Source organism: Denticeps clupeoides, chromosome 2 (genome assembly GCF_900700375.1).
Source record: "Denticeps clupeoides chromosome 2, fDenClu1.1, whole genome shotgun sequence".
Classification (NCBI taxonomy): Eukaryota; Metazoa; Chordata; class Actinopteri; order Clupeiformes; family Denticipitidae; genus Denticeps; species Denticeps clupeoides.
This window is the reverse complement of record NC_041708.1, coordinates 5,226,480-5,498,935: the sequence shown is the minus strand read 5'-3', so window position 1 is coordinate 5,498,935 and position 272,456 is coordinate 5,226,480. Positions and strand designations below refer to the sequence as shown.

At 43.5% G+C, this 272,456-nt stretch overlaps 2 protein-coding genes and 1 pseudogene across 11 annotated transcripts; 2 read left to right on the top strand and 1 right to left on the bottom strand.

Moving 5' to 3' along the window:
- Positions 1-41,503: 41,503 nt before the first annotated feature.
- On the top strand, positions 41,504-43,599 carry LOC114784602 (T-cell-specific guanine nucleotide triphosphate-binding protein 1-like). The gene is made up of 4 exons (XM_028970098.1): positions 41,504-41,814; positions 42,011-42,082; positions 42,196-42,264; positions 42,454-43,599. Exons 2-4 carry the CDS (start codon positions 42,038-42,040, stop codon positions 43,534-43,536), a joined length of 1,197 nt encoding a protein of 398 aa, XP_028825931.1. The 5' UTR covers positions 41,504-41,814; positions 42,011-42,037; the 3' UTR covers positions 43,537-43,599.
- A 10,615-nt stretch (positions 43,600-54,214) lies between these two features.
- On the bottom strand, positions 54,215-264,120 carry pcdh15b (protocadherin-related 15b). Of its 10 annotated transcripts, none has more exons than XM_028964695.1 (39): positions 220,647-221,131; positions 206,154-206,271; positions 194,245-194,259; positions 193,938-194,003; positions 175,507-175,667; positions 173,835-173,990; positions 171,285-171,404; positions 169,795-169,905; positions 168,667-168,837; positions 155,423-155,531; positions 153,275-153,387; positions 144,104-144,310; positions 142,289-142,423; positions 135,801-135,950; positions 134,452-134,645; positions 132,378-132,510; positions 131,129-131,208; positions 126,239-126,332; positions 118,836-118,964; positions 106,842-107,147; positions 104,959-105,183; positions 102,799-102,915; positions 94,306-94,446; positions 93,341-93,453; positions 78,822-78,931; positions 77,471-77,611; positions 76,406-76,533; positions 73,879-74,094; positions 70,150-70,238; positions 68,360-68,536; positions 66,799-67,017; positions 66,602-66,610; positions 66,321-66,431; positions 59,227-59,248; positions 58,890-58,928; positions 58,674-58,747; positions 57,330-57,459; positions 55,623-57,130; positions 55,221-55,355 (listed from the first exon to the last, which is right to left on the bottom strand). In XM_028964695.1, the coding sequence occupies exons 2-38, from the start codon at positions 206,242-206,244 to the stop codon at positions 55,664-55,666; spliced, it is 6,069 nt and encodes a 2,022-aa protein (XP_028820528.1). In that variant the 5' UTR covers positions 206,245-206,271; positions 220,647-221,131; the 3' UTR covers positions 55,221-55,355; positions 55,623-55,663. The 10 variants fall into 10 exon arrangements, with proteins under 10 accessions (XP_028820600.1, XP_028820591.1, XP_028820528.1 ...); XM_028964715.1 differs by lacking the exons at positions 55,221-55,355; positions 220,647-221,131 and adding exons at positions 236,615-236,669; positions 263,936-264,120 and having other exon boundaries at positions 55,383-57,130; XM_028964767.1 differs by lacking the exon at positions 55,623-57,130 and having other exon boundaries at positions 54,215-55,352; positions 220,647-221,118.
- On the top strand, positions 192,737-192,836 carry LOC114785019 (uncharacterized; annotated as a pseudogene).
- Positions 264,121-272,456: the final 8,336 nt, after the last annotated feature.

Below are 272,456 nucleotides of genomic sequence, written 5' to 3'. Positions count from 1 at the left end.
CAAAAAAGTCACCTTCGTTTCTGACAAAGAAGACCCGTCAAAGACAAATATGGCTTCTTTTTCTTCTTCTTCTTTTTTTTTTTTTTTTTTTTTTTTTAATCCACAAAGAATTTACCCGGCCTTCGTTTTCTTTCCCTAAATGGCTCAATGTCTTGGCAGTTTTGCAGGTTCGCTCAACTTTTATCTCTCCATATGTCTCGTTTTATTGAGCGATCTGCTGGGGGAAGACGGCCTCGCAGGCCTGTTTAAACGCCGCCGTTTCATCCTCTCTGGCAGCCATATGGACCAACATATGGAGCCTGGCTGTGAGGTCCCCCCACCGCCCTTTTAAAGTTCAAGGACATGTGAGACGATTAGACAGCGGTGGCATTAGAAAGGCCCAGAAAATTAGCGTCGCTGGTTCGTAAATGGTTTTAAAGCGCGTTAAGGAAATGGGACCGATTTGCCTCATAGCCGTTGGTTTCGTCTGGTCGAACCCCCCCCTCCTCTTTGCAGTTTCCTTCCTGCGAGATGAGCTGAGCGCATTAAGCTGTCAAACAAAAAAAAAAAAAAAAAAGAGGACGGAAAGAGCGACAGGTATTTATTTCCACGTTCTGAGTGGGAATGCAGTCTGGACCCGTTCCACTTTTCCCGTGAAGTTGCCCCGTCCTCCCCCCCGCCAACAATGACGAGAGGGACCCAAAACATCTGTAGCTGGAATCTCAGGTGGCGACGAAGAAACCCGACCCTGACAGCCTTCTGTACGCCAAGGGGGGCGACTCCATCGGATTCCAAGACTGCTTGATCTGCCGCGCCCGTGGCTGCTCGGACCTTCGGTTAAACACCGTACTTCTGCCATTCCCTCCTAACCAATCGGCCTCAGAGCAGGGCAGTGTTGGAGGTTCGGAAAGGGCCGAGCCCACTTTGATGAACAGTTAAGTGAGTGGGGTTTGCTAACAGAGGGGCTAAAGAACGCAAACACGTTGGTGTGAAATGCGGATTGTTTGAACAGAGTAGGTGACGGGGCCAGTACATCAGCTTTGTCTTTTTTTAATTTTATTTATTTATTTATTTATTTGTCATGCTGGGTCATGTACACGCTGATTTTTTTTTTTTTCATTAATGGTTCTAAAAGTTTGCAGTCTAATGCTCACTTCCAAGCAACACAATTTTCTTCATTTAGATCAATCTTTGTATCACTAAGGGGGTTTCTTCCAATGTTGTGCTCAAGATGAGTAGACTGAGAGGTCTAGAGGCCGATTAATCGGTTAAAATTCCTGGGGCACAGTTTACTGACCTTGTTCTGTCTTTAATTGTTTTTTCCTGCATCTGTCCACGTCCAAAGTGAAGTCTCCGTTCTATTTTTTATACTTGCAAGCCCTGAAACATCGACGCCCAGAAATTGCTGAATATCAAGTCATGAGTCATTTAATCCAAAGTTGAATCATGTTTGCAACACTTATTATATTCACTTCGTTGGCCGGCAATGCTTCAGCACGAAGTGCAATGGCACTGGACCACTCTGGTTTGGACCACAATGTGCTCTGGTGTTATAATGGTGCCATACTGGTGCTAATAAAGCTATTTATGCTGAACCTACAGGTATGTGGGCTGTTTTTTTTAGCATTTTTTGGTGTTTCACTGGGAATGTGACAAACAATGAGCCATCGAAGACTAGACAAGATCCGGAGTACCCCAAATTCACCACCGTATATTATGTGATTATAAGTCTATGAACACATTCCCGGTGGCTATAAACACGTCTGGTCCGTGAAAATGCTGCGATGCTTTAATGGCTCTTATTATGACCATTAGTAACATTAACAGCCATAAGTCTGCTAGTTTAATTACAGCTGCTTAAGTTACTATGATGATTGACATTCAGCGCTCCTCTAGGTTTGCTGAGATGGGCTAGATATTAATGTGTTTGAAGCAGAAACAAATCAAGGGCCGGTGCCAGCACACTTACAAAAAGAAATTGAGATGTTTTTTTGGGGGGAGAACTCTGTAATTTTATATATATACACACACACACACACACACACACACACACACACACACACACACACACACACACATATATATATATATATATATATTTAAAAAGGTTAGACTTTCATCAAGCCACAAGAGATGTAATCAGCAACCAGGATCCACCTGCTAGCCAATAGCCTTTCTTCTCATCCCTAACCTTTGGTGTTGCCTCCATCATTTCATTGGCACCAGCGTCACGTTGAGTGTGTTTAAAATGGATGCCTTGGCCTTTAATTACTTCGTTTTGCTGGAGCCAGAGGCAGGTGTAATATAGATTTAAGGAATACTGTCATCACACAGCCAGCCACAGACACACAATGCAAGCGTTTAAAAAAAAAAAAAACGTTTAACCGGCGTGTAACATGCACATAAACAGCAGCATAATGGGACACGTCTGTAATTTCGGGTCCTTGAGGTAGTGTCGCTTACAAACACGCCTTTAGATGTGCGCATCAAAGGAATAAAGATGTTGACTTGATTAAAAAAAAAGAAATCGGGAGGCACCAGTAATTACTAATTACGTCTCAGCTTCCGCCTCTTCACTGCTCTTTACTGGAACAGACGCTGAATGTGTCCTTTCATAATCTCGCCAGGTGTCCTTTGTGTTCGGGGCACCTCAACTTACGTGCCTAAATTCAACGAATTGCTGAGCAAAACAGACCAATGAATAAAGTTTAAACTGTGCATTCCGGTCAATCGAAATGCCTTTAATTCAACCGATCACAGTCATTTGATTATTGATGATTGAACCTGGCCGGTTTAAGGCCCCATTCACACAGCAACGTTTTTCTCGAGAAAAACTTGCGTCCAGACAGAAATGGCATTTTAGGGGACCAATGATGGTTATTTCTTAAACTGGCTTCCAGAGTAAAATAGCAAGGTGGCTATTTTTGTGACAGCGCTGAAGTTTTGTCCCAACCTCCATCCTGACCTATGACCCAAAACAAAGATTTCAGATTTTCGTGAAACCAAAAACCTGTTTTAGAGGAAAACGTTCTCATGTGGATGGGGCAAAATCATATCCAAAATTTCTCTGACCTGACAGATTGCCTTTTCTCTGCCAGGAAGTGACAAACGTGTCTGTTCCTGTGACGTTCGGTGTGCAGGCGCACCTGAGGTGAGGTCAGCTGTCACTGATTCCACCTGCGTGATTGGGGCTCCGTATGACCATGCATTTACATTTACAGCATTTATCAGACGCCCTTATCCAGAGCGACTTACAATCAGTATTTACAGGGACAGTCTCCCTGGAGCAATTTAGGGTTAAGTGTCTTGCTCAGGGACACAATGGTAGTAAGTGGGATTCGAACCCGGGTCTTCTGGTTCATAGGCGAGTGTGTTACCCACTAGGCTACTACCACCCTACCATGCGGCACCGTGGATGGGCAGAGCAGTTGTCCATCACGCAACCCGAGGTTTCCCACGTGTTCACCTGAAGCCCTGACTTGTGCTGTGTGAAAGGGTACGTTTTCCCTGTGTAATACGCCGGTGCTCCCTGGGACAGACGTCAACCAGTGAGCTGGGACGTTTGTCATCTCTACGAAGGCGTAGGACTGACACCCACCAGCACCTGAGAGGACTTGATTCAGCACGAATGGTTCAGTTTCCCCTTTATTTACAGTACAGGCCAAAAGTTTGGGTCCTAGTTGGGGTCCTAGTGAACCGGAATTGATCTCTTCATTGATGGTAACTTGAAAGCACGTTGTAAGTCGCTCTGGATAAGGGCGTCTGCCAAATGCCGTAAATGTAAATGTAAGTTTGGACACACCCTCTCACTGAATGTGTTTTCTTTATTTTCATGACCATTTACGATAGTAGATTCTCACTGAAGGCATCAAAACTAATGAACACATGTGGAGTTATGTACTTAACAAAAAAAGGTGAAATAACTGAAAACATGTTTTATATTCTAGTTTCTTTGCTCTGATTACTGCTTTGCACACTCTTGGCATTCTCTCGATGAGCTTCAAGAGGTCGTCACCTGAGATGGTTTTCCAACCGTCTTGAAGGAGTTCCCAGAGGTGTTTAGCACTTGTTGGCCCCTTTGCCTTCACTCTGCGGTCCAGCTCACCCCAAACCATCTGGATCGGGTTCAGGTCCGGTGACTGTGGAGGTCAGGTCTCCACTTTTTGTTAAGTACATAACTCCACATGTGTTCATCCATAGTTTTGATGCCTTCAGTGAGAATCTACCAATGTAAATGGTCATGAAAATATAGAAAACACATTGAATGAGAAGGTGGGTCCAAACTTTTGGCCTGTACTGTACCTCAGTGTCCATCGTCCCTCCCTTTACTTTTGCTAAATAAGTGACCTCAGTGACCTACTCACAGCAAAGCACAGTTTACTATTGATACCTGGTTTAAAAAAGAGACAAATACATTTATTATAATACATTTCACACATCTATGCATGTTCCTTGCAGTCTAAATATTCATTCTTAATAGAATTATTTGTTGAGTCAGTCCTCAGCTCCAACCTTTCCATAAAGCTTGTGTCCAGAGAAAACACCAGCATGTCCACACCTTTTGCTTTAAATACATTTATATTTATGATGAAATAGCTGCCAAAGGGCCCTCGCAGCCAAGAGGCTTTGGGTGTTTGCTGCTCTGACAGAGCGACCTGTTGTGTTTCTGGACACCGTCGCTGCCAAAAGACTTTTATTGGGTGCCTCCTCGAAATCACAACATGAAACTGGTGAAATACTGTCAATCTTTAATATTTATATTGGGTTGACCATTTTACGAGCATGGGTAGCATTAGAGATACAGGGCGCCGGTCCACCTCTAACCCGGCAACGACAAGGACCACATCAGTGTAGCTGCAACACGAGAGACTCAAGTGAGTCTCTGCAGTGAAAGAATACTGTTGTAATATATGACTACATATCATCACCATCCTACAATTTTGGCAAAGGCCTTCTTTTCATGATGCTGGTCACCTGTGGTATCAAGTTGATAAATGAAACCACATGACTTTGTGACTTAAGCAATATTACGGTAACACCTGTTTTTGTGTTTTTGAAAAATGTTTCCAACATGATTATTGAATTGGTGGGCTCCTGGCTTCTTATGCTGCTGTTTATTTTAATAAAAGCAATAAAAACAACATTTAAGCCCGAAAGCTTAATTTGGTTTATTGTATTCTTTCAATTGCTCTAAAAAGTATTCTGGGTGACATTTAAATTTTTATTAAATTATAATAAATATAATTATATATTACATAAACATTATTTTGCACTTATTTCACTCTTGAAACATGAATTTTATTTTGTAATGTAGAGTTTGTGAGCAATAAAAATGTATCAGAATATTAAGAAATTAATGTTTTTCATTCCAATATCTAAATTAGATTGTATAAATAGCAATATTGGTCAATTAATGTGGAAATAATTGAGAATCAAATTAAAACAATTTTGAAAAAACGAGTGTTATATGCATCGATGCATTGTAAAAAAGAATCCCTAGATTAATCATTTTTAAAAATCCTCTATTACAGCCCCAATGTTGTCAGGGGTCCTTTTGGGTAGAGGGTGGGGAAAGTTTTTGAACAGAACTATAGCCATAACTGGTCATCATTGTTGGTAGGTATGGGTATGTTTAGGTGTATATAATAAAATGGACATTTAGTCTGTGTGTGATCATGACATCAGAAACATAGTTTCTGCAATCTCTGCAGAGCAACGTGACAGTGTATGATGCCAACTCCTGGAAAGTTTCCCAGCCCAAAAACCTGGAAGTCATGTGTCCCCATGCCGCGTAGAAATGTGGCGATGTCGCCATGGCGCCAGCCTCTCACTTGTCACTCAGACTCCGCTTTGGTCGGCTGTGTGTGTGATCCGCCGGATGGCTTCCCGCTTCACTGGATTTACTCGCCATACGCTCTGTTGCTGTCTTCCCAGCATCTCTTTCTTTGGAACACACGCATTCTTGCCCACTCACATATGAAGAACAGGCACTGCACCACACAAGCACAAAAATCAGATGCATCCTTGATTCCTTACAGTACGGCCCACACATCACGACCATACGTCTCCACCATCAACAACACAATGGGAAAAAAAGTGAAATTGGTTATGTCTGGCTCCTGTGCCAGGCTAGCAGAAATAAGTATGCCTTTGGGTGACATCTGAACTTTACTGGTTCTTTTACAACAACTCTATTCAACTGAAAAAATATAACTTGTAATTATGCCATAGCCAATCCATCAACCATGTGACTGCACGACAATAAAAATAGCCGGCCTGTTCTTTAAAAATGCATCAGTTTAAGAAAACACACGCAAATAAAAAGGCAAAAGGCTTAATTTCTTTTTACGGGACTTCAAAAAAATTCATTGGTTTGAAGCTTATAACCAAAAAACGGCCAAACCTACTCGTGTGAATTCTGCGCGACCTTGCAAATTTGCCAGTCGCCACAATTTTCACCATTAAGTGTCATCAGGTGTGAGTTTCAACAGCTGTAATAGAAACCGCTGTCACTCTGCCAAAAATGTGACTTCCGCTACTATGCATGCACACAGAGCCGAAAGGAAACGAATTCCCATTACCCCAAAAAAAGGTTTAGTGAAATCCAGTGAAATATTGTGTGATTTCATATCACAGCTATTAGGCAGTCACGTGTGTGACACAAATTTGTTCACATTTGTCAGAAAGGTTGCCGCTAAATACGATGCTGGAACAAATACACCAAATGAACTAATTTTAAGGTAACATGAACTCATTTTAAGCATTTTAAGTCACAACAATTGCCAAAAATTCAATAGCAAAATCTTGGAGGGACTGATCAGATTCGAAAACATTTAAATTTCTTTTCCTTCTGTAATCTATGATGTGCTGGTGCCATTAAAACAAATGTGCTTGAAGGTTTTATAAGCAGACATGTTGGAGTGTTGCAGATTCCGATCATAAATTTCCCTCCTTTGCCGCCACACTGGCCTCCCTGTGTCTTTTGCCTTGTTTCTCTGGGACAGTGGCCTTCTTTATGATCGCTCCAACCCCACCCGAAGTCGGTTATCAAAGCCAACTGTGTCACATCCAGATCTCCTCCTGGGCCGAAAGGGTAGCAGCCAAAGCCAATTTACCATTTCCATTTCCCACCCCCCCCGATCCCTGGCATCAACAGTTTATGGGGGCCTTAATGGGGGCGGCTGATTTGCCTTTGTTTCAGCCCCTTCCTCCGTGAAAACTCATAATGCCCCTATTTGTCCCCCACAAAGGACTGACTTAAAGAGGACAAAAGCGAAGTTAGGCCCAAATCTCATCTGCCTAAGTGATTGCATCCACAAGAAAGGGGGCTCTCGCTTTGATCTCAGTGAGGTGCAAATGCGTGGGATTGACTTGGTGGGTCGCAGCCCTGCCGTGTCAGGCAGTGGGCGAAGACAATGGCTGCTTTAATTCGAGCTATTACCATCGCGCATTACCATCTCCGCGTCTGCTCATTTGAACAGGGCTTTTGAGGCCTAGGTTATGTATGTGCCAACTGGGGGGGGGGGACCGAGCCTCCCCGTGGATTCCCCAAACTCAGTCAAGTTTTATCTCTTCTCTTTTTCTGTTAACAGGAACCACAGGTAGCCCTCAGGTTGAGGGGAGGGGGGCACTTTTGAACCGCGGAGGGAAGGAAAACCTCGCCTTTCACAGGTTTGTTGCTATTTGAAGACAAACACCATTAAGCACCGTGGAACCTGTTGATAATGACAAACAAACAGCTAGGTGGGACATGAAAGAGATCAGAAGATCCTCGAGGGAAGCCAGTGAGCTTTTGTAAATCCACTTCCTCCGGCCACAATGGCCGCACCATCCAACCTTTTTAGCCCCGAAAACAATTGGCGTTTTCTTTTTCCCGCCGTGTTCACGGCCCTCACTCAAAATAAGAATACAGGGGAGGGCAAAAGTTTTTTTTTTTTTTTTCTCCTTCTCAACCGCGCTGGAAACAAATACGGTAAATAAGACTAAGAGGAAGAGGGAGGGGTCGGTGTACATTACAGGACTTCAAAGGCCCCTCTCCGCCCGCAGAGCCCCGGCAGTGCGCTTATGTTCAAGGTGTTCATTCATGTGAACGAGACTCGGGGCTAGATCATTCACCGCTACCCCGGGACAGTCCCGGCGTCCCTTCTGAAAGAGAGCGGGAGAGGGCGAGGAGTCAAAACACGTCCTGGAGAACTTGAGACTGACAGAAAGGATGTGACGAGGACGGCGAGGTGACTCCCTGTCGCCCGGAGGCGATACCATTTAACCCTCCTGCTGCATGTCCGATGACTCCGTGGCGTGGTGGGGGTCGGGGCATGCGCTCGCACAAAGCCATGGCATCACCGGTGACCTCAAAACCGTCAACGGGGAGGCATCAGTCAAGCGGCTGGTCACGGCAAATGAAACCAGTCAACTTTAGTGGCGACAGGGTCTATTAAACTTAAGCACTGCTGACATCATGCTATTAATGTCATGCTGTTGAAGTATTCAACACATATTTAGCATAATTCACTTCAAATTGAACGAGTCTCGGTCATGTCAGTTGGGCACATCTCTCATTCTATAAAATATAAGCCACACACAAGCCTTTAGCAATATAAACATATTGAAAACATAGTGAAAATGAATAATAAGCTAAAAAATATATGATTCCATGGACATTTCAGAATATTGGTAGCCAAATGCTTGACCTACAGTCAGGCTCAAGACATTTACTGTCAATTAAATAATTGCTAGATAGTCAATGGCCATGAGAGAAATACAACCATATAGAATATCAACAAAAATGTGACAACGTTGCGGAGTTCGTTTCATCATCAAAGTTGCCACTGTTTAGGTGTAAACAAGGATTCATTGTACTATCTCTATACTTTACTATCTTTCTAACCTATTTGTTTAACAGCAAAAAGCAAAAGCAAAATTTTGCGCAGAATAAACCAATGTGTTGAGTGCAATTTGCCTGAAATCACCCCTGGAGAGATGCACGTACCTCAGGGGTTGCATATAAACGTGTTTTCGTTACAAACGCTGCACTTTTGGCCGCATAAACTCTAAAACGTTATGCTTAATGTGTCATTAAAAAAAAAAAAAAAAACATTTATGACTGCTATGAAATGGATGTCAGTTGTTTGCCCCTCTCACCTACTTTCTATTGGCGTAATTCATACACCCACGTTAACTTCAAATTACAGTAATTGTGTTGTGAGCAATTATATGCCACTGTTGTAACCGCTGCCAATCCCCCAGGTTCGACTCCATTTATAGGGTTTAGCGTCGGTAATTTTCCTGTGTACGTCTGTGCCGCTGCTGCTAGTGCTGGTAGCGTGCAGGGCTGACAATGGTGTTAACTATGCTAAGATTAGAGGTTTGCTTCCTGCTGGCTGTATGTATTTACTCGACATGTATGCACATCGCCTTTGCTCTGCCCAGCTTTAGTTCGAGGAATCTGCGAAAAATGATGCTTGTATTGTTGAAAACAAATTCATTCTAATGGATTCAAGTGCTGGTCCGTGTTGTGCTTCGTACAATCGAATAAATTCGTGGTTGCTGTTGAACAGTGCAGTGTTGTTTTAGCTGAGGTGTTTGTGTGAAGTTCGTCCTTTTGCTTTGATTCGAGTTTTCCGTTTCGGAACGGAACGCTGGTTGTGAATCGCTTCCCTCACCCGCTCGTTCATCCCTCCCATATTCACTCTTACAGTATTCAAATGTACTTTTCCTTGCTGGTATTGTTCCCTGTAACCGTTTTGAGCAAGCGATTTATGACCTTCAGTCTGCTGGCTGACCCAAAGATTGAACTTGCAACCTTATCTGTATGGGCTGAGGCGCAAGAATGCATCCATCTCAAAAGCAGAGGTCTGGGGACCTCATTTAGAGATTTCGAGATTCTTACGCTATGTGCTTACGCTTCCTTCAGATGTAAAGCAAGAGCTCCTGTGTGCCGCACGGCAGGCTGATTAACAAGGAGGGATGGACGAGATGAACCAGCGGGTGAGGGAAGCGTCCACGATGGCCTATCTGCCGGACGCAGCCCTCTGAAGCCCAGTCTCTCCTAATCTCATCTCTTGTTGCAGGTGTTTCCCGGCCGAACAAACATGTTTACTAAGAAACGAAGGGGAAAAAATGGCTTAAATGGCCGTCCGCAATGAAAGACAAAAAAAAAGTCCCCCAAAAGAATCCCCCGAAAGCTTTGTCATGTCGAATTATACAGATCGTTCCCGTTTTATTCATATCTGTGTCCCTTTCCACCGTCTTGGGACTAGCTCTCCGTCTAGTTTTGTTTGTGGTAACAGGATGTAAGGCATTAATATTACAATCAAGATCAAACGGAGTGAATCAGCCTGGAGGTGTTCATCCAGCTTTGATAATACAACGTTTGGAGATCCGAATTCTGTTTACGAGATTATAGGGACAAGTGCATGAGAACGCAGCTGTTTAAAAGCTCAGACGCTCTGAAGGGCTTTTGAACCGACTTATCTCTGTCACTGTTTGAATGGGCGGCATTTTCTCCCTTCAAATACACATTCCAAACAAGAGAGGATTTCATCCTGCAGACGGCCCTTTGTATCCGGCCACTAATCTTAAATGGCCCTTTGAGGGGGAAAAAAATGGGGTATTGAAGCTGCCTACTGCCCAACTTCCTCCAGACGATAAACATTTGACCAGGACGGAAAGCCACCGCAGGCTACGCGGCTTTCAGCGTGGCCCATATCACCAGCCCCTCGCAGTATTATCTGTGGAAAAGACAAGAGCATTATCCGGCGTGGACTTTTTTTTTTTTTTTTGTTAATAGCCAAGTGAGTCACCACCCTCTGGTGCCTCTTCAGAGGTAATCGGCCTAATTTCTCAAGGAGAATCCGGATTCCGTGTAATGACTGGAATTCCTTGAAGTTTTCCCATCAGAGGAAGTGATGTATGTGTTGTTGTGTTGTGACTCACGTTCGCCGTCACATAGAGAGCAATGTTCTCAGCATCCGTTGCTGCAGCTCCAGCTGAGTCACTCTTCCTGGATAAGGTGGGCTCCATGCAGATGTTGTTAAATATTACATAATGCAGGGCAATTCGTAGAACATTTTTATTAACTATTATATAAATTATAAATAATTTTAAACTTTTTTTTTTTTATAATTTGACAAACAATATTCATAACAGATGACAGTCGTCATCAGCCATGAATGAAATGAAAACAACATGGAACATCGTCATAGTGCAAATGTGTATTTATTTATATGTAGTAACATGGCCAGGACAATTAGAACTAATTAGCAATAGAACTAGAAATTTCATAATAAGCAATTGCGACGTTAATGAAACAAGAAAAAAAAAAAGACTCGAGTCTTTGCCAGCAGACCAGAGTGGGTTAAGCGTCTGGAGTCACCGAACTAAATGCGGCAGAATGTCAGCGTCACTTAACCGTGGAGCTGCCAAAGGTCATTACAGGTTTGATTTATGATGAGGTTTACAGCCACAAAGCTCTTACTCCTTCCATCAGCAACCCAGAATGGAAATTTAAACACATTCCCTGTGGTTTCGACCGTAATCGTCTACTCCCATCATCACTTCATCAGCCGTCCTGGTGTGCGAGCCTTGGTGTTTTAAAAGTCCACAGCTTAAGTGCCAATTAGAGAGCACTTGGACGGTTCGGGTGTTTTTTGGGGGTGGATGATGATTGTCAAAGCGACCGTGAACATCCCACAAAGTCACTTTACCAGTGAAATTCGCACACTGTTCCAGATGCGTGTGGGACCGAAAACTGCCCCGAGTCAGCGAGGATTTGGCTGCAGAATATGGGCATTTTTCAAGCACGGGGGTGGGGGGTGGTCGGTTAGAGATTTGTCTCGCTAAACCAAATTCGGTTTCTGAACTTGGAATTGTTTCTTCAGTAAACAATGGTGCGAAATCTTTCCAAGGCAACCTCGACAAAGATTTACTAGATCCTGGGAGTTGCTCAACAACTGACTTTGCTTGAGGCTTACAAGGATTTCAGAGATTGCATTTTTAAAAACACCGGCTATGTTGCTCATTAATATTCTAACATTCTAAATGCACAGTGAACTGTGTAAATTTCTGTATATTTTTTGCTTTATTATACGTGTATTGTTGGGAATCCAAGTGAGAAATCCTTTTTTTTTTTTTTTTTTTTACGAGTGTTAATTGCGGTTAAGAGTCCCGTTTATGAATGCCTCTCGAGTAATTAGGCTCAGGGGATCATTAATAGTTTAATGATTTATGCTGCTGGTTGAAACCATAGAAGGTTGGAACGAGAGAAAAAAAAAAAAAGGGGGGGGGGGGGGGGGGGGGTAGGCACAGGGCCCCAGCATCAAGGCCGAGAACTAGTGCAATAACTACACCAGCATAAGTTATGGGTAGCAATCTATTTGACTATGAATGTTTATTATGCCTTATTATGCCTTCCTAGTTTTTGCTATGCTTGTTATTTGTTCTCTTACAGAAAAAATTGAATATCCATTGGCTGAAACAGTCTTTTTTGAAGTGCAAATGTACAACATTACAGAACACCCAGTCCAACTGCTTTATTACACAGCATCGCTGTTTGTTAAAGTGTAATAAACGTAATAAAGGTTAATTACCTTTCATGGAAAATATTAAAAAGTTGGTAAATATTCCTGCACTCCTGGATTAAGATTAAAAATGAGTGGCGGTAAATGATAATGGTAAAGGGGACTTCAGTGTTCAATGTCAAAGTGACAATGAGCCGCGACTTAACCGCTTGGCTATTCCGTCAACTTGTCATTCGCAGCGAGGAAGCAGGGTCCTTCAGATTCAGATTACCCATGAATTTGGACACTAACACCTAATAATGTGTTTGTACTTTTAAATAACCAGGACGGCGTCCTGGCGCACCGACACTGATTAACATTGTCGCGTACTCGTCTGTGAAGAGAGCGGCGTGGGTTGAAATGCGGCTATGCGCCGGGGGGAGGAACCTCATGGCGGTGCTCTGAATCCCAGGGGAAGATTATGCCAGGCAAACATTGTAATGTCAATGGGGAAAATATAACATAAAATACTAATATAAATACTAAGTTGGCTGATTTTGAGCCAACTTAATTAGAAGAAGAAGTGAAAGTGAAGCGATTGTGATTGTGAAACATTGCAGCAGAGCACACGTTGACACAACGAAATGTGTCCTCTGCATTTAACCATCACCCTTAGTGAACAGTGGGCAGCCATGACAGGCGCCCGGGGAGCAGTATGCGGGGACGGTGCTTTGCTCCGTGGCACCTCAGTGGCACCTCGGGGGCTCGGGATTCGAACCGGCAACCTTCTGATTACGGGTCTAATTTTCAGCCAGTTGAATTACAATGAGGGGTTTGGATTGTAAAGCATTAAAGGTAAATGCTAAACGTATGTGTTTTAAGGGGTAGAAATGCAAACGATACTCAGTCAGTTGTAATGCAATATCTGAGATACAATAACATATCTCATCCTGTCAACCTATAACCATTTGTGGCATTTTGAGTGAATGAATGAATGAGAGCAATGAGTTGAGATCAAAACGCTGCATGCAAGAGACGAGTGTCACCTTAAAATTCAGCAACAGTTGTCTTGCTCCGGGCACCAACAACAGTAAAGCCGGTTTTTCTGAATTAGTATGTGGTGATTTCGCCGTCCATTCACTTGAATGCCCTTTTATTACAGAGAGCCCTTAATAATGTTTCTTAAGAGCACGTAGGAGCCAGGCCTCCTTTTAAATTGAAAGGGAGGGGAAAATCTTTGATGCCTTAACCTTTAATCGGCCCTGTGGATTACAATTCTAGAAATGCAGGAGACAACTGGATTCCCTCAAGAGTCCACCCCCCCCCCAAAAAAAAAGGTCTTCCTTTGAAAGATAACAATGACTGGGTGCTTGATAGCCCAGCCAATCTGTAATACTTAAAAGGCATTTCGAGAGCATGATAATGGCTGGTTCTGCACCAAGAATCCCTGCGCCGAAACCGCAACGCTAATGATAATTGATGTCACATGTTTTCTATTGGCTCGGCGGAGACAACGGCTTAGAGGGGAAGAGATATCCTCCGCCAGCCGTCCCTGCTTCCGCGTCCCACGTCTCCAGCTGATTTATGGCTTTATGTGCCGAGGTCACGGAAGTTTTTATTTACTTCGTTCTGGTTTAACGTATTTATTTGCCGTGACTGAAGAAGCGGAGGTGGCTCCACTGGTCCGGCACAAACAGTCTGGAAGGTTCCCTTGAAGCTCACTACGCTCAGAAGAATGTGGGTGCACGTTCATTCGTGTTCACGTTAACATGCCAGCTTGCAACCGTAGCAGAGAAGTCGGGACGTCCCATATTTTCGGCTGAACTTGCGCAATGCTTTGCCAGGTGTTATGCCATTTAACAAAACTGTCACGTATGTTGACATGTCATGATGCAGCTGAGTCAATTTGCATGCATTTAAGAACGAAGGTACTATATATTCTGGCAGAACTCTGAACACATTTATGCACTGTAATGGACTATATTACTAAATACATACACGTCAATTCATTCGGTATGTGGGTGTACGTGTGAACTTCTTTTCGTAGTTGATGGAAGGGGATTGCAATATCTGTGTATGTGTCAAGGCGTGGCTTTAGCTTTAATCCCTTCATCCACTCGGTAGCCTGACTCCAGCCCACGCCCTTGGGCGCCCCGGTGGGAACGCGGACTCGGCGCTAAGTGCCTTGTGGCTACCACCAAAAAAATGTTTCATCACGGATAATAGTGTCAAGCCGGCAAAACCTTGCCCTGAATTCAAAGACACGCTTGGGAGTCGGGAGACGCCGGCACGCGGCCCGGATGTCAGGCGGTGGAAGACAGGGGGGAAACGTCACAAAAAGCCCCTGGGGGCGACGACCCAGTGGCCTTCAGACGTGTCTTCACGGCGACCGGCCGCGCGCTAAATGGGCCTTTGTCAAATCGTTTGCTCGGCCATAACTCATGCGCGCCGTAGGTGGTTCGGGCAGGTGTGGAGCCGGGCTGACGTTACCGTGTGTTTGAGGGGGCAAGATTGAGATTCATGGCTCCTTAAAGATCACTTGGGCGAATGATGAATTGGGGTCTCCACAGGCAAGATCCACTGTATATGTGTCTGGGAAGGGGGAGGGGGGGGGTCTGCACTTAGTCTGCACAATACGTATAAAGAGTCACGTGAAATAAATATTTTGCACGACTGGAGAGACACAGGCCAGCTTGGTGGTTTTGGAAAAAATGTGGTGATTGCTGGGAGCCGGGCTGCTCTGTCATCTGTGAATTTTTTTTTTTTTTTTGGTCGACAAGACAAGCTTGGCTTTTCACACGAGCGAACGGCGGTTGTGGAAAAGCTGCACGCAGAGCAATTACCCCACTTTCTGTCCAGTTTATGTCTTTATGAAGCAATTTGGTCAAGTGGGAATATAATTTGCAGGCTCCTTTCCCGACTGCCTAAGAAAAAAACACGCGGACCCCTGCCCCCGCCTTTATTTTCTATTATTTTTTTATATGTAAGCCCTCCCTGTAGTTGTGCCTCGTACTGATCTGTCTGTGAGGACCAGACTCGGGTTACCGGGGGGGGGGGGGGTTAGGGTTTCTCATGTTGGGGGTGTAACCCGAGCTGGAGCCAGGGTGCCGAGTGGCAGACCTGCTGGCACCAGCGCGGAGAGCGACCACGCTAACGGTGCCGAGGGGAAGGCCTGTCATTAGCAGCACTGACTCCAGATCAGCTGTGTGATTAATCATCCGGGGCCCGGCAACACACCTTCAGCCTGGCTTACGCCTGGCGGGGTCAGCCAGGCTCCCCAGTCCTCATTATCTGAACTCCTCTGGCTTGTAATTTGCTTTTCTCCCTCTCTCTCCCTCTCTCTCTCTCTCTCTCTCTCTCTCTCCCTCGTCCCTGAAAAACCGCTGTATTTGTCCAAGGCAGAGCAGAACCATCTAAGCTACCCGATTGGTGTCTTTCAATTTGAGCGATTTCCCTCGGGGTTAATAAAGTTCCCTGATTCGGATCCATGCGGGGTGTTCCGGCCAACTGGAAGACTTTCTGTCTCGCTTTAACAACTCCAGTCCCGTATTTTCCACCGATTACCACATTCGCCAAACACGTGGCGCACTGCTGAACGTTTAGCTCCGTCAAAGCAGCGGACGACAGCGGCCCCCGAACAGCCACCGGGACGCATTGTGCAACGGTGTTGACTGACGGCGCGGCGGCAAATTCCTCCCTGCCTAACAAATGACTTCATCTCTCCGAGCCGGAGCACCGGTGGTGGGTAATGACAAGGTTGCGCGGCAGATGTATGCGTTTCAGCGACGACTGACAGCGGCAGCGTCTTCCTAGCCGGCGTCACGGCTCCTCCAGCCGCCCGTGCAATTTTTTCTGTTATTATAAGGCTACGCTTCCCGCCCCCGCCAAAAAAAAAAAAAAAAATGCAATTACAGCCAATTAGACAACAACAACAACAAAAGGACGAGCGGAGTTTGAAAGGAAGGGGGGCAGCTCAAAGACACGTAATGAAGGATGCATCAAAGTTAAAGAAAATGACTGCCTCATGGCTGGTGCCACCATGTCCAAGAATTGCATAATGCCGAGAGGAAAAAAGGCCGTAATGAGTAACAAGATCACAGGGTAAAGACGCCCGTGATTGGCGTCTATGTTAGTTGGTTAGTTTGAATTTGACAATCTCGCATATGTGAAATGACATGACATAAAAAAAAAAGCGAGACCAGACAATGTTGTAATGGACTACCGGGGGAATGTTTCTCGGCGGAGGAATCCCTTCAACTGCAGAATGCACCTGTGGCATCCCCCCAAAAAAAAAAATTCATTCGACTTTTTTTTGGTTAATAAGCGCTGCCTTATTAAGAAAATAACGGTTTAATGGTTGAATATGGAAATCAGGAAAAAAAACGCAAGACAAAAATTTCACCGTATTGTTACACAAAAAGCAAACCAAGAAAAGAATGTAGTGATCATTCATTAATAATATGCTATTCATATTGCTGATTTATAAAAATCCCACTGTGAGCCCACTGTTTTCCAGCTTTCTGAAACTGATGCCTCTGCACCCTGGAATTCGTCGAAGTTACACGACGTGGCCGGATTCCTGTTGTTGTTGTTGTTGTTGCTGCTGCTGCTGCAGCCAGCGGGGCCCGCCACGCCCCCCTGACTCTCCGGTAACAGATCTAGCTGGCCTCGCTCCGCTCCCAATTTCCCAGCCTTCTCATCACTGTCAGACAGTCTCCGTTTGATCTCGGAGACACCCACCCCGGCCAGCAGCCTGGGAAAAGCCGCGACGGCCCCCACAGCGCTGCTCGGCTGTGTTGCCGTCGACAGCTAGGAGCGAGAGTGCACATGAAAGACAGACAGGCTGCGGTCCGCCGCGCCACCACCGTCATCGTGGCATCCTGTCTGTGGAGTCTGCCTGGGAGCTGTGTGTGGTTGGCGGTGGGAACGCCGCCCCCCCAAGAATCCACAAGTCTTTGCTAAGATGAATCTTATTCTGTCAAAGAGCTGTAAATAGCCACTGATACGAGACAGCGCTGTAGACATGGCACATTTCTCTTTAGGAGCAGGCTGCTCTCCAGATGCTTTGAAGGCGACCAAAGTAAATCCCTCGCTCAGGAAGAGTAGTCTAGGCCATTTTTAGACCAACGTTGTTCTGTGCAAGTGAAGTGGACAATTAAACCGATCACGCGTAGGAATAACGCGGAGTCCTGCAAGGATCCACATTTGGTCCATTTCTCAAGTTAGAAAATGTACCCACAGTGGTACAATTTACCGCTGTCTTCGCTTTCAGTCATGCTGAATGTTTGAAGCAACCTTAACTTGTCATCTAATATCAAGATGGCAAAGCGTAATGAAAGTTGGTATGGAATCCCAAAATCCCAAGGCACTTCATATTTAACACTGATCAGAGAAGAGTATATTAACAAAAAGAGCGGCAAAGCACTGAACTACAAGCATTGATTGGCCACAGAACAGGATCCAGCAAAAAAAAAAAAAACTTAAAAAAATATACTAAAAGTTGTAAACAGGGCGGCTGTGCCAGACCACGCATTACGGTTTGTGAGGAGATTTATCTCTGCAGATTTCATCCTTCAGCAGAGCTACCACCGCAACAATTAAAACAAAGTCAACAAGGAATCGGCCTGGCCTGCGCTGAATTGCAATTAGAGCTGAACACTTAATTCCATAATAATAATTTTCAAAAAGCCGATTGTGACTGGTTGCCAGCAATGGCGGCAATTATCATAATAGGCCTTCGAGATTGAGACCAGGTTTGCCTGAGAAGATTGAGACGCATTACTTTCTCATATGTTGCAATTAGAAGGTTTTACTTTATATAAACTTCACGCGGCATGAATGGCGTGAGTAACAAAATGTCCCAAGCCTTCACGTTTCGGGAATATAGTTCTTGATATCAATCATGACGTTATATGCAAGAACTGTTCCAAACAGTATTTCTTCCCATTTTTTACTCCGTAAACAGAACATGCTGTGCGTGTGTGTGTGTGTGTGTGTGTGTGTGTGCACGCGTGCTGGCCTCTGTAAGTGTGGTGTAAACACATATTAACACACACATATCTGGTGCCAGAGACCACAGTCCCTACAGTTTCTCTACAGCTATGTTTAAAATGCCTGGCATTCGTCTGCCATTATAGGGGTCATAAAACGCGCGGCCAGTTATCTGCATAAAAGACTCCAGTCTAGAGAGGCTGGCTCGTGGACTTGTCTACGTACGCTCCAGAGCGCGTTGTCCCTTGCACAAAGCTCGGCCGTGTCTCCTCCGCGCATGTTTGGCCAACGGGGCAGGCGACTGTGCGGCTGAGTGTCGCTCAAAACACAGCTGTGCTCACACACACACACACACACACACACACACACACACACACATGTTTTTGTAGTACTTTACAGAAACATTACAGGTCCACGTTACATTAGTGTTTTGTGTGGGGGGGACCCAGGAGACAACGCGGGTGTGATCGTGGCATTCAGTCAGCGCTAATGGAATCAGTGGAAGTGGAGTTGACAAAATAACGGGCGAAGCATATAATTACGGTTCCATTAGCAGCAGCACAGTACAAATAGGGGAAAAAAAAAAACAGCACTTTGAGCGAACGAGAAAGAAAAGAAAACCCCCACCGCTGTCACCATGGTGACACACTGCTTGTAGGACAAAGGAAAAAATATCTCCAACAATGAACACCATAGCAACCGAAGGCGAAAAAAAACTCTTATATCTCTTATAAACTATATATGTCTTAATATAAATATCAGGGACAGTCTCGCGGCTCTGTTGTGCATGAAGATACATCTCATGAGATAACAGCCTTAGGCAATATAATTTTCGGCTCTAAATGACAGCTGACAAACAGTGGGGTAAAAGTAGGAGGAGTGCAAAATTGCATGGTAGCATGCCATTTTCCTGAAGGAAGAGAAACTTAGAAATGCGCACGAACTAGAGCGACGGGAACGGAGTATTTATATAACAGGGCCTGACTACCGAAGACAGAAGACAGTTTTTGCCTTCAATGTTGCAGGGAATTTAAACAGCTTTAAACAAGGAAACTTTGCTGCTTCGTGCAAAGTTTTGTGAACTCTTACGGCATTCTCACTTAAGCCAAAATGATGGAAGCGACAGTAAAAAAAAGGGTGGGAAATAATTTTTATTTCTCATAAATGTGTACAATAAATTGCATATTTAGTAAAGTTTTTTTTCATCATTTTGGATACATGCTGGCATGTGAAAATTGGTCTTCGTTGCTCAAGAAGTGCCTTCAAAGAAGTACCTTGAGACATCTACAAGGCATCTTGACATTAGGTCATAAAGGATGCAGTGGTCAGGAGCAAGTTGAATGTAATTAAACAGAGCTTGGCTCTTTAATATGGCACAACTACACAAAACAAAGACAAAGACGCCCTTAGAAATAATGGAAATAATGGGACAGACAGAAAGGTCAAAAGTCAGAGATGTTTCCACACCATTGCTACCATGATGGTTTCTTTTGTACAACCACAAAAGTCTGGTCCTTGCTCTGACCAGCCCTGTTCCCACTGACTAAATCATTGACCTTTTTTCTTTAGAGCTATCATTTGTACCCTTAATATTTGTTGCAGGTTAACAATACCCACCCAAACACAACTGTATCAGTCCTTCATCCAGGGTTAACATCTAAAGACATCACTCAGTTCCAAAGTGCCACCCATTGGGTGATGTTATAGCCAGGAATAATTATCTTAGGGTCCTCTAATGGGGTCCTTCTTTGGGTGGACGGAGTGATTGGCCTCATTAGCATCACAGAGGGATCAAAGATTTTCCAGTGATGGACAGTGCTGCCCACTATTGTTTTTGCTTTCATGCTCGCTGATGGATGGGCCATGTGATAGCAGATGGCCTCAGCTAGAGGAATGCCGTCTTACTGAAGAAGCCGGGTCTGTTTTTACGACCCTCGGCGCCCCGTTTATTTTTATTTTTATAACAGAAGAGACTAATTTGTCTTATTGGCAGCATCTTACGTTCGATAGTCATTGCTGATTGTTTTGTAATGAAATATGTTTCCAGCATGCAGTAATAATTACAGCCTGCGCCTTGGCTGGTCCTATAAGTAGTGTTCAAAGGCTGGGCCGTAAATGACTGTAACATGCACAGTGTCATTTGAAGAGACCGAGGCGCCAGGCTTCGCCTCGAAAAGTAAGGATAAGATTGTAGCCAGCCTACCCCGCAGTTCGACATGCGCCTGCCGCAGCCTAACCACCGTGTGTTTAAATGGTGTTGTACAGTAGCCGTGTGTTTAAACAGCGGCGGAGCCAGAAGGGTGGCATGGGCTGGCAAGGGCCACCTGAAAAAATACTCCTGTCACCCCAGCTGCCACACTGACGTTTTCGGGGCTTTTTCCTCCATCATTTTAAATGCAAACGCTTAACTCTTGGTCCACCATATTTGCAGTGGTGTTTGAAATGTCCTCACACGTATCATAGTTATGGTTTGTATTCAGCAGGTAATTGGTACACGTGAACATGCTGCCATTTTTTTTTATTCAGTATGAAACATTGCTTATAAATCTAAATTATAATCAGTATATTCTGCAGTGGGCTGATATCCCACTTAATGACTCTGGAGAGTCTCCCAGCCCCCGCGAACCTAGCGTGTATTGAATGATTATTAAGTATCGAGTGCATTGAGTGTGTGAAAATGAATAAGACAAAGCTTTGCACATTATTTGTATTATTTGACATTTTGCCCACTAGGTGGCCACACATTTGCATAATTTTACATTTTCTTATGACCTTTAACCTGTATCAGCCAACATGAGTTTTTTATTCAAAATATTTCTTTAGGGCAACTTGAGTTATGAAATGTTTGCTGCTACAATTGACATCATGCCCAGAGTGTTTATGCATGCTTGATGTTGCTATTATTCATCCTAGTTAGTTACTTACTATAGGTTGTTTCTGAGTTCATCCGTCTGTCAATCAATCTATCCAGAAAATTAACCAAATAGTAACAATAATAATTAAGACACCACAGACACTGTTAAACTGTATGACTGTAAGCACCATGTTCTGCTCTGGATTATCTGTGACCATGCAAAGCTACTTCATGTGGTTTTATAGCTCCATTTTCAGCTTTAATTATGGGTAATATGTTTAATTTCAGTTTAGGAAAGGTACTCAATGAAAATAATATAACAACTCAGACATTCTTTATTCATCCCAATTCAGTATCCCCAACAAGGACACTAACAAAAAGGCACATGTGGCTGAATTGTGCACCCAGAAAGCCCGAGCCTGTGTGACACCAACCATTGTCTCCTGTAAGCAGCTCTCCACGGCTTGTCAGTGTGTGGTCTGGCATGAGCAGTGTTTTAAATATGCAGGCAACAGCTCACTCCCACAATAAAAAATGGATTTAGACTGTGGTGGTGCATTGCACTCTGTTGGTGGCCAGAATGAATAAAAACCTTCTCTTTTTTTTTTTTTGACGGTGCTGCACAAGTCGAGAAGTCAGCTGTTAAATTCAGATTTTTGTTTTTTTGCTGTGATAATGTTTTTTCGACATAATGGCCCCTGATATCTTTGGCACAGGAGACCGAGGCATTCATTTCAGTCTGGCATTGTTGCTGGCTCTCGGCAAACTCTGCTTATATAAAACCGTTTAGTGAAACATCACCCTAAGGGCTTTGGTTGAGCACCTCAGAGCTCTGTTTTTTTCTCGAGGGGGGTGGCTGTCAGCAGCGTGAGTGTGTGGCTGGAGACTGCGAAACACCGCAAATTGAATCTTACTGAGCCTTAATATTTTTTAACGAGTGCAGGCAGTCAAAAGAAGTTGAACCCCAAGTCCCCGAGGCCCTCTGACCACAGAGCTCTCTACCAACCCCTTTTAACTGGTGTCCCTGCTGGTCCAATTCTCATTAACACCCCGTAGCAGCAGCGCACTGTGGCTACGGCTGAAGCTGCGTAAGTCCCGTTCTGCACAACAGGTCAACCTCATGTCACAGAAACCAAAAAAAAAAAAGGAGGTCCAACAGCCGCGCAGGTACTTAAACCCTGTGGCTCGGAGCAGACAAGGGGCGGCTGGGCATTTTCTGTCTTCATGTGACGTCCTATATTACTGGTTTTGGAGGCATGTCTTCAGAAGTCTGCTGCGGAGACGTGTGTCAGGCAACCCCTCATTACCACAGACAGACTGCCAGGCTTATATTTTTCTATATGCCCTGCCTTTCAGAAATAATAAAACGCTTGGGTGGGATGCCATCAAAATTATTTACCCTGCCCGCCTGGGTCGGCATTTTCTGTATGTTTGCGACTGCACGTGTGCATTTGGGAGTATAAGAGTGGGCTTGTGTGCTCCGGTGCAGAGGTTCGGCACACGATGAACATCGAGCTCCTATTCCACCATATGGATTTAAATTATAAAGCACGGGTTCAGCATGTACTTTGGGAAACCAGAACTTTGGCTATTTATAAATGCTTAAAGCTTAAAAATAGTCGGTATTACTGGTTTCGGGTTTCATATTTTCTGTATTTTCCAACACTCATTTCATAATAAGGAGCCCAGGAAGAGTACAAAAAAACATGACTTCCTTTTTTGCAGGAGGGTCCCAGTGAGTTTAGGTCCCAGGTAGCGTTGACTGCACCGGTGCCTTTAAATGCCTGCCAGAAGGGTTCATTTTAAGTGTTTTTTTTTTTTCTTGTCGACACCCATCACACCTCACATTCTAGCTCCAGGATGTGCACTCTGACACTTTGAATTGCTCCCTTCTGTGATCTGAATGCTAATTATAGAATTTTAAATAACCGTGAGACTCGTCTGATAGGGCCCAACCTGTAATAAGTACTCTCTCCCAGCTGTAATCATCTTTTTTTTTTAAACCGTATGTTCGTTTGAAATATTTTTAATGGATATCATAATTTGAAGATGAGAAGGACAAAATAGTTATTAAATGCAGTTCATCAAACCCAGGTAATGTTTTTTGCATAATTATTTCATTTCTTGGAAGCAATTTTTTTTCTCATTATATGATTATATGACACTTTTTTTTACACACACCTACACTTACCACCCACTAACATAAAAAAAAAATGTCGTAGTGCTGTCGTATCAGCTCTGGTATGTTCTATTTCAATAAATCAAATCCTTGACAATCATTGCATGCTTTATATAAACCAATCAACATATAATCACTCAAATTATCATGCATGGTCAGAATTGCCATTTCTGGTGTGCCATGGTTTACAAAACAAGTTGTCTACTACAAGATATGTTGTCTACCCCCATCCATTCGAGGACTGGGACTCCCAGGCCTTAATTATAACGTGAGCCATGCTCATTATGGTTCTCCAGACTTTCACTTTCGTGTACAGGCTTTTAGTATGACATTGACTGTTGCAAACCGGAATGATCCGCGAGAACAGAGAGATGCAGAGAGGGGAGCAGATTGTTTCAAAAACAATGTAGAGGATAGGGTTTTTTTAATGGGACCAACATCCAACCAACAACAGAGTGTGAACCATTAAAATATTCATTTTTCTACATGCACTTCCAAGTAAATTCCATCAAATGGTGAAAATATTCCCATTCCCTGAATGCCTTTAGTAACCATCACCTGCCAATTTAGTGCCTTTTAATAGTGGCTATCCCCATCTAGTGGACCGAGAGCAGCAATACACAAAACAGCATGCAATATGACACCCTTTTGCAGACAGGCTATTCAATGTGCAACATATTTGGCACACCACCCGTTCTCTGTCAAATCATGTGAATTAAAATTTTATTTATTGCAGTATGTGTGCAAAAGCACTGTGCATTTATGAAAATAACTAACTTACAGGAGGTGCACAAACCGTTAAAGCTTACCTCCACTGGAGACGGAAAATTATCTTAATGGCCCATCATATGCTTATGAACATACAAAAATATATATTGTGCCTAAAATAAGTAATGTCTCAAAAATGGATAAATTCATTTAAATATTATTTTTAAAAGGCTGTTTTGGTGAATTTGAACTGTTTTGAAATGTTTTTGTCGTATGTGTGTGGTCTGAGCTACTGGGAAATGATGTAGGATGATATCTGGAAGACAATAAAGAAACTCTTCAACAAAACACCTCTGTGCCTCAGGTGGTTTGCAGAACCTTTCCTGCTGGTGTGTGTGTGTTCTAGAAGTACAATAACAGGCCTCATGAAATCACAACCGTTGGAGGTCTGAAACCTGACGTTCTCCTATCGGTTACTCACGCGTGAATCACGGCAGCTAATTGGTTACTAATTGTAGATGACAGTAAATGTCCGGAGGGTTCTACCTTTATACTGAACATCAGACATCATAGAAAGAGAACAGACAGCTAACGTTCAGGGAACGCACCTGAAAGGTTCTCAGTGTCCGCAAATATTACATTAAGATGGAGCTTTGTTCTGAACATACTATCTACCAAGTATAGGGGGTTATAGGGCAGTGGTGGCCTAGCAGGTAAGGAAGCGGACCCATAATCAGAAGGTTCGAAACCTGAGCCGCCATGGTGCCACCAAGGTTGCCAAGAGTGATGGTTAAGAAAAAGTGTATGTGAAGTGATTGTCACTTGTGATACTCAGCAGCACAGCACACGGTGCACACAGTGAAATTTGTCCTCTGCATTTAACCCATAACCCTGAGTGAGCAGTGGGCAGCCATGACAGGTGCTCAGTTGCACCTCATTGGCAGGATTCGAACCGGCAACCTTCTGATTATGGGGCCGCTTCCTTGACAGCTAGGCCACCATTGCCCCACCACTGGTTAAAAGCAGAGGACACATTTGTTGTGTCACCGTGTGCTGTGTTTCACAGAATGACAATCACTTCACTTTCACTTTCTTTCACTTTCAATAGATTGACCTCAAGTTCCAGACCCTTGTTCAACGTTTGGAGCATAATTACAAGTCTGGCTGAAGATGAGCATACTAGTTTAATGCCACTAATAAAGGAGGAGACACAGGTGCATGACATAGTGAAAGACATGAGGGTTTTAATGAACAAAAGTACACAAAAGGAAAATCACAGAATCACGTAGTAAACGTGGCCAGAGAATGACAACTAGGTGTGAGTGAGGGCACATAACACTTCCAGAGTGCACACTTTACAATAGAGGCCTGTGTGTAAGCAGGTAATCCACCTCATTTATCAAGCATGCATATGACAAAAAAACGGGTGCATACACACTTCCTGTCAGTGCAGACCTGAACTGCAGCAGAGAAAATCAAGCTGTGACAGAGAATAAACTACTTCATAGATTTAAATATTTAAAAAAAATGTTTTAAATATGGGACAGTGTATGACCTAGCGTGTGAGGAAACAGACCCATAATTGGACAGTTCGAATCCTGAACTGCCAAGGTGCGACTGAGGTGCCACTGAGCAAAGCACCGTCCCCACACACTGCTCCCCGGGCGCCTGTCATGGCTGCCCACTGCTCACCAAGCGTGATGGTTAAATACAGAGGACACATTTTCACTAAATTATGTTAAGCAGCCAAGATTTCAGGTGATGTTTGTTATTGTTATCATATATGATTAATGAGCTTTCTTTGTCAATTTATGTAATTGTGAGACTAATATAGATTTGACTCACAAGTAGCTTGTCTGTACTTGTGTACAGCAGTCAAAGAAAATGTTCACATCCAAGATAAATGATATCACTGTTTAATTGATGTAATATTGTAGAAAAAACTACCAAAATAAGAGAAATGACAGTCATCATATTCAGCATGGCAGATCTGGCACTGTTGCACACAGGCTATGGTGGAGCTTCAGCCATAGCATGTCGCGGTCACTGTCCCAATGAGACATGGACCAGTTTTTGGTCTCTGCGGAGCCGCTTGGTTCCAGACTTCTAGAAAGTTTGACATTATGACGTGGTGAGACACTACACCCATGTGAGCCTATGTATGGGGTCACTATGACCCTGAATAGGCCCTGATACCTGTGACCTTAGTGTATGGATAAATGGAGCATGGATTGAATGATGGATAAATGATATCAATCATGTTGTGCTTCATATTTAGTTTTTTCACGTATGCTGGTCATTTTAATAATAGGCCCTCCTGCCAAAAAACCCAAACTAATCGTCAGAGGACAGGCTGGTTTCAGAGACTGCGCCTCTCTTCTATTATAATGTCTACTGAACAGTGTCTAGCTTTACTGCAATGGCATCTAAAGCCACAAAAAAGATGATTCTTTACTGACGCTGGAGGCCATTACTCAGCTGCTTGAGCAGCACCTTGATGCACGAGCCGCTAAATTCGAATCATCTTTTAGTATGCTTTAGTTTGCTCTGCGGCTCACAGTAGAGGAACTAGGGCAATGCATTATCTTTGTCCTCCCTTGATTGCTCTGACCGTCCTGACTGGGTGGAGTTGGAGCTGTACTCAGATGACAAGCTATCCCTTATCCCCGGCACTGCTCGTCTACACTTCCTGGACTTAATTCAGGAAATTCTTTGGCTTATGCAGTTTTTTTCTTTAGAAAGCTAGGCATTATACAGCTGTTGACATGGTTCTCTCCTTAAACCCCTCTAATAAAAGGCTTACCTCTGTCCTTTATTACTTGATGTTGGGTCTCAGACCTGCACCTACAGACAGGCTTAGAACCAAATAGGAGGAGAACTTAGGCTTCCCATTTTCAGATGATATCTGGAATTCTGCCCTTAAAACTATTAACTCAACTTCTTTATGTGCTTGTCACTGTTTAATCCAATTTAAAGTTGTACATAGGGCTTATGTCTCAAAAACCAGACTATCCTATGTGTACCATGAGGCAAGGTTATTATAGTTAACGAAAACGAACGATAAAACTAAAACTAGAATTGAGAAAGCATTTTCGTTAACTGAAAAAAACGAAAACTAACTGAAACAGTTTTGTGTGTATACAAAACGAACTTAAACGAACTAATATTATAGCAAAAACGTCCTTCGTTTTCGTCTTTGTAATAAGCCTTTTGGGTTGAATTAAAATCTATTTACTTCACGCTGCCAGTTTTAAGCCAGGTTTTTGACCATTATGGTAACACGTGGTCTGTGACGTCACGTGTCCATAGTCTGTCCGTGACGCCGCCGGCTAGCGTGATGGCTGCAGCGAAAGTCGGAAGAAAGCGGAAGAAAGTCATATTTGGGATTTCTTTGATTATGACAGTGGCAAAAATAAAAGTAAGTGCCTTGTTGTAGAAGCAGGTGATACAATATGTGGAATACTTCTCAAGGGGAAAAACCCCACGAATCTGAAAGTCCATTTGAAAAGCTCACACAAAAAGTCGAACCAAGAGTACCTGAACAAGCTAGCCTCTCGCCCGCCCTCCCCCGAAAGAGAAGCGGTAGCCAGGCCAGGTAACATGGGAAAGGAACGTGGTACTACAGCATCCATAATGGACCAAGTAGCTGCTGGCTAGTAAATACGCAGGAACACCACAAATGAGAAGAAGCGTTGGTAAATATGTTTATTAAGACTGGAATGTCTACACGACTGTGTGACTCGATTACCTTCAAAAAGTTCACCACTTCACTCGAACCAAAATTAAAAACACCCGGAGCTGCAAGAGTCAATAACCTTATCGGAGCTAAGATGGATAAGGCTATTCTGGTGATTTTGATTCATGCACCTGACAAATATCCTAATTTACAAAAAAAATAAAATAATAAAACTAACACTGTAACTAATAAAAACTAAACTAAAACTAAGCAATTTCAAAATATCAAAACTAATAAAAACTAGTAAATCTGCCTCTAAAAACTAATTAAAACTAACTGAATTTGAAAAAAAAAATCTAAACGAAATAAAAACTAAAACTAATGAAAAATCCAAAACTATTATAACTGTGCCATGAGGTCATCCCTCATTGTGACAAATGCAAAATGAATGAGACCACCTTTGATCATGTCCATGTCTCCACACATTTTGGAGGGATGTCTTTCATCCCCCTTTCTCTGATACTGGATGTTAACCTAGAACCAGATGGCATTACTGGAGTGGTAACGCAGTTAAATGCTGATAGACTCCATGTTTTAGCCTTGCCTTTCCTTGCCTTGCCTTCTCTCATCTCCTCGATTTCTGTTCCTTTATTGTTATTAATAAATCCTTGTCCCCAGTATGTCCTGCCTCTGCACTTCCTTCCCCCGTCAGCTCGCCGCCGTGACAATCTGGGCAAAACGCAACACAGCAACCAATTCAAAGATTTCTGGTAATTATTCAAGCTTTTATGCTACTTGTAATGAAATCTTCCAAAAAAGGGTGTTAACCCAAACAATAATCACTTCAAGAACAGATCCATCACTTCAAGAACAGAGTAAGTCATCTTCTGTTTTAATGTTATAAATTCACAATTAGTTTGACACAAATAATGAAAACTTGTCCTCTGTTAGAGAATATTGCACAGATAATTAACTTTTACAGCCTGCAGCATAAATGCTCTCACGGTCCCGGTGAGGGACCAGAACGTGAGCACAGGTAGGAAGTAATAAGAAACCATGGTGTGGTGGGATGCAAGGAGGCAGGTAAGTTTCCTCTGGTTTACTAAGCAATTGAGAGCCGGCGTGAACCGCAAACATCACACGGATGTTGTCGTTTGTGTTTTAGGTTGAATCGGGGATGGGGCAAGATGGGAGGGAAGAGTAGAGAGGAGAGGAACGGGATAGGTTTTTGTCTGGTTTCAGGTTGAGTAGGAGCCTAGTTGAGTTGACTGATATCAATTAAGGACTGACCAGCTGGCAGTGGCCATCTTGCCAATTTATAAGACCTTGTTTTCCGTGTAGCATCCGGTCACATGGATGGAATAATGTAACAGTGCCACCCCCCCACCCCCCCTTCCCCCTCAAGAGTCAACCCCCCATGGCCCCGGAGCGGAATCAGTATGCTGCCAGAACTCAGTCACCAAGGAAAGGTCAAGGATGAAGCGACTCAGAATCCACGTATTCTCCTCTGGCCTGTATCCAGCCCAGTGCACCAGATACTGGACCCCCTGATCCCTGCGATGAGAGTCAATTATGCGTTCGATGATGTAAGCGGGTCCCCCTCAACGATTTGTGGCAGGGGTGGATCCGGAGTCGATGGATGAAGGGATGATGTAATGAAGGGTTTCACCCTGCTGACATGAAACAACGGATGGGCACAGATATTAGGTGGGAGTTGGAGATGGTAGGTAAGGGGATTCAGCCAGCTGAGGATCCGAAATGGCCGATGTACCAAGGGGACAGTTTGTGTGACTCGGTCCGGAGACGAAGACAGCTACACTCTCTGCCCCACCCAAGCGCAGCCTGCGTGGGTGTTGTCAGTCATATTGGGCCAACATCCAGTGGGTGGATGTGATGAGGGCCAACCAGGCTGTGCTCCAAGCGACGGGACCCCACCTGCGGGCACCTGGTGGGCGAAGATGGCCGGTTGAAATCTGTAACAGACCTCAAAAGGGCTGTGTCTGGTGGCAGAGGAAACCTGCAGGTTATGGGCCAGCTCCACCCAAAGGAGGTAACCGGTCCAGGTGCGTTAATAGTCCAAGGCAAAGCACTGCAGGTATCGTCCCAGCTGTTGGTTGGCTCTCTCCACCTGGTCGTTGATCTGAGGGTGGTAGCCAGAAGAGAGACTGCAGGTGGAACTGATGAGGTGGAAGAAAGCCTTTCACACACAGCTGAGAAATTTGGGGCCCCCGATCGGAGACAATGTCCTGGGAGAACCTGTGAAGGCAGACGACGTGTTGGAGCATGAGGTCAGTAGTTGTGGCAGAGGATGGTAGGCCAGGCAGAAAAACCAAGTGGACCGCCTTGGAGAAGCGAGCCACTATGGTCAGGATGGTGGTCATTCGGTTGGCTTTGGGGAGGCAAGGTGGGTCCAGGCGTCCATGTAGGCCTGTACATCTTGCCATAATGATGGCCACCAGAACGCCCAGCGAATGAAGGAGAGGATCCGTTGGCATCCTGGATGGCATGAGAGGCAGGTAACGGGGACGTACAGGCACCCTGGTGGGATGTTGGCTGGGCCAGGGTCAGACATCTGGGTGGCCCGGACCTTAGTCTCCAGGGACCACCGGAGAAGGGCCTAAGATGCGGTGGGACGGAAGGATGGGTTCGGGTCCAGATGATGAGGAGTCTGGAGCATGCTGTCGGGATAGGGCGTCGGCCTTTTGATTCCGGGAAAAAGGACGGTAGGACAGGTGGAAACTGAACTCTTCAAAAAACATGGCCGACCTCACCTAACGTTGATTGAGTTGTTTAGAGGCTTTGATGGTGATGAGGTTTTGATGGTCAGTCCAGACCAGAGAGGGAGTGTCACAGCCTTGCAGCCAGTGTTGGCACTACTCCAGCGCCCACTTGACCACTAGCAGCTCTCGCTCCTCCACCCCGTAAAACTGTTGCATTGGAGTGAACTTCCGTGAGAAGAAGCAACACGGGTGCAATTTCTTGTCTAGGCCGCATTGAGACAGGACAGCCACCTCTGAAAAAAATTAAGGGTCTGGATATTGGAGGACAGGGAGATGGGGAAACGACGGCACAGGGACTTGAAGGCGTGGATGGCATCTGTGGTCAGGTGAAAAGTGCGTGTTGAAGGTTTGGTGAGAGTAGTGAGTGGGGCTGCGACTGTACTGTAGCCACGGATGAAGCGACGATTGAAATTCGCAAACTCAAGAAACCGTTGCAGTTGTTTGGGTACAGCCATGATGCCACTGCTTCCAGCTTCTTGAGCTCCATGGTCACACCCTGGGTCGAGATGATAAAGCCCAAGTCACAGCGGGTCAAGGTGGTTATGGAGGAGGTCGGGGAGTCCGGTGCATGACAGTTTTTGCAGCTGCAGTTCTCGGGTGAGCCAGCAGGTGGGGTCGATGCGTAGAGCCAGTTGGATCAGGGCTTCATACATCTCAGGCATCTCACGGCTGACCATCTCGCTGCAAATTCACAGGGCCAGCCCTTCATAATAAATCATCCGGAGGGTGGGGGTGTCCAGCGGAGTCTTGGCAGCCAGGTTCCGGAGTCGTGCGGTGAATTGACTGACGGAAGAGGAACCCTGGGGCACATGGTAGAGCTGCAACACGACGTCCTCTACGCTGTCCAGATGGCAGAACGTACATTTTAATTCTGCTATGAAGGCTGTATGCGTCAGCAACGTGGAAGTGGGGAGCATTCAACCATGACACTGCCCATTCCATGGCGGGGCCAGACAGCAGTGAGAGGAGTAACATGATCTGTGATTGGGAAGTGGGGTAGTCGCGAGGCTGCAACTCAAAGATAAAAGACAAGGTCGTTAGAAATGCCTCGCCACACCTCTCGGTACCGCTCCAGCACTTCGGGTGAGCCAGACTGGGTTCTGGAATTGAGGGTGGTGGAGGATGACCTTGAAGAGTAGAGAGGAGAGGAGATGAACGGGATAGGTCTTACTGGTTTTAGGTTGAGTAGGAGCCAAGTCGAGTTGATGGATATCAATCAATGACTGAGTGGCTGGCAGTGGCCATCTTGCCAATTTATTGGAATCAAATTACCTCGTTTAGGTGTTGCTCTGGGTCACACCTACCCTTGGCGAGTTTCACCCATTCCTCTTTGTAGCACCTATCAAGTTCCATCAGATTGGATGGGAAGCATCAGTGCACTGCCATTTTAAGATTTGTCCAGAGATGTTCAATCAGATTCAAGTCAGGACTCAAGGACATTCACAGAGTTGTCCTGAAACCGCTACTTTGATATCTTGCCTGTGTGCTTAAGTTCAAGAGTGTTCAGGAGCAGGTTTTCATCCAGGACAGCTCTGTACAATGCTGCAGTCATCTTTTCCTCTATCCTGACTAGTGCCGCTGAAAAACATCTCTACAGCATGATGCTGCCACCACTATGCTTCACTATGCTTCCAATGGTATTGGCCTGGTGTTGACCGGTCCCTTTTTTTCCACCAAACGTGATGCCTGGCATTCATACCAAAGAAAATAAATTTTTGTTTCTTGTGGTCTGAGAGTTATTCAGGTTCCTTTTGGCAAACTCCAGGCAGGCTGCCATGTGCCTTTTACTAAGGAGTGGCTTCTACCATACAGGCCTGATGCTCTGACAGAGTGACCATCAGGTCTTTGGTCACTTCTCTGACCAAGGTCCTTCTCCCCTGATCACTCAGTTTAGCCAGCTCAAGAGTCCTGGTTCTTTGAGCTGTGCTCATTGGAAATCCTTTCTTCTTTGGGAAGGAAATCCTTTGACTTCATTTACAGCATTTATCAGACGCCCTTATCCAGAGCGACTCAAAATCAGTAGTTACAGGGACAGTCCCCCCCTGGAGCAATTTAGGGTTAAGTGTCTTGCTCAGGGACAGTAAGGACAGTAATGGTACTAAGTGGGATTTGAACCTGGGTCTTCTGGTTCAAAGGCCACTAGGCTACTACCACCCTGGCACTTCATGCTTGGTTTGTGCTCTGGCACGAACTGTCAACTGTCATGGCTGCCTACTGCTCACTAAAGCAATGGGTTAAATGCAGAAGACACACTTTGTTGTGTGCACCATGTACTGTGCTTGCTGTGCTTAATAATGACAATCACTTCACTTTTACATTGAATTAGGCTGCAGAATCATCACAAGGATGATCATGGCAAAGATTGTGAATACTTATGTACATGTACAAAACCCCAAGTAAACTTTTTGTCATTATGGGATGTTGTGTGTGGAAATCTGAGGGAAAAATGAATTTAATTTATTTTGGAATAAGGCTGCAATATAATTTTTTTTTTTTTTTTTTTTAATTTGGACCCTGTCGACCTATGATGCCCCCTATAGAATCTCTGTGGCAGTGGTCAAGCACATGAGCTAGGATGCTGGACTTGGTCCTGACGGATTGTACAGAATTTCTGGTCAACTTTTTTTAATACCAGCTATAATACAATGCAGTACAGGTAAATAAGAATATAGTGTAAAGTTCTGCAGATACCAACACATTGCAGGGACTCAACAAACCACCTGTGATGGGCCTTGGCTGCATTTTTGTTTTTTGACTTACCTAAAAATATTTGCTCTTAATTCTACGTAAAGAAGTTTGAAACCATGTTCATCCAGTCACACTGGTTCATGAAGGAATTTGGTTGTAACAGTCATAACTTCAGGGTTGTGGGGTGTGTCTGTGGGGGAGGTGGGGGTGATGCAAACTTCCGTTATTATCTCTCAATCTAGGACTACTGGAAAAACACCAAGATAATTAATGATTGTGAAGTGATTGTCATTGTGAAACACTGCATGAAATGTGTTGTCTGCTTTTAACCCATCACTCTTGGTGAGCAGTGGGCAGTGGCACCTCAGTGGCACCTTGGCGGGTCGGGCCAACACTGTAAAGACCCCACTATAGTTGCAGTGAAATTGTATTGAGAAGCACACTTTGGGAGATTTTGATGGTGTAGGTTATGTGCAATTAACCCCAAACAATTTTTTTTGTTTACAAATTCAGCTCACGAGAAACATTAATACTAAGTTCAGTTGTGAAGTGTAGCTGTTGTGGTGTAGAGGGGTCTGGAGTTGACTCAGCCCCTGTGTACCATGTTCATGGTACATTTCGTTGTGTCACCGTGTGTAGTGCTGCAGTGTTTCACAATATCTTTCAGTTCACTTTCACTTTTTTTTTCTTTACTGCTGTGAGATGCAGCAGAATGTACTCGTTTAAAACTGCATTTTTACAGGATTCTTCATTCTCTCCTTCTGAGCATAATTCATAAAACAGATCTAAATCATTTCAATGAAATCCTGACTGAATTATTTTGTTAGTACAATTTAATAAGGCTGCCATAGCTGAACTATTTTGTGGCCATGGCTACTCTTCCAGACTCCAGTTCATGTTCTACCACAAATTAAAATAATAATATGATTGTATTTATTACAATTATTATGCAAACTATTATTTACTTTCAGTGACCACAGAAGACAGTATGGACACAAACTATTATAACATCATAAAATAAAGAATTAACCATTGGCTATAGTAGCTGAAATTAACTGTTTTCTTCATGCATGCTATTCAGCCGTATTCCTCTGTTCTGGGTTCTGTATGTACTGTTTGTGCAGGAATAAACCTGCGGCGCTTGGTGTGATCTGTAACTCGATTTAAAAGAATTTGGAAAATCAACATTACAAGACGCTGACAGCACATGTCACTCAACGCTGCTGCTGTGCTGGAGAAACGGGTTATGGGCTATTCCAGTAAATGGGTGCCATGTCCTTATTGTAACTATTTCTAAATTAAACATAATTTTGTATCGAGTAGGGTAGTAGTAGCCTAGTGGGTAGCAAACTCGCCTATGAACCAGAAGACCCAGGTTCAAATTCCAATTACTACCATTGTGTCCCTGAGCAAGACACTTAACCCAATGTTGCTCCAGGGGGTGACTGTCCCTGTAACTACTGATTTGTAAGTCGCTCTGGATAAGGGCGTCTGATAAATGCTGTAAATGTAAATGTAATGTAATGTATCTTTTTTCAACACTAAATCTAAAAACACATATTTAACTACTCAATATATAGTACTGGTCAATCTCAGGCAGCTTTATTTAATTTAATACAAGGATGCCCAAACCCAAAATTATTTTAAAAAAATACATCATTCTGGGAGCAGTGCAAAAATGCTCTGGGTCGGAAGGGGAAGGAGGTGCAGAAGTAGCATATTTTTGATAAAGGGATTTTATTAAACGAAACACAAACCTGTCAAGATGGATGAAAAGGAAACCGAAAGAACGTAAACCTACCCGAAGGTATGTGAAGTTAGGAAATGAAACAAACACAAGGTATGTGGTGTAGCAGCACCGGGTACGAGTTGCGGGGGCAGCATCCCAAGTAGCGAATCCCAGACATCCCTCTCCCCAGCGACCTCCACCAGCTCCTCTTGCACGACCCCAAGGCGTTCCCAGACTAGAGATATAATTTCTCCAGCGTGTCCTAGGTTGACCCGGGGGGCCTCCTGCCGGCAGGACAGGCTCCCTGACCAGATGCCCGAACCTCCTCAACTGGCTCCTCTCGATGTCCCTCACCCTATCTCTAAGGCTGCTCCCGGCCACCCTACGGAGGGAACTCATTTTGGCCTCCTGTATCCGCAATCTCGTTCTTTTGGTCATCACCCAAAGCTCATGACCATAGGGGACCGATAGGGACGTCGATCAACTGGTAAATCGAGAGCCTTGCTTTCTGGCTCAGCTCCCTCTTCACCACGACAGATCGGTTCAGTGTCTGCATCACTGCCGACGCTGCCCCAATCCGCCTGTCGATCTCCTGCTCCCTTCTTCCCTCACTCGTGAACAAGACCCCAAGATACTTAAACTCTTCCACTTGAGGCAGGACCTCTCTCCCAACCCGGAGTTGGCAAGCCACCCTTTTCTGTTCGAGAACCATGGTCTCAGATTTGGAGGCGCTAATCCTCATCCCAGCCGCTTCACACTCGGCTGCGAACCTAGGTGAGCTGAAGGTCAGAGCCTGATGAAGCTAGGAGAACCACATCATCTGCAAAAAGCAGAGACAAGATTCTCCTGCCGCCAAACTCGGCACTCTCCACACCACGGCTGAGCCTAGAATATAGGTTACGAACAGAACCGGTGACAAAGGGCAGCGCTGGCGGAGTCCAACCCTTACCGGGAACAGGTCCAACTTATGCTGACCAAAGTCACGCTCCTCTGGTACAGAGACTGAATGGCCCTTAACAAAATGCCATCCACTCCATACTCCTGGAGGGCCCCCCATAGGGTGCCCCTGGGAACATGGTCATAAGCCTTGTCCAAATCCACAAAACACATGTATTTATTTGTATTTATTACAATTATTATGCAAACTATTATTTACTTTCAGTGACCACAGAAGACAGTATGGACACAAACTATTATAACATCATAAAATAAAGAATTAACCATTGGCTATAGTAGCTGAAATTGACTGTTTTCTTCATGCATGCTACTCAGCCGTATTCCTCTGTTCTGGGTTCTGTATGTACTGTTTGTGCAGGAATAAACCTGCGGCGCTTGGTGTGATCTGTAACTCGATTTAAAAGAATTTGGAAAATCAACATTACAAGACGCTGACAGCACATGTCACTCAACGCTGCTGCTGTGCTGGAGAAACGGGTTATGGGCTATTCCAGTAAATGGGTGCCATGTCCTTATTGTAACTATTTCAAATTAAACATAATTTTGTATCGAGTAGGGTGGTAGTAGCCTAGTGGGTAGCAAACTCGCCTATGAACCAGAAGACCCAGGTTCAAATTCCAATTACTACCATTGTGTCCCTGAGCAAGACACTTAACCCTATGTTGCTCCAGGGGGTGACTGTCCCTGTAACTACTGATTTGTAAGTCGCTCTGGATAAGGGCGTCTGATAAATGCTGTAAATGTAAATGTAATGTAATGTATCTTTTTTCAACACTAAATCTAAAAACACATATTTAACTACTCAATATATAGTACTGGTCAATCTCAGGCAGCTTTATTTAATTTAATACAAGGATGCCCAAACCCAAAATTATTTAAAAAAAATACATCATTCTGGGAGCAGTGCAAAAATGCTCTGGGTCGGAAGGGGAAGGAGGTGCAGAAGTAGCATATTTTTGATAAAGGGATTTTATTAAACGAAACACAAACCAGTCAAGATGGATGAAAAGGAAACCGAAAGAACGTAAACCTACCCGAAGGTATGTGAAGTTAGGAAATGAAACAAACACAAGGTATGTGGTGTAGCAGCACCGGTCTGTCCGTGATGACGCATTAAAGACGACAGAGGCAGGTATTAGGTTCAGTCATGTAATGGAACAAAATGCAGAGACCTGTGTGTAGGTACAAGACCAGCAGCTTGTACTTTTTACTGTTATTATCTTTAAAAGGATTTGCCTTTCCCTCTCCCCTTGTGTTGCTTTGTATTTGTTTAGGATGTCCTCTAACATAGCCTCATGAGACAAAGGAGTCCTATGAATGGCTGCAGCACGTGGAAGCTGTCTCATCAACTTTTTTACTTTAGTGTGTGAAGAAGCATTTTTTTTTTGTGCCCTTGACTATGTTACCTAAAACACATTATCTCTGTGCCTTGATAGGCACATACTGTAATGTAATCAAGGCCATTTCTATTAGCCACTTTCTAAGTACATTCTAACATTTTGTTGTTGCACAACTACGGTTGAAAAACTAAAAGTTGAAAACTTTCCATGGGAATTAATTGGAATAAACTAAAACTTTGCAAAGTTGGAGGTAGGCCTTTAACAGGGAACTTATATGTAGTTTAATTCCTCTCCTGCTCTGGTCATTCCTCCATCATGTGCACAGATCATTTCTGTAATCCTGCTCACTAAAGCGACAATACTGCTTCTGAACTCACACAATCAAGCTTAGATTAATATACTCAGCTCAGTATATTGATCTGGCATAATAGTTTTAACCAGCAAACAATAACTCTGTCTTTATTCATTGGTTACCAAACAGAGGTGTTAAATTAAAGCAAGTGAATATCATTTCATTGACAATTTGAATATGGTTCTACTCAAAGTTTCTGCTTTCATCGTCATTGTCTTCCTCCGCTTATCCGGGTACGAGTTGCGGGGGCAGCATCCCAAGTAGCGAATCCCAGACATCCCTCTCCCCAGCGACCTCCACAAGCTCCTCTTGCACGACCCCAAGGCGTTCCCAGACTAGAGATATAATTTCTCCAGCGTGTCCTAGCCGGCAGGACAGGCTCCCTGACCAGATGCCCGAACCTCCTCAACTGGCTCCTCTCGATGTCCCTCACCCTATCTCTAAGGCTGCTCCCGGCCACCCTACGGAGGGAACTCATTTTGGCCTCCTGTATCAGCAATCTCGTTCTTTTGGTCATCACCCAAAGCTCATGACCATAGGGGACCGATAGGGACGTCGATCAACTGGTAAATCGAGAGCCTTGCTTTCTGGCTCAGCTCCCTCTTCACCACGACAGATCGGTTCAGTGTCTGCATCACTGCCGACGCTGCCCCAATCTGCCTGTCGATCTCCTGCTCCCTTCTTCCCTCACTCGTGAACAAGACCCCAAGATACTTAAACTCTTCCACTTGAGGCAGGACCTCTCTCCCAACCCGGAGTTGGCAAGCCACCCTTTTCTGTTCGAGAACCATGGTCTCAGATTTGGAGGCGCTAATCCTCATCCCACACTCGGCTGCGAACCTAGGTGAGCTGAAGGTCAGAGCCTGATGAAGCTAGGAGAACCACATCATCTGCAAAAAGCAGAGACAAGATTCTCCTGCCGCCAAACTCGGCACTCTCCACACCACGGCTGAGCCTAGAATATAGGTTACGAACAGAACCGGTGACAAAGGGCAGCGCTGGCGGAGTCCAACCCTTACCGGGAACAGGTCCAACTTATGCGGACCAAAGTCACGCTCCTCTGGTACAGAGACTGAATGACCCTTAACAAAAGGCCATCAACCCCATACTCCTGGAGGGCCCCCCATAGGGTGCCCCTGGGAACATGGTCATAAGCCTTGTCCAAATCCACAAAACACATGTGGATTGGTTGGGCAAACTCCGATGCCCCCTCCATCACCCCAGCAAGGGTAAAGAGCTGGTCCAGATTCCCACGGCCAGGACGAAAACCACATTGCTCCTCCTCAATCTGAGATTCAACTATCAACCGGACCCTCCTCTCCAGTACCCTGGAGTAGACTTTGGAACACACCCTCAGGTCTTCCTTCTTAAATATCGGGACCAGTCTGCCACTCTACAACATCCATAGCCCTCGCCCACCCCCTTGGGCTCCACTGCTGTGCAGCTGTTTGACTACCTCAGCAACTTCTGCCCCTGAGATTGGAAAGTCCATAGCCAGGTATCCCAGCTCTGGTTCCTCCTTGGAATGCACGTTGGTGGGATTAAGGAGCTCCTCAAAGTATCCCTTCCACCGCCCGACTATAGCCCCAGTCGACGTCAGCAGTTCCCCATTCTCACTGTAAAGAGTGTGAGCGAGTTGCTCACTTCCCCTCCTGAGGAGTCAGATGGTTTGCTCTTTGGAGCCGGTCAGTAGTCTTTCTCCATGGCCTCACCGAACTCCTCCCACGCCCGAGACTCAGCAACTTATACTGCTGCACACCATTCGGTACCTGTCTGCTGCTTCTGGAGACCCACAGACCAGCCATGCCCTGTAGGCCTCCTTCTTCAGCCTGACAGCTCCCTTTACCAACAGGTAAGGGGGTTACCACCACAACTGGCACTGGCCACCTTGCGACCACAGCTAGCAACAGTCACCTCAATAATGGCAAAGCGGAACAAGGCTATTCTGACTCAATGTCCCCCACTGCTCTCGGGACGCGGTCAAAGCTCAGTTGGAGGTGGGAATTGAAGACCATCTTTACAGGTTCTTCTGTAAAACCATGATAAGGTGACGGTTCAAAGAGGAGGGTTTCTGCTTTCAAGGTTCCTCAAGGTTTGCAACCCTATTAACAAAATATTTTTACATCGCAACAAACATTTCTGATGGGTAATGTGTTAGGGTAACAGGACTGAGTGAAAACCTGGGGACGCAACTAAAATGTGTATTTTAACTTAATTTTTATGGTTCTAATGAACATTTTTTTCAAAGCATAGATGGATTTGGGGTCACACAACAATTAAATCTTTGAAGGATTTTAATAATTTGATTTCAAGACAAGGTATAGTTAGAGTGCAGGGACAGGTAAGAAATGTATTCAGTGTTCTATATATTTTTTATTAATGTTTTTAATTATATGTTACATTTGCAATTAGGTCAATGTACAAGAATCTATGCTTAATGATAAAATGTATTTTACAATGATGTTAGGTAGTACTAGCATAGTGGCCCAGAAGACCCAGGTTCAAATCCCGCTTACTACTATCCCGCTAGACACTTAACCCTAAATTGCTCCGGGGAGGGGGACTGTCCGGGGGGGATTGTAAATCGATCTGGATAAGGGCGTCTGATAAACACTGTAACTGTAAATTATGTATAGTGCACGTTTGTACATTTAATTTCTGGGGGACATAAATGGCAAAGATTTGGTGGAATGAACCTTGTGCCAAATCCAACTCTGACATTGGTATGAACATGAAATATCTGATCTAATCCGATCTAATCTTGTATTGATACAGATTATGATACCAAGGTATTGCTCACTGTAGATGTTGCCCAGCATCTACAGGATCATAAGGTCATGTACAGCATTTTTATTTGTGGCAGAGTAATTTACAAATTATTTATAGAATACACTACCACTCAAATGCTTCATGCCATTTAGAAATGTCCTTGTTTCTGATAGGAACCAACTGTTTGGTGCATTAAAATTACAGAACTCCAGTCCAGATGTTGTAATGATGGAATATATGCATCCTGTAACATTTCTGTTGTGAAAACTCACGCTGTTTCAATACATGTAGAGAGGAATTTGATCAGCAACATTTAGTCTGGAGTTCCAGTGGAAAGTTGAACATTGTCCAAACCGTCCCCTCCCCGATGTACATAAATATGTGCTGTGCATCAGAAGTTGTGTGCTCTTCCTTCAGACCTTTTATGTGACAGGAGAAACCGGTTCAGGCAAGTCGACCTTCATCAACGCCATAAGAGGACTGAGAGAGGATGATGAAGGAGCTGCACCAACTGAAACAACAATGAAACCAGAAATGTACCAACATCCCAGACTGCCTAATGTGCAGATATGTGATCTGCAAGGAATTGAAGGCACATTTGAAGCAAAGAGCTGCTTAAAAAAAGTCCATTTCCACAATTACGACTTCTTCATCATCATTACAGCAAGTAGATTCAAAGAAAATGACCTGATGCTGGCCAAAGAAATAATGAGAGAGAAAAAAAGTTTGGTTGAAGATTGATATGGACATTCTCTCAGAAATGAGGAAGGGGAGGACTGAGGAAGAAGTACTCAGGAAAATAAAGAAAGACTGTCTGCATAATCTGAAGGTGGTCAGAATGTAAAGAAACAATGACTGACTGAATACACACTAGTAGAGTATCTAGCAGATGTGGGTTCATCTAGATCATTATTTCAAACCTACAAATACTTTTATTTCTCTCATTTATTCTAGTCAAACTAATTTCATGTTTTTTTTTTCCCCCACGGACATACTAGGACATTTCTAAATAACCCTAAACGTATGATCAGTAGTGTAGGAATAGTTTAGGAGAAGATGTAACATAGGACAGATTTCAAAGGGGTAAAACAGGAAAACTTGCAGATTGTACAGATGATGCTCAGGCTCAAACCCTATTCAAAATTTTTGAGTAAAACAGGACTAACAGCTTAGAAGAAACGCAACAAAAACATTGTCCAAACCCTCCCCTATCCAACGTATATAAATATGTGCTGTACATCAGAAGTTCAGTGCTCTTCCTGAGGACCTTTTATCCAATCCTCTTTTTTGCCTTCAGACAGCTTGTATAATTTTGGTGTGTATAATGAATTTTTCTATGGTGATGCAAAGTTTTGTAGCAACTTTAAGCTGTGTTTCTTTTTTTAAACTTCTACCCACATGTTTATTAGTGTAATACTTCACTACAGCTGGTTTATATTTCTTGGAGACAATTGACACATTTTTCACATTATTGTTGGAGTTATTGTTGTGATTTATTTATTTATCTCAAGTGCGATAGCAGCTTTAGGTGTTTTACCATGGGTTCCAACATCTCAACGATGCAGCGAGCAGCAGGTACAGAGGTACGTTTGCGAATTTGGATAATAATAATAATGATTATTTAAAATCATTATTAAATAATATCTTTTTTTTTATTATATTGATCCTCATATAATTTATATCTATGTTCACCAAGGCAAATGGAAACATGTCCTGGTTAAACATTGATTCCTGCTTCTCAGTAATACGAGCAGAAAGTATTGTGGTAAGATTAATCCACACAAAAACATACATACATTGTTTGTGTGTGTGTGTGTGTGTGTGTGTGTACTTCTGAATTAGACCCGTCTAAGCTACAGAGATGACATAATTATAAAATCAGGTATATACAGCTACTGTTCTAGCGTGTTTTAGATCATTCATTATTCATATCTAACCTTTGTCTGATTAATAGAACTTGACAGGTCCTGCTGCAACTGTTCGTAAGGCCCAGAAGGAAATAGATGATCTACAAAATGTGAATCTCAGCATTGCTGTGACAGGAGAAACCGGTTCAGGCAAGTCGACCTTCATCAACGCCATAAGAGGACTGAGTGACGATGATGAAGGAGCTGCACCAACTGGTGTTACTGAAACAACAATGAAACCAGAAATGTACCAACATCCCAGACTGCCTAATGTGAAGATATGGGATCTGCCTGGAATTGGAGGCACATTTGACGCAAAGAACTACTTAAAAAAAGTCAATTTCCACACGTACGACTTCTTCATCATCATTACAGCAAGTAGATTCAAAGAGAATGACCTGAAGCTGGCCAAAGAAATAATGAGAAAGAAAAAAAGTTTTTACATGGTTCGCTCAAAGATTGATATGGACATTCACTCAGAAAAGAGGAAGGGGAGGACTGAGGAGGAAGTTCTCAGGAAAATAAAGGAAGACTCTCAACATAACCTGAAGGTGGTCGGAAATCCTCCAGTGTTCCTCATATGCTCGTATGCTCTAGAGAAATATGATTTCGAAGATCTGATACAACACCTTCTGAAAGAACTTCCAGGTCTCAAGAGAGCAGTTCTCAGGCTTTTGCCAGTTTCCTCCATGGAGATTCTACAACAGAAATATGAGCTCTATCGTGGTATAGCTTGGGCAGCATTCATTGTTGCTAATGCCTCAGCACTAGCTCCTGTACCATGTCTGAACAATGTACTTAATGTCACCTTTACGGTGGGATTTTTGACATGGTGGTATTTTGACCTTGGCCTTGATGATAGGTCACTTCAGAAGATGTCAGATAGGCTAAACATGCCAGAACTGAGAGACATCAGCCAGAAGCAGCTTCTGACTTCAGCTCTCAGAAAGAAATGCATACAGGTGTTGAACTTAGATTCTGTCAGAGAACCAGACACACCAGACTCATTTGTCGAGTCTGTGATTTTACTCTTGACTGGATTGACAAACAGTCCAAATGTCATTTATTTAGGACTAGAGCTCATGTACGAAATGGCCAAGGAGGTGTTGGAACAGGCAGAATTAAGATAAATTTTAATATATTATATTAGGGCAGACAATTTATAGAGACGATAACTTGTCTCTCAGTTTTTGACATGGTGCTATTATGACTTTGGAAACTTCAATTAGATTGAAAATTGAGGGATTTGTTGATTTAATTCAACTGCTATTTGTCGGTGTAGAAGGTTGTACAGCAGCCACAGTTTAATTTTTTAATGTGGGACTTTTATCTGTATGTGTTTCATGAGCGTTTGTGGGAGAAGGAGGTTTCAAACCTACATAAATAAAGACTAATACTTTGATGTGTCGTCTTTGTGGGAATTATGAAAATTCAGGATTTCAGTGCACCAAGGCATTTGTGGCACTTCCAGAAAAAGAATAAAAATGGAAATACAGTGAGTAACATTCTGTTGAGATTTAGAAATAAGGAAAAGATACAAATATCATCAGGAATTTGACAGTATAGGGCTGGGGCGTGACACTTTAACGTCACCAATTGCGTTGACGCAAAATATGTGCGCAAATATTTTGGATCCCAAGCGAAAATATATTTTATACTTGATGTCGGAGTTGGCTATAAGAGGACATATGCCTGACTTGGTAAAAATGACATTTGTGAATTGATTCATAAGCACATTGTTTTACTAACTTATTAATAATTCCACGTGCTTGACGACTGGTCCGCCGATTAAGCCTCATGGTCATTTTTTATAATAATGTTCTTATAATGAGGCATGGACAGAAGGGTGTCCTCAGAGGTCATCCACGATTATTATAAGATACCTCAAATTAAAGCAGGTCTGATCATTATTAGTGTAGGGACCCTATATGTTAATGAAGATACTCAACATACTCAGGAGAAATGCCTTTTTGGGAATTTTATTATATACAAGATCTAAAACAATTACAAACAACATAAAAGACGAAAGGGAGGTACGTTTCATTCACACTCAAACAGCTATCTTGATTAACGTTAAAGTGTCAGATTTTACCTTAATCATTTTACCTTAATTACCATAAATTAAACCTTAATTTACTTTTACCTTATCAGGTACGAACTTTAGGTGAAGGCTATGATGTTATAATGCAGCTCGGCTTCACGAGTAGCACAGAGGCAGAGCTATGCAAGGTCCAATCAATACTAATATACTTTGCATGATCCGTCACATGTTCTCTGTCTGAAGATGGTCCTACATCATAGGTGATAAGGCTGGCTCTTGTGCTGTTTGTGTCTCGTGTGGTCTTGTGAGGTCAGGGTGTCGTTGAGGCTGAAGTTTGGAGCAGTTGGTCTTCTTCTGTTCTGTTCAGTAGGATTCAGTTGTTTCTTTGTTTGTTTCTTCCTCACTGCTTTGCTTTTCTCCGCTTTTTTAAATCTCTGCTTCTCTCCTGCTCTTTTGCTGCTTTCTTGCTGCTTCTCCTGCTAAGTTGGCAATGGGATGCCAACTTTGTCTGCAGTAAGACATTTACATTTACATTTACAGCATTTATCAGACGCCCTTATCCAGAGTGACTTACAATCAGTATTTACAGGGACAGTCCCCCTGGAGCAATTTAGGGTTAAGTGTCTTGCTCAGGGACACAATGGTAGTAAGTGGGATTCGAACCCGGGTCTTCTGGTTCATAGGCGAGTGTGTTACCCACTAGGCTACTACCACACCAGGTTGAGGCCTTAGCCAATGGTGTGATGCTGCAGGGAGGACTGGCATTGCTTCTCCCCCTTGACCTTCTGACCAGAGACGAGTTTATTCTGATGCTCATTATAAGAAAGTGATTATGCAATAATCACAAAGACAGTCTTATGCAATTCACTCTTGTTAGTCACTCATTCCACATTCACTCAGGTTACAAATGGGTGGTTACAGAGACACCAAACAGTACATGTGTATGGATGGCGTACCACATTCTTGTCAATAACTGGAAAACATAACTGGAAGTTAACCAGGTATGTCCTTTGAACATAGTTCATGGGATGTGAAAGTGTCCCACCAAATGACATTAGTCCAATGTCCTCCAGAAGAACTAAAGAAAGCATTTTTCTTTGAGAACTTTCAAGATGTCTCCTGAAGTTCTGGCGGGAACTCTGGAGGACCTTTGCCCAAGTCTCCTGGAGAGAGAGAGACAGGTCTCGGATTTTGGTCATCTTGCCCTGGACTGTGAAGGTTATCTTTGTAGAGATGTTAATGTGTGTGGAATGCGGTACCATCTCTGTTCCCCTACAAAAGGAACTAAAAGAACACATAACAAAAAAGAACTGCATTAAAGAAATTTCTTTCTGACCCAAGTCATGTGGGCGGAGCTAACAGGACTTTTTGCCTTCACAGTCTCACGCTAATGTATTTAAGCAAGGAAGAAAAAATGAAATGTGTTCTTAATAAAAAATGTTCTTGCAATTACAATTCGAATTTTGTGAAGCTTTGAAAAACAAAGAGTCTTTGAGGCGATTGGAAGAGTTACGCATCAGTTTACCGTACACACCCTAACTGGCACTGCTTGCAGCAATGTCCCACAAACACATTAAATACTGTCAGTTTTTGCTAATACAGCATCAACACATGGCTTTAAGCAGAAGGGCAGTCTTCTATGTTCATGAGAGAGTGCAAGAAATAATGATGAAAACCCACGTTGAAATGCAGCCAGTCATGGAGATTATATAAGAGTTAAAGCCCCAAAGCTCATATATGACGAGAGGCGAAAGTGAAGCATGCATAACTGAATTGTGCGTCATGTCTTTTGTGGTGGACATGCTGGATTTGAAGGTCCTCTTCAGCCTGTTGGTCCACGGATATAAACCATACTGGCCTTTGAAATTACTCCTGGAATAAATGTTGAAGTTTTATACATAATAGCCAAGTGGAAGATAAACTTTCACCCAACCAATGTGTGATGGTGTATTGGAATATGCCTGCTTGGACGTCTTGTTATTGTTCGTCTACCGCTTACCATGGATGAAAAAGCTGGAAGAGGATTGGTACACTTGGTTATAGATATTGGGAGAGAAAAGGTACCTGTACCTCACTTGGGCAAGTGAAGCGCCACCTTAATTGACCAGAATGCAGCTCATCATTAATCAAAGTACCCCAGATAATATACCAATTAGTACTGATGATCCAAAAGATCTAATCCTTTTCCCGGAGGTTATTCATTACGATTACATCAATTATTAATGAATGAACACAAATGTGACCATCACAGAAAGCTTTGCTTATTTTTTTATGATTTAATCCGGAGCCAAATTAATTTTACCACAAACAGGGACACCACACACTAATTGTGATAGAAATGGAAAAAAAACACAAATCACATATACAGTGTTCCACACTCCAAACACCAAAAGAAAAAAAAGGGCTCCCCAGCCAACGTTAACTTTAAAATCGCGTTGTGACAGTGAAGTTTGTGGTCTATATAGCTTGCCATAGTCGCGACTCGCCGTATTTGTGTCAAGTAAACGACGTAGAAACGGCCTTAATTTTTTTTAAAGCACGTCGTTATAGTGGGAGTTTGTGGTCCAGATGGCCGTAGAAACGCCTTTAATTTGTAAAATTGCGTCGTGAGAGTGGAGTTTGTGGTCCAGATGGCCGTAGAAACGCCTTTAATTTATAAAATTGCGTCGTGAGAGTGGAGTTTGTGGTCCAGATGGCCGTAGAAACGCCTTTAATTTGTAAAATTGCGTCGTGAGAGTGGAGTTTGTGGTCCAGATGGCTTGCCATAGTTCTGAACCGCGAGTCGCGGTAATATTGCACGCAAACGCCGTACAAACGCCCTTCATTTTTCAACTGGTGTCGTCGTGAAAGTCGAGTTTGCGGTCCTGATGGCTTGCCATAAGCGTGGGGGACGAACTCATCGGGTCCCGAGGGGGCGTATTTGCGAGTGGTCATATTTCCATGGTTTCACTTCAAGAATGTGGTGTATTCATGATTGCTGCAAAGAAAAAACCTACAATCAAAATCAGCCACAACCACGTGTTATTTAAACACATATGCTAAATATATGTTACCTGACACAAATGTACCCAGTGTCCCGTATTAACAACATTTAAGGCCAAAATCACATACAGTATGTCTCAATGGGCAAGTGGTGAAGGGGTATGAAACTCTCAAAATGACTTTAGAAATTCTTTAACATTGTTTTACTAAAGAAAAAACAAAAAAACAGATAATATTTAAACACGACTAAAATATATGCATATACTATAAATTAATATGGAAATGTTAAAGAACTGTAATATGAAAGTAAAAATTTTCTTCTTCTATGTTTTTGCTCTGCAATCGATTGTGCTCAAATTAATGACTAAAGAGCTTCTTTTTATTATGTTTACAGCCATAATAATAACAGACCTTCTTTTTTCAAAAACATTTGACGAATCTCAAAAACATCAAATTAGAACCAAATAACAATCAGACAGACGATAATTCATATTTATAAGGATACCTTATCGGCACAATGGTAGCAGAATGATTAAAGGTATGTCATATTAAGAATCATTCAGGATCCCATTGAATGTCACCAGTAAAATATAGCGATGGAACATAAACACATAAAAAAAATAAAGGGACAACCAGACAAACCTGTAGACTTTCTGACCAACAGATCACAGTACTTGTTAAAAACACTGGTTACTGGTTAACAACATTCTCTTTGACCTCCGTTATAACGCGACTGGGTCACCACATCTTTTACAGTGTGGTCTGATGGGGAGTTAGCATCACTGCTGGGACAGAACGAGACTGAAGGGGCTGATCTGGAGGGTCAGCTAAGCTGTCATCCCTTTTCTACAACATCTCCCACCCCATGAGGGAGATTGCACTGAGCAGCTCCTTCGGTGGCAGGGTGCTGCACCCATGATGTGAGATGGAGAGAAAACCATGGTAGTAAACCATGGTATTAAACCATGGTAGTAAACTATGTGATATTTCAGTTTTTCTTTCCTAATAAACATGCAAAAAGGTCAACAATTCTGTGTTTTTCTGTCAATATGGGGTGCTATCTGTACAAAAAAAATGAACTTAAATTATTTTAGCAAATTGCTGCAATATACAAAGAGGGAAGAATTTAAGGGGGTCTGAATCCTTTCCGAACCCACTGTATATATCCATTCTGTACATACAGTGGGTTTCCTTCCATTTTTATATGTACACAAACAATACTACACTAATCTCTGACAAACATACAGCTAAACCACTACACAAAGACAAGTCAAGTCTCTAACCAAAGCAAAGTGCAAATATCAAAACAAAGAGCAAACCAATTAGTGCCCATAACATGGAACATAACAACATATTTAATATGTATTATGGCGGTGGTGGCAAAACACAAGTGCGAGATCATCATGGCTTGCGAGTGTCCTAAGAAGACAATACATTCATTATAAATAAATAATCTATTTTAGAACCATGACTTCAAAACCATCACAACCCTAACACATACACAAACGGCACAATGTGAAGATGTATCATGATACATCATTACCATCCAAAGGTGGTAAAGATGACCATGTGGTTACAATTAGACCCATCAAGTTAAAATTCCTTTTTGAAGGGATTTAGGAACAGTCCCTGGTGGTAGTATCACAGTGGGTTAGACACTCGCCTATGAACCAGAAGACTCAGGTTCAAATTTGACTACCATTGTGTCGCTGAGCAAGACACTTAACCCTAAGTTACTCCAGGGGGGACTGTCCCTGTAACTACTGATTGCAAGTTGATAAATGCTATAAATGTAATGTCCGTGGAGCAGCTCAGAGACATAGCGGTAGTACTAAGTGGCTATGAAATAAACTATTTCTGACACATGAACTGGGATCAGAACGAGAGAGACGTGTAGGAGGAGACGAGAAACCTCGGTGCGGCGGGACGCACGGAGGCAGGTAAGTTCCCTTCGCGTTAATCAGCGAATGCGGACGGCGCGAGCCGCAACACCACACTGGACGACAGGAAGGAGTTCAGGATTCAGGATAACAGGGAGGACAGGTACGGTCTTACTTTGGTTGAGGATTTCGGAGCCGAGTCTAATGACGTGTGTCATTCAATGACTGAGCAGTTGGCAGCTGCTCTCTAGCCTATTTATAGGAGTCACGTTACTCCCAGTCACATGATGGTGGATCCGGAGCTTGAGGATGAAGCGAGGATCTGACAAAGGGCTTTAGTTTGCTGACATGAAAAAACAGATGGACACGGATGGCAGGAGGGAGTTGGAGATAGTAGGTGAGGGGGTTGATTCGGCTGAGGATCCGGAATGGCCCGATGTATCGAGGGGACAGTTTGTGTGACTCAGCCCTGAGACGCAGGTCTTGGGTGGATAGCCACACTCTCTGTCCCACTCAGAAGCGCAGTCGCGCTTCGTGAGGCGGCAAGGAGGGTCGACCGCCCGGATTTCCAGGCCTTTCGGCAACCGCGGATCATCTGACGGGTCAAGGGGACCCCACCTGCGGGCACCTGGTGAGCGAAGATGGGGGGCTGATATCCATGGCAGATCTCAAAGGGGCTATGGCAGGTGGCGGAGGAGACTTGCAGGTTGTGGGCCAGCTCCGCCCAAAGGAGAAACCCAGGCCAGGTGCATTGGCGTTCCATCGCAAAGCACCGCAGGTATCGTCCCAGCTGTTGGTTGGCCCTCTCCACCTGGCCGTTGGAGAGGCTGCAGGTTGATCCAATGAGGGGACAGAACGCCTGAGACACACACAGCTGAGACGAATTGGGGTCCCCAATCAGAGACGATGTCCTGGGGGAACCCATGAAGGCGGAACACGTGTTGAAGCGCGAGGTCAGTGGTTGTGGCAGAGGATGGTAGGCCAGGCAGGGCGAACAAGTGGATCGCTGTGGAGAAGCGATCCACTATGGTCAGGATGGTGGTCATACCATTAGCTTCAGGGAGACCAGTGATGAAGTCCAAGGCGAGGTGGGTCCAGGGGCGATGAGGAATGGGAAGAGGACGCAGGGGCCCAGCAGCCGGAGTGTTGGGAGTCTTGGCCCGGGCACAGACGTCGCAGGCATCAAAGTAAGCCAAAGTAAGCCCGCCGTACCGAAGGCTACCAGAACGCCCGGCGAATGAAGGTGAGGGTCCGTTGGCGTCCTGGATGGCCTGAGACCACGGAGGAATGGCCCCGATGCAGTACATCAGGCCTGCTGGTATTTGGGACGTACAGGCACCCTGGTGGGGTGTTAGCTGGGCCAGGGTTGGACACCTGGCCATCCGGACCTTCGTCTCGAGGGACCACCAGAGAGGGGCCAGGATGCGATGAGGAGGAAGAACCAGTTCGAGGTCGGAGGATGGTGAGTCTGGAGCGTGTTGACGTGAAAGAGCATCGGTTTTTTGATTTTTGGAACCGGGATGGTAGGAGAGTTGAAAGTTGAACAAACGGAAGGGAAGGATCTGGGTGTTGAAGAATGGGGGTGGTGGTGAAATGAAAACACAAGGATTTATGGCCTCATGGGTCAGGTGAACTGAGCAGTTGGCACCTGCTCTCTAGCCTATTTATAGGAGTCACGTTACCTCATTTCCGTGTTTTATACAATTATATAAATATACAACAGGTGAACACGATCAGGGAACATTGCAGAAGACGAACATGAAACTCCGGTCCGGACTCCGGATCCGGAGTAACCCCTGCCGGTCCGGATCATGACAGTACTCACCCTCAAAGGCACTACCACCTGGGAGTGCCCCACAAAACGGTCCATGAAAGGGGGGAGGATGTCCATAAGGACGAGTGCCGGTTGTCCTGCACCAGCGGCGTCAGGCCCGGGCCAAAGCACGGCTCGTCCGTGGGGGACCGGCATCCTGACCGCCGTCCGCAGGCACCAGTCACTCCGGTCAGTCTCCGGCACGCCCCGCTGGAAAGTTCGGCGCCTCCCTCGTCTCGGTTAACGTTGGGAGCACCTGAACTGCGCGACCGTTCTCCTCGACCCCACGGTAGCTTTCGTAGGACACCGAGGTCCGGTCGCACGGATTCGTCGGTACTCCCCCGCCTCCGGAATTGCAAGTGGGAACATGGACAGCGTGACAGATCCTCTCGACCCCACGGTAGCTTTCGTAGGCCGCCGAGTCTGTCACGCTTGGGGAAACTTTTTAAAAACATGGACTGGTTCTTGGGCAGGGCACTGGCGATTACCGGAACTGCGTCACTGGAATCGCCGGGGGGACATGGACAGTGTGACAGATCCTCTCGACCCCACGGTAGCTTTCGTAGGCCGCCGAGAGTCTGTCACGCTTGGGGAAACTTTAAAAACATGGACTGGATCTTGGGCAGGGCACTGGCAATTACCGGAGCTGCGTCGCTGGAATCCGGACGAGACAGCGGCGTCGGGGGAACCTTGAACATGGATCTGTGGGGCAGACGTCCTCCCGACCATCCATGGCTCCCTGGATCTCAGCGGGGCGTAGATCGGCTGCGTCCACATGGTCGGGTCATTCTGTCACGGGTGGGCTGGACATGGCATGAAGGAGGACGCATATGCACGACTTCACACGACAAGGGAACATTAACACGCAGTGACCTGATGGCAAACAGACACGAACAGGATAGCTTTATACAATTATAAAATAGACACCAGGTGAACACGATCAGGGAACATTACATGAGACTAACATGAAACTCCGGTCCAGACTCCGGATCCGGAGTAACCCCTGCTGGTCCAGATCATGACAAATAATGATAATGCGGCCATATTAAAGCAAAAAAAAGAGGCGGGACTTGAGTGTTAAATATTGTAATATATAACATAGCATAAAAATGTTCAATATAATAAATATATTATATACACATAATATAAAACATTAAATTATATTATTTTAAATATTATAATATTTAACACACGTTTTCTTTCATGTGGAAGTATGTTTGGGAACATGGACTGTGTGCTAAAACAAAGAAACAAACACTAACACTAGCTCTAGAAAACAGAGACTTGCCTATGGGTGAAGTGTAAGTGTAATACTCACCTTTTCTCCCTGAACATGGTGTTCACCAGTCCACCATGCACAATGAAAGTCTAATGGTGCTAGTTACAAGGAATCATTCTAAAGTCATCCCCATTCCTATAAAAAAGCACAACCAAAGGTCCCGTGGCTCTTACCTCTCTTGTGATGAAAGCCATGGAAAGGGTCATAAAACACCACATCTTAAGAACCACCAATAAAATATAACGTTTACAAGTAAAATAGTAAAAAAGTATGAAAAAAACAGTGTAATGACAAGTGATAATCAGCCTCAAACTGCAGTGTACAACCACAGTGGCACTAAACACCATGTGAATCCCCTGACCTGAATCCCACTGAAAATAAAGGGAAAGAAAGTGAAGTGATTTTCATTGTGATACACAGCAAGCACAGCACATGGTAACACAACAAAATGTGTCCTCTGCATTTAACAATCACCCTTGGTGAGCAGTGGGCAGCCATGACAGGCTGCCCGGGGAGCAGAGTGTGGGGACGGTGTTTTGCCACCTCTTTAGCTCGGGATTCGAACTGGCAACCTTCCGATTACAGGTCCGTTTCCATACCTGCTAGGCCACCACTGCCCCAGCTTGTTGAAGACAAAACTGAAGAGAAAATGCTCCAAGAACAAGCAGGAACTGAAAACAGTTGCAGTAGAGGCCTGACAGAGAGGGAAGTGACCCAGTGACTGGTGATGTATATGCGTTCCAGACTTGAGGCTGTAATGGACTGCAAAGGATTTGCAGCCTAGTATTAAAATGCTACATTTTGATTTATGATTGTTAATTTGTTCCATTACTTATGATCCCTTAAAAAGTGGAAGGCACATATACAAACTGTCACATATACAAAGATATAAAAAAAAACTTTGTGTCACATATACAAAGATATAAAAAAAACTGTTTTGAAAATGCATTTCAAAACAGTTCTAAATTAAATAGCATTTTTGTGAATGAAACAAGTATTTTATCCTTTTGAAACAAAACTTAGTGGATAATCCTTTGTTGGCAATCGCAGATGTCATGTGATGCTGTTTCACCATCAGCCATCAGTGGATGTGCCTTGCTTCCTAAAGGGGGCGGAGCTGGCAAACAACCTGCAGGTCTCCTCCTCCAACGGGATTCGTCCCATTGAAATCTTTAACGGCTACCAACCAACCACCTTCACCCAGGGTGGTGGTCACCCTTTCACCCACCAGTTGGTCCAGGGCTGCTGAAAGACCTGGGCCAAGGCTCGCATCGCCCTCCCTGCCGCCTCACAGCGCACCGTAGCCCAACACAACCGGCGACGCCTGGTTATCAGGTGGGCGCCTGCGTCTGGCTATCCACCCAGGACCTCCAACTCCGCACGGAATCCCATAAACTGACTCCCAGGTACATCGGCCCCTACCACATCCTCAACCGGACCAGTCCTGCCAGGGATCATTCACCTGAAGTGTGAGATGATTGTTCTTGCTCTGTTATTATTTGTTCGTATGTATGTAATTTACATTAATGATATTTATGTATTGTTATTTGGTAACAGCTCTCCAAACAGTTCCACATACTGTCAATATATAAAGTGAATATTGGTATAGTTAAACTGACCTAGTTATGTTGTAATGTAGTGAGTCTAACCTGTCTTTAAGATACATCTCAAGCATAAAAAAAACAGTAAAACACCCTAAAAACCACTAATAATGTCAACATGGGCAACTCACAATTCCCATCCCTAATTTAAAGTCAGTCAGGGATGGTTTTGTATTTAAAAAACAAAATGACAAAATAAATGGCACAACAGCTAAATGGTAAAAGTTTTATTTTCGAGCCTGCTGTGAAACGAGTTCCCCCCATTGCTCACATGCAGGCTGCACAGTAAGAGGAAATGTTGCATCGCTTTAGTCAATGGGATACAAATATATCACACCCCCAGTTCAAATACAGACTGAAAATCAAGACTAGGACCAAAATATTCTCATTATATAGCAAGACATATGTTGCAGTCATTATTTGTATAAAAGTGAAAAAATAATAATAACACAAAAATAATACTTTCTGGATGATATTATTTTGTACATCCAACCGTGTGTGTGGCACTGACAAGTATTACAAGAGTACATCCTGGTTATTGGCCAGTGTTACTGATTTCCAATAATGAAAAACACTGTCTTGTGAGAGCAAACTTTATGTTTTTTTTTTTTTATTTCAAATAAAAAGCAATGAGCAAATCTCTAAACCCGTTCAGAGGAATGGTCAAGTAAATTCTGGATTTCTTCATTTTTTTTTATTTATTGAGCGAATACAATCTGAACAGTGGTAATTCTGATTTTAAAAAGTACATCCTTCCCCCCGGGCTGTTATACAGCAGGAATTAAAAAGTCACAGTTTGGTCATTGGTATGTGCAGGTTGTTCCAAGGCCCCATCCACAGTTCCTCCTCGTCGGACTGTGTGCGGTCACTTTGTGACTCTATAGGCCCTTTGTCCACATTGTCTATAGTGGACTCCTGCTCGTCTGAATTGTGCAGCCCGTCCTTGTTGGATTTGGATGCTATGCTGTCCAAAACACTGCCGCTGGAAGCCAGGCACTCACTGGTGAGCCTGGTGACAAGATTGGCCTCAACTTTTGCGGGCGAGGCGGGCCTGTCAGTCGGCCCATTAAGAGGGACCCGCTCCTCGTGGGTCACTGCCAGCTTGTCCAGTTTCTTAAAGTGCTTGCCCAGCCGCACGGGTGAGGCCACCTTGATGTTGTTGGAAATGGCGGCCCGGCGCGTCCGGATGATGGAGCCATTCTGCGCAAGGTAGACGCTGCCGTTGATATTGCTATGGCTGTTGACATTGGACAGGCGGTTCCGCTGCGTCTCGGCGTTGCTGTCCTCTCCTGTAGAGCTGGTCTCGTATTCGCGGTCCACCACCAGCTTAATCCGCTTCTTTCTTCCGTACTGCTGAGGAAAAAAACGGTGGAGACACGATGGTGAGGTTTCATTCGCTTTAGGGAAAATTGCACACAGAATAAAAGAGGGGGAGCCAAAACCAAACCGTTTTCAAAGCGAAGGCTCGAGCATCGTTTAATAAGTGTGGGTGCAGAACGATGGCAGAACAGAAGACAGCTGGAGCGTTCAGACGGAAGGGAGAGGAGAGCGAGGAGGAAAGCATGCACAGTACAGGCCGGAGGAATCGTCACACGCAGAAGGCCACACACTCTTTCTTACAGAACTGAGATGGTCGGCCATGTTTGGGAGTCTGCATTCCTTCACTCTGCCTGATTGTGTCCTGGTGCTCCACCTCCATCTTCCCCCTCCCTGGCTGAGAAGCTGTTCGCTTCAGTCTTTACGGAGGTTTTTTCCTCAGTTTCCTCGTCGTCAGCGATGGAAGGAAGACGGTCTCCACCAGTATCCTCCGAGCTTTGGCTGCTGCAGGAGGAGAGGTACCTGTTGGCTTGGATCTTTTCATTATTACTTCTGCCTTCCCCTTCGGAGGACTCGTCTTCTGTCTCCTCTTTGATACTGTCCACAGAAAATGGGGTTTTGACGGAACTTCTAATGGACCCCGAGCGGCTGTTTGTGGATCTGGAACTGCCGTCCTCTAGCTGGTTGGCCAGAGACATGTCAGGGTTTGACGCGCTGCGGCTACTGAAGCTGTAGGAGGACCTTGACCTTCTCTCAGTGTTGCTATTTGGTCTGCAGCTGGTACTCAACCCCCTACTGGATCCATCTAGAGGCTTCCTGACATGACCAAGGTGAGAAAAGTTGGAGGAAAGGTCAGACTCTGTCTCCAGATCCTCTTCATCTTCGGAATTGGCGCTGTCTCCTTTACCATCATCGCTGTCTGTTTCAGTTTCTTCTTCTGATTCAACAGTGGACTCCTCAGATCCCTCGGATTCTTTTTCTGTATCCACTCCCAACTCTGATCCATTCTCTGCATCTTCCTCTGTGTTGGACTCATTACCTAGCTCAGATTCTCCATCCACGTCTGACGCATCGCTGTCAGATCCGCTCACTCCCTCTGAGTCTTCTCCACTGTCTTCTGACGCTTCATCTGATGCTGATTTATTCCTTGCATAATCTTTAATTGTGGATGAGTTTTTGCATGCGCCTGTAATTGGACTCTCAGCAAAGCTCTCAGATTCGGAGACGCTAGCGTCTTGTGTTCTCTCCCCGGTGGCTCCGGGATCAGAATCCCTTTCTTCTTCAGCAGCAATGTGTGAAGCAGAGGGAGTTCCTCCACTACTGCTGGCAGAACCACCACCAGCACCAGCCTGGGAATGCCTCGTTGGCTGCAGTTTCTCAGCAATGCTAATTTGGCTCAGAACCTTCCCCAAGCGTATCTTAGCAGAGGGTTTTTCTTCCTTGGTCTGGAAGTACGAACCTTCAATGACCATTCCAGTGTCTGTCTGATGAGCCTGGCTCAGCTTGGGGATGTCTGTACCATTAGAACCTTCCTCGGTGGACATCATAGGGAATACTTTAGATTTTTTCCATGGTAACTGATAAGGGACAGTCTTACTTTGAGGTTTGTTACTGGCTAGGAGTTTACTGAGTTTAAGGACTGCTTTGAGTTTGTGTGCAGCTTTGGAACTGTGAGTTTCAGGCTTAGTGCTGCCCTCTTGTGGACTGACATGGTTCTGCATTAAAACTGGAGGCTGGTCTCCGAAGGCAGGTCGCGGAAAAGGGCCCGGTGGAGAAGGACCCTGTGGAGGTCCTGCGCCTGGATGAGCAACCTGTTACAGCAACATCACCCCAGCCTGACATTAAACAACATTTTTCAAATAAAAATACAATTAACACATTCAGCATGATCTTTTCTTGTATTTTAGAACCCCCCAAAAGATGCACTGCAATTGATCCCAGTTTCATTAACGCAGTTGTGTCTTTATGTGTCGGATACTATGTATGGCAGTGCATGAAGAGGATTATTACCTCTCCGTCTGATTCCTGCGGGCTGTAGTAAAAGGTGCCGTCGTCCTCCAGTATCACCTCTCCGTACTCGTCGTACATGCCTGTTGGAGAAATCAGTTTCCGCCGACTGCCGTACTGAGGCAACTCATACCTGTAATTGAAAGAAAAAGAAGAAACAAAATTATTGGGATGTAATTTCATTGTTTTATATGCTTATATGGTATTCTTGTGCATGCTTGCAAGGGTTTGAATCATTCACAATGTGGTAGTAGCTTGCATGAGAGCTGTCACTTTTTCTGGGCAACAGACTATGCGCCAACAATAAGGATAGTCAGTTTCTCTTCTTCAAGATTCAGTAAACTACCAAGTGTCCATTTCCTGCTCATACTGAGATTCACCATGAACCCTAATGAGATGCTTTGGTCATGCTTTGGTCAAGTGTGTATGCTGATGAGAAACATAATGCTCATTTTAAAGTATCTTTTAGATAAAATCCTTGACTGCTGTACTACAAACATTTGACTAAAATTTGAAAATGGCTGTGGGTCCAGCCCTGATGGCTCGCTCATTCATCCCTCCTTGCTGGAACTGAACCCACAAGCACAGAAAGAGATTTAGATTTTCATGAATATGTTTTTATTTTTGGGGGGATTTTGTGTATAGCACGAAATGAACTAGAAGACCACAAAATCACATGGGTGTCTCCAGGGTAACTGTTCCTGTAAATGACGATTTTATGTTGCTCTGGATGAGGGTGGCAGCTAAATGTCCTATATGTAATGCAGATTTCACAAAACACAAAAGTTACTGAAAAATGCAGTAGTATCTAGGACGTGCCACTAGGTGGCGGTGCTACACACACAACAGAAGCAGTTCTTGCCCATGAACATCCAGTTGCTCTCAGTAAACAGACAAGTGGGCTTAGTTGTATGTGTGCGATGCTGAAGTCAATGAACAACAAATGAATGAAAGAGCGATGACATACACAAGGGCCAATATACTGTGGCTAGAAATGCATGCAAACAGTGAACATGCGGACCCCAAACAGAGCCCAAAGCAGGGTTTATCTAAGGGGTCCTCACACCTGCAAAACTTTGAAAGGACTTTCCCGAATGTCTAAAATTAACACAAAATGTCTGCACTCAGGTACACAAAAGCTAATGCTGATTAAATACCATCACTGGCAAATGATTCTCGTGTAATCAGCGTCTACACTTTCCCATGATCAAATGTAGCGAGCACTACAGGTTGGTAGGAGTGAATTGGAGTGGATTATAAAGATGGATATTTCTGTGTATAGGGCAGGATTGGGATTAAGGTGTCAAAAACTGAAAGAGGTTGGAGACGCCGTGAACTCCCACTCACCCGTGCTCATAATTATAGTAATCCTGGGTGTAATAATCATGGCCTGGGTCGATGCCAGACTCCATGGAGAGCTCCTGTCGGGCAGAGGAGATTCATTATTCACACTAACAGGCTGCTTATAGAATACAATCGGCTCGGTCAGGGATGCAGAAATGAGGGTGGAGGGTTAGAAAGAGGAAATATTAGGAAGTCGGTGGCACGGTTGGGATGCACTACCTCTGGTCGTAAAATAGAAGGCCGCAAAAGCTGCTGTTGCTGCCCGAGGACAGAAATAGACAGGGACAGAGGAAAAAGAAAAGAGAATATTATATTAAAACATAAAAGCCCGGGGTGGCGTTGAAGAGGAAGTTTCGAAAGAGTAAAGAGCAGAGGGTCTGTTTGTTATCAATCCATCACATCAAAACGATGGTGACAGAACATTCAGCAAAAAAAAAAAAAACACAGAAAGTGCAATTCTAGTCCAATGTTATTATTTTTTTTATTATTTTATCAAACAAAATATCAGATGGGCACCCTTCAGGTAATGCATTTCAATGCAAATGAGAGCACTCACCTCCTGATGTCCGTAGCCTCGCCTGTCAGAACAAAAAAAAAAAACAAAAAAAAAAAACAGCAGATTTATAAAAAAAGATAATTGTACTTTTGACTTACATGGAATTTCAACCCCCCCCCCCCCATCAACCATTTTTCACTTTCACACCCAATGCACGTTGCTCAGAACTGTGAATTGTCTTGAGAATCTGTTTCCAAAAGAAAAAAAATACACACACAGCTAATAAATCTCTTTTAATACCACCCCCTTACTCGGCAACATGAGAGCGGAAGAGCAAGAAAAACAGAGACTGTTCCTTGTAATTGCGGTCTTCTTGCATGATCCATTGTTAACTCTTATGTGCATGTGAAGTCATGATTGTGGACACATGAGATTATTTTGCAGTCAGGGGGGGTTTGGAAGACATTGCATACCTGCAATACGAAATTTAGTCATGAAGACACCAGAGCACGGCTGTTTGAGACTCCGGTCCATCTTTGCACCTACTCCCTGTGTTCTTGGGCATGAAAATGCTGAAAACTAATTGTATGCAAATGTGGACGTGCATGGTTGCAATGAGTGTGTGTGTGTGTGTGTGTGAGTCTGGCATGATGAGAGTGCACCGAGCATCTCCTGCAGTCTGCGAAGGCCACCAAGCCCCAACATTATTCCTTTATTTTTTTCTTTTTTTTTTAAAAGGGAAAATGTAAATTCTCTACAGGCGGTCCATCATCAAGTCCAAATTACCACAATTGTTCTCCGACAAGGGAGTAATGAGGAATTCCGAATGAAGATTTATTGCCAAACAAGAATGTGACTTTCACAAGACTTCTTCACATTCCTGCACTCCTCCCACTCTCTTCATCCCTCCCATCAGCCTGCAGCTACGCCACACTGTTGGTCTGTCTGCGGCCCACCGTTTGTGATAAATAATCGTCTCAATTAGGCGGGAGCAGTCAATCCACAGCGCTGAGAGATGAATGGAACCTCCTGGAGGCCTGTCAGGTCTTTAGTAATAATGCCTTCAGATCGACTCATGCATCTCTCCGTGGCCAGTGCCTCTGCTGGCGGTCGGGGGAGAACGTTTACCAGGCCGGTCCACACCCCTGCCTCTCTGGGCCAATGTGGCCCAGATCACTCTTAGTGCGGCTAGGTGAAGCCATCTTGAAGGGCCTATTTGTCTCTGGCCTCTTGGTATATCCACAGGATGGATGAATGAAGGCTCTGAGCTTTTTATTTCACGTTTCATCTACTGGAAAACAGTGTGATTATATATTTACACACACGTACACACACGCACACACACACACACATACATGTGTACGAATCATTGTTATACGCAGGGTTTGGCGAAGTTTGTCTGTAACATTATAAAGTCGTTTCGGGTGCAGGGGGTGTAATGGAATCACTTCGAATGTGGCGAGCCTCACAGATTTAAGATGATTCATCTAAAATGCGTATGTGGGGACTCAAGAGGAAAACCTGGATGCTGACAGAGTGTAACTGAGGCAACAGTGTTGTGCAGTATTCCGTACCACTTTCCCTGCATGTTTAGGTGATGATACAGTAATAAAAAAATTGACACCCAATATCCTATTTATGATGGATTAATAATTTCTAAGCATATTTTTTTTTTTCGTGCTTGAGGTGGTAAAGTGGTAAAAATGAAGGTGATAAAATAAAATAATTCGTGTGATACTCAACAGAATCTAAAAAGTCCTGTAATAGGATTAATCATATAATAAACATAAAATGGGAATGAGAATTTTGTGATTCTACATTAATACTGAGAATTATATATTAGTAATAAACGATAGATTACTCTTATTTTGTGTATTTGGATAAGGCAACAACCTGTGGAAATATGCTTTGTGGGAATGAAAATGTCGCTGTAGCCACACGGCGGGGCAAGATGACATGCTCGGCCTGCTTCTGTTTTTCCGCCAATTAGGGGAGCTTTGCAGTGCAACTGAAGCTGCTGCCATCATCGCACTCAACCCAGTAAACAAGACGCAGGGGTGGGGCCCCAGCAGCGCCCATCGAGGCAGGCTGAGCCGGCAACGGTGCTTTTTTTTTAATTGGAAGGACGGCAGCGGTCTCGAGCATATGCGTCGCGCAGATGAGAAGACGAGCAGGTGGCGGGCACCGAGGCGAATGATCCGTTGCTGAGCGTCTTTAGCAGCGCCAGAAGAACGCGGCCGTGTGACTTTCACCTATCCAGGGCAAAGGAAAAGCTGCTTTTAGTCGGCCAAGGCTCTGAGGAACCAGGGCGGCCCCAGTCTAAACCGGCTAAATGAATCGGTCGTGTTTTCCCAAATCAAACGGGTCCTACTGATGGGCGCCTCGGCATTTCAACACCAATAAAATGCTACGGGATCTTTCGTGCTCCCCTGTTGTACCTGCGCTGCACGAGCTGCTTTGAAAGGCTTTTACATAATGCATTAGGCTTCAAACCTGCACCGTTTGTGATGGCATCTGGGGAACCTTCTCCACGAGACAAGGGGCACAAAAGCATGCCTTTAAGCTACATTTTCTACAACACACAGGTTAAGCGGGATGGAACTTAATTCGAACCGCACCAGGAATCGGCCGCGAGGCTTCGCATTCACAGACGTCAGTCGCACAAGATTACACGTTTTATTGGCAAAACGTACACCGGGTCCGTTCATCTCTTCTCAACAGGCCAATAACTGAAACACTTACTTCCTAAATCAGTAACGTACGAATACACATGAGTGAAAAGCTCATTTCCGAGTTAATTAAAATGAACTGTTTACAAAAAAAAAATAATGATCCCGCCCGTGGCCTCGCCCTGACTGGGACAGAAAAGTTGAAAGAATGATGAAAAGTGATGAATGAAAAGAAAAACGCTGAAAAAAAGAAGAGTCCCTGAGGATGAGTAGGAGGCAGAGGAGGAAGGTCCAGTCACAGGTTAGTGGATTGGGAGGGAAATCGTTTTTCCAGTTCTTCCACCAGGGAGTTCATGTTGGGGATGGGTAGAGGCGGCGGCGGCGCCTCCTCTGCGTGCTCCGACTCCGGGGACTCTGTCTCCATGGACACCACCGGTTTGGGGGCCATTTTCGGCATCCTCTGCTTTTGGTCAATTTGACTGTACATGTTGGCAACGGACTTCTCTATGTCAGCTATGTTCTGGATGTTTTTAAGGATGCCCTTCAGCTCGCGTTTAGGGGGCTCGGGTTCAGCGGTGGGTAGCGGCGGAGGGCGGGGCCGAAGGGCCGCTGGCCGCAGGGATGCCACAGAGGGTAGCGGGGGCAGGACGAATGGGGAGGCGGTGATTGGCCGGGTAGAGCTGGTGGGAGACGAGCATGAGGAGGAGGCAGGCGGGAGCGGTGGCGGTGGCGGAGGGGCAGGGCGTTTGGTGTGAGAGGGGGATTCCGGGGGAGGTGTGAAGGGAGGGGGTGGAGGTGTGGAGGGAGGGGGTGGAGGAGGGGGAGGGGCTGATTGGGTCACTGGAGGAGGCGGCGGGGGTGTGTCAGGTGGGTCAGGGATGATCTCTACCATGAGTTCGTACATTGGGGAGGAGCTACCGAACTTTCGCAGTAGGGGCGGGGTGGGCTTGTGGCTAGGGGGAGGTGTGCCCTCGTTGGTCTGGGTGATGATGATGGCAGGAAGCAGGGCATCTCTATGGGTTGGCGAATGAGGGACCGGTGACGATGACGACTCGAGCATGAAGTCAGCTGACAGGGAGCCTCGTGAGTCGCGGCCGTGCCGCTGGCGCATCTCCTGCAGGGCCTGCTGTTCAAACTGCCGCGCCTGCTCCCGCACCGTCAGCTTGGGTTCGGCTCCGCCACCCCCTGGCCCCGCCTCCATCCGCTCCGAGTAGCTCTTCACCTCCATCTGCAGCAGCTGCAGCTCCCACTGCGTTGGGTCCAGCACTGCCGGCCGGTGCAGCACGTCGTAGCCGTCCTTCCGCTGCAGCCGTGAAGGCAAGGTCCAGGAGTGACTGCTGGGGCTGGAAGCGGCGGCGGGGAACTGGGCAAAGATGTCCCTCAGCTGGCGCCGCTGAGGCGTGTGGGAGGCCAGCAGGTCGTGCCAACGGTTTAACTGCTTGGCCTGGTTGTCGGAGATGTTCAGGCTGCTGTCGTGCTCGTCGTACAGTGGGTTCTTGGTCGTGAGTGGGTTCTCGTCCGACAGGAATGTGATGTTGCTTTCCGACTTGGGCAGGTTGTTGAGGAGCGTGCCATTGGCGGTGGACTCCTTGTGTGCAGCTATGGCTCGCGTGGCAAACGTGCTGATGAGACGCTGACGATCGCACTCCTCCAGCACACAACGTTTACCCCTACTCAAGTCACCATGAAGAGGACATAGGAAGAAAGAAAAAAAGAATGAAGGACAAAGGATGAACGGCTTGGATTAGGATACTAGATGAGGGTGAAGGACAAGGACAGTGGAGGAAAGGTTTACAAGATCTTCTACCACTAGAATATCTAAACCCACACCAAGCATCAATACCGGCATGTTCTACACTCCACGCAAAAGGAAAGCTTGAGCACAAACCAACAAATGTGAGCTAATGCTTTCAGGACCATCACTAAGAAGGAGTCCCAATTGTCGGGCTCTCACTGGGGTTCTAAAGTTGCTTCACCCATAATGCATAAACTATACACTAGAGCTTTTAAGAACCATGCTGTCAGCACCATTCCTCCAGTATTTACTGAAACCAAGAACTACACCAGTAGTAGGGCTGGGCGATATGGCAAAAAAAACGATGGGGTCAATCACAATGTACTATCCCGTACTGAAAGTTTTTCCCAGATATTGACAGATTGAACAGTTTATTAACATATAAAAAAAACATGACTTTTGCTGCCCTCCATTTTCAGCTCTTTGCTAGCTTTACGTCAGTGGTTCCCAAACTTTTTCTGCAGAGCCCCTCTTTTCTAGATAGGAGCGTTACCCTGTTTTAATACAATAATGTTTCATTTCCAATGCTACTAACATCATAGTAAAAAACTGAAGCACCAAAATTTTGAATAATATTATTCACCTTGCTCAAATTGAATTTCGAATCCTTGAGGTTATGCTAATTTATGTAATTTTATTGATCATTAAAAAAATACCCAAGGCTAATCACCGAAAACAAGCTGAACTTTTTCACGAGCTTTGATAAAGATCGTATAATCGCCCAGCCCTAATCAGCAGCCAAACACAAGACAGACTTCAGCATCTACAAAATACTATTGCCTCTAGAGCAGCGCCACATGACTTACTTCAGTCTGATATCCATTGTGGAAGGAAATCAATGATTGAGATTGATGCAACGAGAGGAAGAATCAAAATGCAGAATGAAATTAAGAGTCTGCTTGTTAAGTGGGTTAAATGGGTTGTAAATAAAAGGACAAAGAGCATGGTCTGATTTCAATTAATCTCAATCTAATGCATTCGCATATAATGTTTCATTCTATACATTAAAATAGACTTCAAACAGACTGTACATTGTGTGTAGGGAAGAGCAGCACCAATAAATGAGATGAAGAGGTTTGAGGTACAATTATCTCTTAAGAAATGTAAAAGTGTTCCAATAAAAATAAAACAACTGTTTATGAACTCATGCATTTCTTGTACAGAGAATATAATCAAGCTATTGTCTGTATATATCAACTATATTGTTCAGATGCATTTTGCAGACACTATGAATAAATCCAGAATATCTCTTTAAGAGACGTTTGTTGAATGGTACAGGGTCTGTCACCCTCAACTCTATCAGATGCCCCTGGATAGTTTTTTTCATCTAGGAATATCAGATGGACAATGTTTGGCACAACAAGTCTATTTTTGTCACAACGACTCTTATCCATTCAACAGTGGAAAGTAGAACATCTTCAGAGGACAAGGGATGGATGGGATGGATATGGGTGAAGGACATGGTTAGAGGTGTTAAGTTTCAGAAGCTCCGTTGCCATTCGATCACCTACTCAATAACCACAAGCATCAACAACTACACCAAGCATCAACACCACACTTACTCATGAGTACAAAACCCATCCCATTCTTTTATTACAGCTGCCAATGTAAAAACCTCCCAATAAATATTGAGGCAGTAGTAGTAGAGGTTCTACACGGTGTTGGCCCAGCATGTTCCTCTTATTTAAAACCCACTGTCTGTGTTCTGTCTGCTCTGAACTGGATGTATATGTTGCCTGTCCTGTACGTACGGTGTTGTCCGGTTAAGCTTATCCTGCTCTCTGTTTTGCACCAAGGCTCAAGCAGTTCTAGCTTACTTTAGATTCTCTGCGACATGATTGGCTCAAACGTGTCTTTTCTGTATTGCTTTTGGTAACAACCATTCATGAAGCTAATTAATTAACTGTGCTATAACACCCCTCATACAGTTAGGCCTGATTATTGTGTGACATTACCTAATAAAGGCCCTGACAAAATGCAGAAGAATATTATAGACATTTTTTTGCACTGGTGATAACTATAACCATATAAACCAAAGAGATGAAGAAAAAGAAGTCATGGCAACCCCATCCACTAACACAGTGGATTACTGCACGTCCAAACCACATACCTTATCAGCAAGGAATTAATTATTTCTCATCGTGCCCCCTCATGAATTCGTATTTCAATTATCATAAAAACTCATCCACTTTGCTCTCGTACTTTTTGATCACCGTCCAGTCAGTCTGTATCTTCATAATGTAACATTTCCATTTACTTTATTAAAAATGTGAAATGCTTTTTTGCTAATAAAACTGCTGAGACGTGACGTAAGGGTCCCGACCTCATCACCGAAAGACCACCTTGTGTTATAAACCTAAAATCTGGTGTTTTAAATGAAAACCACCTCATCACCTGCCACTGTTGACTGTGTCTGGTTAACAAGGAATACATTAATTCCTTGATTAAAAATATTAGTATTAAAGCAGAAGCAAGTTCACTTTTGTCAACACTGCAGAACCGCACAGTGACGTACAGTAAAGGAACTAATAACAGTGGGAGGGGAAAGGAAGAGGGGGATTCGGGATCAGAGGGAATCTTTTCAAAACACGACTCGCGGGGTTCTCTGCACGCGTTCGTTTGAAGAGGCTTTTGTTTTAACAGCTTGGATTTTTGTTGAAACAGGCCGGAGGAGACGAGTGGGAACTTACATGGTGCTGTCGCCAAGCTCTTCATACAGGTTATTAGTGGCGGCGCCCGCTGACTTGCCTGCCGGCAGTGCCATCTGAATCCGGGCCGTCTTGGCACATTCTGCTTGTCGCCTTAAGAAGACAGTAAATTATAGGCGCATTTTTATTACCGACCAGTTACCATGCGGAGGTTAAACATTTTCTACCATGGCTTTGCTGGCATTTACCAATTAAAACATGCAATTTGCAATATAGTGTAACATGTCTGTTTTTGAAGGGAACATGAATTAAAATATACTTACTCTTTAAATCTGAAGGCCACAAGGCAACAGAAAGAGAATCGGAGAAAGACAAGGCTTAATGAATATATGATCAACATAAGCACATGCTCACTGCCATTGTCATGCCGCTGTCTAGCGTTGTTCACCATCACATCACCACAACCACCAACACGTGTGCATTTATGCCTGGAGTTCAGTCTCCTGCGACGTGCACTCACTGTCGGTATGTGACGATGACAATGAGGATGGCCGGGATGCAGCACAGGATGATGATGATGGCCAGGGCAAGCAGCGCCCCTTCGGTGTAGCCCACTGCCTGGCCTGCCCTCTTCACGCTGGCCACCACGTCAGGGCTGCGGATCTCCAAGATGCGTCCACCGCGGCCAAGGTACGGCTGGAACTCTTTGTTAATGTCCAGCAGCTTTCCGTCCAGAAATCTGCCATAAAATTCCAGAAACTTTTAGCATCTTCATTTTTGCCTGCTGAGATAATACTGGCACTAAACATAAAAAATGTAAGAATATAAATGTTATTTCAGAATGCGTTACATTAATCAAAATATATTCATCTAAAAATGTTTCACATTTTGGTGGGAATTAAAATTGGAATGCGTCATTACTGCATATAACGAGGCAAAGTGGAAAGATTTTGCTGTCGTGTGCAGACTACATTAAGACATTTTTGTTGTCTTTACTATTTGTAATTCAAATCTCTGTAGTGCAAATTTTCCATCTTGAAAGACTGAGATTGCCGACTGAAAACAAGACATTGCAAAGATACAGAAAACTGCTCATAAAATGAATGCTAAATGAGTCAGCTAATTTTAAATATGGCCAAGATAATCATTACATTGCTAAACCACTCTACATGGTAATAATGTAACCTTTTCTCATAAAAAGGCACGCAAAACTAAAAAGACATTAAAGGAATGTCTAAAGCAGTAATTCTGGTGGGTAGTGAGTTTTTGTCTTCGCAAAAAAAAAAAAAAAAAATGTTCACACTCCTTAACAGTAGGTGGCGATATTGTCCTCTAATGCAAGTAAACAACAGCCGTTTCACACCATAGAAGAGGAACTGCAAACTTCTGCCAGTATTCTAATTGAGACGCAGGTATGACAGACCATATTAGACAGGGTGACCAGACATGTCCTCTTTTTGAGACCTGGAAAAGGTTTTTAGAATTGTCTGGGTTTTTGAAGCTGGTACCCTTGTGTACCCTTGCTATGTCGCCATCTTTCAGATGCAATCAACTCATTAACTAAACTCTTGCCCCGCCACAGACTCATCAATCCTTATTTACGTCAGAAGCGTGGCTACAGCAGTGTATTGACGCTCTGTGAGGGATCAGAAAGCCCTCTGCCACGTTCCGATCTTCTTACCAAAGGCAAGCACCTTCACGACACCACCAACTACACTTGATTGCGAGATGGACGAGCTGTGGAGACGCGTTTGCATTTAAAGCTAGTATCACGACGAAGCCTGACAACTATATTTGTGCTGCACTGGGACGGGCACAAAAATGTGAAACAGCAGCTTTATTAATAAACGTCCCGCCACTCCACAGAAACAGGCGTAATGAAATATGTCCATTTTGATAGGAAACTGTAGCCAAGCCTTTCCTATCAACCTAATGATTCTATTCTATATTGTCAATACTAATGTTCCACAGACCCAATCCTACAAAATGATATTTAATGTTGCTGCTAACAGTTTCAGAAGCCATTATGGCCCTTTAGTGGTGTTATATAGTGTAAAGCAACAACGGTTAGGTGCACCCACTTGAACAGCTCCTGGCGGGAGAGGGCTCTGTTGGTCATGGGGTCGATGGCGTACACCATCAGGTCAGACTTGGTGTAGTCCTCCTGCTCGTAACCATCACCATAGCGACGTGGACCAATGGATTCCACCACCACTTTAGCGCCGGGAATCTGGTCTTGTACATAACGTTCTAGTATGCTAAGAGAGAGAAATGAAGAAAGAAGGAAACTGTGAGAGGTGAGGTAAACAGAAGACCACAATAAAAAAAGAATCGACTTAAGGCCAATTTACGCTCAAACTAAAGACTGAGTGCCATTTGTCCATTTCATTTAAAGCTAGTATCAGTGTGAGGTCAGCATAGTCAATGGTTCACAAGAGTAAAGAAGAAAAAAAATGATGAAAGATTCGTGAGAAATGGTACAAAGCCTGGTCACTGGAAACTGGCGTCTAACCACCGTGGAAGAATTTTGTTTGTCTGATGAGGGCAAAAACTGACTTTGTGCAAGTGGGAAACACACACAAAATCACACACATTCAATATCTTGATAAGTGAAAGTGAAGTGATTGTCATTGCACAGCACAGCACATGGTGCACTCAACAGAATGTGTCCTCTGCTTTTAACCCATCACCCGTGGTGAGCAGTGGGCAGCCATGAAAGGTGCCTGGGAAGCAGTTTGTGGGGACGGTACTTTGCTCGGTGGCACCTTGCCGGGGGTTTTCTTTTGAATTACAAGAAAATGTGCATCCAGAAAATGCTGTGTCAGCCCAGCCCCTGGATTGGCTGGGGAAAGACGGAATGTGTTTTTAAGAACTAAAGATGCATTGCATTTAAGCACCCAACACCACTGATGCACCGTAAAAAAAAGAGGTACAGAACAGATATTTTCTGAGGGTAAAGTTGCCTGCTTATTCCAGGTCCTTTCCAAGTATTTCCAGGCACACCGATAAATGATCTCATCTTCAGTGTGCGAGCAGAAAGTGTTGAGAACTGGCACGTGCTGGATGGGAAAATGGTGGCGGCTCCTCAAAGCTTAATGTCCTCGTCTCTCAGCGGGTGGTCGCCTCACCTCCAGCTCTCATCTCAGGCAAGGCAAGCGTTCGGAGCCAATTACCTGTGGTGTTCTGGCTGTTCCCTCACCACCGGGAAGGGAATGAATGGGCAAGGGGGAAACGCGAGAAAAGAGAATGGACTTTAGATTGATGGGTCTCCTCTCGGGGAAGAGACGACTGAGACAAACACGCGTCGCCTCACAGCTGAGCACAGCTCCCACAAAGCCCCCAAAATCTGATGGCTGTCAGACTCCGGAGTCCGTCATCGTTCCCTGACGGGAGTCCCCCCCCCCCAATGTATTTTAAAGTATAAAGCCCCCCCAGCCCGAGCGGGAAAAAAAAAAAAAACATCCCCCGAGCTAGTAACCTTTTAGAGGGATACGTCCCACTAAGTGCAGATGGAGAGGATGCCGCCGACAGAAGGGCATTCAAAGCGTTCGGCATGTAACCAACAGGCTCTTGCGGGCCGCCGCCCTTCGCATTTTTAGTTCCTGCAGACGTGACTCGGCGGGGAGGCGTTTCATCTCCCGCAGCCGGCGATGAAATCAGGAACGTGGGCCGCGGTTCATCTGTCTCGAACACTCGGGGAGGTCCGCAGCCAAGAGCACCGGAGTGCATCATTTCCATATCAGGTTAAGTGGCGGTATTTCACGCCTCATCGCAGGAGAGGGTAACAAAAAAAACACCCCCAAAAGAAACAACTTTATTGAAAGGAAATGTCAAGTGTTTGTCGTGAATGTCGCTGGGGCACGAGCTTTACCCAATAAGCTGGTCTTTATTTTCTTCCACCGCGGTAGGGGGGGCGTTGGACACCACGACCTGCATGTCCAGTTGGTTGACAACAGACACCTGAAAAAAGAAGTTTGTCAGTTTGCAGTTCGTCACGGGACTCCGTTCGTCATGTGAAAGCGCGGTGACGCGACTCCCATAATATGGCAAGATGGCCACCTCCAGTCACTCAGTCATCGTTTGCCTACCACAGCAACCACTCAGCTGTTCCTTTTTTTGCTTTCCCTTCCCTCACAGTAAATTAAGTGGTTCTAATTTCAACAGAACAAGGAGTCTCACGGGATGTCAACTCACTTCATGGGGTGTGCTCCCATGAAATAATGTGCCTCCTAACGAATTAGATGAAGTTAAAGCCCCCTTCAACGCACAGCGCGGCCCAGACTCCTTGATTTCATTAAGGGGCCTTTAGTGGAACAGGTTCTCTCCGTTGCAGTAATGCTTAATCGAGTGTCCGCGCCGGGCCTGCCTATTTGGCTCAGGATCTGGTGTAGACGGGGCAGTTAAGACACATACGTTTATATCAAACTCACCGGCCGTCCAAGTGAAACAATAAAAAAATTTAAATGGGTCTTTGTTCTGTTGATGTATGTGTCTACAAACCACCTCTGTTCAATTCTGGGGACTAATATAATCACTGACGCTCCTCGTATTTTTTAAATGAGCTCTTGCTCTCTCCTTCACTTGGCTGCATGGGGCCTGATGAAATGTGAGGTATAGCATGAGCGAGCAGCACCTTGGATCTCGGTGGTGCTTTCTTCACCAATTCTCCTGACTTCTGCTAGCTTTGTTTGAGCTTAGGGCTGCAGCACGTCAAGCCTATAAGATGGGCTAAATATTACTATACAAAAAGGCACAAATAAACATATAAATTAATATTTGTGCTGTCAACATTGATGCTTATTTACATGTACTTATCTGACGCCCTTTTCCAGAGTGAATTACAATCAGTAGTTACAGGGACTGTCCCCCCCTGGAGCAACTTAGGGTTAAGTCTCTTGCTCAGGGACACAATGGTAGTCAGTGGGATTTGAACCTGGGTCTTCTGGTTCATAGGCGAGTGTCTGACCCACTAGGCTACTACCACCAGGGACTGTATGCAACCTGTGGTACACATACTCAGGCTCCCTTAAATGTATTGTGCAGTTATTATTCTTAATACAGTTCATGTCCTCACATGACGTGACTTTTTGACTGCAACAATAACTATATATTGCCTCCTGTGTAAAACAGTTACATACGCTCCCTTCATTATATCTGTTCCCTTCAGAGATAACTGAGGCAATGTCCCATGGTGTGTTTAATGGCAACAAAAAAGCATTTTGGGTTGACAACTGCAGCTGGTCAGTAACTCTGTTGAGGGATTATTAGGTCCCATGACATGCAGATTTTGGAAGCTTTTATATCGGTCTTATTGGTCCCCTAATACTGCATCTGAAGTCTCTTTCCGAAACTCAGCCTTGGTGCAGAATTACAGCCACTTTGAGCCAGTCACACAATAAGATTTCCCCAGGACGTGGCATTTCTGTGTCTGTAGCATTAATCTCCAAATTGTTAGTTCAAAATATTGTGTCTGTGTCTGGTCATTTGATTGGTTTTATTATGCTGTTCAAGTTATTGTCATGTAGCTAATGCTAACGGTGGTTAATTTTTGTCTGGGCGAGAAAAAAGGAGGAGAAACGGGATGTAACCTTTCCCTGTACGACACCATACGGGGCCAAATTCCAGATCCGACCGTAACGGCAAAGCAGAATGGCCCAAGCACTTTGTACACCTATCGCCATTTCCAGCCATCGCGGGAGCATAGACAGGTTAGGGGAACTAGTAGTAATGTTAAATAATCTCACAAAATTAAATTTTCATATAATGGGACCTTTAAGTTACAATATTCAATCCATGTGGGAAAAAAAATTTAAAGGCAGTTGACTGCTGCGCTATAAAATGTTCCAACTGTAGTAGTCATGCTAATCAATGAGGTGCATTTGTGATTCATTTTGCACGTTTGCCATGCATTTCTTTGTTCACGCAACAAAGTGACAGAGCAGTCCACTACCCATCCTCCAATGCACATGTTGTCAGTTGACCAGATTTCTCCATGTACTAGCAGTCAGGCGTTGCCTTTCTTTCCGCCTCTCTAAGCATGTTCCGCCACACAGGAAGTTCTTCACCCATCTTTACAGCTGGCTGCCTACTGAGATTTCAACAGGGCTTGCTGCTTTGTGAAGCAAATCTATACCAAACCACAGTAGACACTTTTATGGATCCAGGGGACACTTTTTGGAATCTGAAATGTATAGAAATGACCTATTCTACTCCAGATGATTACAAACCGGTACCAGAAAGATTACAAAACCTCATCAGACCTTCTAGTATGCTGAGATGTTCTTATTCTCTGTTTATGTGCTAATAGACGTCCAGCACAGATTTATTTCAGTCATCACACCACATTCCAGATGAATCCAGATGACACACTGTTTACCCCACTGATAGATCTAAAGAAACGTACCAATTATTAAAACTGAGCCCTTAACGAAGCCACCAGCATTGAATAATTGTCCTACAAAGTCCAGCTTGGTCAGAAAAAGTCCTACAAAGACCAGCTGGGTCAGAATTTTTTTTTTCTTTCAGCATTTTTCACAGCTTGCTCACAGTTTTATTTCTGGACGAGGTTACTGCTACCTGTCACCTGTGGCAACAGGCAGATGTCACCAAATTAGTCATTTGGGTTCTGGCGCATGCTCAAATGATCAGACATATATTGAAACGCTCAGGCCCACCTGGATCAATTATTGCGCTCCAGAATGTTAGTGCCACACCAAAACATGTGAACGGTTCTCTTGTTGTGACATGTTTTGTGTGTTGCTAAATGTGTCTGGAAGGAAATGTGATTTTTTTTCTGGCAGCAACTGCAACTACATATGAAAGATAAAATACCAAAACTATTTTAGATATATTGATGATACAAATAGTCTAGTGACTATTTTGGTTTCAGAGCACTATATAATATAAGTTTAAATATAAGTTTAATCAGGAAGAAATTTCTAAAATGGTGTAATGTAGGGGCGGTAGTGTCCTAGTTGGTTACACATTCGCCTACAAACCAGAAGACCACAAAGACACAGGTTCACAAACCCCACTTACTACCATTTGGTCCCCAAGCAAGACATTCAACACTGAGTGTCTCCAGGGGGACCGTCCCTGTAACTACCGATTGTAAGGCTCTATGAATAAGGCTGTCTGATAAATGTAATAATGTATGTAATATGAATGTGAAAATGAATGTAATAACAAAACAATTAATAATAAAATTAGCAACTATTTTCATAATCAATATCAATTGCTTATATTGATTTGTTGTTGCAATCCTTATCACATTATTATTATTATTATTATCAATAATGTAAATAATCAAATTATCACACCTGTCTTATGGCCATAGTTTCCAATGCAATCTGGCTACATTAAATATTAATGACAAGGAATTTGCATTAATACATAATTCATGAGACATCACAGGTACTGGCAATCACAGGTATGGGTATAATAAGCATTGGCTTTAAACATGTCTTAGACACAACAGGGTCATAATTTACATCACTCCCCCCCTGAAATTATGTGTTCATATGCATGATTCTCTAACAGGGGTTGGGGGGGTGTTAAGGCAGATTAAGAAGCAAAAGGGGGCTACTGTGTGTTTACTCACCACCACTTGTGCTTTGCTGTTCAGACCCTCGCCGTAGTTGTCCGTAGCAATGACATCAAAGCGAAAGTAGGAGCGACGCATGTTTCGATACATGATGGCTGTCTTGATGACGCCTGTGTGTGGCTCGATAACAAACCCATCTTTGCCATCGGCGGTAGGAGGGATGATGAGTCGGTAGAGCATGGCACTGTAATTCCCTGTGTCCTTATCTAGGGCCTGACACACACACACACACACACACAAAGACACACATTGACAATAGATCATTCATCTGGTGCCCCAAAGCCAAAGTCCTGTAATCGGCCCATCAGTTGCTGGCAGTTTCTTAACGGGTCATTAGGGGGAGTCTTTGAGCCACCGAAGAAGCCCACAGAGGACCACGCTATCTCTCAGACCCAGCCGAGTTGAATAGTCAGAGCGACCCTCGGCAGTGACATTGATTTATAATACCTTTTTACGTCCGCGTAGGGAGCGAGGCTGACCTGCCACGGCTGAGTCATTAACACAAATGAGATGTTTTCAATATGCCAGCAGAGCTGTTCCACTAAATACTCCCAGCCCTGGGTATTAAGAGTCCCTCTTAAGGTTTACACCCGAGTTTTAATGGCTTGGAGTGTAAAGACAGGAGAGAGCTGATGAAGGTTTCACATTCTCGAGTATCTGACGCAGCGCTCCTATTCTCAATGTGGAGATTTAGGAGGCTGATCCCCTGTTAAACCCACACAAAACTTCTCAAACTACTCTGTCTTTTCAAAGGAACAGATAGAACCTCTCAAGCAAGGTTATGTGATTAATCCTTATTTGTGTTTCACTTCAATATGAATTTGAGTTTCTGTAGCACGAACCTTGCACCATGTGGTCTCACACAAAATAGTCTAAGTTTTACTGTGATTGTTTCAGCCCACAATGGTCAACAATGCAGCCAAATACACACAAAACTGCAAAAATAAAACAGTAACATAACATATTTTAGAAGAATTGGGTTCCTCATCCGGCACCACTGGGCATTCATATGGTCCTATCTCCTCCCAACCCCTTTATTTTACTCTGCTCTTAATACCATTTGTTCACAGCACTGTCAACTTGGAACCTCTTACACTACCAAACCAAACATGCAGGTAGATTTTCATGGCTTTTATTCAAGAATTCCGATTGGCTGAATCATTTCAGGCGAAAAAAATCTATTTAAAAAAACATCTGTGAAGATGGTGATATTTTTTTCTATGCTAAATGGTGCAATGAACCTAAAAGCAGTACGTAGAATTTTCAGTTTTCCCATGCAGGGCCACCTATCTTTATAATTAGGTTGTTTTTCTTCTTCTTCAAAAAGATCAAAAGGTGAAGAACCTTAAATATGATGCGTATTCTGTGCTGCAAAGACATTTGCATTTAACAGTAATTACCAGCCTAAACCTAATTACATGAATTAGGTTAGTACCTTTTCTACAAGCAGTGTGGACCCTGAACTATGCACTTCCCTGTTCCAACCCTCATCTGCTCTTCCTCCAGACTTGAACTATTTCAGGACGCCTAGGAAAGTAGATTAGTCTAAGCTATGGTGTGCTGAGCAGCTTTTACTGAAATCCTGTCATTTCCCATCAGTGACAGGACGATGAGGCTATGGCAGGAGGACGTCTGAGGCGCTGGCCTTGAGCCTCTGCCAATGCCCCGTGACCCTTGACCTCGCTTTGCAGGCCCTTGCAAATGTTAACTGTGAAAGCAACTGTACCGAATTGTTGAATCGCTTGAAAAGCCGACCGGGTAATGCCATCACGTCATGTTCCCCAGATTATTTTCACAGGGGTCCTGGTTTACAGAAACTGTGACATCTCTGAGTCACTTCCTGATCCAAGGAACAAATGGAGGCTGCCAACCTCCCACACTCAAACGGCACGTGAAATCCATAAGACCACCCTTGCTGGCCTTGTTCCCGTTCAGGAATATAAATGAGGTGCCACTTGTCCGTCACTAGGCCGACCTTGCGTGGGTGAACAGAAGCTCATCACTACAGCGGACCTGGTTCCAATGTGGCATCTCCATTATATGATATATAGATGTCTCTATGGCCGAGGCATTTAAATGCTAGGTTGGCCTTCATAAAACGATTAAAAAGAAATCCAGTCAAAATGTGTAAAACTCATATTCAATTTTTTTTTAAAGATTATACGAGGAACAGTGGTGTGCCCACTGGACACCTGATGTCTTCTGCTGCATCTTTATTTTATGCTCAGAACAGTTTTGAAAGATCTGATTAAAAGGACAGTATGACAGTTTCATTGCCTAAATGTCTAAAAGAGCTCAGGAAAAATATCCAGCTGACTCCTGAATCTATTGTCCGCACACTCTGTTCCTTGTTTCGGTGTTGTTCATTGTTGCCAGGTACAATAGCCAATGTGCAGAGGGCATTTTGTAGAACAATAGAACCAACATGCTTCCAGAAACGTATTAAACTACTGGCAAGGTTGAAAAAACATGCCTAAGACTGCTAAAACAAGGCCTTGAAGGAATCAATGGGCATGTGTCTTACCTGCACCTGCAGCACAGAGGTAAACGTCTTGGCGTCCTCGGCAACTCCCCCGATGTATACTGGCTTTGTGAACACCGGTGGGTGGTCGTTTTCATCCTGAACATCAATGAACACCCGAGCTGTGTTTGCTGCAAGAGAAAGAACTCCTTCTGGTCAATACCACTTTATCAATACATAAAACCACTCTCAAATATCATATACAGCAATCTGTGCAGTCAAATGTGCAAATTCTTAAAACATTCATTTTAATAATGTAAAAAAAGTGAATTGATATAACATAATGCAACCCCAATAATATAAATGTAATTAATTGTTTTTTACTATATAAGTCACCACACATCAAGGTCAGGTCCAAGAATGTAGGCAGCAAGATTTCACCCCTGCATCCCTACCCCTCTGGACTGAATACCAATTGCAAGACTAATCACTTCAGTAAAGTGTCTTCATTACACCTCGGTGGCAGGAGACCAGCGCAGCCCCAGCTTCTCAGAAAGAGGAAGTTCTGCTTTCTGCATCCGCCCGCACAATGTCCTCTTCTGCTACTCCCACCGCATCGCCAATCCAGCACGGGGCCGCCTTGACGTGCTGGGGAGGGCAGATCTCCGCCGAGGCTCGACTTCCATGTGACTGGGCGACTGGTGAAGGGGAGGGGCGGGGGCTGTTTAATGCTCATTTCACAATACAAACGTGAGCGTCTTCATCTCGGTTTCACCTTGTCTGGCACGCTTTTGAAGACCCCTCAAGTCCTCTATTGATTTGTCTTGTGTCATTGTTTCGAAACATTAAGCAGCTCAGCCGGAAGGCAGTTTATTGTAAGCAAGGAAAGCCGTGCTCATCTGCGGCACCTACTTCAAGACGAGTAATTTGCTTAATCGTAAATGCACCGTTCAACAAAGATAAAAACAGAAAAACAAAAAAACATGTTCTTTCTTCTGAGTGGCAGATCAAGACATTCTGTGAAGTGCCTAGAAAGCCCAGTCTTCAAAGGCACAGCGCTTCAAGCGCGATTACTCGCTGCCAATCTACGAATGAATTCCGGTTCAAAACTCCGGTGAGTCGACTCACATTTGGAAGGGGCTCGGAGGTTCGAGGCGGCAACCCGCATGGAGTCCGCCTCCACGCGCAGGACGTAGCTGCTGTTGGCCTCGAAGTCCAAGGTTTTGGCCGTCGTGATCACGCCGGTTCTGTTGTTCACGGCAAACTCGCCTGCGGAAACAAGAGGCAGTTTACTTTACCGTACCATCCAAAGTCCCTGGGACTTGATTGGATGCCGTGGACGAGCATCGTACAGTTCATTTTCTGTAAAAGGAATTGAGCGAGCTTTACAAGCATTTTCAAATGAAAAAAAAAAAAAAAAAAATTATTTTCTTAAAATATTCAAGTGTTCTCCAAAACCATAAAACACATACTACATAAAAACACATCCTTGCATGCATTCATGCTAGTATTTTTCTAAATGCTCACTTACGATAGCAAAAATTAGATACTAGAAATTAGGAATACGAGGATGTGATTTTGCATGCGTGTTTGCATTTATATTTACATTTACGGCATTTACCAGATGCCCTTATCCAGAGCGACTTACAATCAGTAGTTACAGGGACAGTCCCCCCTGTGTTAAGTGTCTTGCTCAGGGACACAATGGTAGTAAGTGGGATTTGAACCTGGGTCTTCTGGTTCATAGGCGAGTGTGTTACCACTAGGCTACTACCACTGTCTTCCTATAGCAGCATCCACGCATCAAACTGCAAAATGACTCTTCCTGACATTGGATCACCACCACCTACTCCCTGAATGACAAAGACGCCGATGTCACCTTCCCCTCCACAGTCTCGTGGTGTTACCCCCCCCCCCTCCCCGCATCCTGTGCGTCACAATTCCTCGACAGCCGCTTAGCGGGCAGCGCACAGGTTTGAAGGTCACGCGCCTCCAAACTGTTTCTTCGTCCGGTCGCCGGAAAATTAACCTCGCGCCCAATTCCGGTCCCGTTCCAAACGAGTGGGCACGCCAGATGTATTCTAATGCGAGCGCCAATTCGGAAGGCAATTTCCTCTTTACACAGCTTATTATCACTGTTCCAGTGCTGAAGAACACTTTGTCACTCCAGTGACACCAGCAGCATGAAGGAACACCGCATGAAGCCATCCCCGGTCTTTTCATTAAACGTTTTTATTGTTGCGCGTGCTCGAAGCAGCGTGGCTTGGACTTTTTTTTTTTTTTTTACCTAATTCCTAAGTGTCCCTGCTGCCTTGTGCTGCTTGTCATTAAAAGGCTTTTTATCTGCACAAAATAACATGGACGGATTCCCGAGCGAGGACTGGGGAACAACGGGAACGTGAAAATACCACATGTGGGAACGGCCTCTGCAGATTAAGGTTGGCAAAGTGCTCATTGGGAGAGCTTGCTGACTACTGACCTCCATCATTGCCCTCCATGATGCAGTAGACGATGGATTGGTTCACGGCAGTGGCCCGAATGACCCCCACTGCTGTACCTACTGGGGCATTCTCACTCACTGGAGAAAACCTATAAGGAAAGAAAAAAATACACCTTGTAAATACAGCTATGTGAAAGGAAACGGGGGAAACGTTGAAAAAACGTTGTAAAAGAATCTTAATAGTTGACCAAGGGTAAGTAAAATTATGTAAAGGGAATTTTAAGAGTGTGTTGATGGGAGTAAGTGGAGCTAACCTCTTAAAAGGTCATCATGTTTATCTTAATCACCTCTCATAATGTGGCCAGACAGCAACCCAGAGCTCTTTGGTTTCTTATTTTCTTATTACACGTCTTTTATAATGGAACCTCACCATCCATGGCGCAAATATTCTCAAGATAAGCTTTTAATCATTTTATTAAGTAACTGTCCTAGCAGTATATACAAAGAAATCATCTGACTGCATTGTGTAATGAGGACATTTCAGAGCAGTTTGCCTCTACAACTTCTTTTATAGAAAGTAAAACTCAAGAAACTCATTAAGGAATAAGGTCGTCGTGAACAGTTTAATCACCTCTCATAATGTAGGCAGATTGAAGGTCACTAGTTTCACAGACAACAGAAGTATCACCTGATTCACCATTCCTAGTGGGGTTAGCCAGTAGAGCTGACTTTTTAAATGTAAGAAACCACCCCAAGACAGGTTCTGAACTGAAGACAGTGTTGTGGCTTACTGTGTAGTTATGCTGCTTTCAATATGTGAAGTTATTCTTTAAAATTAAATACATTTTGATGTCTGTGCATTCCAAAAATTGCTTTGTTGCTTAAAAAAATTAATTATGCTGTTTTGACAGCAAAAAAAAAAAACATTAATTAAAGATAATATCAAAAACACACATTATGGTAATATTGCAATAATATTGGACCATGATATGATATTTATAAAAAAAAAGTGAGTTTTATGGTCCAGTATTTATGGACAGGTAGGAGAATTAGAAAGGAAAACGACTCACTCACTCACTTTCCATAAATGCTACTCAAGGTCATGGCTGCTAGCTCCTGCCCTGGGACAGTGAGTGCACACACACATACACACCATTTACTCACACCCATGGTCAATTGATAGTCGCCAATTCAAACTCCGCACACACAAGATCCAAGCCGGAATTTGAACTCACACCCTTGGAGGTGAAAGGGCACGACCCTAAGCAAATGGCCGTGATAACAAAATTAATATGAACAAATACTGAATACTGAATCAGACCGAATACCACTACAAACCATTGATATATGACAACTTCCCAGAACACTCTGCACAGACAGTCCGGGTAGTTTAAATAGGCTTAATCTTGAGTGACAGTGTGAAATGATATGGTTATCTGGAACCCTGGCGTGTGATTTTCATGCATTTGCCAAAAAGCCGAGCAGACCAGATTGAGAAATAGCGATGGATTCAAAAGGAGGAATTTTGAGAATTTGTTCCTGTGTGGCTGGCTTCACTTTTAAGATGTGACTAATTAATGGAATGAAAGTGCCAATCCTCTATGAAAACTGACTGTGAGGTGAGTTGAATCAGGGGGCACATTTTGACCCTAAATGGCGACACATGGTACTGGCACCGGCACATGTGGAGAACTGGCTTGCATGAATTAACACACATGTCCAAAGATAGCATTCACCAACAGACTGTCCAGGAGTTGGCGGATGCTTTAGTCCAGGTCTGGGAGGAGATCCCTCAGGAGACCATCCGCCACCTCATCAGGAGCATGTCCAGGCATTGTAGGGAGGTCATACAGGCACGTGCAGGCCGCACACACTACTGAGCCTCATTCTGATTGGATTTAAGGACATTAACGGGCAGTGGTGGCCTAGCGGTTAAGGAAGCGGCCCCGTAATCAGAAGGTTACCAGTTCAAATCCCGAACCGCCAAGGTGAGAAAAGCACCGTCCCCACACACTGCTCCCCGGTTGCCTTTTATGGCTGCCCACTGCTCACCAAGGGTGATGGTTAACATTTTGTTGCGTGCACCGTGTTCTGTGCTGCAGTGTTTCACTATGACAATCATTTCACTTTCACTCTGACTCCAAATCCAGACATCCATTGATAAAAGTGTTGTTAAAGTGTTATGATAAAGTGTTGATAAATTTCATTTCCATTGGTAATTTTTGTGTGATTTTATTGTCAGCACATTCAACTATGTAAAGAACAAAGCATTTAATAAGAATATTAAATTCATTCAGATCTAGGATGCCTTATGGCAAAATGTGTGTATATGGCCTGGCATGGAATACTCTGTACCACAGTTACTCATTAGGTCTTTTGAAGACAACTAATAGACTTTTAACCAGTGTTGGGTAGTGACATGAATCTTTTGGACTGAGCCATTATTCAGACAGCAGATGCATTGGCATAGAATCACTGCGTAGTGTTGCCTTTGTATTATTTTTTAATACAGAAGTTTATACATTTTGGTTTCTCTCCTTCTCTCCACCACTTTTTGTCAATTCATTGCACAAAATGAATCTATTTTTTTCTTTTTTGGCACACAACAGTGTTGTCCTTACGCCTTTGCAGAAGAGAAGTTATGAGTTCAATTAAGTTACACTTTGATTTTTGTGATGAGTGCTTGACAGCTGCTGGGTGAATGCATATAGCAATAATGATGACAGCATTGCTGTTTTGTGTCCAAGTAGGACATTAATTACTGACTGAAATATCAGTTATTGGGTGAGATAAATGCCGCAGCCTGCACAAAAAGAGAGTGGTCTGGCCTCACCGGCCTAAACCACCAAGGACGCGTCGCAATTATTTAGAGAGACCTGTTCGCCGATGTTTTATTTCCTACAGCTGCAGAACTTCGAATGACCCTCTCTGGGCTGTTTCGTGATGTGCCCAAGATCAATTGTTTCGTACAGCTTTTCCAAAACATTCCGTGTGAGGTGGGGGAGATGAATGTGAAAGTCAGCATGCAGAGTTCATGGAGTGCATTCACAATGAAGCTGCAGAAGAGTGGAGGAAGCGTCTCGAGGACGCAGCTGTCGGTCGGGCTCTTGCTGTGAACTGAGAGGGCAAAGCATCCAAATTCAAAAAAGAGGTGTGACCAAGACCAAGAGGATCTTCCGAAAGACCGCAGTATTTGCAGTACCCACCATCTGTATAATGCAAGGAACGGCAAGGTAGGAATGACAAATGACAGAATTATCCCGTCTTCCTCTTTACCTACATCTGTATCTGTGAGCCTCGTTTAGACGTTTAATTAGCTAGTGGCAGTGGCGGCCTAGCGCTTAAGGAAGCGGCCCCATAATCAGAAGGTTGCCGGTTCGAATCCCGATCCACCAAGGTGCCATTGAGGTGCTCACCAAGGGTGATGGTTAAATACAGAGGACACATTTCACTGTGTGCACCGTGTGCTGTGCTGCTGTGTATCACAATGACAATCACTTCGCTTCATCAGTGATTTCACAATGTTCCTGCTCACTAGACGTTTTTTTTTAAATAGGTTGCTTACTTGCTAACTATCAAGCACCAAGAGACATACAAACAGGATTCACTCACACACACTCTTGCTAGGTGTGTTTGAACAGAGTCTCTCATCTCCACCCGGTCCACCATCCACCCCCCACCGCGCCCTGCTTAGGGGCTCCAGAAGAGCAGGCGGGCCGTGTGTGTGAGGCACTAATGAGGTCCGCAGAGCCACTGCCAGTGTCAGGGCTACCTCTGTCTCAACGCCATTACCTGCTTGCCGGCACCGCAATCACCTGGGCTGGGCCGGGCTTTTGCAATAACCGCACGGATGTTAATCCTTCCAAGCTCCGTCCTACCTCCGGCGTACGCGGCCCTACAAAAGTCCAGCTCTCACGGGGAACGCGAGGACTAATCCAGATCATCGGGTGCAAGCAAGTGAATCATTTCTACCCAAGTGGGCTAACAAACACAACAGCCTTAAACAAGCACTGCGTCTGACAGAGTGTCCTTCTCATCAGTGGAACAAATCAACGCCCCTGAATCCTCAGAAAACACGAAGCTACTAATATTTGAAGAAACACTCTTTTCCACTCCAATGTGTATTGATTTGGGAACCAGATAACAGGAGTTGCAAGCAATTTCCCACCAGAAGAGCATGCTAGTCATTAAGACCGGGATTGTGGAGAAAATGCACAGCCACACTTACTCAAAGACATACAACTATTGTCTGAGAAGTATTTTTTGGTTTCGTGAAAATGCCTGAGGAATATTTTAAAGCATTTGCTTGAAGATAAGGCGTTAACCTTTTCAAACTATTTGGGATCAGCATTACTGTCAGTCAGGTGTCATACTGTGCCTGTCCTTTCCAAACAAGAGTTAAAGGTCAAACCTCGTTCCTCGTGAACTTGGCGCTAAACATCTTCAGCCGTTCAAAAACAATTTACATTCAGCCAGAATGCATTAATGCGCCATGCATTATTTATGGTAGCAAGGGTTGAACGGCAATAGTGTTATAACTCCCAAGTTCATTCGCAAAGAACAATTCAAATCAATTCCGTTCCCCAACCCCACCCCCTTTGTCTGCATTAGCACGATGCTAAACCGGTTTCAACACCTCTTTGCACAAGAATGGGTATCGTGTCATCACTTTCTGTAGGTCGGGCAAGTCGATGGGAAAATTGCCAAGCAAAGACGGACGAGGATTATGTTTCCATGTTCAAAATGCGACTATGTGGCGGTAAAATGGCATAATGCTAATAACGGCAGGCATACAAACAAGCATCTAAATATGGCGGCAGGGAACATGCATGAGCGGCTGAGATGGAATGATCTGTGCGTTCGAAATTTCCCCTGGATTTCAGTGCGTTTCTGGCCTGACAACACGTCTTTTATCAACATAACGAGTGTGCTGAATCGGGATTAACCGATACTGCCGATATATGATTTAAAACATGTTGAATATTAAATACGGGCTCCTTGTAAGAGGTGGGAGATTAGCACCACTATGCAATTGAGACATTCCTGGATTTAACGCTAACCCTCTGGGATGATTAGGCATTATCCAGCAAATTCGCCACGGCCTGTAAATGAGCGGAACCGGCTGATGTCACGGGGAAAAGCACAATGGTGGCATACTAATCAATATCTCTCTCTCTCTCTCTCTCTCTCTCTCTCTCTCACCCGGGCGCTTGATCATGTGGCATTTATGTTGGCATCCAACATGCAGCTTCCTGAAGGAATACTGCTAGAGAGATTGCATGCTAATTTTAAGTAAGGAGTCTAATGGTGAACAATAGTCATTTGTAATTCTGCAATTTTACAGCAAAGTTCTGGCACTGAATAAACGGGTTGTCTTGGTTTAAAAAAAAACCCCAAAAAACAGTAGATTGCAACTGCAGCAAAACAATTGAGGCCGTTTGACTTGAACGCTGAGTGATGTATTGTGTGAGGGGATGACATTGAAAGCACTTCCTCCGCAATGTTGTTAATGGTTTATGGGCTCTTTGTGACTCACACGGTCTGTCTCAGTACGAGGCGCAGGAAAGACATATTTGACAGAAGTTAATAAAATCTGGCGGGCCCTGGCATTTCAGTACTGGAGGACAGATATTCAGATTATTAATAACGCCGCGTGTGCAGCATGAGAACTTTTGAACCACTCAGTGGCTCCTGGGTTCGGATCGAGGTGTTCGGTTCTTCTCACGCTTTGATTGCCTTACATCCGACAAAAAAATCCAACTTTTCAGTGAACATTTGGTGGCACTTGCATTCTGGATACCGTCTAATCAGTACACTAGAGGTATGCCTCAATTTATGCTCTAATTCCACTGAAGATGGAGTAGGGTTGAGTGAAAGGCAGACGAAAGGGCATCGATGTTCGGCCGATAAGCAAAGTGAAGTGGGTCAAGATTCTGTGGGTGTGTGATGCTGCACTCAAAATGAATCCTGGAATTCTACCACAATTTCTCAGTCCCACCCGCCCTAATTTAACATGTGTCTCTTTCTGAGACGGGACAGTTGAGATGTAGCAGTGTCAGGATCCGGTCCAAAATGGGGGTTACTCCGGTCCAGGATCCGGACCGGAGTTTCATTGTTGTCCTGTGTAATGTTCCCTAATCGTTTTCACCTGTGTCAAATGTTTAAAGCTGCCCTGTTCGTTTCTGTCCGCTGTCAGGTCTTTAACGTTATGTTCCGTGTTCACCAGTGTCTACGTCTCGATGTCTTCCCTGTCCTGTGATTCACCATTAAACCCCTGTTCCGTGATGTCAGGTGAAAGCGTCCTCCATTCCTCGTCATTCCTCGTCACTCTTCGTCCTCCTCTCCGTTCACTTGCCGCGTCATGCCCGCATGGACGTGACAAGCAGAGGGTCACTCCATGTCAAACTGTACCAATGTCATCATAGTGGACATACACTGTGGACCATGACACTGGACAAGTTGAAACCGACTCTGCACTGTGCAGTGTCTTCCAACATAGACAGATCCTGTCTTCAGTGCACCATTATTACCAACCCAGCTCTGACACCTATTGCATGCCCACTCTACCCGGGAAGGGGGTCCCTTTTGGACTCACTCCTTCCCATTTTTTTTTTCTCATTTTTGTCTCTCTTTTTTTTTTTAGCAGAGTTCCTTGCATTGTGTTGAGAAAATGTCTAAGTTTGGATGGCGTCAACTTCAAGCGCCTGTCAAAGCCCATTGAGACATTTTTGTGCTAAATAAGAAATAAAATGGTTTTATTTCTTCATTTGGTAAATACTAAAATGAACTGAGTACCTGCTGAATAAAATTTTAGTACCACAACTTTGTTACACAGTTCAATGTTTTAAACCACATGAGATATTTAAAGATATTGTTAAGGGTGGTCACTGGTGACCCTGTCACGATGGCTGGCCATAGCAAGGAAGGGGCATGCATAGGCATGACTTCACAAGATTGGGGTTTATTGGATGGAGCACACAGCAGGGAGAACATCACCAAACAGCGACCCGAAGGCGAATAGAAACGAAGAGGGCAGCTTTATACAATCATACACAGGCAAAAACAATATAATAACACGGGACAAACACGAAAGGCCTGCTGCTCCGGTCAGTCTCTGGCACGCCACTGCTCCTCGGCCCTAACGCTGGCGTCCTCAACTACACAGAATGCGAGCAGGCATCCTCGACCACATGGGGCGCGCCGGGACCTTCAGAAGCCACACATGAAGGCAACACTGGCCTGGGACGAGGGGGCTGTCCGGCGTCCTCCCGGCGAACCACGGCAAAACCAAATCTGGTCGGGTCGTCATGTCACAACGGCTGGACGCGGCGAGGAAGGAGGTCTGGGGTTTATTGCATGGAACACACGACAGGGGAAACATCACCAAACAACGGGGGCAGTGGTGGCCTAGCGGTTAAGGAAGCGGACCCGTCATCAGAAGGTTGCCGGATCGAATCCCGAGCCTCCAAGGTGCCACTGAGCAAAGCACCGTCCCCACACACTGCTCCCCGGGCGCCTGTCATGGCTGCCCACTGCTCACTTAGGGTGATGAGTTAAATACAGAGGACAAATTTCACTGTGTGCACCGTGTGCTGTGCTGCTGTGTATCACATATGACAATCACTTCACTTTATTATTATTATTATTAACGACCAACCAGGAATCCTAATAGCACATGACAAACACGGTCGAATCCGGTCCGAATCCCTAATCTTGACCTCAACACCAAAGAAATAGGGTCAGTGTCATTTCATTTTTTTAACGTTGTACCGCTCTCTCTCATTCATTTCGCACGAGGTGAATCCAGATTTAAACTCTACAGCCCCTCCCATTCCTGCGGCCTCTTCGAAAGCATCCCTGAGGAAAACTTCTCCCTGAAATAACATTCTCCAAACTCCAGACAATTAACAATCCCAGACGCCATTAACACAAAGGCGGTTTGGCCCAAACCGCCCCCCCCGCCGCCGCTGCTATTCTGTTCCAGCAACTGATTCACTGTGAACAACATGTAATTTCAACTTAAACGCTTTCAGCTCCGGCACCCGCATCGCTAACGTCTTAATTCTCTCCCCTCGCGTACGTTCATTAGCGCGCCGCCGCCTTTCCCTCCCACCTTGGGCAACCGGATTGCTGCTACGCTAATGACATGTTTGTTAGCCTGACCCCTCGCTGGTAGACCGAGGCGGCGGCGTGCTAATGCAACAGGTGCCACCCGCGAGGAGGGGGTGTCCCGGTCCCCTAATTACAGCCAGGCAGGAGTAGGGAGGGGAAGAGGCTCGATGAGCATTGCAACGCCGTGGCGGGGCTAATTAGACATGACTGCTTCAGAACGTGCCAGCCTGTGACAAATGACATTTAAACAAAGCGTCGCTTCGCTTCACATGAAAGCGTGACGCTGGAGACAGACATTTAAATAAACAAAAGCAGAATAAATAAAAGTGGGGATAGACACTCTGGACGAGGGGAGAGCCGTTGCTGGGGACAACCCGACCCACACAGGGCTTGTACAATGAGGAACATTCTGTATCATCTCAAAATAAACCCTCAGAGGGGTGCAGATCAAAAGCGTTTTATTTTGGCTGAGTCAGGCGGGGCCGGTCGTCTCTTTCTGGAACACTGACACTCAATTTGGCCAAAAAAAACCAACCGCTCTGTGGGAAACAGATGAAGCTGGACACATGTGGGCTCCACGGATGAAGAACGGAAGGTTCACGTTAAGCTGTAACGATTGAGATGTAAGATGGGAAATTCCAGGTTCGTGCCATTTTGTGATTTTGTCGAACTGCGGCCTCCACCAAGCAAGAGGTGCCGAAAGCCATCAAACGGCCTGAGGTGCCATGACGGGAAAGTTTTGAAGTGAAAGTGATGTGACACACCTCAGCACAGTGAAATGTGTCCTCTGCTTTTAACCATCACCCTTGGTGAGCAGTGGGCAGCCATGACAGGCGCCCGGGGAGCGGTGGGGGGGACGGTGCTTTGCTCAGTGGCACCTTGGCGATTCGGGGTTCCGATTATGGGTCCGTTTCCTTACCCGCTAGGCCACCACTGCCCCACCACTGTTGGGCATGGATGACCAGTGTCTTTCCTGTCAGCGACATCAAAGCAACTTGGCAACTTTTTTGGGAGTCAAATAGAGAATATAAAAGAGTTTCTCATGGGCCGCACTCTTCTTCTCCCCCTGGCTTCTGGGCATTTCTCTCTCCCCCTGTCTCTCCTGGGCCAGGCTTCCTCTATCCCTCTCTTTTTCTTGTATTTTGCGTTTCTCTGTAACATTGGCACAATTTTTACATTCAAAATTTACATGGAACTGCAACAGTAACCTACCTGAGTCAATCAATTAGAAACTGTTCATTCTTGTAACTTCTATTGTGCCATGCATCTGTATGTCCAGGTAACATCAGATGAGCTTAAATACAGCCTTATAGGCTGGACACAACAGTCTACACGAATCAAAACAACGCATCAAGTCTAACCACGGAAAGCCATCATCTTAATTACCTATCTAAAACCATCCAATTACCAGCTCCTGCATATTATCTAGATTTTATGACAGCAAAGGTAATATTTCCTCCTTAGCATACGGCGGCGCAACGTGTTACTGATGCACAGCCTCTCTGTTCTCTGCTTTAATTTGATTTTTATCGTGTAATCGCTGATAGAAACAGGCAGTAGTTATCTCAGATCTGAATTGGATTACCCAAATTATTGAGACGGGGAAAAAAATCTTTGCTGCGACTTAAAGAAAAGAAAAAAAAATCAAAGCAAGTCGGAGCCTTGCATTCTCAAGTGGTTGAAATATGATTTATACACATGATATATGACAAACCCTAAAACTACAGATGGAAATCATCTATAATTATACACCTATTACTGTATGTGTATCCTGATGACTGATTATTATAGCAAATAGCAACAAATCAAAATAAATTATTTGCTGAAAGTCTTGTTCTATGTTGCAAACGCTGCATTAGTATGGTAGTAGCCTAGTGGGTAACACACTCGCCTATGAACCAGAAGACCCAGGATCAAATCCCGCTTACTACCATTGTGTCCCTGAGCAAGACACTTCACCCTAAGTTGCTCCAGGTTACTGTCCCTGTAACTACTGACTGTAAGTCGCTCTGGATAAGGGCGTCTGATAAATGCCGTAAATGTAAACGTAAATGTATTAAGCGTTATATAAGTAAGCACCACTAGACAGAGCTGCATTAAGCAGAAAAAAAACAATGTGAAACACACACACACACACACACACACACACACATATATATGGATGCCAGCAGACAACGCATATTTCATTAGTTATCCCTTTAGTTTATTATGGACAGGTGACATGAAACATTTTAATCTCATTTCAATATTGCTCCAAAATGAGGCAGAAAATATATATTCCACTTCAAAGTGTCCTCGAGTCCACAGGGAAACAAACAACTCACTTCAAAGCCACAATCAAATGCCCCATGCGCAATGCGAAAGCACTTACATTTCTACCATCTTGCTTTGGAAGATAAATTTCGCTCATGTTTATTCATGTCCTGTACTGGATAAGATGTTGGGGGGAGAGTGAACGGTAACATCCAGAGAGGTAAGCAGGAAATGAGACAGTGATTGCTGTGATCGTCAAAATGACAAACTCAGAAGTAGCAAGGTGCTGTGCCGGAGATTTAATGAAACTCACCCAGGCTTCATTAAGTGTCTTTTTTTTTTTTCTCTCTTTCCTGAGACAAAGTGCACGTAAAATGCACAAGCTGCAGATTTTGGTAAACCAGCGTGAGAGTTGAAGACAAGGGATGCCTCTTTCCTTTAAAAAAAGCATTTGCTCATAGGCTATTACTGTATATGCTTTTTGTAATATGCAGCATTTCATCATTCCCATTAACTTGCTCACCATTTATCTTTCGCCCTCTCGCCCTGCTCGCCTTGGAAATGCCGCCAATATGAGTAGACTATCAAGCATGTAGTGCATGTGGGCTTTGTTTTTGCCATTCAATATGCGGGGATGACCTTTTCAGGGCGCCCTGCCTGCATAGTTACTGTTGCCACGTATTTGCCAGTGCCTGATGGCTCAAATGAATGACTGCGGAAGCCTAACAGCCTCCTGGATGGGGTTAGAGGAGCACAGAGAAGAGGTGATTTAGGGGTTCTCCACGCTGACCGGACTGTGCTTATGAATATTTGTCTTTTTTTGAAGAAGGAATAACAATATTTCTTTCTTGTCCTTGGCAGAGAAACTGTGTACTAATCTGTAGCGGTGATGGGATGTCTCCTGTATTACAGTGATAACAACGGGCATCCAGCGAGCAATTTATTAAGACTGGTCAAAAACGCGGACCAGTAGAATTACCGTGACTCTCTGTTTGCTGGTTGCTCTACCGCTCCCTTGAAAAAAAGCATCGGCTCGTCCAAAACTCTGCAGCCAGGGTTCTTGCTGCTCTTCTCTTTTCTCTATCCTCATGTCACCATCCTCTCCACCGTGCCATACTTTTTTGGATGTATTTCATTGAACATGTAAAGTGCTGACCCTGCTGAGTCTTGGTTCCTCTCAAGGTTTTCTTCCTATTAGTGGGAGTTTTTGCTTGCCACTGCTGCCTCTGGCTCACCTGGGGACCTGAGCACTGTTCTATTTGTTAGGAGCTTTATGACAATGTACACTACATAAAGCGCCATATAAATAAAGATTGACTGATTGATTGATTGATTGATTGATTGATAGAATGTGTTTCCTTGACCAGCTGATAATTAAAACGTGAAGAATATGTGAAGAAATTTGAATATAAGACCTGAAAGTTCTTTTTTTGCTCATTTCAAACAGGTAAATCTGAGAATTCTGAGACAAGTATAAACCCTACTAATTATGTGAACAATGTAGAGTTATTGAAATGACAGGAGGTGGAATCAGTAAAACGAACAGTTCTGAGTTTATGTAGTGTTGCCTAGAGGGGGTCTACAGCACACTTTTCTGGTCAGCTTTTTTGTAATGCATCTTTTTAGTCACACTTTTAAGGAACCCATTAACATTAATATTATACCATATTGGTGTGACTATAACAAAACCCTGACTATAGGATCATCCCCTTTCTTCAAGAGTAATAAAATAACTTGTTGCAAATTTTACATGTGGTGCCATCTGCCATTATATCTCTATCTATTGTTTTGTCTAGACAACAAATCTAAAATGACAACCATTTGTGATATATTTTAAAGGGAAAAATTTTGTCTGACTTTTTTGGATCAATACGGTTTATTAGCAGAATGTTACAAAACCTCCCAGCCATGTTTCATGGACTCTCTGAGAACCACAAGAACTCCTCTCTTCCAAGAGTTCCTGCTCTTGTAAATTCATAGACTCAAATAGCAATTGAGTAATGAAATAATTAATGAATTAATTCATTACGAAGGGTAATTAATCCCAACTGATGTAATGTAGGTTATATCTGTGCACAGCAGAGAAACCCCAAAATCTTACAGCTTTATGCTAGATGAACAGATCTGTCTAAAACTGTTCCATCCAAATGTACCCAATTCCAGCAACACAGAATTCACAGATGGTAACAGAAAACATCAAGAGGTGACCAAAAGGTCCCTAATAACTTCCACGCTGTGCGGCAGTTTGGCGGGGATGGGGGTAAATGAGCAGCAACAACGCCCTGTCAAGACAAATCTCAATATTCAAATGTTATTAGCGGCTCCAGGAACTTCTGAAGGTCTTCTGCGAGTCAGACATCTGCAAGGTGGGGCGGGGGACTACGAGATTTGGTTTCATGTTTCCCTCTTCCTCATCATGCCAATAAGTAATGATTCATGTCTTGTCAATCCAGATATGAGGTTTACTATTCTATGTGTGATGGTGAGGATGACACTTTGCAGTGGGCACCCGGGGAGCTGGTGCTTTGCTCAGTGGCACCTCAGTGGCACCTTGGATGACCGGGAGTCGAACCAGCAACCTTCTGATTATGGGGCCTCTTGCTGAAACGCTAAGCCACATACTGCATCCATTTCTCTCCTGGAGAGAATGGAGATGAAGAAGATGACAGGTTCGAGTGATATTAGCTGCACTTCCTTTCCATTATTTATTACAGGGACGGACCTCCTGGGGTGAACTGGGTCAGGGACAAGTCAACCTCTAGCCTACTACCACCCTTCAAACGCCAACAGAGTCAGCCCATATCCAACCTCCAGGATCTTACCTGTATTCCTATGGAGTTTGGGACTTGGAATTAGTGGCAACAGACAACAGCATTGGGCTCAGGTCTGTTTAAATGTGACTGAGGAACAAGGTTTTTATTTAACCTTTAAAAAGCAAAAAGAAAGAAAAGTTTTCCCTGATTTGTTAAATGCATGGTCTGCTTACGTCACTATAAGGCTGGCGACCTCGGTTTCCAAGAAACCTTGGAAGTCAGAACTACATTAGAGGTGGAAACCTTTCAAGATGCAAGGTAACTAGGACTTGGTACCTGATGCGTTAGGCTAAAATAAAAGCACGTCCCTGGGAGAGGACCCCCGAGAGACGCATATACAGAAGCAGGTTAATGCAGTCGAAAAGCCGCAATGAACCACGGGCACTACGACAGCTTCCAACAAGCTCTGATAATCCCTTCTTTGCCACATCACCACCATAAACTATGACCTTCAGAGTCTTTGTAGGACATGCCATTAATTCCGGCTCCCCATCTGTATAGCTGATCAGCCGGCAGATTTTTTACAGAGTGCATTGCAACACATTTTGTGCAACGCAGCCTTGCGGGCATCTTGGAGGAATGTCTATTTATTTCAGCAAAAAAAAAAAAAAACTTTCACTTGCATTTATACTTAGGAAGAAGTGCCTAAAAGCTGCACAATTGGACTTTTAAAAATAGATGCCGGCCAGTCTCAAGACAAAACAAAAAAAATGACTCCAGTAAAAAGTGAAAAAAAAAAACATGAACTGGGTTACTTTCTCCTATTCTTCATTTAAATGAATAAATGGCAATTATTGCGCCAGAGCCAGAGTTAGTTTCAGTGCTTATTTGCTGCAAAAAGCCTTGACAATTGAATTGATTACCCCTGGTGTCACATATATTAAACATGTAATTTAATAAAAGGCAAATCATGTATTCCAAAACGCTGCACCTCGCCCTTGAGAAAAAAAACAATGCGCCGCATTTGCATCAGCATACGGTGCTTACAGCTATTATATATATTCATAAACCTTAAATAAACCCATAAAGAGTCTCTCTGACAGTCCTGCGTTGGCTTCCAGCTTGCGGGGAAATAATTCAGCGCACCTCCTTCTCCGACACCTTAGCATCTCCGCGCGACTGTTTAAAATTCGGAGTGCAGGCTGCGGGCAGAGCACAAATTAAACCTTCATCAAAATAAAATACAAGCCAACCTCACCTACTGAGGTCAACTGTGGCACACACACACACACACACACACACGGAAAGCTTCATATTTCACCGGTCCGCGAGTTATCGGCTGTGTGTGGGCACCGTTTAAAACCGAAACGGGGCTATTCACAAAAAGCCCAGCATCTGCAGAGCACTGGCAGGGAAACGTGGTGAAAAATGCCCATTTACCTGTATTCCTCCAGTGTGAAAACCGGTATTACTGAGGGCTGCAGGACGGTGATTTCAACAAGGGTCTTATTTTGCTTCACAGGGTCCCCGTCATCATAGGCAATAATAACCAGCTACATGGGAAAAGGAAGGAAAAAAAAAATCAATGTTAGTACACAGCAGAAAATGTGAGTGGAAGGTGGACACCACATGCGCACAAATTTAAGGGTTCCCGGCCAAGCTCTTGTCTGCAGTCATCAGTACTGTGTGCCAAAATACGCCAAAGCAGCAGAAACATGAATTACATGCAAAACGATAAGCTGTGCTTCGTAAAATAGGGAATTCCAGGTTTTAATTAGTCTCCAAGCTGACCTTCCGCTTACAATCAAATATCAGCAGGGTGCCAAAGGGCAAAAAAATGGCCTGAGCTGCCATGACGGGAGGTCTTGTGGGGAGTGGATGTTCTGTTTGGTCTTCGGCAACCTTTTTTTGCAAGTGAAACGCAGTGTATATATATAGTAAAGAGGTTCTCTTCATGGCTCTGGAGCTTTCTCTCTTTTCCTCTCTCTTTCTACTTTCCTTTATTTTGGGTTTTTCTGCAACATTTTCATACAGAATTTACATGATCTACCTGTGTTAATAAATTAGAAACTGTTCATTCCTGTAACTTATATTGTGCCATGCCTCTGTATGTCCAGGTAACATCAGATGAGTTAAATACATTACTTATAATTCATGGAGTCGGATTAACAAGGTAAACGAAAATGATGCCCTTCCCTTCATCGCTGGATTTAGCAATTTTGTTATAACTACAACTTTAACCAAAACCTTTGCAACTTTGTCCAACCACTGCAACCTTCCTTCAAATTAGACCAATTTTTCTGCAAATTAGTCTTATTATGGATATTGTTGTAATATAAACAAATAACCATGCATTTCAGCTCTGTGGCATCTTCATCGTGACTCTTTGGAGAGGTGGTACTCACACTGAACTTAGTATTGGGCTCCTCGTTCAGATTTACTCTGGTCACCACGCTCCCAGAGTTCTTGTCCACGTCAAAGATGCTGGCGCTGTACGGGAACTGCTCCTGATCTACTTCATAGTGGACGCGACTGGCCGCCGTGTTCTGGAAGAAAAAAAAAAAACCAAAACACATTATTCTTGTAATAAACAGGGAACTGGACCAGGATTAGGGAAATCCTACTCTCCAGTGGCATATCCATCTGAGCACGGTCAGATATGTCATCTCTCAATCACACAGTAAGTTTAAAAGAGCAGTGCCAATGTGCAGGATGCCACAGCAAAAAAAAAAAAAAAAGACAGATTTTGTGGAGATTGTTGCAAAGTGATTAAACACACTGGCTTATAACTCAAAGTGGCAAAATTCATCACATTTAAAATCAATCCGCAAAAATGATAATGTCAACCGATTTCCAGATAGTTCATATGCACAGGCAGTAAATATTCTGTATGCTGTCAACGACCAAGCATCTGGATGCAGTGATTAGATATTAATCTTCTCAAATATTAATCTTTCTCTTGGAATGCTAACAGATACACATTTTCCTTTTTTAGAAACCAAACCTTAACTGTCTTAATTGAAAAGAACATTCACCTTCCAGCCTCCACATTCTGAACCTGAAGTCATGACATCTCAAACAATTCTGAAAATCTGCACTATACGATTGAAGTGTAACTAAATGATTATTAGTTTAGGAGTAACTCACTATTAAAGAACAGACGTTCAGGAACATTCTACATAAACCCAAGCTTTGAAAAAAACAGATGATATAAAGTGTTCCTTATAGATTCATTCAATGGCAATAAAAACAGAAAAATATATATTTGCTCATTAATGCATGAAAAGTTTAGATAGACCACACTGGGTAAATTAAAATCTGACTTCTTCAAATGAAGTCTATAATGTCTATAAATCTGTATATGCAAATTGTAAATCAGTCAATAAAAAAAAAAGTAATCAGGTCAGACTTAATCACCTTCCCTGACTCCATGACGTGGCACAAGCTTTTGTAAATCACTGCACTAAGCAGATGTTCTGTCCTACTGATGGGCTGGACGCCGCCGGTTTTTACCGGGCTCCAGAGGTTAGCAGCTGCTCAGCGGGGTGCGTCTTCAAGATGCTAACCTGCTGCCGTTCCTTCCAGGGAGAAAAGAGAAGCGGGAGGTCATGACCCCCAAGTCTGCCTCTGAACTTTTCCGAATGGCGTAGTGAGGCGTGAGACCGTGCCGGTGGCGAGAACCACCCCGGTGACGCCTCCGTATACAAGTCCGTCTGCTTTCACATGTGAAACACTGGGCCCTAATGGCATATGCTTCTTCTCAGGTCCTGCGGGCAAAACGCAGTCGGGCTACTTGCGGAGAGATGTACGGCGAACCTATCTCTGGATGCCAGGCGTGGAACGCCATGCCGACGGGTTTCAGCAGATTTAAAGGAACAGCAAGGTTCCTGTCAGCGGGGTATGAGTAAATACTTAAGACTCGCCAAGTTATTTAATTCAGCTCATTCCGCCTAGTCTGTGGGAGCACCCAGTCATTCTTTGTTCCCCCAAAGACACACTTCTTTATCCAATTACGATGACAACAGAAAGAAACCCTTCAAACAGCCTTCTTGAGCTTTCATAATTACAGACGGTGTAATTGCAGACACAAGAAAGAGTCAATTCCTTCACTTTTAGTTTAATGAGTCGCTCTTGTTTGTTTTCCTTCCACTTTGTTGGGATGCCCAGCAACACAGATTGTCCCTTCATATTGTCCCTTGCTTTTGAAAAGGGGCTGCCGCAGGGCAGGGTTGGATGAATAAAAGATAGTTATGGGTCTTATGAATAAGAAACTCATAAGCATTGTGAGATATCTGATTACTGATATGAAATGGCCACTCTCATAAAGCACAGGGATCTAAGGCAAAAACAAAGACAAAAAAGAACTCAAAAACAGATACATTCATATGCTACCATTCAAACGTTTAGGTTCATTTACCTAAACGCCCTTATCCAGAGCGAATTACAATCAGTATTTACAGGGACAGTCCCCCCCTGGAGCAACTTAGGGTTAAGTGTCTTGCTCAGGGACACAATGGTAGTAAGTGGGATTTTGAACCTGGGTCTTCTGGTTCATAGGCGAGTGTGTTACCCACTAGGCTACTAACACCCATATAGACATAGACAACCTGAAAGGGTTCAAATCCCATCCAAAACCATCCAAAACCTCATGGAAAAACTTCCAAGAAGAGCATAAGCTGTAATATCTGCTATCAGCAGAGCAAATCCAAATCAAAGTTTATGAATTTCAATCCGAATGCCATTGAAGTCCCTGTTGATGTAATGGCCAGGCGTCCAGGCAAATATGCCTGTATAGGACATCTATACAAAAATCAATTTTTGGCCGTTTTTTCCCGAATTCTTTGTTTGTTTGCTTAAATAAATGAATAGTATGAACTGACCATAATTGGTCCGGTCCATCGATTTGCTCAGGTCGCAATGACTAGGCCCTGCTGAATCTAATACGCCATCCATCAAACTAAAGCCAAATAAACAGCAAGAACATACCTGGATTAGTCAGCAAGGATTTCTGGCCCAACACAGCAAAGCTTCTCATTAACAGGGGATTAGCGGCGCGTGCTTCATGTACACAAATTTGCGAGCGTGTTCGTCTAATAAGCCACGGCTGTGCTGGAAGCCAGCGGTAGGTCCCTCCCCACAGGGAGAGTGGATGGCTGGCAGATTAGTACAATAAACACAGATCACTGACATGGCGCAAGCACGCCACTTGGGACAAAAGCCTCTGGAAACAAAGGATTTCTACATTTGCAATATTGAAATGAAATGTGGAACATTTGTGATTTAAAGAACAACCAAACAGATTGCAGGGTAAAAGGGAATAAATGTGGAGAACAGCTATAACACACACAATTTGATTCTTCGTATGCCTAAACATGTATTCTTTGAAAAAGTTTCAGATTGCCGATTGCAGTTGCCCCCCTCCCTGGGTTGCTGAATTGTCCTCACTAGAATATGCGTTCTCGTGCTGTTTCCAGAAAAAATGATTAGTAAGTGATTATACATTGGACAGCCAAATGAAATGAGTGAATGGACGTGGGAGGACTGGAGGAAGGAGATGATACAATGAAACTGCCTCCGCTCAGTGCTCTTCCACCCACACTGCTCTAGACATGGGTTAAAACTTAGACATTTATTTATTGTGTCACTTTTGGGACCTGATGCCTAATACATGAAGGAAGGGCCACTAAGCTAGAGACAAAACAGAAGGTGTCCTTGAGCAAGACACTTAACCCTGAGTGTCTCCAGAGGGACTGTCCCTTTAACTACTGATTGTAAATCGCTCTGGATAAGGACGTCCGATAAATGTAAATGTGTATTAATGTGTGCATGTGTTGAATACACCAAGAAAAGAGCAGTTGTGGTGATGCAGTTTGGGTCGACTTGTTGCCTGATGACATCTACAGAAGTCTCTGGTACAAATCTCTGTTACAAACCACATTGTGTGACATGAATCCTGTGAACTTTATTTAAAACAGGTATGTTTTAAATAAAGTTGATCATGAGGAAGATCATGAGGAAGAACCGAATTAGGAAGTAGATTACAAAATGTACAGTTCTAAAAAACAAAACCTGGACTCCGGGACCAAACAATGCCTCCCCTGATTATTGTGCTACAGAAACATACCCAGCATTAGTAATCAGCAATAATTGTGCTCTTTTATTCATCGCCACAAGCTACATTTAAGCATGCACACACACACACACACACACACACACACACACACACACACACACACACACACACACAGGCACATGAAACTACAACAAATGAAAGATGAACACAAACGAATGCAGATCCATAGCGCTCAGCGCGTGCATGCTGAGATCCAGCAGGTAGCCTGCCACTCATAAACACAGACACACACACACACACACACACACACACACACTCGCCTTTTTAATGTTCTGCGACCAAGCAACTAATCAGGAGTACAAATCAGAGCCAGTAAAAGCGGGGAAGCTTTCCCTCAGGGCTGTTTTTCCTTTTTTCGCCACTCCAGTGAATGAAAGATTATTACGCCGCTTGTTTATAGGATACCGTTAATTGCATATCACATTGAAAACATTATTAGGCAAGATGGAAAATTAGAGAGCTAATTGAACTCTTGATACCGACGGCCTAGCAGTGTGTGATTACCTCGCGTTCATTACCGCCTGCAGTTCTCCGTCGTAATGCGGGGGTCCTTGCATACATTAAAACGGAACGAGCGAAACTTCAAATGGGCCCATTCGCGATGGTACAGTGTGATGGGAGCCATAACACTTCATCACGCAGGACCTCTATGATAGCTACAGCATCCTCCTGACCCCGACGCATGGGGGCCATTAGCACTGGCAGGACATTAAAATGGCAGCTCCTGCTGCTCTTCGTGATTTAAACACTTAAAATGTTTAAAGGAGCCAGGCTTAAAGGCGTCCTTCCAGATAAATCGATTGAAAAATACTATTAATTTAAAAAACAATAATCGTTTATAAGAAATAATCTAGATACTATTTGCCATTTTGTAAGTAACTGAGTATCCTCCCAAAAAGCTTGTAACAGCTTTTAACACAGTACGTCTTAAAGGCAGGAAAAAAAAGCTGCTGTGAGCAAGTAAACATGAGTAAAAAAAAATAAAAAATCATGCATTTGACTTCCCAAATGTGTGTTCTGACTTCAGATCCTTTCAGATGAGAGTAGAAAACCATCGATGGGTCTTTAGAGACATCCTCAACTACATGCCTTGCCCTTGAAAAGTTTGCGGAGAACTCGAAGCAAAGCAAATTATGTTGGTGTATCTGGTCAATAGTAGCAGTTACACATATACATTGTAAATCATTTTATTGGAGAAGCATGTGACCGTGTATTTCTTGGTGCCGGTCCCAAATGTATTTAGAATACATTTAAAATACATTTGCAAACACATACAGTATACAGCTGTGCTGTAATATTTATGTATTATGAATGTAATGTGGAATGAGTACATGTAATTTTGTACAAGCTAACCCTGATAAATCAGACAAGTCACACTGCGATTCCCATGTTTTTTCTTAATAGTGAAACAGACATCCAAAATCCTTTCCAGACTTGTCTCCAACCACGTCTGTCCCTTCAATAAAGTCGATGACGCTGATGCATTGTGGGTCCTAATGTGGAATTCAGTCAGTGGAATTCAGCGAGACTGCGCCTTAACTGCTCTAAAGATCTCGAAGTCACATCCAATCGATGGGTCTCATCCTGTTCACCTACTGTGTCCCGCAGTTAGACACCAGAGGAGCAATTGGAGTGGAAACAGTCCCCGGCGTCTGATGACAGTGATGGGTTTGGACAACACTGGGCATTAATTGAAAGCGAGTGTGAGGTGGGTGGGGTGATAGAGGGCACGGCGGATGGTGTTGCCGCTATGTTTCTTCCCGCCAAGCCCCACTCATTCAAATGTCCCTGCTTGGCAGTTTGAGGGAATTTGTCAACTTGGGATACACATGTTTACGTTAAAAAAATAAAAAAAAACACAGACTTGGCTTCTCCAAAATGCTTCCAATTTGAATTCTCCTCAAAGACTCTCGATGCAGCCTGGAACTGATGTCAGGGGCTGAATGTTGAGCACCACTTGTTAAAAAAAGCTTTAAATAAAGCACATCAGGTGCATTGAGTGGCTCACAGGGGTGCATGTGTAATTAGGTAAACAGCCGGGGCTTAAAAGAAATAAATATTTAGGCTGGATGGCGTTGCTCATAATGTCAAAATTTCCAGACAGTATAAAATTACCCAGTCAATATTTTCCTCCAACAATCTATAAATAAGGATCCAAAAAGTATCAAGTCTAAGTAGATACAGTGGGGAAAAATATTTGATATACTATTTTTCCCACTTACAAAGAGTGGAGAGATCTGTCGTTTTCACTGTAGGTACTCCTCAACTATGAGAGACGGAATCTAAAAAAACATCCAGAAAATATATACACATAAGAATTTACATTTACTGTATTTATTAGACGCCCTTTTCCAGAGCGACTTACAATCCATAGTTACAGGGACAATGGACAGTCCCCCTGGAGACACACATGGTGGGAAGGAGAGAGGACGCAAATGAACGACTTACAAACACACATGATTTTTAATTAATTGAACAGGCATGGGGGTCCTCACAGAGACACTAGACATGAATCACCAGTAAAAACAAGGAATGACAGAACAAGGACAGGACAAAGCAAGGATACATTAATACCAATAATTACGAGTGAACACAACCAGGGAATAGACAAGACAGAAAACACAAAACTCAGGAGGACATACTATGAAGAATGCATAAATACATAAATCTGTAACTTCATTTACATAATTTTACTTTTACTTTGTAAATTGCTTGTATAACCCAGGAAATGTTATTATTGCCTCTAAAACTGTGATAAAGAAGAATGCCTCGTATAGCACCAGGAAAATATGGACCAAAATGTTAATGTTTATTTAATTTTTCTTGTAAAATGGCCCAGTACTGGCAAAAGACCGATATGTACAGCTCTCATTAAATAGTATATAAAATATAGGTGATACATATTGATGTGGTGAAAGCCACATTGCATCATTTTTTGTGGACAAGTTATATTTAACATCCATGCAATATAATGAACTGCAGCTCTGAGGCTATCAGCAAGGATCGGATATATATCTGCTCCAAAGATGCAAGGAGTGTGTTAGTGTGAATATGTGTGTGTGCCCACCTGTGACTCAAGCTCCCAACTGCTGGCAGCTTGAAGCATACACACACACACACACACACACACACACAGAGCTGTCAGTGGGTCACACAGTCCTCTAGGGAACAATCAGGACAGACTTTCTCTCCGTCTCCACCTCGCCGTCCTCCATCTCCTGCTCTTTCTTCTGTTCTTTCACCTTTTCTTTCTGTCTATCTCGTGTCGATTTCTTCACTTCCCACCTCACCTCACTCCTCCTTCCTTCCCCCATCTCCCAGACGTCTTCTCCCAATGGAGCACAACCACACAGTTCCAGTCCAGCCGAGTCGAGCTCTGACAGAGGCACGACATTCAAAACCACCTCCCTTTCTAACTGAATAAAGCCCTGCTGCTCCACAGTAATGACTGCCAATACTCAGAGGAGCATGCTTTAAAAAAAAAAAAAAAGGAACAGAGCATTATATCTGCTTCTTCTGACAGGCCGTCAGCCCGTGATTTAGAAAGCAGTCACCCTGGGACACTTACCTACAGGCCTGCTGCCAATAGGCACCATTGTGTGGCTGGCCATTGACACAGGCTAAATGTCATTACGGGATTTGCCTACACCAGAGTTGGTAGTCATAGTGGCAGAAGTCATCATTCACGGATGGTGACGCTCGTGTGCGTCACCGAAGCGCCGTTAACGTTCCTCCGGGCCAGAGAGCAGTGCAAGAGAACCCTCAAAAGCTTCCCATGGGGTCCGGTTAATGTACAGCTTCCATGATGTAAAGATGGCCGAGACATGACCAGATCCCCCAGCTGACGTGGTGGAGGCTACATTTCATGGAGCAAAATGAGACAATAACAGTAGCTAGCCGCTCTTTCCTCATTTGGGAGTTTATGGGCATTCCCAGTTCAACAATATGTCTGTTTCCTGAAGATGTCGGGAAGCGGTCATTGACTCATTGGGTAAAGCCTGCCATGTTGATTGGATAATGGAGTCACACACAATTAAAAAAATTAGCATAAAGCTGAGTTTCTCTTGGAACAAAGGATCAAATGCAATACAAATAAAGGCCTGAATAAATAAAGAACTGAAATAACTGTTACCACAAATGCCCCGTCAATTCTCTGTGACCCTTTAATTTTGTCCAATCACCTTTTTGCAAATAAGACCAGTACGCACCGTCTCTCATGAGTTTCGCCTGTCAGTACTGCAGTTCTGTCAAAAATATGACTTTGGCTACTACCCATGTGGACATATTTTACTTCCATAATTGTAGTTCTATGGCTGTGACAACGAACTGTGAATACTTAATATGAAACAGTCTTGATGGCAAGAAACACATAAACACAAATGCTGAACATAACACGGGGGCATCGGAGTATAAAGGGTTCAAATCACCCCTACATAACAGGCATGACCTGTGGGTGATTAGGACCCAGCACACGTGTGAATGGGCGGCACCTGGCCAACCCAGGCATCACATAAGTAAAAATACCTTGCAAAATGAACACTGCCGCACACAAAATCAGGGGGGGGGTCCATTTATAAATGGAAAGCGTTATATAATTATTGGAGCACGAACGGCTTGCCATCTGCTGAGGCGTGTAATTATAAGAGTCGCTGCGTTTCCTACGAGGGTGAAACTCACACCCCGCCCCCATGATACATGAAACATACCGTAATGAGCGGCAGAAGACATCTGTTTGTTTGTTTGTTTGGCGCCTCATTGTACTCACCGGGGGGTCCGAGTCGTCCGCCTTCACCGTGGTGACGACAGTGCCTTTAATAGCATTCGGTGCCACCATACCATGGTAAAGACGCTGAGTGAACACGGGTGGGTAGTCGTTCATGTCCTGAGAAAAAGAACAAAAACAATGTAAAATATTTCTATATTAAATGTACATATGAGAAGAACGCCTTTGCTTATTTTCTTTCTTTGTTTTCCTGCGAGCTGTAAACGGGGGGGGGGGTGGCAGCAGAGACCCCATTAACACTCTGGCATTGGCGCCACGGCAGAGTGGCACATACTCAATAACAGATCACGAGCCGCATTAAGAGCGTGTCGTCGCAGAACATGCTGGGAGTTTTTTTTTTATTTTTACTTCAGAGAATGTTAGATGTGAAAGATTCCAGGCAGCCAGTCAATATCAAGGGAGCTGAATGTTTTTTTAATTCTCTCGCTCAAAAAACCTGGCTTCATCAGCGACATTCAAATTGAGGCTATGGTGCGAAAGGATAGCTATCCTAACAAAAATTTAATAGTCACTGAGGGGGTCACAACAATATAGGGAATTAAAAAAAAAAACACTCCAGAACCTCAATATTCTAATGCAGCCAGCTCTTCAGGTCCAAGGAGAGGCCAGCAGAGTTCAGTTACCCATATTACACCTCCTCCCGCTGTGCAGCACTCACTCACTTCGTTACGGAATGTCCTTGGAAGTACTCAGCAATCTAATAAATTATAACTGCATATATATAGAACATGTAGCATGTGGGGCGTGTTCACTGGTTTCACATTCACTTCTTCAGTCATCACAATAATGTAATTAAATCACTGATTATTGGTAGTTGGTTGGTAGTGGGCGTGTCCGGAGATGTCTACAGCAGAGGTCACGTTTGTGATGTGCACCGCACAAACCCTGTGCGGAGAACAGAGGTGGAACCTAGGAAATGTGGGTATTGAGAAGGTAGGGAGTGCGACAGCTGTCAATCAGCCTCCTTGGCTCCTCCCATTTTAACCGCTGTTCATAAATTCACCTTCTGGGTGCCAGAAATAATTATACACCTACCCACTAGTAGCCTAGTGGGTAACACACTCGCCTATGAACCAGAAGACTCAGGTTCAAATCCCACTTACTACCATTGTGTCCCTGAGCAAGACACTTAACCCTAAGCTGCTCCAGGGGGGACTGGCTCTGGATAAGGGCGTCTCATAAATGCTGTCAATGTAAAAAAAAGGGTGGGTTGTTAGTTCCTCCTCTCCAACATACAAATAACTAGCAAACAGCTCTTTCTTCTTTATACCTGTTAATGGATTTTTCTTTTTTTTTAATGCTCATGCAGTCTTTTCGGAAGGAGAGGTAACGACTGAAGTCCAATTATTCCCCCATTTGCAATTTCTTGACTTTACGCTGCTGGCTGGATCACATTTTAGTCATTCAGACAAAACAAGTCATTTTGCTTGTTTCTCTTAGGCCAACACTGCCTTATTCATTCATGCTCCAGGAGATACACCATGGGAGTAAACAAACCCTATATTACAGTCATCTAGGAACTACATCCACCACCCCACCAAACCTGCAAATGGATTAACAGCTCATTGATTATCAGCCAATTCAAATTGACTTCACATTTACAAATGTTCCCAACATGCTTTATCCTATATAAAACGAGGAAACTATTCGGTTTAAATTGACACCAATCAGCTAAAAGTTTTTCCTGTATTTAAAAATAATACTAGAATACAGTAAACTCTCCAGATTTCACCTCGGAATGCTTCGCCAAACGCTTTTACCTGAACACAGTCGAACTGTCATTCACTCAAATTCTTGTGCTTAATGATCCAAGTGGTAATAAATCAGACTGTCAGAATATATGCAAAACAGGATCGTTGTCCAATGGGGTGGACATCCGCAGCCCCCAAAAGAGCTTGGCTGTAATGCACTATCAATCTGCCAGTTTTTTTCCCCTCCGTCTCAGAGAGACAGAGATGAAAAATGAGGAATGGAGGTGGAACCATTCATCTTTTCTTCTTTTTTTTGCTCGGTCTATGGAAAAGCTGAGTCACATGATGTCAGAGGCAGCACAAGTTCATGAAAAATGATTTGTTTGGTTTTTTATTCGCCTGCCTAGTTCATGGAAGAGACATTGAGGGAGCCTGGAGCGTGGGTTCTCACCGTTATCTTGACTGTGACGGTGGCCAGGCCCGGGGGCATCCGGCCGCCACTGTCCAGTGCCTCCACCACTAACGTGCGCGTGGTCGCCGACGGCGGCAGTGTCTCAAAATCCAGCGGCTGCAGGGCGGACAGCTCTCCAGTCACCGGGTTTACCGCGAACAGCGCCCTGGCCTCCTCCGTGCGAATGCTGTATGTCACGTTGGACACCAGGTCGACGTCAGTAGCCTGGGGACACGGGGGAAATAAGAAACGCGCTCAGGAAAGACCCACGCTCATCAGAGCCAATCGAGTCAATGAAGCACATAATATTCAACACACACACACACTCACACACAAACACACACACACTCGCTGCCAATTTCTGTGCAAAACAACTTCTGGAAGCCAAGCAAGCGCTTTATTTTAAAAGAGAAAAATAACACAAATGGTTTTGTTGGAATTTTTTAAACTTTTAATTTAATAACTGAAGACCATCTTTTTCCTTTTCAGAGTAGAATTTGATATTTTTATTTATACATTTAAAACAGCTCTCTCTTATGTTCAGATGACCAAAAAAAAAGTAAGTGTCTGAGATGAAATCGGGCGATTTAATCCCCTTTGCTGGAGGTGTGAGCCTTTGCTGGTAATCACTCACCCTGACAGCAATCCCTAATCCCCAACCATCCCCACAAACTCTCACCAAGTCATGGCTGCCACGCCCTACTGAGACAAATAGCGCAAAACGGGTAGAAACGTGCTCAACAAATGTGTGCAAAATTCAAACCAAAATGACCAACAAGCATCCGGAAATTTGACATTGCAAAGCAGGGTGCGGAAATACTACTTAAAATTGTATAATTAATGATAATCAATCAATCATTATTATTCTTTTAAAAATTTATTTATAATAATATTTAAAAAATAAAAAGTTTTAAATTGCAATATTTTGATTGCTTGATACATTAGACATATTGGTATCCAACATCATTATTAAAAATATTTTAAAATATTAAATATTTAAATATTAAAAGTATTTTTGTCTTCCTAAATACTTCACAATGGGTCACCCTTATCCCACAGAATAGCCTCTCACCCCTAATCACACTATCACTCACATCACTTTCTTAACCAACCCTAATCTTGGACTGTAATCCCAAAACCTAATCCCTACATCACTCTGGGAACAGGGCTTTGGCCCCATTTCCCACAACCCCCCCTTCCATGGAAGTACAGAGAGAGTCCACTTTTCCTTCATTTGCGTTCAATCGACAGGGTGAAATGACCACTGAATGGAAAAGATGTGAATTATTCACCAATGTGGATTTGCACCTGGAACCGACAACAACTTCAATAAATCCCCAAATGTGAGCCATGGCACCATCACACGTCAGGTGACAGGACCACCCAAACCATCCTCGTACTGATCGCAGATTCCTGCTCATCCCATCAGTAATAATTCACAACGTCCGTATTCAGAATGTCCTCTCCTCCACCATTATATGTGGCAAAACTGAATTATTCATGTAGCCGTTCTGATTTACTGGCGTAATCGATCATTTACTCCATGGACAATTATGTGATAGTGGCCTGGCTATATTAAATATTCATTATTTATCCGTCAGTACACATTTCGCAAGAGTTATATGGCTACACAGCAATCATAATCTTTCTGTGGTTATTACTTAAGACAGTTTGAAAGCTGAAGAGCTCTATGAATTTTTAATGCCTACACGACTTTCTTTGGCCGATGGAGATGCAACATGCAAGATAAACAGGAATACGTGGTTTAACAAGAAAGCCACGCCTCGCTGAGTCATGCTGTGTCCACCCTGACGCATTTTTTATTTTTAGTATTGGTAACTATTTGCCCATCTGTAGGATCATGATCCGAGCATTAAACTCACGCTGAGTTGCAGGATGACTGCCCCTGCTGGACTGTTCTCAGGCAGAACTGCGCTGTAAGATGGCTGGGAGAACACCGGGCTGTTGTCATCCACGTCCAGCACCGTGACGATCAGGAGGAGAGTGGTCCGACGGGGGTCCAGCGCCCCGTCCGAGGCTTCCACCAGTAGCTCGTACTGGCCTCTGACTTCACGGTCCAGCGGGACTCCGGTAAAAATGCTGCCGTTGGTGTTGATGCGAAAGAGCCCAGCGTGGTTAAGGAGCCGGTAGCTGACTTGGCCGTTCGCGCCTGCGTCCACATCGCTAGCCTGAAAGAGGGGAGAGGGAGCAATGGAGAGGGTTAGCGACACAAACTCTTCTCTAGGAAAGAGAGTGAGCAGTCAACCCATTGGATCTAGAACGTGGGTCTCTGAGGTACTAAGCATGCAACTTTAACAAAACACCAAAGATCCAATTCATGGCATATATCAGAAGCCCTTGTCCAGAGCGAATTACAAGCAGTATTTACGGGGACAGTCCCCCTGACTCAGTAGGTGACTCAGTAGGTGGGGTTTGAACCTGGGACTTTGTGGTCTCCGGATTCATAGATTGGTGCGTTACTCACTAGGCTACTCCCACCCTTTATGTGTGGTATGGAAACCACTAGGGTGCTTCACCCAATCCAACTATGATGTGAATCACTCACACACTTGAAATATCTCCAATAACAGACAACCTAACCATACTCAACTATACTCTACCAACTATCACCCAGTTTCACACCAACATACCCACCTCACACTTCACAGGGTACTTCACACACTGGCCCACCGATCCTGCCATCACCAGCGTAAAACTGGGATCTCTAGGATACTAAATCTGCAACTTACCTCAACACCCGTCGATAAATCTGCAAGAACATCAACAGCTACCCTTTAAGAACTAAGATGTTCAAACAGCCTGTTGTTGTTTATTTATTATTTATCATTTCAAGCAGATTTTTTTCCCCCTCTCTCACTGGGCAGCGTGGGAACTACATTAAGGCGGATTAATAATTCAGCGATTGCCATCTGCATCCAGAATAACACACATCCATGGAAATATTACATGAGATATCTCTGCGTTCGCTGCAGGTGTCAGGGCCACATGTATTAGTGTAAACCATAACCCGCCATTCATAGCCACAAATTTCATTTGAAATGCCTGGGCGTGGGTCTTGTGCCTCCTTCCGATAAGATCCAACTCGCAGACTGTCTCTCCACGAGGGGAAAAAAAAATTCAGCCATACACTCGGTAAGTAAAAAAAGAGAGCAAGAAGAAGGGTATGATCAATAGGAGGCCATTATACACCAGGACCCCTGTGATGTTTAGAACAAACACAGACAGAGCCCCTGAAATTGCACTTAAATGTCAGAACAAGAAGTACTGTCTAGCAATATTAGCGGAAATGTACGAGACAAAAAAGGACATGCACAAAAGGACATGATTACAGTGGACATACTACCACAATTAGGCTAATTTCTGCCTAATTATGACATAAAAGGGGTCCACATACATTAGTGTCCGTGACACAGCACAATCTTCAAATTGGATGCATATTTCATGTCATTAAGGGCACAGAAAATCTCTGTTAAGGTATAAAAAAAAAAAAAATTGAAGCTTTCCAAGCCTTTGATTATAAAGGAAGATACAAACACTGGGACAGCAATAATTCCCAACTATTTTCTATTTATAAAGAGTAAGAGTGGCAGAGAGATGGGGTGAAAATATCCCACAAATATGCTGAAGAACATCTAAGAGCCCCATGATAAAAGCATTCATGTTCTCTGTGATTATTTAAACATTTATTAAGCCTTACCAGCCTTAGTGGTCAATTAATTCTGTATCTTAAGCCTTTTTTCTGAAATTCAGACTTGGTGACGAATTACAGCCATTTTGAGTCTACAATTAACCTCAGTCTTGGTTTGTATAACTTGTTTATATAAATTGCAGTATTTTATTTTGATTAATAAGTATCATTCATTTAGGGCAGTCAAAATAAAGACATTAATAACATATTGATGACATGCATTTTAATGCCTCTATTTTTCTTGTGATTGCATGTGCTTGTTGGTTGCCATGGGCGCCCTGGTAAATCCCAATCCTGTAGTGTGCACTTGCTGTTACCTCTCTGCCACTTCCGGGTTGTGGGTAAATAACCACATTCCCCTCCTCATGTCCCTTCGGCATGGATACACCGGTGTAACAAACGTCAGGCGTGGCTTGTTGTGTCACATCCGCTCCCCTACAAAAGGCCCACGTGACCTGGAGACTACAGAGCTGATCTCCAACCTAATTACCGAGGTGTTCCCTGTGTCTCGTGCGTCCCCTGACTGGTTTGTGCTGTGTATGCATACGTTTGTTTCTGATACAGGATCGATCCGATACAGGAGGTCATTTGTGCAGCAATGAACTGGGACATTTGTTCTCACCGCCTGCAAGGCGTAGCACTTGTAGAAGTGGACTAGCAGGCAGCCCTGCATGAATCCAGTTGCAGCAGCAGAAGAGACTTTAATCAGCGCATGCCGTTTTGGTTGATTTCTGCTTATTGACTCTTTTGTGTTACCCCACAATAAATTGTTCACTTGTTCTTCACCCTCGGCATCCATCGTCTATCCTGCAAAAACCTCGGGTGTGACACAGATGTTTGATAATTACCATATTTGTACCATAATTTTACCCTCTGTACGACATACGTAATTACAAGAATCCCAATAATTACAAGAATCCCAAAATGTACGACAATTTTACTTGTTCAGTTTATGGCTTAGTCACTTCATTAGCACCATGAGCTACAGATGTCTGTTTTCTGGTTGTGCAGACACATTGTGCACACATTGTGCTGTGCAGCACAGCACACGGTGCCACAACGAAATGTCTCCTCTGCTTCTAACCATCACCCTCGGTGAGCAGTGGGCAGCCATGACAGGCGCCCGGGGAGCTCAGTGGCACCTCAGTGGGATTCCGCATTTGGGATTCGGCAACCTTCTGATTACGGGGTCACTTCCTTAACTGCTAGGCCACCACTGCCCCAAAAGCAGTGCTTCAGTAGCAATCCCATAAGTTTTGGCCCCTTGTGTAATTGAGTATGACACCCCTGATCAGCGGTTTAAGCATTTAAGCGCAGTAATAGCAGTAAAGCTTTCTGTCACTGTTGCAAAGTGTAAATGATTTATTGCCTGTTCAGTGTAGGGACTTATCCTGCACTAGACACAAGTAGAGACGCTGTTCTGCCCAGAGGTGTTTTTGTAGGTAAAAGTTGCATTATACACTATAATATGCATAATATGTGTTATGTGTGAGCAATGTCAGAATGAAAATTGTGTGTGTTTCTCAAAATACAATCATTTTAAGCTGCTGATACAATACTTGAACACTCAGGATCTGGCAACACTGACGACCCTGCATAATCTATCGTGATTCGCTTCGTCTGTGCTTCAGAAAGAAATGACCGTAAGTGTTTCACTTGTTGACAATATGTTCAGTAACCTTTAAGGAATATTTAAAAACTCTGGTGGACAATTATGCAGCAGTTTTTCTCCAATTCACTGTTGTCAATTTGAAGTAATTGAGGTATTAAACGTGTCTGGCTTTAATCTTTACTCAAGTGTTACTCATGTTTTCTTATAATAAAAATAATGGTTTCTTAATAGTGTTAATAAAGTTACACATAAGTTACTATACTAGACTACTATACTATACTTCTATGTATTTAACTAGATCCATAATGCCTCTTTTATTCAGACATTAACCATGAGGGCACAGGCAATCACAAGAAAAATAGAGGCATTAAAATGCATGACATCAATAAGTTATTAATGTCTTTATTTTGACTGCCCTAAATGAATGACACTTATTAATCAAAATAAAAGAATAAAGCACAACAGCACACTGTAAGCTATATAAACCAGTTATATAAACCAAGACAGAGGTTCACCGTAGACATCGCCCAGCCCTGTCAGAACTGACTCCACTGCAGTTTCAGCAGCATCATGACAGGAGAAAATAAGATTCGGTGTCACATTGTGTCCAATTAGCAACTTGATTGGTACCCAGGTTTTTCATGCAGCCTCGGAAAACATACACGCATGCACACATTGGTCCAGTCACACCACAAACTGTTATTAATGTTGATTGGACAGGTGCTTTACTGAACAAGACACAGACAGACACACACACACACACACACACACACATGCACAAAAAGCCACCTGACTCAGCCAGTATTAACAAACACACACTACTTGTCTGACAACGGTGAGAGCTCAGGACGGGATTTAATGAGGTACAGACAGATCCACAAACCACAGCAAATTAAACGCACGTCAGGCAGCATTTAGCAGGTGAGGCTTATGCTCGGCTTACGTTCGGCTTAGGGGCCACCTATGAGGCTTTGCCATCGCTACGGGGCCCATGAAGAGAAGAATTCCGGGTAGAGGTCACCCCGACACTGATCCATGTGCAGATGAGTGGACGTTCTTCGTGGCATTAAGTGCTATGATGTGTAATTTATAGGAAAATTAAGGGACTGTGTATGATCTACTGTAACATAATATGCTGGAGACAAGGCAAATTACAGCCGTGTGAGGCACAGTCAGCTGTACTGAGAGACAGTTGTGTAATGTAAGCTGTCATATGGTGAAAACTGACTGCTGGGAATTTAATTTATGGTTTAATTTAATTTATGGTATATGCTCTGAGGTGTAACATGAGCTGCTTTGAGTTATTTTGAGCTGTTTTATAACATGGTATACTGTAAAATAAGTATTATGGGGTACTATAATGAGTAATATAAGTTTATGATTGTTGTAGTCTATAATATGAGAACAGCTTTTAGAATGTTAGACACTATGAGGTGTAATATGAGTTGTAACGACAGATCTGAGATGTTATACAGCAGCATTATATGTGAGGTCTTTTTTTTCTGTAAACTCAATTAGGTGTAAAAACTATAAGATGTAATGCATATTATGAACAATAAATATTTTGAGGTAAATGTGAGTAATTTAAGATGCGGTGAGTAGGATAAGGCACAATAATGTAATATGAGACTTGACGAGGTATGTGGGTAATGTAATACACAAAAAGGTATAAAGGTATAAGAGGTATATTATGAGAAGCGTAAGACACTATGAGGAGTAATTTGAGAAATACAATACACAACGATATACCTGTAATATGAAGACACATATCACACTACGATGTGTGATATGGGTAATATAAGACACTATGAAGTGTGGTGTAGGTAATGTAATACACTATGGGTCAGTTTCCCATTTATGTAAAGACTATAGGTGCAATATATAGGTGCAGGTTGAATTTCTTGCTCGAACATCATGTACACTGTATGATGGATGGCACACGATCAAGCTGTGATTCAGTCGGGCTCAAAGAATTATCACACGAGTGAAAAAGTCTTTTACCACATCCCTTCACGCATCCGTAGAGTAAAGGAGAGATTGACCTTCCCACTTCACGCTACTCTGCAAGTGGGTTAACCGATCTAGTTACATTTGTCTGGTTTACACCAATGCCAACACATAGATAGAATCTGAGTGGTTACTCACTGTTCTTCAACCCTGGACCTTCAGTCCAAGACCAGGTATTTTGTACAGGAAAGGACTGGCCTTGGAAACCAGATGCTTGATGGCAGGTAAACAAACTCCCAGAAATAAACAGTGCTTAGACTATAAAGACTGTAGGTGCAATATTAGTAATATAAAGTAATATAAAAGACTACAAGGTATAAAATGAGAAAGACAGGCATGTAATATGAGGATTTTAAGGCACGATGAAGAATAATATGTTAGATGCAAGGTAACATTTTACTGTTTATGCTGCTGTATATATTGTGGTATACAGTAATGTGCTGTGAAGTGTAAAATGTGTGTCAAGAACTGTTCAGAGTTGCAATATAAGGTGTAAGAGCTGCTGTTGGTCTAGTCATTACAAGGTGTCATATCGGCTGTGCAAAAAGCTATGAGGTGGGGCTCTGTGATATTGCCTGAAGCTACAGGATTTCTCTGCCTAAAGCAATATGCATTTTATTAACATTTCTTAAATGACCTTACGGTGTTCTTCTAAACAGATTTTAGTAAACACAAGCACACCTACAAAAATGCAAACATACTACCAAAAAGAGTCTATGGTAAATAATCCATTTACCACCCACTATATCCACAAAGGCCAATCTGAATGGTAAAAGATGCTATAATATGATCTGCTATCATCTTGTACAGCACATAAATTGAGCTGTAAGATCTCCATACATCTTACAGGATACTAATAGGACTTGTGCGATGCAGGCCGGAGGCGAGCTTGTGGGATGATGTACTTTGGAGCCGGTCCAGAGAAGATTGCCCCTGGGAAAAGGGGAGGAGCCTGAAGGATTATCAAGATGAAGGCGAGGTGCATAGGAGATCACAAACTCTGCTGCATCGTCCTATCATTCCTTACCAGTGGTGGAGGAAGTACTGAAGCTTAGTACTTAAGTAAAAGTACAAGTAACCTGCAAAATATGTACTCAAGTAAAAGTAGAAGTGCTACATCAACAATCTTACTTAAGTAAAAGTCCTAAGTACTTACTTTTAAATTTACTTTAAAGTATTTTTTTTTTAAGTAAAAGTCTCAGCATCTGGGGTGTGCCATTTTGTAAAAGCATAGTACATATACTGACTTATGCCTGTACTGATGTCATTGGTCGTAATAATTACAAGCAATTATACAGTATATGTGTATTGGAAAGTTTGGTGTGCTTATTGTGTGTGCACTCTGCAGTACTGTGTGTACCTTAGAATTATGTGGATGACAAGTTATCTACTAGGTATGACAGATAGAAGAAGACTGAAGGAGGTTCAGACAGAAGGACGTTGTATTGAAAATGTTAAAAAAGAAAATAAAACTAAAGAACGAACATGAACTAGTTCATTTTTTGAGCTGTGAACTTGGTTCAAAATTTTAAAAAATGAACTATGAACGTGAACTAGTTCTTTTTCAGTGTGAACTGGCACAACACTGAGCTGAACATTATGCTAGCAAAGACATTAAGCTATCTTCTCTGAGCTAATAAACCGGTTTTATCCTACCACCGTGTTAAAAAAATAATGAAGCTACACTGGTGTGATTTTTATACTATTTCTGTATGTCAGCATACATTTCGCTAGATAATAGTATTATAACATGTCATAACATACCCAAAAGCATAGCATACCATAGCATAGCTTACCTCTATATGTTTTTTCAAATTTGAAGGGGAGTTTTTAAATGCCAACAATTCTTTATGTTGAGGCAGGCATGGGATGCAAAGAAATCTCAAGGACTCATTCTTTTATCCTTTGTACTCAAATAAATTTCTGTCATGATCCGGACCGGCAGGGGTGACTCCGGAGTTTCATGTTCGTCCTGTGTAATGTTCCCTGATCGTGTTCACCTGGTGTCTATTAATATAACTGTATAAAGCTCTCCTTGTTCGTGTCTGTTCGCCGTCAGGTCACTGCGTGTTAATGTTCGCTTGTCGTGTGCAGTTTGTATTAAACCCCTGGCGTGTCAAGTCGTGCATATGCGTCCTCCTTCCTCGCCATGTCCAGCCCCCACGTGACAATTTCTTAAATCCGGCCAAGGATTTCTTTGTGATTCAGAGATCAGTTGATGCAGCTCTGGGTCCATGTTGAATGTCTCGTCTACCAGCTCATGCTGCTAACTGACGCGCGCTCTGCCATCATTGGATAATTAATCCTGATTGGTTGGAAATGGCAAACAATGCCAGAATGCAATAGGCGAACAATTTTTTCATGCAAGATTTTGAGGAAATTGTGTAACGGCATAAATTGTAGAAATGTAGTGGAGTAGAAAGTACAGATAATTGCCGCAAAATGTAATGGAGTAAAATAAAAAGTATGCATTATTATTTTTACTTAAGTAAAGTACAACAACGTAAAAATTTACTTAAGTACAGTACAGAAGTACAAATACTTTGTTACATTCCACCAATGTTCCTTACTAAGGACCTTTCAATTAATCAATCAAATAATTGATTACTCAGATAATCGATGGAGTGGGTACACAACACAAGGGCTCCACATTATGTTGATAAGCTAATAAACGGTGTTGCTTTTTCTCTGAGATTATTCTACACACAAACCACATCTCCTATTAATTTGCAACTAATTACCACTCCTCGTTGTCTGACAGAACCAAATAAAGCCTCTCATTATGGGATGTCCCTGATCATCGTCAGTGAAACTAATTACATGCATTTCTATCATGCAGTCCTAAAAAAAATGAGATGTGAAGTGTGCAATAGAGGGCTGGAACAATCGGGTGGTTGGCAGGGCAGCTCGCAGGTAGCTCTTAGATGGTCCCATGGGTGACACAGCACAGACCCAAAACTACAGGCCAGTGAACCAAGGTGACACGGCGGACTGGAAATGATGTGGTCATCCACTGTGATCACAGACACCGCTGGCTGTGAAGGGAATTGAGGCTGTACCTGGCCGAGACGCCAGATGGGAGGGTTGACAACTGACTGTTTGTAGTGTTTCGTCTGCAATTGAGGGGACGTTCAATACAAGTCACTAGAAAAGTGAAGAACATTAAAATCACTGCTTGGTGCTTGGTGATGATGCTAGTTGGCAATGATAACAGTGTAGTCAGTGGATGCTCTTCGGAGTAATTGAGCTCCTGTGCGATTATGGGCTCTGAGGGCACAAATGTACTGGAAATTAATGGATTTGTTGCACTCTAAAGTGCGAACAGAAATGTAAATGTAAACAGCATGTGGTAATTTTGTGAGTCACAAATGATCCATTCTCTTTTTCCTCTACTGGAGGGATGGACAGAATTCTTTGATAGTCTCTAATTTTGTGTTGATGATGGTGGTGGGAACGCTGTCAGACACCAGTCACAGGCCAAGTTTATGGATCTTGCAGGGTCACTAATTACATGACTACTCTCCTGTTTCCTGCTTGGCCTCGTATGTTGGTTGTTGACAACGTGCATCACTGTTTGCATGAGTCAAGATTAGAAGAAGACAAGAAAAATACTCAGATTACAACTTTACACGAAACCTTCTGCTCCTCGAAGGCCGACACAGAGAGTCTATACGAGCTCTCAACCACAACAACACTACACAGGACAGAACACTAATACACTTAACAACTTCTGGACTATCCCCCCAGGCATTTGCACGACTTCATTTTACACATTTGCACACCTTCACCCTACTTTTATATAAAGTTATGTTTAAAAATGTAAATTTGTACGATTTATTTATATTTGCAATATTGCATATTTGTAACATCTTTTATACTTGCAATATTTGCAATATTGAGGTCAATAGCAGTCGCACAGCATTTCCCTGCATATCATACCATGTATGACTGTGTACGTGACAAATACAATTTGAATTTGATTTGAATTTGAAATGACTAAGATGATAGGCTCACACAATCACCTCAGCAACTGAAATAAATTGAAAATCAAGGAAAAACAAAAGCTCACAATTTATGTGTGCACACTGTATGGTCCGACACTCATGTAAGAGGGGGAGGGCGGGGTCATATAATTTATCATTATAAATATATTCCCAACCTTTACATGACAAAAAGGTGAGGCCACATCAAAAAGCTTGTGTGTGTCTGACACAGACACAAACCTCATAGTGGGCAAGAAATTTCACAGTTTTTGTTATTCTCTTGATAAGAACTGATATTCTCAAAGCCGATTGCTGGACATGACCGAGTCAGGCAGGGTGAAATGGTGCTCGAACATCATGTACACTATACAATGGATGGCACACGATCAAGCTGTGATTTGGTCAGACTCAAAGAATTATCACACAAGATAAAAATTGGCTTAAAATGTACGCCCAGCAACAGCCTCTTACCACATCCGTTCACGCATTCGTATAGTAAAGGAGAGATTGGCCTTCCCACTTCACGCTACTCCGCAACTGGGTTAACCGATCTAGTTACATTTTCTTTTGATGTCTGGTTTACACCAATGCCAAGACATAGACAGAATCTGAGTGGTTACTCACTGTGACCCTAAAGCAGTGTTCTTCAACTCTGGACCTTCAGTCCAAGACCAGGTCTTTTGTTCAGGAAAGGCATAGATCTTGGAAGCCAGATACTTCATGGTAGGTAAACAAAGTCTTAGAAATAAACAGTGCTTCGACCCGGAGGGCCGTGATTTGAAGAACCGTGCACTTAAGAGGACAAGTGGACACAGAAAATGTGTCCAAGTGCCCTTGATTTTCTATCACTATTTACATCCGTATTTTTCCACTCAAAACATCAACAAGCCAGATAAACATGGATATTTCCACACTATTCACTCAGGGTTTTTTTTTTTACAGAAAATGACCATATGTTTTCTGAAATTTCTCTGCAAAAAAACCCCACAAATAGTCAAACTTACCAAATTATTGTTAAACTAAATTTATGACGACCCTGAAAAGCTTAACTTAAACAACAGTGTTTCTGCCTTTATGTTTGCGCTCTAGTAAAATAGGCTCCATCAGGTTAGGTCTTAGGTCATCAGCTGTAATAAAACATGATTTTTGAAAGGAGACATTTTTTTAAGGTTCGTTTTCTCAGAGACACACCAGGACATGCCACCAAACCTGACCATCTGAATATTCACTGTTGTTGACTGCTCATTTAATCACTACCTAGCAATCTGTTACCGCTACACTGTTCATTGCACAATGCTTTGGATAAAAGTAAAATGCACTTTAATAGAATCCATCTGTGTCCATCTTAAACATAACTATTTATCTGTGCCTTGAACGTAACTATTTGCTTGCATTATAGCACGTCAAACTTGCATCCCGTGGGATCACTTTATTTAGATGTATTATTATTACACACAAACTACAGATCCCATAATGCACATTGCTCACAAACTGAATGCCCTATGCACTGAGTTTGCACGGCGCTGGATGTGGGAAATGCTCCTGTACAGATTCAGCCGAAGTAAAGATTGTGTTCGGCAAGGTAACTGAAGTACTGCATTATGGGATCTGTAGTTAGGCTGTGAATTGTACACCCCTGCATTATGGCTTGCTGATGTTTTACTACTTTTTACTAGCCTTATTCTTCTTTTATTCTATTTTATTTCACACTTTATTCTATTTTAATTATTTTTATGTCTATGCACAGTCAAAACAGAGCAGTTCAGGATGTATTTCAATGCGTGTTGCACGGTCAAGCAAAGTAAATATGTGAATTATAGACAATGTCTCATTTTTTGGGGGGCTGTGCTAACTGTTGTAAACTCCAAGCCAGAGCCCAATGGATTAGCTTTCATAAGTAAGGCTGAATAACTGTTTTTCTATGAAATTGGACATTATTTGTCGTGTTAATTGCAGTGAAATGCAATCAACCTTCAGTGTAAAAATACTGAACTTGGAATACATGAATAGTTTAAATTAGTTATTTTCATGAAGATAAAGTAAAATACTGTATACTTTTAAATTGAGATCAGTGTAATAATTTATTCAAGCATGTTATTGGTCAATTGGTGTTTTGGTTTTATAATTAGCAATTTATGTTTAAAACCCTTTATCCATGCATGTGACAAATAAAAGTCTTTAAATCTTGAACCCCTCTCTCCCTCCGTCGCTCCTGCCTATTGCCTGCTGCAGCTCTTCTCATTACTGCCAGCCTAACGTTTTAGGTTTGTTTATCTGGAGACTAAATGTGTTAAAGCGATGGAGAAATGTGGCCCTCAGAGGAGAATGATTCAGGAGAGTGTAGTTCACCGATCAATTCATTCATTCAGGTGTCTGCGATGCGGTGCAGTCCACAAGCGCGGACCCTCCCTCCCTCCCTGACAGCTCAACTAAACCGAGGAGCGAACTAATCACTTGAGGAAGTGATTCAGTTCTGTACGTTCGCTAAAAAGAATTGTTCTTTCGAACGAATCGTTCGCAAACAACACAACACTAAAACAGACTTTATGACATGAGAATGACTCACCTTCACCTGTCCCACAAAAGCATTAGCCTCTTCCTCCAGAACTGAGAGATTTGTGGGGAGGGAAGGGTTGAAGATGGGGTCGTTGTCGTTGACGTCGGTGACAACAATGTTCACAGTGGTGGTCGACGTCTACAAAAAAAAAAAAAAAAAGAATGAGAGGCTAAAGGTTCCCAGAAAAACTACCAACTCTGGACAACATTTACTTCCTTTTTTCCAAGACTCCTAATGATATGCGTCTGTCAGCGGCGTGGAACATCATCAGATAAATTCTTTGATTTGTATTAATTTTAAGCCTGCCTGCAGAACCAAGTCACATCTGCCTTTCATACACATGTACCCTTCATTCTTTCTGTCTGATTCATTTACATAGATCTTGTAAAATTGATAACATATTTGCATTCATTATCAAGCCATGAATGGGGCCCTGATGAAACATTTCCGCAGCTGCTAGCAAATTAGCATTTTAGAGCCCTGGCTTGGTTGCAAAAGTACCAAATGAATGCAGTATCAAGGGTTTTTTTTTTTTACTCAATGTGTCTTGTTAAAAAGTGTTTAATTGAAGCTCAAGGGAACTCACTCAGAAGTGAACTTTGTCACAATCGCAACACAGAGCAGCAGAAAAGTTAAACAATCATGCACACTAAAGTGCTGGGCCATCGTGAAGCATTGGGCCACATTAGTAGGGCGCGCCGGTGCAGGTGGGATATCGGGTATTTGACGGTGTCCAGAAATCCATCTCCAGAAGTTCTTTTTTTCACTAAATTCAAGCCAATGATATCCCTTTCTCTGGGCCAGGGGCTCATCATTATGCCTGTGGTTCACAATGGAAAAGATTTCCCAGACCAGTTAAATTCTTTCATGAGCAAATTCCATTCATCAGCACTGCTAACGGTCACTACGTTTCCAATAGCCCTCAAATTGCATGGACACGCCCAATGGAAACACATCAATTTCAAAAGTCCAATTTATTCCTGCAAGGTTTCTTAATCCAAGTTTACTGGGTCATCCTAAAGTTCGGAATCCACAGTTCTCGCGCGCTCTGAGCATGCCCGGCCATGATTCTAGGAATGCCTCATTGCATTTTGCAAATGATGTTTCATAGGCATTTAGAAAATATCAGTGCACAACACATCCAGACGTTTGCAGTACTTCACAATTAGCATGTTTGAAATGCCGTAATGACAGTACAACAGTAAACCTTTAAAAGTTGTCATCAAACAGATACGGTCACTGGCATGGAGTTGGCTCTAAAAATGAGTATTTTGCTTTTTTTTGCCACTTTTTATTTATTTGAATGGTTAACATGGCTATTCAAGGTGGCTGTCATGAATGGAGTTGCCGCAGCATAGTCTCTCTCTCTCGCTCTCTCTCTCTCTCTCACACACACACACACACAGGCAAATCAGGTCCTGTCAGGTGCATCGAAAATCATTAGAAGACCTGAGGGGGGGGTCTTCCTTCACCGAGGGGGGTCTGCAGTGCTACGTACCGGCCGTGTTTGATCATGCCCCCCCCCTCCTCTCTCTCTCTCTCTCTCTCCCTGCCCGTACCACCTCATCATCAAACGGCACATTTCACACACCAGACGCTATGAGGGGGCAGGCCAGGCACTACAGGCCAGCCAGAGATCAGGTTCAGGTTTTTATTTTTTTATTGTCCCTCCTTTGACTGAATGTCAAGGGAGTCTGTGCGATTGCAGCGTGAAACCGCAATTCGCCACCGTAGTCACTATGCATGCTGACTTGGCAGCAATTTAGGAGAATGTGCTAGAATGTGAGTCAAAACTGCTTTGCATTTCCTTTCTTCCTTTCTATCTCAATCTAGTGAGTAGCAGAAAATATCACACTACTTAAAATAAAACACGTATCAGTCCCGTATCAGCCTACATGCTGAATTCCAGTTTGCTCCATGCCACAAAAAAATAGCTTTAATTGAATGAAAATGATTTGCATGTCTTCCCTCCCGGTTGCCAAGGCTGCATAAGACCGAATGCATTAGGGCAAAAGGCCGTGGCAACGGTCAGGCTCCCTAAAGGACCTGATCCCATCGCATGTGGGACTTGAGCTCCACAACCCTCTAACGCCTCCACTCCACAGCCGCAGGGGGAAGCAGCGGCCCCAGGGACGGAGGTCGAGTGCGGTGGCTGGCGAAGGCGTGCGCGGTTCGCCCGCCTCCTGCGTGGTGAAGGCCGGATTATTATAACCGACTACAAGGGAGATTCGCGCTGCACAGGTCACTGCGGTTTAAAAAAAAAAAAAAAGCCACTGCTTTCCGAGAACTTACGGGCCCTGGCGGGGTGCTGAGGGAGTCGAGGATATCTGACTTTCATGAGAGGAGAACGCCGAGGTCCTTCAAACTCTCCGTGGGTGGCACTGACGTTGCCTGGCTGGGGGAGGCGGAGGTGAGAGGCCTGCAACCCCACGCCGGGGGTTATGGCCGCCACTCAGCTAATGGCTACGGATTTACTGGCCCGTCCCCGGGACTCTGGGCTCTCCGGTTAATTATGCACCGCTGTGTGTAAACATGGTGGACGTCTGAGATGTTTACGACCCTAGCCCCTGCCGCCAGGAGAGGAGATGAGCGACGGCGGGCCGTCTTTCACCATAACCGTTCATTTATCTTCATCATCGCAGCTTAATTACTCACAGCGGGGGGGTGGGGGGGTTGGTACGTTCATTCTTCTCCCCTTAGATCTCTGACGATAAGCTGCAACACAATCACAGATGGTTTGGAGCGGAAAAGGAGTGTTTAAAAGGATCAGGGCTTCCATTTCTGTGAGAAGATGTAAATGCTCAAGTGGCCGCTTCCCTTTGCTTCCTTTTGAACAAATTAGTTAAAAAAAAAAACAGGGTCATGCAAGCTCGTGTCGGTATCGACAGAACCGTCTCTGGAGCAATGCGAATGTGCAGGATTAACATTAAATGAGCACTTAATTATTAATCGCCTCAATAACCAAACCACCACGCTGCGACGGCCGAGTGACATTCTGGGGCCGCATTGCCTCACGAGCCCCAGAGCTGACGAAGCAATGATTTGGTCATTGGCCAATCAGAGGCTTAATTTGCCAACCCAGGCAAAATTGCATTAAACAAAGGAAAATGAAATGGCACATTACTCCAGGCATCTTGCACCCTTGGGTTTCTAAGGCAGCAGAGAATCTTGCCGCTCTTTATTACTTATTAACTCTGCTTTACTAACCTAATAACTGTTTTTTTGGGCAGTTCCTTTGTGGTCATGTGACGTGGGAATCAGGGGAAACACAGTTCCAATAAATAAATAAATCTATAAATAAATAAACAACATCACTAATGCAAGTTGTTCTTTTTTTTTTCTAACAAAAAGTTACGTTTTCATCACGGGGAGTGGGTGATGCTGTACAGTTCAGTACTGTACTTTACTGTAATGGTGAACCGTGGTCACAGGCATGCAGCCAAAAGCTCATACTGAATGAACGTATTGCTGTGGTAATACCAGTTGAGCTTTTAATGTTAATAAACAATTTTTGCATTATCTTCCACAATAAAATGTTGCTAGGCAACCTCATAGTAGTAGAGTCTTTTCAGTTTGCACAATGTGGCTAATAAAAACGCAGATGAGTAAGGCAGAATTATATTTAAAGGGAAGTCACGGCCTGCTGTATTTGAATGTATTGGATTAAATGGTTATAATGCATATGACAGGTTTGAAATATTCAACCAATAACAGATTAACACCTTGATGGAATTTGGGTGAAACTGTTTCAGCTATACTATTACTATCACACCAAAACCAATGATATTTCATTTAAAAATGTATGTTCATGAATCGCAGAACGCAGCCATTAAATAAGGCTCAGATAATTTCTTAGAATTATCAATGAGTAAAAAAAAACCCAATGGGATGAAAACGTTACGGCGTTTTGCCGTTGCAATGATGAATGTGCAGGGTTTTATCGCTTAAGATGACAACGTTCTCCAGGGGCCGGACTGGGTACCTCTGGTCTGTGACAGCTGATGGATGGTTGGAGATTCAGCAGGAACATTGTGAACAGGAGTCATCGCATTGTTACTCTAAACTGTCCTACCCCAATGACAGCCAAGGATTGCGGTGTCTCTTGACAGCTGCTTCTGCAGCATGTGTGGCTCCAGCTTTTGTGAATTTTTTGCAGCTGGGTTTTCCCTCACACACCGTTTGTAGCTCTCCATGAGCCGAAGCCCTTCAACCCGCTGCAAGATGCTGAGTGAAGCACAAGCCGCAACGGCATGTGATTTCCTTGCCTAATGTCTCGTAAATGGAGCACCCGGTGCAAAAGATTGCCAGCTGAAGGTAGCAAAGGTGCAAATAAGCCAGCGTTGCATAAAGTACACACAGTCTATGCTTTCTGCATCGGACTGAAACGAAGTGACTGAAGTTCAGCCAGACCCACTAATGTAGGTCTCCATGGTGATTCCTAGGCAATTTCCAGGCCTGATATCCACCTCTATAAAAGAGGGGAAAGAGATGTGCCAGTGTCACCCTGCACCCTCTTCTCAGAGACCGATAAACTTCACACAGTCCCTTTTACTATCTAAGCCTGCAGCATTAGGAGTAAAATCTCCTGGAGACGAGGGCTGAAACGAGTATTCGAGTGATTCGAATAAAGAAAAATATTTTTTATTTAATTAGTCACCAAAGCCCATTTATTATCATATCACTCCCGTTTTGTAGACTACTGCGCATCACCGGTATTATTGTTTTACATGGGCTGTTTTAATTAAATTTTTATTTTACGCTTTACAGCAGTAGCTGAAAATGAAGATTTTGGTGTGTAAATGGTTACAGCACCTGAAAGCATCCTCATGTGAACTGCACTTCTCCAAGCAGACTCTGAACTTCTACAAAGTATTGAATTTTTATGATTGCTAACTGACTTGTAGATTGTGTTGTAGGGCAGGACATTTTTTGCACGATCGGTAAGATGACAGAAATTAGCATCTTTTGTGCATGTCTTTGTTACTTTTAAACTGAGACACGTGACTATCATGCACTCACAAGACAGAATGAGAGAGAGAGAGAGTGTGTGTGTATGTGTTCATCATTGCGTGTGATTCCAATTCCATAGACAAACAGCAATCTGATTGGTTTGCTTTGCAAAATAAGCCAATCAGATTTAAGTGTGGGTGGGCTTTTATTTAACTTTTCGAGGAGGTTATGAGAACTTCAAAAAATTCTAACTGTTATCAGTACAGTGGAGCATCATGAATTTCACGAGTTGAATTTGAGCAAGCTGAATAATAATTTTAACATTTTTGTTGCAAATTGGCATTGGAAATTAAACACTGGAACTATTTACAGCAAAATTGCAAGGGCAATTTTATTCAGATAATATTGAGACAATATTCAGAATCAATAGTTTTCTTTTGGTATTGAAACAGTGGCTCATAAATTTTCCTTTGTACTTAAGTGGGCAATAGCAGGGGGTACACCACTTTTTCTTGTTTATTAAAATAAAATTAAGGACAAATAGGTTAACTGATGTTTGTGAAGTTGATTTTTTTTTTTCTTCATGCACATCTTAGATGTTTCACAGAAAAGTTGATTAAATGGGCTTAGTTCTGGAACCAATAACATTTACATTTATCAGACGCCCTTATACAGAGAGATTACAATCAGTAGTTACAGGTACAGCGCCCCTGGAGATACTCAGGGTTAAGTGTCTTGCTCAAAGATTTGAACCTGGGTCTTCTGGTTCATAGGCAAGTGTGTAACACGGGTGTGTTATCCATTAGGCTACTACTACTACCCAATACTAACCCAGTTTTAAGCTTTGATCTAATGAAATTGCTTGCTCATATTAAGAGGTGTAACACACTATTGATAGTATAATTTATTGGAGTACTCCAGAACTCAATGAAAAAAACAGTACTCGAGTACTCGAATACAAAAATATTCGATAGTTGCAGCCCTACTGGAGACATGGTAATTCTTTGCTCCTCTGAAACAAGAATGTGTTCAAAATAAGGTTGCAACAATTAGAAATTTTGGTGGTATGGTCTGAGAAATAAACTCAATTTCACAATTATTTGATAATGAAAATAATACATTCGTTTTTCCGATTTAAGGCCCTCTCTGTACTTTGATGGCATGCAACATTTCAAAAAAGTTCAAAATGGAAAACTGGGAATGATTTAATATACACTGCTAAAAAAATTAGCGGAATCGTGTCCCTCAGGAGTCCATCTGCCACCTCATCAGGAGCGTGCCCAGTCATTGTACGGAGGTCATTAAGCCACGTGGAGGGCACACAGGCTATCATACAGGGGCAGTGGTGGCCTAGGGTTTAAGGAAGTGGCCCCGTAATCAGAAGGTTGCTGGTTTGAATCCCGATCCGCCAAGGTGCCACTAAGGTGGCACTGAGCAAAGCACCGTCCCCACACACTGCTCCCCGGGTGCCTGTCATGGCTGCCCACTGCTCACCAATGGTGATGGGTTAAAAGAAGACACATTTCGTTGTGTCACCATGTGCTATGCCGTGTTTCACAATGACAATCACATCACTTTCAAATTTTGATCAGCCTGTAGTTTGTTTTTCTACTTTCATTTTGAGTGTGACTCCAAATAAATTTGTTTCCATTGATAATTTTTGTGTGATTTTGTTGTCAGCACATTCAACTATGTAAATATGAAAGTATTTAATAAGAATATTTTTCAGATCTAGGATGTCTTATTTTTGTGTTCTCTTTATTTTTTTGAGCAGTGTTTATTAATATATTGCCTTTCAGCTTGGGGCCTAACTGCATGTGTAAATCCATGTACATCATTCACTTTCACACTTGGATCACTTTCACAGTCGTAAATAATAGGCTAGGGTTTAGGGTTAGCAGAGCAATTTCTTGGCTTTTCTTTAATGGGTAAGAGGACATCCAGCCAAGTTGGATCCATCAATGTCTGTGAAATACAGAGCCCACTGCTAACTTTACTGTGGTCCTGGATTTCTCCTTTAGCATTTTTGGGTACCCAAATATAAATAAATTTACATTGCGACAATGGGGAAGTCTTGATGGTGGACCAACCGTCAAACCAGTTAATCCCTGCATCCCTAGTTTTATGATTTTGGTGCTGAGAACCCCCTATCTACCATCAACTGAGAAACAACTTGTTTTGATGTCGTTTTGAATTTAATCACTTTTATATGACACACATTAAGTCCCCAATGCAACATGTGGTGAGAACTTTGCAATACCCCACAACTGTATGCAAAAGGGAGCTTTCCTGAGACGCTAGTCCCTCTGTCCCAGCTGTCATGTGACACACCCTCATAGCAGGGGAACAGATTAATGGGACTCCTTGCTCGAGTGAAAATTTGCCCGGCACTCTCAATCCCCCGCCCGAGATGACCGGAGGCCGAGCGCTTTCGCATGCTGGGACAATGCAGTTTTTCTTACCCCATCCGGGTTGCCGTCCGAGGCGGTGACGATCAGAGTGTAACGGTCCGACGTCTCTCTGTCCAGCACTTTGTCCAGAACCAGAAGGCCAGACCTGTGTGAATAATCCCAAATGAGAAGATGAGAGCTGTACACAGCAGAATCTGTACAGTATTTAATGAAAGAAGTAATGGCATTATTTAAAAGCCCTTTCAGCCTTGCTGCGCTTAAAAAGGTTTAGAAGGCGTTATTTCAAGCTGCTCTGTGGCTTTTAAGAAGAGCAGTAGCGAGGCGTCACGCAGTGCCTACAAAACCACATTAAATGTCAGAGGGGTGGGCGGGGGTGGGCTACATGTTTAAATTAAAACACAATGAACCTTCTGAGGCCAAACTGTCACTGAACGTGCAATTCCACCATTGTTTCCTAAATGGCATAAGAGAGAGAGAGAGAGAGAGAGAGAGAGAGAGACACACACACACACACACACACACACACACACACACACACATATATATATATATATATATATATATATATATATATTTTTTTTTTTTTTTTTTTAAACGCAAAGGCTTTCAAAAGTCGGTACTGCAGGTAGAAACCCGGTGATGTAAGCCCAGGAAGAAGAAAATCTATTTTTGAGCCTACCCTGTCGCCAGTGTAAAGTTACTCCTACACCTCGGCGATATGAAACACCCATGCAGCCTTTTATTTATTTTTTTTACACACCGCAATGTCATTTCCCAGCCGAAGTATCTTGGCAAGCTCTCCAGCGGTGATTTGTGGCCAATTTCCAGGCCCAATGTCTACCTCTTTAAAAGACGGGAAAGAGATGTGCCAGTGTCACTCCTACGCCGCCCTGCGCCCCGCTGTTGAAGGACGGCACCCTCTTCTCTAAACACCGCTGAACCCCACACGGGCCTTTTTACAGCGTTAGTTGTAAAGTCTACTGGAGACATGAAATTTACATGAAAGTAATAGGGGACATGAAATCACCTAATACTCCGAAAGTCCTTGGTGCAGAATTACGGCCACTCTGAGCCAGTCACACAATGAGGTTTCCCCAGGACGCACACTTTCTGTGTGTGTAGCTTTAACCGCAAATGAGGAGGAGAGAGGTGGGACAAGGAGAAGGAGGCCTATAGGAGTTAAAGGCGCATTTGCGAAAATGACGTCATCAACACCATTCACCAATCATTATGTATGGCGCAGACAGGACATCGTGTAACCTTTCCAGATCCATCCGATCCAGATCCAGAAATTCCAGATCCAGCCGTCTGAGCTGCCGCTCTCTAAACGGTGAAAGAATATGGCCAAAGCACTCTTTACACCAATCGCCATTTCTAGCCACTGCAGGACCATAGACAGGCTAGAGGAACTCGTATTAATGTTAAATAATCTCACAAACCCAAATTTTCATGATAGGGGACCTTTAAACACACATAATATAACAGGATGAATCAATATACCTTTCCAATTTTAAACTTCCTAGAGTTTACTTTGAACACATTTTGGTTAAATTCATTAAAAAAGTCAGTTGCTGTTATATTCTCTCACAACACAACATCTACATTATACCACTGGATTAAAATGAGCAAATAGGCAAGATTTGGTCGTGGGAATGGTTCAAAAGGAATCAAATTATTGTCTTGCATCAACTGCATAAACCCACCAACTGCATAAAACAACTAAGCAGCCTGTCAAAATTATTCAAATCAATTTAAGAAGTCCAACACAATATTAAGGCTCCAGCAATATAGGTGTGTTCACTGATATCACATCAACTAGTTCACCCTTTTCAGAATGCTTGAGACAAAGCACTGATAATCAGCAGGTTTCTGTTTACCACCTCATCCCATGGAAATGTGTTGTGAGGTTAGAGAACAGAGAAACGTAGGAAGTGGGATTCTGTGATGAATTGACAGGTGGGGTTTTAAATCACGGCGCCGGGTTCATTTCTGGACTCACTCAGTATAGGCCACGCCCCCTCAATATCCCCCACAATGAAAGGTTGCCAGCACCAGTATTCCAGGTCCGGTATTGTGACCCCTCTGTTGCTCTTTTGCTCCAAAGTCAAATGCATTCCTAGTCCTAGACCTGGTCTAAGCGGTGTAGTCTATGTGTTTTTTGTGTTTTGTCCTCCAGGTCCCTGTTTAATCCCTGGCATGGTTGCCGATGTCCAGTTTCATGTTCTATGTTCCCCTGCGAGTTTTTGTCTGACTTTCCAACTCCCTCAATCTATAAATACTAATCCTGCTCACGTTGTGAGTCCTTTTTGGTTTAAATTTTGGTTGCTTTTAATAAACAATTTTTTTTAAATAATATGTGCCCGGGTCTTCTCCCTTTTCATGTTGTGACACATCCAGAGGGAGGAAGCAGGGTGAATGCCTTTGAGGCTCCTCCTAATACTCTATAAATACTCAATAAATAATTTCCACTAAGATCAGGATTTTTAATAATTAGTTTTTTTGATGATTCCACAAAACATGTTGATACAAGAATGTATTTAAAATTATTAGCCCCCTGGCCATTAATGGTCAATAGTGTACCCTTTCTGAGCCACAACTGACACCAGTCTCTGAGAGTAGTTCTTACCTATGTTGGCACAGGTCTCCTGATGGATTTTAACCCATTCTTCCATTGCAAATTGTTCTAGCTGGTCCAAATAGCAAGGTTTCCCAGAATGCACTTTGATGGCCCGCCACAGATTCTCAGCAGGATTGAGGTCTGGGCTCTGTGTGATCTTGGTTATGTTACCCTTGAGAAACTGTTGGACTAAATGTGATGTATGCTTTGTTGGAAGACTGAGCAACAACCTACGCCTACGAGCAGATTTGTGCAGATCCTCCATCTAAATTTCAAGATCATTTTCTTTTTTCATGATGCCACGCACCCAAAAACGGCAAAACAGTCTTACAGTATAATGGTCCCTTCACCATGTTTAACTGTAGGACTCTTCCTTTCTTTGCTTAACATGAGCAACACCCATGTGCCCAAACAGTTCCAATTTAGTCTCATCAGACCAAAGAACAGACTTCCAAAACTCATCTTTACCTTTCAAATGTTCATGGGCAAGTTAAGCTCGCATAGTGTCACTCTTTGAGTAAAGGGGTTCTTCTCGGACGATGGCTCTGAAGGCAGTCACGAAGAGCCTTCACAACTGTGTTCCTTGAAACATTGACTCCAGCAACAATCATCTTGTCTCCTTATTAACGTCTCTTAAGCAGTGGAAGCCTGGCAGGTAAGGAAATCCCGTGTCGCCAAGGTGCCACTAAGGTGCCACTGAGCAAAGCACACACTGCTCCCCAGGCGCTTGTCATGGCTGCCCACTGCTCACCAAGGGTGATGGGTTAAATGCAGAGGGCTGTGCTGTGCTTCACAATGACAATCACTTCACCTTCACTTCACTATAGACTATTGTCCTCTCCAGAATTCTCCAAATCTTGCGCTTATGGCTAGGGCAGGTTTGTTTCCTACAGAATTTGTCTCCTTGTACTTGAAAATGACAGCAGTAGGGCAGTACTAGACATTGTGAAAGTCTTGGAGATGGCAGTGTGTACTAAATAGCACTGGTGAATGTTTGATTATGTCAAGTTGCAATGCAGCCAACATTGGGAAAACGTTTAAGAAACTCTTCCTGGGGGGGCTAATTATTTGTATGTACTGTCACTTTAATTACATTACAGAGTATTGAGGTGAACTTTTGCTCTTGACCATATACTTATTTACAAATACATTCTTTAAAAATCATACATTTCTTGGATTTTTTTTTTTTACATTCTGTATCTCACCGTTGAAGTATACCTATGATAAAAATGACAGACCTCTCTCATCTTTTTAAGAGGGACAACTTGCATAATCGGTGGCTGCCAAATACTTCTTTGCCCCACTGTATAACTACCTTGATGGTATCTATATATTTCTGCTCCGTATACATAATAATGCCATAAAAATCTAGTAATTTTATATTACCTCTTCTCCATCCTACATTAGAATGGAAATGCAGCAAAAACGTCGCTACACGCTATGGAATCTGTAATGTGCCGTGGTATATGTGATGAGGGCTGTTTACACCTATCTCTTTTTTGTTTTATTACCCCGAGCTGAAACCATGCACATGATGAGCTTTTCCCTTTATTAGCTTTGGTGACACTGGGCGGGCTTGACAGTTTTTATTCATGCTTCGCGTGGAGCCGGCCTGCCACTGGGTTTCATTTGACTGTTTGTTGAGAGGACAGTAAAGGCTTTGGACGCTTATTAAAGGTGGATAGTGTCTGCGGCCTCTTCGCGTCTGGTGGCCGACGCAGCGAGGGCCATCTGATCACAATTTTAAATTTCAGTGCCCCGGGTTACCCGAGGACAGACGAAAAAAAAGTGTTGTTTATTAAAGAGAGAGACAGGGATAGAGAGAGAGAGAGACCTTCAGTGGAGACCCCACAGCCAACATCACAGCAACACATTCTTGACCCTCTATTATTGGTCAGTGGAAAATAATTTAATACTCAATCAATTATTTACCAGCTTTATTTATTTGCAAACACAGTCAAATTCTGTTTATTTCCATTCACTTATTTCCTATTAACAAAATGGGTGGGGAATGTTACGAAGCTACCCAGCTCTAATCCATATTTTCAGCCAATGATTAGTATTTGTTTGGTTGTGTGTGTGTGTTTGTGTGTGTGTGTGTGTGTGTGTGTCAGAGCATGCACTGCCTCAAGGTTATATAAATATATCAACAAATCCAATCTTGGGCTTCTTCCAATACGTATTTCTCACAATCACTGCAGCATGCAACGCCATAACCAAACAACACAAACATGTATGGGGAAATTTGAAAAAGTGAATGCATTGAACTGTGCAAAAAGGAGGGGGGCAATTTTTTAAAAACGGAAAAAAAAAGAACAGCTTACATTTTGGAGAGTCCAAAGACACTGTGCGGATTGCCACTCTGGATGCTGTAGGTAATTGGATCCCTTTCACGGTCTGTAGCCTACAAAAGACAGACAGGGGTTTCATGTCGCCATAATTCCATCGCCACTGAGCTTCCTCGCTCACACGATCCGAGCAGAAACGCAAGCCAGCCGATGCAGAGACAGAGGTGGCGACGCAGCGTCTCAAATTCAACATTAGCTACGATAATGAGTCAGAAGCACAGAGTGCGATGCACACGGAGGCGTGCATGTGGCGGTTCAGGCCGATTACAACAGTGCTCGCGACCAGAGAGCAAGTAGTGGGTGTGTGTCTGTTTCATAAAGAATACAACATAGACACAATTTCTCTTTTCTCGCACCTGAATCCCGGCTCGGACCTTGTGTGTGCAGAGTTTGCATGGTCAGTCTGTGTTGGGGTGGCTTTCCTCCGGGTTCCTCCCACCGTACAAGGGCATGTAGGGTTGGGGCAATGAATCGACGTAATATTATTCAGTAATTAACATATTAGTAGGTTCATGTGGAAAGAAATCGAGAATCCGATAAAATAATCGCAAGATCATTAACTATATCAATTTTACCAATCCCTAAAGTACACTAGGTAGATGGATGACTCTAAATTGTCCGTTGGTGTGAGTGACGACTATTTATTTGCATATTAAACTTTTCATATTAGACAGTCGACATATGCTCTATGTTATTTCATTTTTGATGCTCTTATCTTGTACTGTCCACTGCCGTGACAACGTGAATTTCCCACTTGATCATCTTATCTTATCTTTACTTATCTCACCTTGTCTTGTGACTGTGTGTGTGTGTGCTTGTGTGTATGAACGTCCCCACCATGCACCCAGTGTCCTGGAATGGTCTCTGGCAGCTGCAACCCTGCGTAGGACTAAATGGTTCTTTCTCTCGGTCGGATTTCTTCGGTGCATTAAATGCTGTGCCTAAATGTCAGGGCAATAAAAAACAAAGGCCAACCAAAGTCTTTAGACTTTGGAAACCGGAGAACCCGGAGGAGAGCAAGCAGGCTTCACCCACACAAGGTTTGAGCCATGATTCAAGCTCACAACCTTAGAGGTGTGAGGACACATTGCTAAAATGAAATAACATCTATTGTTGTCTCTAAACTATCCATCTGATCTGACTAGGAGAGAAATAACTTGTTAAAGCTGCACTATCTCACGAAAGCACACTGGATTAGTTTACTTGTTCCTCAGCATCGCCTCACCTGCAGGCTGAGCAGCGTAGCTCCCGTCCTCGTGGCCTCGCTGACCTCCAGGCTGTAAAGGACCTGGCTGAAGCGAGGGGGGCTCTGGTTGTTTGGCGGCAGCACCTCGATGTACACCGTCGTTATGGAGCTCCTGTGGCCAAGGCAACCAATTATTACAGACAGTTACATAATTATTACAGATCGTTCTAAAATACCAACACAATACCACACTCACCAATGGACCAGAAGATCACAAAGTCCCAGGTTCAAACCCCACTTACTACCATTGTGTCCCTGAGCAAGACACTTAACTTGAGGGGCAGTGGTGGCCTAGCGGTTAAGGAAGCGGCCCCGTAATCAGAAGGTTACTGGTTCGAATACCGAGCCGCCGAGGTGCCACTGAGCAAATTACCATCGCCAACTCTTTAAACATCATTCTGCTGCAGACGTTGTGATGTTTTCAGGCGTGACACGAAATAAAACTAAATAGCACTGCCTCTTGAGAATTATAACTTATTGCTTTTTCATATTCCCGACATATTCCCATTATCCTTCAAGCAGATTGTTTGTTGGTAAAGATTAATTCTGAGAGTAGAACCATATGTGAGTGAATTTGGTAGAGCCACGAGGGACCCTCGCAACCGGGAGGAACGTTTTCCGGGGATTCTCTGGGTTTTCGGCATCTGAGCGTGTCACGATGCCAACCTGGAAGCTGTCCAGCGTCGGGGCGCACACCTAGATCATTCGATCTTTGTTCAACAGACTTCTGCAGTCCCGGCGAAAAATGAAAGATTTTCATGTTCCCACAATCCACGTTTAATCAGCATGTGGCCAAAACAAATACTCGCACACCTCCTGCCTTTAGTTATTAGCGTTGTGTTTCCTTTTCTTCCTTCTTCTTCTTCTTCTTCTTCACTTATCTCTTTCACAGGGCAACAAACCAAACCTGCAATTTTTCATCACATAGATTTTTCCTCCAGCTCTAATGCAATTGTTGCAGTGGTAGTTTAGTCCTCCTCGCCTTCTGACAGGCTCTCCCCATTCTGAGTTGCTTACAATGCAATTGCAGGGGAGTACTACAGGTTGAAAATGTAAAATGTTTTTTCCCCCGGCCACACAGCTTCGGAGCGGTATCGATCTTGCGGGATTCAATAATTGTGGAGAGGCAGCACAGAGGAGTCGAGATTGGATTGGTGCAGAGGGGAGGAGCCCGCGTTAAAAAAAAGAAGTCCCTCATTTCCGCCTCTCCAAGTGGAAGATGGACAGGCTGTAGGCGACAACCCTTCTTTTTTTCCCCCAGGTGAGTTTTCCATAGGAGGTGTATTGATTGAACTGTTTGTACGTGCCACACATATCAGCACAAAACCACCTAACTAACTCGCACTACCTGATATGGCCGCGCCCTTAATAATTCTGTGTACTCTGAAGTGCCCACTAGTGATTTTAAGGATTGTTCTAACCTTCCAATATTCCATGTAAAACAACATCTAATAACCGAACCATGGCTGCAATTTTCTTTCATTTTTACCCACTGAACTGAAATAGCCAACGAGCTTTGTTGCCAGGTCGGAACCCTTTGTTGCCCATTCAAGCCTGTCCTTTAGAAAGGTACCTCAAACAAGTCAGCTTTTAAACGCTCCTCGCCAGACTTACAGAACTTCACACACTCGGGCAGACACTTCCTCGGATTAAATTTACCCATTAAATGCTACTGCTAGAAAGCATCAGTTTCTGGGAGATTTGACATTTACACTACAATAGCTCCACATCAACATAAGATCACTGCTCTGAGTGTAATGTTAAGTCATCCAAATAATTATTTGAGCGAGAGGAAGCTAACCAAAATAACACAACAGGTAATAAACCATGCCAATATATATAACACAGCTGAAAAAGTCATTTGTTTGTCCTCTTTGTTTTTCTATGATGAATGAGTTCCACTTGCAAACAACGGCAAAATGATGTTTAAAGAGAAGCGTCAGAGTTATGTATCAGTGGGCTTTAATCATTCCCATGACTCCTCTCTGTCACTACTGAAAAAAACACTAGTAAGAATAATAATTAATGCTATTTGGGGACTGGGATGGCTTACCTTGTCTGTGTCACCGGACCATTGTCCATGGCCTCCACAGTCAGAGCGTAGGAGCGTCCCACAGTGAGGTTGATGTTTGGCACCACCGCAATGACACCCGTACTCGCGTCGATCATGAAACTGCCCTGAGCCCCTGCTAGGATTCGATAGGTCACCAGGCCATTGGAACCTTGATCCTTGTCAATGGCTGTAAGCTTTAAAACAACAGACCTTTACTCCTCTTGCTGATTCTCGTAATGGTACAGAAACTTGTAACAAGATTTTTTTGTAACATTATTTTATACAGTGGGAGGAAAATTAGTTGATCCTATGGTTATTTAGTAATTTTCCAATAACAAAAATAGGATCAGTCTATAATTTTAATGGTAGGTGACAGACAGAACCAAAAAAGCCTAACGCTAACCTTCTTTAAATGCATTATTTTGGCATTATTTGAATACATTATTGCCCCCATATACAGTACAGGCCAAAAGTTTGGACACACCTTCTCATTCAATGTGTTTTCTTCATTTACGTTGGTAGATTCTCGCTGAAGGCATCAAAACTATGAATGAACACGTGTGGAGTTGTGTACTTAACAAAAAAAGGTGAAATAACTGAAAACATGTTTTATATTTTAGTTTCTTTGCTCTGATTCCTGCTTTGCACACTCTTGGCATTCTCTCGATGAGCTTCAAGAGGTCGTCACCTGAAATGGTTTTCCAACAGTCTTGAAGGAGTTCCCAGAGGTGTTTAGCACTTGTTGGCCCCTTTGCCTTCACTCTGCGGTCCAGCTCACCCCAAACCATCTCGATTGGGTTCAGGTCTGGTGACTGTGGAGGCCAGGTGTCCACTTTTTGTTAAGAACATAACTCCACATGTGTAACTCCACATTCATAGTTTGGATGCCTTCAGTGAGAATTTACCAAATGGTCATGGAAGTAAAGAAAACACATTGAATGAGAAGGTGTGTCCAAACGTTTGGCCTGTACTATGTGTGTGTGTGTGTGTGTGTGTGTGTATAATTTTCCCCCAAAAAACAGAAGACTGCATTTACTATTTCACTAGATCAATGTTAAACTTTAGCTTTTGACACCCTGCGATTTGAAACCAATTGATCTTGACCTTTCGTGTCAGTCACTTGCACCGGCCTGTTTGGCTGACTCACTCTCGCTACGCTACAAAAGCACAGTGGAATGTAATCAGCAGGCTTCCAGTCATGGGATGGCAAATTCCCCAAAGCCAAACAGAGTGACCCTCCCCGCCCCGATTATTCCAGCTATAAGCCATTAATAAATGAGGCCACTAATGTTATTATTCTAAGTAAGTAAGTGGATTGTTTGCCCGAGCAGCGAGCGAACATTGATTACCCGTAATACTGTTTCCCCGGGCAGCATGTCTGTGAAAACATCGATGCTGTAGGAGGCGTTGGGGAAGGTGGGCGTGTTGTCGTTGGCATCGATCACCGTGATGCTGACGGACACGGGGCCACTCTCCTGGACGCCATCCGAGGCCATCATCTTCAGAGAAGGTGACACAGGAGACAGAAATGAATCGCATGTTACAGGTCCGCCGCGGCGAATTGTGCGAATTCGGAAACTGCTGATGCCACCGAAATCCAGACCCAGCAAGTGCCATTTTGGTTCATTTTTTATGTTAACGCAGTGAAGCAACATTATTCCACCGGGCTGGAGAGATACAGAGAGGGGAAATATGCATATAAAAGCAGACATATTTGTTTCCATTAACTTATTGGTCAGACGGCATCGGAGTCGCCCATACAGGGGGAGACGAGGGGAGTCCCCACCGTCTCACTAATCTGAGGATCACACCAGGACGCTGCAGGGCGCAGGAAATGCTGTACAGCATCTGTCAACCTCCGAATGGGTCGTGCAGACTCACACAAATTAGCTCAGGCTTCACACGGCGAGGAGACGGCACTGAATACCACAATACTGCACTCGACCGGGCACCGAAAGACAGACCCTGGCACAGCTCGGGCATGCACACACACACACACACACACACACACACACACACACACACACACACACACAAAGCCCAAGTGCTCAAAGTGCTCACAAATACAAGCACACAAGCTGTGTTTCCATTAACTTTTACACTGAAAATACACGTTAAAAAAAAATAAAAAAATGGAAATCCATAACGTCCATTGCACACCCACATATCTCTAAAGTGTACCCAGAAAAATTTCGATGTGTGTTTTTTTTATTTAAAGGCAAATGTCATTTTACAGTCTTAAAACAACCACTTTAGTCGAGAAGCACAACTCTTGCCGCTCCTACGCAAAACACTCGCCTATGAACCAGAAAAACCACAACGTGCGACATAAACATCGCACTAGTGGCAGCTCGGGAACCGAATAACAGCAGCGGGGCGACCTCGCCTGCATGTTCCGCCAACGTGAGTACATAAGTGATTTACATATAGCTGTACAAATGAGAGACAGAGAAATACATTTACAATTTTACTTTATGTATATATACATTTGTACTAAGTGTGTGTGTGTGTGTGTGTGTGTGTGTGTGTGTGTGTGTGTGTATATATATATATATATTTATATAACATATTCCAATTTTACTTAGTACAAATGTACACAAGGCCATTGGAACCTTAATACATAATACATAACCTTAATTTAATACATAAACATGCAGATAGATACAAATGTACACATCAGAGAATGAACTGTACATTCGTGCATAAATACAAATGTCAACATGTGTGCCAACGTGACGGGCTAACACCACGGATGCTAATGCCACGAACGATAAACACCACGAATGCTAGCTTTATGTTTGTGATTGTGATACACAGCTAACCCATGAGTGGGCAGCCATGAAAGGCGCCCGGGGAGCAGCGTGTGGGGACGGCGCTTTGCTCAAAGGGACCTCAGTGGCACCTTGGCGGTCCGGGAACCCTTTGGTTACGAGTCCGCTTCCTTACCCGCTGGGCCCTCCTGCACAGAGCTGGCCGCGGTGAAGCTCAGCGGCTTCTGGCGCACTCCGGAACGAACCCTGCCACTTCTGTCACGAGAACGAGACACAGCAGGATAAAAAAAAAAAGGCAAAACAAAGCCCCCGCTATGAAACGTCACACTGTGTTTAGCGCAGGTGGCCAACGAGGCAGTAAGCTCCAGTGCTCCCCCAGGGCGAAAACGGACTTTTTTCCACCTCCAAACCTGCGCAAGTGTGGCATTGACTTATATTCAGGGTCTTATACAAATGTTTTTTTTTTTTTTTTAAATGCCATACTTTTAGATGGTTCGCCCTGACGCTGACACCCAAGCAGGGTTCAGTAAAAAGCTCTTCCGAGCACTGACCACTGATGGACCCAGACATACCACCACCATCTGTCAAATAAGAGCTAAATCAGCCACAATCAATCAATATAATATGCAAAAAGAAAACTAAACTAATAATAAACCAGAAATATCTGTAATCAAGCACTAATCATAAACAAGTATATCACGTCATCCACACTCATTTTATTATTATGATATATTAGAAAGACTATGATGATTAGATGGTATATAATGTTTCTGGTCAGTCAAGCACTAGTGGGACTGTACAAAAACTATCCGACAGTTCTAGCCGGCGTTCCTGACAGCTATCCAGTCATCTGCGGCCTCGTCACACTGAGCAGGAAATGACAGGTGACGGGGCTGAAAATTGGCACAATTGTGGAATTGGTTTGGCAACAACTAAATTGCAAACAGCGTGTCCCTGGCCTAGAGGCTAATAAACGTGTTGTCGTTACTTTTTCCTGGCACGTCTAGTTCAATCAATTAAAAAAAGAGAAACTATCACATTCTGGCTTTCTTACTGATCTAGGCTGACAAAAAAGAACGTCCTCACTATATTGTACATGACAGTTATGCTTCTAAAGCTGAGTAGAAAGCCCCCAAAGAACAGTGCATCTATACGTTTGGGCTCAATTCTCCAGACACATCTCTATTCCAGATTCAAGAGAAAATGTGCATATGTGAATATGGCTAAAGGTAAATAAAGATAAAAAATCTCTTATATCACGCTGTCGCACACTCTGTTGTGTTAGCTGCTTGCAATAAGGCCTTTATTTAAATCTGCATGCATATGATCAGGTCACCAGAACACACAGAGACAATTTTGGGAAACACAAACATTGTCTATTATATCCATTCTGAAATTAGTAATATCTGTTGGTAAAACAATTGCAAAAAAAATAAAAAAATACTCAATTGAAAAATGCCACAAACTGCAGCACACAAAACCCTTGTCAATGGCACCAAAAGAGATTTACCATCAAGAAGGTTTTACAAGGTTTTACAGTCATTTTATTTTTGTGAATGTCAGTAAAACGCAACTGTAATTTCCTCTGACCTCGATTCAAAAGAAACCACTCTCAGCTTTACGCATGCATGTCCTCGCCATTGTCCAATGAAGACGCCCTTCATAACAGCAGAGGTGCAGCACTTAGCATCGGCATTTAACCAAGTTCTCCGGCAGAGCCCCCTCTGACCTGTCACTCCTTGATTCGAGGCTGGATCCGGAAAAGAAAGGGGCTCCACTCCCCCAAATGAGCCTCCTCACACCTTTAATCGCCTCTCGAATCAATAGCCAACTTCTTCCTGTTTGAGTATGGCCTTTAAAATAATTCCAAACTCCATATACACTGCTAATAAGAAGCTAAACATACACACAGAAGACACACACACACACACACACAAACGCACCGACTATTAAACCAAACAAATGTGTCCTGCCAAAGAATGAAATGAAGAAGATAGCACTGGGAGTCTTTTGTTTGTTCCACAATAGGACATTATTCTTCAACTGGCAAACACAATTGTTCTATCCCAGGGCTCCTTAAGTGTAGGACTGCAGCATAATATGCTCTATTATTATGACGTAAAAAAAAAAAAAAACATAAAAACAATAAAAAAAATCTTGAAGCTGAAAGTTGATGACACCACACAGGTTGAGTACAATAAAGATGCAAATAAATAAATAAATAAAAAGTAGTGAATCCTTATTGCTGACAACTGCACCAGACTGACATCGAATCTGACATACTTTGCACTCGTATTACAATGCAGCACATTCTGCTGGGTATTTAGGGGGTAGTGGTGGCCTAGCGCCCCCATAATCAGGAGGTTGGCAGTTCGTACCAAGGTGCCACTGAGGTGCCACTGAGCAAAGCACCGTCCCCACACACTGCTCCCCGGGTGCCTGTCATGGCTGCCCACTGCTCACTCAGGGTGATGGGTTAAATGCAGAGGACACATTTTGTTGTGTGCACCATGTGCTGTGCTGCGTATCACAATGACAATCATATGTTACAATGACTTCACTTTGGTATTAAAACAACAAAATTCTGTTAAATTCTGATATAAAATGTGTATGCAAGACTTATGGGACTGTAACACTAACATTATTAAACCCCCCCCCACTATAACTATTCCATCAAAGTCGCATTCTGCTGACAACTTGAGAGTCAAAGATTCAGTTTCACTACTACTTCATATAAAATTCTGATATTCATAAATATCATAAATCAGAACTTATTTATGCTGATCTATGTCTTAATCGCTGTTTTCTACTGCTTTCGAAACAGCCAGAGCAAAAATCTTTAATGACTAAAAGGGGTTTCTGAAAGCAGATTTCAAGAACCAACAAGGGAAGTTGGATTCATTAAATCAGATAAATTGTCACTTATTGTATGAAATGGCAACATGGCAACACTTTTATTTACTTGGATCTGAAATGAACTCTTCATAACAGATTTTTTTCTCTCTATTTATCTCCCCATATGTTTAAAATAACGTAATTTAATACATTACAACAAAATTAAATGCTCTGGTCTAAGCCTTTTAAAAAGGGCTGCCACGGGTTCAGTTAAAGATCCTCTCCAGTCTAGCATACAGATTCCCAATTCATGATACCATGACAATCATGATCATTTAAACCGTTTTTGATAACTGGACTTTAAAATTTTTGGGGGTTTTTTTTTGCTGCAGCTCCACATTTTTGACAAAATATTTCCATGCATCACCTTTTATTTTCGTGCTCAATGGACTGACTATTGCCATCGTCCCGATCAAACTCAACACTCCACGCTGTGCTCGTTCTGCCTCAGACAGCAGCTTGAGTAATTGGCACCACGCGCATGCACACATGCCGACCCCGAGTTTACACCCCCGTCACACCAATTTCTGCTCCGGCACCTCCAACGGGCTCACCGTCCCGTCACGAGAGACAGCCACTTCCTCATGTCAGAGCTTAATGCTTACACCGCGGCGGGCGAAACAAGCGAGCAATACAGCTGACTCACTTGTCTTCTCACAGACGCTGACAGCTCGGGCCTTCGGTGCGGTGCCATGCCTCCGCCCCACCTCCTTACAGTAAGAACCCATTCAGTATTCTTATGACAGAGCTGACACCGAGGCGCTGTGGTAATGCGGTGAGACCCCTGAGTTTCACAGGGGAGAAGAATACTAATGACTGGCACTTACCAAGACGCCATTGCATTCGTTTTTGGAATTGTTGTATTATTTAATGCAATTAAATGAAAAGCTACAAAAGTATTTAAACTTTGTTTGTCACTCGTTTGCTTTATTAAAAGCGTGCATAACTATTGCATGAAACTGGTTGATACCAATACAAATTCAAAAAGCCTAATTACAAATATTCATACTTTAATAAATACAAATATTCAAAATAATAGTAATTCATTATCAAACTGGTTTGGTAATTCAGATATCGACACAAGCAGACACGTTTGGCATGTTTAAATGCGCATGGAAACGGTCCTGTGTACGGTCGGTTTCTGGGTGTGTGTACGTCACATCTAGGGCTGCAACTATCGAATATTTTTGTAGGCAGGGTGGTAGTAACCTAGTGGGTAAAACACTCGCCTAAGAACCAGAAGACCCAGGTTCAAATCCCACTTACTACCATTGTGTCCCTGAGCAAGACACTTAACCCTAAATTGCTCCAGGGGGGGACTGTCCCTGTAACTACTGATCGTTCTGGATAAGGGCGTCTGATAAATGCTGTAAATGTATATGTAGTCGATTATTATGTTGAGTTTTAATCGATTAATCGAATAACTCGTAAAACAATTTGTTTCAAAAACAAAAACAAAGTAAACGGGGTCAGAGCAGTAGCGACGGCAGTCGACCTCAACGGCGCCATCTTGGGTAAATCTATATTCTAATGAATGTAGATTTGTCCATCTGTTGCATTTATTATTACTTATGTATAGGGAAGGCGTGTTTTGAGATGTAACTTATCAGTGTGTGTGTGTGTGTGCGGGTGTGTGTGCGTGTGTGTGGCGCGCGCGGGAGAATTACATGAGTGAGATCTTAGTATTTGTCATACCTCGTCACTATCGACTCATAACACAGACTACAATAATTACAATAATTACAAATAATGTACGTTCTAAGAAGCGCTAATGTTCATATCAGTTAGCAATCATAAAAATACGATTCCTTGTAGAAGCTCCGAGTCCGCTTGGAGAACTGCAGTTCACGTGAGGATGTTTTCCGTTCAGGTGCTGTAGTTTTGATGACGTACTTTTATGGCAGGACAGGTCCGTTTTACAGAGTATATGCTGCACTACGTTGTCCACCTTACGCAGCGTAAAATGGTCCCACACTTTTACGCACACCGGTATCTTCATTTGCCACCATCTTTGAAATGTGCTTCAGGTAAAACAAGCGCACCTGGCTGCAACTGGTGTGGAGCTCCACAATAGGCGGAAACACGTATACGACTTTGGTGAATGAAACGAAGCCTCGAGGCAAAGAATTTTCCCACGAACATTTTTTGTAATCAAATTATTCGGCGCTCACCGTGAACACGTAGCTCTGCTGCTCTTCGCGGTCCACGGCCTTCTGCAGCGTCAGGTAGCGGGCGATTCCGGAGGGGGTCACCGAGAAGATGCTGCCATAGTTGTCCAGGGAGATCTGCACCATGGGGTCCTTGGTCTGATGAAGAAAGGTGACATTTTTATGCACTCTGCAGTTTTTCGCTGCTGAAAACTCACATCGCTTCTGTTTATTGCAGACAAGTGATCTGTAATCAGGACCGAAATAAAATAATAAAAAAAAGGACATGCTGAATATCTAGGTCAGATCTATTTGCTTTATATGCAAATACTTGAAAAGCGTCTCCTCTTGTCGGTACGAGAGCATTATTCTGACGTACAATGGTTCCCTGAGTACTGCTGGAGGACTGCAGGTGTATTACAAAGTCAAAACGCTAATGCCTCTAATAAGCTTTGGACTCCAACCAACAAATGGCATTTGTAGGAGAGTTTTTTTTTTTTATTCTTAATTTTTTTTAACCCCGACTGAAATTTACAAGGGCACCCAGTAATCCACGCACAAAGGATGAATCGGACATTATGTTAAAAATGCAATTCAATATTCCTATTAACCTGCAAGGATAATGGGCTCTCTATCCTTCCCATTTAGGCAAAGGCTGCGGACATGGATGGATTTGCAAGTGGCCACCAGGTCCTTGCCTGGCCCTCGTTTCCTCGCCGCGTACGGCGCCGCTGAGCTTTTCCCTTTACTTCTTCTTTTATCCTAAAGCCGCAGAGTGTGAGAACAATCCAAACAAACAGGGGTCCCACCCCAGCGCCGCTTCATGTGTCACGAGCGCCGCTCGCTCTCTCCGGGCGGCTGTAACAGCCGTTTGTGATCCGCACGTCACGGCGGCAGGAGAAGAGCACCTCGGTCCTTTTTGAAGCGGCGTGTAGGTTTGTTTTTGCGGCACAACGATGGGCGGTTCTGCACATCAGGAGCGTAACTTTTTTTTTTTTTTTCCCGGCTTATCCGCGGAGGAGGCCTACAGGGCGGGGCCGGCAGGTCCCGTGTGAGAGATCCTATTGCGCTTACCCCCCTGTCTCTCTTTCTCTCTGATGCTTTTTGAATTGTCACCGCCGCATCGCCCGTTATTGAACTTGCCCGGCCAGCAGTTTAACATGTACACATCGATCAGCCAAAGAAATTGACGTAATTAAAAGCAACCGCGGCCGCGACGCCATAAACAACGAGCTTGAGCTGCCTGCGGCGACCTTGTCTAAGCCGAGGAACATGCAGGCGCTACTTCACTTTTCCGCAATCGCCATTGAACGATTTCTTTTCTTTGCAAACAGGCTTAGCGTCGCGAATAACCCCGCAGAAAAGGAGCGGTTCAGTCACACGCGAGCAGATTAGCGTCCCCCCCCACCACACACACACACACACACACACACACACAACGTCTTATTATGCGACGTAGGCTCGAAGGTCTCCTGGAGGATCTGGAACTACAAAATGATCCACTTCAAAGACATGCCCAGCAGGCTCTCGACATAAACAGGAATCAATACACAAGGAACAGGGCCATACTCATGCAAAGGAAGAAACAAATGGCAGAAACGCCCGCTGAAACCAGGAAATAAAGCAGAACGATACGTTACGATGGCCCTGGCGTTTTTGCCAGATGAGCGTGGATGGCAGCTCATTACGATCAATCACAACACAGACATGTCCAACTTCTGAAAAGAACATTAATTATGAAAACAAACAAGCTTTCATCGCTGTACTCTTATCGTAGAACTGAGTAGAACAGAGTAAGTGGAGCCAGAATAAAAAAAAATAATAGGACATGGCGGATACCTCCTCGATGTCATTATCCAGCGCGATGATGGCCAGTGGTGCAGTCAGGCTGGCGTTGCTGGAGACTGTGGTGCCCACGGGTGCCGACTCGCTGATGAAGCCGCGGTAAGTGGGCTGCTGGAAATACGGCGCCTGGTTGTTCTCGTCCAGGACTTCGATGTGCAAATTGGCAAATGCTGGGAGGGGGTGTCCATTGTCCTGCTCCGCCTGGGACCAGTAGAGAAAACCACACTGAAAATGTACAAAATGTAGCACTCTAAGCTGGTCGGAAATGAGCATAAGTGAACACATTCTCCAGAACTGCATAATTATAGCGACACCAGCTGAACACAGATATTCAGTACAGGCCATTTGTTTGTACACACCTTCTCATTCAATGTGTTTTCTTTTTGTGACCATTTACATTGGTAGATTCTCACTGAAGGCATCAAAACTATGAATGAACACATGTGGAGTTATGTACTTATCAAAAAAAGTGGAGAACTGACCTCCACAGTCACCGGACCTGAACCTGATCCAGATGGTTTGAGGTGAGCTGGACCTGTATTATGTTCATTATGTAGGGTAGCAACATGGCCTCACACCTACAAGTCTCAGACCTTGCAAGTGTGGAGTTTACATGTTCCCCCCGTCTTGGTGTGGGGTCTCCACCGAGTTTCCTCTTTCCGCCCAGATGAATCGGCAACTCTGAATTGTCCGTAGCTATGACTGTGTGTAAACGAATGGGGTGTGTGTGTGTGTGTGTGTGTGTGTGTGTGTGTGTGTGTGGGTTGTGTGTGTGTCCTGCAGTGGGCCGGAGCCCCGCCCTGGGTGAGTCTGCCAGCTGTGACCCTGAGTTACAGAACCAAGCGGTTAATTATAGCAAGTGAGTGTGAGTGATGCGCATTCTACCTTGGAATATGAGCTCCTCTGAACTGTCAGTGAAGACCAGGGTTTTACTGCAACAGATTTCATTTCTAAAGCACCGTTCAGCTTTATTGGACTAATATTTCTTCAAAGAAAACCGAGAGCATGTTAATTACCACCATAACAAACGTGGGATCTCCATTACAAAAAAAAGGCAAATGTTAGCAGAAGGCAGGGAAGATGAGGAACTTGTGACGTAATAACAGATCACAACAGAGACGGGGAACATCCAACCATGAAATTAGTGGCATCATTGGCAGAAGAACGGACGGGGTGGCTTAAAAGGTGGCGATGTGCAATAACTGACGAGTTGTGGTCCAATTCGTCTCGCATTCGTCCGTCTTTTTAATCACAAAAAAAGGACACATTCAATCATAACATTGAACCATCTGGCCAGACAGTAGTTACCTCCACACTGAAGGCCACACTCCAGAAATATCCGAGAACACATCATATTTTCCTGAAATTGACTGAAGAATTAAGCCAGGGGTCTGTATTTGAAGGACAAAAGCAGAATGAGAAGCCAAATGCAGCTAAATAAACCGCAAACCATCTACGGATTTATTGCGTTTGATAGTGGCATGGTGGAACACGGTATGGGAACCTTCTGAGGAGCAGTGATTATTGAACAATAAGTCTCTGTAAGTTTCCACTGGATGTTAAGACTCTTTAACAAGAACACATTTAGCCAGTGTGCAGTAGACTTCCTTCAAAGAGATCTATCATAACTTCTCCGGTTCTTGAACTGCTTTAATTCAGCTCCAACATTTTGCTTGGATTCCATTTAGAATTTATCTTAAAATTCTTTTATCTGCTTTTAAAGGCCTCCATGGCCTTGCCCCATCCTATCTCTCTGTTCTACTCCAGCCTTATACACCCCCTAGAGCAGATTGCGCTTCTTCTGTAGCAGCTCCCAAGCTTTGGAACGATCTGCCTGTAGAGATTCCACAGGCCTCTTCTCTGTCAAGTTTTTAAATACCCGTTTGAAAACCCATCTCTTCACTCTGGCTTCTGACGCCCTTACGAGATGTTTGGATTTGAGCTTATTTTTATTTTAGTCGCTTTTATACATTTTTACTTTTATACAATTTATACATTTTAGTGATATACACATACATTTAATGCTTTAATTTTGCTGATTTTAAGTGATGCTAGTTCTTTTTGTCCTAATTTATTCTCTGTACAGCACTTTGGTCCTGTGTTGGTTGCTTTAAGTTGCTTTATAAATAGTTGGATTATTAAATTCCTCCATTATTCAGCTTGATTTTAGACCGTATTCAGATAAAGAACACGCAGTCCTTCACAGGGGGAGGCAAGAGTAAATCTACTACCAGCTAGTATGACATATAAACAGGGGGTAGACTAAAGGAAGATTTGTGGCGAAACCAACCCAGTAAAAGTTTATCCAAGGATGAACTTTTCTGTACCTAACCACTGGATTCAAACATAATTGAATGGCTTTTTTTTTAACATCTGTGAGGGCTCTTGTTATGTGCTTAGTACAGGTGAGAGGAAAAGTTCCATTTTGGAAGAGTTATGTCTAAAGAATAGTATTAAAATCTACTTGTGTCATGATCCGGACCGGCAGGGGTTACTCCGGATCCGGAGTCTGGACCGGAGTTTCATGTTCGTCCTGTGTAATATTCCCTGATCGTGTTCACCTGGTGTATATTTATATAATTGTATAAAGCTATCCTGTTCGTGTCTGTTTGCCATTGTGCGTGTTCATGTTCCCTTGTCTCGTGTATTTTATATTAAACCCCTGTCCTGTGATCGTGCGAATGCGTCCTCCTTCACCGCCATGTCCAGCCCACCCGTGACAACTTTAGATGTTGGTTGCAAAATAGAGATCCACATACAGACCCATGTACAATTAGCAATTTGAAAATTCAGTCACTACTTTCTTTTCAACAGCTGCAAAAGGAATTTTGACTGCAGAAAAATGATTTTTTTAGACACTTTTTTTATAAAGTGTTAACCCACAATTTATGCCTCAATTCACGTTCTACAATCGAAATCAAACATACTTGGGAGAGGGATCTTGGTATTAATATTGACGACTCAAGGTGGGAAGAGGCGTGGTCTCAGGCAAGGTCTATTTCTGTTTGTAAGTAAATCTAAACTCAAGTGTCTTACCTATCTGCTGTAAATGTAATTGTGAAGCTGCGGATTATGTCCACTATATTTTTGTGCGAATCTCCAACATTACTGAATTGTGGTGTGTGCATTGTGGAGGAACTGTCCAATATTTTCTCTGTTCCATTGGACTTGGGCCCAATATGTCTCCTCTTTGGTTTTCCAGAACCACGGATTAAAAAAAACTCAAAACCTAAAAAACTTTTCAACCTATTGACATTCGCTTCAAGGAACATAGTTCTATTATTCTGGATCAAAGCCATGGCTCCGACTAAAAAATCTTGGCTCAATCTCATAATGGACTGTATGCCCATGGAATACATCATGTGTTTGACTCATTCGACAGTGGATGCTTTCCACAGGACCTGGGAACCTTACTTCAAATATTTAGCCCTACCTGTCCAAGCTATCATACTTCAAATGTTTATAATGGGGATGTGTTATTATTAAGTATATGCTGGCGTTCTCCCATGATTCTGTGGGGCTTGGTTGCGGTGGCGGGGGTGCTTTCTGAGACACTATGTCTATATGTGTCTCTGAGTTCCTTCTTTGTAAAAAACTTTCATTCTTTGTAAAAAACGTATTGCTTTATTAAAAAAAACAAAAAAAAGATTTTCTACCCAGGTTTAGTCACCATGGAGGAGAAGCTGAATTCATTAAAAAGTTTTGTCAAGAAACAATAAATAATACAAAAATTCTGTCATAAGTAAGGCTGGGTGACTATACGATCTTGATGATCAAGATAAAATTTTGCACAATCTTGGGGATCAGCTCTGGGCATTTGTCATATTCATGATAAAAAATAGAATAAATTAGCATATTTTGTATGTATTTACATTACTTTTAAATGGAGGCCAGCTGCCAAGTTTAACCGAACGTCATCCCGCATATTGATAGCGGCTCGCTGATCCCAATTAATTGAATAAAATATCACAGAACCTAGAGCAAGCAAACAAGAGTGTGATCGTATGACTGCAGTGTGTTCGTCGCGCACTTGAGAGAAGCGCAAACACAAGGGAATGAGAGGGACAGAAAATGTGTGTATTTGTATAACACTGTGTGTGTTATGCACTGTGTGCAAAATAAGAATCAGATTTCAGTGCGGCCGGGCTTTTATTTGACTTCTCAAGGACCGTTATCAGTTCAAGTGGCCCAAAAAAATGGAATACAGATGCAACACACGCAGCACTATGTGATGTGGTTCACTGTATAAAGCTAGCAAAGAGTGATAGCAATATTCATGTTTTTTTATGTTAATACTTTATAGTTCATTTTCTGAAGTGTCTTGGGTGTAAGTATGGCAATATAAGATAAAATTGTGTCAAAAATTGCTAAAAAATATAGGAAAGCACATTGTGATCCAGCCCAGTCATAAGAATTAGAAACATGTGAGAGTTCTACAGTTAAGAGGCAACTCAGGCCAATTCTGCTTCAATCTGCGAAATTCAGTCAGAGCTGAGGGGCGAAACACAACACAGACGATAACAGATGTAAATACGCCCCCGTCCCCAACCACTCTCAGTAACTGACAGCCGGTTACACATCAGAGATGTTGAAAGAAGTGTAAATATGAGCGGTAACATTTATTCTGACTAAATTCCCTCATTTACTGTACGTCCCACGAGAGGGGCACGGATAATACACTTCAACCCGCCGGTTCCTTTCAAGCTCAAATCAAAACCGGACTGAATTCCTTCAGGAAGGAGCGTCATGCTGACATATGCACACAAATGAAACTGAGCTGAGACTGAGTGTGTATGCCTTTGATATTCTGTAATCTGCTGCCGCATTGCTCTGGACAACTTTAAACTGGTTACTGGCAACGTAACACCATTTGTTCCCGCTAGAACCCCACCGGACAGACAGACACTGGGCCGAAAGGAAGAAGCCAGAAACCAAGAGGCTTTCCACTGTGACACTACAGTTGGCCATTCAAGTGTGTTGTGAAATGAAGGGGACTGACTGCCAAATATTTGACAAAGATTTCCCTAGACATAACTGAGACATGTAGACAAGCACAATCAAAATGACATCGCAATCTGTACCCAACCCTTTAACTGTTTAGCAGGAGACAAAGACCTTTTCTACATACATTGGAATAATTTAAGAATGTGACAGTTTGACGCCTGCCAACACTTATTCAATCAAATACAAATGAAAAAAGCCATAAGGGTTAAAAAAAATTCATTCAATGAAATTCATTTCATTTCAAAGTTGCAATAATGCAACATTCATCTGAAAAACTTGCAAACCACAGCATACTGCTAATTATCAGTATACTGATTAGTAGCACTATTTTCACGATGAGCAGTTTTCAATGCCACTAAATGAAAAGGGAATAAAAAAAGAAAATGAGCCATTAATTAAAACATTTTTTTCATTCTGTACAGATCATTTTTGGATGTGTTCGGTTGCCACAAGACAAGGCATTGCAACATAAAAAAATCTGAAAGAATTTAGTCCTGTAGGATGAATGCCATTATTAATTTCAAAATTGAGACAGTTCACCCCCCCACTGCAAACACTGCAATTTATTAAAAGCAGGACTCACTGCAGCAGGAATTGTTTCCCCTATTTTTCTCCTTGATTTGTGTTACTGCATTACATGTTTTTGCTTTAATAAAAAAAAACACTGTCCTTGGCATTCAGCATTATTTCAATGAATCAATAATGCTTAAAGCATAACATTTTTTTTTACAATATTTGTGAATAATTATGAGAGAATTTCATAGATTCAAAAACAATTTCAGACAGTCTGTAAAATAATTACATTTGAAACAGAATGTCTCTGCCTCAGTGTTGTGCCCAGTAGAGGGAGGGCTTTGTGATGCCCAGGTGCCACTGGGCTTATGTAGCTGGTACCTATTTGCCTGATTTATTGGGTCCTGATCACTGACACTGACTAACCTTGCCAATAAGTGATCGGGACCCTTTATAAGTGTGCATGCAGGACATACAGGTTGTTTCCACATTAATGCTGCATGATGGTGAGTTCACTCGCTGATTCAAATGCTAGTTTGTGTTCTGTATGTTTTAGCAATCGTGCCTTTTTGTTTCATTTATTAAAGGTTCTCATTTCTTTCTCAATGTCAAGCGGTTGCCTCTCCTCAATCCTTCACCCGTGTGGCATGACACAGAATCAGAAAAATGTTCTATATAAAAACTTAACTTTGAGAAACTGTATCCTAAAAAAAAAACAGTTTCCAGCGGGCCTTATCACCACATCTAATGGCAATTAGACTTTAACATATCAACCCATCAGTTGAGACAGAAAAAAGGGCGATGGGTAATCCAGTAGGATCCAAGCTCTGCTTAGCTGGCTGTATCTCCCGCCTCTCCAGCCGTTTCGCCAGCGTCAGGCCGACTGACAGCTTGACATGCAGCTGTCACAATGGGGTCGAGCTTATCTCTCTGAAGCTATAACCTGATAGGAATACAGTCTGATGGAGCAGAGCTCCCACCGGCACTGGCCACTAACAGCCAGGGCTGTTCGTGTCCCCGTAGTCCCTCAGACGTTTTTTTTTTAATTATTTATTCCCTACAAAGCCAAGGTCAAATCAGGCAAGGGATGGCATCTTGCCTCTGTGCATAGGAAGCCTCATTATTGTTTGCTGAATGTTATGTTTACATTAACATTAAATCATTAATGTGATGGGATCTTATCTTATAATGAGCGACAGTAATTAAGGCTCAGCCTCTCTGCTAAGGGGTTAAGTGTGTTGCTCAGGGACACAGTGCCACCAGCAGGGGTTCACACTTTTTGCAAATCAGACGTGTGATAGACAGGATTTTTTGACTGCCAGACTATATAACAAAAAAAGGTGCCAAAACAGCTCCGAGGCTCCTTATCACGTTCTCCAGTCTCTGCTTATCTACCAGAGGTTGGTAAACAACCTGAAGAGTCTCAGTTAGATGTTAGATGCCACCTGAGCAACTCATTGTCACTGATTCTCCAGTAACTGTAATTTTGTACACATTTATTATTAGATGTTCCCTCACGATGGTGGTGAACACGCTGTCTTAACAGTTGCACTGTTACCTTCTGTGCTGATATACTTGTGTCTGTACTGTATTGTGTTCTCCTTATCACCAGGGGTCAGTGGATGCAAACCTCATCTGAATATGCGGACCTGCTCATACAACAGTTACCTTATTGTGTCCTTGAGCAAGACAACTAACCCTGAATGTCTCCAGGGGAAGTGTCCCTGTAAATACTGATTGCAATTGTTAAATACAAATAGTGAATCTTCCCAATGGAAATATAAGCCCTATTTCTAAAAGAGAAAAAAACATTTCAGTCATATAACACATAAAAAGGTACCAATTCTGTGAAGTCCCTAATATTTACCATTCCCAGATATCGTGGACCTGCTTTTCTATAATAGCTTAAATATCACTTTAAACCAACTTTTAAAATTTTTTCTGGTCAGAGAAACTGACAATTAACAAATATTAAGAAACTAGGTGAATAAAAGCACATTAAGAACAGACTAAAAATAATTACTATGTTCATACTGTTTCTTAAAAATCCCCCTTAATATGTACAAGGTAAAGTATGGTAATCCTTAAAGCTCTATGAAATACTTTGCAAGAACATCTTCTGCAGAGAGAATATAAAGCGTTTAGGTATTACGTGAAAAAACTTTCAATTTTATCAGACCCAGTTAATTACAGTTTTATGCAATTTTAATGCATTACACACCTGAAAGTACGAATACAGAACCTTAAATGACAGCCAGTCAAAATAAAACCTTAACCTTGTTATCAGACTGAACACCCAATTTTCCTTTTCCACTGTAAAAAGGTTGTGAAAGGTGTCCCCCAGTAGAACATTAGCACTTTATTCTGGTAGATGGGGTTACTCCTGCAGTGTGGAGGCATTCTGCACTCGGCGAACGACATCGGGGTGGGGGATAAAGTCGCCGCGCTAAAGCCCAGTGGAAAAAACTCATGACGGGAGTCTTCCTTCTAGAGCTTATGGATCAAGACCACCGACTGCTTTAGGCATTGATGATACAAAACATTCAGTATTAATCACGCTAAAATCCGCTAAGTAGCCAGTAAATTCAGACCAGCGCTGGTAATCTAGGATATTAATGTCAATAAGTCTATTGTTTCAAACCGACAAATCTTTGTAATTGGTGAAATCATGTGATATACAGCCAGGCCTTAACCGAGCTTATTCAGCTTCAAGCGCTCAGCAGTGTGCGCAGTCACATGAACCTCTTTGCCTTCTAAAGCTTAGAAATCTTGACTTTTCAACGGTGTCCGCCAGCCTAACCGTATGGTAAATCCATCAATGTCGCTAGATTCAGCATTTTTGTTCTAATAATGAAACACCAATAAAGTCATCCAAATGCATCTGTATAAAAAGGGTAACAACCGCACCTTCCTCAGCAGCAAACAATCACACTAACTCTTCAAAATTGGCAAACATTTCAGAAACAAAGGGGTCTTCACTCTTTGTAGTAAACAGCAGGACTTAATTTCCATACTTCAGAACCCATAAGGCTGAATGATGCAGAAAGAAATTTTGCTTTGAACTGGTGCATGGGCCAAAAGAAGGGGCTGAGGGATAATTGTCCATGGTCTCAGGAGAGTAAACGATATGCAGCAAGAACGGCGTTGCATGTGATACAGGATGTGAATTGTGAACTGAGCGTCCTACTAGGGATTTAAAATTAATCATATGTAAAATGCATGAAGTGTTGCAGTTCCCTTAGCATTGGGCTCAAAATGGCTTGTTTGTGCCACCCCCATGCACTCAGATGAACAAATTCTGCACAATAAATTACATACCGCACATGCAGAGTTGTCAGGGCAGGCGACTGTAATTTCGTTGCCGTGAGCAGGTGACAGAAATATGGATGAGGCCTTAATATTCAGCTTCTAATCATGTTCATTAGCTTGGTCAGCATAGGACCTGACTTCCAATTGGTTGGACAAGAAAATAAACTTTAACATTCTAGATATCGACAGTATACAGCTCCTCTTTATTATTCAGTGTCTGTGTTTTATTAATGTAGTAATGATATGGAATAATGGCTCGGGAATAAGAAATCCTTGGAGCTTTAGATGATTCAATTCAACAACAGCCAGAATAGTCAGTAAAATAACAGGAACCGTCACCTTGATGACCAAGTCGAATCGTTGGTAGACATCCCTGCTGATGGGCTTCAGTAGGTTGAGCTCGGCCGTGGTCCGATTCAGGGAAAAATAGCTGGCGTACGACTCCGGCTTACCTACACACACAAAAGATTTTTATTTTGCATGTTTTTGCAACAAAATCCTAAGAATTAAACTGCATTAAATGAACTAGAGCAGTGATAGTAACCTAGTGGGTAACACACTCGCCTATGAACCAGAAGACCCAGGTTCAAACCCCACTTACTACCATTGTGCCCCTGAACTAGACACTTAACCCTGAGTGTCTCAGGAATGCTGTCCCTGTAACTACTGATTGTAAGTCACTGTGGATGGGCATCTGATAAATGCCATACAAGTAAATGGAAAAGAATGGCTTAGCAATGCGCCTTAAAATACATGGAGCTTTTACAAGACCAAAAATAAATATCCCACATTATTATTATTTTTTTTGATGTTGAAGTGGCTTTCAATGCTTTGGAAGACAAAGGAAGAAAAAGTACAACCATGAAAACAAGAACTTAAAGTCGGTATTAGCGGTACTTGAACTACAATATGTAGGAGGAAGGGGAAGCTGGTAATGGCTGCCATCATTTTAAGTATCGCTCTTACTGGGTCGATGCTGGCTGAGGTGGTTTGGACAGAATCACAATCATGTCATATTTTTTGTACACGTAAACATCCCTCTCGAATGTGGACACATTATCGAAAGTATAGTGTAAACACACACACACACACACACACACACACACACACACACACATATATATATATATAAAATTTTACATATACAAATGTAAATTTTTCCTCCTTAATGCAACGGTTGGATTTCATTGGCCCCTCTCAGTGTGAGAGACTCATACAATGCAGTATGGCTAAGCATGTCTAGAAGCCGCACTCACATTTCTGAGATTCTAACCCGGAAAAAATGTCTGCACTGTGTGTGAAAGATGTGTGGAAAAGATGCGTTCTTGTACTCGTTTGCTCTTTTATGGCGCCGCAATAATTGAAATTTGAAACATGGAATGAGCATGGAATCGCATGCTGGATTGCAGATTTTTTGTTTTCCTTCACGCAACTAATGGATCAAGGGTTGCGAGTGCGATCGCCGAACACTTTCACACTGCACACGATGCGTGCTCGAAAGATATAAAGAACAGACCAACCGTTCAGCCAGAATTGCGACGAGCAGCAAATGCAGATCGTGCACAGACACCCGTCTGCTGAAGTGTCACGAGGAAGCGCAGGCTAGTTCGATTTTACATGTGCAAAGTGAACTTGAGCTCTTTTTAGCTCTTTAGCCTTAACTTTAACTGGCACACGGTGAAAAAAAAAACCGAAATGTGTCTTCTGAATTTAACCCTTGGTGAGCAGTGGGCAGCTATGACAGGCGCCCGGGGAGCAGTGTGTGGGGACGGTGTTTAAATCTATAAGTACTTTTAAAACTAGTAACAATGCCATCCCAATAAAAGGACCCTCAGTGCCTTGTTGATATAAATCCTTTTTGCACACACTTTGACCACTGCTTTGGCATGAGAACTTTCCTTTTTTCATCCGCCACTGGCAGTCATTTACAGTTACATTTAAGGCATTTGGCAGACGCCCCTTATCCAGAGCGACTTTCAAGTTACCATCGATGAAGTGATCAGTTCTGGTTCATTAGGACCCTCAAGTTCGACAATAAGAAGTTTACAAGTTCATCTAAATATTCTCTAAAGAGGAAGGTCTTGAGCTGCTGTTTGAAAGTGCTCAGTGACTGAGCTGTTCTGGCCTCAAGGGGATGTTACGTAGAGGTAGACCAGCTAGACCAGCTAGAAGGGAGTCACCATCTTCCTTAAATGATGTCACATGCTTTACTACGGTGACAGCAGGAGGCGTGACTGTGCTACTATTCTTCAAATGAATTCTTTGAATTGGTCATGTTTGATACAACGCTGAGTAATCGGAGGCACCAGGTGGTCCCGGTACCAAGGGACGGGGGTGGGCTTGCTGGCACTGGCATGTTTCAGCCCCTGGTTTTTCCCCGCCAGGGCTCATCTCCTGTCTCGGTGGGCGGTCCCCTCTGCCGCTGAGGACCCGCGCAGAGGGAACAGTGACAGAGTGGAGAAGACGGCTAACCTGACAGACACCTACCGATGAGGATGGAGTAGAGGATCCCTGGGCGCTCGGTGGGCGGCTGGATGTTCCGATCTTGATCCACTGCCTGAATGGGAGGGGTGACGTTCACCGGGTTCGCTTTGCTCTGGGGAGAAAAGAAAAAAAAAAAAACAGAGGGAGAAAGATGGGTGTCTTTTTTAGATGGCGCTACAGGCTTCATCACCGTTACAAAGTTAATAAGAGCGGAACAGAGAAATTGGGCCTGTCGGTACACGTCTCTGGCACCTTTGCCTCGTTTCATTTGGGGAGCAGGGGGAGCACCCCCTGCTGCGAGAGGCGAACACATGCAAAATTCATGGCGAAGCGAGAAGAAAAACAGGCCACGCGTCACATTCATTTATTTCTCTTTCACACTTGTCGAGAAATACCGGGAAATGAACATCGAGGACGTGGCGAGCGTCGCCGCTGTTGCGGGAGTTGAGGGACAAGCACGCCGTTCCGCCGGCCCCTGGGACGCATTTTGTCGTTTACGTGCTTCTTCAGGCTGGTGCTTCATCCCTCATTCCGTAAGCCTGACGGAGGAGTAAATCTCTCCCCTCCGTGCCTGCTCTTCTGCATGGACGTGCAGAATTACAAATGCCGACCCAGCCTCTAATCTCGGGTCCTGCGAATACAGAGTCCCATCCATAATTCAGAGGGTCTTTCGACGAAAAAAAAAAGAAAGAAAAAATTGACACCGTTAAAGTGGCAGGGAAGCCCCGCCTCTAAATCCCCGACCCCAGACAGATGCACCTGGCATGGGGGACCATATGCCAGCCCGGGTGGCCGGTGACAGAAACCATGACGAGCTTAGGCAGAGGACAGGGGACGCTAAGCCGACGCGTGTCAAGCAATTAGCTCAGTTCAGCAGAAGGGACACCTGTTTGACTCTGCGCTAGAAAAATAATTCGTTTTTTTCATACGCTTCGGAAATGAGCCGGCGAACGACGGCGGCGCATGATATTACTGCACTAGTGAAAGAGAGAAGAAAAAAAAAACACAGTTAACGTTTTGCCTGCTGAAGCGAATTAAAAGACGAGCTCTTTCCTGGAGCAGTTCGCAGTAAGTGCGACGCGGCCCGTCAATCTGAGCGTTTATTTTGAGGAACGCGTTCCCCCTGTAGGCGCAGGGAGGGGCTCATATTTCACAATAAGGGTGTACGGGGGAGTTGGTGGAGGTCTCACGTAGGCTGGCGGGCCAATCGGCGCGGTGTAGAGAGCACTTGGTGGAATCGCATCCCACACAGAACGGTGCCGGCTCTTCAGGCGCCCGCGAACCTTGCACACAAGCAAAAACCGAACCTGCAGCCGATGTCCTCTCATCGTTTTTTGCAATGTAAATGATTACAGTCATTTCACATTTATAAATTTACATTTGAATTCATCCATCTTCCTTATATGTTAAACATTGTATTATAGTAGCGCAATGTAGGAATTGGAAATAGAGGGAACTCATGGTAAGGTGTCTAATGTAAGGCCTTTCAAGGCCACGGACTAATGCTTTTTGCTCTGGAATGGAGGGTAATGAAATCAAATTGCCTGTCAGCTCGACAAACAGCACGTGGCTTCATTTGGGCAGAGCGGTTTTCTGGTGACCCTGCTTGTGGCGTGCTCATGTGATGTAAAGTAAAATGTAAAGCTTTAGTAAGCTTTGAGCGATTTTTGACAGGCACCGTGTGCTGGAATCGACTGGAAGCGCCGTTCGAATCGACAGTGTTTAGAATTGAGCTGACAAGACTGAGCTGAGAGGGGGTTATTACCACATTCTAGATGATTTACTGATAATTAGCTGCCTGCTTCGAGAGCGCTACTAAGATATCACGTGTGTTCAAAATCTCCCCCGACAAAGATCAGAAAGGAGCAACAACCCGCCCGACCCGTGGTAGACGTGCCCTGAAGACGCGGTGGAGTTTACCAGAAGGGTAAGTGCCACATTTGGCACAAGCGTAACACTATGCATCACCCTGAGAGCGCTACCCAACTGTGAAGCAAAGCGTTGGCAGCGCAAAGTTATGAAGACGTCTCTGCACCGCTCCAGGCCCTGCAAACGGAAGTGTATTTGTGCTTCAACGAGATTCATCTTCTCAGGAAGTTACAGTAAAAGGTCTTTGTTAAAAATGAGGTACGGACTAGTTTCAATACATACCAGACAGGACGTGGCCCCAGGGCGAGTGTGGAATGTGGATCTACAGTTGGGTTTGGCTCTGGAGAGTAGGTCTGGGCGATGTGGCAAAAAGAAACGTTCCTGATGTACTTGCCCATATCGAGCAATTCGATTTTTTAGTCGATTTTTATCACAAATTTTCTCTGATATTGCCAGACTGAAATCATTGATAGTTTGTTAACATTTAAAGCCAATGCTATGTGTGAGTTGGTTCCGTATTCCAGCACCAAAAAGTTGCAAAAAGTTGCAAAACTTGCCCACACTGATGAGAACAGGTGGCCAAAGTCGATCACTGCTACGTCACTCTGAAAGGTGGGAACTGGCGAGAACCGTCCCAGCATTTCTATTGATATTGCCCGCGATTACATCACAAACCAAACCTACTACACAAAGCAAAAACAGTGGGAAGCATTCCTTTCAAAAGCGGATCAAACAACTAAAGATTGGAATTCAATTCCCAATACATTTACACAACCTTATCCAGAGCGACTTACAGTCAGTAGTTACAGGGACAGTCCCCCCCCCTGGAGACACTCAGGGTTAAGTGTCTTGCTCAGGGACACAATGGTAGTAAGTGGGATTTGAACCTGGGTCTAGTGGTTCATAGGCGAGTGTGCTACACACCACCCATACCACTACCACCCCTATAGGTGCCAATAGGTTGCATCCCAGTAACAACCAACCAGTAAAGGTCCAGGGATGGAAGCAACAGCCAAACTTCATCAAAGAAAGCTTTGACGGTATTGACTAAAGATTCTTCATCAAAGGCCTTCGCTGCGTGACACCATCGAGCCTCCCGCTTCAAAAAAAAAAAAAAAAAAAATACTAATAATCCTGTTACATGGCATTTATGTAAAGGAGTCCGCTCCTTCGCCTCCGCCACCTACAGACTATGCGCCGGCCGGGTAAAGGTTACGACGGCACCTCCGTGGCTAATAAGCGGTATTTGAGCAGAGGCGTCTGCCAGAGATCGACCTCCCTGGGTGGAGTTGTAATCCCTGTCCCCGGAAAATTACAGCGCCAGCGCCGCCCGCTGTAAATGAAGACGCCTCGCGGAGGCCTGGCTGAAGAGATTAGCAGCGATGCCCTCTCAATCAGACAATATCTACAGTTGCCATGGCAGCGCACTCATGAGAGGCCAGACTAATGTCACATAATGTCTAATAATGCCGGGAGGCAAATGCGCAAGCAAGGGGTCTTACGTTCACCAAGACCCCTTGTGCCCGCACCAAATCCATCTAACTAGCGTTAAGGTTACATTCTGATGGAATTATGATGGAAACAGGCGTGCAAGAACAGCAAAGCTGACTCAAGTCGGTCTTGCCAACTTTTTCTTAAAAAAAAAAGGAGCCCTGGGATTAAATCTCAGTTTTTTCTTCCTTAAGATTTCTACAAATAGTCCAAAGACATGAAAAACATAAACACTGGCAATAATGCCTCTTTGTGTTTGTGTGTTGTGAGCGTGTAGCCTCGGTAGGGCTCCACAATGAATCGAATTTTAATCACGATCACGAATTTGGCTGCCACGATTAATTTAGGATGATCGTCGACAATATTAACATTTGAATAGCGGGCTCTGCTTGTAGTAGGGTGGTAGTAGCCTAGTGGGTAACACACTCGCCTATGAAACAGAAGACCCAGGTTCAAATCCCACTTACTACCATTGTGTCCCTGAGCAGGACACTTAACCCTAAGTTGCTCCAGGGGGGGGCTGTCCCTGTAACTACTGATTGTATTTCACTCTGGATAAGGGCGTCTGCTGCAAATGTAAATGTAAAATGCTGCATATCAAATCAAGCACTTTCTCGAGCCGACCACCAGGAGGCGTACAAAAGCATAGACTGTACGAGCGGCAACTTCTTGGCTCGGGCTCGAAGCCCTTTCAACCACTCAGACGGTATGAGCGAGAATGCCGGGTCATGCCGCGTGTGGCTTCAGTAACGAGCGACCAAAGAATCGATGCAGAACATTTTATAAGTAAGATTTTATTTTATCCACGTGTATGTTACGAAGTTTTGTATTTGATAAATAACGTTATTCACGTTACAGACCAGAGCATCTGTCTTCCCACATCCAGAGCTGCTGGATGTAGGCCTGTAGTATGTTTCGGTTCTTTGTAGTATGTGCCTATCTGCATAGGTTTTTTTTTTTTGTTCGCACATTATCATTGCACTCTGCAATTGCAATTTATGAACACATATAAAAATGTGTTTTACCTAAAATAATGAATAATCGTGATTACAACTGTGATAAAAAAAATTAGCGTTGTTATCAATTTGGCCATAATTGTGCAGCCCTAATCCTCGGATAAATGTATGAATTGATGGGTTCAATGAATTCTATCTGTTGTGACAATGCATAAGTGGCAGATTATGTGAAGACGTATATTTTTGCTTTTAATTAATTTCTTTTATGGTAATTATCTTGCTTGCACAGCTTGTACGGTACATTGATTTTCGGGTTGTATTCCTTTTATCCGATTTCAGATGTTTAAAACTAATCCTATTACAGTTTTTTTTTTTTTTTTTACAATAGGCCATTTAAGACTCACTGACTCGATTTAATGAATTAGGATTATTATAATTCTTACAGTAACATTTACCAATAAAAATGAAAACCTAAAATAAGAGTGGAGATCGGTGATTGTGTTTCCCACACTGCCCTGTGTCTTGGGTGACAGGACTCTGAACAGGAAAAGGGCTAAGGCAAGTTGTGGTAAGTTGGATCAGCATTTTATGGCTGATTTTAAGAAATCCTGCTCTCCGCGTAGGGAGGGAGACCGTAAAACACCACCCATCACGCACCACTCCACCTTTCTGATGCTATCTCTCCACAGTAATACACACAGAGAGCAGCATCTTCACCGGAACAATTCTCACCCAGGAGGAGGAGGTAATGAGCTCCATCACGCTCCTTCAAGGCCGACTGATATTGTTTCTCGCGTCTTTCCCTTCACCTGTGAGGCAAGTGTGAAGGCAGCCTGGTTCATCAGCTGTGTTATTATGCTGCTGAATAGAAAATGAAGGCCCATTGCTGGTGTTAAGCATCAATTTGGGGATTGTGGGGACCAAAAACAATGCATTCTCACAGCCGGCTACGAAACCTAATTCGCCAAGCCAGAAAGTTCAACGTATTAAAATGTTGACTGAACTTCAGTTAATCGAACACAATGAACCTATCTTCACCCCAGGCATCCTGGTGAAACTTCTGATTCTCCACCTGGCTTTGAGCTTAAAATTGAAAACCTTAAGTGCACAAGTACAACGTTTTTCTAGAGCCCTGGCAGGGTAAATGGAGTTGACATGCGGAGTTGAGAACATGTGAGCACATTTACATTTACAGCATTTATCAGACACCCTTATGCAGAGCGACTTACAATCAGTGGTTACAGGGACAGTCCCCCAGAGCTATTTTAGGGTTAAGTGTCTTGCTCAGGGACAAAATGGTAGTAAGTGGGGTTTCAACCTGTGATTTTGTGGTCTTCTGGTTCATAGGCGAGTGTGTTACCCACTAGGTGTAATACCTCTCATGCACATACATCCAATACATGGTGTACATCACAACATCAAATGATGGAAAATATGCCGGAGGAATGGTGGCCATCCCTCCAGTAAAGTAATAAGAGGTTTTGCAGTATCAAATGGATCACATCACATTCTATGGACATAGCTCTCTGTAAGTGCTGCTCGGGGTATGTCAGGGTGTGGCTGCTCCTGCAGTGACCGACATTTCTGAAGTGAAGTGATCGTCCCTTGTGATACACAGCAGCACAGCACACGGTGCACACAGTGAAATGTGTCCTCTGCATTTAACCCATCACCCTGAGTGAGCAGTGGGCAGCCATGGCAGGCGCCCGGGGAGCAGTGTGTGGGGACAGTTCTTTGCTCAGTGGCACCTCAGTGGCACCTCAGTGACACCTTGGCGGATCGGGATTCGAACCGGCAACCTTCTGATTACGGGGCCCCGCTTCCTTAACCACTAGTCCACCACTGCCGGTTTTACCACACCCACCACCACAGCAGCCTGCTCCAGTGGGACGGCAACATAAGGCCGCCACAGCCGGGCTTGGATCGGACATTGCACACAGCCTTCAGCAGACCCCCACCCCTGCTCAACCTGAGAAGCAACTTCCTGTTTGCCACATCCAAGGGCGCTGCTCTTGCTACAGGAGCTCCTCTCCAACACGCCCATGCTCCCGCGGCGGCCAACTTTCGGCGGTATTGATGTGGACCCCCACACCAGATAAACAACTGTCCAAAAACGGCAGTCCGATGGGTCCGATTAAAACCCGTGCTGCATTGTTTTCACGACAGCACTGCCAAATGTCCTGGGGGTTAAAACTGAAGGGTTACATAACCAGTTATCTTATTGGTAAGATTATAATATCCAAGTGTAATATCCAATTATTTCCAATTAAACCAAGCGTAATAAAAACACAATTAAAACTGATCATATATGGTATTACCTGCCACTCAGTCATTAATTAGACAGCAATCATTGTAAAGAAAAGACAGAAGTCCCAAACAGTTGAACCCCCCCTAAAATTCCAGACAGACACGGCAGCTTCGTATTTTCAGCTCTACTCCTTCATCAGTGGAAAAGCTCGTTTCTTTCCCCTCTCCCGGCGCTGTGCAGCGACGCCTTTAAAACCGGCGGGGTAGCCGCGGATAGAGAGCGTTACCCTCTTTGTATTAGTAGCAGGGTGAGTGTGAATCAGGGGAACGTGCCAAAAGATCCCCCTCCCCTTTTTTTTTTTTTTTTTGCGGGGTGGGATTTGTGCTCGTCTCATTTTGACGCCTCGCCTCTGAGGGGACCATTTTATCTGCTGCCCTGGGGTGAGGGGAAATAATGCTGTCAATTCGGAATGAGAGGCTAATGGAAGGGTCGGGTGAGTATTTATGTATTTATCAGAGTGATGAGACGATGGAGAGAATAAGAGCGAAGACCCGGGGACGAGAAGCGTTCACTATCATGTATTATCCAGGGCACCCTGCTAGCTGGCAGCACAAATTGGGAGTCGAACTCGTACTTAAAGGAACTGATGAGCCAACGTCTGTGACACTTGGAAAAAGAGGTATAAAACAGAAAGAGGCGTGGCACAATAGAGCTTAAAAGAATGAACAGTTTCTAATTTATTAACACCAGTAAATTACTATGGCAGTTACATGTATGTTACAGAAAAACCCACAATAAAAGAAAGGAGAAAGGATAGAGAAAGATAGAGAACAGACTTGAGCCAAGCTACTGAGAGGTCACCTGATCCAGGAGAAAAACAGGTAGAGGGAAAGGCCCAGAAAGTGCAGAGCAAACTCCCCAGTTCCTGTTGGAAAGGAAAAAGGAGTGCCCGGAGACCACGAGGGAAAATTCTTTCATACATTTGATTACCAGGAAGTTGCCACAGACCAATCAGAATTTGTTATTTCTGCCCTGTCACGCCCTTGGCGACAAAGCGGGGGACCCCAAACAATGGCTTTTACACCTCTTGCTCAGGGGAAGGCCGTTTGACAAAGCTATGGAGAAGACGGAGGTGATGAACCTCTACGCAAGACAAAACTGCAGAATGTCTTGGACTTGTGACTTCCCATCTTACAGACTTTAGCTTCGCACGTCTGAGTAAACATGATTTAAGAAAAACGTGTTGGGGGCCCGTGGAAAAGTGACACCGCAGAGTTGCCGAGATGAACTGAGAACGGGTGCACACCTCATTTCAAGGCTGGGAGATGCCATTGTGTCGTGTAATGCACCGTGGCCTGTCAACAACACATCTGCCGGGGTCCGTGCAGCGACGTGACAACAGACGTTTCATGACGCTTGCATCACCTAAATCCCTCTGACAGTTCAGTCCTGCCAAATACCGGTGCGCTTTTTATCCACTGAGCGATGATCTGTGTTAAAAAGACTGCTAACGCTTCCTATCAAAGTCCCTTTTATAATGATGTACGACCATGTGGGTGTGCTCGTAGTTACTGCACCGCAGACTTTATAATGCCACATATAGTAAGCTGTTATGCTACATCAATTTCATTAAGCTATACACTGTTCAAAAGTTTAGGGCCATTTGAAACTTTGCTTGTTTCTCCATGAAAGAATAAAAAAACATCAAAAAGACAGGAAAAAAAAATACAAAAATAATAATGAAAATTATTGACAAAGGCTGAAATAATTATTTAGCCATGCTAATTCACTCAATTCAATACTAGTGTGAAGGACAGTTTTATTGCTTTTGTAATGACTAAAATGGTTTTCTATACTAAAATAACTGGCCGCCCACTGTTCACTAAGGGTGATGGGTTAAATGCAGGGTGTGCTGTGCTACGCTGAGTATCACAATGACAAAAAAAACATCACGTTCACTTGGGTTAATGAACAGCAGGAGATATTCCATCATTAACAGACATTTCCAGCTACCAGAGTCATTTGGAACATTTCTTTTTCATGTCTGGACTGGAGTTTTCACCCATTTGATGTCTATGAACAAAACAATTGTTCCCAATCAAAAACGAGGACATTTCTAAATGACCCTAAACCTTTGTTTACAGTAGTGTATGTATTTGTGTGTGTGTGTGTGTGTATCTGTCATTTCTCCTCTGTCTTATAACCCAGAAATATCCTCCTTATGTTGAGGGGTGTTGAACCAAAAGACCGTAAGGGATATTTATATGCATTTATTTCTGACACTACAAAGAGCTATCTCAGTTTCTCCCAAAATGTCATATGGTTCTCACCCCTCGATATAGTATAATAACAACATAACATTATGACCAGACAAATTGAAAATCATTCATTACCTCCTTGCAATGGCATGTGTCTGTAGGTGGGATATCTGATACAGCAGGACATTTCGTCCTTGAAGCTGATGTGTTAGAAGCAGTCATGGGCAAGGTGTCCAACTGTGACGTCTAGACAGATGGGCCAAAGCATCTCCAGGTCAGCAGCTCTAGGATGCTGCTATGCAGTGGTCAGGACCTAGCAAAAGTGGTCCAAAAAAGGTAAACTGGTGAACCACTGACAGGCTCATGGATACGAGGCTGGCTTGTGTATCAGATCCAGTAGATCCAGAAGGTTTGTTAGGTTGGTTACTGCTAAGCAAATAACCACAAGTGCAGATTATCAGAAACTCTCAAGAAAGTTAATTGGCTAACCTCTACTTCTATATCAAAGGTTATTGATTAATTCTAATAAGCATGGCCTGCACAGATGACACTAATAATCGCTGCGAGGCAACGGCAAAAAAAGGAGCCAGACATTAAGAGCCCCAAGTGTTTCCTGATGGCACGTTGTAAAGAGCGTCATAAAAACGGAAAAATACTCTCCCCCCAATGTGGGCCTGATTTCAAGGCTCTCTCGCTTGGCGCCTATGCGTGCCACATGTGAATTAGCAACACTCTTGATGAATCAGTGCCACTGCTCAAGACACTGAAGACACTGAGTAAAAATAATTACATGTGATTCATCTCTCTCGTAATGCTCGTATTTCTGCGCTCGTCTCAATTTGCCATTTACCTCTGTCGCTGTCTGGCTGCATATGGAATACCAGCCCATTTATTAAATGGACAAAATCAATAGCGCCGGGAAGAGCCTCCTCAGTCTTATCTTCCTGGGGATGAATCATGGCGAGACAAGACAACAACAGTCGTATTACGTGTGACAAGTCCCTATGCTATCATGCAGAGTCAGCCCTTCCACTTGGAGGGAGGAAGTTCAAAAGTTTATATTTCATTTTCTTGTGGTGAATCAGAAACAGACCTTGACAACGTTGCTTTTTCCTCAAAAATCGAGCATGATCTTTGTCTTGCACAATGTTTATGGCCATGAACAACCAAACAAGCTTTTCACTTATACAGTACAGGCCAAAAGTTTCTCATTCAACATGTTTTCTTTATCTTCATGACCATTAACATTGGTAGATTCTCACTGAAGGCATCAAAAATATGAATGAACACATGTGGAGTTATGTACTTAACAAAAAGTGGAGACCTGACCTCCACAGTCACCGGACCTGAACCCAATCGAGATGGTTTGGGGTGAGCTGGACAGTAGAGTGAATGCAAAGGGGACAACAAGAAACTAGAATATAAAACATGTTTTCAGTTATTTCACCTTTTTTGTCAAGTACATAACTCCACATGTGTTCATTCATAGTTTTGTGAAAATCTACTAATGTAAATAGTCATGAAAATAAAGAAAACACAATGAATGAGAAGGTGTGTCCAAACTTTTGGCCTGTACTGTATATACTTAGTTCACACTAAATATAAATGTAAATGACAATAAGATTTGCTCTAAATCCAACATGAATTAAAACTATGACCTTTAAAAACGATGGCCTATTTCATCGTCCAACTAAGAAACCAATGTGTGTTTCCATGACAATAAAATTTGTTCTGTCCACCCAAAAATATATAGCTAATAGGTAGGTTTTGGTAGGTTTTTCACTCCATCCAACATTAGCCAATCATTCATTCATATTGCTGACCAACGTGCATCACCATGACAACCCTTTTACTTCCAGCTTGTGCTAAGTAACAAAGGCAGCAATGTGCTCAGCTTTGCTATGAATCCAACATAAACTAGGATTCGTCGTGTGATTATTTTTTTCATTTATTATACTACAATGATGTGTGCCTCCATGGTGACCAGTAAAGTTTTGCTTTATCCTGTTACTGTTGTCCATCAAAAAGAATTATATGAATCCGTTTAATGTAAATTACTGCTATTGACCAAGGGTGGTAGGAGCCTAGTGGGTAACACACTCGCCTATGAACCAGAACACCCAGGTTCAAATCCCAGGGCAGTGGTGGCCTAGTGGTTAAGGAAGCGGCCCCGTTACCAGAAGGTTGCCGGTTCGAATCCCGGTCCGCCAAGGTGCCACTGAGGAGCCACTGAGCAGAGGACAAATTTCACTGTGTGCACCATGTGCTGTGCTTCTGTGTATCACATGTGACAATCACTTCACTTCACTTACTACCATCTGTCCCTGTGCAAGACACTTAACCCTAAGTTGCTCTAGGGAGACTGTCCTTGTAAGTACTGAAAAATGCTGTAAATGTTGAGTCATAAAGATTACTTCATAATAATAAATAAAAAAAAAAAAAAAAAAAAAAAGCTTGGACAAGAACACAGCACAAAAGAGTGACTTATATTAGGGAGAGCACAAACAGTATCATGAGAGCAAAGCATGGTTAGGCACCAATAAAAAAGCATCAAAGGTCATCCTGGAATGTTGGTAAAGCAACACTTACAACCCTCTAGCTCTTATACTTCCATACATTCAGCTGCATTATGTGGTTCTCAATCAATCAGTACAATCAGTAAGGCAAAAATGAGAAGAATTTTACACCTAAAGATACTGGTCTCTACGATGGTCAGAAATCACTGTGATTGGTTTGTATTTGTGTGTATATGCAAAATCACGCATATTTGTTTTCAACCAGATAATGTTGAAGTCATTAGTCAGGAACAAAATACTATATAAAAAAAATGAATTAACATTAAATAGTTCTGGAAGTCTTCCATCATCCTACCTTCTGACCCACCCTTTTCAGTGTAGGCCAGAATGGTATAATGCGCATCCATTGGAAAAAAAAATTAATGTTCTATATCCAGTAGAATTCTTATATGATATAAAGCACTGGTCCTGTTTTTTAAATGTCCATCATGCAGAACGTGAGGTCCAGTCTTAGGGCCCTTTCAACATGACACACTTAACCCTCGCTCGCTGGCTGTTGGGACGCGTTCATTCATCACTCCCTCTGACACATGCAATTTAACCTTGGGCTCCGCGTTTCTGCAGCACGCCAGCGCCCGAACCTGAAAAGAGCGGAGCCGCGTGTGCAGGCGCAACCACACCGCCGCCGCACAGCTGACTTCATTCGGGCACAACAGTCGTCTGGCACTCAGCAACTATGCCAGCACAGATCAAGACGTGCCCAGATGAAAACATTTCCTTCCCCATCGTCTGCTATTGACCAAGCGCTGATAGCCTTGCATGCTCTAGGGATCCACTGAGCCGACAAGCTGGCAGCGCCGCCACAGCATCGGTCAGAATTTACAACCAGCGGTCAACCCAAAGTAAAAAGTGACAACATCACAACTCCTTACAGACCATTTGTTCCTATTATATGATTACATTAGATGAATCCTTTACGTTTGTGTCTTATTGCATGTGTAGACAGGAAAATACAGGAAGTACAAGAGTTGGAGACAGGGTCAACTGGTAGACGAGAATTTCCAATCGTGTCTTAAGATTTCCGTCTGCGTCTGAGATCAAAGCTCTTGCAAACACTTGACTTTCTAACCTCTGCTTCTTTTCAGTCTCATCGATTTGTATCCAGTGTGCTGTCCACAATCCTCAAGTCAGTCCGGTGGCACCAAAAAAGGAATGAATGCCTCCGCATAACCATACATGGTGCAAAATAGCTTTTCTTCAATACAGATATAAGAGCTGGCTGTGTTGTCTGTGGGAAAAATAAAAAAGCTGTATCCACGATTTGAGACGACGAAAAACGGCAATAATGAGAGCAGCACTGCACCAAACCAATCGCATGGCCGAAATGAAAAGAGAATTAAACGTTGGACATTTTTATTGCAACGTTCGATTTGCGCCGTGCACATCCTTCATCGGTGTCTTTCGCTGTTTAAGTGTAGAGTAGAACCTTGACCAACACAGAGGCTTCATTCACAGCCCTTGCGCACATGTCAGTAAATAGCGGTGATCTTCGAGAATGCCCCCCCATCCAAAGCGTTTCCTCCACATTAATACCACAGAACGAAGTAACATCGGTGGTATTGTGTGAAACCAAAGAAACTGGTTGCGAGAGCAACAAGCCCTTCAAACCGCTTTGGATCCTGAGCGTGTCACTGACGTTTAATTAGTCAAGCGGCATCAAATATTAATCCTGCCTCTGCACCATGACAGCAGACGCACAAAGCCGACGCTCCCCAACACCCCAGCGCCCTGAGAATGTATCGCAACCATGGCGACCGTGATTTCAGGTGCCCATTATATACGTTTTCCCTGGGACAGCATGACAGGGAGATTCCTTTACCAAAGGATTCTGACGGACGAGGCCACTTACCGGGTCGGTGAGCTCCAGGATGACGGCGCGGTACGTGAGGGGCTTGCAGTCATGGGTGTTCTGGACCAGAGTGCAAGGCAGGAACATGGGCCCAAGGTCATCTCCGTCCAAAACGTCCACGGTCAGGGTGGTGGTGGCGGTCCGGCGGTCATTGGGGTACGGTGCTCGATCCTGCCCGGAATGGGAATCTTTCTATTATCGCGGCAAAAATGCTCAACAAGCACAGCTTTCAGTCCCATTTTAATAACGACGTCGCGCTCAATTATCACATTAACATTCAGCAGTCCTTCCAGGATTTCACCGTTTTTTTTTTTTTTTCTGAGGACTGATGCAGCCAAAAAATATCAGATTTTACCATTAAATGCCTGTCTCGCTTTTAAATTATGGGGAAAAAGTGAAAATTGCTAAATAGTTTGTGGTATCTTGGTTTAGGAAGACGAGATGTAACCACTACAAAGGGGCTAACAATAAAGTAAAGTAAACCCAGTGGAGATAAATATTAATTGCGATACCTGTTTCACCGAAGCCCCATGTCCACTGCAGGGTGGGAGTCCAGCTGCCTTTGCTACATATGCAATGCTTAGCGTATTTAATAGTTTACTAGCCAATTGTTTTCTAATATGCTATTCTAATTGCAGCTTTGAAAAATTAAAATAGCAGTTTTAGAATTTTTAGATTTTTTTGCATAGTAACATTTTCAATCGTAATTCGACTGCAGCTCAAAAGTTAGAAAAACATAAAATCCTAAATCACGTGCAATTTTGAGTGCAACATGACATCCCAGCGAGATGATCTGGCCTCTGTAACAGCATTGGAACCTTATGAAGGTTCCAATGCGCCCACCTATGACTAGTACCTTTCACCTGTTAAATGTTCATCTTGTGACTGCATCATCCTGGATTTAGCGGAGTAGCGGCATAAAAGAACAAAGTCTCGCATTTACACTACCACCTCTGTTACCCTGTTATTAGGAAGTATGGACTACAGTCTTGAATTATCTACCAAATTTTACAGACGCAGTATTAAACATGCTAAGCCCTCCTACAAAGCTTTACTTAACCTGGTTGCGTCTAATGGCTAAAGTCTTCGTCTGCAGGGTAGAGTAATCTTTTGAGCTCCAGGACTCACGTTGGCCTGGATGACGACCAGGTATCTGGTGATCTCCTCATAGTTCAGCCTCTCCCTCAGCACCACCGAGCCGGAGAGGGTGAGCGGGATGTCGAACGTCCTGTTGGCTGTCTGCGGAGGGGTCAGCAAGGAGAAAAATAGGCCAACACTGACACACTCATGAGAAATGAATGGCCTGCCAGCTCTAGCCAGGGGAAACCGTGCTGATGTACGTGCAACTTGGCATCTGTCGCCATGTGATGCAAACGGGATCTTACACGGTTAGAACAGTAAATACCTTGCGGCCAGAAGAGTTCCTGAACTGATCGCTGGCCAAGTTGTGTTCAGACTGTGATCATAAATCCCCCTGTCCTACGATCTGATTTGAGAGCATTTGTTCAGAATAAAGCTGTTCCACTCACTCATTCTGACCAATTGACAGAGACCCGACAAACACCGGTCTAGTTTTTCTCTCTGGGTAATAAATAAAATACAACGTCAAATAACAAGCCCACTGAGAGGAAAAGACATCCCACTTAATCGCTGCTGAAAAAAATATCATCTTCCACCGCTTCCATGACACTCAAGTCAGAAAGTCCTTGTACAAAGAGGACGAGGAACAATCAATAATGACAAAAACGACATGCAAGTTTACCCGTAAAAACACACTTCCTCACGAATACACATAATCACTCATGCAACAGATAAAATCACCTTATTCCATAGATACAATCAGCACTTGAACACGTTCATGCCGTTTCATTGAGTTATCCTGAACGACAGATGCATCTGTACGTTGTTGTCGGTTTTTCCAAAATTGGAAAATCTTAATCGTGAGCAAGGATCTCTGAGAAGCGGTCATTTCCATGTTACTGATTTAAACGGCCCCTGGGCGTTTTCAGGCCGGTGCTCGGCCATAAACGCCGCATTGCTGTTGGAGCAGCACCTAGCAAGTCAGATATCAGGAAGGAGAAGCGGCCACCGGTCGCTCTTCGCAGACTCGAGCAATGCGGCGCGTTATAAATATTACGTTACAAGCCCAACAGTGCTGTTGTTTCCACCGTAGTACGGTGTTTCCACCGTAGGGGGTTACACGCACTGAAGACTGACGGAACTTTCTGTTTTGTGGGCATGGTCAACGCCACAGTCACCGTCCCACCACGTAACTGTTTAATAACTACACCTCATTATTTCGGTTAGCAAACTGAAAAGGCGGAGCCACAGAATCTGGCACGCCTCGCCTTCCTCGCGGTGAGAGTGATTCCGTTGAATGGAATCGCTGTAATAAACCTCTTGTCAATCCCAATTTCAGCGCCGCTCCGATGCTTTGTTTCCATTGGCGTTAATTCGGTCAAAGTTCAACCATGTTTCATGTTGAGTCGCTCTTCAGGCGTGCGTCTCATAGAGAACAATTCGGAGCATAGCGCCGCGTTGGACGTCTTTGGTCTGTGAAGGCCTTTAGTTGACGCAAATCAGTCACAGGTTACACCATCGAGTGAGGTGTGGCTCACCGGGTCGTTCGGGTTGTACTGAATCGTGTACTCGATCTGCCCGTTGGGCCCGTCGTCGATGTCAATGGCGCCATTGTTCCCGGCGAACCCGGAAAAAATGGTGGTGCCGACGGGGGTCAGCTGCAACAGAGAAAGGGAAGTTCTTTAATACACACATATTTATACATGCCCCGGTGTGCTGCAGTGCCATTCACGGTCAAAGCGCGATGCCTCCGTATTTGTGACATTTTAACCGGCAAGATCCCGGTCAAGAGAGATGCTGAAGTGCACCAAACAGCGTGTCCCTCTGATCCTCGCCTCATCTGCCTTGTCAAATAGGGATACCACCTATGCATTATTAATACCTTGAGAAAGATTAGGTGGCTGCCTTAACGTAGAGCCCGTAACTGTGTAAAAAGACAATATCTTATTGTTGGCGCAGACGCGGTGGAGCCGTCAGATCGTGGGCCCATGCATTATTGAGCACTCCGCCGATCCAGGGTTAGCAGCCCGCCTCGCGACGTTCTCGTTCTTCACCCGTCGCGCTCGCGACCGCGTCGTCCCCGTCCCACCACACCCCGGACATGCTTGACTCTGACTTTCAAGTGGGCAGCAGCGAGGCGGTGAAGGCAGGAGGTCACACATTCATTCACGCTCATTCACGCTTATTGTTGGGTGAATACAAAACTTTCATTGTCCTTGTTGGATGTCACCAGCAACAACACTCGCTTACAAGCGGCACGACGTGTTCAATTTATGATGTTTATCAGACGCCCGTATCCAGAGTGACAGGGACAGTCCTCCTGGAGACACTCAGGGTTAAGTGTCTTGCTGAGGGACACAATGGTAGTAAGTGGGGTTTGAACCTGGGACTTTGTTGTCATCTGGTTCATAAGGAAGTGTGGTACTCGCCAGGTTGCTACCGGCACCCCATAATTCCGTGTGTAGAAGTCTTAAAAAAGATCTATGAAGGGAATACCGGTGTTGGACGTGGTGAAAATATTCATTCCAGGCCCAGCTTTACCCTGACTGATTTCGCTTAGGAACTCGCGGCTTGAGCTGAAACGAGCTGCTAATTAGTTAAATCGGGGGGAGCTTGGCACCATCGGAACCGATGGGAATGCCTTGGAGGGCCGTAATTGGCCCTCCAGACGATTTCGGATTGTTACAGACAGACATCTCATCTCTACCAAACACGCGGTCAACCTTTTAACAACTTTCCTTGGGAACTGGTTCTTTCTCACATCTGCTGATGTTAGACTTGCGAGGAATACCCCAAATACAGTAATATCACCCCTCTTCTTCACAGGGAGGGCGGCAGAGGCTCCGGAGTTCTGGAAAAGCTGGCGAGAAACGTACAGCTAGATGGGGGGGGGGGGGGAGTCCTTCGCTCTCTCTGAACCTCCTGGGGAGACGAAGGAAACGGGAGTCGCGGCGACCTAATGAGCGAAGCCTCTGCCGACCGTGTCCCGGGGTGTCAATTATCCCCCGGCAGAGTGAGGAACCTTCCCGGCGTCCCGGCATATTATTTCAGGAGCTCGGGCTACCAGATCTGGCTGACACTAATTAAGTCCATTAGTGAACGACTTGCGAAAAAACAATGTGGCGGAGAGTACGGTAATTGTCCAGAGATCTCCTGCAGCGTTTGTTCATCTCTCTGGCCGCGAAGGTGAGCTGTCCTTAATTAAGTGTCGCGCGGCGTAGCCAATTGTCAGGAGCTAAATACGCCCAGCGGTGCGGCGAGCGCAGAGCTGAACCCTCAGATGTTCCGCAGGCTGGAAGGAACGGGCGGAGATGCGGCGTTTCGTCACTTCGTTCGTTAATTACAGGCTCGGCCACGCTGGAGAAGCGCAGGGTTCATTATACCACACGCTGTTGTACAGCTAGCTCCGCCCTCGCCTTGTTTTACTCGTCGGTTGCAGCACTAAACGGCTGCTGGCTGAATTACGTTGCCGAGCACTCACGCTGATCGTTTTTTTTTTTTTTTTTTTTCGTTCATTGTTTAAAGAGAAGAGTAACGTTTCACCGAATCGCTGGGAATAACCCAGACTTATTATGTCAGTGAAGAGGCTGAAATTGTGTCGGCCGTGAACTAATAAGGGGCAAAAAAATCATGAATATGTCACACATTCTTTCACATAAATAGTTTTAATGGAAGACGAAATTGTGAAAACCTATCAGTATTCAGTGTTTTCAGTATTTATCGATAAACCAATAAAATAATATGGGATATTTGGTGATTCACACCAAAAATCAGCTGATTCACAATTTATTTATCTCAGCACTGAGGTATTAGTGTCAGCCTAAAACAAGAAATCAAAAGTGCAGTGTTCACACTGGCAGGCTAACAAGGGTTCGGGGTTAATGTTCCAAATCCCAGACCCAAAACCCGCTTGCCAGAAGTGGCGTTCATGAGTGAACAACGTACATAAATCTGCATAAAAAAAAAAAAATTATTATTACAATAACAGTCATTATCTGACATGCAGTCAGTCTGTGAGTGAGCAATTCGTTCCGTATTCACCAATCGCGCGTTGCCACAGGAAGCAGGCGCGGCAGCAGGACACTCACCTCATTTATGGCCACATAGTAGCGGGGCTGCTGGAACCGGGGGGCGTTGTCGTTGCGGTCCCTCACAACGATGCGGACCTCGTGCAGGATCACCGTGCCAACCAGTTCGTTCGTACACTGGACCTGCACCACAATTGACTGTACGTAGGAGGGAGGCTGCAGAAAAGAAACACAAACAGTAGAGTAACCCCCTTAAAGCTTCAGGAATCAGTCACACAGAGAGCTGATCATTGAATTAATTTGATTTAAATGTTTTTCTTTATACTTTATAAATCCCGAAGGAAATTGCTTCTCTGCTTTTAACCCGTCACCCTTGGTGAGCAGTGGGCAGCCATGACAGGCGCCCGGGGAGCAGCGTGTGGGGACGGTGCTTTGCTCGGTGGCACCTCGGTGGCACCGTGGCGGACAAAGAGTTTGGAGTTAATGCAGCTCTGTGACTCGCTGAATTTCCACACCCACACACCTTCACACACTCTGAGCTGCCTACTAGATGATCACATGGATCAAACCTCACCAAACAAGGACAGGTTTGAGAACCGCTGCTGTGGACTTAACTAGGGCTGGGCGATATGGCCTAAAGCTAATACTGCAATATTTTAAAGCTTTATCAAGATGATAGCTTGAAATTTCCTGTAAATCACTTAATAAAAAAATCAGTCATTTATTGCATAAAATGACACCAATATAATGAATTTAACAAAAGCTTAACACTAAATATTGCGAGCAAGCAGCTGATACTTTGGGTCAAGCTCAAATTTACGAATATATTGATTATATATTTAAGCATCCCAAAAACCCGGACCGTTCTAAAAACCCAGCCGGGTGCATTTTATTGGTCCTGGCCTCAAAAAGAAAGGACATATCTGTGGGGAAAGACGACGCCTGGACACCCTAAATTAATCAAAAACATTGGTTTTCACTGATCTCGGTGGATTCATGTCTCTTTGGGTAAAAAGAGCACATGAGCCAGGAGAGTTTTCCGGATGGGCGGGGGGAGCTGTCATCTTTGATGGGGCAGAGAAATGAACCTCGAAAGCGAAGCACACACTGCTCTATATAACATTGCATGTGCAACAAGCCGAAATAAAAATTGCTATATGATTTAATCGTTATTGTTATAAGATTTAATAGTGGGTGTTTGTATGTAAGTTGTAAGTTATGGTTCCAATTTTATCTACAACATCAAGCTGTAGCTGAAAGGCGATCTTTCCAGAGCCCGTTATCCCAACTATACTGTGTCCAGACATGGTCATATTTTCCAATTCCCCCCAACAGGCGATCGTGGTGGAACTCACTGTACCCTGAGAAGATCGTGCAACAGCGGAAAAGTGCCAATTACCGTGAGCACAGGAGGCTGGGCTGGATCACCCACTGTGAGCATATCGAGGTGGAAAGTCAGGCCGATCTCTCTGCAGAGTCTCGGCCAAGCTGGGAAAAGTGGGGTTGGCTAAAGAGAGGGTGGTCAAGTCAATTTGTGATGCCGCAGAGTGAGCCACTAGATGGCTCTGGCCCAGTGGTCAACTGCTAGGGTCTGATCAGATGGGCAAACATCCGTTGGTGATGTATCACAGAGCTTCCACAGGAAGCATTTGATTCAAATACTGTCAACTGTGCCTCCTGAAATTTTGGCAAGGTGGGAAAAAAACGTTGCAAAAAGTTCTGAAATACGTACATCACGGTCCAGGACTCTGCCGGTACTGTTGAGATAGAGCTTCTGTTTAACCGGGTCCAGAATCACCCAGTTCTGATAGTTGTCTCGCAACGATAGAGAGATGGTCCTGTCTGGGTCCTCTGCTCTCCCATTGATCTGCATGTTCTCCACCAGCACCGTCCCTGAAATGCATAAAAAAAACACATGCCTATCAAAATTCATATGCCTCAATCGAAGAGCCAACCAAGCTGCACCAGTACTTTTCCAGAAAATATCAGGTTATAAGTCTGGTGTTGGTGTTTCCACTGGAATAAAAGAAATGTTTATTCATGAAGCCTTTTTTGTATATTTAGCACAGCCTTTGAAAGCTCTAAATTCCATAGGACATGTAGCCATGACGACAGAACCTGCTTTCTTGTTTTGAGCCTTTAATATATAAAAGTGAAAGTGAAGTGACTTGTCATTGTGAAACACTGCAGCACAGCACATGGTGACACGGTGAAATGTGTCCTCTGTATTTAACCATCACCCTTGGTGAGCAGTGGGCAGCCATGACAGGCACCCAGGGAGCAGTGTGTGGGGATGGTGCTTTGCTTAGTGGCACCTCAGTGGCACCCTTGGCGGACCGGGATACGAACCAGCAACCTTCTGATTAGATTCTGATTCTGATAGAGGCCATGATAACATGATAAAATTAGATTTTCTGCTGGAGATTGGTTGATGTTTTAGACTGGGAGCCAAGGGAAGAGTTTGTGAGATTGTGGGTGAGTACGCACTTGTCATTTTTATTGATGAGACTCCAGCGTGGCCTAATGTAGCTAACCTACTTCTGATGGCTTCTCAATGCCCTGCTCAGCGTGCACACAACCTAATCTTTTATACACACACACACACACACACACACAGACCATTCACCTACGCACAAACACCTAGTCACACAGTTTCACTTCCGTACACACACCTAATTCCTCCAGGCTATATGCGCCGTGTATCTCTCCACACTCACACCTTGATTGCCTCCATAATCCATGCGGATGCACACTCTATAACTCTAAACATGCAAAAAAATATATTATTTCACACAAACACAAGTAAAGCCATGCATGACTACATAGGCTATTCTTCTACACACACACACACACACACACTAAATCCACACATGCTGTCACACCACTTACGCACCTAATGCTCCACTTTCTGAAATATACAGAGGCACACTCAAGCATGACAGCACACTCTGTTCCCATACAAGCACACAAACAAATGCACACAGACACACACACACACACACACACACACACACTTGCGTCATTCTGAGAACGTAATCAATATACATTCTATCTCATACCAGCATATAATTAGGCAACAATTTTTTTTTTTTTTTTTTAAGTGAAGTGATTGTCACATGTGATACACAGCACCACAGCACATGGTGCACACAGTGAAATTTGTCCTCTGCATTTCACCCATCACCCTGAGTGAGCAGTGGGCAGCCATGACCGGCGCCCGGGGAGCAGTGTGTGGGGACGATGCTTTGCTCAGTGGCACCTCAGTGGCACCTTGGCGGCTCGGGATTCGAACCGGCAACCTTCTGATTACGGGGTCGCTTCCTTAACCGCTAGGCCACCACTGCCCCGTAATGGTGTCTAAACCCTAAATATAACATTAGACAAATCATTTGAGTCTTTAAGTTGTAATGAGTCTTTTTTTAGTTGTGGGGACACACAAAATATTTCTTATCTTTGAGAGGACATTCAGACTATAATATAATATATCAAGCTGCCTCAAAGAGGCCTTTTGTTCACTAAATACGTTTGAATGTGTGGTGCCATCTTGCCTTCAAACTGGAAGAGAGGTTTATTAGTCTTGAAAAAAGGTGGGGCCGTCTTATAATTTGGCCAATATATTAAATAAGCACACTCACAAATAGTGTCTCACCTTCTAACCATAGCTAATGTCACCGGACTTCTACACCCACCACTCTACAAGTACTCATGCATGGCCAGACACACACACACACACACACACACTCCTCTATACAACACACACCTTATTTCACACCACACACTAGTGCTTTCTCACACTGAAGACAAGCACACACACTAGCTCGCCCCATTTCACTCCACACACGTCTAATGCCAACACACACACAGGTGATCCAGGTCACGACGGGTATTACCATTAACGCTAGTGGACAGATGAGTGTGCCGCACCAGGTAACCTCGGGCTAACAGCGGCGTCAGGGAACATTACACAACAAGAGTAACACTCGGCACGGCAGCAGGGCCTTGCAGACATTTACTAAAGGCAAAAGAAGTATATATAGTTATTTTTTTTCACATCAACCCAGAAGACAGGGTTTTCCATTATTTTCAGATTCAGATTGATATTACTTCCTGTAACATTTATGCATAAAACATAAGTTCCATAAACACTTTGGCAAAAACGGGGTTTGGCTTGCATCCTTTAACCACAAGCAGACTTCCCACCATGCAAACGTGTCTAACACAATGACTGGCTGGCGCCTACCGATTACAGCAAAGTGCTAAACATGAAAAGAGAGTGTGGGGGAAAATCACCAAACACACCAGTATTCCCGAACGGGAGAAGGGATAAAATGCAACTGAGTGTGCAGAGAAATACTGTAGCCCACAGCCAAGTGGTGTGTGTGTGTGTGTGTGTGTGTGTGTGTGTGTGTGTTTTCTGTGGTTAAGTACCGGACATGAGTCAGGAAGGTGCATCTGTAAATCTCCCTCCACAATACTGTCCTGACCAGAGAGAACCCGTTGGCAGGGAGTTTAACCTGCCATGGGCTGAATGCAGAGGTCAACAGAGGCGGAAGGATAAATGACACTGAATTTGATATTTTTGGGGAAAAATTGTATGTTGAGGTTAGATTTTCAGAATGTTAAGTAGTTGCAGCAGTTAAGTACATACCTGAAATAATATTGTCAACCATCACATATCTGGCAACACTGCTCTGCGCTATATTAGTATTTGCGCTATATCAGTAAAAGTGAAGCGAAACACTACAGCGCAGCACATGGTGACACAACTAAATGTGTCCTCTGCTTTTAACCATGCTTTGTGCAGGGGCGGTGCTTTGCTCTGTGGCACCGTGGCGACTCGGGTTTCGAACCGGCAACCTTCCGATTACGGGGTCGCTTCCTTGCAGGCTAGGCCACCACATTAGATTTTAAATAGATTTTAATGCGAGCTACATGGTTTGCATTGGATTATTGCTGTGACATTTGAGAACACACCCAAGAGTTTTAGAACTTATATAAAGTAAAATTCAGCATCTATAATAATAGTCAATATAGACTCATTTTCTTTCCTGCTATTTTTTTCCTCCAGGCCACTAAAAACTGGTCTCCCAATAGTTTCTATATGAATATATACTTCAAGCTACAGTACAGGCCAAAAGATTGGACACACCTTCTCATTCAATGTGTTTTCTTTATTTTCATGACCATTTACGTTGGTAGATTCTCACTGAAGGCATCAAAACTATGAATGAACACATGTGGAGTTATGTACTTAACAAAAAAAGGTGAAATAACTGAAATGTGTTTTATATTCTAGTTACTTCAAAATAGCCACCCTTTGCTCTGATTACTGCTTTACACACTCTTGGCATTCTCTCGATGAGCTAGAGGTCGTCACCTGAAATGGTTCTCCAACAGTCTTGAAGGAGTTCCCAGAGATGTTTAGCACTTGTTAGCCCCTTTGGCTTCACTCTGCGGTCCAGCTCACCCCAGACCATCTGGATTGGGTTCAGGTCCGGTGACTGTGGAGGTCAGGTCTCCACTTTTTGTTAAGTACATAACTCCACATTCATAGTTTTGATGCCTTCAGTGAGAATCTACCAATGTAAATGGTCATGAAAACAAAGAAAACACATTGAATGAGAAGGCGTGTCCAAACTTTTGGCCTGTACTGTATGTTCAGTGTTTTAGCATGGCTTTGCTGAATTTGCCAATGATCCATATATTATTGTAGTAATGTCTAATTCATTTAGTTCAGCATAGAGAAAACATGGCTGAATGTGATGTTTTTGCCACATTGTTTGCACATATTCCCTATTTTTATGGGGATCACTTTTTTGCCATTAGACTCCCAAGATGCATCCATCTAATTTCCATTGAAAATGACCGTGGAACAACACAGACCATTTGTCAACACAGACCATTTGGCCTAGCCTTAAAGCAGCTGATTTCCAGCACTGTGACCACAGTTCGATCCCCACTGAGACCTGTTGCATCAGCAGACATGAGAGTTTTGTTTCTGACCGATAATCCAGTGCTGGTTAGAGCGAAGTACAGCGCTCCAATCCTAATGAGCCTGATGGCCATGCAGTACTTAAAAGACTGACTGATGGCCGATAGTAAAATGAAAGTACGGCAGGCTGTCGCTGAGTTAACGCGGCTATCGCCGGGCCGAATTCCCATCTTGCTGCAAATGAAAACAGAGCGACAGTGGCTGCCTGATCACAGAGAATGGCACGTCTCCGCGCTCTGGCACTTCATGTTTTCTTTAAAACGTGCTCCCCTTTTTCCACTGCCGGCTCCGCTGCTCCACTTTTCTATTTTCTTCCCTCCTCCTTGGGAGTCTTGTGAGGCAGACAGATGGATCTATGTTCAAATGCTCTTCTTTATTTCTTTTCTTTCCATTTATTTATTTATTTGTCTGTTTATTTATTAATTTGTTTGTTGGATGGTTGGTTTGGTTTCTGGTAGACTAAAGAGCCTGTACTGAAATAAATCGCGAAATTACAAGGGTCTGAGGCTCTGCATGGCTGGACGGGCTTGGCAGAATGGCAGTGTAGAGGGCGGACAGATCGTTTTTTATCAGACGCCCTTGTCCAGAGCGACTTACAATCAGTAGTTACAGGGACAGTCTCCCTGGAGCAACTTAGGGTTAAGTGTCTTGCTGAGGGACACAATGGTAGTAAGTGGGATTCGAACCCGGGTCTTCTGGTTCATAGGCGAGTGTGTTACCCACTAGGCTACTACCCAGTACACTGTAGTCTTTTCTGTTAAAATAAGGGCACACAATAAATAATTTAACAGTTTCTAAAAGTTACCATCTATTCCTTGTCAAATCAATAAGCATTAGATATTTTAAAAATATATTTGTTTAATAACAAATAAATGATTATTAATTTACCACATTGACCAGTGAGGGTGAGAAATTTCATAAGAGGTACTATGGTGAAAAGTCAACAGAAATATTTCAGGATAATTTCAACTTGAATATCAAACCATGACCATGACCAATGACCACGGCATGTAATTCAAGTGAACAAGATATTCAAATCGGAAGGGCAGCCTAGTTGCATTCCTTGTGAATACAGTTTTCACGAGTGCTTTCACTAGAATGAAATATACAGGCATATATTTTAAGCCTACAGCCTCCTCACTTTCAAACTGAAAGCATTCAACATTATGAAATGTCTGTCTGACGTTTACAACTATTGCAGAAGAATGCAGTCAGACGACCCCTGAGGTTGCACTTTCATAAGTGGATTTGCTCTAATACAAGTTAAACAGCCAAAAGAAGTATTCAAAAACACAATTTGCTCTATTCGTCTCCCAAACGCCGTTACCAATTGAGACTAATTAAGCCAAAAATGAAGTCTTTAGAAAACTTCATCTCCTTGTTCATAATGCTGCTTTATTCTGGTAAAAAGTCCAATCTTGACCTCTATACAAAAACCAGAAAGCCTGAGCTGTAGATTACAGATAGATAAGCGCTATGTGCTCAGAATATGAAAGCTCTTTCCCTGCTTTTATTTTCGGAGAGAATTTTGGGAGATAAGCTGCACTCCACTCTTTGGTAGTATCCCATGTCATTGGTGCCCCGCTGCAGAAATCTATTACCTGCTGCGCTTTTTCTCTTTGCACCTACTCATAGGTGAGCTAAAGACGCCCATGAGGGATTAGTTTGCCATCAGAGAGGGGCTTAGCCGAGCTGAGCTATCCTCCCTCCGCGGTCTGACCTGAATCAGCGGAGAGGCGACTATGACAAATCAAGAGGTGTTGCGACAGGACAACAGCGTGACCCAATTAAACATCTGTCACATGGCTTTGATTGGAAACTTTGTGCGGGGGGGCGAGGCCATGTTTGGGCTTTGAGGAAGGTTGCTTCTTTTACGTGATTTTCCAGCAGATGTGGTAAGGGGACTAAATTTAATTTTCAACAACGAGGATGATAACCAAAAGTATCGAGATGAAAACACTTAAGCAAACACTTAGGCATGTTATATTGTGAATTACATTCACCCACCCATTACAGGTCATATTCAAACCATATTCTAACTCAACTACCATCTCCACCACCAAATGCTTTTCCCTCTTTTCCTCTGGGTAGTTGGGTAGAGAATCTGGTTCTTTTTTTGGTACCCAACTCCATTGGGAGTGAGTTGATATCAAAAGTTCAATCGTAACTATGACCAGGCTAAACACGTGTGCCAAAACAAGCTAAACCGTTGTGAAAATGGACCAAAATCAGGAACTACACTGAGTCTGTTTATGCAGAAAGAAATTACCTGTTGTAGAAATTACAAGACACACGTAACACCAATGTCACAGACAAACACTGAAAAATGACCTCCACAGTCCTGCATTGTTGGCGGCCCCTTGTGGTTGTGAACTGCCTGGACCAAGATGTCAAAATCCTATGAAAGGTTGATGTAATTGACATTTACCTTCACCTTCCAGTTTCTGGTTTTAAATAAATAAAATTAGAGCACTCATTTTATTGTGTGCACCGTTTTTTGTGTGCCATGTTTCACAAGGACAACCACTTCGCTTTCACTCAACTTGAATCTCAGTGGGCATAGACATGAGACAATGTTGGGGGACCCTGGTCTCTGTGAATAAGTGTAAATGCTGCAGAACCGCACAAAAACTGTGACCGAATGCCATGCGAAGCGGCCATGTGCCAGCCGGGCGATGTTTGTATTCCTGGCTGCAGGATCCTCCTGGAAAAGGATGAAGGGCTGCTATAGAGGCGCAACTATGCATCCGAGCTCGTTTTGAATTCCATTGGTGGGTACTGTGGGTACAGCGGTCTGTTCCCCACCGCTCGGCCCTCATCAGAATAGCAAAAAGGCAGCGGGGACGAACCACGGCCATAAATCCAGCCCCTGTCCGGAGTCCAGTTCATTCAGCATTCGGGCTCACAACACAAATTCACATTTAAAACGCTGACGGCACCACAGACGGAGGTTTGTTTCTGCCACAGGCATACCCGTCTATAGCATTTGTGCGTAAAAAAAAAATAGTATTACTATAGTATACGCAGCCTTTCAATTTCACACCACGGCAGAAACTCTCGCCCAGGCTCACAAATGTATTTTTCTGGTCTTCTCCTTTACCTGTATGGGGACCGAATGTCCCCTTCCTGCATATCACGGTGGGTGTACGCCGACTAAGGCTCTCTCGTGTTCCCGTCCCATTCCCCTGTGATTGAAACTGCCTGAGACTCTGAACAACTGTGACCCTGAGGTGTGTCCCTCATCACAGGAACTATGAAACTGCAGGCGTAGTGCCGGCACCACAGCACTATGCTCTCTGATATAAAATACTAAAGTTACGCTGTGTGGTATTATTATGCGCAACAGAAAAAAAAATCACTTCTGGTGAATGATGTCAGATGTCCAAAATAGGTAGAAAGAAAATCTCAGAACAAGCTTATTCCTCCATGGAGAAGCCTATATCTCCTCAGTGTTCATCCCATGTATATTCAGTTCATATGAATAACCCGTACGCTATCTTGAAGCAGAGGGTGAAACTAAATGAGTGGTGAAACTGTTAAAGGAGGCGAAGAAACTCTTCTGCTTGCTGACTCTGGTATTTGGGAAGAAGTGGTGAAGTGAAAAATTCTCAAGACTCAGTTATAATTATATAAATACTGTGGTTGACCCGGGGGGGTCTCTTCACTCCAGAGTGAAGTGTTTGTCATTGTGAAACACAGCAGCACAGCACACAGTGACATGCGTCCTCTGCATTTAACACATCACCCTTGGCGAGCAGTGGGCAGCCATGACAGGCACCCGGGGAGCAGTGTGTGGGGACGATGCTTTGCTCAGTGGCGGATCGGGATCCAAACCGGCAACCTTCTGATTACGGGGACTCTTCCTTAACCGCTAGGCCACCACTGCCCCTCTAGATTCTGTAGATTTCTGTAGCCAGCATTTATTCAGTTCCTATGATGAAAAAAATGCCCAGAAATGGTCCAAATATGTGCTTTATAGTACCCTATTACACTATGTGCACCCCCACTGCCAGGCACACAGCAGACGGTGGCGCCGAATCGGGAGCATCTACGGGCACGGGGCAGCGAACGTGCATCTGCCGCACTGCACCCCGTGTTCGCTCAGAAGCTGTGATGGGGTCGTGGGAGGACACAGAGGACGCTGTCAGATGTAAGACGGGGCCGACGAATAAATAAATAAATCTGTTGCATAAGCACCTGGTGGGAAAAAAAAAAATCAATCCAGTCATATTTACGTTTTTTTTTTTCCTCCTTCGATTTATTAAGCTTAAGCAGAGCCATATTGCTGGTCAAATTGGGACCACATTAGGTTCACTAGCGTCAAATTTAATTGGACACAAAAAAATAAAATAGAAAATAAAGGAAAAGGGGGAAATGACAACGACTGTCATGTCAATTTTATGAAACGGAGCCTAGTAGAAAACTTGCATGGGCCTGGTGTCCTTTTTTTTTTTCCTGTGCGTCACAACGTCCTGGCATAAAACACATAAAATGATTACTGGCTACTGATGATGTCATCCGTTCTGATCCCTGCACGGGTCGCTAGATCCCTGGGTTTAGTACACCTGATTGAATTAACTAATGAGTTAAGTCCCTCTGCCGCAACCACCCAAACCCTGATCTGTTCCCGTCAGGAGCCAGGACCTAACATACTCGCTGATCCGTACGCCTCACACATCTCCGCGTTCACAGTGCCCATTGCTTCCTCGATGTCCCTGTGCTGCGTCCACCGACTCTCATGTGCCGAGTTATTTACAGGAACGCCGCGGCAAATCCAAGCTTGATCCCCTCTGGGACTAGATATTGGGAGAAGAGTTCACAACTTCGGAAGTTTAGGCCGCAGCCATTTGGACTTCCCCTTGAGATCAGAACAGCTCAGTCACTGTGTACGTCAGCTCAAGACCTTCCTCTTTAGAGAATATTTAGATGAACTTGTAACTTTCTTATTGTTGAACTTGTGTACAGAATCTACAACAAGAGTGAATAAAAAGATTGTATTCATAGTTGAGGGTCCTAATGAACTGGAACTGATCTCTTCATCGATGGTAACTTGAAAGCACGTTGTAAGTCGCTCTGGATAAGGGCGTCTGCCAAATGCCTTAAATGTAAATGTACCTCATTGGGGTGGTAGTAGCCTAGTGGGTAACACACTCGCCTATGAACCAGAAGACCCGGGTTCGAATCCCACTTACTACCATTGTGTCCCTGAGCAAGACACTTAACCCTAAGTTTCTCCAGGGGGGACTGTCCCCTGTAACTACTGATTGTAAGTCGCTCTGGATAAGGGGCGTATGCCTTAAATGTAAATGGACCTGCAGAGTTGCTATCACGCCGGATGGCAAGTCCAGACTAATGAACGGTGCGGCGACTAAGGAACAGACGAATGAACAGACATTTGAGGGCGGTAAAAGGCACGTGCCGTCGGTCTGCCGACACGAGGGCGGCGTAATCAGGTCACCCCTCTCAGTATCAGTTCTGGCCAGGCTTCACAGCCTCCCAAACACTCTGGGGGCGGGGGGGATGTGGCTAATCCCGCTCGCACCGAGTAACCAGCCACAGGCCAACAAGACCACCACTCTCGAAGTCCGCGTTGAGGCTTCACTTCAAAGACCTGGCGGGATGAGGTGGGTGGGGCGAGACGTCCCCGTGGGAGAGTCTCCGGCGCGTCACCACCAATCCTGGCCGAGGCATCAGAAACCGTCTTTATTTCTGGCCCGCTGTTCAACCCGTCCAGTCTGTTGACATTTAACATGTTTGAATTGGAGCAAGTTATTTTTGGGAGGACGGTGCAGAGTTTTTTTTTATGTTTTTCTTGAATCTTGCATCTCTCACCCCTAGCAGGCAAGGTTGTTTTTCGGATTGGTTAGTGTGTATTTTGGGTAAGATGAGATAAGATGGAATCCCTAAAGTTAGTTAAGATTAGCTTCTATGATACTAAACGTATACTTAAATCTTATCTTGTAATACTTCAGACTTAAGGGTAGAAGTTTCTGTCATATGACTCCAAGGCATGCAGTGTGACAGAAACCCCCACGTAATATGTGCCTATTGATAACAACGCTAGGCTTAAGTAATATGAATAAATGGTCACTCTGGAGACCAAAAAAAAAAAAGAAAAACAAAGACATGTGAAGTTGAGGGGACATAATGAATTTCAGCGATATGACGAACCGGAGTTATTTCTGCCTGGCCTGCCTCCCTCTCCTGCAAATACACCACTGGAGCATCTGCTTCCTGACCGGAGGACCAAGGTACAGCCTGACTGCGTAACACCGAGGCCCAGCTGTTCCGCGTCCGCTGCATTGCTCATAAAAAGGAGGGGTTGCTATGGCAACTAATGATGTAGCAAACCATTATGTCTGGGACCACTATAATAGTTCATTATGTTTGGAATGGAATGCTGATATTCCACTTGATTATTTGAATTAATTCAGTTTCAAGTCAAACAAGACCAGGTAGATCATGGATCGTTTTTTGTTAGTATTTGTTAAAGCAGTTCAATCTACTAGCAATCGTTTCCTGGTCACAGTCTTTGAAACTAATCAGATGAGTTTTTAGTGACAGGCTCTAACCAGATATAATCATTTTTAAAGGATTATGGATCTTGCAGGGTCAGACAAGACTCTCCTTGTTGCTGTTTTTCAGGCAAACTCTTCCAGATGTTCAGTTTCCAGAGCCAGACCTCGTCTATTGTTGATTTTGTGAAAAAAAAAATTCTTTTGATGTGATGAGGACAATGCTGTTCATGTGACGATAACTTTAACAGGTAATATTGTTGACGAATACAAACAAGACAAATTATGGTTTACAAGATAAAAACTTTACTAAAACTTCTCTTCATTTTCACTGCCAAAAACATTATTTCCTCTCGTTTAATTGTGGTATTACGTTGCGGCTTCTGTTTCCTGTATCTCCCATCCGGTCGCACAGATGACGTCACTTCCGCAATATGCAATGCAGCATTAATTAGATTTCCGGACACTTCGGATGGGTGAGCAGTTGGATGGGAGAAAATGATGAAATGATCTTTGGATGAACTCTCTTTACAATCAAATGGAGAGAAAAAACACAGAACAAATAAAAGTGTCTTCTGTGACTCGAATGGATGTAGTCTGAAGTCTATAAGGTAACAATAATATAATTATGAAATGGGTTTGACTAAACAAAAATGTTGGTTTTGTCTGTTCTACTAGGTACTAGGTTAAATCGAATTTCATTACTAAAAAAAGAGCCTCAAATGCAATTTTCACTAGAAAAAGTTTTCACTAAACTTAACTAAAATATTAATGATAACTCTGACTAAAATGCACAGACATTTTGTTGACAGAAACTTAACTAGAGAGCGTATGGATGTGCCTGAGACGAATAAAGACTAAAATGACATCTTGACGCAAAAACTAGACTAAAACAAAAATTAAGACAGGCCGCGAAAACAATGCGTGGTTGGCAATGCGTGTTGCTATTAGCATGAGTAATAGACTAAAAAGAAACTTGATATAGTCACCAAGAACACCCAGCAACTGACTTAATAGAACTCATATTACCACCTTAAAGGTAACGCCGAGATGACTCCAGCAAAATCCCAATGACAGTGGCCACTCTGAAGCATTGTTTTAACACAAATTAAATAAAAAAAAAAAAAAAAGGAGCTAAAAGAAGACCCCCCCAGACCAATTCTTCTTTCTTAATGGGATCGTGGGATGCAGTTACTGCACTCCAGTCCATTTCTCAGTGAAGTGGGTTTAATTAACACCCCACCTCCCCTGAGCCATCCTCCTGGATCAATCTGGGACGGCCTCCTTGCGTCACCATGTCGCCATTGATTGCCACTCACGACGCTAATTACCAATTTCAGTCCGGTGGTGGTGGACTATGATGACCTCCCTCTCTGCTCCGGGACCTCCATACCCTTCACACCATCGGCCAGGCCGGGTGTTATACTTCAGCTGTGAAGGGGACATCTTAGCCTGACCTGACAGATAATCTATCGCCACCTCTGGCCAGGCCCGAGTGCGGCGCGGCACGCCGCTGCTTACGGTAGCATGGGCGTCTCAACAGGAAGTTAATGAGACAGTGACGTGCTGATAATTGGCAGACTCACCGCCGCTCTGAAGACGCTTTGAAAGAGAAGGAAAAAAAGAACGATATTTGATCCTGGCGTCTTTTACACGGCCTCCCTGACAACCGGTGACAGGCGCTGCGTTTCATGCAGCCCAGCAACAGACGTTAAATTGCACCCTTTTTTGTAATAAAAGCTCTCAGAGAAACAGGAGCTTAACTAGCTTCCTGGAAAGCCGATTTTTCCCGACGTAATGAGAAGGCAGGGATTTTTTTTTGGGCTGAAATAAGGCACTTATAAAACCTTAATTCGCTGGGTTTTTTTGGGGGGGTTGTGTAGGCAAATGTAAATGTAACGGATGGAGACACCTCATCAATACCGTATTGAGTTTACCTGCCGCTGTGCCCCGTGTTCATCCACCGCTGACTGGCTGGACTCCTATTTCCATAAAGCTATAGAATGAAAGCAATAAAAGTAAATCTGATGGAGCAGGAAATGCTGAAAGCCAACACCCCTCTCAGGGTTGGTCGCCAAAATGAACAGAGGTGTGCTAGAAGCTGGTCAGAAATGGGCAAACCTGGACCCAGGGACACGTGGGCCTTGGGTGTGAATTGGGTGTCCTTGATGAAGGCCTTCATTTTTAAAGAAGATAAACACACCAATATTAGCACCCACGTCTCCTCCGGAATCAGAGAAGGTGAAATAATAAAGCAGCGAGTTCCGGCTCCACTAATAAACAGGCCATTATGGGTCATTTCCTCCCCAAGCGTGTCGAATAGGTTCGAAACAGCACATCTACAACCGGGCGCTACCATTCCACTTCATCAGTGAGCACAAATCGGCCAAACATGGGTGGAGTCCTGTGACAGGTTGTAAAGAGTTGAGGAATCACTTTTGTTGAGGGTCACGTCCTCTTTCATTAAAAAATTCCATGGATGACCAGTTTACCAATAATAGTGTTTTTCCTGGTGCATTTAATGCATTTTCGACTTTGATCTTTTGAACCATCCCAACTGAAGATTGCATAAGTGGTCGTAAGTGGTTTCCCAAGTCAACTGCTTCACTTATCCTCTCTCTATTTTAATAAACTGTATATCCAATTATATGGCATTATCCAACAACATCATAATACGCTAACAGCACTTCCAACACCCCCTTGTTCTTTCTGTGTTGTTGAAGGGACAAAATACACACTGGAATTATGGGACGACATTGGGTTCAGCATATCTGATTAATTTGCATTGAAACACATTAATCCCAAGTGTTATCGTCAATAATACATATGTATGTAGGAGGAGGTAACACACTTGCCTATGAACCAGAAGACCCAGGTTCAAATCCCACTTACTACCATTCTGTCTCTGAGCAAGAAACTTAACCCTAAGTTGCTCCAGGGGGGACTGTCCCTGTAACTACTGATTGTAAGTTGCTCTGGATAAGAAGAAGAGAAAGAAAGTAAAGTGATTGTCACATGTGATACAGGGCAGCACAGCACACGGTGCACACACGGATAAGGGATTCTGATAAATGCTGTAAAATGTAAATCAAACCTACTATGCACAACATGAGCCAATCAAAAGCCAATCCTGTTTCTACATAACGTTTTCATGTAGATGTTCACCTTGCTACGGTTCACATTTCAAATGAAAAGACAAGGCAGGAGAACAACGATGTGTTTTGGCAGTCCTACATACCATTGCAGGAGAACTAGACGCAAAATGTCCTCCCTCAGATATACATGCTGCTTCCAAAATCTCTGCATGTCTAACTGACATCTCATCTTGGATGGCAGCCCATCACCTCAAACTCAATACCACCAAAACTGAACTACTATTCATTCTAGCAGATTCTTCACCACATCAGGATCTTGCTATTTAGCTGGACAACTCACAGCTCTCTCCTTCTACAACAGCCCACAACCTTGGAGTAACAATAGACAACCAACTCTCCTTCTCAACTCACAACAGCAATCTCATGTAGATTCCTTGTCTACAATATCAGACGAATCCGTCCTTATCTGTCAACACAGGCCACCCAGAAACTGGTTCAGTCCTTAGTAATCTCACGACTGGACTACTGCAACTCCCTTCTAGCTGGTCTTACCTCTATGTACCATCCGACCTCGACAACTAATACAAAATGCAGCAGCACGACTGATCTTCAACCTTCCCAAATTCTCCCACACCTCCCCTCTGCTACGTTCTCTCCACTGGCTCCCAGTAGCTGCACGCATCAGGTTCAAAATACTGATGCTGGGCTACAAAGCCAAACATGGAGTAGCACCATCCTACCTCACAGCCCTTATTACACCTCACACTGCACCTCGTATACTCCGTACTGCTCGCTTGGTCCCTCCATCTCTGAAGGTAAAAGGAAAACGTTCATCTAGACTCTTCTCCGTCTTGGCCCTTCAGTGGTGGAATGAACTCAAGACCTTCCTCTTTAGAGAATATTTAGATTAACTTGTAAAACTCTTATTGTCTGACTTATGTATAAAAACTACAACAGAGTGAATTAAAAGTATTGTATTCATAGTTTGGGGTCCAAGTGAACCAGAATTGATCACTTCATTGATGGTACGATGGAAATGTACTGTGCGGTGTATTAAACACATTGTTCTCCAGCCTTGTCTTTTCATTAGAAATGTGCACAGTAGAGAGGATTTCTTGTAGTTGCTTTACGAGGTTCTGCACAACCACGAATTCGTTATCCACCATTCTTGTATGTATAACGCATTTGGGGTTAGAGGTAAAGTTGAAAAAGCATTTTGACTGGAACCCATTTTAGAAAATAATCGTTCTGGGTCCCTGAAAGGCACTTTCTGTGTGGATGTGAGGACAGATCAGATAGAAATTTTCCTCTTTTAGAGTGAAAAAACGTTGTCATGTAGACGAGGCATTGATCTCACCTGAAAAGTATATGTAGATTCTCTAAAGATTGTTCAATGGCAAAACTGTCATTTATTTTTAGCGATTAATTTTAAAACGCTTGTGTTAAAATGCATAATGTCATTAACCCGTTACCCTTATTAACGCATTAACTTGGACTGTCCTGGATTATCAGTTTAGACTATGCAGGATAGGTGTCCCGAAGCGAGAACAATAGAGGTAGGCAGGTTCTCTTGCAGAGTTTTGCACCATCCTCTTCTCACCCCATTTTAACAAGATGCCCTGTTTCTGCTGATGAAACATAATGATGCTTCACCAACACGTGTCACAGAAGGGACATGTCGGCTCTGGGGTGGTGGTTCTTAAACATGGTCTTGGTTAGAATTGTGTTACAATGCTTTTCCACTAAAAAAGACCCCGTTTGACCCCAACACGTTTCATACTGTTACGTGCATCTGCTGTGGACAAACTGCAGGTGACATTTCAATCTTTTTTCTTTCTGAACAAAATACACATATATTTTTGTAATCCCCGGAAGAATGAAGTGTCTGAAATAACGACATTTTCCCATCTGTCTCGAGGCACAACTTTAGAGCTGGAATATGTCAGGACTGTGCTGTTTCTGTCCTACGTGATTGGTTCCAAATTCAAAATACCGAATACCAAATCTTCACCAAACCAGCCGACTGAGGCATAGACTCCACTGGAGGTGTCCTATTTAATGATGTGCATCATGAACACAGTGAATATTAAACACAATGTGAACTGGATTAATAAACATTATAGTGTGTATGATGGCTGTAATCCAGTGGAAGATTGTTTATGTGAATTACCATTCATTGGTTTCAACATATTTCCCGTTGGGAACCACAAAGAAATACTTGTTCAGAGAAATACTTGTGGAAATATAGACATTTGAAATTGGTACTGATGCCCTCTCAAAGTTATGCCAAAATTGACCTTCCCAGACTCAAGTCAAAAGCACGTCCCACACAGTGACAGTGAGAGAGTGAGAAAGAGAGAGAGAGAGACATCCTAAACCATGGCCCACAACTGTTAGACATCAGTTCTAATCTAATCTAGTAGAGAACTTCTTTCTGCCACACAGTCTCCATAAAGACTAATGGATTTAGATTCATCCACAAAGCCTTAATTCCTCTTTAGATAATTAGGACAGGCTTCAGGGTTACCGCAGATTTCATGCAAGCTTGCCCTGAAAATATATGTTGCAACACAATCAGAAAAAAAATCTGCATTTTGTAATAGGCAAAGCAAGGTCAAGGATTGCTCATGTTGTAGTAACTACCACATGCATCAACCAAATGCAATAGAAATCAATACCATGTAACATAATTACAATAATTACCACATCATTACTTACATCGAGAACACAGTTGGCTACATTTACATCAGAAAATCAATAAGCAAATATGGCTACTGCCAGTGCACCATACAGACCATCCTTATTATTCAGTAAATACATGATATTAGTGCAGTAGCTATGTGGAAAAGATGGTTTTGTGGAGGAAATCGGGAGAATGTCCACTTAGTTTTTATTCCATGGGTGATTTGCTCTTGACTAAGAGCAAAAAATGATTCCATCAGCCCAATTAATTGAATTTTAATCACACTCGTGACTTTAGCTGCTACGATTAAATTATCGTCTGCGATTTTAACATTTGAATAGCGAGCTCTGCTGCATATAAAATCAACCACTTTCGCAACCAATAAGCATAGACTGTATGAGCGGCAACCTCTTGGTTCGTGAATACAAATTTTTGTATTCAACAAATAACGTTATTCACGTTACAGAGTATCTGTCTTCCCTCCTCCACCCGATAGGAAAGGCATAGCTACTGTTCTGAAACCTCTATATATTGCAGTTCACTGTCTATAGTTCTTGACAAATCTATACAAAATGCCTCTGTATATGGACCTGCCCTGTCTAATAATTTTTTCCAAAAAATCTGGCAAATGGCTGTTCATTTTTCATAGTATTTTCATAGTGACCCATCATCTCTAAGTGCATGCTACGGTTGCACATATACTAAAATTGGATCAATACAGAAAAGATTAGTCTGCGAAAGGATGACACGCAAATCCGTGAAGCGCTCCATATTTTTTTTGGGGCACTGGTGGCCTAGCGGTTAAGGAAGTGGCCCCGTAATCAGAAGGTTCCTGATCCGCCAAGGTGCCGCTGAGGTGCCACTGAGCAAAGCACCGTCCCCACACACTGCTCCCCGGGCGCCTGTCATGGCTGCCCACTGTTCACCAAGGGTGATGGGTTAAAAGCAGAGGACACATTGCGTTGTGTCACCGTGTGCTGTGCTGCAGTGTTTCACAATGACTTAAAAGAAATCACTTAACATAAAATGTTGGCAGGATGGTTTTTATTGCTTAAATCAAAAATGTATTTTTTGTTAGTCCTTTGTTTTAGTTACATTTTGTTTTATTATTTATGAGTTGTGAACTGAAAGACCTGTTCATTGTTTGTTTGTTTAAAATGTGCAATAAAATGTGTTTTACCTAAAATTATGAATAATAATGATTAACAATCACAATTACAATATTGGTAAAAAATAACCTACATTATCATTTTGGCCATAATCGTGCAGCCCTGATTTAATGTTCGAAATCACTTTTGGTCTTCTTGTCCTGCATCTCTTCATTCTAACTTTTGCCTGTTAACCTAATGTGCACCAATGTTCTATGCTCTTTTCCAGCATAATACTGTGCTGGATAATACAAATTGTACAATACACAGGTTCATTACTAGTGCATTTTATCTGCAGCTATTGCATCTTTATTATTGTGGGGAAAAATGCATTTTTTTTCAATATTAAAATCAGAAAGGTAAACATTCAACCCCAACATGTCTTTCAGCTTTTCAAAAGATATTTGTGTGCTGTGAATCCCTCTTTTGTAATGGATTTAATTAATATGGGTTACTTTATTAGAACACACACACATCATCCATCTGACACTAAAAAAGGGTCCAGGTCCTCCTGAAACACTGAACGCATTGAACTAAAGAGAAAATTACCTGTATGGCATATACGTGAAAGTGATTAGTTGTCACATGTGACACACCACAGCGCGGCACACAGGGAAATCGTGGGTCTCTGATTACGGGGTCTGTTTCCTTACCCGTTAGGTGCCCCGAGTCTGTCTACTGCAATGAAAATGTTGCCATTATAGAACGCAGTGAGGTAAACAGCACCTACCATTGGGGCTTTCTTCATCGATGGCCACGATGGTAGCAGGGGGGCCGGACCTGGACAGCTTACACTCTGAAACGGGAAAATATCATGAGGCTTCTGAGTCGGCCTCGTCGCTTCTGCACAAACTCACGTCCGACAAGACGTTTCAAGAGTCAACTTCTATTACGGCTACCCCACTGTACCCTAAAGAGAAAGTGGGGCCCTGCACTCCGCTGGGTGTGAGCCGGCTAAAGGGTTAAAGGAGTTCACGCCACGCGGGCCACAAACAAACGGGAGGAAGATTGGAAAAAGAAAAGATTCATCGTCTTACCCTCATACTGCCAGTCTGCAGTCACAGATAGTGTCATCAACGTAGTGCAGAGGAAGAAGAAGAAGAAGAAGAAGAAAAGCGAGAAAGAGGCAGAGGTGGGAATGAGAGGGAGGAAGAAGAAGAAGACGAGCATGAAACAAAATTTCCTTCACATCCGTCACAGGATTACAGACAGAGCAGATAAACAGGAGAGGTAAAAAATGGAAAGTAAGAGGGAGGTGAAAGGGGCGGCGTGACACTTTCTTTAATCTACTGCTGCTTCTCTTTGCCTCTTCTGGTTTCGAACATCACTGCTATTCAACACCATGCTTACTTCCAAAAGAACAAAAAAAAAGAAGAAGAACAAAAGACTTCTAAAGGATTCGTCCCAAGTTCTGGCTCAAACAACAAATAAGTGAATGAACATATGAAGAAACTGTTTCGTAAATGATTGGTGGTGATCCTCAAATTTGGCGGCTGTTCCAATGCTCTGATACATCCCTAAAAAATTAAAAACCAAGACTAATGCTGGGTATTGGCAACGTCTTCACAAAATGACACTTATCAATACAAAACACATGACTTCTGTTCTGTTTACGTCTGTGCTGGCAGCTCTTTCACCAAGCAGTATTTATAATGCTTTCATATAAAAAAAAAATCACATATTTAAGATGAGAACATAAAGTTACAAACAGCCCATCATGCTCACTTGGGAGTTAGCAAAATCCGTAACGGCACCGGTTGAAAGTGCTTGTGCAAAATTACGCAACGTTTATTCGAAGCCTGTCTTTCATCATATAAATTAATATTGTTGTAAATTAAAGGATGAATTTGTACAGTGTACTTTTATATACTGTACTGTGTTTTTTTTTTTATTTGTTCTTGTCTAATTGTCTAATTTGGATTATTAAAGGATCATCCAGCGAGCCCTTATGACCATAATCCAGGGCTTTACCTTGACGTTCTTTCTCAGATCTAAACTAAAAGGGTTCCAAAGCAGTTCCTGACCACAAGCCTTGTACACCTGGATCAGTTTTTTTTTTTTTTTTTTTTTGTCACTCCGTGATAAAGCACAACGCAAACAAGCTGGATCAGACGAAGGTCCAAATGAGTTTCACAGGGACTCTCCTCTCCAACAGTGAATATGAAGGGAGCGGGTACGAAAGGCCCTCCCAGATGCTGTCCTGAACCAGCGGTCCTGCCTGCTCAGCTGCTTACCTCGCGGCGCCCGTTCCCTCGGTGAAGTCTGCGGTGCGCTTTTGACATTTGTCAGCGCTTTGGTCTGTTTATAACGCTGGGGCCATAAAAGCGGCTCCCTCGCGCGTTTTTTTTTTTTTATTATGGCTCCGGCATTTCTATAAAGAGAACTCCGTGAGTTATGCGTCTCTTTAGGAAAAGACCTCACATTGTTTCACACATAAATATCTACTATCTGTGCTGTCGTCACCCAAGCAAATAATTCAGCCATTACGTAAAAAAAAAAAAAAAAAAAAATCCGGGCCGGGGCTGGAAATGGGAATTCTCCTTCCTTCTCTGGGTACCGGGCAGGCAGATTTACAGCGGCTGGAGAGTCGGAGCGGCGGGGCAGGGTTCAGGGAGCGCTGGGACCCCGCCTGTGACTTGATTAACGTGGCCCTTCGTGGAGAGCCCAGGCCCTGTGGAGGGGCCACCGCCGGCCGCTGCTGCTGTTAGTTAAAAGGTGAGGGACGTGACGGGGGCTTTCACAGTTTCCACATGTGTCACAATCGGGCAGAACGCAGTTAAATCGTGGTTGTAGCGATAGTAGGGTAGCAGTAGCCTAGTGAGGTAACACACTCGCCTATGAACCAGAAGACCCGGGTTCAAATCCCACTTACTACCATCGTGTCCCTGAGCAAGACACTTAACCCTAAATTTCTCCGGGGGGGGACTGTCCCTGTAACTACTGATTGAAAGTCGCTGTGGATAAGGGCGTCTGATAAATGCTGTAAATGTAAATGTCCAGGTCCTCACAAAGCGATAAAATCATGAGATGGTCTTCCTGCCTTCAGCTGCTCGTCCTAAAAGCCTCCCGGTTCCAGGCCAACAAGGTTCTAAGGCTGGACGTGTTACGTATTATTGCGTGCTAGTGCAAACGGAGCATCACGTTTTCCCTGTGTTCATGTGGGTTTTTTCTGGACCACCATCGACGGGCCCTGAACGTAGGTCGTCTAACCTACCTGGACTACGTGCCCTTCAGAACATCTAGGAGACGGATGTAGTTGTTACCAGTCCACCTAATTAAACCATCGACACACCAGTAATAAACAGCGTAGCCAGTTCCGTGATGCAGATAATGCGTTCAGAGATTTAAATGTAAAGTTTATGTAAAGTTGCTTCGCCACATACATGAAAAATTCGATTTTGAAAAACATTATGAAATCCCGATCGCTCAAAAAAAAAAAGATTTGTTGGGTTAACTTAATTCAATTATGACACCTATTTCATAATTCAAATGTGTGGAAATAGGTGTGAGAATTGAATTAAGTTAACCCAACAAATCTTTTTTTTTTTGAGCGATTTATTTGAGTGCAGCTTCCTTGCAACCCTGACGCGTTTGAGAATATTATCTTGGTTAAAAATCCTGGTATGCCGTAATCTGTTGCAAGTCACTTTTAATTACAGGCGCGCTGAATGGTTGTCCTCTTCATTCCAATTGCTGAGGGTAAGGAGGTTAATTCTTAGATTTTTGGGGGTTTTTTTGCCCACCCACCTGCGCCCTTTACAGGGAAATGAACGCGGTGGCGACGCTATCTGCATACAAATCAAGCGAGATCGACGCGGGAGGACACAGCCGAAGCTCATGAGGGGAGTTATGAAGGGCCGCGGGCGTAAACAGCATTAATAAGAGTGACAAACCCAGCCGGCTGCATGTCCATTTGCCACCGCTGCGCCGCACGTGCCATTATTAGCACCGATTTATTGCGCCTGCCGACCGAGTACACTAACAGGCAGGGGAGCGACGTTTCCAGCATCTGCTGCTCTTGTGCATTAGTAATGAGGCATATCAGTGTCACGTCACATGACCTCAGGACTGGTGGTGGCACGTTAGGTGCCCGAAAACCTGGACTATTTTCTGGAGAAAAATGAGCCGCTATAGGCGGCAACTGTTTCAAGGGGAACTTGGCGGATCAGGTTAGCATGAAAGATTCATATGAGACACAAAGGGGAGACTGTCCAGCCTGACACAAAGAACAGGACAGGTGGAGACGGTTTTAAGTTCTTACTTGAAACCGACCTTAAAAAAAAAAGGAAAATCCGTCTTTTTACAATTTAAAACATGTCTAATTCAGCTTCTTACTGTTATCATTCAATGGTATCCACCTCCTTAAAGCTTTACATTACATTACATTTACAGCATTTACCGGACGCCCTTATCCAGAGCGACTTACAATGAGTAGTTACAGGGACAGTCCCCCCCTGGAGCAACTTAGGGTTAAGTGTCTTGCTCAGGGACACAAAGATAGTAGGTGGGATTTGAACCTGGGTCTTCTGGTTCATAGGCGAGTGTGTTACCCACTAGGCTACCACCACCCATAAAGCAAAATAATCTATCATCCAGCCTGGCTAACCACCCACTATAAATACCTACCCAATCACCCCCACCCAACCTAAACTAACCCACTCACCCAACGCATTTATGGTGTCAGGCAGGACATCCATCTGTCAGGATTGGACATGAGTGGATGCCAATAAAGACAGAAATGTCTGAAATACGAGGGAACCCATAGTTTAGAGAGCAAAGGAGTTGGCGAGAAACGCAAATTTAATCAGAGCACACGAATCATTTTATACTGCAAGGCCCACCGGCGTTTGCCGTTCACACAGGGAAACGGGTTAAGAGTCAAAAGGAAACGTGTTGGGGAAAGGACAGTAGGATCAGGCTTCAGTAGAGCTGAAAAGCTGAGTCAGTTCGCGACGGAGCAACGAACTCAGGATGGAATTCTGACCAATCCTACCGACCTCTTTACCCACTAAAACAATCAACTCACCCACCCAACCTACCTGACACACAATCACGCTGCATGCTCCCATTCAAATTTACACACTGACTCCAAACCCACCTATAAACCCACACACACACACACACACACACACACAACTACCTAAGAACTATTTAAGTCTACCAGATGCCATGTTTGAGGTCACAGTGGCCAAGGTTACAGTGTGTAGGAGGAGCAGGAAATGCAATTCTAAGCTCTGGCTGTTGGGAGTGTAAATAGCCTTTACTCTTGAGTCAGGCTAAACGGAGGCTAAAGATGAGATTTTTTAAATTAGCGTTAATTAAGCAACCCCACATACCTAATCAATAATATTAATCAATACAAAAGTGTCTTCCACCAAGTAGCTAATGCCGGTCATTATTGGGTTATAGTTGCCAAGCAACTTTTCAGAAAGAGCTCGTCTTGGTCGGTTCATTCGAGAGATATTGTGCTGACAGGTGTGCGAGTATCGACCGCCGTCCGACAGCTCTGAACATGGCTCAGCGAATGAGATTTAAAAGAAACATAAATTGAAAGCCGCGCCATTCCTTTCAAATGTGCCCTTTTCATTCTGACTAGAAAGAGCTATGTGCAGTGACATCACTTCCTGCTGGGATCTACCGAGTCAAAAGGGCGCGTGAACACTGAAGCAGCGTCCGAAAGCAGAAAAAAAAAACATTCTATAGAACCTCCAGACCCTGCCGCGCCACCCCCCACATGAGTCTGGGGTTCTCCTGGCCGGTCGGCTCTGCTGGGGCGCAGCCAGGCCCGGAAATCGATACGCGGCGACGGGACACTGATAGGGCGGCCCGCCGCGCACGCGCCGCACGAGGCCGGGACGGGGTGGGGGGGGGGGGCGGCGTGGAAAACGCGCGAGATAAATTGGTTCAGCAACCGCTGTTTGCAGTATTGATTTGAGCCGAGGTGGCTTCCCTGTAACGGGCCGCACTGTTACGTCTACCCGCACAACCCACAGTTCCCGTTCTGACGCACAAAAAAACTTCCCATTAATCTAAACACATCAGTCGATACAAGAGCTCAGTCCACCTCCTCTCACGAGGTTTTATTAACGTTACAGCTACGTGGAACAAAGACCCGGAAGCTACCGTGCCACATACGGATAACATCCCAATTAAAAGGAACTCTTATAAAAGTGTTTGACACAGCCTACACATTTTTGCCTGTTATGTAATGTTGCTCGTATGATGTCAATACGGACATCTAACAACATAAACTGCTTTGATCTGTCTGTTTTCGCCGCATGGATTAAAAGCAGGAATATTTCTGAAACTCCAGATGCGGCAAACCATATATACACACACACACACACTATATAAAAAGAGAGAGAGACAAGATTGGAAATGCTGTGCTCCCTCATGAACGGATGGGCCCAGTCCAGTCTGCCTTCCCGGCAGAGCTGGGCCGGCTTCAGTTTCACTTGTCCCCTTAGTTACGCTCCAGCAACATTGTTGGCAAGGCAGCCTGAGGGAATTATGATTCTCTGGAAGCTCCTGGCGTGATTGTACAGTTGGAGGAAAGGGTCGCTGCAAATCAATAAGTGATTGGTTTACACGTCTCCCAGAATCAAGGTGCCCCCATCCGTAGGACACAAGCATCACCGTTAGGTATCAAAACAGTGTAAAACCAGCATTCTCAGCAACTCAGATAAAGACCGTTCTCTCACTGGTAGGCTGAAGCAGTATTCAAATTCAAATTCAAATTTTATTTGTCACATACACAGTCATACACGGTATGATGTGCAGTGAAATGCTTTCTGCAACTGCTACAGACCACAGTATTGCAAATGTTGCAAGTAAACAGTGAACCAATATGCAAATATTGCAAACATAACCAAGTATTACACTTTTAGGTCTTTAACATAAAATATGTGTAACTGGTAGGGTGAAGGTGTGCAAATGAGTTACAGTTTTTACAATGTTTAAAGAAAGAAGAAAGAGCCATAAAAGAAAGAGCAGTAAGGACCTAAAAAGCGCAGAGTCATTTTGTGCAAAGTGATTTTGTGCAAAGTGATTTTGTGCAAAGTGGTTTTGTGCAATAGAGTCCGGAGTGATTGGAGGTGAAAGTGCATGAGTTCTATGTACTGTTGTTGAGAGCTTGGACAGCCTGCGGGAAGAAGCTCCTCCTCATTCTCTCTGCGCTTCCCTGATCGCAGCAGAGAGAAGAGTCCATTGTTGGGGTGGGTGAGGTCCTTCACTATCTTCCTGGCCCTGGTGCAGCACCGTTTGCTGTAGATAGATTGAAGGTCAGGGAGCTTGGTACGGATGATTCGTTCGGCTGATCGAACCACCCTCTGTAGGGCTCGCCTGTCCTTCATGGTGCTGTTCCCGAACCAGGTTGAGATATTTCCCGTCAGGATGCTCTCTATGGTGCAGGAGTAGAAGTTCCTGAGCACCTTGGAGGGCAGTCTGAAGTCTCTCAGTGGCTTCTTAACAATAAAAATGATGTGAAAATACTACAATATTAGAAGCATAATGCATTTTTTGGAAGAATAAAGTCCATCCCTCCAGCAGAGGATCAATGAAGCTGTTCCTAGAAGCACCAGAACCTAAAGAGACACTTCATGCTTGAAATCCAAATTTTAAATTGCCTTTTCACCATCTCATGTCTTTCTTAATTTTGTCTTTCTTAAAAAAAAAAAAAAGAAAGAAAATCCCCCATTGCAGGGGTCACATCATGAGTTAAGCAGCAGCGAATTCAATCGAAGTCATCCGATTACAATTGCAAATGTAGTTCATGGAACCGTTCCAGCACCAAACATGAATAATTTTTCAAATTAAAGCGTGAGAAAGTTGACGTTTTTTTTTTAAGTTTTGTGCTCTGCTCCATCTTAAAAAACGAGAGTCCTCTAGCATTTGACGCCGTTCACCAGCTCTAACACTAAGCTCCTGTCCCAGTCAACTCTTCAATAATGAAGTTCAAGGGTTCGATGGCTTTAAAGTTGCCATAGATCTATAGCACATAGAAATGCAACATCTTGAACAGGCCTTCTTTAGCAGCAAAGGCGTGCGGCCGCATGGGCTCCGTCTCAGAACATTTATTCCTGTTTTATTTGCCAAACGGAATCAATCAGAGCCCCAGAACTGCAGCGGGCAGACGGGAGGGTGTTTCTGGTCGGTGTGTGTGCGTGTGTATGAGGGGATGAGGGGTGTTAAATGGCCTGGGGCTCCCTCCAGGCAAGATGGGGGCTCACGACCACATCTGGCTGATAGACTGGAATGGAATGTATGTGTGTGTGTGTGTGTGTGTGTGTGTCTCTGAGGGTTAATTTGAGCGTTAGCGAGTGTGACTGTTTTTTTTGCTCAACGATGCAAAGCGCGACCAACTCATTTATGTGTGTTTGAGTTACATGAGAACACACTCGGCTGCTGTTCTCTTTGTGAGTGAGTTTAGAGACCCTGTGTAGGTGTGTGTGTGAGTGTGTGTGTGGTGGGGGGCGCTCGCTTTAAATGCCCTCACACCTGCACAGGGGCAAAAGCGGCCCGCGGGCCAAACAGCCAGCCGACAGCTGAGAGTCTGAGCTGCCAGAGTGTGTGTGGGAGTGTGTGTGCATTTCACACACCAGCTGTTTCTGTCGCATTCGCCTCAACGCTCGCGTGTCAGGCCCGGTGAGTGCGGCCTAAAGATGCTATCGCGAAAATGACTTTTTGACATCCGCGCGGTAACCACGCTTGACGCTATACGCGCGACGCTGCGAATTTCATCAGAGAAAACGACGTAGCCGCGCGGGGTCCTCCGGAGCAGAGTGGCTGCGGGAGGGACGCCTGCCGCTGATTCCCCAGGAGACCCACTCCCTATTACCAAGCCGTGGCCCCGAGCCATACTAATGGAGGTGGGCCGGGCGCCCCTCTGAGAGCCGTACGTAACGTGGCAGCGAGGAGTCCGACAGCGGTCTGGGAGCGCGTGTGTGGGCGGGGCTCCGTTCGAGTGCGTTCTGCTTGAACACCTGCTTATTCTGTATGTGAGCGTGTTTACCCTTGAACGTGCGTGGGTGTTCTGCGGGCTACGGAACAAATATATTCTCATAAATAATCAAAATGTATGCATTTTTATTTTACGCTATAAACTGAGGACGGAGTCCACGAGACCTCTGAAGTGGACAAAAAAACCTGCATAACCTACCACTACACCACACTGGACTATTTTCTTGGGCAAATCTGACTCCACTTGCAGGCTCACTCTACCCTGGAAGGGGGTCCCTCTCTGTATCACTCCTTCCCAAGGTTCCTTCCTTTCTTCTTTTCTCCCTCCTAGAGTTTTTCTTTTGGGGTGGGTTCCCTTGTGCGCTGAAGGGTCAAGTGTGGGGGTGTATGTCTTGATGTATGTCTCGGCTGGTCGTAGCCTAGTGGGTAACACACTTGCCTATGAACCAGAAGACCCAGGTTCAAACCCCACTTACTACCATTGTGTCCGTGAGCAAGACACTTAACCCTAAGGAGCTCCAGGGGGGGACAGTCCCTGTAACTAATGGTTAGTAGGCAGTATGTGTCAAACTAAGCTCCATGCGAATATGGGACGCAAGCCTTCACAGCAGAACATTTCCCAAAGCATCACAGTGCCTGCTTGCTTTCTTCCCACAGAGCTTCCTGGTGCCTTCAGCTGTTTGAGCTACGGAAGCTCTTCTATCTGACTGAATTCCCCCACATCCATCATTGGATCCTAGTCTTCAATGAGCCAATTAATAAATCAAACAACTATTCGCCCAAAGAGGGACAGTAAGGATGAACCAGGATGAGTATGTGTCCATTAAGGTAAGTAAGCACTTACAGCCATCCTACAGGAACCCAGTCACATAAATTTACAGGAATCCTTGTGAAAGTGAGGAAAAAAGGGAAAGCTCATAAAATGGATTATGGATTTGTCTTCATTAAGTAATGATAGATAGAGATCTATATTGTTGAAGTAACAGCACTGGTGCATTGTGGTCTCAGGAAAAATGTCTACAGTGTATTAGTGTGATCATACTACCATTTATAGCTGTAAGAACAATAAAAGCCCTTACTGTTAACTCTAGAATCATATTCTGTGATGATGAGGAACATCATTCAAGCAGCGGCTGATGATCATGATATTTGAATGCAAATTCGGTAAATAAAATATAAAATACCGTATTTAGCACCATCTAATGGTATTCAGTCTTTTTCTAGACCCTGTAAACATAGATTTAGGCCAATCTGATAACAAGGCAGAATAATATTTAGAGATGCAACAATTAATTACTTTTTAGTTCAAATCAACTAAGCATGATTAATTCTTAAGGGGTGATGCCTTATGCCACCAAACTGAACTGTGGGTCTTTATGCTTTGAGTTGCTTGAGGCTGAAAGAAAAAAAATTTTTTTTTTTACGCATGAAGCACGCAGCAGCCATTTATGCAATTTTACTAACTGTGAAAGCGTTAGTAAGACTAAGTTACGTGCATAGTTAGACTATGTCCTCACTAGTGCTCACAATTGCTCAATTGCTCACAAAACGTGCCAAATATTAATAACCATATTGGAAAGTTAATCATGAGCTTAGAAATTGGACAGTTGGAGGAAAGCAGAGCACACGGAGGAAACCCATATGGCTGCAGGAGAAAATGAACTTAGAAAGTTATTAGTCATTATTTTATCCAGTTTGAGGATGCATAGCCGCCAGACCATGCGGTAATTGCTGAATTTCTCAAGAACCTGCTTTCCTGCACCCAGCAGTCCTTGAAGGTTTTTGGACAGTCATGATCGGTCAGAGCAGGAAATCAGGATGTTCAATCGTCTCAATTAGTTTCCGACATGCCCTCGCACCTTGTGACTTGACCCACATAGCCTGATGTTCCCGGTGAACACTTTAAGAAATCAGGCTGGTTTAAAATCGGATAACGCAAACCCATCCTAAATTGCAAGTCTACCATCACCAGGCCAACATGCTTCTTAAAAGTTCTCATCCGAAAAAATTCCTGTTCTTTTCAGCTCAACCCATCTTTGTATTGTTCTCTCTGGCGTGATTATTTATGCCCATCCTCTTTCTGCATTTCCGATGTCCTCTGGTGCTCATGGCTTCAGGGCGCGCGATATTGTAGCTTTTTTTACTTTCTTTATTTGCTTTCGACAGTTTGATCTAGGAGAAATGTTGGCAGGATTAGGGTTTCTGAATAAACAGGGTCTGTGAAAAACTGAATAACTCAAAAATAGGGTTTTTTCATTGGATTCTATCGTTATGTACTTCTGCACTGCATTTACATTTATGCCATTTAGCAGACACCCTTATCCAGAGCGACTTACAATCAGTAGTTACAGGGACAGTCCCCCCCTGGAGCACCTTAGGGTTAAGTGTCTTGCTCAGGGACACAATGGTAGTAAGTGGGACAGTCGAGTGTGTTACCCACTAGGCTACTGCCACCACTAATACCAACCGGTGGCAACATGCATAAAAAAAATACACACATACTAAATAATAATACATGCATTCTAAATAAGAGTTAGTGAACAAATAATCAAAGTATTCTGCAACTGAAATTCTGGAATTTAGTATGCCTAAAACTGTCATGTAGAATGGTAATTAGATGTTAATTTAGCTACCAGTATGTAGTGGGAGTGTAAATGGTACCAAACACAAATTGGATTTGTGATTTAAAGGTCATGATTGCTTTGTATGTAAATTGTTCTTGTGTATTTTTCTTTTTTTCGGTTATGCGAGAAATGCTTCATTGTGCATTGTAATGAAAGCACGCAATTTGTGTTCGGTATCGTGAACAACGCTTTAATATGTCCGAATGAGCTTTTTGCTTGAGTTCACGTGTGTGTTCTCACGCCGCAGCTGTTTCGTTTCTTTTTATGGTGTGTATGTAGGAATCCGTGTGTGTGTGCAATCCAGGTGTGTCATTGTACGTGTTTTATTTAAGCTTCGTCTGTTTCTAAATGTAATTACATGTATATAAAAACTTAGCTATTAGCCGCTGAAGGTCATGTCTGGTTTATTTCACCGCTGTAATGACAAAACAGTTTTATCAGTACAGCCAATCAGAGCCTAGTACTTACCCGGAACACGTCTATGTCCCCGAAACCTGAAGACACACCCCATGATATTCTCTGAATGCAGTAACAGTCAACATATCCTCTGCTGCTCCTAAACAGCACTGACTTTAGCAGCAAACTCAGCAGGCCCATCTTCCATCATTCAAACACAGTTCATTCATACACCAGTCACTTTCATCCAAAGCAGCTTACCGAGACGAGTTCATCATAATCAAGAGATTGCAAACACGCAGACGGTCCCAATCCGTTGTGTCTGTTTTGATAAATACCACTCTTGGTTGCACTAAATACCAATTTGAGAACAGTACTAAGCATGCACTTAGTACCTTCAAAATGTTCACAGTGTCACTGGGATCCACAGCGAAAAGATATTTTTAGACGTTGGCGGATAGAAACCATTTACCAACAGTGTAATTAAGCAGTAACTATGCTGATATGCATATATCCTGATGACCAGTAGCAGTACTGAACAACTGTGTAATAATATGAATGAAATGAAGCCAAAATAAATCAAAATTAAGAGATGACAAACATGAACATGACAGTCCCAGATGTTGTGATCCACTCTCACAGTTGTGTTTACCATATTGGTCCTAATGAAAGACGACCCTGAAAATAAAACGCCACCCTTTTCAAGACAAATTAAAAGACTTGTTACAAATGATCATATTTGGTTGAATTGAAAAATTGTAATACTGGAACGTGCAGATAAAAATGAGAAACTATTCTGCTCCACCTGAAACCCACGGAGCCTATAACGTTAACCTGTAAAGCCCCAGAGTGTAACCCGTCAGCATTATCAGAATCAGGACACATGCTTTCACTCTTCCTTTCTTTTTTTTCTTTCTTTCTTTCTTTCTTCCTTCGCCCTCATCATCTTGCTCGAACGGAGCACCTACCATCTGAGTCCTGAGATGAGCTGCAGGCGGCGAGTAATAAAATCCCTGTGCCTATTCCCAGCCATCTCAAGAGCCATGACTGCTGTCGCATTTTCGTCAAGTGTTACTGCGTGCCCACCTGGAAGGAGAGAGAGAGAAGGTAGGGTGAGATCAGAGACCAGAGTCTTCAGTGCCTGTGAATATTTTTCCACTTTTTAAGATTATCATGTTTTCAACGCTGAGCCAAAGAAAGACCCCCCCCCCCCCACACACACACACACACACACACACACTTTTTTTTTTTGGTATTCCTGTCTTTTGTCGTTGCACCTGCTGCTCGTTGGACCTGTCAGTGGAGAGACCCATCGGGAGGCATGATGTGAGGCTAGTGTACAATAGCCAAAATTGAAGTCAATTTCGGCGGTGGGGGGGGTTAGAGCACCTGGTGAAACTGCGCAGTGGAGGTCCTGGGGTGCGGATCCCAGCCAGCACTTAATAGCTGCCAGTCAACAATTAAGCGCAAGAAATTGTAGGGGGAGGGAAACTTGACGGGTGTCAAACGCCAAGGGCTATAATCTCAACCAAGCAAACATTTATAAACTCCATTACCTCCAGTTACATCATATACACCTTTTGGCCAGATTTTCTTCTTATTTGAGTGGCCTGTACATGAGACATTTGGTACCAAGTGGTCAAGATATGTCAAAATGTTCTGTTATTGTTTTACTCCACACACTAGACACGAAAACACGAAACAAAACCCCAATATTAGACTTCGCTAGACAATGTTAGACTTTCGGCCCTTTGGACATTTTTGTTAAAGAAACCGAAAAGATCCTGTTTCATTAGGGGCTCTGAAACTAATCTCATAATCGATGCATCGCTATATACACATGGATGATTCTGATGCAGTGCAGAACATAATTGATTAATTCATAATGACGTTGCTTGGTGATCAGGCTAATGCCGGTAGTGACTGTGGTGGCCTGACCTGAATACGGTGCCACTCCAGGTAGGAGTTCGACCTCGTCCACATGGATGTTCGAAATGAACGCCCTCTGAACACATTTTGTGTTTTTGCTGTGCTTTGTGTCTGCGTTCGATTGCATTCACTTGACACTTTTTTTTTTATGTTCGTTTTTTGGCAAAATTTCATGGCAAGATTTGGTCAACCACCTACATAAAGAGACTTCAGGCAGTGTTCGGAGGTCCCCTGGGACTGCTAGTCCACCCCTTACTCTTTCCGGGTGGTCCCCAGAGTCCACAATGATCCTCATTCGTGTGTTGTTACTTTGTGCAAGTCTGTTAGCTTTGTGTGTGTCCATGTGCCCCTTTGTGTTAACTATTGTGCATATTTGAGTTACTCCCTCTGGACCACCAGAAAAAAATGGCTGGGTCAGACGTCCATGTGACTCTCATCTCACTTAAGTAATTGAAAACATAGAGTCCGAATATTTATGGGATGCATCATATTAATTAAGACATTGATAATCAAAATGTAATGAATCATGAGACCAGTGAAAATTCACATCTCTATCTTTCATTGCCCCCTCCTACACCTTAGGCCCTGCCCCGACTTATGTACAAATATGTATTTCAAAGAAAAAAGCCTCAACTTGCAACCAGAAAGACATGGCAGTGCTTGTCAACCAATCTTCCATAGCTAGTAGCCAACCAGATAATGTTATTTAAAACAATATGAGCCAATATGTGCCAATATTCTCAGACAAATTTTGCTTTGCACATTGCAATGGCAGGCAACTTATTAAACACCTAGGGTCCTATATGTTGGTAATCTGAACACGTAGAATAAAGCCAACACCACATAAACCTGTTCATAATGATGCCTTCAGCAAGTGAGTGATGGATCCAGACACCCACTACTGCCCAGTTTGTCAAGACGTTGGGTGTTGGACCGCCCACAGCACAGGGTGGGATGTTGGCATTCGTGTATAAACATGGTCAGAAAGCGGTCCAGCTCATTCATAGTACATGTAGTCTTACCATCTGAAGCCGAATAATACCTTTGTTCCATGGAAGGTAGAGTCTTTGTCTGTGTATTCATTTTTAGATGAGTCACTGTAATCCTTGTGCACTTATATTCTGCAAAAGTATTATAACTATTTTGAGGTCACCTTTCATAAGATGAATAATATTGATAACTTGAGATGACTGTGCACAAAGTAAAATAAACCTGTAGTAAACCCAGAAATGACATGCTACCAAAAGCACACTAATGTGTTTTTTTCCTCCCATCTAATATCCCAGCATGCTTTTATGAAACTAATGCCCCATCCGTAATCAGACATAATCATGTCTTCATGCTAATCTTGTATGTGTGTGTGTGTGCATGTTACATATGCATGCGAACATGCTAATGTCTACCCCCATCTGATAACCGTCATGAGAGACAATTAAGCTGTGCCAAATATGTAAAATTCTACAGTCTACATCTACAGTCTATTTGGAATTTGTATTTTTCCAACTTTACAAAAGAGCTTAAAAAGGCAGGAAAATGCTACAACAAAATATATTTTCATGTATCCTAACACTCCTAAAAATAAAAAAGACCGGTGTAGGTAAAAATGAAATAAGTATGGATCACGTGAGCAGCATAATGGCAACTGGCACCACGTCCATAAAACGTGTACATTTAAATGATGTTTAAAAAAAACATAAACATACACACACTATATTCAAATGAATAATTTGTGTTTTTGTGGAAAATATTTATGTCTTGGTGAGGGCTTTGATCCTAACTGAATACATTTTTTTTGTTACTAATTCTGATATCGGGTGTCACTAATCGTAATAACAATCTTAGAATTTATTAATATATATATGACTCCTCTCTGCCCTGTTAAATAACCTTCTAGAAGGTGAAAATGAAGGAAACATCTAGAGGAGTTCATTCCTGCGCCTGGTTGCGCTGCTAAAACAACAGCAATCGCTTCAGAGCGCGCTGGATTAAGTTGGGCAACGTCCAGTCGATTGGGTTCCGCGCCGGGGCAGAGGAAGCTCAAAAGCAAGCGAGAGACACGCACTTTCGAGCTAAAAAGGACCCCCCCCCCCCCCCCCCCGCGTCGCATCTCGGCATCTCGGAGCGGATTGGCTGATCATGATGAGGAGTCTTTGTTCTTCAACAACCGAGGATCTCTTTGGAGGCGCGGAATGTAATTTCACGCCTTCTGTTGTCAGTGCGGATGCGTATCTGGCTGCCTTGTGTTCCACCAGTCAGAGACCCTCGTCAGAACGTTTCCGACTCTTTGACGTCGAGAGTGCAATGTCAGGGAGAATGACTTCACTTCCATAGCGCATGGTGCGCGCAGACATAAAAAAGTTGCCGTTCTCTTCACAGAGGCTTTGCCACATGGCGCACTTTGGAGTTTTATACAAATTTTTAAAAAGTTAATAAAAATATGCATCATAAATTAAACATCTTCAACTCAAAATAATTATGCAACCGTCCTCAAACCCACTTTAAATACACTTGTTTGTGGGACGTGTTGCAACATTTCATTATTTTTTTTAGGTGATTCACAAAAGCTGGCTCGTGCAATGAAACAAGCTATGAAATATTCAAAACAAATATGTGTCATAAAGCAGACGCAGCTGCACTGTGCGGCAGATTTTTTTTTTTTGGGAGGGAGGTGGTTCCGCTTCGCTTCAAACACAAAATGCAGGACACAGTATAAGTAGGAGATGATGATCTTATCACACTGTCACATCACATTTGGGTCTCTTCATCTCGTTTTTTCGGGTGGTGGGTATAGGACGGATCAATGTCCCAGAGATGTCCCAATGTGCAGACCTCGTTCCAACTCAGAGGAAAATGGCTGTGATGGACCTTGCGCAGAGACATGGAGGAAGATTGCAGAATTATGAGTATTCAAAATCCTTGAATTTATCCACTTAGTGTGTCACGTAACGACTATATAATATGTTTTTAAATAGACTAGGGGACTCATAATGTCAGCATATGATTTCACAATGGATCATGTCCCTGTACATAACCTCCGTCATTATTTTTACAGTTTAGCTTGGGGCAGTGGTGGCCTAGCGGTTAAGGAAGCGGCCCCGTAATCAGAAGGTTGCAGGTTCGAATCCCAATCCGCCAAGGTGCCACTGAGGTGCCGGACACCTGTCATGGCTGCCCCCTGCTCACTCACTGTGTGCACCGTGTGCTATGCTGCTGTGTATCACATGTGCTGCTGACAATCACTTCATTTCATAAACTTTAACTTTAGTATTTCTCCTCACCTGCAAACTGAACCATACTCTTTACAATCAACACCAACATATAATTTTGTAGTTGAAGCACATGAGCTAACAGAGGCTGTATTACTTGGTGTATTCACAGCTAATTTGAGATATAATCGTTGTTACACAAAGAACGGACTTATTGCAGTTTTATTATAATTCATTTGCAAGATTACACATGTTGTTTAGAATTAGGGGTGTGTATTGGCAAGGATCTCACGATGCAATACGTATCACGATACACGGGTCACGATACATTTACAGCGTTTATCAGACGCCTTTATGTTTTGTGCTTATTCATGCCCTGAGGTAGGTTGACACTATGCTTAAATAAAAATAAATGAAACTATATGCCTCATTTCTGAAGGAAACAACATTGATAAAATAAATAAACAAGATTATTCCATAATACTCATAAAATTACTCATAAAATTACAATAAAAAAAGAAGTAACATATAAGAATGTTCCTCTGGCCATGAAGAGCTAGAGAGAACCAAACAAGAACATGCACTGTGATCTAGAGCAACCTTCAAACCCCTTTAAAACTATAAAACAAGGTCACCATGCTAAAAAGAATCCTGACAACCAACATCAATACATATTCAACAGAACGATGGAAAAATCAAAAGCACATTTCATGGAGAAGACCAAAGACAGGAGATGTATAAATAATAGAGAAAAGGAGCTAATCAGGTAAGAAGAGTTTTTCTCTTCTTCTTCTTCTTCAGGTAGATAGGTGGCTTGCATGGCCCTCAGAAACCTGCTGTGAAAATACCCATCCTGTACGTCCTTTATGAGCCAACGTCTTGGCTAATGGTCTGGGCTGGAGCTCAGCTCACCCTTATCAGGTGAGCGGCCGAGAATTTATCCTTCATTACCCTCGGCCAGGAGGCAATCAGCCCCTGCAGGGCTGCAAAGTGGCTCAAGTCATCAGCAGGAGCTGATGGACATCAGAGGCCATAGTAATATGCTCTCTGCCGTTTCTCACCAGAAGAGCCTGCCGTTCGCCACCTCACGTCTACACAACTTTCTTCCAGTAAGGCATCCCTGGAAGTACCAGGCTTCTGTAGCTGCTTCTGTTTGGATTATTTTTAACAGCACAATCGATAAGTCAATGTCTTTACTCCGACATCAAGTATTCTTCTGTTTTTTCTTTGATTGCTGTGAAAGTGAAAATCTAATTTTGACACAAAAAAAGTTGGATATATAATAAATTTTCTCATCCGTGCATCTGTTTACCTGTGGCATTTTAAACCTATTCATCATCAATACAGAAAAAAATTATGTTTTCTAGAATTGAGATATGTTTCATGTATATGTAAATGATGCAACACAAAAAAATCAATGTTCCATTGTGTGTGTGTGTGTGTGCCTTAATCAAGATACGGTGCACTATGTTCACTATTAACCATTTCCTTCAAGGGAAGCTTATTAGTTCATTTGAAGACCAATAGGGAGTATGATGACAGAGGTCTAATTTATTAATAAATAAAACACATTTCTCCCAATGGGTTCTGGCCTGCCAACAATCATGCTGTATTAATCGTTCTGCCCAGGGGAGGGGGGAACCCTTCATCAGACCTAATTATTTATTCATTTATAATACACTTGCAGCATTTAAAATGTGTGCAGGTTAACGATTTAGGATTCACTTTGAAAATAAAATGCTGTGTTTTGATTGGTGCAGGACTTGTGCTGGTTTGGATTGAAACTAAAGAATGAGGTAAAGGATGGATTGCTCTGAGTGATGCTACATCGTACACCTGTCATCTGCCTATGGTGTCTTCCGACGACGTGCAACGGCGGCGTCCGCGGACGACCGACTGTGATTGACATCTACAAACTACGAACAGATGCCACATTGCGCTAAGTGCCGCATTAAACCTGACAACCTAGTAAAACACAGACCAAAAACACAGAACAACACACTGTGCATCTATCCGCAAGGCTATAACTACAAGGGGGGGGAGCGAACGCAGCCCATCAGCACAAATGTAATGTAAAGAAGATATGCTTGACATTCTCAGATTAAGCTTATAGAAAAGCAGCAACATAAAAAAAGTGCATTTAGCTATAGACCCGCCCCCCATCTTTTTTCCCCCCGAAGTAGGAAAGCATAAACGAAATCGCCTAAAACACCGATTTCCATCATCCGCTGTCAAAAACCGCAGGCCGGGGTCATGGTGGCAAAAGGACACGCCGTCACTCAGCCATCCCTTTCCCTGGCAGCCTCCTCCACATCCATCCTCAGGGATCCACAGACATTCCAAGGCCAGATGGTGGACACAGCCCACCCCCTCACCCCCCAAAAAGCATTATATTTTACATTTTGTACCACTCTTTCAATGCTCTTTAAAGACAGTGAAATTCTTATTTAGCTCTTTTGCAATACAACATTATGTCTACATGCATTAATCATGCATGCATTAATTATATCTTAATGCATGTCTATAGTTAAGACGGTGCATTTTAGCTGCAAAAATCAAATAATCTTTCTTCATTGTTTCTAAGGCACTTTCTTAGTTTGACCCTAGAAAGCCTCTATGATGAAATATGGTTTGCTACACACAGTATTTCTGTCACAAAAATGATGGTGTGTTATTTACATGCCAACATTACTGACATTATTGTCGCTTTAATGAATATCCATGGCCGTGTAGCAAACCAGAGGGGAAAGTGAAGGAAATATGTCTCAAAGGATCAAGGTCATTAATCGCAATGTGAATAGAGCAGTTTGTAAAACAGCTAAAGAAATAAATGGCTGCTTTAGTGAGATCGCATGACCAAAATGTTTCTTCCCTCAATGTACTACAGGCTGTCAGTGCTGAACCTGAAAATGTCAGTATGTCAACACTACAGTCAAACTAAGCCTAACGTGTTCTTTCCAAAAATACCAAAAGGTAAAATATGTAATAGCATTTTCCAGTTCTGGGATGCAGGGAATGGCTGTCTCATAAATCATAACTCACTCATTCACTCACTTTCCATAACCACTCCTGCTCAGGGTCGCTGCTGCTGGGAAATGAGTGCAGATTGGGGACTCAAACATGGTGGGGGTTCCTACCACACCATTCATTCACACACTCACACATACAAGCATTTCAGAGTCACCAATCCACCTAGTGTACAGGCCTTTGGACAGCCAGAGGAAACCGGGAAACCTGGAGCAAACCCACACCAACATGGGGAGAGCATGTAAACTCTGCGCATAAATAGTCCAAAGCAGGATTCAAACCCACAGCCTTGGAAGTAGGGCGGCACGATTAAGGCCAAAATGATAATCACGATTATTAATCTTGATTATTCATTATTTTAACAAAACATAAAAAGCAATTGCAGAGTGTAATGATAATGTGCACACAAGAAAAAGCACATACTACAATCAACAGGAACACTCTACAAGCCTACAAATTTCTGGCAATATATAAACATCCTGTCAATATTTTCTGGCTGAAGAGCTGACAAGTCGGGTCACTATGAAATAGTGCATGCACTATGAAGTAGTTTTTGTTTTTTTTGTATTTAATATGAAATATGAATACATTTACCTGATTATTAGTAAAAAATTACAGACAGGACAGGTCCATATACAGGTCCATTTTGTACAGATTTGTCAAGAACTATAGACAGTGAATAATGTTATTCGTCGCACACAAAATATTGTAACATACAAGATGATAAAATAAAATCAATGCATAAAATGTTTTTTTATGATTATGATGTTATGTTATGATTCACATTCTTTCACTCGTACTGTCTGAGAAGTGTCGATGGTAACATGAAAGCACGTTTCTAAGTCACTCTGGATAAGGGCGTCTGCCAAATGCCTTAATGCTTTCGTTTGCCCCTGGTGGTTGGCTTGAGAAAGTCCTTGATTTGATATGCAGCAGAGCTGCCTATTCAAATGTTAATATCACCGACAATCATCGTAAATTAATCGTGGCAGTCAAATTCGTAATCACAATCGTGATTAAAATTCGATTAATTGTGAAGTCCTACTTGGAAGTGTGAGGCCACAGCATCAACAGTCATCTAGGTTTTTGTCCCAAGACCCCGAAACAACTAAAGCCAGCATATCCTAGTATGTGTGGAAGTTGCCAGCTCTTCTAGGACCTGGTCTATGACTTTGGTTAGAGTCTAATTGGCCTCCCTGGGAGTCCAAGTAAAGGTTTCCTCCAAAATTCACAAACACATACACACACCTTCCTATTCATACCCATGAATATGGGGACCACAAGCCATATTAGCCAGTCCAGGAATTGCAAAACCATCCCAGTTATTCCCAATGGAACTCCAAAATTACAGTAGGATTATGGATGCTATGTTTTCTCCATGTCATTCAGAGAATTTGTCCTATATGAGCAGATATAATGCAGAAACAACTCCATGCATATCCAATGTATTCTTCTGTATCTCACAGCAATATATTCATGAATGCATGACTGTTCATATCACCATCGGTTTGGGCACCTTTAGCTACACCAACAGTCAAAAGTTTGTGTGCACCAACTCATTTTTTACAGTATAAGACACAACTAAAACACAGGACTATGAAATAACACACGTGAGGTTATGTAATAAAAAAAAGCAAACAAGGCAAAAGGTTGAACATTTGCGTCTCTCCAAATCAGGGAGCTTTTGCTGTCATGGCAGCATTTCATACTCTTGGCTTTTCTCCACCACCTTAACTTAGACAACAGCGATGGATTCCAACAGCCCAGAGATTTATGCTGAATCATGAAATGACAATGGTGAACAAAGCAGCCACCAAAGTAAAAACAAGTGACTGAAAAAAAAATCAGTTACAAAAATAGCAAAAATGCTTCTTGTGTTGGAAAAATGTCTCCATCTTAGTCTCCATAACCACCACAGTTCTGACTGTTCCACACTTTCTGACTGTTCTCCTGGCACTGGATCCAGCTCTAGTCCTGTGTCAGGATTAGGGTAACCATGCTTTAACATGGGTGAAGACTACTACGCTTACCTTTTTTATCTCCCCATGAGGAAACCATTTGGGCCATAAAACCAGGAAAGTGAAAAAAAAAATGGGGATTACTGAACGTGCCATGGACTAAATCAAGAGATTGCAAATACTTTTGTGCCAGCTACAAACTACAAATATAGCCAATAGCTAATATCAATAGCTAAGATAAAAAATTGTACAAGGGAGTACTACTGCATCCAGAAATAAAGAATATAATGGAAAAGGTCCATCACACCAGACAGACATGCAGTATTAAACAGCATTATGAATGTTATATGGATGATATGATCACTGCTCTCCATTGGTTAGACAATTGAAAGGTCTAATATGTCACTCACTATCAAAATAACAAATTACCCACTGTTCATTGTCATTACTTGGTAGTACAAACGCAACCAGACATACAAAGACCAACGCAGTCCGTCCGGCCAACGCAGTTCATCTTAAGGGGCATTGGTGGCCAATCGGTTAAGGAAGCGGCCCCATAATCAGAAGATTGACGGTTCGAATCCCGATCCGCCAAGGTGCCACTGAGGTGCCACTGAGCAAAGCACCGTCCCCACACACTGCTCCCCGGGCGCCTGTCATGGCTGCCCACTGCTCACTCAGGGTGATGGGTTAAATGCAGAGGACACATTTCACTGTGTGCACCGTGTGCTGTGCTGCTGTGTATCACAAGTGACAATCACTTCACTTTAAAGACATAGCTGAACCTTTTCAGTAACAAATATGTTTGGAGTAAGATTTATGTCAAAACTTGCAACCAAACAGAACCGATGCGCGCCTTGTCCTCAAATACCTTTCGTACACCAAACCACTCATTCATTGTGCACTGACCATGCACATGGTCAAAAAGTGACAGTGATTGTTTTTGTCATTGTGATAAACAGTAAAGCACGAAATTTACATTTAACCATCACCTTATTGAGCAATGCTCAGCCATGAAAGGCACCAAGGGGACCTCAGTGGCACATTACCAATTTTGACCCGCGACCCTGCGATTCCGAGTGCGCTTCCTTACCCACTAGGCCACCACTGCCTTGTTTCAAACTCCTGGCCCAAAAAAACCATGGTTGCCCAGGCCAGCTAATACAGATTTGACTGGCTGATGGCCAGTCCATTATCTCCATGCACACGGCTGATGTCCACGAGTTTGAGGCATACTGGTGCAGGCACTACTGTTTAATACCTACACCCCCCCCTTCCAAAAAAAAGACCCAAATCATTGCTCAATATGGATGAATAATAATCTTTGCATTTTGTATAAAGCAGTGTGAAATGAATACAGATGGGAGGCTGTGATTGTTTTTGACGGGTAAAAAAAGGCGCCTGAGAGGCTCTCTGCACCGTATGGCTCAATGACCTGATAGAGAACACAAAGCTTCCCCTCACAGGCTCGAAGATCTGGCTCTCCAGGCGCTTCTAAGGGGGTCACAGCTCTCGCTCGCTAACCGGCAGACTAAGACGGCTCCTGCCCTTGTCGGATTGGCTGTGCTGCAAATGTCATACAGTTCGAGTGGCGAGCGGACCTTGTTGGCACGTGGCCGGCGAGCAAATGGGATGGAAGAACATCGGCGTTGAACAGCTGATTGAAGAAAGCTTATTTGACAAGGGACTGTCGTTAACCCAATTAACCATTGCAAGTAGAGCTATGGAAAATACCATGTTGGCCAGAATATAAGGAGAATTTTTTTTTTGTGGTTGCTGTTCTTCAAAAACCTCAAGTTGTCTTACATTCAGGATCTAAACAAAAAACTGCATGCCTGTAGGTGGCGCTAAATGTTTTATTTCCTGGCCAATACGGTAATCATGTTTACGATGCACAATGATGAGAAAGCATAACGTTCTATATTGATACAAATAAAAGGAGAATAATCCAATTTTAAGAATTACGATTTCATCCGTCACGTAATCTAGCAGTCTTGTTTTCAAATTTAGAGACAAACGTTGACCTCTAAATCTATTATCATGACTAACTCAAATCATGTTGCCTGATACAAAAAAAACAATTTCAATGAATATCTGATGAGTTAACTAGAAGTTGTAAATAATTTTAAAAAGCTGATAATATAAAATGTTAGAACCTATGGGCTTTTTTGTATTAAATGGAAAAATCCATTTAATTATGCACCGCAGCGCAATGCACTGATGATCACTTAGGATCATTATCAAATGAAATTAAATGAAATGAAACATCTGAATGGGGCACACGTCTAGCAGCAAGAACACTGGAAGTACCTGGCTACATGAAGAACAACCTGAAGTCATCGTCATCATCTTTGTTTATTGAAAACCATGGCTTTCAATCCCATCTCTGCACCAGATGTTAGGAATGGTCCTGAATTGTCTCCAGACAACGTCATTTTCAACCCCCTGTCTACATGTATAAGGCTGGGCTGAGATCACACTCTTCAATGAGGTGGTGGCATCATTTCTTGCCTAATTAACAGTTATAATACACTATTTCGCCAAGGCACGAGTCTGTCATTCGTCATTATACCCATTGCACGCTCCATAACTTTTAATAAAAGGCTCATTTTCCCCTGCAGCCCCCTACTGGGGCACGGTAAAAACCTCCCCGGAGTAAAACAGCAACATTAAGCAAGCTAAGCAAACAAACCAATGCATACAATGAAAAATTGAACACCATCATGAATGTCAAAATCTCACTTTTAATGCTTTTTTTTTGTGTAAACACAGATCATTTTATTCTATTAAACTATTCAAAAACTGTGCCTTCCCCATTTCTTTTGTAATTAGGCGTTATTCTATAACCCTATTTCACATACATGTGATAAAACCTTTACATTCATACGCTGAACGCTATTGTATTACTGTATGCATCAAAGCATAAAACATCGAAATAGTTGTCAGGAGACATATATTATTTTAGTGTATACTGCATAGCCCCAGAATAAAACCGACCATATGGTGTATAATATATGAATGTAGGTATCAGTAAGTGCACAGTCGTAGTCGTTATGACTACATTTGTCGTTTTTGTCTGCTGCGTTGTTGAATATATGCTTGCTTCTGAGGTTTTGCACGGTGGCTTGCGTGAGGTTCTGCCTGTAGTGGGTTCTTGTGCTCTGCATGCCGTCCAGCACAGCATGTTCCTCTGCTGCAGTAAGCAAACCCGAACGCACCCCAGGATCAATAAAAAGCAAATGCATCCATCCCGATAATAAAAGCCTGGGCTATGTGGTTCCTGCGTCCACGGCATGCGTGGGCCGAGCGCTCAGCCGGCGAGGATTATGAGGGTCAAGCTGACACCACCCCCCTTGTGCATTGTGACACCCAACAAAAGCCGTTAAGTGATATAAGCGCACTTGGCTGCCCTTACTGCAGGGGGTCCCGAGTCACAAGGTGCCAATCTGCATACATATTCAAAAGGCTAAACAAGGTGTCTTGGCTGAAGACCATAAGTCAGTCCACTGATGACTTCATTTTAAGGAGACAATTAGACATATACACATACACACTTGTCTAATTGTCATACACAAGCATTCTATACAAGTATACAGCAAATATACAACAAAACATTTCTCTCTCTATCTCTCTCTCTCTCTCTCTCTCTCTATATATATATATATATATATACACACACACACACACACACACACACACACACAGACACACACAGTACAGGCCACACCTTCTCATTCAATGTGTTTTATTTATTTTCATGACCATTTACATTGGTAGATTCTCACTGAAGGCATCAAAACTATGAATGAACACATGTGGAGTTATGTACTTATCAAAAAGTGGAGACCTGGCCTCCACAGTCACCGGACCTGAACCCAATCTAGATGGTTTGGGGTGAGCTGGACCGCAGAGTGAAGGCAAAGGGGCCAACAAGTGCTAAACACCTCTGGGAACTCCTTCAAGACTGTTGTAAATGGCCATGAAAATGTAAAGGGTCAAGAAAACACATTAAATGAGAAGGTGTGTCCAAACTTTTGGCCTGTACTGTATATATATATATATATATATATATATATATATCTCGAGAGAATACACACACACACACACACACACACACACACACACACATATATATATATATATATATATATATATATATATATATATATATATATATCAACTTTAAAGTTACTTTGAAGTTATGGAACAAATTAGGTTGGCACCAACAACTTTGAAATCTTGACTTAACAAACCCCCCCTGTTGCTTTTAACTGTAAGACTTGTATATTTGGTTATTTTTATTGCGTTTTTAATGTACTTTGGTTGCACTGTTTTTGTACAGCACTTTGGCATTGACACTGCGCTGTCTTTTGATTTGATATTTAAAATCGTACCATGCACGCTGACAGAAAGGTAAGGAATAGTTTACGATTGCGGTACATGGTGGAGTATCGATATAATCCTAATGTCACCGTGTTTACCAGACAACACGCCACAGCTTTCCCAGATTTAATAAGCAATGCCAGCGTGATTCTAACAAACACACAAAAATGACACAACGATGATTGCCTTATTAATTATTAATCCCAGAAGCAACACAGGACTAGGCTCTCACACAACACGCAAAACATGTGGTTCCATACATCATTTTCCTTCGTTTTCCACACACTCCCCCTTTTTAGAACTTTACAGACGGATCGAATTCTGTAGAAGAATTCAGCTTTATTTTGGTATCGCCAGCGTTCTTTTTAAGGCTGCCACGTTTGGAGAAGCCTGGAAGAAAGAGAGAAATAAAAAGTGCGCAGAGGCGAGTTTCACTTGTCAGCCCGACTCGCTTCGGCTCAGGCGGAAATAAGGCAACAGATTGCCGGCATGTAATTGGATGAACGTGTCTGTAATCCCGCGTTCAGTAAAAATAAAATAAAATAAAATAAAGAATAAAAATCAAATGAAACCAGGATTGCGCGCTCGTGGCGGGTTACGCCTTAAATAAAATAACCAAATGGCGTAAAAAAAAAGAGAATCTTCTGGCCACTGTGGATCGGAGTTGGGCTCTGGAAACGTGTGGGCGGGGGTCCCGTTAATGGCTTGATTTTTTTTTAATAATTTTTTTTTTTAAATGATCGCGCACGGCTTCCTCTCCGCCGCAACATGCATCGGACGCACTCAGCCCGTGCCAACCCGGAATACACTGACAACCTGTCAGGGACTTACAATGATCTAATTCATCATACACACACACACACACACACACACACGCCCCACCGCCGGAGTGCGTAAAAAAAACGCCGGGGATCTCGCACCCCACGACAGAGATTCCGATCGGGAATAAAAGTCTTACCGTCATGTCTCCGGAATCGCGCCGAAATCGCGTTGGAGGCGGCCGGTCAGAAACTGCTGCTTAATGCGAGACGCATCCCGGGAGGTCGGCGGCGCCGGCAGCTCCAGCGCCCCCTGTCGGTCCCGGGCTGCGGCGGCGGGGAGGCGCACGGTGCGCGCAGGAGAGGAGAGGAGAGGAAAAGAGAAGAGAGGAGAGGAGAAGAGAGGAGAGGAGAAGAAAAGAGAAGAGAGGAGAAGAGAAGAGAGGAGAAGAGAAGAGAGGAGAGGAGAAGAGAAGAGAGGAGAAGAGAAGAGAGGAGAAGAGAAGAGAGGAGAAGAGGGCGGCACGCAGCCCGGCGGAGCGGGAGAGAAGTGCGTGTGATGTCGGGGTGGCGAGATGCAGGTTCTTCTTGCAGCGAGTGACAACACACACACACAGTCTCTCTATCTCACACACACACACACACATGCACCTGACGTGAAAGCACTAATCTTATTACCAGACCGGGAAGCCAGAGCGCCTGTACACTCACACCCACACACACACACACACACACACACACACCAAATTCACAGACCCATCGTCAGAGCTGCAGGACTGAACATTCACTTCAACTACATTTATGTGGAAAATAATAGCAATAAATGCTAAAATAGAATTTTTTAGATAATGAACCTAGCCTGGCCTGATGCATTGTGGGTAAAATGTAGGCATTCTTGAGAGGTGAAGTCGTGCCTCCACCTCTCCGGAATTAAAAAGTGGGTCCTGCCGTAAGGGAAGTAACCACCAGCAGCCCATCTGTTCAGGGAGTGGGATTACAGTAAATCCAATTGCGCTTACCGCAGGCCGTTCAGCAGAGCAACTGGTGCCGCGTGGTCACCTGACCAACTCCGGGGAGACCCTGCCGCTGTTCAATATTACAGATGGGACCTTCCACCACAAACGTATGCGCCTACTTCCAAAGGTCTTGGGGAGGAAGAAGAACTGATTTTTTTTTTTTGCTCGGCCATAATATTATGACCAACATGACAGGTAAAGTGACACCTGGGAGTGGGCGGAATACATTGGGCAGCAAGTGAACAGGTTGTCCTTGAAGTAGACATTTACATTTGAAGGCATTTGATATGTTGGACAAAAAGTGAGCAGAAGTAGAACAAAAAAATAAATGGGCAAGAGTAAATATCTGAGTGACTCTGACAAGGGGTCAAACGGTGACGGCTAGACAGCCGGGTCATAACGTTGGCAGTAACTCGGCAGTAATCGGGAGTCATGCGAGGACGCGTGTCACTTACCAGGGTGAGACTCGAGACCAGGACGGACTACGGGACGCTCTGGGGCAAGCCGGCAGAGGACGCGCTGCTGACCAACTGGGCCCCTTCGTGGGTACGGTATTCCCCGATCGCACGGCCCTATTCCAGCAGGACGATTTCCACACTGCGGAAGTGCTTCAAGGACGGCTTGCGGAACGCAACAACGAGTGCTGAAGTGCTGGCCTGGCCCCCCCGAAACCTCCCAAATTCCCCCGCATCTCAATCCCAATGATTATTTGTGCAAAGCCAAGGCCAGGTAGTGCGTGTTTCTGGGGAGAATGACAGCATGCATGTGCTAATGGGAGAGTGAAAACATTTATGTGCGTCAGGGTTAGCACCTTAATGCGGAATTAGCGACATCAACAAAACGAGGCATGCGTGCAAATGGCTTTGCGCAGGCGTGCAAGTTGCGCAAGTTGCGCCATTATCATTAAACAGGCGTGTCAGACATTTTTAGACCCCCGCGCCGCAAGAGAGCAGATGTTCCTTCCCTGCGCTGACAAATTGTTTTTAATTATTCCTGATAAATGATTTACGCGCGATGTCTGCCTTATGAATCTGCGCGCTCTGTTCTTTCCTATCGACTCGCTGACCTGCACGCTATTGTTTTGCAGCACGAGGACGCATGCATGTGATTTACAGCTTGCAAATTTAGGACATGTGGAATGGAGCTGTCCTCCATATTTGTGAGGTTTCAATTGCAGTTAATTATGAAACGGCTCCATAACTTCATGTGGTTTGGTAGAACATCTAGTAACCTGCAAACAGCCAATTCTTCCAAGTCCATCCAACCAGTTCTTAAATCCATGTCAGTGCTGTGAGAAAGGATTTGGGCAGTCAACAAGTCAGGAGCAACGCACACACACACACACACACACACACACAATGTTCACAGCTTCATTCAGCATCGCCATTTTAATGGGCCAGTAGCGCAGCTGCTCCAGCATCATGTCAGGCACGTCTTCAGGGTTACTTAGAAACGATCACAAACCAGCAAGGTTCCAAGACGTCTGACTTGCTGGTTCCAGCTAGCTCCAGGGCTCCAACTGCCTACCCAGGAGAACTTCACATATTTCTAATAAGCTAGGAGGTGGAAGTGGTGGATATTGTGTGATTAAAGATGTCCTACAAATGCAAATAGTCACATGACCAGCAAAACAGGTTGGTCCATTCATTAAAAAAATGTCACTACTGTCCAGTGCTGTGCAATTAATCGCAATCGCAAAAAAAATTTCTAAACTGCTGCGATTTTATCCATTAATTTATTTCGATTTTTATTCAGAATACGTTCTTGTGCGCATGATTTTAATATGCTAAGCAATTACAGCTAAGCTGAGCGGCAACCAATCAGAGCACACGACAAAGCTGATTGGCAGAACCGAATAGGCCAGCGGGAGGAAAGAACAATAAATACGGATGCAGGTCAAAATAAAAAGGAGAGAGGAGAGAGGATGTGTCACAGAGCAAGGTCATTTGCAAGACTTGTGAAATGATTATTCCAACGAAATGGAGCAATTCTACAAATCTGTTCCAACACTTAAAACCGCGTCATAAACAACTGCATGATCAATGCATGTCGACAAAGTCCATCGAAACAAACAAAAGCACACAAAGACAGACCGAACAAGTATCCATTGTTCAAGCATGTGCAAGCGCCTTATGAGAACGGATCAAAATGGCACAAAGAAATTACCGATGCAATCACCTATCATATATGCAAAGATACGATGCCTGCGCACATCGTCAGTAAAGACGGCTTCCGAAGACTAATACAAACACTTGACAAAAGTTACCAGCTGCCATCTCGCACTTGATTTATGTTTTTATTCATTGTTATGACTGGAATTGTTTTTTTTTTCATGTTGTCTTTTTTTAAGAAATTATTTTTACAGTTTTGTTTATGAAGCAGTTAGTACTACTATGTACAGTATGCTATTAACTAGAGACGAGCTAGATAATCTTAATTTATTTTATGTTGTCTGTTTTAAAGACAATTTTACTACAGTTTTGTTTATTAAACACAATATTATGTTATTTCATTGTGAAATGTTTTGTTATGCACTTCTTGTGCACTGAATACATTTAGATTGTATGTATGTATGTAGCTTGTTAGAAAAAGCAAACGCAAATAAAATCACAATCACAATATTCGTTCAAAAAATCGCAATATGATTATTTTGTCCATATTGCACAGCCCCACTACTGTCATTGAGTTCCTCAAGTTATGAGGATGTCATCTCGACAAACTTCCAAACCTGACAACACAGCTCTACTCCACTTCAAACCAGCCTTCTTGCCTCCACTCCACCTTCACACTGTCTTCTCATCTAACCACTCCAATTCGCTCGAACACCAACACCAGTAGGTGTTCTGTTTATTTGGATTCCCGCATTCGTAGAATGAAGATGAGTTTTACCTCCCCACTTTGCACTACTCCGCCATTGGGTTCTCCTATCTCAGATCGAGCCATGACACAAAAAGCTTTCTGTTGTGGCAGTTTTTGCAAATGCTTATAGTTGCCATTGTGATAAATATTGTTACTGGGAAAATCTTGAGTCTGTTGATGCGAGAAGCGCAATACGTTGCCCATGGTAATGATTCTTACACACATCGTTATGGTAGAACGGAAGTACATTAGTGAAAGTGAAGTGAAAATGACATGATTGTCATTGTGATACACTGCAGCACAGCACACGGTGCCACAATGTGTCCTCTGCTTTTAACCATGACCCTTGGTGAGCAGTGGGGAGCCATGACAGGCGCTGTTAAGGAAGCGGTGATGGACACGTTTTGTTGTGTCACCGTGTGCTGTGCTGCAGTGTTTCACAATGACAATCAATTCACTTTCATTCACTTTCATTACCACACGCAGTGATGTTTACTACCTTGAAGTGGTGGTACTACTTCAAGGGTGGTAGTGGCCTAGTGGGTTAGACACTTGCCTATGAACCAGAAGACCCGGGTTCGAATCCCACTTACTACCATTGTGTCCCTGAGCAAGACACTTAACCCTAAATTGCTCCAGGGGGGGACTGTCCCTGTAAATACTGATTGTAAGTCTCTCTGGATAAGGGCGTCTGATAAATGCTGTAAATGTAAATGTAAAGTGACTGCAAGTGGTAATTAGCATGTCTGTTTTTCCATGTCCCATAAAATAACTTGCATTGAAAGTGAAAGTGATGGCAGTTTTAGCCAAAGGTCCAGCGTCACGGAGACAGTAAGCAGACGAACACACAAATCCAGAATTACACACGGCTGTTTTTTCGCATGTGTCATCATTAGTACCATAAATCACCCGCTAAACATAGACCTACAGCGTGTGCTGTACTTTGTGTCGTGCTCTTGCGGCAGGGAGAAAGGAAGGACTCGCGCTCGACTCGCGAACCCTGGATTGTAATAAACAAGCGAGGCACGAAGCCCCCGTGCACGCGCAAGGACAGAACAAGGACGGGACACGGGTACATTTATACTCATTACAACAGACGCAAACAATCAAGACAATCCGGAGATCAGAAGACAAGCAAACACAAAACTCCGGACAGGAGTCCGACCACGTGACGCTTCGCCAGTGCACACGCGACCTCAGTAACAAGTCAACAAGTCAGGAGCAACGCGCACACACACACGCACACACATGTTCACAGCTTCAGTCAGCATCGCCACTCCATGAATTGAGCTCCTAGTCGCCATTTTAATGGGCCAGTAGCGCAGCGGCTCCAGCATCATGTCAGGCCCGTCTTCAGGGTTACTTAGAAACGATCACAAACCAGCAAGGCTCCAAGATGTCTGACTTGCTGGTTCCAGCTAGCTCCAGGGCTCCAACTGCCTACCCAGGAGAACTTCACATATTTCTAATAAGCTAGGAGGTGGAAGTGGTGGACATTGTGTGATTAAAGATGTCCTACAAATGCAAATAGTCACATGACCAGCAAAATAGGTTGGTCCATTCATTAAAAAAATGTCACTACTGTCAAGTTATAAGGACATCATCTCGGATGTGGTAGTGGTGGACATTATGTGATTAAAGATGTCCTACAAATGCAAATAGTCACATGACCAGCAAAACAGGTTGGTCCATTCATTAAAAAAATGTTATGAGGACATCATCTCGACAAACTTCCAAACCTGACAACACAGCTCAACTCCACTTCAAACCAGCCTTCTCGCCTCCACTCCACCTTCACACTGTCTTCTCATCTAAGACAATCGAGCGATCAGAATACAAGCCAACACAAAACTCCAGACAGGACATAAGGTGGCAGTGGTGGCCTAGCGGTTAAGGAAGCAGCCCCGTAATCAGAAGGTTGCAGGTTCGATTCCCGATCCGCCAAGGTGCCACTGAGGTGCCACTGAGCAAAGCACCGTCCCCACACACTGCTCCCCGGGCGCTTGTCATGGCTGCCCACTGCTCACTTTAAAAGGAGTCCGACCACATTTACATTTACATTTATGGCATTTATCAGACGCCCTTATCCAGAGCGACTTACAATCAGTAGTTTCAGGGACAGTCCCCCTGGAGCAACTTAGGGTTAAGTGTCTTGCTCAGGGACACAATGGTAGTAAGTGGGATTTGAACCTGTGACTCTGTAGTCTTCTCTTTCATAGGCAAGTGTGTTACCCACTAGGCTACTACCATCCCACGTGACGCTCCTCCAGTCTGTTTGTCAGCAGACGGTGAAATCGAAACAGCCATCCCACCGGGTGCTAATTACCTAATCCCGCACCGTATCAGATTATGGGACAAGTGAGAAGAGGGGACACTTCCGATTAGTCCTCAAGTGTCCTTGTACTGGACCAGCGCAGACTGGAGAGAGAGAAGCGAAGACCCTCCTCCTCCTCCTCCTAGACTCCGGCCGTTCTCCCTGCGTCACCCTGACAACGCTGTCTCCTCCGTAAAGAATGGCAGTGACGGCGCGCTGTTGTGGCGACGGGTCTTTTGCCTCCGGTGCGGGGAGGATAAGTCACGGCGCCAAGGGTGTCGGGAACCGGGAGCAGAAAGCAGCTCTGTCGGGTGTCGCCCGCCCACCTCTCGCCGCCACCCTCTGGTGTGTCACGGTGCTCAGCGTGGCACAAAGGCCGTCGCGCGCAGAAGCCCCCGAGTCGCCGAGGACCTTAGCTGCCGCCACGAAGTGTTGAAAAGAGAATCCGCAATGAGACGCGCTTGTAGGCACAGCCGAACAAGCGCAGGCAGACGCACGCTTTTTCGGAATCCACGCTTTGGCCATTTGGTCACGAAAGTCTAATCATCACCCGTGGTTTTATGGGTCTGCGCATTAAAGCATGTCCGCCATGTCCTTCTCACCTATATCTGAAGAGCAGGCGTTGCCAGCCTTATTGATTTAATGCTGGGATAACATTGTCTACCGACATGTCAATATTCCTCCTGGACCAGTGACCGGTGCAATTACGACAAACAGGAACCAGCAGAACATAAACAAATGGCCTTTGGCAGGACATAATCGTGGTCGAGCTCCGGGGTCAGGGTTCAAGAAGGGGGCAACGACAAAATCCCAGCATATGTAAGTCAGTGGGGGTCTTAAAACCTCCCAAAGTCAATAGTGAAGAACGAGAGTTAGGCAAACCATTCAAATCTCTCTCTCTCTCTCTCTCTCTCTCTCTCTCTCTCTCTATATATATATATATATATATATATATAAAAACATATAAATCCAATGGGAATAGACAAGGTTATGTCAAAACAAATCAAAATATGGAGCACTGCACACTCTGCCATTTCAAACAGGTCACTGAACACCCTCCTTAGGCCAGGGGTGGCTAATCCGGGTCATGGAGGTTTCCCAACTCTCGAGGAAGAGGAGCGGGGTGGGCTGCGAGTGCCAGAACAAGCACATCATTAATTACGGTTCATCCCATGGTTACTTCTTTAAACTTGAAAACGGAACCAGGGTATAAGTACAAAAGTCGGAGCAAAACATAGACACGCGATGCAGGCTTATACAGACTAGTAACGGACGGGCAACTTCATGGGGCGTGGCCAGCACACGCCGGGCCCCAGGCGAGACACGTGGCTTCAAATGGTCACAACTTCTGTTTGACTGTCCCCATGGCCAAGTTCGGACTGGGCCATTAGCAGCACTCGTCAGCCCCACTTTTTGCTTCTTGGGTCTGGCACCTCTACCACAGGACTGGCCCAGAACTGCGGAGTGACAGGCTAAATAAGGGAAGATTTATGCTGAAACCACAACTCCTCGCAGATTTCGGCCCACCTTCTCCTCGCTGCAGCTGGATCAGAAGAATTTTCCTTCTTTTTTACATTTTTATATTTTTTTTTGCTGTCTCATTAGAAAGTGAAACAGATGCCACTAGTACATATTATTCAGTATATGGTATGTGCATTAGTTGTCATATATTCTCGTTGTACCACTGCATTCGGCCTTCCCCAGTTATGTGCTGATTAAAAAAAAAAAAAAAAAAAGTGAAGTGATTGTCACATGTGATACACAGCAGCACAGCACACACCACAGCACAGTGCACACTGCCCCCTCTTTTACGGTAGAAAGCCAACGTCTGGCTATGTGCTGAGCATTGAAACGTCTGCGGCCTCACTGATTTACAGCAGACACACGTAAGGGGTTGCAGCTCTGCAGCAAAAGCCAAGGCCCATTCGATGGCCGTGCAAATGAATGCTCAAAAAAACAGCCGGTTTTGTTTGGATGGGGTCGGTCATTACTATATGAGATGACACGGCTGCAAGCAAACAGGACTTCGGTGACGCGAGTGCTTTTAGGAGATTAAACATTGATGAGGAGGAAAAGGGCCGCTGCCTTGCCCAAGCCTCGATTTGTAAATAGCCATCCGCTTTCGCATCCCTGCCCACGCACCAATCTCCTCCCAGAGCCCCGATCCCTGCCTGACCTCCCACTCCACCTTATCTAACCCAGGATCCTCAGCGTTGGGACGTCCACGCACCAAACTGGCGACTGTGCGGCGGGGCCTTGGCAGCCGAGCACAGGGCTTGGGAAATTGAGAGGCATCACCGCGACGCTAATTGTGCTTCTCGGGGAGGCAGAAGAGGCCCTGGAGCGGCATTATCTGGCAGGGCGCAGAGACGATCTGCTGTAAAACGTCAGCGCCCGGGTTTTACGCGCGAGGCTTGAGTTATTGCCTCGGTTGTCAAGTTCTTCGGGGCAAATTGACTTTTGTTGCAGCCTTTCATATTCACTTGCTATTTACATTTGCATATCAAAAAAAAAAAAGGGGGGGGGGGGGGTACTAAGTGAAGGCAGAACAGAAATGTGCACATACTTCCAAAATAGCTAGAGAACACATTTTTTAAAAGTACAAAGAAATAACCAAAATAAAAGCCCATTTCAGCAGTATATGCATGGAATCAGCTTCTGTGACATTTTTTATCTAAAAAACAACGCATTTATAACGCCTTATAAAGCTATTTATAAAGCATACAATAACTAATGAAGAGTTATAAGACGCATTTATTAAACAATCAATATTTCATCAGATTTCATCAAGACCAAAGGATCATAGACTGATGTTTCATCAGTCAACGATCAAGTCGTGGATGCCGTAGCTTCATTGTCTTATACTGAATTACACACTGTACTTGAAGACAGAGTAAGGGAGAAGAGAAAGAAGGAACGTTTTTGTCACTGAAATGCGTGGAGGTGGACAGAAATAAAAAAAATGCAGTCAACAAGCAAGAGTACCAATGATGGCTTCACCATTTCGGTTTATATTTTCGGCATCCATATTTTTATTACTGTATTCCTTTTTTACATTTACATTATGTTTTATTTACCCGAAGCCCTTATCCAGAGCGACTTATAATCAGTAAGTCAAACAGGGACAGTCCCCCCTGGAGACACTCAGGAGTAAGGGTCTTGCTTAGGGACACAATGGTGGTAAGTGTTGTGTTCGTTGTGTTCTGCTAGGCTACCAGCGCCCCTTGTCGTGCTCTAAATACGTTTATAACTCTTCATTGCTGTTGCTGTCAGACACTGTTGCCCTATTTTCATAATATGAGGAATGCTTTGCCCCTTGCACATTTTGCACATTTCATATTTTTTAGGCGCATGTTATTTTATTAAACTATATAGAAGCATCATGTACAGAGTAAAACAGTAAAAAGATTTCTTAATTGTTTCTTTTCATGGTGAGATGAAACACACCATTGAATAATTCAGAGACTACCTGAACAAAATAACAAAATGGGCTTGGCCACACCCATAAATGCCTTGCACTTTACACCGACATTAACTTATCAAAATAGAGCCTGTTTCATTTTTTTCCACTCTCCAAGAGGGCATTTATTGAGGGAAAAATGCGGGCCGCAACATCTGCTGCTTAAACGTACATATGGTTTCATGGCCTTTATCTTTCATAAAATATGGTGTAAATATCACTATAACCTCCCTGAGTGGTCATCATGAATCATTTATTCAAAATATAGACAGCCATTTTAGACTACTACTGCCAAACACCTTCTCCGACATCTCAGAGGAGATAATTAAGAGAAAGAAGTTTTAAAGCGCTCAGGTCCGTAACTTCAGGCCGGAAGAGAAAAACGCGAGGGGGCGTGTCCATTCTGCCTTTCCACGAACGCTCGTTACGAGGACGCCCCGCGAAGCTGCATGAGGGTGATTACGGCAGATTACTTCCACCTGCCCGTACTCCGACTCTGGAGCACCTGAGAGGCGAAACACCCGCTCGGTGAACTGGCACTGATGAAGATAATTACAAGTGAACTGGAAGGACAACGGCAAGGTCCCGCGCCGCATCGGTGGGCTGCGAAGGCAGCCGGGCTGACGGACTCTGGGGAGATTCGGGGTGGTGGAGGTGTTGCCTCCATCTGACAGACACCCAATTGAAACATCAGCATGAAACATTAATGCCAGGATGTTACATTGAATTATTAATTTGCGTTGATCAAGGAAGAAATAAAGGGGGCAGTGGTGGCCTAGTGGTTAAGGAAGCGGCCCCGTAATCGGAAGGTTGCCGGATCGAATCCTGATCCACTGAGGTGCCACTGACAAAGGCGCCGTTCCAACACACGGCTCCCCGGGCGCCTGCCATGGCTGCCCACTGCTCACCAAGGGTGATGGTTAAAAGCAGAGGACACATTTTGTTGTGTGCACCGTGTGCTGTGATGCAGTGTCTCACAATGGCAATCGCTTCACTTTCACTTTATTTCACTTCACATGGTGGTGTCATGTACATTAATCAGCCACAAGATGCTTCACTGATGTGAAGAACACTGGTCACCATAGAAAGCCTCACTTCTTTCAGCAGGATAAGACGTGCCACACTGCAACAATTACAGACTGCTTTAAAGAAGTGTTTTCCTGAATCTCGGTCTGATCTGCAATTCACTGACACAACAAAATTATTACGGTTGCATTCAGATAAACATGTTAATAGGTGAAATAGTTGCATTTTTTTATTTTAATTTTGGTATACTTAAAATGTTTGCCATTATAAATATAATATCCTATTGCATTACATTGTCAATAAACAATTACAATAGTTATCACCAGTTAGAACATTTAGCTTTAAGCATGCATGCATTATGTTTCAAAAATCCACAAATAAACGTAAGGGTCCTCACAAATACATACAGTGGTTTGTCAATACAGTTTTAATGGTTTGGGAATAAAAGTAACTGCACTGACATTTGTGCATCATGTAAATTATTTTTTCTGAATCAAGAAATGCATTTGTGAATGGTGTTACATTTATTTCTAAATGATACATTTTAAGTGTGAATCTTGTTACATTTGTTGCTGACATAAGAAATATATTTGTGAATGGTGTGATATTTATTCATGAATTTTGAAACAAAACTATCTCCATATTCTTTTGCCATGGGAATATGCATGTGTGAAGCAAAATAGAGGCTCAACATTGATTTGGGGATACTACATTGCAACCGTTAGATTGCTAGTGAAGACCATGTCTTAACAAGATGGAGACGTATTGGCAGTATGAGGAGCATGTACACACTATGACTCAAATATTCATACCACTGCAGTCATGAAGTAATGCTTCCAGAATTGTAGAAGAAAAGCAATAGGTTTAATACTACTAAAATCATGTTCCTTTTTTTTTTTAATAAATGACGTTCTTAAATCATTAGAAAAGTTATTTTGATTCTAAGCCACTTATGCTCTGCAGTTGTGATTAGCTCTACATCCATCATCTGTCCATGGCTGTAAACCAGCTTCGTTTTGTTCATTTATTCTTCTCATTACAAGCCAAGCATTGGCAAACAACAACAGCAAGCCAAACAACAGTTTATATATGAGTCTGTCTGGCTTTATTACAAAAAGCATGGAATGTAGATGCATATAGGCTCTAGGCGTCTTATGAATGGCAGTCACTACATGCATGTTATTACTGGTTTAAAAAACCAAGTTCATGTTGGTATTTAAAAAAAAATCTGCATCCATAACACACATTACAAAACATTACACATATGGAATGTAAAATATCATAAAAGGATATCACATTATGAAATTTGTTGATATTATTGTTGTTATATAACATGGAATAAAGAGTTTGTAAAAGGTTCTCTGGGAACATAATCAGATAGTATATTTTATGCTGGTTTTGCTCATATCGATCAATATGTTCCGCAAGATGTGAAAAACACAGCCTCTATAGTGCGTCAGTAGCAGCGGCTGAAAGGCAGCACCTGTCTGCGGGTTTCTTTCTGGCATAAGTGTGTGACCCCTGAGGTGTTGAGCCAGAGCACTAAATCATTTTATCCAACCAGGCATGGTTATTTTTAGAAACTTTACATTTTCATTTTCTGAAAGCAACATGTTTCCTTACACAGCAGCTGTATTGTATATTTGGTTCTATTATTTTATACAACAGTAGATTTTTTTTTCACCATTCCTAATTAACTGAATAAAACAGTATATAAAAGACCATTTTATTCATCTTATCATCATTAACAGCAGGAACTAAAAAGTGCATGAAACTCCACACTGAAGGGAGCATGAAACCAGATCTAAGCCTTCACTTTGCATGTTAAACAGACCTCATCAATGATATCCAACCTATCAATATTACAAGCAATTAAGGAGGAGCACATTGCAACAAACTGACTTTCTTCTCATAAACATGGGTCTGTCATTCCACAAACTGGGACATACAAAAAAAACCAGCCTGTTTTTTTCTTTTTTTGGAATGACCTAAGTCAGACCTAAGTCACCCTGAGACCCTAACCCACATATAGTTTGAGAAGAAAATTTTAATTATTTCATTTTTTATGAGGACAGTATCTCAGACTTAAAGGAACATGCGCTCATATTAGTCATTTTGAACAGGTCTGTATATATCAGGTGAGCAGGAACCTATGAAGACAAAGCGTAGCCTAGACCTTTACTGAGAACGTAAACCCAAAGAACATGAGTAGGAAATGAGTAGGATGTGTCACATTAAATCACGTATTATTAACCGTACTTAAGTGCCAATACCGTAGCTGAAAAGAAAGAAAAAGTAAATTGTTGAACAATTTTTTAACGAATCTTAAGCATTCAAATGTTGAAATACGGCCTTAGCTATAACTAAAATAGCACATATTTCTGATTTGTTACCCACAATGCAAATGTTTGTTTCATGCGACATCAGCCATGATATAACACTAGCGCATGGCCCGTATGGCAGGAAACCTGCTGAGTCGGGGTGCATTATTCATGCGGAGTGGCCTGACGCTTCTTTGCCCATTGATATTTACTGTCTCACACACTGATGCACGTTCGCAAGTAATGACTCTGCTTTCTGCATGAACAAATGCCCTTTCCTGGGGCATTTATCCCGAACATGACATTCCGACTCCCGGATGAGGGGATCCGATCAACTGACTTCATCGTGGCGGTTGCAGATTGTTAGGGCGTGCGATGCGGCTGTCAATAGGTTTTTTTATTGGGTGAAAGGTTTCAGGAAACATGAGCAGTTAGTCACCGTTAGGGGGCCCGAGTGGACTTTTGACAAGAAAAGCAGCAACATTTCAAACTGATGGACGGGAGGACGTTCCGTCGCAGCAGCTCTGCTCGGGTTACAGACATCAATATGTTCTCCAAGCGCTTGACGCTTCAAAAACTGAACCTTTCGAGATGGGCAGCACTCCGAAAACAGGGGCAGCGAGGAAGGGAAAAAAAAATTCAATTACACCATAAGTAATGGCCCGTGAGAACTCGAGGCTGTCAACGCGAGACCCACTTCCAGCGCTCGCTCCTGAACTCCTCGTGATCTCTGACATCGGACACTCTGCAGCCGGCCGAGCGGCGGGGCCGGCCCGGCATGCTGCATGGTCACCGGTGACCCGTGAACGAGCGGGGCCAGCCTAAACTGCTGTTTGAAAATGTGTTTCCTCAGCACTACGGTGTCTCGGGGGGATTCTGTAGCCTTCGGGTAGAAAGAATGAACAAGGCTGCCCAATATTGAACGTATGGGAAATACACGTGTGCGCTAATGTAAGGCGGGGCTGGGCGATGTGGCAAAAAAAAAAGTTTATCCATTTCAATTTCCCATTTCGGACGGATTGATGCCAGTTTATTAACATAAAAATTCTCAATGTAGTCAATGCAGTGCCATCACCAAAAAACTGATGAACTCAACAACAATACACATCCAGACTTATGCACCAGATCTTTGCACATCTCAACTCACATATCTGCTCTTTTTGCGCAATCCTACACATCTTGCACATGTTTGTCTTGTCTTGTGTGTCCTGTTTGAAATATCCAACATATATTACAAGCATCCTACATGATGTTGTCCAGTTATGTCCTGTTCGACCTGTTCATTGTACAAAGTTCTACTTTTCTCCTATAGAGAAACCTGTACAGTATTTCAGCTTTAGATTTAGTTAGTGTAGTTTAGTGTGTACATACAGTACAGGCCAAAAGTTTGGACACAGCTTCAATTCAATGTGTTTTCCTTATTTTCATGACCGTTTACATAGATTCTCACTGAAGGCATCAAAACTATGAATGAACACGTGGAGTTATTTACTTAACAAAAAGTGGAGACCTGACCTCCACAGTCACCGGACCTGAACCCAATCCAGATGGTTTGGGGTGAGCTGGACCGCAGAGTGAAGGCAAAGGGGCCAACAAGTGCTAAACACCTCTGGGAACTCCTTCAAGACTGTTGGAAAACCATTTCAGGTGTCGACATCTTGAAGCTCATCCAGAGAATGCCAAGAGTGTACAAAGCAGTGATCAGAACAAAGAAACTAGAATATAAAACATGTTTCAGTTATTTCAATTTTTTTTTGTTAAGTACACAACACCACATGTGTTCATTCATAGTTTTGATGCCTTCAGTGAGAATCTACCAATATAAATGAAGAAAACACATTGAATGAGAAGGTGTGTCCAAACTTTTGGCCCGTATTGTACATATATTTCTATTTTATGATTGCACTATGGTGGGGTCTGTGTGAAACATTATTTCAATAGATGCTATACTGTGTATAATGTTGTACTGACAATAAACCAATCTTGAATCTTGAATCCCATGACTATCACTGCCCTCCTTGGCTCCCTTTTCAGCAATTTTGCACTTTGCTTACTTTACGCAGTACACCACATAACGTGGTAATGCGTGCGTTGCTTCCATATTCCAGTCCAGCCATCCCAACCTGCAAGAGGTGAAATGTGTTTTATATTTTCATTTTTTGGGGGCACTCTCCCTCTGCCATGATGCTCCACTGAACCGATAATTAATTTGCAAAGTTATCATAACTTTGGCCTTCAAGAAGTTAAATAAAAGCCTGTCCGTGACTGGCTTATTCCGCTACGGACACGCGCAGTAATCCACACATACACACATTCTTCTTATCCCGTCGTGTTTGCGCTTCTTTTAATGGCATGATGTACATGCTTTTGTCTCACCCTAGTTTACAGGATCTTTTATTCAATTTGCGGGTATCAGGGAGTCGCTATCAATATGCCGGAGACTGTCGAAACGTCCGGGAAACTTGGAATATCTGCTATCAATACACATAAAATCTACTAATTTCTGACATTTTTTATTGTAATAATAAAAAAATGCCCAAAGCTGATCACTGATATCAAGCTGAATTTTATCACAATCATCGATCGTCCTGCCCTAGTGTAAGGCGGAGATTGCTTGCCCTCCCCCATGTTGCAGCAGGTTCAAACTGTCTGTAGGTGTGAGTGTGTGGGTGAATGGTGTGTGCACCGTGCCCCACCCTGGGTGAGTCCCCGCCCTGTGCCCAGTGTCCCAACAGCCACAACTGCTTCAACAGCCACAACCCTGAGAATATGGAAAGTGGGAATGGCTGTTAAGTGGCTCATGGGCACAATTTTTTTTATAATTTTACTACTTACTTACCTTGTTAGCAGCCATTGAAAAACCCAAATTGGTTGTTAACAACACACTTTTCAGTGTTTAATGAAAAACATTGTGCCAGGATTGCATTCATTTCTCCAGATCAAGGTTTGATATGATCCAGATAATCCTCTACAAACAAAAAAATGTCCCTCAAAATAACAGATTACCACCACCAAGTCTTCTTTGGTGCAATCTAGTTTTGAACCCTGCCTCAATAACCAAGATGGCTTCATTACTTCATTAAAATTATTTGGACTTAACAGAACATCCGACTGATCCTTCCTTGGTCTTTAAAAAAAAAAAAAAAGACACTTGAAGGAAAGTGAGACTTACCAGGCTCAATTCGTTGTGGTTAAAAACCATGCCTCTCCCTTTTGCGGTCCAGTACCTGTGAGAGGCAGGCACAGTACATTACCTGTCACACTGCAATACACAACAAAGCACACATTCACTCCACTAAAACTAAAAGAAGACATTTCAATGTTTCAATTTTGCTCCTAGGAGCCGCATAATGTATTAAGCATGATTAGACATGCCATGAACCTGCGCTTCATTAGACGGCAAAGCGAACAAAAGTCTGGAGATCACTTTCGCCTAGTTACGCTTTTTTATTGTGCCGTCTTTCACACTGATTGCCTAAAGCCTGCCAAAGTGAACATAATAAAGCAGGAAGTTTCCTGATAGATCGTGAGAAAGCTATAAATGTTTCCAATCCTAAGCCCATGCATACGTCAAGGCGGAGTCACTATGGTGTGCTGCCAGCGAAAGGCACCACTGAAAATGTTTCGACAGTAACTGGAACCCAAGCGATTCATAAAATGCAGCAAGAGTGCATTGATCAGCTCAGAGGTTCAGTCTCCAGGTAACCGACTGCAAGCAGCCATCAGTGCACCCATGAGTCCAGGCGAACATTGGCACCCAATTTCATTGCACAGCATTCTTGAAATATTGTAAGACCAACAAAGGGAGCATCTTAATTGCCCTTTTTTAAGCAAGAAGATAAACGAAAAGCCTTACTTGGCATTTACTTTTCGCTGTTTTGACGATGTACGGCTGGATCTCGGGCACTTTCACTGCAGCGTGATTCCTTTTGTTTGTATCTCACTAACATGCACTCAGTGTTGCCAGATTGGGAGGTTCTCCGTTTCATATTTTGGGGTCAAACTGCTTGTGGACAACAAGAGACCCAATTCTCATTTAAGCATGTTAGGTAATTACATCAGTTAAATACCCATCGGGTAGTTGCTTTGCACAATTTTTCTTGAACCAACCAGGTTTCTGGCAACATTGGTTGCTTTACTTCATCAAAGTTCATGTTCTGGGTGACAGAAATAATTAGATTCTAACCAAAAGGGTAGTTACCGATAGACACCAAGCAATTCTTTCTTGTGTTCATCTGTTTATTTAGTCAGGTCAAATCAATTCAAGTAGGATTTACTTCTCCAATCTGCCTAATAACCGCAACCATGGTACAACAACACAGAAGGATACAGAGACCCCGTGGAGCCCATCACTACAGTACAAGACAGTTACACTAGCCTATCAACCTTATCAAGCCCAATGTGCTTTATCATATATAGCGCTTTGAATACAGTGCGTTATTATAAGGCAATGTGAAAAATAATTGTGCATTATGCCATGGTACCCATGTTTCTTCCCTGTCTTTATAATATTAAAAGGTCTATGTGTATTTTTTATTCACTAGCCTAAACGTGAAACAAAAGGTCCATCGTTATTTCACAATCAATGTTCCTGACTGAGTCAACTCAGACAAACATTATTTCTTTTCAATGGAAACACAAAAGGGGCTGAAATGCAGGATATCAACTAATTCAATGGCAACACACTTTACCCAACAAAAGGCTTCTGTTCTCCGGGCTGAAATAAAATGCTAGTGTTGGTCGGTGGCTAGGGATGATTGGAATGTACAGCCCGGCACCTTCTACAGAGAAGAGCCTGCCTCTTCAGATATGATAATGGCTGCATGTGTGACAATGGGAGCCGGTGCATGAACACCCCCCTCCCTACACACACACACACACACACACACCACCACAAAAAGTTTTATTTTTTTCATTATTCTGAGAGGACGAACTGCAAACCCTCACAAAGACACCACATGTGGCTGGAGCTGCACGGTTACGGGATCTCTGCCACCTCGCCCTGGCCAGCAGGACTGAAATGCCAAATGCCTTTCCAGGGACTCTTTGGCACGGCAGAGCATGCAGGACAGCTGAGAAATATCCAGCATGCTCATCGCCATACTGTGATGCCATTAGTTGGACAACCCCCAAAAACTTGGCCTTCCTGGGGGTACTGCCATCAAATTGATTACATGCATTAATATAGTAAATACTGCAAAGTAAGTTGTGAATTATCTGTGAAGTATTTTTTGTACAGTGATTAAGTACATTCATTAATCTACTCTCTGTTATACTGTAGGTTCATTTGAATCAATTACTATTAAATAATATGATAGTAACAGGAAGGGTTCAACAGTCAAAACTCTCAAGCCGTTTGTTGTTTCTTGAGATTTGGTTGCTACAATCACCTGCTCAGCAGCTCATCATGTTGAAGAAGAACTCTACATATTATGGACAGTCCACCATTTGTCTATTTATCACACTAAAGTGCCCCCGTTTGCATATTTCCGAGTGGTGAACCACCCCACGCCCAGCAATCCCAATCCACTTGAGCCACTCGCTGCGCTCCGAACGGCACCCCACTGTAATCAGGCATGGTCTTGTGTCCAGGAGCTGGTGCGGTAGGCCTTGCAGCTAATAAAGTGTCCAGGAAGTGTAGGTACAAAGCAGGTGGCTGGGCATTTCACATGCATGTTAAACCCGAGCATATGCCACGAGCATTAAAGCGCATCGCCTCAATAATGTTTACAGGTCATTAATGAATAAACGATATTTTGCTGGCTTATCAAAAGAAAGAGCTTAAGGTCCATCTAGCGACTGGCGCCCACTTATCATCCAATCCCTTTGGGGCTAACATCTGCATCGAGAAGATAATGAAGAATTATGTGCAGGACGAACCTAACCCCCCCACCCCCCGTGCCTGCTTTCTTTTTAATTACCTCTGGCAGCCTATGGCCATAACAAATGTCATTGATCTGAGAGGCATTCAAACAGGGAGACAATATGACTGAGTCAGCTGAGCGAAAATGACATATTTTCCTGTCGCCCTGTGTATTTGGATTGAACCAGACCCAATCAGATAAATACTCATAAAAAATTAATGAACGTGCAGGATAAATATTCATATATCTTCCCAGACACCATTCACGACCAGGCAATGAAAGAGACTGTGCAATGGGGGAAAAAAAAAAAGAAAAGAAGAAGAAGAATAAAACGAAAGAGCTGTGCTCGGTGCCAGAAAGCCGCACTCAAATGAAAACAATTAGCTGGACGGCCTGTTTATCTAGGGGGCATGAGAGAAAACGGCGAAACCCGTATTTCGCAGCTTATAGCTAGTTTTCCGAGCCTGTCTGAGCTGAGCGTGAAATTATTCAGCCAAAAAAAAAAGGGTGTTAAACGAAAGGCACGTAAATTCTGGGGTTTTATATTTAGCATTTGTTTCTTGACTGGCAGTTCGTCCCTCTTGAGTATCAGTTAGTCTCGCCTCCTTGCATAAGAATTGTTTGCTTGACGCTGGAAAAACAACAATAAAACGCGAACATCAAAAGAGTTTCCGAACAACGACAAAGGCGGCAAATCCTGAAGTAATCCCAATAATCCTGTGAGTGGAGCGGAATCCTCACTTCTAATTTAACAAATAGATTGAACAGATACATTCCTGTCTGCAGTGCTCTTATTTGCTGAATTGGGTTGTGGGTTGTTTTAAAAAAGCTTGTACAAGTTATTGCTTACACAGAGTCAGATAACGTTACGGGATAACATCAGCCCATCTGTCAATGCATCATATAGACATAGCAATATATGTCATAAAATACTCATGCGTCAATCATTCAAACAACCAATTGCCACTTTATTTTACCAACGTGTTTCTGTGATGCTTTAAAATAAATCAGCATTGTGTGTTATTTTTGGTTGCACATTCAAACAGCACCATCTAGTGGTGTTTCCCTATATGACAGTGGAAGTGAAGTGATTGTTATTGTGAAACACTGCAGCACAGCACATGGTGACGCAACAAAATGTGTCCTCTGCTTTTAACCATCACCCTTGATGAGCAGTGGGCAGCCATGACAGGCGCCCGGGGAGCAGTGTGTGGGGACGGTGCTTTGCTAAGTGGATTCGAACCTCATGATTACGGGGCCGCTTCCATAACTGAATACAAATAAGCCTTCACAATTTAGATAATTTAGCATTCCTTTCTTCCTCTGATGCAAATCTATAGGATTAAATACATAAAACAACTTCCAGTAATAGTATTTTATTTCTTATGGAAATGCATAGCCAACATTATTATTTTATTAAGCAATATTTGTGCAAATATTTAAAAAAAAAATGTAAGGACCACTAAGTAAATACAAATATTGCCCAAATGCTTGGAGTGGAGTGTGGAGTTTTGGCCCCATGGCTTATCTTCTACCTGAACTCACTCAATTTCCATATCCACTTAGTCCTCCTCCAGCTTGCAGTTACCGAAGACCATCCTGGGAGCCCTGGGGTTCCAGCCCATTGCAGGGCACACACACACACCATTCACAATTCAAAGTCGCCAGAGTACAGGCCTTTGGAATGGTGAGAAGACCCTGAGAACCGGGAGGAAACCCATGCAAACTCTCCACACACAAGGCCTGAGCCTGGATTCGAACTTGCGACCTTGGAGACGAAGAGGAAGTGACCCTGAGAACCGGGAGGAAACCCATGCAAACTCTCCACACACAAGCCCTGAGCCTCGATTCGAACTCACGACCTTGGAGACGAAGAGAAAGTGACTCTGAGAACCGGGAGGAAACCCATGCAAACTCTCCACACACAAGGCCTGAGCCTGGATTCGAACTCGCGACCTTGGAGATCAAGAGGAAGTGACACTGAGAACCCGGAGGAAACCCATGCAAACTCTCCGCACACAAGGCCTGAGCCTGGATTCGAACTCGCGACCTTGGAGATGAAGAGCAAGTGCCTATAATGCACTATGATGCATAAACGGTTATTGCTGTATCCCAGAGTTCGCCTCACACTGACTCGTGTTCATTTCCACACGTAGCTCACTGGATAATCGCTACGAAACATGATACTCCCGGTATTCCAGCACCAGTCCAAGTCCGAAAACCCTTCGAAAAATTAAACAGACGCCTCTGACTCCCATCACTACCGCAACGAGGATTTGATCAATTGAAAGGTTAAGTCTTCTTAGCTTTCTCGCTGGCCGATAATCCTATCGATCTGTTTGCATTTGCACGGCGCTGGAAGTCTGCTCTGGACTCGTGTTTTAATTCTGGCCAGGGTGGGATGAGCCCAAGCGGCGCCGGATCTCGCTGTGCGTGCTGCCAGATACGCGATAGTCCGCCATCAGGCACCGCCGGCCTATTTTTGCCGGGATAGCTCCATCTCCCTTACCGGCAGCGCGGACTGGGAACCGAAGCGAGGATGCAAATGCTCGCTCGTCGCTCAGGAAGGCATAAGCGATCACTGCGGCTCCCCCGGGACTTCATTTGCCGCATCCCATGGGGGCGTGCAGCCTCCGCAACCCAGCCATCTCGCCCGCATGACTCGACGGAAATCAGCGGGCCCCGGCGCTGGGGTTTATGAAATGTCACGCCGCTTCCAAATGTGCAAAACACACGGTTTTGTGTTTTCACCTGTGCGGGCTTTTTACTCCTTGCGTCAGGAATAAGCCACGTTGCCAGGTGCAGAGGAGGCATCAGCGGCTGCATATCGACTGTCAGGGACCTTTGTACAGTCGGGAGCTTGACCTTATGTTTTTGCATAGGAAAAAGAACAACCTCGAAACGTTCAGCCGCTTTCAGGGTCCAAACACCAACCAAAGGCTCGTTTCAATCATGCAGTTTCAGAGCAAGAATTGCACTATTTTGTGCGAAATTCTAAAACAGAAATACAACAACAACATTTATTTCTTATATAGCCCATAATCACATACAGTATGTCTCAATGGGCTTTGACTCCACACAAAAAAAAAAACTCTAGGAGAGAGAGAAAAGAAGAAAGGAGGAAACCTTGGGAAGGAGTGATACAGAGAGGGACGCCCTTCCAGGGTAGAGTGAGCCTGTAAATGGTGTCAGTGCATGGTTGGTGATGATTTGTCCAATAAGAGAAAAGGTCCTACAATTGTGGAGGTGGAGAGGTCCAACATGTAGTAAAGATCAACTGTCCATGTTTGGAGGTCCTGGACAGTGCAGAGTTGTTTTTTTAGTCCAGTGTTAAGGTGTACATTACGTCTCCATTATGATGCTACTGGTCCATTTGGTGTTGGCTGTGGTGACCCTCTGGTTTGTTTCATGTTTCGGTACCCTAACTAGGACAGCCTAACTAAGGTGAATTTAACACTGTCTGTGTTTGTCTAGGTGACTGTGTAATTAAGTGGATTTAGTAATTGACACTGTGTCTGGGACTTTAACAGAAGGCCAGAGAAAACAGGTTTAGATTTAAACACTGAGTCTGAGTCCCGAACACTGACTGGCAAAACAAACTTCCGCAACCAGACTCTAAAGCAGCTGTTTTCTCCAACTGAAACAGAGAAATGGGTCCCAGACACCAAATTCATTTTAAAATATGTCAGAATAAGTAGCACACTGCCTCTACTGGACACTGTAATATTTGCTCGGACTTTAATCGTTTTTGAACGGTCAACAGTTTCGTCAGGACCTGGAGCTGCGGACATCGCAGTGCTGGAGGTTGCGTGCACAGAGAGAGAGCGAGCGAGCTCAGCGGCATTCACGGCACAAGACGCGGCAGCAGACTCGGGTTACCGTGGCAGATACCGTGGTAGATAAAGGCAGCGGGCTGTAGAGGCGTCTTCGGTCGTTAGTTTTAAACGGCAGAGGCAGAGAGATCCACAATGTTGATGGTTGATGTGGGGCTGATGTGGGGTAGATGTGATGGTAGATGTGGTGCTGTGGTGGCCTAGCAGTTAAGGAAGCGGCCCTTCGGGTTGCCGGTTCGAATCCAGATCCGCCAAGGTGCCACTGAGGTCCCCTTCAGCAACGTACCGTCCCCACACACTGCTTCCCGGGCACCTGTCATGGCTGCCCACTGCTCACTCAGGGTGATGGGTTAAATGCAGAGGACACATTTCACTGTGTGCTGTGATGCTGTGCATCACAATCACTTCACTTTACTTATCACTTTATTCGATGTACAGGATGACAACCCCGGCCACGGCTGCTTCCTGGGGGCTGGGTTTGTGATTTTTGTGTTAAGTGAAGTGATTGTCACATGTGATACACAGCAGCACAGCACCCGGTTGGTGCACACAGTGAAATTTGTCCTCTGCATTTATCCCATCACCCTGAGTGAGCAGTGGGCAGCCATGACAGGCGCCCAGGGAGCAGTGTGTGGGGACGGTGCTTTGCTCAGTGGCACCTCAGTGGCACCTTGGCGGATCAGGATTCGAACCAGCAACCTTCTGTCTACAGGGCCGCTTCCTTAACCGCTAGGCCACTACTGCCCCTTGTGCTTCTTGATTTAATGATTTCATTTAGGTAGTCTTCTGCACAAAACCTTTTTGCTCTGGTTGATCACTTTAAAATAAACATACTGAAAAAGATCAGATTAATTCATTCTGTATAGACCTATGGCCCTTAAAGTTCCCAGAGCTCATCACGACCCCTATTTCTCAACCAATTAATTAAGATGGACCCAGAGCCCCAATCAAATCTGTGCGCGTGTAATGTGAAAAATTCTCCATGCCGGAGCACCGCCCACCAGCCACAGCCCATTAGTTCCGGCCCAAAAATCTAATTGGCTGAGCAGCGGTCAAAAGCTGTAGCAACAACCTCATACCTCGCGACACAAATGTCACTTCTGATCTACGAATTCACCAAGAGGTTTGTTTTTGGTTGCTGGGCAACCACTGCCTGTTAATGAACTGCGCTTGTCGATGGTAGAACGGGTATGAAAAATCAAATGAAATGGCGCATTTCATCCACTACGCTTCATAATTAGCCATGCAAATGTGTTAATTTTTGGTATCCCCCCCGCCCCTCTCGACCGTAGCTGAGTACACGTTTTGACTCTGACTTTTTGAGTCATGCTCACAGGGCCAGGCCGGCGGATACGCGCCATCTCAACTCATCTTCCTCCCCGCTTTTCCGAAATGAATAAGTGCCCCAATGTGAGCAATCCTAACATGAAAAATAAGCCAAGAACCGGCAAAAAGAGAGAGGGGGAAAAAAGCTATTACATTTTTTTTTGGCGTAGGACTTATATCTTGGCTCCTTTGGACTTAGTATCATGTTGTTACATTAACCATTGCACAGGGTATGACACGTGCACACACACACACACACACACACACACTGCAGCGAGGAGAGAGCAGCACTGTGGACTGGCTCTCATTCAGAACAAATCAAGCGTTGCCTGCAAGTCCGAGATCAAAGTGTGGGAGAAGACGCTGGAGGTTCTTTTACTCAGTAAATAAGGGGGGAGAAAAAGCCCTTCTCATGGCACCGCGCGCACTTGTCCTCTGATATATTTGATTAATAAAAACCAATTACGCGCTGTTTGCGTAGCTGCCCGTGTGCGCGGCCACTGCAGCGCCGCTGAGCCACCTGCCTGTGCTTTAAAAAAGAGTGGGTGGGGATAAAGGGGCTGGTCCTTCGGGGGGCTTTTTTAACCCCCCCCCAAAAAAAAACTCAAGACAGATCAGCCTTTATTATGTGCCAAAAGTAAACACAGCGGCAAATCCCTGCACCCGTAATTACGGTTCAATACGCCAGGCAGGTATTTGCACTATGGGCCCGAAGTCGTTGTCCGATGGAGTCCGGGTGGCCGGTGTCTGTAATTGTAATATCCTTGTACTTAATATCTGTCTGGTGCGAGAGTGAGATAAAACAAGAGAGATAATCCATAACAAATCTGGACAGTTTTGGCATCGGTGGCACAACAGGGATTATCGTTATTCGCACGTGGACAGATGGCTTATCAATATGACACGGCGTGATGGACAGAAAATCAATGTTTTTTCCCGTTGTTTTAGCGCAGAGCGTTGTAATGCAATTATCCACCAGAAAGGGCAGCCGTCAATCACGGGAAGTGACCTCTGACTGGGACGTCCCGATGCTCTCCGTCAGGCGCGGTATTTCCTTTAAGCGAGCAAGCGCATCTAAATTTGTGTTTTCTAACCGTGTTGTCCGCGGTTACAGAACTACTACTAATAAAAAAAACCAGAATCCCATTTGTTGACCAGTTAAATCTGATTTAATTAAGGTGTGTGTGTGTGTTGGTGGGGCGGGAGGTTGTTGAAGTGGTTTGTCATTTTGGGTATTGTGTCATCTGAAGAAGGCCTGACACTTGGAAACGTGTCAATCTGGCCTGTCTCTACCAGTGTGCAACGCTGTTGCGAAGTGAGAGTCGAGCCAAGTTCCCCATTACAGAATGAATTTTTTGGGGTTTATTCACTGCGTAGACACCATGTAAAAACACATTTCAAATTGCATGTACACACTACAGCAGTATGCAAGTAAGGCAAAAAGCCCGAAGATGTCCGTAACTCCACCTCCTAGCTAATTCTAAAACTTCCCTAATTCTGAGAATTCCTTGAACATGTTTAGACATCATTTTAAACTATTTTCACAAAATGACTGTTTTAATAAAATCATTTTGCATATTAATTTGGTCATTTGTACATTTGCCTCCTGTATTTTGATTTTAAACGTTTCTGAATGCTCCTCTAGACTTTCAGGACGTTATCATGGCTTAGTAGACACGCTAATTCCTCCACTTAGAACAATCCTCACCATTACTTGTACATTACATGGTTCTAATCATGGCTGAGGTGCAGAAGTGCGAGAACCCTTTTTCTTACTAATTTGTTAAATAACAGTTTTAAGCATTTAGTTCATCACCTATGCATTTCATATCCACACTTACATTCCAACGTATATTTTCCATATGTATTATAATGTATTTCATTCATAGTATTTCAGAATATTTTAATTCAGGCCTGCCAGCCAATCAGAACTGAGCATTTAACCAGATGGTTGCCAGACCTGACTAGCACAGTAATTCAGAAAATTCATATACTGTCAAACCATGGTGTAAATATGGTAGACTCTAAACGAGTTTTCTGTTGTCCACGGTTACAGAACTACTCTATAAAACCCCCTGAATCCCATTTGTTGACCAATTAAGTCTGATTTAATTAAAGTGTGTGTGTGTGTGTGTGTGTGTGGTGGGGGGTGGCTTAAGTGGCTTTCAGACAAACAGCGTCTAAGGAACGATCGCGCAATAATGGCAAAGGGCATTAGAACAAATATCGGAGCTGATTTCAGGGCTTTTAAAAATGAATTACAGAGGACGAATGCATGAGGACATTATTCAACTTCAGATTCGCTAACGGAACGCTGCCAGTATTGCACACACTTTCCTCCCCTGTCTGTTTCAAAGCTCGGCGCCACGAGAACAGCTGCCGAACGCAGCGCGTTTATTCAAAGAGGTCATGATTTATCAAGCGATCCTCATTCACTCTGTTCTACCGAGGCTTTTAAACACGATGCAGCAGACACTAGGATAATGATGACCCCGGAGACGACAGAGTCCAAATCGCACCCCAACTTTTTCAGTTTTTTTTCATCTACGTCTCTTAACTCCTTACAGGATTCAGAAGAAAAAGCCATTAACAGACAGCGCGGGCAGGACGATTCACTGCACCGCACTCGCACTCAGGCTCTGCATTTATTACCGTGCAATTAGGAATGTGTGGACGAGCAGACTTAATTTACTGCTGTTTCTAAATGCACAGAGAACTTTCAAAGCTTTACTTTTTATACTCGGTGTCGCTTGTAATTTCAGGGGTCATTTCATCACACACATTTTCTCCGTTTGTCTCCTGAGACTAGAGGATAACCTACAGCAACCAAGTGCCACTTACCTAATTGAACGGCTAATTATTTTTAGCCATTGTTTGTGCCATCGTGATACACAGCAAGCACAGGACACGGTGCACACAACAAAATGTGTCCTCTGCCTTTAACCCTCACCCTTAGTGAGCAGTGGGGAGCGGCTGTTCAAGGGGACCTCAGTGGCACATTGGCGGTTCGGAATGCGAATCCCGCAACCCTTCACTTACGAGTCTGCAGCAAAGCTTTTATTTCTTTTACACACACTGTGCTGCTGTAGAGCCATCCAAGAGGGCCCTGGTCTTATTTTCCAAATAATAGTTTTTTTTTTTTCAATTTATAGTAATTCAATCTTTACGTTAAAATAAATAATACGGCACTGTAGGCAAACAGAAAATAATGTAAACAAAAATCCAAAATGCAACCAGGTTCATTATCCAGGTCCATTTATATATACAGTACCAGTCAAAAGTTTGGATGCATCTTCTCATTCAATGGGGTTTGTTTCTTTCTTCGTTTTTTTTTCCTACGTTGTAGATGAATACGAAGGATGCGGTTTATTTTAGATTTTTCAATCTGTTTGCTTTAATGACCGCTCACTCGCTTTAACTTCCTACTTTTACATTGTTGAAAATAAGAAAAACAAAGAAAAACCATTGCATGCAAAGGCATGTCCAATCTTTTGACGGGTATTGTATTTATTTAAGTTTTTTCATTTGTAAATCTTGACAATTCGATTCAAATTATCAATGCACCAATTACTGATGTATCACGATGCATCCCGTCAATTTTTCTACATTACAGGCATCGTGGCCTCGGACTGAAAGCCGACCCTTTTTGCTAAATCAAAGAGTCCAACACCAGCATTCGGTCGGCTGTGCATTCAGATGACGTCAAACACACGCGAAATTTTTCTTGCCGTCAGTCGAGACACAAGATTCAAAATGGACACGAGGTCAGTTGCTCACCCTTCTCTCACATCAAGTGAATCTTTCTTCCGACGGCGGAAGAAAATTCTAACAGTGAGTGGCGCGTGAAGAGGGCCCAATTTCAATAAAGCTGCTCAGAATGTATTTATTCATCTTCCGAGAAAGAAAACGTTTCTTTTTTACTTGGAGCGGAACACATTCTTTATCTTTATTCTGCCAAACACCGCTTTGTGGAGATGAATGTTGCCCATTTGGAAGATGAGTAGGACATCAGGTCACTGAACTGGACGGCCCATCGTTTCCAAATGACAAATACTCCGTTCATTTGACTGGAGGAAGTTCCTCTGTCACATGTCTTCTAGCAGGGCGAAGGAGTTCATCAGTCATCTGCAGTTCAAACTGAGACGGGCGACCCCATTTCTGTCTAATAAATCCGCCGGTGACCTTTCCTTTAAATGGATCATCCGGAGCACCAAGATCTTTGAAAGATTCAACACAATAAAAAAAAAAAAAGAACCACCAAGACTTCCATTTTTAAAGAGGAGCAGTGGTCCTACATCGATATATGATATATCTCGTTTGCTGCGGGGAAAAAAATCTTATTTCATTCAGAAACTACACCAAAAGACGTGAACTTTAACCTCTGGTATATCCAAAGCCCTTGGCTTTTTATTGGAAAAACGTGGATTATACAAACGTTGACAACTAAGGATCAAAAGGAGAATTTTTTTTTGGATTTATGCAATTGTCAAGTGTGATCACTATCGCTTTGTGAACTTTAAAGCCTTCTAGAGGTTTTATTCCCTCCACATTCCCACATCAGGACCTTTCCTCAGACCAGAAGAGGTACATGCAGGCAAATGCAGTTTCCTTGCCAAAAGCATCACCTTTGTAGCGGCCATCCAGTTCACACAGAATTATTTAACACGCCCCGAGTTTCCCCGACTGGTTATTTAAGGAGAGACGTCCTTAGCACTCCTGGAGACTCAAAGTTGTTCATAACAAAGCGTCTAACTAACAAAAAAAACATTGATTACAGCAAATTGGATTAATTAATACTAAAAAGAAAAATTACTGATGTTTACTGAGTGATTGAATGCAGAATTGTGTACATTTTAATAATATTACAATATATTACTGCACAATATTTATTCACTGTTTCAAAATCATCCCGGGTTTGGGTTTCAATGTCTATAAATGCAGCCACATGAAGTTCTTGCTGGATTAAGACCACTTATAAGAGTCTTACTGAAGATTTTCCTCCAGAAAAGGCAGCAATTTTGAAAGCGACGAGACACGTGCGTGAAACATCTCTGGACAGGATGACTGGCGGAGTTTTTCGCGCTCTGCTTTTAATTGCATGTCATCCATTAACTTCAAAGCAGTGCTGACATGACTTCTCTGGCTCTGTTGGCCATAGTTAGAGACGGACCTCGTCCCTCCCCTCCCTCGCATCTTCCATTCCTCCGCCTCCCTAGTACTGTAACACCCACTGTATTTCTGGCCCTGCAAAAGGCCATTTATTATTAAAAACAAATCCCTGCTGAAATTTACATGAGCGCAATAAAATAAAAGCCAAAGTTTAACACGCCGCCATTAGGCCGCATGAGCAGCGGCCAGAAAAATCCAGAGTGAAAAGGCTCAGATTTGACAAACCTTTCCAGAAACCTTGGGAATGGCTGGCAGGCAAAACACGCTCGAGCCCGAACTCACCGTGGCGCCATACTCCTCTCGGCGTAAAAGGGTAAACGGTGCGGTGATTGAAATGCAGTGCCAAGCATGCTAACGATGACATATCCAAGGAGCCACATTCACAGGAGCCTAGGGGCGTACATTGAAATATTAACCTCATGTCATCACTGTTGTCAATTATGAAAATTAGATAGCACACACACGTAGCAATCGGCCATTACATTAAAACCACTTGCCTAAAACGTGTTGCCAGATAGCGAACCTTTTTGTATTTGAAGCTGAAAACAAACACCAGCAGATGTCCAGTTGAGTCCGTGCCTTCTTGCTTCAATGCTGTTTTGGTGGCAAGTGATCATAATGTTATGGGAGTATAATGGGACTAATGCCGCTGTATATTAAATGTTATGCGTTATAATATAATTATAATTCTCTGAAACATCCTGAAATGTCCTATTTTTTCTTTCTGTCTTGGATGACAAGATGACAATTTTGTGCATGGAATATTGTACAGTAACACAAAGGATTATAAATTGTCAAAGGATGATATTTTATATAGTTAAAATATGCAAATAATATGCAAATATCCACTTATATCATAACTCAAGGTCTGTTTTGACACACACACACACACACACACACACACACACACAAACACACACTTCAGGTAGACCATACAAAGGTACACCTTATTTTTTAAGGTAGACCATACCTACTTGCCTACTCAGCATTTACATTCATGGCATTTATCAGAGTGACTTATAATAAGTAGTTACAGGGACCTTTTGTAAAGAAGTGTGTAATTTCCCACAGAGCTGTCTGTCTTCTGTCATTTATCCTTTATTAGGACTTCACAGTGATGCTCACATGTTCGGCTGTAAAAACGCTCAATGCCTTCTAGTTGTTACTTACCAACTTGACCAGCATGCATGCAATAATGCCGAAATGCGGTTTATTTATCTGCTGCTTGTTGCGTTTGATGGCACGAATGAGAACATTTTGTACGCATACCGTCTGATGACATGAATAAAAAAAAAATTGCTGGAGAATTCAAGCCAAAATGTTGATCAGAAGAACGAGGAATCGGATGTCTTCCAATGAATGATGGTGACTGAAATACCCCACCTCCCATCGGGAGAGAGGAGTCCTCACCGACGCCTACTGACATGAGATGCGTCTTTCTTTTTAATGACTCGAAACAACCCAGCAGTTTCTTCCAGTGATTAGAATATCCACTGTGTGCTTTTCCTACTCAATCATGAGCACACGAGCAAGAGCCATTTCTCGATATTTTGTTGACGGCGTGCCAACCGGAACGGCCTAGAGAGTGGCCACCAGCATTCAGCCACTGAAACAGCACCACAACAATGTCAGATTTTCTGACACTCGGCTGCAGGTGAAGGCAGGAATATAGATATATATATATATATATATATATATATATATTTTTTTTTTTTTTTTGCTGTTGCTTATCACCCTTTCACAGGTGAACCAAACTGAACAGAATGTCCCAGGCTTTTGCTGAAAACAGTGACACTGCAAGAAAACTAATTTGCTATAAATTAGCTGCGCCACCTTCCAAAGATATAAACATGGAAAAGCAACAAAATACATTTTTAAAGGCCAGAATAGAATATACAAAATGTTTGTGTGTGTGTGCATGTGTGTGTGTATACATAGAGAGAGAATGTAAAGTGGTAAAGTGGGTAACACACTCTCCTATGAAGTCCCAGGTTCTAATCCCACTTACTACCATTGTGTCCCTGAGCTACCACTTAACCCTGAGTGTCTCCAGGGGGGGACTGTCCCTGTAACTACTGATTGTAAGGCGCTCTGGATAAGGGAGTTTAGACTTCAATGTCTGTGTGTTTAGTTATTCTGAGGGCACACTGACTACTTTACATTGTATCAAAGTACAATAATAAAATATTCACAAAAATGTGAGTGTACTCACTATGTTTGAGTATTTGTAATATTATAATATTTATGGGTCATGAGATATCATTTGTAATTGTTGTTTAATCTATGGCTCTTGTGAGATTCGAATGAATATTATTATGAATTCATATATTTGAACATTCATGTAAATATTTAAACTGCGACATGAAAGAGGATCTAAGCAATGGGCACCTTATTGTAATTTTCTTTTTTTTTAAGTACTAACAGGATCCCTGAGGCACCTAATTTCAACCCAACTCTGGAATTGTCGCAACATCTAAAATAAGGGGAGGACCCATGTGCAGGTGCTTAAAGAGAAAACCATTTTATTTCAACTGGACAAACACGTGGGGCTCTACTGGGGGCAAATGGAAGTGGAAACGGGAAATGGAAAGGTTGCTTTCACTCGGGCAACACACATTGATTCAACCAGCTCGCACTCGCGCACACACACACAAGCACATTTCTCCAGAACACATGCCAACTCCAGAGTCTCCGGAGACTCCATCAGGACTGGTGGGCGAGGGCCCTGCAGTACACGCTCACACCACACAGACTACACAGTGCCGGCCCCCGGAACGCTGGTGCAGGGAATCAGGAAGGGGGCGGGGCCTGAGGTCCGCTGACGCTGGGGAGGATTGTTACAGGAACTAGCCAGCATTACGTGCTGCCAGTCCGGAAGGTAAAAGTGGGATCGGTTTTAAAGGCCTGTCGGTCTCAGGTCTCAGAGCAGGTGAAGAGGGTATGATGACACTCTGTGTCAAACATTGCAGACAGGTCCTGTAAAAAAAAAAAAAAAAACTCCACCTGCAGTGGAGTTTTCACCAAAAGTGGACTGCTATGGACCAAGTAGGTGTCATAGCAGCAACATCCAATGATCGTGATGAGGTTAATGGCAACACGGGCACAGGGAGATATCCTTTCAGGATGTACAGTAATTGGTTCTCGAACATCTAGAACCAGACGACTCCTCATTGGATCTATGCGCTCTGATGCCGTTTGAACAGCGGAAACCCCCGACTGTCCGAGTTTAGATGATCTCCCCAAGATTTCCCTGCTCGGTTCTCGTACCCCGGGGTACACCAGGAAAGCGCTCTGGTGTCACGAGCACGTCTCAACCGCCTAAAGCCTCTGTCAGGAGGTGAAGGCTCCGCACGTTTTTATTCCGTGTCCGTACGCTCGCCAGGCTTAATGAATTATTAAGCGAGCTGTCTGTTGTGCTGAACTTTAAGGAGTTAAGGCCGGTACACGGTCTGGTAGGACTGATAACAGGAACACGGCGGACGGGAATATGAGGACACTGCATTGAGTTTTAAAGACATGGTTACCATGGTGAAATTAGTATTTAAAAAAAAGAAAAACAGCGGGATTAGGGGAGACTGTAGGGCAGTCTTTTTTTTTTTTTTTTGGTCAAATATGAATTATGTGCACGAAGAGCCACTTGAGTAAGCCTCACAGCTCTCCAGTTTGAACAAAATGACAATGCCTTGAAAGATGACACTCGGAATATTCAAGCGTTGTTGAATTGTTGTTCATTTGGGCCACTTATAAATCAGCAAGCCCGAAGATTTAATGCTTCCTCCACGATTTCCTCCTCAGCCATTACTTAAGTTGATCATTTCTGGTTGAATAATAACCACCCATGAAATGAAATGCTTTTCAGCCGTGCATCTCGGAGGATGCCCAAGCCAAGAGGCTTTAATAAATTCATTGCAATGGAGTAAAAGACTGCGCTAAAAGGATAGGGGAGTGCAAGTATTCAGATCAAATAAAGGTGGGAGGGGTTGTGGGGGGGGGGGGGGGGGGGGGGGGTCTCTCTTATTATGGCAAAATAAAAAAACGACCTGTGTTTTCACATTCGCCTCATGCCAGGCACCATGCAGTTGCAATTCACGGATGCATAATTATGGATTTAATTTGCCTGCATGAAACATCTCTTAAACATTTTCTACAGCCAATGGGGTCTGTGGAATAGATATAGAAACCATGGTTTCAATTGTTTTTCTATCCTGCCATGGATTGTCATGGACACACACACACAGACAGACAGACATTTTTTTATATTTCTCCCTCAAAGCGTGTCTAGTGGATAATCACTTGCTTCATTTAAAAAAAATTTAACATTCCAAAACAAAATAAATAAAAAGATTCCTGTCTCCACCCGGCTGCCCCGGGTAACGGAGAAACAACTCTGAAGCAAATCTTCGAGGAACGGCTTCCAGTCCTATTACAAAGACAATTGGGCTTTGCTCGCCTATCCGGTGCCTTAATTAAATCCTTGGCTGATTCGGTGGATCCGAAAGGCATGAAAGGAACAACACCCTTAATTGACTTGACTTGGCATTTTTGAACAGTTATGTTAACCCAGCAGAGGTTAATAACTGAAAATGAATTCATAAACCTCTGAAGCGCGGCAATATTCCTCGATTATTTGGCAATTGGAAAAAAAAGTCACTCCTTTGTTTAAGACGGCCTGTGAAGGTGGTGGCCGTTGGCTCCCTTTGGCCCTGAGGCGATCATTGTAAGAGTCGAGGCGATCAGAACAAATCACTGATGTGACCAGTCGTCTCGCTGATGAGTAATTAAACACCCAGGTTGTCCTTTCGGTGGAACCAGAAGAAGAAGCCTCATTTTTTATTCCGCTACGATACACGCCATGCAGGAGTGAAAACCTATGAAGGCTCATCAAATATTAACAGCGTGAATCCACTTAGCAGTTCAATCACAGATCCTGAATGACGGACGGAGCGCCTCGGATTCGACACACTTCCTTCACATTACACCCCCAATATGAGGAGCTGATCACAATCAATTCTCTGCAATGTCAGTCACGGCTGAAAAAAAAAGAAAAAAAGATGAATACATTGTTCATGTTGAGGTTTGGATTTGGGGACAGTAAGAGACATTTGACATGAAGCATCATGAACGGCTTTTATATTACATATTAACATATTCAGATTGGTTACTTTTGGTCTTGAGTGAAAAAAAATTGAATATATTATTGAATCTGATTGTAACAGTGCTAAGGTCACCTTACCTGGTACCAAAAACTCCAAGCAGCCGGATGTTGGTGATAATTGTATTCACTGTATAGCTCTTGCTAAAGTCCAGCAGTGAAAAGACTGCAGGGATAATTTCCCGGGCATCGGGGAAAGGGCGGAGCTAGGTACTTACCATGGCATTGTGTTGGAGAGGGGAGTATTAGTAAATACTGTATGTAAAATGATTTATAAATGAATGATTGTGCAATTCAAATGTTTTCAAATGATGAATGCACATTCTGATTTATTATGAGCTGTTTTAATGTTTGGGAAAAGATGATTAATTTATTGTTTGGTGGTTTGGTCCAGGACCAAAGACCAAACCAGGTAAAAGATTTTGGCTCTGTTACACTGATGAATAGAGCTGTGCAAATCGCAAAAAAAAAAATGCGATTTAAGCACATGCGATTTCTAAACCGCTTAAGGCTGCGATTTTATCCATTAATTTATTTAGATTTTTATCCAGAATACGTTATTGTGCACATGATTTTAATATGTTAACCAATCAGAGCTGACACAGCGCACCGGGCAATCACAGCTAAGCTGAGCGGGAGATAGATGTTAACCAATCAGAGCGCACAACGAAGCTGATCGGGAGAATCAAATAGGTGAGCGGGAGGAAAGAACATAAAACATGGATGCAGGTCAAAATAAAAATGATTTGGTGCCAAAGAGAAATTCAACGTCAGTCGTTTGGGAGTATTTTGGATTCAGGAGAGAGGATGTGTACCAGAGCAAGGTGATTTGCAAGACTTGTGAAATGATTATTCCAACGGGGCAATACTACAAATCTGTTCCAACGCTTAAAACCGCGTCATAAACAACTACATGATCAATGCATGTCGACAAAGTCCATCGAAACAAACAAAAGCACACAAAGACAGCCCGAACAGACTGAACAAGTCTCCATTGTTCAAGCATGTGCAAGCGGCGTGCCTTATGATCAAAACGGCACAAAGAAATTACCGACGCAATCACCTATCATACATGCAAGGATATGATACCTGCACACACCGTCAGAAAAGACGACTTCCGAAGACTAATATAAACACTTGACAAAAGTTACCAGCTGCCATCTCGCACTCATTTTTTGCAAAAAAATCTTTAAGAGAGAAAACTGTTTTTTGGTTTTAATTTATGTTAGTTTTTATTTATTGTTATGACTGGAATTGAGGTTAGTTCATCTTTATTTTTTCCCATGTCTGTTTTTAAGACAATTTTTTACAGTTTTGTTTATCAAGCAGTTAGTATTAATCTGTACAGTATGCTATTAACTAGAGTTGAGGTTAGTTAATCTTAATTTATTATATGTTGTCTGTTTTATTTATTAAACACAATACTATGTTATTTCATTGTGAAATGTTTTGTTATGCACTTCTTTGGCACTTCAGTTGCCAAAAATCGCAAATAAAATCGCAATGGCAATATTCGTTCAACAAATTGCAATACGATTATTTTGTCCATATTGCACAGCCCTACTGATGAAGATCCCTCGTCCTAAAAACCTACGACTTTTAACCTCTGCGGAATGCTCATTTGCAATATGCGAGCGTCCTGTCGACGTGCAGCAGCCTACAATCAATCAAAGCAGGCAGCTTATCCAGCCCCTTAATTCTCCCCACGGAAACGCTGAAAAGGGGAAGTGGAGCGTCGAGCGACAGGCCAGCGCAAGGGCTGCCAGATGTAATGGTGCCAAAGGCCAATTGGAAGTAAAAAGGACAAGCATATGTTGGCTGCGTAACCTCTGCTGTTCATGTGTTCAGCAATGTCGTCAGCACTAATGGGTCCGAGCAGCCAGTTATCCCACAGCTCTAACCTGCATTAACACCCCAACTAGTGCTCAGCTGATGCAGGATTTTCCTGCAACAATGTTTGAACAGCATTGGGGGTGAACAAAAATGCAGGTTTACATATATACAGTGTGGCAGTAGCCTAGTGGGTAACACACTCGCCTATGAATCAAAAGACCCAGGTTCTAATCCCACTTACCGCCATTGTGTCCCTGAGCAAGACACTTAACCCTAAGTTGCTCTGGGGGGGACTGTCCCTTTAACTACTTATTGTAAATCGCTCTGGATTAGGGTGTCAGATAAATGCTCTAAATGTGAATGTAAATATTAGCATTTTTCAATAGAAACAGGTAACTGGACACACTCACTGTCAAGAATTGAATGAATAAGAAACTGCACATGAATAACAGTACTGCACCTACAAAAACATTTAGTAAAAAAAAAAAAGGTTAACCTGTACGATACAATTCATCGACTACACATAATTATTTCATGTTGTTAATCATGTAGTATTTGCATAGATAGACCCCAGGTGGCGCTCATGCACCTTCCCCTTTGCCCTCTGACTCTCACTCACTTTTCAGAACTGCTTAGTCCTGTTTCACAGGGTCATGGCTGCAGGGTGCACACACACACACACACACACACCATTGACTCACACACTCAGAGTCACCAATTCAACTAGTGTACAACTCTTTGGACTGGAAACTGGCTGTCCCCACAAAATGTCTGTGCACAACCCAGAAAATGTTGCTTTTGCACATTTGAAGGCACTACAATTCATGTTTCTGTGTCAGATGTCTTGTTTACTCTGATCAATTGGAAGAGAACAGATTCTGTGGCCAAACGTGCACTGCTTTTGCAGAAATGACTGAAAAACGAATGAAATAAACCAGTTTTGTTTCAGCAAACATCATTATTCTGCAAGCTTCCATGCTTCCATGCACCCTTCCAACTAAGGACACCTCCATTTCTCCAAACCACATCCAGCGCCAGTGCGGTACTACAATGATGGAGAACACCGTGTGGTTTCCTCCAGCAGAAGCTGATCCACAAGCCACAGTTTATCACTGTGTCCCCAGACCGAGCCGCGGCTCTCCCAGTTTAGGGAAGACCCCCAGGCGCCTCCTCACCCTCAAGTCAGCCTGGTGTCTTTGTTGTCTTATGCCTTTGTTGTGTTGCTCTAGTTTTATTCTGTTTGGTGTTTTTTTCCTCTACTGCACACACACACACACACACACACACACAAGACATTCCTTCCTCTGCCTCCTGCCAGTCTTCTCTGTCTGTCCACCAGACCACCACGATTCTGCTTCATTAAAACTGTGCAGTAAAGGACTTAAAGAAAGCGGTGAGGATTGTGTCGCTGACCGAGGTGCTGGAATTAGCTGGGGGCGCCAGATTGTGATTTTCACCCTTTAACTCTGCAGCTCCTCTTTATCATTCAGCAAGCAATGCTGTCCCTATAGGTTTTTCGTTTTTGCCCCGTTGAAGACATGAGTCATGTGGGTCAGATTTCCCACTCTTAATTTGTAATAACAATGCATAGTATAATATAACACACCCATGTGTCATAAGGCCGAAGAAAATATCAAATACAGCGAGTATCAACCTCATGAAAATTTTCAGGCCTGCAAGCCTGGAGGTCCTGTATCCTCACCGTGGATCTCACTCACTTGCCAGCACCACCCGTCAGCTCTTGTCACCGGCGAATCAATTTACAGCTCTGAGCATCGTCTGCAATTTAATCATTTCATCCTCTGATTTGTCGAAATGGATTTTTCGCCGCATTTTTTATCCCTCTCTGAGGCCAGACAGAAAAAAGAACAAAATAATTAAGCCAAAGATTTGTGTTACATCATTCTGAGTCGATATGGAGAGAAACAACAAAGTCTCAGCTGAAGTTCCGGTCTCTTGGCAGCCATATGGGAAAAGACAGAAATGAGGTTTGACAGACTTTGAGTCTGTTTGTCATAAAGTGACATGTGGCCTGATGAGATTAATTAATTAAATCGTTACTTGACGTTTGGTGCTTTCCAGGCATGGACGTTTCCCACAAAATCATCCACCCCATTCCAATCATTCCACCCCAAAACTGAAATAATGACTCAATTAAAGGTCCCCTATTATGAAAATGTCACTTTGTGAGACTACTTAAAATTAATACGAGGTCCCCTAGCCTGTCTATGGTCCTGCAGTGGCTAGAAATGGCGATAGGTGTAAAGAGTGCTTTGGTCATCCTGCTTCACCGTCCAGAGAGCAGCAGCGCAGACAGTTGGATATGGAATTTGTCTCCTTATGTCATCATAAGGGGAAAGGTTACCTCCCCTTTCTCAAGCTTTGTCCGCCCTAAGAATCCCTTAAAAAGGGCAGTGGTGGCCTAGCTGCCTAGCTCCCCATTATTCAGAAAATTGCTGAGCATAGAACCGTCCCCACACGCTGCTCCCCGGGCGCCTGTCATGGCTGCCCACTGCTCCTCAAGGGTGATGGTTAAAAGCAGAGGACGCATTTCACTGTGTCACCATGTACTGCACTGTGTATCACAAATGACAATCACTTCACTTTCACTTTCAAAAGTAACTCTGAACCAGCTGTCGTGGCTTCTAAATGTGAGAGGCATCGCAGTTGTTTTGTGATTCTGAATTTACAAATGAGCACAACTGCATTTTTTAGTTCCGTAACGTTGGTTGGTGAATGGTGTTGATGGCGTCTTTTCAGTGAATGCCCCCTCAACTTCTATAGGCCACTCTCCTCCTCGTCCCACCTTTCTCCTCCTCATTAGCATTTACGGCGACACACAGCGAAATGGCCCGTAGTTTTGGAAAGAGACAGTATTAGGGTACACCTAAGATCTATATATAAGCACAAAAATTAATAATATATTGTGATATATTCCTCTTTCGACTACAGCAGATCATCCTCCTCTATCTACAATGTCTTCTGTCACGCTGACCTCCTTCAGCACATCCATAAGCCTTCTTTTGGCTTTCCTCTCCTCCTCTAGCCTGTAGGTTGCAACCGCTACCTAATGCTCCTGAAATACCCAGCACCTTCCACACGCACTGCCCCGCTAATGTGGTCATTTCTGATCCTGAAAATGTGAACAGAAATAAAACAGACTGTACGTGGTTCGAATTATGAACCACGCGTCTCAAAAAAAAAAAAAAAACACAATTCAAGGCGTGGACACTGGAAAATCAGCGTAGCTTCAAAGAAACTGAAAATGCATTCATCTTTTGAAGCAAGGAGTATTCAAGTCTTCTCGGAACCACAGACGAGAATCGGTGTTTAAGTGTCGTATTGATTTCGGCAAACTATCCGTTATCTGACTGACACAAATCAATCAGCGTTACTTTGTAAAGCACTTTTTTTTGCAATGGTGGTTGGCATGACGCCCTTAATGTAAAGCAGATGCCGTAGCCTGTAAGCCTGGGGCGTCCTTGAGAAATGTAGATCCCACCCTCTTCTTGGCCAACAGCGGTCAATAACAACAATATATTAAAATATATAGCCTTATAAAATATATAAAGAATCCGAGATCAATCGACACCCATGGGAGAATGTGTTTGTTATGATACAACCTCATGACTGATCTTGAAACTGTGCACCATAAAATATATATATATATATATAAAATAACAAGAAGAATCTAATCCAACCTCTTTCTTGTACAGTCAAAACCTCAAGTGCTACCTGAGCCTCTGCTCCTTTTGCACTCTAATGAATGTATAAATCCTGAGAGCTCAGTGGGACTAGTTAAACTCACATTAAGAATTCAGCCAGGACAGCTCACATGTTCGCATTTGGGGTAAATTCAACTGTCAATTTACAACAGGTAAAAAAAAGAAAAAGAAAGTCACATGACAGTCACATGAGCAGATACAACAGGCTAAGGAGATGTTGATTTCTATCACATTTTGGTCTGATATTGCCACACTGAAATCAAATACACTAAAGATAATAAACAGCTTATTAACATACTCTGCTCAAAAAAATAAGACATCCTAGATCTGAATGAATTAAATATTCTTATTAAATATTTTGTTCTTTACATAGTTCAACATGCTGACAACAAAATCACAAAAAAAAGTATTGATCGAATACTCAAAATGAAAGTGAAAAAACACTTTAAAACAAGTCCAAATGAGACAAAATGAGTAGTGTGTGTGGCCTCCACGTGCCTGTATGACCTCCCTACAACACCTGGACGTGCTCCTGATGAGGTGGGGGATGGTCTCCTGAGGCATCTCCTCCCAGATCAGACCTGGACTAAAGCATCCTCCTGGACAGTCTGTGGTGCAACATGACGTTGGTGGATGGAGCGAGACATGGTGTCCCAGGTCTGGGTAACTCATGGGCCAGTCCATAGCTACAATGCCTTCGTCTTGCAGGAACTGCTGACACACTCCAGGGCCAACCGCACCAGCATATGGTCTCTCAAGGGGTCTGAGGATCTCATCTCGGCACCTAATGGCAGTCAGGCTACCTCTGGTGAGCACATGCATCGCCCCAAAGAAATGCCACCCCACACCATTACTGACCCACTGCCAAACCGGTCATGCTGGAGGATGTTGCAGGCAGCAGAACGTTCTCCACGGCGTCTCCAGACGCTGTCACATGTTCCCAGTGAGAACCTGCTCTCATCTGTGAAGAGCACAGGGTGCCAGTGGCGAATTTGCCAATCTTGGTGTTCTCCGGCAAATGGCAAACATGCTTTAATAGTGGGCTGTAAGCACAACCCCCACCTGTGGACGTCGGGCCCTCATACCACCATCATGGAGCCTGTTTCTGACTGTATAAGAAGACACCTGCACATTTGTGGCCTGCTGGAGGTCATTTTGCAGGGCTCTGGCAGCGCTCCTCCTGTTCCTCCTTGCACAAAGGTGGAGGTAGCGGTCCTGCTGCTGGGTTGTTACCCTCCTCCACGTCTCCTGATGTACTGGCCTGTGTCCTGGTGGCGCCTCCATGCTCTGCACACTACACAACTAATTTTTTTGAGTGCACTAACAGACACAGCTTCTTGCCACAGCTCGCATTGATGTGCCATCCTGGATGAGCCGCACTACCTGAGCCACTTGTGTGGGTTGTAGACTCCGTCTCATGCTACCACTACGGTGGCCACTCCGCCAGCATTTAAAAGTGACCAAACCATCAGCCAGAAAGTATAGGAACTGAGAAGTGGTCTGTGGTCACCACCCACCAACCACCTTTATTGCTTATTGCCGTTAAATTTCCACATGTTGTCTATTCCATTGGCACAACAGCATGTCAATCAGAGTTACTCCCTAAGTGGACAGTTTGAATCCACTGACTTGGAGTTTCATTGTGGTGTTTAAGTGTTCCCATTAAAAAATACCTGCATATCATGAATATAAATAGTCATTTTGAGAGTTTTCCATACTCGTGTTGATAATCTTGGCACAACTACTAAACACAGAATCTTGGCACAACAACTAAACACAGAAGACTGGCGGGTTGGAAGGATGGATGGGTGGATGGCTGAAGCCGGGACTGTTATCGGCCAGCCCGATGTCCCCTCTAGCACCAGCACGCCTCTGATTCGCAGCAGATGGCTGCGTTTGCACCAGTTTGTGTAAAATTGAAAAAAAAAATTAAAAAACGCACGGCCAGACAAACAGAAATTTCCATTTTGGGAAAATGGCCAGAGCCCCTGAAAGTTATACTGATGGCGAAACGGTCACAGCCAACAGTTTAACTTCCCAAACACGTAGGGGTGATGTGTTGGGCTCCCCCATAAACGACAAATTATAAATTCAACTTCGCATCCCATTACAGCTACATTGCACAATATCTTTCACATTAATTGATCTGTAAATAACATATGATGGGGGAAGGGGTCAAAAGGTCCCCACACAGCAGCCCGTGATCTCTCCCTGACTGCAGCACTTCATAAAAAGCACATAAACATACGCTGATGAACAGAGTTATGGCCGGGGGTAATTAAATTCGGTGGAAACAATTAAACGGTTGTTTGTGATGAGCATAATTAGGAGGTTTTAGGGGTTTGACGATCCTCCAATTCAATTTGGTCCAGATCTATTGAAAAATAGCTGCTGATCACAGGTGTCTACGTAACGCCCTCAGAAAAACTGGGCCGCATTTCAGGTTTATTCACTGATTGCATTTTGAAGCTCATGGTTTCCAGTTTCAGGATGACTATTATGTTTCAAAAAAATCTTTTTCTATGAGCACTTATATGAGCACCAAAGATTAAATAACACCATACCAAGGCCACATCAGGAAGAATTTGGTTAAATATTTGTCATATTTCAACACTCTATGACAATATGAGCGGCCCAATTATGACAACCTTAATTAAATCTGTACATACACATCAATTGAATCACCGCAGCTTGGAATGAGGATTCATGCAGATGAAACACATGTAATTAAATAAAGTGTCTAAATTAAAGATAAAGTAATAGTAATAATAAAAAGCAATATCTCGACTGCCTGTTGAGCGTGTTTAAAAATGCTGACTTGGCCCCAGGGGGCCGTTAAACGTAAGAAGCTCAACCTGCGAAACGGAACATCCCACGATGCCATTTTACCGTCGGTCTGAGCGATATGAGTTGGCCTGCTTTCCCCAGGAGCGCTCCGCTCCTGCTGCTTCTTCACTTGCTAAAAAAAAACTGCATGTAACGCCCCGCCCCATTTTGAACAGGGTGCAATGGGCTGGTGGTGGGCGGGCGGTTGCCAGGTGCGTGACGGAACATCTGCACAGACGTTTTCACAGCACCGGCAGCAGGTTGCACATCTGGGCTTCGCTGCAAGGCAAGGGCGAAGATGAGCGTTCTTTTCGAACCCATTTTTCTGGGATTATTTCAGAAGACTTCTTTTGATGAGTGGTAGGGTGGTAGTTGCCTAGTGGGTAACACACTCGCCTATGAACCAGAAGACCCAGGTTCAAATCCCACTTACTACCATCGTGTCCCTGAGCAAGACACTTAACCCTGAGTGTCTCCGGGGGGGGACTGTCCCTGTAACTACTGATTGTAAGTCGCTCTGAATAAGGGCGTCTGATAAATGCTCTAAATGTAAATGTAAAGCTTCAGGGGTTTAGGGTAGCTCTTTGGAAGCTTCAGGGGTTTCGGGCAGCAGCAGAAGGTGCATCCGTGATGGTTTCCCACCCAAGGGGAAAAGGGGCAGGAACGAGTCTGGGGACGATGGTGGCGACGAGCGTGCGGTGGCCACGTTTCTTTTCTGGGGGACGTCGTATCAAAATAAAAATGAAGGTAAAAGAAGGTCCTTACCTGTTCTACGGTCTGCGACCACGTGACACCGGCTTGCGGCGACATGTTCAGCGCGTATTCCTCCGCGGGGAACTCCGGCGGACGCGTCAGGCAAAGTTGTCCCCGGCGGTCGGTTAGGGTCCGTACGGGTGGGAGCGAGACGGGGGACGGGGCCGGGAGCCCGCTGCGGGTCCGGCTGGAGCGCAGGAAAGACGCCAGCGCCTCCCTCCAAGCGTCGAGCGCGGCACATGCGCGCGGGGGGGGGGGACGCGCGCGCGCGCGCACGCACGCACGCACGCACGCACGCTGCGCGACTTATTTACTCTTTTCCCCCCCATATTCATTCAGAATGAGACTTTTTCTATTTTCGTGGCAATATATATATAAAAAAATGTTCCAGGCAGAGTTTCCGCCCAAAGCACCACGGTATCTCAGAAAATGATAATACTGTGAAGAAGGAAAAAAAATCATTCCGAAAGTTGGGCTTTTGGCCTTTTCGTTTTGACCTTTTGTCAAATGTTCTATTCTAATAAGATGTGACGATGGATTTCTGGTTTTCATTAACTACAGTGGTGTGAAAAACTATTTGCCCCCTTCCTGATTTCTTATTCTTTTGCATGTTTGTCACACTTAAATGTTTCTGCTCATCAAAAACTGTTAACCATTAGTCGAAGATAACATAGTTGAACACAAAATGATGGTTTACGTTATTAAGGGAGAAAAAAACTGTGTGAAAAAGTGATTGCCCCCCTTAACTGTGGTAAAGAACTTAACTGTGGTTTATCAGACCTGAGTTGAATTTCTGTAGTCACCCCCCAGGCCTGATTACTGCCACACCGGTTTCAATCAAGAAATCACTTAAATAGGAGCTACCTGACACAGAGAAGTAGACCAAAGGCAACTCAAAAGCTAGACATCATGCCAAGATCCAAAGAGATTCAGGAACAAATGAGAACAAACGTAATTGAGATCTATCAGTCTGGTAAAGGTTATAAAGCCATTTCTAACGCGTTGGGACTCCAGCGAACCACAGTGAGAGCCATTATCCACAAATGGCAAAAACATGGAACAGTGGTGAACCTTCCCAGGAGTGGCCGGCCAACCAAAGTTCCCCCAAGAGCGCAGAGACAACTCATCTGAGAGGCCACAAAAGACCCCAGGACAACATCTGAAGAGCTGCAGGCCTCACTTGCCTCAACTAAGGTCAGTGTTCACGACTCCACCATAAGAAAGAGACTGGGCAAAAATGACCTGCATGGCAGATTTCCAAGGTGAAATCACTTTTAAGCATAAAGAACGTTAAGGCTCGTCTCAATTTTGCTAAAAAAACATCTCAATGATTGCCAAGACTTTTGGGAAAATACTTTGTGGACCGACGAGACAAAAGTTGAACTTTTTGGAAGGTGCGTGTCCCGTTACATCTGGCATAAAAGTAACACAGCATTTCAGAAAAAGAACATCATACCATCATAGAACATCAATATGGTGGTGGTAGTGTGATGGTCTGGGGTTGTTTTGCTGCTTCAGGACCTAGAAGGCTTGCTGTGATAGATGTAACCATGAAATCCTGAGGGAGAATGTCCGGAAATCTGTTCGTCAACTCAAGCTGAAGCGATCTTGGGTGCTGCAGCAGGACAATGACCCAAAACACACCAGCAAATCCACCTCTGAATGGCTGAAGAAAAACAAAATGAAGACTTTGGAGTGGCCTAGTCAAAGTCCTGACCTGAATCCTATTGAGATGTTGTGGCATGACCTTAAAAAGGCGGTTCATGCTAGAAAACCCTCAAATAAACCTGAATTACAACAATTCTGCAAAGATGAGTGGGCCAAAATTCCTCCAGAGCGCTGTAAAAGACTCGTTGCAAGTTATCGCAAACGCTTGATTGCAGTTATTACTGCTAAGGGTGGCCCAACCAGTTATTAGGTTCAGGGGGCAATTACTTTTTCACACAGGGCCATGTAGGTTTGGATTTTTTTCTCCCTAAATATTAATAATCATTTAAAAACTGCATTTTGTGTTTACTCGTGTTAACTTTGACTAATAGTTAAATGTGTTTGATGATCAGAAACATTTTGTGTGACAAACATGCAAAAAAATAAGAAATCATGGAAGGGGGCAAATACCACTGTATCAGCCATGATGTTTCATCCACTTATGGGTTCAGTGCATCATTTGGTTGGTTTATTTTTTTTTTTTTTATGAGCTAATTGCATCTTGAGGGGATCACACAAAGTGAACACAGAACACTGATCCAGTGTTCTGTGAGAGAAGGCACCCCCTTTCCCACCTCAGCACCTCCGGGTGATGGGCCGACAACGCCTAGAATAAAGCCCATTTGCAGGAAGTGGGATCTGACCACGACCTGATGAGGGATCCAGGGGGCTGGATGATCCGAAGCTCCAGTTTCCAGCGTAGGTGGACATGCTGGGAGACGTCAGACATCACTGAACTCACAACCACGATCAGACCAGATATCCATCCAGATATCCATTCAGAAATTCTGCCCGACCCATTAATAAATGCAAACCAATGCAAACCTTCTTCAGCCTGCTACTATCAGGGAGGAGACTGAGGAGTCTCCAGGCCAGGTCCAGCAGACTGAAGGACAGCTTCACCCATCAGGCTGTCAGGAAACTCAACTCCCTCCCAGCTCTGCCCCCACTCCCCTCACTCCCCTCTTCTGCCCCACAAACTTTCTGAACCCTAACACACACAAACTGACCATGCACCAGTCACTCTGTGCAGCTTTGGTCTGCCAACTACCTCACTTGTCACTTTGTCACTTTAAACTTACCTCTTTTGCATTACATGGTTTTGCACTCTCCACCATGTGCCCTTATTTGTATATGGTGTTTTTAAAATTGTATATTGTGTTTTTTAAAATTGTATTTATACCTTTGTATTCAATGTTACTTGTAAGCACCATGGGTCTGAGAGTAACGTAATTTCAATTCTCTGTATGTCCTGTACATGTGGCAGAATTGACAATAAAGCTGACTTTGACTCTGACTAAATCTTTTATATGTCTTCTGTAATAATGTGTTTTACATTTTGGACCAAAAAATACAGTATTTCTTGTAAATGAAGAACCCAAATACCCTTCATACAGCGCATTATGTGGGCCACAAACAGTAAAAAATGGAGTGTGAATATTTCAGATTTCAGTATTTTAACGTCTACTACTCCCGTCTACTGGGTGTATTATAGTTTCACTGGTGTCAAGTGAAGACATATTGGCAGCATTTACATGTTGGTGTAACGATGTGGTCAAGCAGCTACATGCTACACAATGTAAGTTTGATCGCAGGCATTTAGTAATAAAGCATCAAATGACTAATATTAAGAAAATAACACTTTAGAACGTTATTATTAAACTAAATTTGGAGTAAAAAGTAACTCTCTACAGTGTAATCATATTAATCTAACAGTGTGAATAAACCTCAGTGTTAAATATTTTTACACATTTCATTGTTAATTTTAACGATAAATTGAGTAGAATTAACTCTGACCAACAAGGGCCAATTTGAGTGGGACCAAACTGAGTTAAAATCAACTAAGCGTAAAATTGCCACTCAGTTTTTTAGATTTCCATCCCTTCAATTATCTGACACTCCCATTCTGTGGTTACTATAACATGGGCCTATATGGGACCCACTGACCAAGTGCTGGGCTCGTCTGACCATTAATATCATACTACTGGTCACAACTGAAAGGTGTTGCCTAGCAACGTAAACATTTAAATTATGTCACACTGTCTCAACAGCCATTCATAAATACCAAGAGTTTTATAAGAACAAGGTCAAGCTTTACCACTTGATGTCTGCACTGATAGAGCAGCTCCTTTAGTTATTGCTAACATGTCATCCATTGCAACCATAAAAGAATGTAATAAAGTAAGAGGGATGAGACAGGGTGTTGTGTTATGGGAGCGGGGAGCGATTCCGGATTTCGCTTTTTCAGGTTCAGAAAGTGAAAAATCCCATCTAAATTTGCTCGGTGTGTCCATGTGTGAGTATTACAATATTACTGCATTATCTGGAGTGTCCCTTGTTTCACGAAATGAAAGAAGTCACCCAAGACTGTGAAATTTGGTGACGCGCTGAACCTTCTACGCAGATTAAAATAGTCACAGGCGCGCAAAAGCCCATCGGAAGGGGACGCGGCGCAGGCGGCAATATCTAGATTGAAGAGCGCGGCCACAGTCGGGCGTAGGCGCGCTTTTGACAAGATTGCGCTTCCACGTGCGATGAAGACTTTAGGCCCCGGTTTATAGGATTTCGTTCCGGACGACGGAGCCTGTTCTACTCGGCTGCGTTTTATGCAGTTTGCAAACATCATTTAGTCCGGCAATTTCTGTGCTAGTCTGAGCAGAACCGATGATTTCGGTCTCCCAACGCCTTATCTTTTCAGAGCCGTAATGAAAAAGTAACCACTGTACAGAAACAGCCATCTTCTTCAATCTTTCAAGGTGCGGGGTGGGGGATAAAAGGTTACCACGTCCCCTTTGCTATTAGCTCGCAAATGAATTCCTCTTTATCCCCAACGGAAGCTAATTCCATCAGTGTACTCTAATCAACCCACGCGCTGTAACAGCACCACACGCGCAAATTAAATATTTCCGCATTTCCAGGTTACTGGGGCCAAATTATAAAGTTAATTAAACACCCAATTTTATGCAATGACTGCTTGGTGAGCGTTCCTTGTTTTTTTAATATGTATTTCACTGTGCGTTCTGTGTCCTTGTTTAAATAATACTTTTTATATTTCCTCATAATGTTAGACTAGCTGCAACGTTACCACCGCATCTTGAACGGTTCAGAAGCTACAGAGCAAGTTTAAGCGGAAAATGACAGTAATGACTTGAATCAGTCAGCGCTGCAGAACTCTCCTCACCATTACAATGTATTCTCAGAAGTCTCAGAACATTTCGGTGTTGTGTCTGGGGATAAAGCCGTAAAAACACGGCGTATCCATTCAAATGGAGCCGAAATCCTTTGCCAACGGTGGCATCGTCATCCATGGCGCATCGCATTCTTTTCAGAGAGGAGGATACTTCACAAGCAGGAAAAAGAAAAAGATATTGGAGTTGCGCTACAAAGGCGGGAAAATAACAGAACCCGAAATCCTTCAGAAGCTGAAAATGGAACGGCCCTCTATCACTGCCTTGCTAACTCTCTCATTGTCACCCCGACACAAAAGACCTTTTGTCATGACTCCTTTTGGCATTACTGCAGGATGCCAGTCTCTCTCGCTCTCGCTCTCGCTCTCTCTCTCTCTCTCGGCAGCAGCTGATCCACTGGGTACCAGTCAGATGATGTTCGGTCTCAATGTTAGTTGCAGAAATAAGCCGTCCGCACCACTCTTTACTGCAAGCCTGTCCGACTCGTTCACCCTCTTCCTAAGAGGACAGACACACTGTAACAAATCAAATCAAATTCAAATTCAAATTTTATTTGTCACATACACAGTCATACAAGGCTTTAGCGACTGCTATAGACCACAGTATTGCAAATATTTGCAAGCATACAGCAAACCAGTATGCAAATATTGCAAACATAACCAAATATTACACTTTTTTGTTTTTAACATAATGTGTAAAGTGAAAGTAAAGCAAAATAAAAGGAAAAAATTTGTGCAAGATTCTAGGGGGACTGAGTTATGTCCTACTCAAGTCAACTCAAGTCAACTTTATTGTCAATTCTGCCACATGTACAGGACATGCAGAGAATTGAAATTACGTTACTCTCTGACCCATACAAGTAACATTAAATACAAAAACAGTAACGAATACAGAGTATAAATACAATTTAAAAAGAAAGGCACAATATACAATTTTAAAAACACCATATACAAATAAGGGCACATGGTGGAGAGTGCAACATCAGGAGAGTGCAAAAACCAATAGTGCAACAGAGTTTAAGTTTAAAGTGACGAAGTGAAAGTGAGGTAGATGGCAGACCAGAGCTGCACAGAGTGACTGGTGCATGGTCAGTTTGTGTGATTTAGAGTTCAGAAAGTTTGTGGAGCAGAAGAGGGGAGTGAGGGGAGTGGGGGCAGAGCCGGGAGGGAGTTGAGTTTCCTCAACTCCCTATGTAGTGTTGTTGTGGTTGAGAGCTCGCCGAGCGGGATCAGAGTGGGATCAGCGTTATCTACTGTAGCATCAGGACCATATCCACGTTGAAGTATAGGCACATTTTAACTAAAAAATCGTAGAGTGTAGTTAGTTTAGGCCACGTGGCTGCAACGTGGCCTCACACCTCAGAGGAGTTCAAATCCCGGCTCAGACCTTGTGTGTTTGCATGCTCTCCCCAGGCACAAGTTTCCTCTGGGTGCTCTGGTTTCCTCCCGCCATCCAAAAGCATGTACACTGCCAACTCTGAATTGTCCATAGCTGTGAGTGTCTTAATCGGTAATGTAATGATGTAATTAAGCATTCAAGCACTTAACAGGAAAATTCACTGGAATGAAGAAGTGTGCTCATAAAGCGCTTTTCTGAAGTGACTGTCTAGACAGTTAACGGTGCGGCTACAAATTGCATGAATTTATTTTTTTAAAAGTGAAACATGAAGGGAGTTTAAATTTCATCTGAGTTGGTGGAACTCGGGGGGTTTTGGTTATTGGTCTTGTTTTTTTTCTGTTTCAGGTCGTGTGTGCAGAGCACGGGTCCCCGTGTGTGTTGACGTTCTTGTTCCCCGTTTTTTGTTCCCCCTTTTCCCAAAGCTGATTCCTTTATGTTTGTCCAGTTTAAAATAAACAAAGATTTGGTGGACCCAGAAAATTTCACTCATATATCTGATCAGGCCTGATCAGCATTTAAGATTCTTCATATTAATAAAGAAATTACCTTTACCCCTCGTGCCGCAGCGCTATAAAGACCCGAGGCGGAGAGCTTACGTGGAAGATTCTTTCACAGATCCTGAGGTTAACCTAATCCCACGCGGGATCGTTTTCACATCAGATGAGGTTACAGTCAGTGGAAGACGCGCAATACGATGTGACAGCCAAGAATGGACGTAGCCAGGGTGGAATCAACAGGTTAACCAATATCCCTAAACAATAAACCAATCGAATCAGTGTGAAATGTTAATAAGTCATTTCATCAGCAATGCATGAAAATATTTAGATTGGCCTGATTGCAAACGGTGAAAAAAAAATTCTGGAATGTTCATTCGTATTCATAATTTTCCACAGATGGAAGGGAATTCAGTGCTAAATACTGTACTGTCCAATGAGTCTCGGTTTGGGGAAAAGTGTGCAGACCCATCAGTTTAGATTACTTGCCTTCCCATCACCAACCTGTCACAGACAGGCATCTAACAGAATAAATAAGCGCGTAGGCCTACATAAGCAGAACGCAGAGCGGTAGTCTGGCTTAGCCGTGGCGGAATTAATGCAAAAAGGTCACGTCCGGCTTTTCAGGAAAGAGACAGTTTTTGGCTGACAGAAGGAAACGAGTAAGCCTCGACGTAAAGGCTTCCCATTGTCTCAGGGTTTAGGACACAACGAGAACTTCAGCACTTCCTAATGATATATCTTTTTTTTTTTTAAATACATGGGTCTTAGTGAATAGCCAGTGCTGATTGGCTGGAAGTTGGGTGTTCATTAGTAGTCATGTCAAGAGCAGTCAAGTTTAAAATCACCCTTCTAAATTCATGCAGGAGTCAAGAAAATGAGGCATGCGCATGACGTAACCATAGCAACATGAAACAGAGGTAGGGCCACATCTAGAACAGAGGATTTGGTTACTGTTAGTTTATTATTTGAAACAGTTTTGTCAGTACTGTGGCAGCGCAGGGTAGGACACAGTTGCTTGAGCCCAAATAAATGGGGATTTACTACAAAATAACATGAAAAATAACATGCAGCACCAGGTTCGGGAGAAACATTATTTCATTTAGCTATTTACTATATACTTCAATAAAGCTCAAAACACATGGAAACAAAGCATAAAAAACAATGACTGTCACAGTCACAGTGACAAAAAAAATCCAAGACACAAATCCCAGTCCGGAGTACCAGAAAAGGTCAGGATCATGACAAGTTGTCACGGCCAACATATCACCTCCAGCCCCCCAGAGGGAGCAAGATCAGCCAGGGAGATGAGTTGGCCTCATCACAATGGGGACGACAAGGAATACAGAGAACTACCAGGGACTTTGTGAATTGGTGCCAGAAGAACTACTTCCAGATCAACACTGGAAAGACCAAGGAGCTGGTGGTAGACTTCCACAGGAACAAACATCCTCCAATACAACCACTGAACCTATATTGTATGGACATTGAGGCTGTGGAGAGCTACAGGTCCCTTGATGTTCATCTGAACATTAAACTGGAATGGACTCACTACTCTGATGCCCTCCACAGGAAAGGGCAGAGCAGGCTGTACTTGCTGCAGAGGCTCAGGTCTTTTGGGGTAAAGGGTCCCCTCTTGAAGACCTTTTATGTCTCTGTGGGATCTTTTATCTTTTATGGTGTGGTCTGCTGGGGAGGTAGCATCTCTGCTGGGGATAGGAAGAAACTGAACAGGCTGATATTCTA

Coding starts and splice junctions, on each gene's coding strand:
- LOC114784602 (XM_028970098.1), top strand. CDS start 42,038: ATGGGTTCCAACATCTCAACGATGCAGCGAGCAGCAGGTACAGAG. Junction 42,083..42,195: donor AGCGAGCAGCAGGTACAGAG/GTACGTTTGCGA, acceptor ATGTTCACCAAG/GCAAATGGAAACATGTCCTG. Junction 42,265..42,453: donor TACGAGCAGAAAGTATTGTG/GTAAGATTAATC, acceptor TCTGATTAATAG/AACTTGACAGGTCCTGCTGC.
- pcdh15b (XM_028964715.1), bottom strand. CDS start 206,244: ATGCGACAGCAGTCATGGCTCTTGAGATGGCTGGGAATAGGCACAGGG. Junction 168,838..169,794: donor TGGTCGTCATCCAGGCCAAC/GTGAGTCCTGGA, acceptor CATTCCGGGCAG/GATCGAGCACCGTACCCCAA. Junction 131,209..132,377: donor CTACGCTGCTCAGCCTGCAG/GTGAGGCGATGC, acceptor TGTCTTTTGTAG/GCTACAGACCGTGAAAGGGA.